We start from the raw sequence: 252,883 nt of genomic DNA on the forward strand, positions 1-252,883 counted from the left end.
TCACTGCTTGAAAGGGAGTTCTTCCTTCCCTGACTGCCCAAGGGAAACAGCACCGCATTACTCTATCCCAATTTCCTTGATTTCCTGTCTTTAAAAAAAAAAATAGCATTGATCATTGTCTGACATTATATCACATGTTGTTGTTTATCTATTGCTCTCCTCCAGAAGGTGCACTCTGAACGAGTAGGGTTTAGTCTATGCCAGCGGTTCTCTAACTTGATGTGTATCAGTCTCCCAGAGGGCTTATTAATAAAAGGCCACCCCCAGGGCTTGTGGTTCAGTAGGTTTGAGATGGAGCCTCAGTAAATTTGCATTTCTAACAACTTCCCAGGTGATTCTGATGCTCATGGTCCTGGCATCACACCTTGAGAACCATGTGTCTACTTTTCACCAGTGTATCCCAGCATGTGGAATAGGAAATGCACTGTGAGCACCTGTCAAATGAACAAATGGATGAATGAATGAATGAGTGCAAGCTGGCTGGCTGATACGATCACTGGACTCTGGAAATGGGAAAACTTTGAAAACCAAATAACAAGCAACTGAGGAAACCAATGTGGTTGGCCACACTGAAGTCCTCCGATTTGGGGTCTGTGTCCAGTCATGTTTTGCTAACAAGAAATCATTCTTTCAGGTCATTCTTAACAACCCTTGACAGGAAATTTAGGGATGTTAAGGAACATCTGAAGCTTTTCAGGATGATGTCATAGAGAATAAAGTGTACCTAACTCCATTTAGTGCCCTTATCAGAAAGAGATTATGGAGGTAGACAATCCAGGGATCTTTACTGGAACAATCCAGTGGTTTGATTTGCAGAAACTTTCTCCTCCTCCTCCTTGTTGTTCTTCTTCTTTTTCTAATTGAAGTATCATTGATTTACAATGTTCTCTCATTTCTGGTGTATGGTATAGTGATTTAGTTATACATAGATCTCTATTCTTTCTCATATATTTCATTGTAGCTTATTATAAGATATTGAATATAGCTCCCTGTGCTATACAGTAGGACTTGTTGTTTCTTTGTTTTATATATAGTAGTTTGTATCTGCAAATCCCTAATTCCTAATTTATCTCTCCCCCCATTTTCCCCTTTGGTAACTGTAAGTTTGTTTTCTATGTCTATGAATCTGTTCCTGTTTTGTACATCTGTAAGTTCATCTGTGTCATTTTTTAGATTCCACATACAAGTGACATCATATGATATTTGTCTTTCTCTGTCTTGTTTTCTTCACTTAACATGATGATATCTGTGTCCATCTATGTTGCTGCAAATGGTATTATTTCATTATTTTTTATGGCTGAGTAGTATATATATAGTAGTATTCCAGTATATATATATCCCATCTTAATCCAATCATCTGTTAGTGGACATTTAGCTTGTTTCCATGTCTTAGCTATTGTAAATAATGCTGCTATGAAAATTGGGGTGCATGTATCTTTTTGAATTAGAGTTTCCTCCAGATAAATGCCCAAGAATGGGATTGCTGGATCACATGGTAACTCTGTTTTTTAGTGTTTTAAGGAATCTCCATACTGTTTTCCATAGTGGCTGCACCGAAGCAGGACCTTTCTTCTTTAGCTTTGTTTTTTCCCTAGACTTCTTTTCCTTTGTTAGGGACATTTCCTTCTGGTCACTTCCCCTCTAGGGGAGGTCTCATTACAAGAGCTACTTCATTTGGAGTTGCACACTTAGGGCTAACTGAGTACCCACCAACTGCCCACTCTTCAATTGGATTTGATGTCTAGAATCTCAGGGAAACAGAACAGTTTGGCTAAGTGCCCCAAAAACTTTTCCCCAAGCCAAATTTGACTGTTTGTTTTCTACTGTTAAAAATGAAACATGCCATCAGCCACATAGAGAACTGGGCTAGCAAACTGAGTTCTGAAGAATAAAGACAGGACAATATTAGGTATTATTATTATTAACAGTGTGTTACATTTGCACAAAATGATAGTTTCCAAATGATACAAATTATCTCATCTCTCTTGGAATTTTTTTTAATGTCAGTGTTTTTCATACAAGGTGTCACTGCACAAGGTAACCGTCAGAGAACACACTGCTATTTTCAGATACACAGATCTGAACAAAAGCATTTTAGCATGTGCCTGACTATACATAGAAAACTCATGAATGCCTTCAGACACTAAGAGTAGGACCGTTTGGTGTTGGAGGAACTTTGGGAGAGTGGAACAATTTGTATTTTCAGACGTATATTCATTGGTCAAAACTGCACACATGCCCTATAACAAAGATACATTCTAGTTTGAAAATGCATGTGCTTTCATATGCACACAGGCATATACACCAACTAAATACATGAGTTTGTGCTCTGGAATCCAGGCAGAAAGAGGCAGAGCTGCCCCGGGTCTTCTCAGATGGTTGGGGGAGTAGGGGTCTGGTTCGTTTTCAAGGTTCTGTTTTGGTGTCAGATTGAGTGCAGATAGAGCATCCATTAATTTAACAGAGCATCTGGGATCTTTAAAGCCAGAAAGAGCTGTACAATTTATCAATCTTAATTTGCTCATGCTGCAGTTGGACAGAGAAGATCTCTGGGAAACTCTGACAGGACACAGATGTTCCCCATTCAGCTGCTATCACACACACCAGCAGAGCTGCCCAGCATCCCCCACCCCCTTACTTCCTCAGCCCCCTTGAGCCATGTCCCTTGCACTTTGGCCTGCTGATCTATTGCCTACACAGTATTTAGTAACAGAAACATACCAAGTTGATTAGGTGTCCTGTGGGCAACTGTCCTTGCACTAAGAAACTACCCTATTGTCAGTAGTTGGCACTGGGACCAGGGTGAAATTTTTGATCTAATAAACATCTGATTTCTTAATTAGCAGATTGAAAGGGAATTGGAAGGCCCATATATATAGGATATTCTCAGATTTCAGAAATGCTCTCCCATACCAACCATGTTGGAAGGCCAATGAAAGAGTATGAATATCATGCCATTATTTTAAGTTCCTGGAAGGTAGGAACTGAATTTTATATGTCTTTTATTTTCCTACAGTTTCTCTTCTAATGCTTTATAGACCAATGCTCAATTAATAATGTGTACAGCAGAAAGGAACCATTGGACTTTCACCAACCTACCCATTTTCACATACTCATATTCTCCTTTTCAATTCCTTCCTGAAAATGGGGCTTTTTGCCCATCGGGTTTAAAAAAGAAAATCACATTTTTCTATACTTTCAGTTTTTGCTTTCTTGTGGACCCCATCCTGGACCAGATTCTGAGCATACGGAAGGGGACAGGACAGACAGCATTTTTTTCTGCCTCCACACACTTTGAAATCTGGTGGTTGAGACAGAGAAGCAAGCGGCTTTGCACAATATGATAAAGTCTGTGGGGCCAGAGGAGGGCAACGTGCTGGGTTTTGTGAAAAGACACAGCCCATTTTGTATTCTAGCCTAGGGGTCAGGGAGGGGAAACAATGCTTATTTTGATTCCTAAACCATAGGAAGGAGTGCGCCAGGTAAAGATGAGGGGTGAATCTTAGCGCAAGATTCACAAAGGAACAGACATGATATTTTGTTGGTAGTTGCTTTGATGGCAGGGAGACAGGGAGTAATTTCCCTGCACTTTCCAATGGGGACCCTACCCAGAAAAAGAAGAGGTAACTTTTTCATCTGTGACGTATGGGCAAGAGATTCTTGGCCTTTGCACTGTTTTTTTTGAATTTAGCCATTATATTTCAGATGACTCAGTAAACATATAAATGCTCTCAGGGGGAGGTAATTAAAAAATCATTACCCATTAGCAACTTTAGGTGATGTAAATTATGTCTTCATGTTTTCCAGTCAGCTCGCTGGACTCCGAGGGAATGAGCAAAAACGCTGTTGAATTTGGTAGTGAGGAAGGAGATGAGGTTCAGAAGGAGGGAAAAGCAGAGATGGTAAGGTCTTGGAAGTTCCCAGTTGGCTTGGGGACATTACTTCAACCTAGGGTTTCCAGGTGTTACTTTTACTCCTCTCAGAAGATCCCATGTGTAAGTTGGGAAAACATACACATAAAGAAAGTGAAAGTTAATTTACAATCAAATTTTCACAGTCTCTTTGATGGCAAGATTCACTGTGATTCTCTGAGAGATGTTATAACATTAAACATTTCACAAACGTCTTTCACCATGGAACCCCCTTGGTGGAAAGTTTTCTGGGGTTAGTGTTCCTGGCAAAACATTTTGGGACATTCTGGTTTGGAGAACAGAGTCATGTTGAAAGGGAAGGTAACTCCAGGAGGGACCCCATGGTGTCATCAATGCAATGGTCAAAGCATTATATGATGGAAGGTGTTGAGTTGATTCATTTTTACCAAAGATCAGCCTTATATCTTGCATAAATATGTTTATGCCTTACCTAAGGGATGTTTAGAATACTTTAGTTCTATAAACAATCATTCATTCATTCATTTGCATATATTTTTGAAAGTAAAGTTCTGTACTGTGCCCCCTAAAATGAGGCAGACCCATAGAGTATCTTTGCTTATTCACTTGCTTTCCAGGAAAATGCACAAACTTTGCCTATAAATGTCCCATGCAATCCATCTTGTCCACTTGACCTCTTTTATCTTGTGTCGTTTATCAGTTCATCTTGAAAACACACACTTTCGCCAAGCTGACCATGACTATTTATATACATTTGGAAGACATTCCACTGGAAATTACTCCCAAAACGTTCTGTTCAGTAAAGCAAGGAAGTGGTAATAGGACCCTACTGTTTCATCACTGTGTTTTCCTTAAGATAGTTTCCTGCCATGTTATCAGCTAGTTAAGGATTAAGAAAATCTCCCGCAGGCATTCCAAAACTTCCTTCCAACTCTTTCAGTTTCTCCTGGAGCAAGACATGTTTAAGCTATTTCTTTGCTAAAAGCTGAGAAGGCAACGTCTAGGAGAGGAAAGCGGGGGAGAGCTATTTGCTTTCTTTATTTCAACTATTTAAACACTGACCATGCACAAGAAAGTCTGCTGCACTCTGCAAAAAGAATGTGGAGTAGGGTATGGTGTGGCCATGGGGCCCTTGCCATCAGGACACTGATAAGAGAGGAAAAAGAGAAACCTACATAATTGATTAACTATCAAGCAGATAAAGGCAAATAGAAGATAGCAAACACATTCCCCAAGACTCACACTCCAAGTGGCTGAAGGGAGAGTTTTCTGTGATGATTTCAGGAGAAAGGAGGAAGAACTGGAGATAGGCTTTGAAGGAAGGATGGGATTTCACCTTGAAGACAACTGGGGGTGATGTTTCATGGGAAGGGAACAATGAGAGCACAAGCGAGAGCCTCAGGTGTGTTCAAAGATGCAATAGGCCATTGTTGGGATGTTAGCACTCACTCCCCGTGCTATCAGGCAGAAATCAGGAGGCGTTCTTTTTTTATTATTATTATTAAAATGTGGTTGATTTACAATGTTGTAATGTGTTAGCTTCTGGTGTACAACACAGTGATTCAGTTATATATATATATATATGTGTGTATATATATATGGTTTATATATATATATGTATATTCTTTTTCATTATAGTTTATTATGAGCTATTGAATATAGTTCCCTGTGCTATACAGTAGGACCCTATTGTTTATCTATTAAATATATATATATATATATATATATATATATATATAGAATATATATATAGTAGTTTATATCTGCTAAACCCCAACTCCTAATTTATCCCTCTTCTTTCCCCTTTGGTAACCATAAGTTTGTTTTCTATGTTTGTGTCTGTTTCTGTTTGGTAAAGTTTGTAATTTCATTTGTGTCTTTTTTTTTTTTTTTTTTAGATTTCATATGTAAATGATGTCATATGGTATTTGTCTTTCTCTGCGTGGCTTACTTCACTTAGTAGGATAATCTCTAAATCCACCCATGTTGCTGCAAATGGTATTATTTTATTACTTTCTAAGGCTGACCGGTAGGCTACTGTATGTATATACCACATCTTTCTTTACCCAGTCATCTGTTGATAGACATTTAGGTTGCTTCCATGTCATGGCTATTGTAAATAGTGCTGCTGTGAACATTGGGGTGCATGGATCTTTTTGAATTAGAATTTTCTCCTGATAAATGCCCAGGAGTGGGATTGCTGAATCATATGTTAAGTCTATTTTTAGTTTTTAAAGCAATCTCCGTATTGTTTTCCATAATGGCTGCAGGAATCCTTCTTGACTCCTCCTCTGCCTCCCCCTACCTTTCACTAAATTAGTCCTTAGTGATTTTATTTCTTGAATGTGTTTTAACAACCCCACTGCTCCATTTCCACTTCATCTTTCCCAGCAACCGAGCCCTATTTGGTTTCCCTTTTCTCCCAGGATTGCCTCCCATCTCCTCTCCACATTGTCGCCAGAGTTAACTTCCCCAAAGGCAAACACAGCTCTTTTGCACACCTTCTGCACAGCCGCCCAAGGCCCTCAGGATGGAGTCCAAGTTCCTGACCATGCTTTGGGCTCCGTGGTCTGATAGTGGGCTCAAACTCCCGCTCTGTCCTTACAGGTTATGTGGTCAGCTGTGTTCACCTGAACTGCCTGACCAGACCTCAGTGTCTTCATCCAGAAAATGGGCATGGTTATCAGCCGTCATTAATAGTCCTGTGACCCTTGCTGCTCCTACTCTCTCCCTGCCTAGTTGTCACTTGCATCTTGACCGCGCTTCCAGGCACTGCTTGTGCCGCCAATGGCACAATGTCTTCTCCTGGTCTTACCTCTTTGGTTCGTCCTTCTACCTGTCCTTTAAGACTTACCTCTAGCATTCCCTCCTCTTGGAAATCTGCCAGAATCCTCCTCTCTCCTGTCTTCCCATCCCTCCCAGTACATCCCTCATGGTGTGCATACCTTCCTCTTCCCACACCTGGCTGACTGTTTCTTGGGATAGGTTTCCAAAAGTGGGATCACAGATCAAATGATATTTGTGTTTTGAATTTAGATACCAAGTGCCTGATTGTGCTCACGAAAGGGGTGTCAATTTCCACTCCCACAAGCATTGGATAAAAGGCCTTATTTCGCTCATCTTAGTTAACCCTTTGTAGGATCACTGTTTTTGGTCTTTGCCAATCTCATGGGTGAAACCTAATATATCATCATTGTTTAAGATGACTTTCTTTGATCTCTGACAACATTTCCTGGTATTTGTGGTTCTATCTTTGTGAATTGCTGCTTCTCCTCCCCCCCCCTCCCCCTCCCCCCTCCTCCTCCCCCCCCTCCTTCTTCTTCTTCTTCTCCTTCTTCGATTTTCTCTTTCCCTTATCCCTAATTTGTCATTCACCTAGAAACTTCCATCATACATCTTTTTTTTTTTTTTTTTTTTACCATGGGAAAGTTTTGAACCTACCGAGCTTTTCCTTTGCACTTTCCAAGTTGTTGTTGTTGTTGTTGTTGTTGTTGTTGTTGTTGTTGTTTTAATACTTAGAAGGACATTCCTCATGGTAGGACTATAAAATATATCTAGCCAGTTTTCTTAGGATGTTTTCATAGATTTTTTTTTAATGATCAATCCTCAGTGTATTTGGAATTTATTTAGATTTGGGATGTAACATAGGGATCAATCTTTATTTTTCCACAAAACTCATAGTTTACTGTTTCAACAGTATTGGGTCTTTTCTCTATGAATTACCAATTTAAGATATTTACATCATACAACAAATAGTGTGTGTGTGTGCTTCTTTGTATGTATTTGTGTCTAGTTCCTGGACTTTTCATTCTATTCCATTGGTCTGTCTTTCTTTTCCTATATGCATTCTATACTCTTTCAATTAATGTGGTCTGATAGTATATTTTCCTGTCTGGCAAGTCAACTCTCAACCATCTTATTTTCTGTAATTTTCCTGTGGCCTTGTCACCCTAGGATGAGGAAATGAATCATAACCGTCTTTAGTTCCAGAAGATGTTTGGGATGCTGGCCACCTGAATATATTAAATGCCCTGGCTTGGTGAATTCTTTCAGAAATCCTCAAGATTGGGGGATGGCCTCAGATCCAAGGATGCTTGTAGAGACTCCAGGTCTTGGTGGTGGCCCAGACCTCTAGGAGGGCCGGTGCAACTTCAGGCCATTTCTGTAACATTGGAGGTTCTAGAAATTAGATGTATACCTTCTGCAGACTGATGATATTAGAGGGTAAGGATAGAGGTGAAGGAGGACCAGAAAAAGAGTGACACGATTTGAACTCTGTTGTCCTTTTGATTTATACTTAGGACCAAAGTGATCTCTGCCAGAGGTTAATTTCCACATTCATAAAATTGGGATACTGAAGCAGATCTATTACACTTAAAGTAAGAATGTGGGAAATGCCAGATTACAAACATGAACACTGGGGACTAGAACACTATGAAATGTTCATTTGTGGAGGGAATGAGGTGTTGTTTATTCATACCATGAAGTTCTTTTAATACTTTTAGGGCCAAGAAGAGAGAGATTTTACCCCACTGCCTTATATGGATCCTATTCTATCCTTTCCTGAAAGAGAACACTTGAATTCACTATGCTTCCATTCATGCATTCGTATTTCTAACCACTGAAGTTGTCTTGCTACCTTAACTCAATCCATTCCGGCAAAATGCCATCTGCCAGAGACAGGCCAGGGAAATCAGTAAGCAAGGTTTGGATTAAGCCTGCAGAGACGCTCTGCTGTGGAACTGTTACATGAGGAAGTGAAAGGGTTACATAGGTCAAATTCCACTGGAGCGAGACTTGGGTTCAATCTTCTGTGGTCTGCTCTTTCCTGGTGATCAATGATTTTCCTTTAAGTAGGTTATCCCCTTGGGGTGTAAGGATCTTTTGTTACCCTGCATTTTTGTGGTGACTAGATTTAACCTATAAATAGAAGTTGCATGAATACATTCTTCTGGGAATAAGGAGCAAATTGGCCCTAAACTCAGCTTTCAAAGGTGAATTGTAAGATAATGGACAGACTATAGTTCTCTTTCATTAGGAAATAACACATTTCTGAGATGTAGTGTCTTCAAGAAACATACAATATGTGGGATTTCTCCAAAATGCTGCTAGAAAGTCAGGATGTCCTCATGCACCTTACTTCTGCTCTGAGTTTGCAAAATGAAACCCAGATTTTTGTAAACAGAATTATTCCTATATAGAAGCATGGCCAAGGTACATTAAAATGAGTACTTCATTAACTCCCACTTGTGTTTCATTGTTTTCTTGTTTCTGAATTCTTGACTCCAATCAGCTCTCAGAGATGCCTCCCTCCCACCCCCCCAAAAAAAGACACTTTCAGTTTAATGCTTCCAATATAGGAAAATATTTTGCTTGGCAATGAATACTCCAAAACAAACAAACAAAAAAACAACAAAAAACAATCTTCCAAAATGTGAATACAGTTGAATATGCAATGAAGGAATCAATGTATATCTGAGGTTTGCTTGTTTGGCTTGTTTTTTGTTTTTTCATTTTTGTTTTGTTTTTCTTTTTCTTTTTTTAAATCATCGACTGTGTAGAAAGAGTCATACTTTTTTATTTTTATTTTTATTGGCGGGGATTAGGTTTGTTTATTTATTTATTTAATTTATTTATGGAGATTCTGGGGATTGAACCCAGGACATCTTGCATGCTAACCACATGCTCTACCACTTAGTTATATCTTCCCGCTGATTTTGGTTTTTCACTGGCAGCTTGTTTTTATTAAATGTTTCTGAAAGTGAGGGTATCCCCTTCATGGTGACTACAATGCATTGTTGAGGGACTGGAACTGCCAGACACAGAGATGGGCTCTGGTGGCCCACAGGCAAAGGCAGCATCCCTGACCTAAGGGCTGACAAGCAGGTAGATGGAGAGATGAATACAGACTGACCATCTGGGATGCTGTGAGAAAGTATAGGATTAAGGATGGGGATGGGGTGTCACAAAAGGCTTTCAGGAGATGGTGATGTCACAACTGACTCGACAGAGAAGTGGAAGTAGGCCAAGAGAGGGTGAGTCTGAGAAAGGGCCTCCAGGCAGAGGGAATGGCATCACAAAGCCATGGAAGCATGATAAGTAACCAGGATGGGGAGAAAGTTGGGCTCTTGCAGGAAATGGGCAGTGCTGGTGTTGTGAAAAACCTCATGTACCATCATCTCAAGGGTGAAGCAGAGCCTCTGAGAAGTGGACAGTGAAGTCAGGATGATGAGCAGGAGATACATGGTCAATTTGATGCTTTGAAATGAGTAATTTTGCAAAAAGTTGGAAAAAGCACGAAAAGAGATTGAAGGTAGTGAAGGCAACTAGCAAGTTTTGTAGTAATACATGTGAAAAATAAAGCCAGCCTGGACTAAACAATCACATATGGATGGACAGGATGCTTCTAATTTGACAGATGCCTTTGATGGTGGGGATGGAGAGACAGAAGAGTTGAGAATGAACCATAGAGTGTTTGAGCAGCTGAAAGCAAAACTGTTAGCTGAGATATAGAAGGAAGAGTAGGGGACAGTGGGTCTACAGAAGGGAGGGTGATGTGTTCAAGTTGGATGCATGGAGTCTAAGTGTAAATGGCTTTCTTGTGTTCATGTCTGTAGCTCAGGAATGAACCCTGACCTAGAGACATCCTCCCTCCTTCCAGTAACCACTAGTAATCACTATTTCACTTCCAAGCTCTATAGATTTGACTACTGTAGATATTTCATGTTAGTGGAACCATACAGTATTTGTCCTTTTTGATGTGGCATGTATCAATTTCCTTCCTTTTTAAGGCCGGACAGTATTCCATTGTATGGATATACCAGCGTGTTACTCCATTCTCTTCTTGATGGACATTTGGGTTTTTACCTTTTGGCTCTCATGAATACTGCTGCTATGAATATTCTTGTGCAAGTATCTGCTTTATTCCCTGCTTTCAGTTCTTCCAGGTAACTTTTTGCAGAACTGCCATACTGTTTTCCACAGTGGTTGTGTTACTGAGTCCAAACTCATTCTGCTTACCATACAACAGGTCAATAAATCGAGAGACGAGGTTTTAGGGCAAGGAATAGTGACTTTATTTGGAAAGCCAGCAAAATGAGAAGAAGTCAGACAAACATCCTGGAGAACCATCTACCCCAAGTTAGAATTCAGGCTCCTTTTATGCTAAAAAGGAAAAGGGGGTATGCTTGGTTGTTGCAAACTTCTTGGTGTAGGAATTCTTTGTTCTTGGGATCCTTTTGCAGGAGGATAAATAAAATGGCCACACTTAGGCTAACAGATTGCTTATTCGATGCTTGCCCTTAAAACAGTCAACTGATCTGACTGACCAGTTGCTACTCACAGTTCCAGGCCCATACTTAAAATAAAGCTATTAATTTTACTTTTTGTTTTATTCCAGTAATCAAAAATAATAATCATATTTGGTTTCTGAGTTGTTCTCCAGGGAGAAGGTCACAGTACTGTAACCTTACAAAACAGCTTGAATTACCAAGAAGACCATGACTTGGGTGCTTATAAGATAAAGAGATTGAAAGAGTGACAACCACTAGCCTCTATAGACTTGGTTACCTGTAGACACCAAAATGCCACTCTGAGTCTTTTGAGAAAAAAAATAATTCTGTTGATTCTTATCAATGCTTTATTGTTTAAGACATGGCTATGTAACCACCCATCCCCAACATGCGTTTGCAGTTTTGAAGGCACTAGCCTGCTGTGAGTCACCTTTGCCTGGCCAAGTAATAAAGCTGCCTCTTTTCTTTTAAGCTCCAAGACCCTGTCTCTGAGTTATTTGGCTTGTCAGGGATGGGGGCCAATCTTTCAGCAACACTTTGTTCTTGCAGCTATTCACGTGAGTCAGATCATGGTGTCCCTGTAAGCCTCTAACAAAACAAATGTTATTTTCTATTTTGCAACATGTTATCTTTATATGAATGGAAAAGTGTTAATATCCTTAAAGGTCAGAGCCTTGAGAATAGGCTCTCCTGTATATTTCAGGCTAAAGGCAACATTCTTTTACAAAAGCTGAGTAGCCAGGAAGTCTAAGCCTAGGAAACTGCACATAGTTAAAGTCAAAAGGCCAGATCTAACAGGGAGTCAGATTTGTTCTTTTCTATTACAGTTGTACTGCTTTACATTCCCATCAACCATGCACAGATTTTCCAGTTTCTTCACATTCTCACCAATACATATTTTCTGTGTTTTTGATTTGATAATAGTTCAAACACTGTTGTTTTATCTTTTCTCTCTTTTGAGCTTGTATCAGAGATGGCTGTGTATTCACCAAACTTCATTTCCCCTTTCCCTTTTTCTCTGGGTACATGGTTAAGCTACATTTCTAAGCATCCCTTGTCATAAGCAAGGACATGTGGCTGATGTCTGGGCAATAAAGGATATTGGATTCTCCCAGGTCTGGCTCATAAAAACTTCCTGTGGTATTTATTCTATCTACTGACTAAATGCAAAAGACTCTAGGGACCTAGGGGGAGGGCAGAGTCACAGAATGGAAAGGACCTGGTATTGACCAAGAAATCCCATGGTAGACCTTGTATGAACAAGAAATAAAATTTTATCAAGTCACTAAAATTTGGGAATACTTGTTATAACTGTTACTATACCCTAGTGCAAGACTGCGTAATCTATGAATTTTGTTTTTCTCAGCACAACTGCTTCATTTCCTTAAAAGATTAGCTTTCTTTGCTTCTGCATACATAAGGCAGAAGATAACCACACTGAAATCTGCATGTCCCTCCATTGCTTCTGGCCTTGTAATTAGTGGAGATTATTAGGGTTACCAGAGAGTAGGTTCTCGTCTTGTTGCAGAAAGAAATCAGAGATGAGACATGGAGGTTAGGAAATTAAAGTGAGGATTTATTAAGTGATAGGATGCCTTCAGGGGGAGAGCAGGCAAACTCAGGTGAGCAGCTGTGCTAAGTTTCCTTGGCAACCTGGTTATATGGGGTGTAAAAATGAATCGGCGGAATATTCATTGGGAGGGAGGAGTTTGGGGTCATATGCCCTAATTTTCACCCCAGCTCCACCTTCCCAAAGGGAGGAGGGATTTTTGTCCTTATTTAGTCTTGATTAGAAGTGTCATGGTGTCAGTGCATGATGGGTACTTCTAATCTGAAAGTTTCACTCTAATGAGGACATGATGAGCATATCTAGCTATCTACCTGCTCTAGCATTAGAATTCAGGATGGTTGTCCAAGACATTAGTCTGCCATCATGTTGGTCTGCCGGCTTTACAAATAAAGTCACTCTTTCTTGCCCCAACACCTCGTCTCCTGATTTATTGGCCTGTCACGTGGAGAGCAGAACAAGTTTGGACTCAGTAACAGGATGGCTCCAGAAACCTATATTTTTGACAAGCACTCCAAGTGATGTTGCTAAACTCTGAAATTTGAGATCTGCTATATTCTAGGACTCTCAATAGTGTTTTAATGCCTGAACTTGGTGAAAGTTTATACAAAAATCACCTGAGACAGAGAGTTAAAAATCTTCCTGTTAAAGGTCACCAGAAATGTGTCTGTAAAAGCTCTCTTTGATTTAAAACTGTATACCATTTCTTCATATTTAGCCAAAGTCTCTTGAAGTGCTTTCAGTTCCTTTTTAGTTATGTACTAAGGGTTTAACTTGGCATTGCGAGCTTACTTTCAGGCATTGGGCAGGTACCATAAATAAAAGCTGCAGAAAGATTTACATCCATTAGAAATGATAGGACCCGTGAGAAGATGGAGCCTGTGTGTCCAGGTTAAAGGCTTCCACATTCACAGCTGTGTTCACTGTGATGGCCAGACAAAACACGTATTTCCAGGCCATTTTTAACAAGAAAGCTATGAGTTTGGAACCTCTGCTAAATAATCTCTTCTTCCATCCAAATCAAATGATTCCAAATCCTTTCATCTTTATTCACATGACCTCTTTAGCAGGAGTTGTTTTTGCTACTTGTTTTCAGACCCTTCTGCCTCTTCTTTAAAAAGATGGAGAAGGATGCCCTCTTGAAGTTCATCTTATAACATGAAAACCATCAGTGCTGAGAAAAGGTCTTTATTTTCAAATGTCATCTTTTCCACTAATATAGGTTATCAGTGTGTTTGTTTAGAACTTTGGTTGTGTAAATATTTTGATTAAGGTAATACATAAGCCTGAAGGAAAATTTGGGAAAGAAAAAGAAAAAAAAATCAGTGAAATGAACCCATCATTTCTCCATCCTAAAGTTATCACTGTAAACATTTTGATGTATTTCCTTCCAGTTTTTTTCCATGTAGAATTTGAAAATAGTTTTAATTCCACCTTGTTCCAAAAAGGATTAAAGATGGCTATAAAAATCACTTATAAGCAATTGCTTTTATTCATTTGTATTTATGCATATATATAATTATAATCATATTGTGTGTGTGCATGACTGCATATGTATGCATTTAAAAAAATATGTGTCTAAGATCTTTCCATGTTGTTACTTGGAACAGGAACATTTATTGAACACTTGGTATGTCTTTGAGGCTGTTCTGAGAACTTCACATGTTCTGCCTTAGTCAATTCCCACAATGAAGTGAGTGCTTTTGACAGGTTCTGTTTTCAGATAAAGACCTTGGGGCACAGAGAGGCTCAGGGCTTGCAGAGCTTGCTGTTCACACAAATAGGAAGTGGTGCAGTTGGAACCTGACTCTTGCTAGTCTGAATCCAGAGTCTGCCCTCTTCACCACCATGCAATTCTTCCTCTCAGGCATCATAACTTTTGGGTAGTGTTATATAGCCCATACAACAAGGTTTTTTTGGTTTTTTTTTTTTTTTTTTTACAATAACAATATTCATTGACATTTAAGTGCTTGCCAAAATTTTACTATTACAGATAGTATTACAGTGATATTTCAGTACACACATGCATGTGTTTCTCTAAAAAAGTTATCCAGCAATGGGCATTGCTCAGTCATCACTTAATGGATATTTAGCTTTCCTTCAACTGAAATTGAGTTGATTTACAATGTTGTATTATTTCTAGTGTACAGCATAGTGATTCATTTATACGTATATATTCTTTTTCATATCTTCTTCATTACAAGATATTGAATGGAGTTCCCTGTGTTTCTCATCTCATGTGTTTTCTGAAGGAAGCCTTATCTATCCTAAGGTTATTAACACATTCCATTTATTTTAACATTGACATAGCATTTATTTTCTCTTTAATTCATTTGGAGTTTATTTTTGTATCAAATGTGGGATAGAAATCTACCCACTTCATGAAAGAGGCAGCTGATGTAGATGATCTGCCTTCAGGCTGGCTGGTACCCCTTGGGAATGTTGTCATCGCAGGGGCTCAGCTTGGTCTCTGCTATTGGCTGGGTGGGCATCCTGACTGGTAGGGAAAATCTGTGTTGTTGGTCCATGGATGGCCTCCATCTGATGGCCCGCAGTCCATCGTACATTTTCTGTCTATGCCCCAGGAGGCTGACTGTAAAAGCCTGCATTGCCTCAGGATGCTGCCCTCAGGGATCTATCTAGGGCTGGCTGATGAAAGGTCCTTGTGGGAGATCAGAAGATGGGATGAAAGAGAGATTGGAGAATTTATTCTTCTTATTTCTCTGTCCAGCCACAGATTTGCTCAAGGTAAATATATCTTTTTCTAACATTCCTCAGTTCAATCCTTTGAACGTTGTGCACGTATCCTGCTGGGACTTTGATAAATATACCAATGGAAATCAAATGGATAAAAATGCAAAACCACGAAGGAGGAAGGCTGACATATGTGAGAGAATTGGTTAGAAATCTACTAAAAACTTTGAACACTGTAAGGAAATATATTGAATAAAGTCTATAGTTGAGGGTAACTCTTGTATTATGGTGTTCATTTTGGGCCAAGGCAAACTAATTGTTTCAGCAATATGAGGTGTTCAGTTGAGACTGAAAGTTTGTGGTCATAGGTCCTGGCACAAAACTATCTTCTAGGGTGAATATTTGTGTTATTTCTGTTGAAGGAGGAACATGAACTGAAAGGGGAGGGAGTAGATAGTGCTGCTGTCAACACTTAATTAAAAGGGTTTTTTCAAGGTCATGTTTTTTAGGGACCTATGATTCTCATGAAAAAACAAGGATGAAATGCAGCTTGAGCTACAGAGGCACTGAAAGAATTTTTAGTGGTTGTATACAAAACCCTTTGACCTGTGGACTAGGACTTGATCCATGCTTGTAAACTCCTTTAAAAATAACCTCTTCATCGCTGTGTGAAGGAAGGCCCCAGCTTTACCAGCCTCTTATAAATAAGGACATTATGACATGGACTTGGTCATGATGATACAGCAAAATGATCAAATTGAAAACTTAAAGCTCCTTATGTGATGGTACATTAAGTATAGACAGGTAATATTTAAAGAGTGGGATTCCATCCTACATAATTCTGATTATCTCCTTCTTATCACTCATTCTGTTGACTTATGGAAACTTCCCCACACTCCCCTTTAATTTGCTCTAAGTAGTTTTGTACTTCCTACTTACTTAACTAACATAATGTCAGACGTGAGTGATAAAATGTAAATAACCCTTGAAATGCTGCTCTGGTAGAGATGGGGAACATGGGTTGGGGCAGTATTGTCACTTAAAGATATTATATAGTAACCCACACATCTATGGTCAATTAACCTATGACAAAGGAGGCAAGAATATACACTGGAGGAAAGACAGTCTCTTCAATAAGTGATGCTGGGAAAACTGGACAGCTACATGCAAAAGAATGAGATTAGAACATCTCCTTACACCATATACAAAAATAAACTCAAAATGGATTAAAGACCTAGGTGTAAGAACTGAAACCATAAAACTCTGAGAAGAGAACATAGGCAGAATAAATCATAGCAATAATTTTTTTTGGATCTGTCTCGGCAAAAGAAATAAAAGCAAAAATAAACAAATGGGAGTTCGTAAAACTTGATGGCTTGCACACAGCAAAGGTAACAATTGAGAAAACAAAAAGACACCCTACTGAATGGGAGAAAATATTTGCAAATGATATGGCCAGTAAAGGGCTAATATCCACAATATATAAACAGCTCATACTGCTCTACATAAAAAAACAAAAAACAAAAAAAAAAAACAAAAAAAACCCTCAATTAAAAAATGAGCAGAAGACCTGAATAGACATTTTTCCAAAGATGTACAGGCCAACAGGCACATGAAAAGATATTCACCATTGCTAATCATCTGAGAATTGCAAATCAAAACCACAATGAGACATCACCTATCACTGGTAAGAAGGGACATCATCAAAAAGTCTATGAATAACAAATGTTGGAGAGGAGGTAGAGAAAAGGGAACCCTAGTACACTGTTGGTGGCAGTACAAATTGGTGTATCCACTATGGAAAACAATATGGAGGTTCCTCAAAAAACTAAAAAAGAAGTACCAAATGGTCAGCAGTTCTACTCTTGGGTATATACCTGAAGAAAATGAAAACTCTAATTAGAAAATATATATGCATCCAATGTTCATAGCAGCATTATTTATAATAGCCAAGATATGGAAGTAACCTAAGTGTCCATCAACAGATGAATGGATAAAGAAGAAGTGATATATATATATAATGGAATATTACTCAGCCATAAAAATAATGAAATTCTGTGATTTGCAACAAGGCAGATGTACCTAGAGAGTATTATACTTAATGAAATAAGTCAGACAAAGACAGATAATCTATATTTCCACTTATATGTGGAATGTAAAACATAAAACAAACGAATGTATATAACAAAACAGAAACAGACAGAATAGAGAACAAGTACATACCAGTTAGAAGAGGGACATGGGGCAAGATTGGGGTAGGAGATTAACAGAGACAAATTATTAGGTATAAAATAAATAAACAACAAGGATATAATTGTACAGCACAGTGAAATATAGCTTTGTAATAACTTAATGAAGTATAATTTGAATTGAATCACTATGTTGTACACCTGAAACTAATATAATATTGTAAATCAACTATACTTCAATTTTTAAAAAAAAAAAATTGTTATATGGAAAGTCATGGCCACCCTAATTCTGTGCCATGGATGTCTGTTTTGGCTGGGACTTTCTTCAGCATCCTGACCTCCTAAAGGGAGTGTAGACACAGAGTCTAGTTAGAAAAACAGAGAGAAGTAGAATTCCAACACAGCCAATATTTTTCAACCCAATTTGGAGAAAAAATAAATCTCCCATAGAAAGAGATGCATAATTAAGGATTTCAATATTTATTTGTTAGCTTATTTGTGGTCTGTTCTTCCACAAGACTGTATACTCCATGAAGAAGGGAACATCTTGTTTACTATTGTATATTCAGTGCCTACCTAAACAGTGCTTTGCCTATGGTAGATATTCAGTGCCTGTTTATTAGATGAATGAGTGAATGAATTCATGAGCAATGGTTCAGCAAAAAGGAATCTGAAGAATGAAGAAGTGCTGAGCAGATAGTGTAGAGTTAGATCATCTTCAGATTACAGAAGATTCAGCTTGGACTTTGTGGTAGATAAAATACCCCCTCCCCCAAAAGATGGTCATGTTCAAATCCATGGAACCTGTGAATATGCCATGTTACCTTTCAAGGGGGAATTAAGGATGCAGATGGAATGAAGGATGCTAATTAAGTGATCATAAAGTTAGGAGATTATCGAGGTGAACACAAAGTTATCACAAGGGTCTTTTAAAGTGACAGAGGGAGGCAAAAGAGGGTATCAGAGTCAGAGCAAGATTTGAAGGCACTATGCTGCTGACTTTGAAGATGAAGGAAGGGGCCATGGTCTAGGGAATACAGGCAACCTCCAGAGGCTAGAAGAGGCAAGGTAATGGATTCTCCTGTGAAGTTTCCAGTGGTAGGGAACACTCCTACCACTGATTTTAACCTGGTAAGACCTATGTCAGACTTCTGATCTGCCAAAGAGGGAGATTTCCTCCTTCACATCAGATGTGAGTGTGTGCTTCAGACCTGGCCAACTGGAACATTGCATTTTCCTGGTCTTCACTACTAGTTAAGGGTTGTACATATCTGAGTCAATTAAAAGAAGACTTTACTGGGACTTTTGGGACAGAGACTTACAGGCTTGAACTGTGGAGATGTGGGGAGCCATCTGACCACCACAGAGTGCCAAAAACTGAAGGCAACATAAGGAACTCAGAGCAAAGAAAGGGAGACAGATTGGATTCTCAGGTCAAGCTGCTCTTGACTTTTTCTCTTACATGAGCCAAGAAATTAATTTTTTGTAAAACCGGTTTAAACTAGGTTTTCCAATTCTGTTAGCAAGTTTCTAGTGAGGAGGCATAACAAGGTAATAGAAACAACTCTATGTTTTTTGTAGTATGTATATATGTATGTGTACACACATGTATTCCCACTGCATATATTCTCATCATAGAGTGTGTTCAGCTATTACCAGCCCGTCCCTTTTTCATTTTTATAAATATCTGAATTAAAGTGCCCCTACTCCCAACACCACTGATTGTAGCTCTATGTAGACAGGTGGTCAGCCTGAATCTCTGTGGCCCTTAGTGTCAAGATTATATCAGGAAGACAGTACCTTATCACGGAATTTTGCTGTAAGGAGTCTTACTTCTATCTTTGTGTACTCCACATGATACTTTCATTATTGCTTAACATAATGAAACTCTTCTCTTCATCATTTGAAAACATTAGCTAATAAGCACTTTAAATATTACCAGAAGGTCCTTTTTAAAGTGCAATACTTTAAAAAAAATGATTTGTCTTCACTAAGGAATTTTTCTTGGTTATTCTTGTGCTTTATTCATATCTAACTAATGTATTTCTTAAAAACTCGTGAGCATGACTTCATGCACATCAGGGGCTTTATCGGTGAATGCATGTTTGTTACTGGGTTATTCAACACTGAAGAGCAAAGTGTTCTCCCTGTGTGGAGGCTTCATCTTAGGTGGAAGGCTGCCCTCCCTTCACAATTCAAGTGCTTGTTGGGACCAAGTGGGTCACAAGTGAAGTGGATTAGGTGGGGATTGAAGTTGGTGAGGCGCCCTTGCTGTCTGAAGGGACGCTGCCACCCAAGGACTAGCTGCCTGCTACTGCAAAATGTAGACCTAGTTGCTTATCTTCTAGCTTTTCAAGAGGCCACACATCTGCGTATTTATGTGCAGCTCCAAAGCTTTGCATATAGGAATCAAATTAAAATTTAGAAAGTACTTTATGGGCCAGATAACCACCCAGCAACAGAAGTCATGTCTATGAGCTGCACTGTGGCTCCCAGGCCACGAGTTTGTCCTTCTATAATACAGGGACTCATCTCCTGCATCAAGAAACAGCATTGGCTTCACTTTGATCATCAGTCCAGTTGTGTTCACTGTACTTGTACTTCATTTCCAGGTGGTTTGCAGGTATTATTAACCCTCACATGGCCAATCAGTGTAAAAGCTAGGGCACCATTAAAAACACTAGCAAAAACTGAAACTGTGGATAGTCAGTAGTCACATCCATTTCACATGCCACTGCTAATGATGTTGTTTTAAGATGAGCATGTCCTGCACTCAGAGTGTGGCCTAAACAGTCTGTTTGCCGGAGGTGTTTTCAAGGAACATGCAGTCAGCTGAGTCTGGTCCAGGCTGAGCTGGTTAAGGCTGGATAGGATGTCCCACTGACTCTCCAACTGGGCATGCGAGAGTCTCTGCTCGGTGACCCTTTGATGTCAGAGGGTTGAAAATTCCACTCTCAGATCTGCTAAGAGCCTTCAGTTTTGAGAATGAAGAGGCTGTAGCTTAGTTATACCCGGGCAGAGTAACGATGATGACGTCGCCTTTCCCCCATCACCTTTCCCCAAGCTTCCCACATTCCCCACGGTCCCCATGCTTCAGTCCGTCCTGCTGCTTTATCCCATAAATGCCCTGGGCCTCTTGCCTTCTGGGAGGTGGATCAGAGATCTGCTCTTTGTTGGCTGCCTTGTGAATGAACCCTCACTGCAAATCTCAGCATCTCAGCATTTTGGCTTGCTGCACATTGGACAAAAAGAACCTGGTTTGGTAAGATTGTGACGGGAGGGTATTAGGGGAAAAGGAACACAAGAAAACAGTGAGAAAAGTACAGAATTCACACCTACATTGTTGATGAATTGTTTATAAGTAGGTGTGATCCTGAAGAAGAATCCTGCAACATGAAGTCTGTGATATGCAACCTTCAACATTAGCAAACAGAAAGAGAAAAAAAAGATAAAATACAGAAATCTTTGAGTGTTAGCTGTAGAATTCATACAAAATAGAACTCTATTAACCTAAAATTTTTCAAGAGGAGTCTAACAATTTGTTTAAGTTAAAGATTACACACAGTGAAAGTCATTTTTTTTCCCTCTAAGTAAGTTGAGGCAGCAATTTGCACAGTGGGCCCTGTTTCAGCACAGATAAGACACTGTTTTACACTCAGGTGGAAGCACGCCCATTTCAACATGATTTTCTGTTCCAGAATTATTCTGTATCATTAATCAAATAGTGCAGGTAGACAGATAAGAGAGGAAGAGATGGTATAACAAATCCTTGGATGATTCCAACAAAGGTAGGGATATCTGAGGAACATCATTTCTGTCAACACTCAAGGTCATTAGTTGTCATCCCTCGGTGACTTCAGCTGGGATTATCAGGCTGCTGGTCCCTGAAGTAAGTAAAGCAAGAGGAGCACAAGCATCGAAGGAGAACAGATCAAGACTTTTCAGTTTTTGTACCACTTTAAAAAGGTGCTCCACAAAATCTTATCAGAAGCTCTAATAATGCCCAGTAGTTAACTGCTGCACAAGATTTAGTTTTTCCAAGATCTTCCAATTTTAGTTAACAGTATCTTCCTGGTCAATAAATTAAGGGCATGAATCAGCTATTCAATTTCCTCTCTGAAAAAAACAAACAAACAAACAACACTGTATTCTTTATCTCCAAATAAAATCCATGCCATTCAAAAACCCACGCATTTTTAAGCTACAGCAGAATGGCTGCAAGAAGGGAGCTGTTGCCTTATGTGGTCCCAGCTGCTTCTCCAGCCCCGGAACTTAACTCTCTCCAGATGTAACCCTTCACTTCTTCTCCTTCCTCATAATTTTTGTCTTGACTAAAATACAACTAAAAGAGACTTTTTTCCCCTTCCTGTGACCTCAAAACAGGACACCCTGAATTGCAACTTGAGTGACAAATACTTTGTAGAATGTGGTTTTTCTCTTGATTCTTGGATAGATATATGAGGGTAATCATATGTAGGCTGAAAAAAGAATAAAGTTGGTCAAATGGACTAGATCAAAAAAAAATTAGGATAACTCCTATCAAAGGAAAATCTTGGTTCTAAACAAAAAAGGATGATTTACTTATAACAGTTCTCTCACAGGCTGTGGTATTGAGGATAGAGAGAGAGATGTGTATGTTTGTGTATAGGAATGAAACTAAAAGCATTTTATGTGTCAAATAAATATGTGTGTGTGAGTGTCCCTGATTAGGCAGCTAAACAATAGTTCATGCAGGGGATCATCAGGTGGTGGTAAAAGGATGACTTCAAAAAGCCAAAGCCTTGGTGGGACATCACTGATTGGATGTGAGCAAAGAGAGGCTCCACAATGACAAAAAAGTCTCGGCTCTGATTGTATATAGAATAAGGGAGGGAATGATGACAAGGGTTTATGGGTCCTTTTCTCTGATACTCACTGCCTTGATGAGTAGAATGGCTGTGACTGCTGGGAGGGGACAAGACAGTGACAGACAGGGTCCAGGGCATGACTCCAGAGAAGAGCTGTGGTCACCAACAATGAAGCGAATGTTGAATTTGACTTTACTGAAAACAGGATTTACAAATTACCAAGCACAAAATGGACTCTAATTTTGTGTTTAAGCTATTTGTGGGCACAATCCAAATAGCTGGAACCTACATTCTACCTTTGGGTGAGGAGTGCAATAGCATATCTGTGTGTGGTCCAGAGAATGTTATTTCAGTTAATCAACATGTGCTTGCATTTAGCTGGAAGAACTAAAAACAAAACACTGTATCATTGTGACTGTTTGTGGTATACGTATCTCATAAGTAGATCTGTTTATTTGACTGGAGAAGGGTCTGAAGTCCAAAAGTGGAGTCTTTAACAATTAATTGAATGATTTCAGCTTTATAGTAACACTGTCATTATTGTCACAGTTCTGGAAGAAGGGTGCCTTGAAGATGACAACACTTCAAAGGATGTGAAGGCTTCCTAATAGACTAGTCACTTTGTTTACAGTTCCATTCATAGGTACCTATTATACTTGTATATACAAATTTTTTAAATGCTCAATGCACACATGTATGTATATAAAGTAATATGTCTATAGTCCATATAATACTTCATTATACTTAAATCATGATGTACAGCCCAAGAGGTATTTCTTTCCTCTCCTGCAGGGAAACTTCCTCTAAAGCATATTAGGGAGAATTATCCTATGATTATCTCCAGATCTAGCATGAGCCTGGGTGTGGTGAGTAGAAGATCTCCCCTGCTCCCAGGTCACCGCTGGCTGGCCCCTCCTACCACTGGGGACTCCTGTCCGTGGCCTCCTCAACAGGATGCTTCTCCCTCCACACGAGCTATAGTGGAGGTCAGAATCAAGGCATGTCACACCTCCCTCTGTTTGTTCGGCACCTTCATCCTCCAGAGGAGCTAAGTAGTGTCATGGCTGAGAGTGGACTCTGGATTTGAGCCCCTGTAAGCTTGTACTCTTTCAAACTACCTACTTACATTATTATATGTTTCATTTGTCTCATGACTACAGGTTAGCAGGAGGTCAGCTGCTCCATGCTGGGCTTGGATGGGGGCAGTTCTGTTCCACCTGTCATCTCTTATCCTCCTCCTAGGATAGGGAGGGTAACCCTGGCATATCCTTCTCACAGTTAATGGCAGAGTTAATGAAGTACAAGCTTTATCACGCACAGGGTTTTTCAAGACTCTGCTAGCTTCCCACCTGGTAACATCCCAAGAACCACAGCATATCACATGGCAAACTTAGAATCACAGATAAAGAAGGATGGGGGCCTTCTGATGGGAGGAACAACAAAGCCACGTGGCAAAGAGCACAGGTGCAGGGGAGAGTGAAGCACTGGGACTGCTAATGCACTCTGCCATTGAAGAGCGGGTCAAATTCCACTGAACAGCAGTGCAATGGAGGCAGAAAGGAAGCTATAACTTCATGCCTATCATTACTGTCCCCTTGTCCATGAGAAGAGCACCCATGGCATGAAGTTCCCTATGGGGGTTCCTGTTTCCTTCCCTGCTCCCTTGTGCTCAATTGTGTCTCTGTACAAAGCTTCCCTGTTCTAATCTCCAAATTGCCAATCTCAGTCTGCCTGGCCGGAACCTCCCTTCCTCACTCATCAGACCTCCCTGCAGTGTTCATTCCTCTCCATAGCACTATGTTTCTCAATGTCTGAGCATCTAGGAGGAAGAATATTCCTTAGGATGCTTTATGGTACCTTCTGGCTTTCCATGTGCAGCTCCTTTCCAGGTTTTTCCACCAGCATGCATTGTAGACTGTCCTCTTTATACACACATCCTCTCTCTTTCAAACACATACTCATACTTGAAACACACATCCCTTCTAACTTCCAAAGACAAATGTTAATTCTTGAAGACAGTATGATCCAAACACTCACAGAGAATGTAAAAATACCTTCTGTATCTCTGTCTCTTCCTACCTGCACCATAAGTACTACTTTCCCACCCCATGATGGCATCATTGCATCATTGAGTAAAGCATCATCATTACCTTTCCTTGACTCAGAGTCCAAGTGAAAAAAATGATCATTATCTTCCCCACTCTTTGTCCAGCCAGAGATGAGTTAGGGGACATATATTCTTTTAATTGTATGGGTAGCATCTTGACTAACAAAATGTACATCATTTCAACCTCACATAACATGAGTTACATATGAACAGACCTTGATGCTAATGGAGTTAGCAGATCTCCTAGTTTGAGTATTGAACTGGAATTCTATTTGCTAGGGGTTAATCCTTTATTACCTCTATTTTCCAAAATATGAAAACAAAATATCAGATTAGTCTCCTAAGCAGTGAGGTCAGGAGGCAGCAATTGTTTGAAGCTTTGACAGAATATTAACATGAGATCACAGTTTGCTGAAATGAAATGGAAAAAGTCTAGGTTTTTTGATCAGGCAAATTAAGTTTATTCTGCCATTTAGGTTTCTAACCAGTAGCTTTTTGGTGTGAAGAAAACTAAAATAAATTGTTCTCAAACTCTGAAATCCCTGTGGCTTTGGGAGTTAGCCTCAATCTTGGCAAATGAGCTAAAGAATGAGCTTCTCTAGCCAAGATATTCTGAATTAAAATGGTATATATCTAACTTGAAGTGTTGACAGGTGTTAAGACTATTTCATTATGTGTATGAATCTAAACAGAGGTCAGAAAGCAGAAAACAAGCTCATCTTTTGCAAATGTATTCTCCCATTCTGTAGGTTGTCTTTTTCTTTTGCTTATGGTTTCCTTTGCTGTGCAAAAGCTTATAAGTTTAATTAGGTCCTATTTGTTTATTTTTACTTTTATTTCTATTGCTTGGGTAGACTGCCCTAGGAGAACATCGCTGAGATGTATGTAAGATAATGTTTTGCCTATGTTTTCTTCTAGGAGGTTTATTGTGTCTTGTCTTATGTTTAAGTCTCTTTAAGCCATTTTGAATTTATTTTTGTGTATGGTGTGAGGGAGTGTTCTAGCCTCATTGATTTACATGCAGCTGTCCAGTTTTCCCAACAATATTTGTTTAACAGACTGTCTTTATTCCATTGTATGTTCTTGCCTACTCCGTCAAAGATTAATTAACCAAAAGTTTCTGGGCTTATTTCTGGGCTGTCTATAATATTCCATTGATCCATGTCTGTTTTTGTACCAATACCATACTGTTTTGATTACTATAGCTTTGTAGTATTGTCTGAAGTCAAGGAGGGTTATTCCTCCAGCTTCCACTCTATTTCTTCAATATTGCTTTGGCAATTCTGGGTCTTTTGTGATTCTATAGAAATTTTAGGATTATTTGTTCAAACTATGTGAAAAATGTCCTGGGTAATTTGATAGGGATTGCATTAAATCTGTAGATTGCTCTGGGTCATGGGGCCATTTTAATAATATTAATTCTTCCAATCCAAGAACATGGGATATCTTTCCATTTCTTTAAGTCATCTTTAATTTCCTTAGTCTGATAAGGGCTTAATTTCCAGAATATATAAACAGCTCATACAATTTAATAATTTAAAAAATCCCAACCCCAAAATGGGCAGAAGACCTAAACAAGCAATCTGCAATGAAGATATACAAATGGCCACTAGACACATGAAAAAGTGCTCAGTATCACTAATTATCAGAGAAATGCAAATCAAAACTACAATGAGGTATCACCTCACACCAGTCAGAATGGCCATCATTTAAATGTCCACAAACAATAAGTGCTGTAGAGGGTGTGGAGAAGAGGGACCCTCTTACACTGTTTGTGGAATGTAGTTTGGTGCAGCCATTATGGAAAAAAGTATGGGGATTCCTCCAAAGACTAAAAATAGACTTACTATATGATCCAGCAATCCCACTCCTGAGCATATATTCAGAGGGAACTTTAATTCAAAAATGTACATGCACCCCTAATGTTCACAGCAGCACTATTTGCAATAGCCAAGACATGGAAACAACCTACATGTCCATTGACAGATAACTGGATAAAGAAGTTGTTGTATATTTATACAATGGAATAGTACAAAGCCATGAAAAATAATAAAATGCCATTTGCAGCAACATGGATGTAAATAGAGATTGTTGTTCTAAGTGAAGTAAGCCAGAAAGAGAAAGAAAAATACCATATGATATCACTTATATGTGGAATCTTTAAAAAAAAAAGACAAATTAACTTATTTATAAAACAGAAACAGACTCATAGACATAGAATACAAATGTGTGGTTGCCAAGGGGAAGGGGGTGGGAAGGGATAGACTGGGAGTTCAAAACTTGTAGATACTGACGGGCATATGTAGAATAGATAAACAAGATTGTACTGTATAGCACAGGGAAATATATACAACATTTTGTGGTAGCTCACAGCAAAAAAAAAAAAAAAATGTGACAATGAGTATATGTATGTTCATGTATAACTGAAAAATTGTGCTCTACACTGGAATTTGACACAACATTGTAAAATGACTATAACTCAATTAAAAAATGTTTTAAAAAAAGAAACAGACTCAAAGACAGAGAAAACAAATTTATGGTTACCAAGGGGGGGAGAGGGTGGGAAAGGAGTTCGAGATTTGCAGATTCTAACTAATATATATATATATAATAGGTAAACAACAAGTTCATACTGCATAGCACAGGGGGCTATAATCAATATCTTGTAGTAAGTTATGGTGAAAAAGAATATGAAAATGAATGTATGTATGTTCATGTATGACTGAAGTATTGTGCTGTACACCAGAAATTGACACAACATTGTGAACTGACTATACTTCAATAAATATAAATATATGTGTGTGTACATGTGTGTGTGCACTAAAATTAAAACAAAAATAGAGGACAAAATTCTGTGGTTCTGATTCCTAGCTCTCTGTAAATTAGATGAAAGATTCAGCTTTGCACTTTGTATCTGGAAGTCCTCATTTTTAAATTTTCTGGTTCTGGGAGAATTTCAAAGAGACCACGAAGGTCATGAAAAACTATTTTCTTCAATGGTTCCTTCCCTACTTCCAGCATGGAATATGGTAGTTGCTCTCAATTTGTTGAAATTGGCAGGTTGTATGGTCCTGGCTGTGGAGTTAGGCAGACCTGGGTTTGAATGTCAGTTCTGCCACCAGCTATGCTGTAAACTGGCAAGCGACTTACTCTCCCTAGACCTCAATTCATCTATGAAACAGGGGTAATCCTAGAACCTGCTTCATAAGGTGGTTGTGAAGGTTAAATAAAAAATGCGTATAAAGCAGTTAGCTGAGGTCTTCATATAAAGTAAATGCTTAACTCATTTCTATTTTTATTGTTATTACTACTTTTATTATTCCAACCTTAAATCAGTTCTACTTCTACTTCCTCTTCCTAATAATAATTCCTCAGATAATTACAGTCAGATAACACTTCCCCTAGACATTCTCTTCTCCAGGTTAAACCACCCCAGTTCACTCCACTGTTCCTCACAGGGAATGCTTGAGACTTGTATTATCATATTTTTCTATCATTAATGAAATACAGACAGCCTAGCTGATGCCTGGGGTTTGTGGGATAGGATAAATTTCTGGAGCTGAGTGTGGTGTGAAAGTCCACTGGCTGAAAGGAAATAGTCAGTGGCCTCCACCTGGTGTGGAAGCTGTCCCACATGTAAACTGGTAGACATTCCTAGGTAAGGACTGGAAAGGTACATAGTGAGAAGAGGGATGAAAGAGAGAAGGTTGGCTTCATGGGCTGTGACTCTGCCTACTGGCCATCCTGGGAGACTGGACTGATGTCCATGGATGGATGCATTGCCCATCTGTGGCACTGAAGGACCTGTCCTTTTTTTGTTTGGAGACTCCTTCCTACTGCCAAGTGTGTGGCCCAGTAAATGCCAGTTACCTTTGCCTTACTTTCTTGGTTTTGTCATCAAATATGGTAGATCTTTTTCTCAGCTCTGTCATTGCAGATCTAAGCCATGCTTTCTCTGTGCTGAACAGTGGTGGTGAGGATCAAGCCCTATAGCCCAAAGATAGGGACCTTCCTTCAACGTCCCACTAATTCTGTGAGCAGCACCCTTTAGTTTTCACCAAGTGCGGGATCTCCTCTTTCATAGCACAAAACTCACATTTACCCATATAGTCCATGAGAATAAGATGATTTCAAGGGAAAAATAGAGAGTGAGAATGTGGCTGATGCTGGTAAGAAATTGGGGAGCAAATCAGATGAGTAAATTCTAGAAAAATGCAGTTGTCTTAATCTAATATGCTTGTGAAGGCAGTAAGTGAACAGAAGACAAATATTTACAAATCTATTATATACCAGCAATACCACTCCATGACCTGAGCGAGTAGAAATCAAAAGGCTGATTGAAAGATACTCTCTTTAAACCCCTCAACGTGTCCTTAATTCATAAGTGCTTCGTCATCTTAGGTTCACTTGTCAAACTGTTCAGAACAATAGAAACTTTTCAAGGAGGATGTTAAATTGAATTGTATCCTCCACAAAAGATGTGTTGAAGTCCTAAACCCTGAGTATCTCTGAATGTAACTGGATTTGGACGTAGTCTTTACAGAGGTAATCAAGTTAAAGGAGATCATTAGGTTGGACCCTAATCGGATATGCCTGGTGTCCTTATAAAAAGGGGAAACATGGACAAGATGTAGAGGGAAGATGATGTGGGACAGGCAGGGAGAATGTCATGCAAGGAGGAAGGAGTGGAGTGATGCCTTTACAAACCAAGGAACACTTGAGACAACTAGAAGGTACAGAAGACGCATGGAAGCAATCCCTTCCCTAGAGCCTTCAGAGGATACATGCTCCTGCCGACACCCCGGTTTGGGCTTTTGGACTGGAAAAATGTGTGACAACAGATTTCTGTTGTTTTAAGCCACCCAATGTGTGGTGCTTTGTGATGGCGGCCCTAGGAAACTAACACAGAGGAGATAGAGGGGGTTTTCAAAAATTAAAACTTCTTACAGAAATAAAAATTGTTACATGTGCTTATACCACATAGTTGATTCAGTGAATGCCAGTTGAAGTCGAATGGTTTAAATCCGGGGAGGTCTACTGTGACTGCTTAGAACAAACCGAGTCTAAAAGGTGGACAGTGGGACGATTTGCTGATGACTTTGTTGTTCTTGCAACACAGAGCACAATCAAAATAAGCAACAGCACAGAGATACTAAGAACATTCCTACTGTATCATAATACCACCGTGTGTGTAGAAGTTAAGTCCAAGACTTGTTATTGTCAAGAGACACTAGTATCAGGCCACATTTGCATGTGGGTTCTGGCCAACAACCCTAAGTAATAGAGAACATATAGACAATGCCAAAAGGCAGCATGTCAGGCAGATGGTGTTGAGGGGACAAGGTGGGGTAGAACTTAACACCACAAGCAGAGTTGTGCCATGTGTACTCTGGCCATTCTGGACTTGCTGTTGAATTAAACATCCCCAGGGAGCATCATTTGGACCTTACTAAGCTCCCAAATGAGTTTAAATGTTTCAATGCTTTTAACTTTTCATGCTAAAAAAATCAACCTTTGAATGCCATCAGAGTTCTGAAGGAGAAAATCTGCTTTATTTGAGGAAAGGAACATTAGATCCTAGTGAGGTACTGTCTTTGCCTTCATGGATAGCAGCCAAAGGTTTTCATGTTTGGGCTGTTCTCAAGGGTAGCAGGTTGCTGTGGAAATCTACAAGTATGGTGTGTGAGTATAGTGCAACTTCCACAGAGGAAGTGTGCAAAGTGGGAGGGAATTCTACATTGTTGCAGAATTCTGCAGAGTGGTGTTATTTCATTTTGCCCACTGTAGGCACCCAGCTCTCAACTCAACCTTTAGAATGTATTGACAATTTAAATGTCCACATGTAACATGGCTGGATGTGACGAATGTTTCAGCAGAATTTGTTAAGAAGACTGAGCGCTCACTGGATACATCCACCTACAAAGCATGTTACTACTCAACAAGATATGGTAAGAATTCTTTTTTCCCCCTACTATTAGCATGCCCAGGCTTTAACCAGGGGGGGCTGTCCCATTATCAATCATCCTGGGTGTGCTGTGGGGAAGTCTTGTCCACTCAGATTGTTTGTATTGGGTTGGCACTTTGATCTTCAGCAACAATATTCCTGAATTTATATTTGGTTTTGCATTTTTTCATCTGGGATACATAGACACCTCGAGACCACCCTGAGCTTTTAGCAATGTCTAGGCTTTAAAGTGTAAGTGAAATAGTATCAAGGAAAGGATTCATCCTATTGCTGGCTTTTGGCTATAAGGAAAGCATCCAGGCACTGTGTTCTTTTCATTGGAATTCATGAATGCCAGCCAGAGAAAGTGGCAAGTATTTAAACATCTTTATGACCAATATATTGGTTTATATTGAATGGTTGATAAACATTAGAACTCAAAATTAAATGTGCACATTAAATAGACTGAATCCCCATGAAATACGAATTAAGATTTGAAAACAACTACCAAAATATTTTAAAATGCTGACACAATTACGAAGTATGAAGGAAACAGAATATTTAGGTTAATGCAAATTGATCCAGTGCTCTTAAGAAACACTATATTATCAAGAACTACACAAATCTCCTTGTACGTTGACCCAACAACCTCACTCTTGGGAAATTCATTCATTGAAATAACCAAAAAGAAGCCTCAAATATGACAGTATTTAGTTTAATGCTAATCATATGTGAATCTCTGAACAACTCTTTCCAAAAGAGGGTTAAACAAATGATGATCTACTAATTGAATGAAAGATTGGGTAACCATCATAACAGCATTATATGAATATTACAAATAGGAGTATATATAAAAAAAGTGTGTACCTCTGAGCTTTGTAATAGGAGCAGATTACAAAGGTACATGTTTCCCCATGATCATTACGTGCACATACGTATACTCATTCACTTCAGAACAATTTTTGAGCACTGACTACTTAATGGATGATGGTGTGGTAATAGGTGCAGGAGACACAAAAGTTAAAAGATACAGTTCCTGCTTGCTTGGAGGGTCAGTCCACTGGAAAAGTCTTGAGAACATATGCCACTGGAGGACAGGAAGACCCTTTGATTTGACTGAAAACTCCAGGGAAATCTTCACAAAAAAGTGAAGATTTTTATATGGACAAAATATGAAAGACATATTTTGAGAAATAAATCAGTTGAGAAAATAAATCAGTTGTATAAGTGTACATATTAGAAATGACTTCACGTTTTAAAACACATATGTATGGAGATTTAATTCATGTACCATAAAACTCACCCATTTAAAGTAGTACTTTTTAGTACATTCGTGCAATCATCACCATAATCTAAGATTAGAACGTGTTCATCATCCCAAAGAAGAGTTGTGTCCTTGCTCTTTCAAATTTCTTCCAATGTTTAGTGTTTTTATAATAAAGAATCAGGTGTCAAGACAGAAGTCTTCGATGTTTTTCATTGTGGGAAAGCTTTCTGTTGCTTGGGAAACAAACCACGAAGTATATCATGTCTTTAACTTTTAATTTTATTAGTGACAAGGTAAATAGGTACATGAAATCCTTCACACACATCTATACATGTATTTAAATAAAACAAGAAGAAAGTTCAAATCATTGGGGCTTCAGTGGCAATTAGCCCATGTTGTTTATTTTGTAAAAAATCTCCAAGTTTACAAAACTTGATTTTTTTCCAAGTCTGAAAAACCAGCTGCAGGAATTTCAAAAGGCATATTTGAAATACAGATAGATTCCAAGAGAGACACAGCACATGGTGAATTATGAAAGTGATTGGCTTTATATGATGAGAAGCAGATTCACTCAGTGCTTTGTTAGAACATCCTCCACATGGAGGGAGAACTCAAGAACTGAGGGCTGGAGGGTTCACCTGACCTCAGTTGTGACTCCCTCCCTCCATTTGCTTCCACACCCGAAGTGGTAGAGAGGGCCAGTGTGCGCTGATGGCCCTGTGGGAAATGCCTGTAGGCAGCAGTGCCCACCCCTCTAGAGGGTGCTCCTTTTGGCTGAGACCGTGAAGATGGTGTTGTTTGCCTTTGAAGCCCTCATACCTTGCGCTATTCTGGATCTCAGTTTTGCCCCTGGCATCCCCAGTTTCCTCCAGGTGTCTGAATGACCTGGCTCATGTGGTCCAAGCCCTAAGAGTTCTGTGTCCCTTCACAAAGCTTAGCTTAAAAGGCAACAGGTGCATTTTCTCAGGGATGTCTTATGACTGAAAATCTTGAGGAGCCATTCTCTCTTGGCCAAAAGTCAGGCATGATGACAAGAGCTGGGGCATTACTGGGAGGCAGGGAGACCCATCTGTACAATACGATTGGAGAAACATCCCTCTAATTATATGATAGAGATGGCCACCTCCCTGTAAAACCAATTCTACCCAGACAGCTAACATCAAAGTCTCCCAGAGGCTGGTATGGGACACTCAAACTCTTTGAAACACATAGAGTTCTCACCCACAGTCAGCCACACACACTGGGAACCAGACTTCTGTTCCCAACAGCCTCAAAACCGCTACCATGACAGGATTTAATTCACAAGCAGGCAGAATATGAGCTGTTCAGTGTATTTGTCCATGTGCCTTTCATTTGTCTCCAAAGAAGTTCTGCAGCTGTAGCCAAATGGCTTCTCTCCAGGTTAAGGCATGACCGAAAATTTAGTGCCTGGGAGTTTGGCTCATCTTTCAAATCAAGTGAGATTGTTAAATAGGGATATAAATTTTCCAACTGCTTTGTAAACTTAAGGATTTTGGTCTGCTTGTTCTATCATACTTAATAATACTCAGATATTAATTTAAAAAAACTAATGCCAGTGTAAACATGCTTTTGCTACATAGGTCTATAAAATATTGCACATAAATATAAAATTTGTTCAGCATTTCTTCATTAATAATTTTTCATGATCATTAAAAGGATACAAAATTGTGCAGACTATATAAATTTGGCTGGTCAATTTAACTTAAAAACCATAATGGCACACACAATGATGGATTATTTACAAGAGTTTTAAACATCAAGTTTCTGTGACGGCTAAATTCAAGATAGGAAAATAGCTTAAGTAAAAATTATTTTCCGAAGTTGTATACTATAAAAATTAGCAGTGTAAATGAGTAGTAAAGTTGGAATAGGCAATTCTAAACAAAATCCTTAGGAATCTATTTCCTAGGTTCATCTCACATCTGCCTAACTTTATATTCCCTCCTATTTGTGTTTAACATGTCTTCTCTGTGAGTATAAGTTTGAGGTATAGTAGAAAATATAGATATTTAATCCCAAGATAAATATTGGGGTTGCTTCTTATAGATATTAAAAATAATATGCTTACCCCTATTATTAATTATTTTAGTAATGGACTCTAGAAATTTTATGATTACTACTAAATACCACTCAGATTCGAGAGTCCCTTGAAATTTATACATTGCTAATTATATCAATGGAAATACTAATTTTTTTTTGTAAAAGGAAATAAAATGCAAATTTTTGTAAAGCTTAAATAAGCAGATGTGAGTCCCTGGGAAGTGTGGATAAAAGTAATTTCAGGCAGAATGCAGCAAGGTATTAAATGAAACAGCCTTTTAATACCAATTTGTTTTCCTTCATGCTGTCTAAATCCTGAAGCAGCTCTGTTGAGTGATGTATTCTGCACAAAACTGTTATCTCAGAAGGACATTTGGTGAGTGATTTTGAAAACAAGTGAACCAAATCTTAATTCCCAAATCCTCTAGAGTATCAGCCTAGAGCCATGGAAAATAAATAAATAAATCGTTACCCTCACTTACAAAGACGATCTTTGCTGTTTCCAAAGAACTTTCACAGTACCAACAGCATAGGTTGTCTCCCTGAGCCATAACATTATTAGAAATATTTCTTTTCCAAAGGGAGGTGTCAAATATTCTGATGGATACAGTAGTGTTGAAAGGTTCGGTCCTCAAGCACCTTCTAAATTCTATCCTAATTCAGACATTTCATCTTCGAGACTTCTGTTGGATTTACCTGGAAAGCAACCTCAGTTCCCATACCCATTTCCAAGTGTCTGTCAGAGTGACTCAAGCAAATGACATCTTCCACAATTGTTAACTGCTTCTGCAGCGTTGAGGATGCTTCCTTTCCCCAAAGGATCACTGGGATCTGTGGCAACTTCTCAAACAAAGCACAGTGTAGATGTGATACCTTCCGCAACCCTTCCATTTCTTAGAACACTGGCAGGTACAGGAAAACCTTTTGTGAACCCTCATGAATCTTCTTGTCTTAGAACTGGACCAGTGTTTGAGTTGTTTCTTTTTTTTTTTGTCTTTGGTTTTCCTTTTCATGCATCAGGGGTCTTCTCATTGGTCAATCGTTCCCTGTCGTTCATATCATCTTGGGGGGGTCTTGCTCTGTCAAAGAATCCACACTATGAAAGAGAGAAATGGGCTCTCAAGTTAGGCTGTTTTGGGAATCGGTGCAACCCCTCATTCTAAGTGTTTTCACTTGAGATTTTTTTAAGGAACTTGGAGCTCTGTGAATATAATCTCCTCAATTCTCCAGATTAGGAGGTGAAAGCAGTGTGTTCTTTACCTGCAGGGAGGAATTCATTGCATAGGCATTTTCATGTTCTTCCTGCCATGTCATAGTGGTGGAAAAACATTTCTTTTATATAAACCACTTCTGGACCTTGTAGTATTTTTTGGGATTACAGCAACCTGGCCCAAGACTTCCTACTCTGCTTTTTTGCATGTTTTCTGGAACCAGCAGCAATGCAAACTGCTCGTCTGGGAAAGGAGATTCTTGAAGTGTACTGTAGGCTCTGTCAGGTTGGACTAATGGAAGCATTGAGGAGATGTTTGCAGCATCTCTCTCTGCACTTGGTAGAACTTAAGAGTATATAGAGAAAATTAGATTGGTCCTTTATTTGAACCTAACATCTTAGTGATTCTTCCAAAGATCAATCAGCAACTCAGGGAAGAGGTGATTTTACAATCTTCTTTCTCCTGAATGTCAAATTGGTATTTTGTCTAAGGGAATATGACTTTCCTAGAAACCTAGAACTTTAATTCTTTCTTTGTGTTTATTAGTTTGGAAGCCTACCTTATCAAGTTTGACTTAAAACTGTGGAGTCATCTTTCCTGTGTAGGACTAGTGCAGTATTCTATCATTGGCTACATATTATTGCATCATTTATGGACATAAAGTTACTATGAATAACAGACCAACACAAAAGTCTATTTCTAAAGGTAGGCTATGTAATAGACTGTGTGGGCTCAGGTTGACACAAAACAGCTCATAATGATGACTGTCCTAAGCCATCATTTAACTTAGAAGGCAAAGTTTTTTTCAGTTTATTAAGCAGGTTCCATGTTTATTCAAAATACACTATGATAATGGAGAACCACAGTAATAGCGGTTGATGAAGATGTGACTGGATTAATTGCTCTTACAGTCATGTCATTGTGACATTGTTCCTATTTTGGAATTGAAAGCTCTGAAACTTGGCAGTAGCAATTGCTTTGGGGCCAGAAATTAATGCTTATTATAGACTTTTAGCACAAACTTTAGAAAAACATATTAAAGAGTAAGTTAAGGCTTCTTAATGGAGATGATCAAGTTGGCAAGTTCAGAAACCAAGTACAAGGGAATTATAATATGCATGATCTATCTGGTCTAATTGAAAGACCATGTATCAATTAATTACTATATTAATTACATCTGTGTGGTGCTTCTAAAGAAAAATCTCAAAGTACTGCTGATAGGATTGTGTCAACAAAAAACTTAAGATCTAAATTAATTAAACAAGAAAAAGAAGTCTTCATAAGAACATGACCACCCCAAGCATATTGGAAAGAAGATCACAAGTTTTAGTTAATACAGCCTAACTCTCTTTATGTTTATTTGCAAGAGATATCCCAAGATAAAAGCGACATGAAACACCCTCAGTCTTCTTAAATGTCAGTTACACAAGCACATTAACCTTGCCAAAGCAAACAAGACACAATTTTCCTTTCATGCCCCTTTGTTGGAAATCCCCAAACCATGCCTCTAGCATTGCTTTTTTAAATTCTAGGTATATCCTTCTAAATCCCCTCAGTAGCCTCTCTACACAGAAAGGACAAGAAAGCAAATAAACTTACCTTCCATAAAGCCAACGTCAAAATGGCCAGAACCAGTAATCCAAGAAGTATTGCTAGTATTATTACCCATAGTGGGATTGAGAAGGAAACATTTGGGGTTGCCCAAATGACCGATGTTTTAATCTGAAATGGAAAATAAAGGAAGTGAGCCCTAATTGGAAAATAATTTGGTGAATAAGGCCAACATAAGATTGGGGGTGCTTCTGAAAAGACCGATCACCCCAGGGGAAATTTGAGGATTTACCACACCTGCCCATGGAATCTTGCAAATTTAGCATATTCTCAAGACTCCCAGATTGGGAGGAAGTCTAATTAAAAACATTTGGTGAGTGTTTCTCTTAAACAATCCAGAAACCCTAGAATAGAATTGAGGTGGACTAGGAACCAACAAGCTGGCAAGGAATGATCTTAAATTGGGCTGGAACTTTTATGGCAAAAATGGCTAAAAGGAGATGCTACAAAAAGCCAGAAGCCTGCTCACATACGTTTCTCCACAGACCTGGGCTCACCTCACTGGGAGACAAGCTTGTGAATATCCATGGATTGTTGGATGTGCAGGAAGGGTAGAAATCACCTTATCTAATTTCCCATTTTACAGATGAGAAGATTGAGGAACTCAGCCCAGAGGGGCTAAGTGATTCATACATCTAACTAGTGTCACCATCTCTTTGTCCCTAGGCTCTGTGCTCTATCAATGAATAGTCCATCATTGTTCTGTCAATCACAGCCAGGTAAAGCCAACCATCTTGTATTTTATGAAAGTAACAGCAGTGAGAGAAGTGAATGCTCATTGTCTCACTGTGTTGGAGTGGCCTTCGATCTTAAATCCAATTTTCAGTTGCTATTGGAGCTTATTTCATTCCCCACTATTGCAAGGGAACTTGGAGGAAAACCAGACCTTGCCAGCAGCACTGCACGCTCAGTGCGTGTGAACGACCCCTGTCTCCCAACGTGAGCAGGAGCACTCTCCTGCTACCCATGTGCTGGGACACTGTGCCACTGGAGATATCCCCAAAAAACCTAGGAGAGACCCAGTCCTGCTGCTAACACCTTCCATCAAAGAGAGAAAAATATTCTTGGATCTAAAATGTTACTCACCAAAGCAGGCCTCTTTGGTTTTAGAGAGAAGCAAGCACTGCTTCCGTGAAGCTGGTCCAAGTCTTCCTCATTTTAACTATATTGGTTGGAAGGATCATGAGTCCAGTCCTGACACACACTCAAAATCTTGAGGCCACAATTTTCTAACCCACCAGGAGGAGGGGAAGAACTCATGGTGAAGGTTGGTGGCTTTGGTGTTCTCACTGGCTGGAAACATGAGTGTTTTCATAGTCTGTGCCCTAGTGTTGGGTCCTGCCTCTTCATTTTTTCCCTTGCGCCTTGTTCACTGGATTTAGCACCTTGCCTATGCCTTTCTTAGCCTGTGAAGGTTTTGGTTTTGAATTGCTCCTTCATCTTAGTCCACTTCTTTTGTGCAGCAGACATAATGATGACTTAAGTCACTTGATTCCCCACCCCAAATACCATCTGTATCCAGACTAAACCACATTGATGGTAGAGAGACTGCTAGTGATTCCATATGGTTAGCAACACCAGGACCTTGACACATGCTCCCAGTGAGAAAAAGGCTGGCGTAACCTACTGACCATTATGCTTTCTTCCTTTGCCTGTTAGCTTCCCTGGCCAGTGTTGCCCCTGTCCATCCAACACATCAAGAGGAAATGCAATGTTCCATGACCATGATGAGGTCACATTCACCCTACTTGCCACACTTTGAGGACAGGACACAGGGCACAGATATTGAAGAAATGCATTGGCAAGGACTCAAAGCATCACCATGCCACCTGGATTCTTCAGCCTAAGTAATTTTTCCAGGGGACTAGATCACCTGGATCATTTCTGTTTATATCCCTTTCCCTTGGTGAATGACATCTGATAACATGTATGAAATAAGTGCTCAATCCTAACACAAGGTGCTCAGAGAAAGGGAATGGAGTAGTAATGTAAAATGACCCTCATATTACTGGAAGCAGACTGATACAGTTTTAGTAATGAGAATTTCAGAATTTTGCAACTATAGTGGATAGCAGTAACTGTGTACTCACAGGCTGGTCACAATGACCTCAGAGAAAGAAATCTGGAGCTGTGGACAATTCTGAGGTTTCTTGTAAATGTTCCTTCCCCCTAAGTTCTAAGTCTACTGTGGAAACAACAGTTTCAGTCTGTATTTTGTGCATGTGTGAGAGGTAATTAACAAGAAGATAGGCAACAATACTTTTTAAATTTTCCCTCTTCTGATTTATCTAATCGGTATCTGAAATCACCTCCCAATGTTTCATGATAACACAAGAAACAGTCCCAGCTTTGTTAAATAAATAAATAAATAAATAAATAAATAAATAAATAAATAAATAAATAAATAAATAAATAAATAAATAAATAAAGTAAAGGAGTTGAAATAAGGGCCATTAGATGATTTAAGTTGTTGATTTAATGAAAAGAAATGGAATGGAAAGAAAATAGTTACTGAGTAGTTTGCTGGATTTCTTTGCCACTTGGCTATCATAGGTTTTGCAATGTCACCAATAAAACTGGTCTCTCTGTAGAAACAAGCAGAAACACTCACTAAGATCGAATGAGAATAGTTGAAGGTTTTTTCATCGCAGTGATGGAAAAGTACAAATAAAACATTAAATTAAGCAGGATATACTTTAATTAAGAGTCCCTAGAAACAAAGAACAGCATTATAAGGACTAATGACAACATCTGTTGGCTTTTTGTCTGTGTTCACTTCCAAAGATTCTGACAGCAATCTTAAAACCATCTGAGGAGTTGAACACCACTGTCCTTACCAGTTCCAAAATTCTGAAATTCCCATCACCAAAACGGTTGTCAGTCTGTTCCCAGTAAGATTATGTTTATTTGAAAAATACTTCATACCCTTTCTCAGAGCACTCTCAATGTAAGGATTATGCATGTCATAGACAGTCACTGTATGTAATTAATGAAGAGGGAGGGTCATAAAGAATTTTAAAGGAAGGCAAAGTCAGTGACATTGCTCCTGCACCTGCATTCTGCTCTCCTTGCCTGCTGTGTTTAGGACTTCCGTGTGGTACTGAGGCTGCCCGATCTTATCTTCCCAACTTCAAGTGGGTGCAGCTGCAGAGATCTTCTGTTGCCCCTGTTGTTTTCCTAAGCTTATCAAGGTTTTTCACTGCACCATCAGGAAGTCGCTAAACTAAGGACAGTAGAAATACAGAACAACAATAGTGCCCCAGAGCATTTCTTCAGATTTCCAGGGCTGAGGAGCTAGATGGCTGCTGCAAGGAAGAGGTGGGTGAATCAAATGTTAACACATTGTTGGAAAAGTCATCTAGGTCTTGGAAAGAGAGGTCTTTCTGAGAACATGTTGCTTAGGGAGTCAGGTGACATATCATGTCTATAAAATGGCAATGGGGCATTCCATCTGCAAGTGGAAACAGGTAAAGCCAAACTTTTTCTGAAACTCAAACTCTGTATAAATTAGAAACTTGAACTCCACAGGCAAGTGTAAGAGGAAAGGACTTAATTGATCACTTTTATAGGACCAATGTTTATTTAAATTTAAATTTGTATTAATCCAGTGGAAGCCCCAGGATGGTTGGGGGAAGGTGGCCAAGAAATAAAATGTCGAGAAATACCCAAACTTTGTTATTCCTAATATTTATATTTGGCAGCTCATTTTGACAAGCCCACAAGTAGCTTAGATTATAAAAAAAAACCATTGGACAATAAATAATAAGAGAAATAGGTGTTAATTTCTGGAGTTTCTAATGACCAAACTCCAATTTATAGTAAGAATTTTTCATTCATTTCCAATGAGATTTATTAAACACCCTATGTTTCTGAAGCTCTGTAGGTATTATCATGAGCTCCTATCTGGAACCCTCTGTAACTCTGCTGTAGATCAGTGCTGTCCAATAGAAATATAATGCAAGGCACACGTTTCATTTAAAATTTTATAGTAGTCATATAAAAAAAAAAGTAAAAAGAAACATGGGGCATCAATTTTAATAATATATTGTATTTAACCCTAAATATCAAAATTATCATTTCAACATGTAATTGATATAAAAATATTCATAAAATATTTTACATTTTCTTCTTTTTTTTTAACTGTCTCCAAAGTCCAGTGTGTGTTTTACACTTGCAGCATATAACAACTGCTAGTTTTTCAGTGGTTCAGGTGAAATGTAAACTTACCAAAATATTAAAGTTGCATTTAATGGAGAAAATATCTTATATTGCTACAGCTTTAAAGTTTACATTTAAGCGAGTCGAAACAAAGTAAAACTACTAGTTCACTTCTTCAGTTATTGTACCTTTATTTCAGGTCCTCACCATCCAGGGAAACATGGTGAATGGCTACTTCACTGGACTACACATCTCTAGGGCTTCTGTATCATCTTGTGTTATAGTGTGATTAGCCAAATTCCCCAAGTCCCTTTATCAGATTCATTCTTCAAGAAGGTGGTCCCAAGCCAGCTGATGGGATGTATTTAGGACTAAAGCTTTACTTTAAGAACAGAGATTTTTGATTACTCATTTCAACTGCTTTCGAAAGAAGGTTCATATTGAGTAACTGAGAAAAAGTCAATCTCATGCCAACTAATCAACATTTTTTTAACTGTATCAAGAACCTATAACTATTTAAAGAGATAGTATAAATTTTTAACAATTCACTTAATATAACTATCTGCACTTTTAGTGAGTTCCATGTATTGTAAGTGGTTTAAAGTGATGGGAAGTAGAGAACATTTAATCTTATCTTCATCATGTCATAAATCTTGTTCTTTATTATGGTGGAAAGACCATAAGTAAATCTTTAATATGCCTACATCTTATCATCAACATTTATGATATGTTTTTGTGTATTTTGACAAAATACCAAGGTAGAAGGAAAAAGCTCCCTTGTATTTGCAACTGCAGTTAATCTTGACATCTGTATTTATGTATCACAAAATCTTGTGTAAACATATTTCAGTGGGGTCACAAAAATGTTTTATATAAATGTACCAAGACATCCTACCTCCAGTGCCACTTAGAAGAAAATAATAAAATGAAGTGGACGAACTGAACACATATTTTAACAACATTCAAATAGCCCCTATGCGGATAAGGCGTCCCTATGATAAATTTGAACTTGAGACACTTGTTTAATATTATCCATTTAATAATATCCATTTTAAGATCCTGACGTCTTGCTAACAACTCAAAAAGTCAAATGGACTCACAGTTTATGTGTGAGTTTTTAAATAAGGACATTCTTACAATATTTTATAACTGCCTTTGGACTCATGCCAGACAATATTATTCCCTTCTAGATGTAAATCATGGAATTTGGCTTTAGTCACATGACATATAAATGCCAAAGTGTGTTAATAGGAAAAAAAAAAGTGTTCAGATAACTGAGTAATTTTTTTCCCCGTTGTGTGTAATGATTCCACATTCAGTCAATCCCCTCACATCAAGCACCATTTTCCTCATCCTTGAATATGACAGGTCCCCTGGCAGGAAGAGTTCATTTGTTACAAACACAGACACTGTACAAGTAACAGACAGGGGTGACTGTTCTCATCAATATGGAGAGCTTATTTAGGGCACCAGAAACGGTTGCATTATGACCATATTGAAAAGGAAGCACAAACAGATGCATCATCCCACACAAGGGCCTAGAAAATCTTGTCTCATTATGAAGAAAGGAACCGAGAGACTTTCCCCAGGGGTAGACTATGGATTGGAGCTCTGATGGTCCCCTAACCACCTTTTCCAACTGATTATACCACCTGAAAGCAATTCCCTTCTGCTGGGTTCTTTTCAAGATAAGAATGACAAGACCTTTGAGAGAACTCAGTATAAAAAACATCTGTCACTTCAAGTATGGGCCTCTGAAACCAAAGCTGCAGGGCACAGCTAACTCTCCACTGGCAGCATCTCCTACAGTCAGTCAGGGGTTGGGAGACCTAAAAGGTTTTTCCATGACCTTTACATAAATGAGGTGGTAAATCTTCTACATCAGATGACAAGACTTTTTAAAAGATGCAGTAACGAGGGTGGTTGGGACCAGAGAAGCATGTATCTGATCATTTTGTGGATCTTTGGATAGGAGCTGAGAACAGCAGGCTGTCACCTGTGGCCAGTACAGAAAGACGCAATCCTGTTGATGGACTTGACTGTCACATGTGTTTCTGTTATGGAGCACGTGCACAGAGAAAACAAAGGACCCAGATTTATCTCCCTTAGAGTTACAAGTCTTTGAACCTCCCTCCATGAATGAACATTCTATATTAAAAATCCCAAGCATCCGTTTTTCTAGGTTGAACATAAATCCAAACTACAGCAGACATCTCATGAGAGAAAGAAAGGCAGGCTAAGTGAAGAAAGATGTGGCAGGACTTGCTTTAAATGCCACCAAAGTTTACTGAAGTATTTTGACTATGTGAATCTATGGGCATTTCCAATTGAGTTCCCTGGGCTTTGCCAGGGAAGCTAAGGCATTTGGGGAGGGTTACTCTTAGTGAAACTTGAGACCTGCCTCATTTCAGGTACAATGGTAGAGCTTTTTATACATAATCTTATCAACACTTGGAGGTAAATGCGGTTAACAGGCTCAGCGAAGTATAGTGATTTTCGGAAGGTTTCCAATTAGAGGGGGTGGAACCAGGAGGAAGCCCAAGAGAACTTGTTTTGAAATCTGGGGATTTTCCTCTCTGTGCTGGGGGTTCTCATTCCTAGTGTCACTGCAGGAGAGCCACCTGGAAAGCTTTTATGGCACAATGCCAGGGCCCCACCCCAGACTCACTCAATCCTGATATTTGGAGTGTGGTCTTGGTACGAATAAATCTGTAAAGTCTCACAAATGGTGATTCTTTGCATACTCAGGTTTGAAAATCACTAATCAATGGGTTAATTTAATTTAAACAATTAAGAGTAGATTAGGCTAGAAAAAGTAACTATTAGTTACGTTATAAGACCTACAGTGATGAGAAATTATGATGGTATCCACTTCCACACTGTCCAAAGCAATGCTTCTCAAACATCCAGTACAATACATCTCAAGTGTACATGATGCCCTGGTGATACTGATAAACTGCAGATTCGAACTCAGCAGCTCTTGAGTGAGGCCTGTTTCTGAATTTCTAACAATTCTTAGGTGTGGTTGATGAGGCTGGTCTGCAAAACACATCTCGAGTAACAAGGACCTGGGGACCAGAATCCAAGTTGAGGTTGTAAATATCTATGGCATGACCAAGAGATGAAGGTTTAAATCTTAGTATCATCTTTCGGAGTCCTGGCTGTGGTCACTTTCCCAGCAAAGGCAGAGCTTTGGTGACTGTGCCTGTTGGCCCCCTGTCACCCGTTCTCCCCTCTGCTCCCATGGCCTGGGCAGGTTGTTGAGGATGCCAGCTGTTATGCTGGGACAGATATTTGGGTGTCAGTAATGTTTAACAGCCTCAATTTTAAAAATAACATTTCAGTCTAATGAAGCTAATAGTGTATTTTTATTTCCAGGTAAAAATGACTATTCTTTGTATAGAAAGAAAAGCTGACGGTCCAAGCTCATGTAGCTGATCTGCAGCAATTGTCCCTAACAAAGAGATTCCTCCTTTCCCGCCTCAGTCTCCAGACTGTCTTTAAAATTGCGATAACTATGATTTTATTGTAACAATCATCAGTATCTGGACTTCTTTCAAACAAAATGGCTAAATTGAAAAATGGTATTAGTCCTGCCTTGTGATTTTTTTGGGGAGTAGAAGTTTTACATTGAAGGTTTAAAAATGTGATCCAGTGACACTGAAATTTCCAGACTGAAAAAAGAAAACAGTGATCTAAAGAGGGAAACTTTTCTCAAGTCAATGTAATAAGCACTTAAACTGAGCACACACTAAACAATGACTTAAAAATAATTTCAGTGATGCTATTTGTACCTATGTATTTTAAGATACTCACTGCTATGCTTCCTTCTGGGAGTTTTGCTGGCTGATCTTTATAAGGCATCTTCTTAACTTCAAAGGATACCAGGGATGCAAGAGAATAGGGATTGTTTTTCCTCTGAAAATTTAAAAAAAAAAATTAAATATATTCCATGTAAAGCTCTTAAAACTTATATTGGCAGCCATCCAATTGTTTTCAGTGTTGTTAATTTCCAAAGCAAAATTTCCTCCTTCCTTCTTTTCTGTTTTACTTGTCCCATCTATCTATCCATTCATGATCCATTCATCCTCCATCATCCCTGCATCACCTACCCATCCATCTATCCATCTATCATCCACCCCTCTATCCATCATACATTCAACCATCCATAAATTATCTGTCCATCGTCATCCATCCACCATCTGTCATCCATCCACCCATCATCCATCCATCCATCCATCATCTGTCCAGACGTTCATTCAACCATCCATTCACTTTCTTATTTCTAAAGATAATTTGTCTTATTAACCAAGGACTTGGCACAAAGGTTAAAATAAAAACAGAAAATCAGAGTTCCTAAAAGGAGCAAGTATGGGTACTATTGGTGAAGAACAAAAGGGGGAGACATAGTGGGTTACAAAATTCTTGTAATCAGATAGAAGGAAATATTTTAGGAGAGAGACTGCTGCTAAGTTATAAAGAAATTAGTGACATTTCATTTCATACAGAAGACCCAGAGCAGGATCTCTCAGTCCTGGCACTGTTAGGATTTGGGGTTGGTTAAGGGACTGTCCTGTGCTTTGTAGGACGTTTAGCAGCATCTCTAGCCCCTACCCATTAGGTGCCAGTAGCATCTCTCCCCTAGTTGTGACAATCAAAAATGTCTCTAGTTACTGCCAATGTCCTCTGGGGAATAAAACTCCCTTGGTTAGGAACCACTGATGAAGAGCCATGCTGCATTTTTGATAGAACTTTTCAGCAACAGTTCTTTTTGTTTAATAGGTTCTCATATTAACTGTTGATAAAAGTCAAGGGGAAATATTTAAGAGTAAGTCAAGGAAAACTGTTTCGAGGACTTAAGCATCTGTGGTTCTCCACCATTTAACTTGAGACAGGAATAAGATCTATCCAGTGGTTGGCTGTAACTGGTTCATAATGGCTCTTCAGAGCAGAATATTAAAATTTCAAGAATGTTGAGTACCAGCTGTTAAATAGAGCCATTATTAAAACAAAGTAAATATACATAAACTTTCATAAATTATACTTTTAAGGAAGCAATAAATACTCAAAACACAGTACTTAGCAATCATTTTATTGCATTTGACTATTATCCATGCACCTAGACAGTGGTTTATGAAATATTTACTAGCACTTCACCATCTATAATCCAGTGTTGGGTTTCTTGAGACCAATCAAACAGGTTGGATTGTAGTAAATTATTTAAATATTTTTACAAAATTTTTTCCCACCTGTGCTTGAATTTTTTCTTCCTTCCTTTAACCCCATTTCTTCTGCATGATAAGGACAGGCTAGAGTATGCAAAACTTTTATATACTTGAATTCACTATATCTTTGGCTTTTTTTGTTCTTTCTACCCTGACATTCCAGGATAAGCAACTTTGTTCGTTTGGAAAAAGTCTTTTCTGGTTGTTTTTCTTCTGATGTTCTCTTGTCTCCTGGCATTTCCATTTCAACTGAAAGCTGCATTTTTTGTTTGTTTGTGTGAGAAGGGTTTTTTTTTTTTTTCTTTTAATGTGGAAGTCTTTGCTCATAAAATCTTATGTGTACTCAGTGATTTAAATTTACTTTCCTTACCACCCTGGCTGGTAGACACAGAAGAAACATGACAAATTCTGGTAATGAGATTCTGTGCATAAGGATTATAATCACATACTCAAATGGGTCCAGGCTCCCATACCTTCAAAGAACAAGTTTTCTTTAGTCTCCAAGTTCAACTGAAGAAACATTGATGGAAAATTATTCTCTTGCTCTTGAAGTCATATCTTTGGAAACAAATCATGGGAGAACTGTGTCTCTGTATCAACTCCAGATGGAAAGTTTTTGTCCTACGTGATTCTGCATTTATGAACGTGGAAGTTTCTTAATGAATAAGAGATGTGGCCTGAACTCTAGAATATGGAGAAACATGCTTCTCTGCTGGGATTTTTCTCTCACCTCCTTTCTTTCACCCCTCTGCTCTTAGCCAGTTTGATTTCTCCTCCCATTTTCCACTTATCACCAATCTTTACCTTCATTTCTGAGGGTTCACAAACCACTGTGCTGTGCTGAGCCTCAGACACACCTGGCATCAGGCTCAGAGAAGGTGATTCAGTAAGTCTGGGATGAGACTATAGTTGCCTTATATTGTTTGGAATTTTCACGTTGTTTAACTTTTTATTTGTCTCTCTTATTTTCCTCCCTGACAAGATTATACAAAAAAAGAAAGCACAGAGCTTTGGAATAGAAGGCTTATAACTTCCATAGCACCTAGAAGAGCACACACAGGAGGGCTTCATCAATCCTGGTTGACTGACAGCATGAATGGTGACTGAACACATCAGATGGTTTGGTTATTGGAATGACCCTCCTATCCCATATCCACCCATTTGATAGCCCCTTATAAAAGGTTGAATTCTTTCAGTTATTGAATTGGGCCTCCTCCCCCATCAACTAGATTAGGAAGTTCAGGAAGTTATGACATATAATGAGGGCTCCAGTTTATGCCAAGGGGCTACTGAAACGCTTTCCTCTGCTATTTAACTCAGGGATGGAGACGGACACAGTCTGGGGCCCGAATAAATTCACTGGGAGGCAAATAGCCTGTCAACAACACAACTGATAGATTGATCTGTTCTTTATTTCAAATGATTCTCCAAAACCAAGGTTTCTTCCTATCTTTTCAGTAGAAAAAAAAATGCATTTCTTCCCATTTTTAAAGATGGAGCACCAAGGAATAGGAAATGTGAACTCTTAGGACTCTGATCAGTTGGGTTGGCATCAAAGACACACGAGTCTGTATGTGAAAAGGCCTGGCCCAGGTCAGGACTTCATTCACGAAAAACAGTTACGAGCAGAGTCTTATTATCGACTCCTTGTTCACAGCTGAACGAACGCTTTCAGCCGTGCTCTTGGCACAGCAATGACTTTATTCTTTCATTTAAAAATTCTGTCTTCTCTGCAGCAGCCTACTCCTGTAATAGTAACTGGAGGCAATTTAGGATTGAAAAAAAGCAGCTGGAATAATATCCCTTGACAACGTCTTGGACCTTCAACATACCCCAGTTAGCTCTCAATCCTCAGAAAATGCCTATTCCTCTGTCACTGCCACATCATTTAAACCGTGGTTTGCAGCCCACCAGCTGCCTCTCGTGTACTAGTGCACAATGATTTGCATCTGGTCATGGGACGAATCAAAGTTACAGAGCTAGTAACAAATGGGATGGAAAGTGAGGCTTTTGAGTTGGTTAAATACCTGGTGAGGGTGGCTGGGAGCACGTAGGACTCCGCACTCTCACCTTTCCCGCAGCTTAAATCCTTCTCAAGAATGACTTTTAACTACACATCCATTTTATATAGCCCATGTTTGAATACTCAGCATCTACCAAACACAAAGCCTTGTGGGATGACAAAACCTAGTTCTGGTAAAACTTTAAGCTGTGAAGGAGGTTGTTGTTTCAAGTAATGGTCACTGCACAGAACATTGTTTAGAACTAACTCAATTAAAATCTTTTTCTGACCAGTACACATGGTTCACCATATGTGCAAAACCAAACATAACGCAGCAAATCCTGTCAACCAAGAATTGTAAACCTTCTTGCCTGGATTAGGAAGGCAGAAAATATTTAACTCCTTCTGGGTTGTGTGACAAAACTATTAAAGACTTCCAGTGTATACTATGTTATTTGAGTGGCAGGTAGGGGCAGTTTGTACTAATGCTCTCCTCTTTAGAAGTCAGATTCCAAGACTGGTGTGTGAGCAGAAACTGTGGAAGTACAGAAGTCTGGGCTCTGGCGCAAGCGAAGTGACTTGCGTGTCTCTCCTAAATCTTTGGAAGTGTCACTTTGCTCTGGTAGAACATCAGAATATCCCTGCAGATTGCTCTGGTCTGACTCTGTGCTAATTATTTATTTTTCAGACAGTCCCTCAGTTGCTATTGAGTTCTTCCACATTCACTGGGTCATCCCTAACAGGTAGAGAAAGATGCAGGCTTTACCCCACGGAATAGGGTGTCGGCACAGAACTGATGCAAGTCATCTAAAGTAGTCATTTCCCCCTTGTCTGGAGTGTTGTCACGACTTTAGTCCCACTTCAGTGAAACATTGCTCTCCTTCATTTTGGTAGGATGTGATGCCCAAGATAACAGGAAGGGTGATGGTTATCATTTAGACTGTGTGGGCTTGAGAATTCATTAAGACTCACCTCCCCCAAACTCTTAGATAAGAAGTTAATAGCCAAAAAGCAGAATGACAAGGAACCAACTGATGGCATACAAGTGGGACCTGAAGCCATGCCTGACACATAGTTGGCAGCAGACACTCCACAAATATTTGTTGAGTGAATGAATAAATCATGGCTTAACAACAACAAAAAAATAAATTTTGCTCTACATATCTCCTTAGTTCAGTTCAAAGCCGGGGATGATTTTGCCCCCAGGGGACACTGGTAGTGTCTGAAGATATTTTGGTTGTCACAACTGAGGTGGGAACTGGTACTGGCATCTGGTGAGCAGGGGGCAGAGGCCAGGGATGCTGCTAAACATCCTTTCATGCACGGGACAACACCCACAACAAAGAATTGTCTGAATCAAAATATTAATAGTGCTGAGGTCAAAGAATCTTTCCTGAGGTTTTTGTTTGTTTGTTTGTTTTTAAAAGAAGATGGCAGCTTCACAAATCCCTTTAAAAATACCTTTAATTTTCCCCGTTTATTTTAGAAACAAAATTAAATAAAATTTGTGTGACTATACAGAAGTATTTTGATTCATAGAAAACATGAGAATCTAGAGATACTAAAAACTCTAGGATTTTACCATTGGATTTTCTGTGGCACAATGAGCCAGATGATTTTTTAGTAGTTAAAATATGAGTAAGAATGCATAGACTTGGTAGGAGTTTTAATTTAGCTATTCCCCCTTCCCCAAACCCACCCCAAACAACAAGGTTACAACACAGGAGTATCACTTAAATGAGTAGCTCTTTCCAAATGGAAAAACTCATCTGCTTAATATAAAAGAGATTTAAAATCTTTAAAATGCATGCAGTCAAAGTAATCATCCCTTGAAGTGTGGGATGCTGCAATCCAGACAGGCCAATCCAGTGAGAAATCTACAAGTCAACGTAACTGGAACTTAACCGAAAGACTGTTCTGGCTTGCAGCCAGGCTGTTGGATCACCAGACAGGAACTTTTTAGGACAATATCTCTTTTCCTTTCTAAATTAATTTATATTTTTAATTTTCTGGGCATAAGTCTTGAATTGTGTTCTTTTACTTACCATCATTTCATTAACTAATATTTACTGAGGAACTACTATACAGTGGTGATCTACAGTGGTGAGTTAAATAGATCTGTTCAAATCTAAGATATTGTCTGAATCTGTCTTAGAGACTCAGGATATTTAAATTGTCTTCACCTAACATACCACACACATGTACACATACACACAACGGAACATCATTCAACCATAAAAAAGAAAGAAATTTTGCCTTTTGCAGTATCACGGATGGACCTTGAGAGCATTATATTATGCTGAGTCAGAACAATCAGACAGAGAAAGAAAAATAGGGTATGATCCCACTTATCAGTGGCATCTAAAAAAAGCCAAACTCATAGAAATAGAGAGTAGAATGATGGTCACCAGGGCTGTGGGTGGGAGAAATGGAGAGATGTTTTTTAAGGATATAAACTTGCAACTAGTTGACTAATAAGTCCTGGGGATCTAATGCACAACATAGTGACTATAGTCAATAATACTGTGTCATAAACCTTGAAGTTGTTAAGAGGCTAGATCTTAAAAGCTCTCTCTCATACACACACACACACATGTAATGATGTGAGGGGATGGAGGTATTAATTAACCTTATTGTGGTAACCATTTCCCAATATATAGTATCAAATCATCATGTTGTACACCTTGAGCTTACATATGTTATCTGTCAATAATATCTCAGCAAAGCTGGAAAAATACCAACTTCACCTAATGGGAAAGATGACCAGCTGATCTTGGCTCAATTCCTCCACTGAAATTTCTTTAAATTTTTTAAAAAATGAAAAATATTACAATTTTTAAAATTAAAAATTATTCTAAAGTGTAAAAATCCAATATAAAAATTTTAATTGAAAACCTGAAAATTAAAACATTAAAAAATTTAATGAAAACATTTAAGAATTCTTAAAAAAAATGTCTGCATATGTATAACTGAATCGCTTTGCTGTACACCTGAAACTAACATTATAAGTCAACTACAATTCAATAAAAAATTTAAAAACAAACAAACAAAAAGCACCCCTCTGAGCTTTTTGAGAAGAGGTTTCCTGTGAGTAGCACGTAAGCGCTTGGGTGCTTTTCTTACCTGGAGGAAAGTCCTGGCCCATAACCGTGATCTGACTTTCAGGACTGCGCTTTCTCCTCCTTCTAGCCTTCCCACCGCACAGGAGATTTGTAAGCACTCAATATTGGTGCAATTCTGCAGAAAACAACAGCAGGGGTGGCAAATCGGTGCGTTTAAATCATGGCAGAGAATCAACACTGAAGTCACTTTACTTACATTTTGTTTCCTGAAGTCATTGCTTAATCCATAAACTTTTAATTTAAATAAAGAACAAACACACTGAAACTATCAAGAAAAAACACTGTTTGGTATTCAAGATGCACCATTAGTGGTAATGTAGAGTTAAAATGGAACATAAAATACAACAAAGTTTATCCTCTGTTCTAAGGGCTTTAAAACAATCTTCCCAAAGCAGCGACTGAATCTCTGTTTGGTTTTCTCAGAACTCAGGAGGATATTTCTTACAATCACAGTACCCAGCCTTTGACCAAGCAAATCCCAAAAAGGCTTAAGAGGAAGGGCCACGAGTCTGTACTATCTCAGAGACCCAATGATATGAACCTATTGACAAGTATTTGTTCCACAACATCCTTCTGTCTAAATTAATTCCTGGTTATAAAGCAGAATCTTCTGCAAGTTCCATCCATTAAACTGTTTTTAAACTTCTTTGTAGGGTTGCCCAATGTACAATGGGTAACTTTAAATACATGAAATGCATGTTCCTGGAAAATGTTCATTATGGTGACATTCTGTCTATTAAATTGTATCTTCTGGTTGGATCCCAATATGTACATACTTGGAGACCTTACATTCCATTTTCTATATGCCCATGAACAGAATGATACTTCTCAAATTGTCGTCCTTCACTGATTTCAATTTATCTTGTGGGCTATGCTTGATTCATTTTTCACATCTCAAGCACGGATGCTAAATAGACATCAGTTTATTGGGTATTACGTGAAGTCGTTGACTCAGGCATTTCACTTTAATGACATTGATAAACCACACAGTAACCTGAGGAATGTACTATGATGTAAACATTTTTTTGAGAACCTTAGAATTCTCTACAAACAAAGGAGTCAGTATTGTGTATCTGATAAAATCTAGTGAGGCTGGATTTCTATATGATGTTTCCAAATACAGGTGGGCTAGGCTATTCCTGTTCGACTGAGTTTGGCACTAAGGGGCTTGGGTTTGTGCCTTGAGTGGCAGCAGGAATTCTCAAAGTTCTACAGTTCGTGTCACCTGTAAGGACCCTCATGTTTACCTCTGCTCCTTTATTGGTGTGCTGTGTATTGCCAGTTCCACCCTCTGGAGGGAAAAGAGGGAAGTCAGGAGGAGATAGTTCTTATAAACTCCGTGGGATGTTGATCCCAGTTAGCCAGCTCTGTTGGAGGATTTTTGGAGAAGGTGATGTTCAGAATGAATCCTGAAGGGCAAGAAACAGTTACCTAGCAGGACTTGATGATGGGGACACAGTCCTCTTATACAAGGCCAGTGCATGTTCAGGATAGAGAAGAAAAGGGGATTTGGGAGTGGGGTGGGCAGGTGGAAAGTCTAAGTAGAAAAGAATCTTCCTCTTTGTGCTAAGGAGATTTGATTTGATGCAGAAGGTCCTGGGGTGCCCGTGAAACATTGTAGGCAAGGGATCTGATCATGTTTGTGTTTTAGGGGATAGGTGGTAGTTGAGGAAGAATAGAGGGAGGACAGCAAGAGGCAAGGAGGCTGTAAAGGCTTGCTTCAAGAGTCCAAGTGAGAAATGATGGGACCCTGAACAGGCGCAGTGGGAAGGGAGAGAGGAGGATGAATTTTAGAGACATTTAGGAGGTAGAATATATACTTGATGACTAGTCGAAGGTTGAGGTGAAGGAGAGAGAGGGATGAGGGAGGCTCTTTTGGTTTGAGGGCATGAGTGGATGGGTACTGGCTTTACTGAGATTGGGAATTTTAGAGAAGAAGCACATTTTGGGGGACATGGACATGTTGAGACTGGGGTTGATCAGACAACCAGAAGAACATGCACAGTCCAGAGTGTAGTCAGGGAGGACTAAGATGGCAGGAGGCACCTAGACGTGACTGGATGGTGCAAGACATTTCTCTGCAAGAGCAAAGTCAATGGGAGAGAAGAGGAGGGGGCTACAGGTGAAATCTTGAGGCACAGGAGCATTTAGGAATGGGCAGAAGAGAAGTCCCTGAGAAATCCTAGGGAGGGGCACGCCAACAGGTAGGAAGAGAACCAGGAGTGAATGTTTTGGGGAAGACAAGCGATGCGATGATTTCAAGAAGTGCTCAAGAATACCACGTGCCTGAAGAGGGTTACAAAGATAAGGCTTCAGTAAGCTGAGTAGTGACAGGAAGGTGAAGAGAGCCTGGAAAGGAGGAGGACATGGGGTTGACTACAGAAGCAGCAGGGGGCCCAAAAATGAGAAAGGCAAGGATATTCTTAGGCGGAGGAGAAACTATACTTCAGTGTTAGCAGATACAAATGTTTCTGATGCAGACTGGAAATTATGATCCCAACACAGGATGTTGGCATTTTGCACTTCCAAATTCCTCCTCAGAAATGGGATTCTGTAAGTTGTTTTTAACTAAACAAAAACTGTAGGAGGTCTTATTTAGCTTTTGATTTTAGAATAAACTTTGCATAATCACTTTCTATCCAGGACTGTTTTGACTCAAAGACATTGGGGAGGTGGAAGATTTGCAATTTTTGAAACAATAAGAGAGAAAGGGAATAAGACATGAGTTAACCAAATCAGAAATGGAAATCAAGGCTCACCTTGCTCTCATCTGTAAGATGTTTCTATGATATTCAGAAGTTAAAAATTGTCTTGCATTAAAAATCTTTAATAAGAAAGAATAGGAGGGGGAAATCTGATCCTACAACCGAAGTGAATATAATTTTCAAAGGAATTTTAGTTATTGATCTCCACTGCCTCATGAGAAATACACTCAAGAGGAAAGAAATTGAAAAACATTTGACTCTTGATTTTCCATATTGTTGGTCTCCATAGGTTTAGATGTTGGTTCTCCAGAGGGCTTTCCCTTTGGTACTGAATATCAGAATTCTATAGATGTCAATCACTGTTCTATTTTTTGGAAAAATTTAGTTAATAAAAAATTTAACTGAGGTGTAACTGACATATAACATTATTAGCTTCACATGTACAACATAATGATTCAATATTTGTGTGTAGTGTGAAATGATCACCACAATAAGTCTAGTTGACATCCATCACCAGGGATAGTTACAAAAATATTTTTTCTTGTGATGAGCACTTTTAAGACCTAATCTTTTAGCAACTTTCAAATATGCAAGACAATATTATCACCTGTAGTCATCTTGCTGTACAATATAACCCCAGAACTTAAATCACAGTTCTCTGTTCTGTCATTCTTCCTGGAAGCTTTTTTAAAAAGGTAACATTAATTTTATTAATTGACTCTAAACTGAAGAGCATATAGATTCCCTAATCTTATGTTCTGAAAAACATTACAGTGCCATAAAAATTTACAGGGACTTGAGCCATAGCCTGCCAACTGCCATAGCTTCTTGCCACGTAATTGAAGTTATGTCTATTATAATAAATGTTCCTCTCTTGATTTAAGTTATAACTGATTATGTTAGACTTGCCCCTTGTACTTTTGTGTCCATTTCCATGTTTGAAAATTTTTGTATGGTCAAGATGAGCATGTGCAAGGCATACATAATACATTAATTAATTATTAATGCATTTCAGTGGGATTTGGGAGAAAATTAGGCAAATGCGTGTTCAATCTCTCACCCTGGCTTGAAAAATTGTTCTATACTGCTCTTTTTCTACATATTTGGTTACTTTTTGTTCTGCCCATCCCCATGTGTCTCTACTTGTGAAGTGTTGGGAGATTATATAGGTTTTATTATTATTTGTTGCAGTGATTAAAGAGTCCTGGGGCAGTGCCCTCATGATCTGTCAGGCCTGGCATACATTTTTTTAAGAGACATCGATTTAAAAAATTTACCACTTTTCATGCATACAGCCAGTGGCATTAACATTCACACCAGAATGAGTGGGAAAACTGAATTGAAAATGCTGACTTAGGAATGCTGTCCACAGTTTTACAAGGAGCTGACCAAGCTCAGACTAGATCCACCACAAATCCCAATGCTAAGACTCTGCAAGAGTTTTGGCCAAGGAACTCTGAAAACATTCTCGACTCTTCTGGTGGAGCTGAGGACTGTGAGATGCAGGCATGGGGTGCAACTTCCCAAGGACCCACTGCATGGGCAGTGTTTCTCCAGGCTCACTTCAAATTCTCACCAGCTGCCAGACTGACAATTGAACCTTTGCCTTCTTGAAATGCATGAAAGGTCACGTTTTTTGTTTTCATCATTTCTCTAAATGTGGCCCACATGGCAGATTTAGAAAAAATGAAAAGATTATATTGCAAATACTCCCAAGTCCCTCCAGAAAAGGCACTTTCATGGTCTACAACATGTACTGTTGAAACACTGGGCATCTCTGAGCCTTGGAGAGACTGAAAAACACTTGTAGTTTAAACTGCCTGCATTGGGGAATTCTGTCAAGTTCACCTTTCTTCTCAGATCTCTGCACACTGACATGACTCACCAGTATCTTTGCAGGGCTCTGTCTGTGAGGCTCCAGCACAGCTACATCTCTCTTCCTGACAAGATGCGGGATGGTGGAGTTCCGCAGGAAGGCACTCAGCTCCGGGGTGTCCTCCCAGGGGGCAGCGGGCTGCAGACAGCAAAGCCAGAGAAGTCACATCAGGTGCTATAATGCTCATTCCCTTGTCCTCAGCCTTGAACAGTAGGCAACTTCTTTTTTCTTGACGGATGATGCACCTGAAAATCCAGATGTGTTCTAATGGACCAGCAGGAACTCCAACAGCAAGATGGACTACACTGGCAAGAAACAAGCCTTTCCATTCTCCAGTTCTAGAGGTTTCTGAAGCAAGGGGAAGGCACTCCTGGAAAGATGATCTCTTAAAGGGTAAGATCTGAAGCAGAAGGGATTTCCCTTTAAGGATAGAGAAGGTGGAAATGACTTTTCAAGCATGAGCCATCATTTTCTCATGACTTTCTCTCACTGTGTATCAGGGAACTGATAAAAACACTTTAGGTGATGAGATGGATCCTGAGGTGGCAGGAAAGTGAGGCACTCACTGTAACAAAATAGGCAGATGTCTATTGGCAGAGGCTAAGGACTGGACCTCAGCATGTCTGCGTCCCATGCTCCTGTGGTTGTAAGAAGTGCCCCTCAGTGGAGAACTGTGTTCTAATGAAAATGATTCTTCCTTGGCATACCATGTGAACGTTGAGTCACAGTGGAACTTGCTTTCAGCCCTGAGTTTGTTTGCAAGTGTTCTAGAACTTACGATGTTATCTCGGGCTCTGTGCTGAGTATATCTCCGATCACTGAATAAATATTTTGGGAGTTCCAATAAATCACACATAATCCCATTAAAATTCTTTTAGATTGACTGAATATAAAACCATAATTTTCTGCTCCCCACTCCCCATGCCACCCCCGTCCCGCCCCTGCCAGGACATCTTTTACACAATCTCTTTTTGTATTCACAAGAGCCATCCTAGTAAGCTCATCTCAGTGGAATGAAAAAAGGTTATTTCTACATTGCAGACATAAGATGCACCACAGCAGATGAAATGATAGCACTCGGTACATTCTGAGAACCTAGAAAAATCCACTGGATAAACAGACAGAGTCCAGGCTTCTTAGGATGACACGTGCAGTCTTCTGTGTCCTGACCTCTGCCTGCTGCTCCAGCCTCCTTTCTCAACCAGAGCCCCCAGCATCCTGCTCTCCCACAAGCAGAACCACATTCCACTCCTGCCCTGCACCAATGCCCTGTACATCTCTGAGGCCTGTTTGATGTTCCAGATGATGGCTCTGTTCTCCATCAGCACTGATCATGCTGTACAGTCATTGCCTGCTGACTGGTCTGAGTTGCCCAATGAGAAGAGAAAATGTCAAATGAGAAGCGAGAGTCACATATAACATTCCAGCATATGTCAGAAAAAAGAGGAAGAAGATTCCTCCAGGAAAAGTCAGACAGGGGGGAATCAGATGGAGGAGACAACCCAGGAGAGCATGATTCTGTTGCAGCCTAAGGAAAAGAAAGTTGCAAAAATACATGGCTAATAGGCTGAGGGATTCTTTGCTACTCCTCCTGCTGAGAGGTGAGGTCTCATGTTCCCCTTAAGCCTAGGCTAGACTCAGAATCTTGATTGACCAAAAGAAGGGAGAAGAAAAATAAAAAAGAAGCAAGAAAAAAATGTTAAATCCTGAGGAAAAATAAAGGTGAGGACTAAAAGGATTCACTGAACTTGTCACTTAAGAAATGATGGACATGTGATCCAGCAACTCCACTTCTGGATGGTTACTTGAAAAAAATAAGAACAGCAACTCGAACCCATGTTCACTGCAGCATAGTTACCATAGCCAAACATGGAAACAACCCAAGAGGTCACCAATGGATGGCTGGACAAAGAAATTGCGGTATACATATGCAATGATGTACAATGGAATATTACTCAGCCATGAAAAAGAAAGAAATCCTACCGTTTGTGACAACATGAATGGACCTTGAGTGCACTATGCTAAGTGAAATAAGTCAGAGAAAGACTTTATGATCTTACTCACATGTGGGATCTAAAAAAATAAAAGCCCAAACCAAAAAAAACCATGAACCAAACTTATATATAAAGAGAACAGATTGGTGGTTGCCAAAGGTGGGGAGATGGGTGAAATGGGTGAAAGGGATCAAAGGGTAAAAATTTCAGTTATAAGATAAATAAGTCCTGAGGATGTAATGTACAATATGGTGATGAAAGTTAATGATACTGTGTTGTATATTTGAAAGTTGCTAAGAGAATAGATCTTAACTCATCCCTAGGGGAAAAAATATTTGTAACTATGTGAGATGATGGGTGTTAACTAGACTTACTGTAATCATTTTTCAATATATACAAATATCAAATCATTATGCTGTACACCTAAAACCAATGAAATGTTGTATGTTAATTATATCTCAATTTAAAAAAAGAAAAAGAAATTATGGTTGCCTTTTCCTGAGCAAGGGATTGGTTTATGTGGGAACTGAACCACAGAAGCTTAAGAATGAATGGGTTTAGAGAAATGGATAATTATTAGAAGTATGAAATTAAATCTCAATCCTATTTTCATATTAACTATTCCTAATGGCTAAGAGATGAGATGCAGTCTTGTCCTTCACATAGGAAAGTACCAAATCAAAACAAAATAAAACATAAATATTCTTAGCAGCTATTTATAATGGAGACAAAAGACAGTAACATAAAACTTTATGGTCATATAGAGGTTACCGGTTAAATGAATTATGCCATTTATATAGAAGACTACTGGACAGTTTTTTTTAAATGATTATGTACAGCTATTGAGTAATTTAGAAAGATACAAGATCTTAGCAAGGGGAAAAGGCAAGATACAAATTGTATATATAATAAAAATTTTTAATGGATGTTTACTTACATTATATATCAGAAATAGGACTATTTAGAATAGTCATCTAACTGTTACCAGTGGTGGAGTTTTGATGATGTTAAGGAAGTTTTGCTAGTTATGTTTTAGGTATGATAATGATATTATAGGTTGAAGATAAAGGAAGCAGGGGGAATGCCTGATGCAGAAAAGTAAACTTGGAAATGGAAGAATGCTCTTTCTTCTGAAAGTGTTGGAGAGCAGCTGAGGGTGAGGGAGAGATGACTGGAGTGGGTGGGAGTGGGGTGGGGAGGGATTTGGAATGGGAAATGGGTCATTTGAAGATTGTTTTGCTTTAAGCTCACCTGTTTAGTAGCAGTGATGCTAGAGAGACTGGATAGGAGGTACAGGGAGGGTAGTGAAGGTCTGGAGAGCCCAATGAGGAGAACAGGAGGGAGGAGTCATCAGATGGCAGAGAGAACCCTGCAGATCCTGGCTACCCAGTGAGCACGCCCTATCATCAGTCTGTAATGGTGCCCCCAGGCTGAGTGGTAGAGAAGCCAAAATACCGGACTGTGCAGGATCAGGATTGTCAGGGCAGAGACTTGCAAAGGATAGTGGGCAAGGGGGGTTAAGTAAGGGAGCTTGTAAAAGAATGTTCTGACAACTCATCATGGATTCCAGGCTGGAAAGAAAGCATGACCAAAGGCAGTCTTGAGAGTGGGGTGGGTTAACTGATTCAGAGAAAGTTTTCCTATCCAGGAAGAAAAGGTCCAGTGGAGGGAGGAAAAATACAAAAATGAGAGACTGAATTGGAGTCTCAAATGCTGAACTGAAAATTTCAGAGGTAAGGGAGCTACAGGTGATGTTTAAAGTACTGGGATGATGAGTGCATGGGAGTGAGGTGAGGGTCAGCCCTTGGACTTTGCAACATTCCAGGACAATGCTAGATAGGCCATGAGTTAGCTCAAGGACACTCAGTGATGGAGGATCTGACAGAAAAGCCTTTATAGCAAAAATTAAAACTTGAACTTAGAAAATTCAGAATTGTAGAATTAAAATTTAAGATTTCCTTGTACGTTTCTGTCACATGCTCTGTGTGCGTGTGTTTGTCTTTCTGTAGCTTTTCTTTTGAGATTTATCATGTGCAATTTCTTCTTTTTTTTTATAGGTCACTGGGAGATACGTTCTTTGTAGGTAACCAAACTATAGAGCCAAGGTGCTAGAAAGAACTAAGGAATATTTCTTTATTCTGAAGTCGTAGTCCTCTAATAGTAGTGGTGGTAGTAATAGCAGTAGTAGTTGTAGCAGTGGTAGAAGTAATAGCTGAAGTAAAATGATAGCCCGAAGAGAAGAAAAATTTTCAACATGCTGTGTGGTTATATCGGATGCAGCTTGTATACAAAGTTATTACACATACTAACGTGGTGGTCACTGGTTTGCGATTACTCACAAATATTTCTTAAGTGGTCTCAGTAAAACACAGGTCTTGGTCTGAGCTAGAGAATGAATACATCAGAGAATGAATGAATGAAGCAGGGGGCGATAAAGCAAGTTTCTTTCTTTTCGTGACCTTGTTTCACAAATAGAGGAACGTCACTCAAATACCATCCTGTGAAAGTCTTCACATGGCTCACAAATGGCTTTCCAGAAATTATTTCAAAATACAAAACAATAAAACATAAAGCAAAAATACCAACCAATCCCCAAAACAGAAAACAAGGTAGAAGTTATCCAAGAACGGTGAACAACAGTTACAGGCTATTTTCCAGATGAACTTTTGCAGCCTGTTTCACAATGGCTCATGAATCCACAGGTCATGTTTTCCCTTAATCTGAAATGCTTAGGGTGAGGGAGGCTGGCCTCTTAGCACCCATTATTAGGCAGACTTTCAGTTCAGTGGATAATTTGCTAAGTGCTACGAGAAAGAAGTTGGTTGTAAACACCAATGTATCTTCTTCAGAACAAATACAAAAATTGCTTCTTTCTGCAATAGGGAAATGATTATTAGTAAATAGGGCTCTTTCCCCAGCTGCTAGTCAGACTCTGATTGTGACAGTTTTCTATTTTCATAAATCTTCACCAAACTCTTCACCCTAGTATAGGTTTAAACTTATGAATTAAAGGGATGGTGTGTGGCTGGAATGTGCAATGGAGTTGGAAATGCAGCTTTGGAAGAAAAGAGCTGGGTGAAATTAGAGTCAGAGCTCTGTGAATCCAAACAAATGCAACACATAGTATCTTTTTAAACTTGTTTGTAATTTGTCTTTGGATTTCAGATATTTCTGGTACACAAGATGTGGTGGCCTTCTCTCATGTGATTCTGTGTCTGTAATTAAATTGAAACAGAGATAAGTCCAGAGAGTCAGTCAGTCATGTCATTTGATTTAAGACATAAATGTTACAGGTTTGCTGGGAGGGAAAAAAGCCACACTTATTTATGAACCTCCTGAAAAGCTCATGCAAAGCCTAACTAAAAGGATTCGTTCTCTCTGTTGGTGATTTGGAAGCTTCTCTGAATTGCTGGACGTGCATTTTTACATTCTGAAATGTACACGAGAACTTGAAGACATCTTAAAGAGAAGACAATGTGAAGAGAAAGGATACTGTCTTTGGTGGCTGAGAATTGGTAGTATTATAAGTAAAAAGTGAATGAAATTCCTTTATCACAGGGAGCCTGAAAGAGAGAGAAAGAATTTGAATTGGGCCAGGAGCTTCTGTTCTAGGAAGTAAAAGTGTCCTGCATTCTGAATTAACAAGAAGCTGTAAGGCCGTGTAGGCCATTTTGAAGGAAAAAAATTCTCTTAAGGATAAGACAAAACTATGCAAATTTGCCAAGCCACTGTCTGCGGCCCACTAATTTTAAAAAAAACAATTTGCAGAGGTATACCCACTGATGAACAGTTTCTGTGTTTCTGCTTTCCATGTTTGCAGTATCTGGTTGTAATTTAGACTTCCTGTGGGAACGGTCTTGTTCAAGAGACCAGTTCTCAGCTGTAACCTCCTATTTTCCATGGCTCCAAAGACAGTTCTTGATAGCTTGTCTTTCTCTCTTTGCTATTGGTTGACCTAGTCCTGTCCCCGACAAGTCAGTTTTACCTCTGTAATCTCCTTTCTTGAACTTAAGCACCAGAGCACTGTACCGTGATCTTAACATAGGTTGAATTTGAACCCTTGTTTGTCTTCCCCTCCTTGGTACAGTCTTAAAATCTGTAGCCCTTTCTCCCAGCATCTCATACTTGGCTCTTCCCTGATGAAATCTTGCCAATTAAAAAAAAATCCTTTACTATTTATGCAACTTTCATTCCTTAATAGTGTTTACTGTATCAACCTTATCTTATCTAGAGATCATAGCCTATTTGAAGGGCTTTCCAAACCCCAGGGTAGAGTTCACCAAAATAAGAAAATTGGTAGTTTGCAATCATTATTTTACTGCCTTTAGAATAATTGATAAATACTTTACCCAACTCTAAAATTTTATTCCAAGAAGGACCTGGAATGAATTAGATTTAATGGATTGGTCTGAGTGTTGCAGACAGTTGAATGTTTTAAAATGTTTTAGATGGTAGGATGTGGGGAACTGGCCCCATTAAAACCCACTGTCCCTGGCCTGGACAGTGAAGTCTGGAGGCACAACCTTCATGGCCATCTGCTTATGCCCTGAAATTTACAAAAGGCAGAGAAATGGAGTAAAACTATCACAGGAGGAACAGAAAACCCAAGACAGCAACCTTCTTACTGGAGGGCAAAAGTGAAAGCAGGAGTGACACACTCACGGGGCAGTGCCACGCCCTCACGCTTGAGCTGGGCACCGTGAGGGGGTGGGCACCTCACTCAGCTTTTCCTGAACCCCATCATCTACCCAGGCTTCCATCCACCCCCATCCTTGGACATTTGAACAGTGTCATGAAGCTGGCTCAGTGAATCTCCATGAAGCCTAAGATAAGGCAAGTCCTTAAAAATCTAAACCTCACAGACTTTTGAGTGTGACCTCCATGCTCATCAACCCTAATTTACTTATTGATGCTTTGCTTTGGGGCAACAAATAAGGTGGATGTAAATGAGACCTTTTGCCCACGGTCTCCTTAAACAGCCACAGGTTACAGAATGAATCTGGTGGTGGCTTTCAAACGCAGTCAGTGTCTGCTCTTCAAACCTTGTGGACATTAGGGTGATGGGCGGGATAACCAAACAGTACCCATTCCTGTTAGAACTGAACCCCATCAGGCCTATTCGGGCTTTGAGGCTTATGTGAGGAGAGTCAAATTTGGAATGCATATTCAATTTATAGGCGGGTTGTATTTCAGAAGGTTTTAGGCTAGATGTTTGGCACTCAGAATACATTTCTCTTTAGAAATGATGTTTTCCATGGCAGTTCAGTTCTCAGGCCAGCCCACAAGAAAACCTACTTTATACACAATATAACTTTGGTGCATAAAACTAAGTATTTGCAGTAAAAAAATAAAGCCAGGGTGGTTGCTACATGAGTAATTAAAAAAAAAAAACAGAAAAATTATTGTATTAAGTACATTATATTAAATGCTGATAGATTTAATTAGAAGGAAGCCTCGTGGAGATTCAGCAGAGTATATTTGGGGAATTCCAAAGGTTTTAGAGTTGGTGGCACTGGTCCTTAATGTGGGTGGCCTGGAAAACATTTCTAAGAAACTGATGGTTTCTGATTCATAAGCTAATTTACTTAGGAATTATGAGAGTTGGAAACAGTGAAGGAGGAAGCTATATTCAGTGGTAAGTGGGCAAAAATGAGAATATATATGGGAGGGAGAAGTTGACTGAAAACTGCATATGAGCATAATAGAAAGGGATTTTGCTGAAAGGAAGTCAGTGGCTGAGGAGGAAAACATGGTGGGGAGCTTCGGATATCCTCCAGAGGAAACCTCAGGAAGTCCAGGTGGTAGTTCCTCCTCTGACAGGTACATGGTTGGGGCATTTTGGTGGCTAGTCCAGTGGGGACTGGAGCATCCTCAGCAAAGACTGGTAGAAAATGTACTACGCACAGATGCAGATGTTTTAAGAGGTACTCACTGCCTATCACTCTACTTATAAAAAACTGTACAACCCAATAGTAAGGAATTTTATCTTAGTCCACCCGGTAGGTAAGATTTAATATTGTGATTTAATGTTGCCTATATGAATATATCTCTGCCTCCCTTTTCCTTATACCAGATCTACCCTCTTTCTGTTTCTCAGTTAAAGAACTAAGTTAAAAAATAATTAGATGGTTAAAAATAATACTATCATATTTATTTAAAAAATAACTATCCAATTTTTAAAAAAATAGCAATTAGCTTTGATGCAAGAATTTGAAATTGATACTAGATTTAAAAATCTACCCAGACTACTCTTTTGACAACAACAAGACATAATAAATAATTTGTTCTTTACTAATTTCCAATTCATATTTAAGACAGAGAATAGGCTGTTTAGCCTTTCACTATCAGAAAGAAAGAAATTGCCAAGTAAATTAATAGTGACTTTGCCAAGAAATTATTTAATATCTTATGAGGAAAATAATTTTCAAGTACTCTCAATTGTTTATAGTTACTGATGTAAAAACATATGCTGATTATTTATTTTAAAAATCTATTGATAAAACCTCATTTAGACTCTTTGAGTCATATTTGTTAAATACAGGTAAAAGTATTTGAGAATCTGAAAGTAGTAACATTTCAAAATTTTCATGAATTCAGAATTTCAGGAAGTCATGAATTATTATAATTACTTTTAGCATGCTATTACTTTCTGCTGTAATCAAATCTTATATTCAGTCTCTACAGATTGAGCTTTATAAAATGAACATAACTAAGTTGCCTTTTAAAAACTACTAGCCTCAGAGAGATTTTTAATCATAAGTCTACACTTTAAGAAATTACTGGGTAGCAGGGAATGAAGATAACTGGTATATACTTCGATCCAGTTTCTGAATCTGTCAATGTTTAAGGAAAGTTGTGTGTTGGTACCATTCCAGTCACTGTAAATGACTGTTAAATTGCAACAAAGGAAAAAAAAAAAGCAAAAAAACTTCACAACCAATATAGTGCACATTATACAAATTACATAATATATATAAAAATATATAAATAATGTCAGATATAAACTAAGCATTACACTCAAAGAGAGTTAGAAACCTTCTGCATAATCATGTGCTCCAAGAATCTAAGGACTGAAATAGGGTCTATGCTAACTACAGAACAGGAGATGTCAAAGTTTTAATCACTTAGATGTTATACATTAACATTTAAAGATACCATTTTATAATAAGCTACTGTCCTGGAAGACATTAAAATTATCTCAAGAGAGAGGAAATAGGGAAAAAAAGAAGGATGCCAGAGAGGAAGTATTTTAAATAATTTTGTGGAATACAAGTGGCCTTATGTATTATTTTCCCGTAAATAAGGGAACTTGTTGCCCTGTAAATCCATGAATACTGGACCCTCTTTTAGTCTTTCTCTCTTTGAATAGAAGGCATATTGGGTTGAAAAAGAAATCCTTTCATGATATCAGTGCCCCAGTGCCACTGCTCTACAGCAGAGGCAGACCTGCATCACGGATGCTTGAATTAGTATTTCCCGAAGCCTGCCTGCCCTCTGCATCCTCTGTAATGGAGACACCATGTCTCTGTTGGTCCTAAAGAGTGTTCACTCTTCAATGAAGTTCTCTTTTGAAGACAACATTCAATTAACAAGAGATTTTTTTTTTCATTCAAATGTGACATTTCCGAGGGCTTACACTCATTAATTTCTTTCTTTCTCAGAAGGAACCCAAAGCCAGATTTGGGTCTTCATCTGGACAAGATCAGTTCTGGGGACTTCTGAGCTCGTGGTTAGTACAAGTGTGACTCATAAACCAGCAGTTTGGTTATCAGGTGGGGGCTGGTAGAGAGGCAGAAGCTCAGAACCTGCCCCTGACCCTGCATCTTAACAAACCCCAGGTCATTCAGATATGCTTTTGAATTTGAGAATCCCTGCTGCTCTAGGCTCTTCTATATGCTAGGTCCCTGAAAATTCCATGCTGGGGGTTCTCAGGGCACTGAGATGGCATTTGGTAGATTATCATATTTCATCACTAGCTATTGGCAACACCTGGAAAAGCCCATTTAGGCAAAGATCCTTATGTCTTTCAGCAATATACCAAAAAGACTTCATAAATAGCATTTTGTACAAATTATCCAAAACATGGCGTGGGGTCTATTAATGATTTTGGTTGGGTTGTGCTACCTACATAAACCTATGTATGGTTTACATAGGTAAACCATATGCAAAAAGTAATACTGAAATAGGCTAAATGAATGACAGGTTACCATGAGCAATAAAACTGGGAGAAATTTAAGTTTTCTAGGAGGGATATTTTAAGTTACGTCTGGCATTTTAACTCTAAAACTAAAAGATCTGATCAATTGTCACTGAAGTAACATAATTACTTCCCCCCAACTTTTTTTTTTTTTTTTGCAAGCCACTGTTTGTATTTTTCTCCTTACCACAAAAAATTTAACAAAGCTGCTAGTTAGACAAGGCTCCTTACCTTTATATCCTGTGGGTTGATATCAGGATTTGTTTGACATCGCAGAGGTCCCAGAGTTTGAATATGAAAAATGTAAAGGAGAAATTCGTCTCGGGCAGAGAATGGCCAGCCCACCTCCAGAAGGGTATCACTGATGGTGCTTGGTCCAATATTGTGCAGCTAAAAGCGACAAATACATCATGGAATGATACAGCACAAGGCAGCAAGATGAAATTAAACTCCATATACTCTGGACACATTCTACAAAAGCATGGATTTTTGGTTCTAAGTCATCTGGACTCTGACTGTGAAAATAGGAAGACAGAGTCTCTGTAAGCGAGATGGCCTGGTACTCAGACAAGACGGTTCAACCTAAGGGCAGAGTTCTTTTGCAAAGATGACATTAACCATGTATGATCATTGTGCCATTTACCTTAAGTTTATATTAATTTAATCACAATGCTAGAAATGCCATTTTAATTAGATGCTTTCTAAACCTGGTTATTACTCTTCCTTTATGTTGAAATCTGCCTCTTTTCTGACTACCGACTTGTCTATTGCAACCATATGCAATGCAATGCACTCTCTCTCACCCTCTGGGAAAATGGTTAGCCATCACATACCAAAGATGGTCCCCGGCTCACCACAGTTCAAGTGCACATTTTCAAAGCTGAGCTCCTTCTGTTTTAATCAGTGAATCTCAAGGAAAGAAAGGCCACTTTGCATAAAGAGATGAGCATTTTGAACACTACAATCCTGTACTCACAGGACACAAAACAGCTTGGGAAAAACATTGTGTATTTCAATTTATTGTGGTTTTGAAAATTCGTTTCAAAGTTAGCCAGGACCTTTTGTTCTTTTTCTCCTCCCTCTGTAGTTCTGACAATTATGATCCATAAAACAATTTATAATCAGTTTTGCATATTAGGTGGCTCAGTTAATTCACATTCTCAAAGCAACGTGGCATCTGGTGATGACAGTATATTTTGAGATGTGAGATTGGCCTGTAAGAAATGTTCAGTGATTCCTTTTGGCATTGTTGGTTATTCCCTCTAAAATTTTTTGATCGGTTTTTGCTCATATTAGAAGCAGGGCTTCCCTGAGAATGACTGAGTTTAAATGTTTTCAAACTTTAAAGTTTCCCCATTCTTAAGGACAAAATAGTGCACACAAGGTTTAATAAACTGACAGCATTTTTTTCCAGTGAGGTTCTTAATCTGAGTGACCTTGGGGACTGCTATCCTTCTGTTATCAAAAGAGCTTAAGCCAAAGCTTTGATCCAGCTTTGGACAGGGCTTCTGATTCTGGACCACAGGTTGGGTAGATAACGGGTTTTCATGTTGACACTGCACAGGAGTTGGAGCTTCTTTCCCATACATGTAAACAGCTCATCAGTTTGGAAGTGGCTTTACTGTTAACCTTACAGAGCTCTATTCATATCTCTTACAGCTTGAGATGAAAGTCACAGTTAGAATTATTACATCAGTGGCATGCATGACATAGGAAAAGGGCAGAAGGCATTAACTGAGAAGGAACCTCAAACAGAAAATGGCTTGGAACATCATTTTCACCAAAATTCCATTCTTAATCTCTTGAAGATGAACAGGAATAACTGTTCACCACTGATAGCATTTACTTTATTTAAAAAAAAGAAAAGAAAAAAAAATAACAATTACTAAATTAACCCTTTACTGTATCTTGGTTTCTAACTGTAAAACAAATTTAAAGATTTAGATAATGTGTCAACAAAGCTCTTGCCTAAACAATTTAACATTTAAGATGGGAAAAGATCATCAGGGTTTTATCATGAGAGCTGCTGGTTTGCTTCTGAAAAATCAATGGATTACTTCAAATCTCAGAATAAGATATTCATGTCTGATTTGGGTTATCTGAACAAACAGTAAAATGGTTCTTATCTAGCTACCACCCACCCATATATGCATTTTTTTTTGTATAATAGTGAATAATCCATATAATTTTCTCTGTTTGGTACTTTCTGGTTGGTGACCTTTAGTTTAAGAGGTGGGTGGGTTTTTAATGTATCTGAAAATGTAGGAAGAAGGAAAGTAAGTCTAGGGAGCCAGTCGTTTTTAGACTTAGGCTGTCCAAACGTTAAAAGAGAGTAAATGAAGAACATTTTTAAAAGAACAGTAACAAGATAAACTGTTTCTCACTCTAGAATGGCTCTCACCACTGAAAAGCAAGGGACCACATAGTGGTTACTTAACAAGACAGCCTATCACCCCCCACCCCCACAATATGATGGTGTAACAGCACAAATCTAGGCAGTATATACACAGCTTAGATCTTGGATTGGCATCTTTTAAAATGCTACGAAGAGCTTATTAGTAAAGAGCATAAGAATAAAGCCTGAACACAACTTCAACAGAGGCAACAGCTACCTCATAAATATGTTCCACCAGCGGTCCGACGCCGTCCTCTTTCCGGGGCTCCTCTTCCGGCTCCCAGTTATGAATGGGCAGAACAATCTGGGGAGGGTGGGATACTCTGAAACATGGAATGTTACGTCAGTTGCCGGTGTTGGCACGTGTGAAAAATGCTTCGCTAGTGTGGGGTACATTAACAGCAGCAGGAAAGAGTGACTGTCCATTTATTTGAATAAATATTGCCTACAAGGAAAGAAAGTATGGAAAGTTTTGTTCAGGACAATCACAAAAGGAATAGGTAGGGGTCTAAAACATCTCAGTTATTGATCTCCATCTCAGAGGTTGACTATTTTATAGCATCTCCTCTCTTGGTCACTAGGGGCAGAGCAGAGAGCATTCCTGAGCTGAAATGGATAGTTTCACCTGTACATGTATAAGTAAAGACATCTATCTATAGATCCTGTGTTAGTATAAGTGTGTGTGTGTGTGTGTGTGTGTGTGTGTATAGAGGATGTATAACCTGTGCTTTAAGCCATATCAAGAAATGGGCCATTTTTGTGGACGAAAATCTAGAATTCTATAACAAAATACAGTTTCTAGTTAAATATTTCAGAGTAGAAAAGTGGTCACTTGTGTATTTCTCCTTCTTAGGCTTCTTTGACTTTCTATTAACAGAGCCATACCTCTCACAGGGCCAGGACCTAATCAAGCTCTAGAGTTATGCTATAGTAGCCAAAGCACGAGAGAGGGGAGAGAGACAGAGAATGAGAGAATGGTGGAATCATGTAAATAGGGTATTAACTTGATGTATAGATAGTTTTGCCTGTAATTTACATCTAAAAATGGAGAAGTTGATGAATGAAATACAGTATGTGGCATTATTCCATATTAAAAGCTGATTGCAAATCAAATCATTATTTTAATATAATCTTTAAAAGGATAATTCCCCCCAAATAATGCTTTCTAAAAGTTTTTAGGTAAAAGGTAGCTTTGAAAGAATTCGCAGACCTTCAGATACCATCAGTAGAAAACATCTCTTTTAGTGATCAGAAAGTCTTAAATGCCCCTTTGAGAGTACCTATAATTAGCACAGCCTTTTGCAACTTCAAATGTTAACCTTTCTTCTCCCTCTGGGTAATCTCTTTCAAAAGCAGAAAGCAAAGTGTATTAGGTTAAATTCTGACCCTAGGGCAAATAATTTAATTTCAGTGTGCCTCTATTTCTTCATCTGGAAAATTATGATAAAACTCTGTGTCGGACACCACAAATGATTGGAAAACATCTTAAATGCTTTTGGTCAAAGATAATTTGTCTGTGTTGTCTTCTAGGGGTGAGTGGAAGAAGTACATTTTTTAAACTGACAACACACAGAAATGTTACTAAATTGTAAAGCCCTTTGCATCCATCTGTAATAAACAACAATAAAAAGTGTAGGGCACAACCTTCTGGGATGATACTTAAAACATTCTCTGATCTTGTTATGCCACATCCCCCCTTCTGACTTGATTTGATTAAAATCAAGTGTGATTTTAAAATCACACTGGGGACGTTATGAGCCCTTCTCTTGCTCCGGACAGCAGACTCTGTCTCTGATGCATGCGACGCTTCAGCCAAACTCTGAGACGTGCAAGAACGGATGTGCCGGCAAACCTTCACCGGCCACGAGTCCGACATCAACGCCTTTGCCACTGGCTCGGATGCCGCCACCTGTAGGCTGTTCGACCTGCGCGCGGACCAGGAGCTCATGACCTACTCGCAGGACAACATCATCTGCGGGATAATGTCCGTCTCCTTCTCTAAGAGCGGCTGCCTCCTGCTCGCCGGGTACGATGACTTCAACTGCAACGTCTGGTATGCGCTCAAGGCCGACCGGGCAGGTGTCTTGGCGGGACATGACAACCGCATCAGCTGCCTGGGAGTGGACGACGACGGGATGGCCGTGGCAACGGGGTCCTGGGACAGCTTCCTCAAGATCTGGAACTGACGCCCCTGCCAGCAGCAGGAGGACGCCACGGTGACTGGAAGAGCATTCCAACCTGGAGCATCCATGATGGCGTTTCAACCCCTACTAACGTGGATGCTCTGCACTGCCCTCAGAACTTCAAAAGGGCAAGATCTCTCCCCTTCACTTACTGCTGAAACCAAGACACAATTCCCATTAAGAGAAGAAGTCTGTGCTGTAAACTAAACAAGTCGTGCATTCCCGCCGGGACCACCGTCTCTGTTTTTTCCTTTTTGTCTTGAATGAATTTAAAAGGAACTACTATAATAAAAATGTTAATCAGAAAAAAAAAAAGAAAAAGAAATACACAGTCTATCATAGGGCATGGGGAAAATTCAAAAAGGATGGCCCACAAAAATCCACTATCTACCCTCTAAGACCTTTTCAAATCTGGGGAAACCATGACAAAGAATGGCTCTCTGAAAACCCCCAACTAAGTAAGTGAAACATTGTTGTTTTCAGAGTCTTTTTTTTTTTTTTTTTTTTTTTTAGTTAGAAGGTAGCAAGTGAGGAAGAAAAAAGAATGTAAACAACAAATGAGCCTAGGAAGTACAGCCAGTGCAGAAATCTAACAACCCTTACTGGATAGTCCTCACATTAAGAGTTATTCCACTGAGACCAGCAAATAATAAGACTTGGGTACTCAGTGGTAACACTGGGCATTAGAAAGGGATTTAAGGGGAAGCAAGAAATTTGGTTTTTGATAAGTTAAAGTCTATATGCGATCAGGGAGTTCAAATCTGATGATTTGGTAGTATGGTGTAAGTTTTATTTTCATAATCCTGTTCACAAACCCTGTTAGTCCCAAATAGCAAAGTCTATCATTTATCATATGGAAGAACAATGTGTAGGTTGGCTCTCCCTGCTGTAGGCAGTGTCTGTGTAGACCATGGTTATCCCTGATTGCAGTCTCTCAATATAAATCTACTCAATCCTGATTATTTTATCAAGGACAAAATTTTATTTTCTGTTTTTTAAAGAATTTTTTGGACATTAAAAAAATGAAGTATAGTCAGTTTTCAATGTGTTAGTTTCTGATGTACAGCAAAGTGATTCAGTTATACATATATGTGTGTATGTGTATATATACATTATTTTTCATATTCTTTTCCATTATAGTTTATAAAAGATATGGAATATAGTTCCTTGCATTATGCAGTAGATCTTATTTTTTATCAAAGAATTTTTTTGCTCTTCATTAGCTCAATACTTCATGTGCTGTCTCTTACAGAGAAATTTATTTCTCTATAGACATATGCTAAATTAATCCCATGTACCAAGAAATGACATGTAAATCTGCTTAAAGACAGTGTTGACATGATCTGGCTTTGAAACAAATGAAACAATTCTTGGCAACTTTTCCCCCCCCATTTGAAGAAATAAATTCATTTTAATTTGTTCTTAAAATTATAAAAACAGTAAAATTTTTTGGATAAAATATATTGGAATAAACACCACTGGCCAAAAAAAAAAATTAGAATTTTCTGAAAGGTGAATGTGGAGGGTTTTCAACATAGTAGCTGTTTGTCCCTTGAAAAATTAAATATTGGAATAAATATTTTTGCTGATTATTTGGAGGATAGAGCTTTACTTTACAAAATGGTTAAAAAGAATATTAATAGTATCTTAGAGAATAAACTGTGGTCAATTGTTGGATATTAACTTAGCAGTTTTGATCACTGGAAAAACAAATAGAAAGTTTCCTTCTGTTTTACTTGGGAAACATTGGTGTCATAAGTAATGGCAGAAATATATTTTAAAATATATATCTCTTAAAATGGATATGTGAGAATAAATATAGTTAAATTAAGCACTTAGCTGACTTGGACTAAGATTTATTTTGGAATTAAGAAACAGTTTCAATTTATGTTTGGTTAGCAAAACAAAGATAAGCTAAGCTTAAAGAAGAAGACAAAATGTCATATTCACTACTTGTAAATTTCAAAAGATATAAAAATAAGATAGTAAAAAATGGTTGTTTTCTTCTCTGACTTCTTAATATAGTGTTCTCAAGAGAGGAACAGAGGAATTAACTTAGAAATGCACAAAAATGAAACATCTAGACTAGCTCCAAATATCTCTAAATCAAACAAGTCACTTCCCATGAGTCAACTCATGAACTAAAGAAGAAATTACTAAAGGAAACTGGGAAACATTTTGAGCTGAGTTATAATGAAAACCCAACACAGCAATGTTTTTGTATGCTGCTAAAATAGTGTAAGAGAGACATTTAGATCACGAAATGCTTATGCAAGAAAAGGAGAAAGTCTCCATTTCTACATAGATGAACCAGAAAAAGAAGAGAAAATCCAACCCAAAATGAGAATGAAGGAAATAATAATGACAAAAGCAGAAAGCAATGGAATAGAAAGCGAAAACAAGAGCAAAACAAACAAAAAGAAAAAATAGAAAGAAAAATCAATGAAACAAATAACTGGTTCTTAAAAAAACAAATCACTAAACTCTAGCCAGACTGATCAGAGAAAAATAAAAGGGAATAGTAGACACAAACTGCCATATCAGAAATGATGATGGGACATCACTAGAGGTCCTACAGACCTGAAAAGAAAAATCAGAGAAAATTTTGCCAAAACATAGATAGAAAACAAATTACTTGAAAGATAGATTACCAAAGCCCTTTTAAGTAGAAATAGGTAATATGATAGCCTTGTATTTAAGAATGAAATGGAATTATTAAAAAACTTCCTACAAAAACAAGAAGAAAAGCAAAAAACCCGCAAAAGCAAAAAACCCCAAAACTCCAGGCTCAGATAACTTCACTGGTGAATTTTACCATATATTTAAGGAAGAAATAATACCAATTCTGCACAAATTCTTCCAGAAAATAAAGCAGATGGATGAATACTTTCATTTCATTTTATGGAGCTAGCATCCCCCAACAACAAAATCAGAAGAAAAAAAATGTAAGAAAAGAAAACTACAGATCAGTATTTCTTATGAACACATACGCAAAAGTCACTAACAAAATTTTAGCAAGTTGAATCCCATAATATATAAAAAGGATAATCATCATGGCTAAGTGTGTTTCTTGCCCAGAATGCAATTTTACTTTAAAATTTGAAGACAAAAAATTAATCAAGTCACCAATTTAATGCGCAAAAAAGGGAAAACATTTAATTATCTTCAGAGACACAGAAAACACATTTAACAAAACTGAATACATATTTATGTCAGAAACTTAAGAAAACGAGGGGAAAAGGGGACATCCTCAACTGAATAAAGGCATCTATAAAACCCTCCGTGGCCAACATCAGACTTAATGGTAAAAAACTGAATGTTTTCTCCTTAAGATCAAGCCAGGGTCTAAGAACAAGGCAAGAATGTCTCCATTTGCCACTTCTATTCAGTCTTGCACTGGCAGCTGTAGTCTATGCAGTAAGAGAAGAAAAAGAAAGGAAAGGCGTAAGGACATAGTAAACAATGTAAATTTGCCCCCAAAGAGGACTGGCCTTTGTCCTCAGCTTCTGAGAAGTAACCTCTAAGCTCTCAAAATTTCATGCTCCACAGGAAAGAGTATCTTTGTTTTCCTGGGGTGGGTGGTGCAAAGCTTAGGTCACACTGGATATTCTAACAATATAAGTAGGGTGGGAGTTGCTCACACAGAAAGACCAACAGTGTGATTCAGGATGGGATGTTTGGTCACATCATCTCAGTCAGCCTGGAGACTAAGCTCGATTAAGTGGTCATTCAGTCAATCAGGCCTTATGGAGCCTACCCCTCCTCAAAAAAAAAAAAAAAAAAAAAAAAAATTAAACAAGGAGGCTTGAGTGAGTTTCTTTGGGAACAGCAAACTATTACACATCAATATCAAGAAAGTAACCTATCCTGAACCTACAAAAGAAAACAATGAAAGACCTGTGTTTGATACTTTCCCAGACTCCAATTTATGCATTTCTGCCCTGACTGATTTTAATCTGTATCTTCTTCCTGTAATAAATTGTACCCATGAGTATAATAGCTTTCAGAGTTTGATGCATCTTTCTATATGAATTATTGAACCTGAGGGTGGATTTGGGAACTGCCCCAATCTGTAGTTGGTGTCAGAAGCAAGGGTGATCTCTTGTAGGGACTGTTTCCTCTAATTTCATAGTTGGTTAAACTTTTGAACATACAGATTAGAAAGGAATAAACACAACTGTCTTTACTCACAGATAACATGATCATTTGTTAGAAAATTCTGCTACTAAATTTGGAAGTGAGTTTACCAAGTTCTCAGGATACACTACTGCATGTCAAGATTTGTGGTGTATATATATATATACACATGTAGCTCGGTGGAATAGAGTTAAGAGGTACAGAAATAGACCCTCACAGGCTGACAATTGATTTTTCAACAAAGGTGCTAAGTAATTCAATGTGGAAAGGATCGTTTTTTGAACAAAGGCACAGCAACTAGATATTCATATGCAAAAAGTTAGCATTGTCCCTTACCTTATACCAAATACAGAAATTAACTTAAAACTAACTATAGATCAAAATATAAAACTGTAAAACTTGTAGAAGAAAATACAGAAGAAAATCTTGTGGCTCTGGATCAAGTGAAGATATTTTTTAGACAGGACATGAAGACCACAAACCATAGAATATTTAAAAGTTGGATTTCATCAAAATTAAAACCTTTGGCTCTTTGAACATTACTTGTTTAAAAAAAAAAAAAAAGGCCAACCATAAACTGGGAGAAAATATTTGCAGAACACTTATCTAATAAATGATTTTCTATCCAGAATATGTAAGGAACTTTTACACCTTGATAATAATAGGACAGACAACTCAATAATAAGTGGGCAAAATTTTTAAGACATACTTTATCAAAAAAGGGATACTGCTGGCAAATAAGCAGTGAAGAGATGTTCAATATCACTAGTCATGAGAAAATGCTAATTAAAAGCTCAGTGAGATGCTTCTCACTGACACACTTACCAGAATACCTAAAAACAAACAAACAAATTTCAAGCACATGCTGGCAAGCATGCAACACAGCTGAGAGTCTCATGCTTTGCTGGTGGGAATGCAAAATAGAAATGGTACAGCCACTTGGAAAAACAGTGCAGCAGTTTCTTATAAAGCTGAACATGCACTGGCCATACAACTCAGTAACTCCATTTGTGAAAACCAGTGTCCTAACAAAGATCTGTATGTGAATGCCTATAACAGACTTATTATTAATGGCCCCAAAGGGAAAACAACCCAAGTTCACCAAGTCATGAGTGGATTAACAATTCATGGGGTACCCATACGGCAGAATACCTCTTAGCAAATAAAAAAAAAAATCCAGATACATGTAAGAACCTGGATTTTTCAAATGCATTATGCTAAGTGAAAGAAGCCAGACTCAAAAGGTTACATTCTGTTTGAGTATATTTATGATTTTCTGGAAATAGAGTGACAGAAAAGAGATCAAGGTTGCCAGAGCCTGGGAGAGGGGGAAGGATGGATGAAAAGGCACATGAAGAAACTATTTGGGATGAAGGAACTGTTTTATATTGAATGTTCTTGTGGTGTCATAACTCTTCAAGCTGGACACCTAAAAAAGGGTGAGTTTTACTTTATATAATTTATACTTCAATAAACATGACTTTAAAAAAAAAAACCTAAACCCCATAGACTATGAGGAGATTTTTGCAATATGTGTAACTGATAAAGGATTAGTGTCTGAACTCTAGAATATGAAAGAATTCTTATGAACTAACAAGAAAAAGCCATCTTAGTAGAAATATATACCAAAGAATGAGCAGAAATTTCCCTGAATAGGAAGAATTTTAAAAAATTTAAAAAGACATAAAAAAGCTGCTTAATTGCATTTAGGAATCAAGGAACAGCCAATTAAACTTTCAGATGCTATCTCTTATCCAGCAGATTGGCTCAAAATTAAAAACTAGACCATTTTGAAAGTTTGTTAATAATGTGGAACAATGGAGACTTTCATCCAATTCTTGTGGGGCTGGAATTTGGTATAAGTATTTTGAAAAAGTTTGGTAATATTTAGTGAAGTTAAATAATGTATATGCTTTCATCCTAAAATCCCACCTTGAAGTGTATACCCTTCAGGCATTCTGCCACATGTGTACCAGGAGATATGTATAAGAAAGTTTATAAAAAATAATTTTCATCAAGAGTGGAATGGATAAGACTTATATAGATAAAACATACAGATGGCCAACAGGCACATAAAAGATACTCAATGTCACTAACTACCAGAGAAATGCAAAACTTCAATGAGGTATCACTTCACATTGGTTAGAATGGCCATCATTAAAAAGTCCACAAATGATAGAGAGGGTGTGGAGAAAGAGGGTCCCCTCCTACACTGTTGGTGGGAATATAAATTGGTGCACCCACTGTGGAGAACAGTATGGAGGTTCCTTAAAAAACTAAAAATAGAGTTAACATACGATCCAGCAATCTTACTCCTGGGCATATATCTGGAGGAATCTCCAGTTCAAAAAGATACATGCACCCCAGTGTTCACAGCAGCACTATTTACAATAACCAAGACATGGAAGCAGCCTAAATGTCTGTCAACAGATGACTAGATAAAGAAGATATGGGGGGTTTGTGTGTGTGTATATATATGGAATATTGGAATATATAATATGGAATATTACTCAGCCATAAAAAAGGAAATAATGCCATTTGTAGCAAAAAGAATGGACCTAGAGATTATCACATTAAGTGACGTTAATCAGAGAAAGACAAATACCATATGATAACACTTATATGTGGAATTTAAAGAAATGACACAAATGAACATATTTACAAAACAGGGTAAGACTCATAGACATAGAAGACAAACTTATGGTTACCAAAGGGAAGGAGTGGGGAGGGATAAATTAGGAGTTTGTGATTAACATACACATACTCCTGTATATTAAATAGATAAACAATAAGGTCCTACTGTATAGAATAGGGAACTATATTCAATAGCTTGTGACAACCTGTAATAAGAGAGAATATGGAAAAGAATACATATATATGTATAACTGAATTACTATGCTGTACACCAGAAACTAATACAACATTGTAAATCAACTATACTTCAAAAAAAAAACCAGAGTAGAATTGATAAATAAGTTATGGTATAGCTTTGCAATGTTATATTCTTCTGCAGTTAAAATGAATGAACTATAGGCACATGCATAAAGTGAATGAAAGTCAAAAATACTCATTTAAATTAAAAAAAATCACAGACGCATACACACAATTTGTGTAGATGAGGCTGTGTCTCATAGGCTGAATTGCATGATCATTTTATAGCTATGCACCTGGAGACAAGTTCCCTCTTTACATTCTAGCTCCCCACTTCCTAGCTGTGTAGCCTTCAACTCCTTGTACCCAAATTCCCTCACGTGTACAGCAAGGATGCTAGTATACATTAAGATGTGCTAACATGCTGGGGTGGCACATGAAAGTATCAATAAATGTTAAGTATTATTATTATTCCTTAACCAACTAGGTGGAATCTCAGTGGTGCCAGGATGGCAGGCAGGACCTCCCCACTCCCCTACCTCACACTGCCATTTTGAGCCCAGCAGGGCAGCGGGAAGAGAACACATAATGACAAGGGCTCCAAGTGCAGAAATCTACAGTTGCCATTATGGAATAGTGTGAACCACTCAAGACCTATGGAAAAGAAAAGGGAACTGGGATTTCTGGACTATTCAGCCTAGATGACATTTGTAGCCAAGTCCTTGATTGTTCTGATGAAATGAGAATTATAATAAAATCAGTAAGTCCACACTTGTTGCAAAGTAAGAAGTACATGCAGTTCATTTCTGATTTATTTCCCCGCTCCAGGCACTGATTTCCCAGATGGTGTTTATTCCAGCCTTTTACTTGACCACTTTCTTCCTGTCTCTCCATTGATTGCTTATTGGCAACTTCTTCAAAGAACAAGACAGAAGGAAAAAAGACACAAAGTGTAGATGCCATCAACCTTCATATCTAAGAGTTAGCCATTTCTTCAACTCCAGATGTGGTATGGTGAGGCTGAATTTTCATTATGCCAAAATAATTACTGGGGAATTGAGACTTCAAGGCAATCACGTGGTTGGCTGTTTTATTGGGCTCTTATAGTTTGACTACTGAACTATCAGTTTGGGGAATCACGTGATCTCTTGTCCTGATGGCCTTACAGTTATATATCATACAGGGCTTACTCTATTTTACAATGGAAAGCTAATTGTGGGTTAAAAAGAATGAAAATGTATAACCAAAGGGAGTAGTGATCTCTAATGTAGTAGGAAAATTTCATATAGTTTTTATTAGTATTTTATCATAACTTGTATACAGAAAGCTAATATTATAGTGTAGCTACTACAATGCCTTGTTTAGTACTTACCCTCTTATTTCTACTTGAGCTACAGCGGTGATGTTGATCTGCAGACTCACAAAATTGCTGTCTGGGTTGTCCTTGTTGGAACTAAAACAGTAACACATAATTTAAACATATTTTATCAGACATGTTATTATGATAGTTGATCATATAAAACCTTCTATATATATCACAGGAGCAACATGCATTACGAGCATGATCATTCAGAAAACAAAGGCATATCCAGCCTACAAAATCATAACAATTATGCATGGAAATGCTAAGATCCTCTATGATCAAAAGTAATGTAATAACTTTCCATGAGGAGACACCTTATCTGAAAACATAACATTTCTAGAGAAGCCAGCATTTCTTTGTTTCAAGGGCTAAGCCCAAAAGGCAGTGAACTGAGTTCATATTCCAGCTTCTACCTGGGACACATTCCTTAACTTCTCTGTGCATCATACTTAGTGTCCATCAAATGGGAAAGGACAGCACAGTCGACTCCTGATTTCCCATGCTAATAGAAGGAAAATGGGCATGAATGATCCAAGAGCAGCACCTAACGGAAAAAGCATTCGACTCTGGAATGCATCATACCATACATTGTTTTGGCAGCAAATTTATCTTCCTTCCTTATGGTTTATTTCTTAAGTAATATTAAAAGAAGTGCACTGCACACCCTCTGGTTGACTAGGGTGAGGGGTGAAGAGTGGATGAGAAGCCTGGCCAATGACGAGAGGAAGCAAGACTCTGGGAAGTTGGGCACTTCATTCAAAGGCAATTAGGAGATGGCAGAGATGCCCGTCAAGTATATCGAGTCTCAAAATGGAAGATGCATGTTTAACAGCATTTCTTTGAACAGTAGCAAAATTATTTTTAAGTTTGCTGTTTCTTTCTTTCAAGAAAATATAAGATATGAAATTTAACTTTTAAAAAGTGCACGTATTAAGCAACCAGTGCTGTAAGGAAAATGAAATGTGGTCTCTCTCACAAGATGTTGGACCAGTAGCCGGGCTTTGGATACAGCTGCCATTTGCATATTTTTGTCTTACTGGGCTGTCATTGAAGTCACCCTACTATTCCAAAGAATCCTGCAGCTTTTAGCAAACTGAGACATGACACCACTGCTAGCAGTTCATGTTTATATTCAGGTCTCATTAAGAAGAGAAAGCCTCCTCTTTTTCATCATTGAATCATGCAGATGCCATGGACAGGCTCTCACCCTGTGATGATCATAATGGGGTATGTATGTTCTGACTAGCTTTTGAAGCTTTCCAAATGTGGGAGCTAGAAAAGATATGATAAAAGTCTGCTTTCAAAAGAGGAAGAGACAAAATTGCTCCCACAATGCTTTTGAAAAGTTCTGTTTGATTGTATATACTGATAAGGCAACTTAAGTGGCAAACACACATAAAAGATATAAACAGGCAAATGTCAGGCTCATTTCCTGTAAAGGGGTATCACCGCTAAGCTTGTGATGAGCCTAGAGGGACTTGTTCACCAAAGTTTGAACTCCAGTTTCCAGGCCACTTTATTATTATCACATCTGGGGAGTATCAGTCAACTAAAAAGGTTTGTTTTTTTTAAAGGAAGGATTCTGACTTACTAACCACTAAGAAGTCATTAAGAAATTCCACTTGTGGCAGACTCTATGGTTCCAAGTGCATTACAAAGAACTCTAGCTTAAAATCTCATTGTTCAACATTTACCCAGACCTTGTTCTAATTTCTAGGTCACTGCTGCTTTGCAATAGAAATTAGAATTATGGGGAAAAATTCATTTAAGTTAGCCCATCATTCTATTGCATTTGCTTCCAAGTGGTTTCAATAATACAGTTTTCATTACAACACTCTGAAAATATAAATAGACGTCGAGCAGACATCATCTTGGGACAGGAGTCTAATAGGCTTACAGAGGTTGTTTTGAAAAGTAGCAAAAGCAGTGCAGAATCAGAGGCTGCACCTGGATGGCGACCTAAAACCATCCTCTGTCACACAGGCTTGCCTTGACAGGTGGGACTGCAAGCCGTGGTATCAGCAAAATCTCCTGGTAAGGAAGGCACCAGGCTGGATATAGACGTAAGCATAGATCCTTCTACCGATCCCGCCTTTCCTGGAAGGAAGCCTCCCTCACTAACACCACTGCTGCATTCAAACAAGCAATTCATCACCACCCTGGGTGCTGAGCTCTCTAGACACAGGGAATGATGAATTTCCCCTCCACAGCTGTAGCCTATGTGGTGTATCAAGGATAAACATGTTTTTTACTTATTCTCATGCTAGTTTCTTTTCCTTTGTTGTCTCCAATGTTTTTTATTTTCTAATACTCCCTCTATGCTTTCTGCAGTCTCTGGAGTGTCAGCAGAACAATACAATGTTGCCTCCACCATTACTGAGGAAGCAACTTCAAGGATGGTCTAAAGATCTGTTTGTGCATGGGAACTGCGAACCAAGACTCGCTCTAAACAGGAAGATATTTACATGTCACACAGAGCCAGGGCCCAGAGAGACCAGTTAATGCAAACATTTGGTGACATAAAATATTTTAAGCTTATTAATTTACAAAACCCTTTTCTCTTTTGGGTTCCGTTTGTGGGAAAGGGCGTTAAATGTGGGTATTGGTGGTCAACGTGGTCAGAAGCTTGAATTCAGATTCAGACCATTTGGTTTATTTTTGGTTTAGACACATTTTAACTGAATACAAACCATCCATTAAACAGTTATTTACGTCTTTGGAGTCAGCCAGCAGAGCATGCAGATAAATGTCCACCTCTCAAATACCTTAGTATTTGAATCTTAAAAGTATTCTCAAACTCTTTTATCTCTATAATGCATGTTTTTGGAATTGATGCTTTAGTATGCTGCTGTTGCCTCTCTAGTTTTTTCTGCTTTTCTGCATTTTTTAATTTTTCAGGATAATGTTAAAATAGTCATGAGTTTCTGTAAGTGTATAGAATATAATCAGGGACCATTCTTTTAGATGAAGGAGGATATTCAAAATGGACCATTTCTGTCTTCCAACAAATTCATCACTTCATTGCTGAATTCATTATTTGACTGATGATCTATAGACGGACTTGGGGAAAGCATTTACAACATGATAGACAGTATCCTTTGTTCCTTGATCATACTACTAGTTACATCCATTCTATTATCCAAAACTGCAGTCAGGAGTAGGAAGCAAACATCAGGAATTTGTTTTGCATCTTTGTACCAGACTATCTAGCTAAAGGCCTCATCTTTATGAGAGAGGCATCTTTTTCTGAAGTGCTAACAAAGCTTCACGCTATTGCAGGATCAATGTCACAGATAATAATGGTGAGAAACAGACACTCTAGACTACCATCTGGAGTGTAGATGGTAAGGAAGGCACCAGGCTGGATATAGACGTAAGCATAGATCCTTCTACCGATCCCGCCTTTCCTGGAAGGAAGCCTCCCTCACTAACACCACTGCTGGTGTGTTACTTTTTCCTTTTTCTTTTTTTCCCCTAAAACTTAGTCGTATAAACAGGAGAGTCTCCACATGAAAATAAATAGGACTACCTGAACCTTCTGCAAAATATGTATATATGTAAATACAAAGAAGTGATCTAATAAGCTTTTGGTTAAATGAAGGGATATCGAATAATTCATCTCATCTCTATCCCATCATTAATTTGGGTAAAATTTTTAAAATCTCAAGATTCAGCAGAAAATATTTAAGTTAAATTCAAAAAGGACCTAATTAAGGTCAGAAAAGGGCACCAAAGGGAAGTTAGAAATCTGCCACAAAGCTTCCTTCCTAGAAATCTATCACAAAGCTTAGAGGATGTGGTTTGTGACACAGATTACAGATTTTAAACATCTGCTACATTCACCTAGAGATTAGTTACCTTGCACATCAGTATTTGAGAACCAAATTGTAGGTACTGACTTCAGAGTCATTTTTATATTAAAATAAGGGTTGAACACACTAAGCATGTGTCTACATCAGTGTTTTTCAAACTTTGAAAATTGCAGGCACACACAATATATATATCCCACACAATGTCTTACTGCACGCATTTACATTTGTCTGAAAGGAAGTTTTCATGAACTCTGATATAGTCCATTCAGTTTCCTTTGCTTTTAATACGAGTCTGGAGCCATCACACTGATTCCATTATTGGCCAATGGGTTGAAGTTCACAGTTGGGAATCCCTGGCCCTCATGACACATTGATCTCTCCAGGTCTTTCAACTCATGAAATATTACTTTCGGCCATGAAGGAGCAAACGGAATAGACAGAGATGAGGTAAAGTCATACTTGAATCTCAGAGCAGGATCAGCCTTAGAAAGAGGAGCAGCTCCCTACAGGGTTTGGCTTATAGTTCTCAGAGAAGGCTCTGCCATCTGAACATCTGATCTCATCTGCGTCCTGTCTTGGCACTCACCACGAAACCATCAGGGACTCATTCATTTTTGAAAAGTTAAGATTTCCAGATCACAAGTGCAAAATCTATACTTTTTTTTTTTTTTTTTTTGCAGAAACTTTGTTCTCAGGAATTAGTTGACTCCCAGCTAAGAGGATGGCTGGCAGGGGTATGGTAAGGGTGCTGGTAGGGGTGGGAAAAGGCATGTGCATCACAAAGAGGAAAAATGGAAGGTACCCAGGACAAAATTTTACTATCAACAGCTTGGTCTGCAGAATGGATCTCTTTGAAAAGTGGAAAAAAATGGGGAAAAATAAAACTGAAATAAATGAGAAACAAAGGAAAAAATGGTGAGTGAACATCTGGGTTCTAATTTCAGAACTTTTAAGGTGAAGAAGCTGGACGAGGGACATTCATTTCACCATGGATCCCTTTAATATTGAACAATGATGATATTTTAGGCACATAAAGTTCTAACCTTCTGATTTGGAGATCGAAGCTAATGCTCATGTTTGTTTTCTCAAGGCGTGGAACTGCAAATCGGAGGCCCAGAGAAGACTAAAAAAAAAAAATCACAAGACACTAAGTTTATTACATGAGAGGGACCTTATTATATACAGCATAAAAACCATTTTAAATTATCCTTACAAATCCCCACCCTAGATCCATGTCCCTTTCTCTGCTTCTGCCCTAGGGTAGTTGAGACCTCAGGCAATTCGAGTTCCTACACATTGTGGTTCCTGATCTTTGTTTAGTCTCATAGCAACTCTTTTCCTGCCCTCTTTTTTATGCACTAAATGAAAAACAACCTAAATATACTAGAGGAGATTGATTTAGAAAACTATGATGCTTCCAGTTGATGGATATTTATGTCGTCACTGGGGTTACATCTGTGAAGCCTATGCAATGTGGAAAGTGTTTCCAATGTAACAGTGATCAATAAAGAGAAAAGCTTACAAAGTTGGATGTGCCCTGTGTTTCAGCTATAGTTTTAAAAGGCTGTCAATGGAAAACTTAATGTATAGGAGTGAGAATGTCTTGTTAGAAAATATACCAGGATAATTTGCTACAGTTACGTTAAAGTTGTGAGTGTATGGATTATTTTTCTACCTTCCTTTCTTTCCAAAGTTTTAAAGTAGTTCTTATTCATTTTATAGTTTGAAAACAGATTTCTCCAGAAAACCTGGAGAAAAATGAATCCAATGATAATATAAATAAGGAAGTAAAAATAATAGCTAAAGCATATAATTCTATTACTTACTCTCCCATGCAAGGCACGAAGCCTGACGTGCAATGTCTCACGTAATCACAGCAGCCACACTACGAGGGAGACACTGTGATTGCCGACACTGTATGGTCCAGCAGCAATCTGAGGATTAGGGAGATTAAGAGTCTTGCTCCAGGTGCAGCACAAATAAACTCTAGAGTTGGAATTGAAATCCCTACAAGCCAATTCCAGAACCTGAGGCTCACAGCCACACATTATGAGAATCAAACTAGTAATAAAATCTCACGTTATTGCAAAGCAGCAATCATAGGAATTAATTCTAAATCATCATTTTTATCATAAATCATCATCATTTCACTAGCCCTTACCAAATGAGCTACAAGTCAGCTGCTGCTCTGATGGCTTTATACTTACTGCATTGCTCCAAACATTCTTACAAATAGATATTCTCCCATTTCAATGTGATTTGCCCAAGGTATCACTGCTGATAAGTGGTGAAACTGTGATTTAAATCCAGGTGTGCCTAATTATTAAGCCTGTGCATCCTTATGCCCCAGCCAGGGTGGATTCCTTTATAATTCTAAACGTACAGTTTTCTGTCAGACCCCTGGGGCTTTGCACATGGTCTTCTCTCTTCTTCAGAAACATTTTAAGCCTTTTCTTGCTTTTGCTACTTAGCTAACTCCTACTCATGCTTCAGAGCTCAGGACAAGTGATCCTCCTGTTACACATCTTCTGATCCCACAAGCCACGTCAGGCAGAAATGTTCTCTTTATTCCCTATCTCCTCCTACTCTCTCATGACTCAACCTATGACACTGCCAAATTTTAAGTTTCTTATGGAATGAGGGTTGTATATTTCCACCTTGATATTATCAGAGTCTATTACCAGGCCTATAGAAGGGGTGCAACTAAAAGTGGCTGAAAGAATGGTGAAAAAGAGTGCACCCTTGTTTGCACACTTCCAGTGATGGGAGCTTACTATTCTGTGATAAGGCCTGCCTAATGTTGGTCTTTCATTTCACAGCAGGAGATGAAGATACAATGAACGTGTGACAGTTTCACGCTGGCGAGAGACACATATTTTCTTAACTAGAACCAAATGCCAGATCTCTGGACATTGATTCTAAGAAGCCTTTGTTGACCCACTGTTCTTTCATTATCTTACTTGAGAGACTTCGTGAGTTTTTATGAATCTTATGGGCAAGTAAATATTTTATATTACTAAAGCTGTTATATGAAAATGACATTACTACTTACAAATTGGAAGTAAAATTTCTGAATACAACCTTGAATGTTTTGTTAAAATAGTCACTTGAAAACATTTTTCTTAAAATACTGAGACTAAAATAATTATTCCTGGCAATTTATGATGCTTTTTAATATTTAGGACTGCATTTACATTTGGAATTTTACTACAACCCACTGAGAGTATTCTTTTAAAAGTACAAAATGAAGACATAAATAAATCAAAGTGCTTTATAACAAAACAGAATGCAATAAAATTTGATGTCTTTAAGGGCATTTAAGGGTGAGATAAGAAAGCTATTAGGTTTCTTCTAGTATAGACCTCAGAGATAAACGAATACAAACAATTTACTTCCTTGACTTCTAAAGATTATTTGCTGGTAAAATGGATTGACATCTTCTAACAAAACGTACTTGTGGCTAAGACCACACTGCCATTTTCACCCCCCGCTTTGAATGACACTGGGGCCCAGTTTTCCTTCCAAGATTATCCTTAAGTTTCTTAATGATCTTAGATGCTCTCTGGTCTGGATTTATCACTTTTAATACTGAAAAAGAAGTGGATGCCCGGTCACCTATAGATGTTAACACCATTACCACCATGTCAGTTCACTTGTCTCTGGCCCTAGGGAGACTTCCTATCAAATTGGGTTGCTGGATTTTTCTTTAAAACTAGCCAAAGGATTTATTGGTTTCTAGATAAAAGGATTCTGATGAAAAATGTTCTAATGTCTCCACTTAGGCATTCCATTCACTCTTTCATGCCTTCATGGAAAAAAAGCCCTCGTCTGTTTCATTAGGTTTTATCCAGTTTTGCTGACCTGGTAGGATGTGGGCTTTTTGTTGAGGCTTGGTTCAAATCCTGGTTCTATTCTTCATTGTGTGTGACTTTGGGTAATACATTTGATTTCTCTGAGTCTCAGTTTCCTCATTCATAACATAGGAGAAATACTTGACTCACAGGATTGTTGGTTATTGTGAAAATAAGGTAAAACACACAAAAGCATCCAACGATGGGTTTATAACACACAGGGCAATCAACAGACGTTAGCTAACACTGGGCTAGAAGGTTTACTTATGCAGGAGTTCTCAGCACCTTTAAAATGCAAATATGCACCAGAAAACTTCCAGAGGAGGATATAATTCTCAGCAGTGACTACAGAACTCCCTTTTAAAGGCTCATCTCAAAGGATTAGCACATTGATAACCAAGTCTGGGTAACAGTCATGTTTCCTCAGGGGCACCCAATCCACAGTGGGCAATCAACATGTTAAAACTTTTTGGAAGACACTGTGGGAAGCTGTTCTAATAGAAATCTATACACATATATTTTCATAAATGTTTTTTCAAACAGGCCATTTCATTGATAATCATAAACATTTAATGTAAAACAGAGGAATATGTATATTTAATTTATAAAATTTAATTATGTAGTATTTGCTGATTTCAGAATCTTTTTCTGATTTATGACTTTATAAAATAATGATTTCCACTGTGATAATACTAGAAGAAGTCACTATGTGTATACTTAAACTGCAGTTGCATAAAATGAATTTATTGCCCACAAGGAAGCCAGAATGGGAAGTTCCTAAGTCTGGAAACAAAGACAGAAAAAGAGGAAGACTCCTCGTTCTTTCATAAGCATATTTCAGACCATTATCAACCCTTTTTTCTTGCTACAAACAATTTTCTGCACTCTTCTTTACCAAATAAGATGTGTGGAGGATACAGACCTGGTAAAACTGATTTAAAATCTGAATTATGATAATATTTTAACATGAAAATATTGTGAATGATAGTCATATGGGAGGTATATCTCATATAAAAGTTGAATAATCTTTGCTAAAATTCTTAATTGTGTTATTTCTTAAATCCTTTATATTGTAGTTCTTCTTGAATTCAAAGAGAAAAAAATTGTAGTGAAATTCAAAAGAAAATATATTCAAGAAAAAAATCTGTAGTAAAAATAAAAATAGCTTTTAGAGATTCGTTGAGATTAAAAGACATGTGAGGGTAATGCCAAGAGAGAAGGCTTGTGAAAGTATTCATCATTTTGTGTTTTCAACCTCAAATTATCCACTCAGTGTGGGTTATGATGCAAAAATCTCACTACCCTGGTAATTTCCTGCTTAATTGGTTTTAGCTGCTAGGTGCTAAGTTGCTGAGCGCTAACTGGGGGGCTTTCCACCAGTTCACTTTAAAATTCAATTAGACAGAAATCAGTTAAGGGCTTCTGGTTTTCTCTTACATTTGTTCCAGCCACCATAGGGTTCCCAAGGTCACACACCACCATTCGGGTTACATTCTCCATCTTGTATTCACAGCTCAGCGGTCGTGATCCCTGCAACAGGAAAGAACACAAACGTGGAGTTCAGGGGGCAGAATAAATAGCATCCTGTCACAAAGGCAACGCTGCGGGCCGAGAACCTTCTCTTGATTTCTAGCACCTGTGTGAGTGACTGTGCCCGTGACTTAATTTGTGACCATTAACTCAGAAGAGAAACTTGTGAGAGAAGACCAAAGTTTAATTTTTAAGAAGAAATGTGTTGGATTGGTAAACACATTCATTATGTTTCATTGAGGAAGAAAATGCTTAGTATAGTACTTCCATAAATATTTTTGAAATTATTTGCACTATTGTTCTTGTTAAATTTGGGCCATGAAGATCATGGATGATTAAACATGGACTAAAATTAATTCTTGCAAAAATGAAATGACAGCAAGATGTATGGATTATCATCTGACCCAACGACCATTTGCAAGAGAATTGGTTTGAACACAGATTTCTCCACACCATGATTCCATTTTGAGATTACACACCCAATCTTAACTTCAGTCCTCTAAATACTTAAGATGGGGAGAGAACACTTGTACATTTAACCATTGCTTTTCATCTCCCTTCTTCCCCCATATCCTATTCTGATTAAAATGATAAAAACTCAAATTTGAAGAGGTGCTGAGAACTATGTGCTAGAGAAGGTCTCAAGGTTATGTTCAACAAGAAAGGAAAGTAAAGGAGGTTTATCTTTGGACTCTTGTCCTCTGCTCACAGCTTCCTCCTGTGTCTTCTGGCTACCCTCAGCTGCCTAGAAATCCACACCTGGCTCTCCATCCTGAGCCCTGTCCCATATTTCAAAACCTGATGTTCCTATGGCCCTGCTCTTGCCTTTGGTGATAGCTACATATGTTCCTCCATTATTTCACTCTAACTTGTTAAGTGCTACTGATATATTACCTGTCAGCCTCATTCGCAAAGATAAGCTTGTGATGATGGAAAGACTTTCACAAAGGACCCCACGAGAGATCCATGGAAGAGGGTTCCAAATACGAGGACCATTTATCCATCTGTCAGTGCTAATGAAATTTCATTTAAGGCAGTACTGCAAATTTTCAAGTAAAACTTTCAGAAACCACCCTCCTTTCCATCCTTTCCACTTTGTTGAGAAAAACCAACAGCCAAAGTCAAAACAAAGACCAGGCAAACAAACCCCAGACAACCAGGTAAAAAATTCTGTGGGTAAATCACATGCTTTAAGAATAAGCTTAAGGAGGCAGGCGTTTTTGGTATCTGTTCTATTTCTGCTGCCTAGAGTAGATGGTGGCAGGAAATACAGAGCAGAGGTAGCTTACAATCCTTCCTCAGAGGAGTCTGAAATGAAATGGACAGGCACACAGCTGAGTATGAAGTCCTCTTCCTACCATCAGCCATTGAAAGGTCTATTCCAACTAATGAGAAAGAAGTGAATCACTGATATTTGGAGGCAGCATTTAATATCTGCTCTTTCCAAATAACCTGAGTGACTTCTTAGTATCCTGAGGAGGTAAGAAACATATTTTTAAAAGGCTGGTAATATTCTCACTTCCCAGAGGTTGCTTCAGTTCTTAATGTATTTAAGTTCTTAAGGATCCATAACTAACTCTAATCGTATAGAGATGTTTTGACTTGGGATTATTAACTCAATCCTGAAAACAGAAAAAAAACCAAACCAAAACAAAACAGCAAATGCTTTCCAAAAAGCCCATGTGTCCTATGAATATAATTCAAGAATTTTGTTTCTATAGTAAATATTTTTATCTTATCTGAAGGTTGAAAGTCATATGCACATTTTTTCTGGCTTTCTAGAAATAGCTTTTTCACATCAATCAATTTTTTTCTGTCCCCAGATTCCCCCACCCTTTTTCTTTTTTTAACCTTTATTTCCTCTGAGTGGGAGAAACAATGATTGTTTTTCTAGATATTTCTAGATTATTTTCCTCAGCTATTCCAGAGACTGTCTTTTTTCTCATCCATTTATAACTCTTAGAGTATTATCCATTCACTGAAAATATTTACTGTGTACCTGCTATTTACGAGGCCCAGAAAGAAAAGACCCCTTGTCCTCTTTGAATTTCCACTTACTATAACAATTGTAATACGTAATCCAAGCAATGGTAGCAAGCAATGGAAACACACAACTCGAACAGTTTCTTAATTTTCATGAGAGGAGAAATTCATGGTGATGGAAGAGGATACACACATAGATATAAGCAATCAGAGAAGACATCTCGGAGGAAGTGACATCTAGGCTGAAGGGGGGCAGGGCAGGTCAGTGGTTAAGAAGACAAGCCTGGACCCAACAGCTGGAGTGTCAGCCTTGGTTCTGCCATGTGATAGCTACGTAACTTTGGGCATGTTTCTGAATCTTTTTATCTATAAAATGGGGATAATGGTAGACTTGCCATTTCTCCATTATGAGGATTAAGTAAATTAAATACTTGCAAGAGCTCAGAGCAGAGCCCAGCTCATAGCAATTGCTCATCAAATATCAGCAGTCTCCAATCATTATTAGGCTGAGGCCTGAAGGGTGAGCAGAAAGAGGCAAGCTGGATAAAGGGTGTGCGAGAGTAGAGTTACAGAAGGACAGCAGGTGCGAGCTCTCTGTGGCGAGAGAATGTGCGGGCATTACAGAACCTGAAAAGAAATCCCATCCCTCTGGAATTCAGCTGTGGGGTAAAAGAAAGACTCCAAGACTCATGGTGAGGATGAAGAAGTTAGCCAGGGTGATACAATGAAGGAACTCTAAGGTCATATCAAGGATTTGGACTTTATCCTACAATGGGGAGCTAGTGAGGTTAAGTTTTAAGCAAGAGAGTGACTGGGTCAGATTTGCAGTTTAGAAAGATGGCTTCCCGGGCGGGAAAGGGACTGGAGGCAGGCAGACGGGGAGATGAATTAGCAGACTGTTGTAGTTGTCTCGGGAGAAGATCATGCCAGCTTGGGTGAAAGCAGTGACCCTGACAGTTAGATGGAGAGAGGATACGGATTGGAGAGGTGCAGGACTGACTGAGGCTTCAGAAACAAAATGGAAATGGGTACCCTTCTGTGAGATAGGATGTGGGTAGAAGGAGGAGTGTGGGAAGATGAAGCCTAGTTCTGGACACACTGAGTATGAGGTGGGTTGAGACAGAGGAGTGGGGTGTATATGAGGTCCTTAGAATAGACACATTCAGAGACAGAAAGTAGAACGCTGAGTACTAGAGGCTGGGAAGAGGGGTTAATAGTATGTTGGTGTTTAATGGGTACAGAGTTTCAGTCTGCAATGTTGAAAATCTGGTGATGGATGGTATTGATAGCTGCACAACAATCTGATTATACTTAAAGCCACTGGACACTTAAAAGGGTTAAAATGGTACATTTTATGGTACATATATTTTACAACAATAATAACAAAAAGATAAAGCACATAGGCCTTTATTCCTAGAAAAATTTGGAAAAAAGCTCACTGAAAAGAAGTATGAAGTTTGGCTCTACCACATTTTCAAAAATGAATGTTTTCAAACAAAGAATAACAAAACCTACAATCAGATAATCCCTAATATTTTCCCCCTTGAGAGAAAAAAAAAAACTTGAACCATGTATAAATAAAAAGGGACACAAACTTCAAACTGCTGAAAAACAAAGATGAAATTAGAATGTGGCTTAAGTCATATCAAGTTCAAATTCTGCCCAAGGGCAACTGATGGCAGAAAAATAGTTAAGGACTCATTTGAGATTATGGATAATGTCTGTTGCAATGTTTAAAGCCAAAGATAGAAATGATAAATGCTTCCTATGTTTTCCATGCAAGGAAGTGAACAGTAAACTGGATGTTTTGCCAAAAGAAGAATGTTTTGAATAGATACTTTGTTAAACAAAGTCAGGGGTGGAGTGACATAAAGGGAATTGAAATAAAAATGTAAGAGGAGCCCTGGGACATTTTTAAAAATAACAGACTTGAGCCTCATTTTTTGTTTGTTTCTGTGTTATTTGCATGTATTCATAGGTGATAGGTTCCCACAAGTCTCTTCAACAGAAACTTGCAATGATTTTAGGACTGTCCAAGATAGTTGATTATTGCTCCTCTGGGTTTATGTTTTTTACTGAGAAGATAATTCAACCAAAACATAAATCACAAGACTAGAGATGTGAATAGAGGATTCTGCATTCCCCATATTTGTGATGCCTTTAAAATACCAACATCTCAACAGTTCTTAGCATCTCTTTAGAGGAATTATTTCTTATTAAATTATTTAATAATTGGAAAGATCCCTAGAGTATGAGATTTTTGGAGAGTAGCAGACACTTAGCAAATTTCAGTTAAATGACCACATCCATAAGCAAGAATTTAAATAACGTTCATTGTGCTGAGTTCTAAGTGAAGTGCCGTGATGACTTGTGAAAGTTGTTCCCTGCCCTTAACTGTGAGTTTGTACATCTCTGAAACCAAAGGACTCTCTCCGTTATCCTGAAATGTATTTATGATGGTTTTCTAGCAGAACCTGAGGTGATTGTGAGTGGGATGATTCATATTCTGATAAGGAAAGGAAAGACTATAAAAAGCATTTGTCAGTTTAACATATAGTGGCATTGCTGGACAGGCAAATGACAAAAACCTGTCTTTTTCTTGGGCCCAGTCCCAAAAAGGTGGGCCAAGAACAAAGGAAAAAGAAACATGTTTCCTCACCAGTGCCTGTCTCTGCTGTTTCCAGTGCTCACCTGGGATTGGTCGGACCTTCCTCCATAAGTAGTAATGAAAACCAGGTCTCCTGGGACCTGCTTGAAACATAAAGGAACTCAAAACAAAGGCCAAAAGACAGTGAGGGAGGGTGGGAGCCAGCTTGGGAACAGAGCTGATGGATCACGTTGGTGAGCTGCTTCTTTCAGACAGCTGTCTTCCTTGCTTTAACTCCCAATCTTTGGCCAGTTTGTCTTTGCACTGTGGCCGAGAAAGATATGAACACTGCTTAAGATCATCTCCCTTCCTGGGCCATTGCTGCTCTGCTGAACAAAACCAGGTGCCATTTTGTTTTCTCTTATTGAGGAAGAAACCCTCAGCTAAGGTGGCTCGACTTAGAGTAGGCTCGCTTTCAGAAATGTACTTCGCTCCTCCCTTATTCAGATCCTCTGCAGGCATTACCTTGTTGCTGCGTTCAATCCCAACATAATCGGCCTCTTCTGGAATGACCACAAAGAGCTCAGCTTCATAAGCCCCTTCCCCTTCGTTTCTCGCATTGATTGTGAGCATAAGGTGGTTTTCGTCTCCAATGATGACCTGGTCCTTATCACTAAAAATGTAGTTTAAAAAGAATCATTAAGTGCTATAGGTCTTTGGATGCATGGATATTTGATTTAAGGACTTCTTGGAAGACGTGGACATGCAAGATTGGGACTAAAAGAAGACAGATCATCATGAGGGGGTGGTGAGCAGAATGAAAACTATGTCTGGATGGGAAGTGCAGGGAAACTTCCAGGGGTGTGCTGGTAAATGTCTAGCAATCAGTTGCCCAAACTAGTGGTTACCCATGGGGAAGGGAGGGGAGGGGCAATATAAGAGTGGGAGAGTGAGGGTCACAAACTACTGGGTGTAAGGTAGGCTCAAGGATGTATTGTACAACACGGGGAATATAGTCAATATTTTGTAATACCTGTAAATGGAAAGTAACCTTAAAAATTGTATAAAAATTTAAAAAATAAAGTAACAACCAGTTCTCAAAAACAAAACAAAGCCACGATGTACAGTATTTGCTCATTCCAGGAGTATAAATCCCCCTACTCTGATTACTTTCAAGCTACCAGCATAGTTAACAATCTGCCAGCAAAAGTTCCTGAAAATTGAACAACTGGCTCACAAGGCAGAAGGAGGCAGCTTCAGCATATCACTGAAAACATCCCATAGGAAGATGAGCAGGGGGAAAAAGGGAGAGAGATGATTTAGAAAGTAAGAGGGGAAGGCATGTGTAATGCAAAGTGAAAAATGAGGGAAGAAAGAGGCCGATAGAAGATGTCAAATAGCTGACTGAGGATTTATTTTGAGGAAACTGAGTTCACTCTAAACTTCACATTGAACCAGCATCTGGAAACGCCTATCCCACTTTTAACCCTTAATCAAAGCTGTTGCTTTGGACACTAGCTAAATTGTGATGTTTGGAAACATCTCCTTGCAAGGTTACCAAGAAGATTCCAAACACTGACAGTGAGATAGTGCCTTGGCGGGCCTTGGGGTGGGTGGGGAGGAGCACAGATCTGCGTTTTTCCACCACAGGATGATTTAGCTCTCAGTCCTGTTCGTTTCTGTAGCATCATGCAGTGTGGTAACCAGTGCAGGACTGCAGGCTCCCCACTCCAAGCAACCAGGGAGCCCTTCAATTCTTATCTGATTTTGTGACACCTTTTGCTTTACTTCACTGAGTGCCATTAAAATAATTATTTTCAGTAAATCAAAATTGATTTTATTTTGACAGTTTTCAAGATGCCTTTGAGTCATGGGGTGCTGCAAAAACCAGTACAGAGAAGGTGTAGATGGACCCAGCCTGCCTGAATCCTTTGCCCACATAACTGAAGCAAGTAAATACAACCATAACCACCCAGAGATGAGTTAACTTTGAACAAAAACATTTTTCTCCACTTTTGCTGAAAGATGAAATGGCCTAGGTAAAATCTTAGGGTGTGTCATTTGACACCAATGACAAAAAACTGACCCAAACTACAAGCTACCCCAAAGTGTGGCCAAGCTTGACAGTTTCACGCAGCGTACTTTTTTTTTTTGTGATAGTTGGAAGAGTATACTTTCTCCAGAGAAGCTTTAAGTAAACACCTGTATTCCATTAGATAAAATGCACGAGTTTATTTATTTAAACTTACGGTCTAGCTGACAGCTTCAAGTCAGGAATGCACGTATTATCTTCTCCACAGTCTACCAGGATGTGAGCCTGCGTTGTGCAAACATGCATCAGGAAGAATCTTGGAAAATCTGAATCACATCCTATTCTTCAAAATTATGAATGATCCCACAAGTTCAACCAAAGCTTTCATTTCACTATCTATGATTCCCCTCAGCTAGAAACTCTGTGTTTAGTGGTGGTGTCCCCACATAGGTTAGTTGGCTTAATCGCCCAATTCCAACTCATTCTGAAACGTCTGTAAAGAATGCTACTCTGGCAATGTTTTGAGGATTCAGGCTGTATTGCTTCCATTATAGCCACATTTTGAACAAATTAAATCTTGGTTGCACAAGGAGAAGGACTTCCGAAAACACAATGATGCAGTGTTTCAGGAAACATGTTCGGAAAATTCCCTAAATGTTACGAGTGTGTGTGTGCAGAAATGAAAACAAAAAGGGGCTGGATTTCATCTTAAGGTCACAGGAGCAATGCCCAGGGCCTGACTGAGAATATACCATTCAAGACAGTCAAGGACCTACCTGCTCGGTGACAACATTTTCCCTGTAGTGGTTCAATATGGGTTTCACTTCCAGACCTTCTTTAAATGTGGATTCATCCAAACTGTAATTCAAACTAATGTTGATTGGAGATAGCTTATCTCGGAATTCAGTTTCATCCTAAGGAAATTAATCACAAACTAAGAAAGGCTCCATAAAATGGTGGCAAGATATTAGTTGGTGAAAGGCAGGCAGCATTCGACTTTGGCCAATGAAGGTGAATGATGAAGTAATCGTCACCCCAGGGGGTTTGGGCACCTGCTGATGGATGTGGTGCCGAGTAGCCAGCTCAGCGAATGTATGCTCAGAGATGAACTCACTTAGAGCTGTGGCTTCACTGAAATACATGCTTCCAGAGGTCATCTCCAGGTGCTCCACATCTTCAACAACTCACACAGATTGGTCACATCACAAAGTAAAAAAATTACATACGCAATGAAAGTCATTGAAGGCTTCATGAACTGGAATTTTTATTTTGATAAGGTCGGCAGAATTTATGAGTCCCCTCTGACTCAGATGAAGAAGACCTTTTGATTCTCTTCCTTTTTATTTTTGTTGTTGTTGTTGTTGTTGTGTGGTACGGAGGTAATTAGGTTTATTTATTTAATTTACTTATTTCTTAGCAGAGGTACTGGGGATTGAAGCCAAGACCTGCATGCTGAGCAAGCTCTCTGCCACTGAGCTGTACCATACCCCTTCTTATCATCTCTTTGGGGTCTTTTTTTTTGCATAAACTTCACACATCTTCAGCACATTTGAAGTTCCTGAAGAAAAAAGAACCAGAACTCCCCCAAGAATGAGGGGGTACCACCAGCATCTAGGTAGGTCCAGGCACACAGGAACTTTCAAACCATGGGGCGAGCATATCACCCTTCAGCTATGTGCTGGCTGCAGTCATAATGAGACACAAGGGGCATGCACCAGCTTTTATTCTTGAATGCATTTATAGACTTTGCTTTCTGCAGGCATTCCCTTACTGCCTGCCCTCACAGAGGAGACCAAATGAAACAGAGCCTTCACAACCTCACAAGTGGTAAGATGAAATAACAGTGCCAAACAGTTTTATTTCACAATATGTTGGGGAGTTATGGCAAAAAAAAACCCAACATTGCTTTAAAAATATGAGTTACTTTTAATAAAGCCTTCAAATGCCTCACCATTTCCCTGAGTTGGCTCAGAAATGGACATTGATAAAAATCTGGTCAAACATCCTCACATAGGATAAAAGTTCAAATAAATTGTGTTTAACTTTTATGTTTTTTGCGGGGTCGGTTGGGTGGGGGGAGGCAGTTAGAAACGAAAACCACCTGAATTAGTACTACAACCAAAAGTGTGTTCAAAACACACAGAAGCCTTAGGAATTAGCAGCAATACATCATGAGGTTGGCTCAACAGAGTAGTGTGTGGCCTTAAAGTTTCCTCCTATAAAGTGAAAATAGACGTGGGTTGATGTGAACGACAGTGATGGTTAATTGGAGAAAAATGGCTGGAATTTGGATTTGAATGTTAGAGGCCAGAAAGGTGATGCTGGAACACTTACTCGAAGGTAAACAATAAAATCCTGGCACTGGAGAGATTTCTGGCCCTTTATCACGAGAGGGAACGCGAGATGTGACTGATGGTTATCGAGGAAGAGTGTGCGTTTAATGGCACCTTTTTGTTTCAGGGAATCCAACTGCACCTCAACAGTCAGGCCTAAAGTACAGAAATAAAACAAATATAATCCAGAAGGGAAAAGTATTCAGTGAATGCAGTGCTTTATCAGAGATAGGAATTCCTCTTTCAACTTGCTTATTCAGGGAACATTTTTTCCATAGTTGGGATCAAAAACAATACATGAGCTGCAAAAATTTTATAAAACACTCCCCAAGCTAAACAACTTATTTTGTTTTGTAATGACTACAAGTAGTCATTTCCCCCCAAATTATGTCTGCTTTTACAGATAACATTAATACCAATTATTCAAGCAATAATTACACAGATTTGATTAATTACACATAATTTCCATATGCATAATAGAAACTTTGGCACTAATAAAGAGCTCTTTAAAAGTTTTAGATGGTTCATGCAGTGAAATGCTTACTGTTAACTTTTCTTAATATGGTATAGGAGTGTAAAAATGAAAATCTGCTCACCTATTGAGTCTGAAATACTCTGGCCTGCCACAGACGCACACGCTCTTAACGAAAAGCTATGGGAAATAATAAGCAATAATTTATTGGTTAATAAAGTTTTGAATCTGAAGTAGAAATTTCCCTTTACCTCACTGCAGGTAAAACAAATGCATTATTTTTCCTCTTACTTCTCTAATTACATACACACAAAACTAAATAAATAAATATGCATGTATTTATTGACTGATACATACATTTATCAAAAAATATTTTTATATACATATCCCACCATTCGGCCACAGTACTAATACAATCAAGAAAGGTGACATTATTATGTAGGAAGAAAATACTTGAACATCCTAGAGGTTGATTGATTTAATCAATGGATTACTTAATCCATCCCTTTCTGCCTCTATGCAGGAAAGGCATATGAGTATCTTCCATGTGCCAGGGAGTGAGGAATTGGGCAGAACAGCAGGAGAACAGCTAGTGGCAGAGCCTGCAGGTAAGCAAGAACGTGACTCCACTGGAGAAACCTGAAGGAACCTGGGGTGGTTGGTGCTTTAGTGCAGGTCAGGGAAACTGTAGGAAGCAGGGCTGGCAGGGTCAATCAGTAGGTAACAGGGCTTTGAAAATCACATTAAAGAATCTGGATTAAGAGGCACACACTAAGATATAAAATAAGCTGCAAGGATATATCTTACAACACTAGGAATATAGCAAATATTTTACAATAACTATAAATGGAGTATAATCTTTAAAAATTCTGAATCACTCTGCTATACAGCTGTAATTTATATTATACATCAACTACACTTCATTCAAAAAAACATTAGATTTAATTCTGAGAGGCATGGAGCATCGCAATGGACTAACCCACAATCCACTCTGCTTGGAAGGAGACAGGAATCGATGGTTACTTGCTACGGGTGGGGCATGACATGAGGCAGAAACACTAGAAGATGGAAGGGAAAAAGAAAGAAAGTGGGGCATGCAGAGTGGCTGTCTCAGGCTAGGTAGGCACAATGATGCAGTATATAAGAGCAAAAAAAAAAAAAAAAAAAGAGCATAGATGTCAAAGAGATCTTTATAGGTTTGCTTTGAACACGCCCTAAACTCAATCCAGGCAGGTGCCTGCTGAGGCTTTTAGGATGACCTGCATTTGGGCCTGCCCTGTGCCCACAGAAGGATGAGGAATGGCCAACAGTCTTAGCCTGGCATTTGGATGTGCTCACCTCCCTACGGAACAGTCAAGCCCTAACAGCCAGCATTCAAAATAGGGCTTTTTCACATTTCTAAGAAAGTAAAAATACAAGAAAACACTTAAGTGGGATTTAATGGCAGTCTTCTACCAGTAAATACTATAGTATGATTTGAATATTTCTGCAGGATCCAAAAGGAGTAAATGACCCCTAGTTGTGCTTGAATTATGCATCAGTTTCCTGTGTCAAACATGAAGATGTGTCACATCTGGGATTCATCTAGCTCCCATGACCTCAGTCAACATCTCCCTGCAGGGTAAATAATTTGCCACATACCATTAAGCCAAAAGTTTCCTGAGATGCTTCTGCTATTACAATTGTTTGTACCACTTCCCCAGAGAAATCACAAATTCCAGCCCACTTCTACTACAATCAATTAGAATTATTCAAGAAAGACAAATAGTTAATCACATCTTTAAATTCTGTAGCAAGTCTGGCTTTCAAAATTGGGAATTTTTCAGTGTCCAACTTTTTTGGAGGTACTTGGTTATGTTTTAAAATTGTCCATTGACCTTTTTTCCATTCATTACACTGAATGAACAAAACTCACTAGCTTTTATAAGATAAATTCCCATTTGTAAGAAAATTATCAATATATATATATATATATAGATTAAGATAATTTACATACAGTATTTTAACACAATTTAAAAGTGATAAAATTTTTGCAGAAGAAATTAAATTATAAATATGAACATGATTTCATCTTTGCAAGAGGGTATTTGGTTGAAAATGATGTTATCAACTAAAGGGTTACTCTTGATTTATGAATTATATGTCAGTGTTATTCTGTCCTTTCTTAGTTCCTCTCTGTTAGCTCAATATCATTAAATGGATGACTTTAAGCTTTTCATCTAAGTTTAATTACTGCTACAACTTACTAAATTATTGATAACAGCACTGCAACCTAAATTTTTGAGTTTATAGATGACTTTAATAGAAGAGTTGCCAAGTTATAACTTTTAAAGCAGTCCATTCTGATCTAAAAAGAAAACCTCACTGAAATACTCATTCTGAATTTAGAAAAAACATTTATATTATATATATTATATTATATTGTATATAAACACACATATATACATTATATGTTTTATATAACAGATAATTAGGTACACTCATGGGTCTACACTTAATTATAATGTCCACTTGAGTTGTCAGGGAAAGCTGTGAACTATTATTAAATTAGAATTAAAATTTCAAGCTAGCATTTATGATCATAGTCAATATGAATAGGTCTAATTGAAACAAATGAAAAAATATAAAACATTAAATCAGCCCAGATCCCTCATCATATGATTTCTAAACAAAACTGTTGGTCTATACTTCTGTCAGAAGGCAGGACAATACATTACAAATCCTCTAGCATTAGTTCTAACCCAATGCAATAATAATTCTGTGATGTAATGGTGCTTATAGCCATGTATGGAGGAGGAAGAATGAGACAGATGTGAAATAGGACTTGAAAGGACAAAGCAATTCATTTTTCAACATAACCAATTCAATACTCTTCCAATGATAAGAAATATCAGATTTTACATACGGTTAGGCATATCTGAAAAGTTCTTTTTTCACATTTGAAAAATGGATAGCTATCAACCGTTACACTTATAAAAATTTTTGTTACTAAAAAGTTTTTCTTTTTCTCATTAGATAACAATTATATTAATATTTATGGGCTGGCTTTATTTTTTCTTTCTAGTATAGAAAGGCAAGTAGCATAAACTTGATAAAATTACACAGCTGTTTGAAAGACACAGAAATTTACATCAGTGGAGAACTACTACTTCCCAATTAGAGGTTTACTTCATAGTTTTCAGGTTTCAGATGTAAAATACAAGGTTATATTAAATACAGACAACAATTACAGAAAAGAAAATCAACAAATGCCTTTCCATCATTTTGGAAAAACTGAGCTACATTTGTATAATAAATTTTTTAAAGCATCTGAGAAACATTCTAGACAGAACCTGGGGTTAATTTCCCATCTTCTAATACTCTGACTCACCCATTCAAAATTTTTGCATGTGAAAATGAAATATCTTGCAGAAAATGTATGCACTAGAATCAAGTAAATAATTATAAAGGTATATATCATACGTTTGCCCACATAACAAATTGTATTTTATCTAAGTAATCTGACTTAATGAAAGAACAAAAGAATTCATGAAAAGAGAAATTTTCATATTAAAAAGCAATATTCTTTCCATGAAACCTAACAGATCCCATAATCTGTTTAAAACACTTAAATTCTTTAAAAAATTCAAAAACCTAAAAATCCTTATAAAAAAAAAAAAAGATCTCGTTCATAAACATTTTACACCAGAGTGCACTACATACGTATGCTTAAAAGAATTCAGTCTAGAAGTCCATTCAGTTATGACTATGTGAATACAGGACTATTGTGGGAAATCCTGAAGTGTTAATACTCGGCCCAAGTAGCCTTCACTGTTCATTTCATGTTCATTTCACCCAGGGTAAAGACAGATGCTGGGTCGTTCACACATTTTCTCAGATCAGGTTTTCATTATAATATTTTATGGTTTTGAACCATTTTAAAATGTGCTCAAGGCATTTCCCAGCTACTTTCAGAAGCTGGTTAAGAAGTAGACAGACCTCCCTGAAATGAGAGGTCCCAGCAAAGGATGTTTTTCAAAGAATTCTTCAGGGTCCTCCTCACCCCTCATCCTCCACCCTCAAAGTCTTTGACTCCAGGATGAACTCCTGTCCAAAGACCATTAGCAACATGCTGAAACTGACTAGGAGTAACTTCTGTGGATCTCAACTGGTGTGTTCTGCATTCTGACATTCTGAGGAACCAACCTTACTGTCTGAGTTAGACCACCTCTTCTAGAAAATGGAGTCAAATCTCAAACACTCCAGTATTTATTTTAGAGGATATACCCTAAGGCATTACCCACTATGACAGATTTCTGATCCTTGAGAGCCTACATTCTGAGAAGCACAGTGGCATTTTCTTGAGCTGTGATACAGTGAAGTTCCATTTCTTAGTCCCTTCTGTTGGCTGGCAAGACTCAGAAGGAACATTCTCAGAAGCCGTGTTCTCCTACAGCCCAGGCAAAGGGACCATAATTCTACTGCTATTCCTGATGATGAGATCATGGCCATGAAAATATAGTTGAGGACACAAAAATCTCTATTTTTATAATATTTACCTTCTGTCTAACTGTACATATGAAGTTACAAAACTGACATCTGTTTTTCAGTGCAGGAAACAGTAATTTAACCCAAGCTTGACCATTAAAAAAAAAAAAGGCTATTACATATGCCCATAAGCATATGCAAATGTAAGCATCAAGGTATTTTGTGATATTTTTAGTTTGGTTCTTGTTTATTTTAGCATGCCAAGAATCTAACAGAGATCTCCAAGATTGGCTTTGTTGGGAATCTTCTTGAGTGTTTCTAAATGCATCTCATTTCCCCTGAAGCCTACAGATTGGAGAAACAGCCTTCACATGATAAGCTCACAGCAAAAGATCAGCATCATGTCAAGGATACATTTTGTTTTCTTCTGAAAGACTAACTCCTGGCTGCTCAGGTTTGGTGCACAGACCTGCAGCATCAGCACCCTCTTAGAGCTTCTTCAGAAGTACAGAGCCTCAGGTCCTACCACAGGATTAAAATGGACCCAGAAGCTGCGTGTTCACAAGATCCCCCGGTGATCTGAATCCACGTGAGAGGGAGGGAAGCACTGCAGTGACTCACCAGGCCACAGATGCTGTAAATTCTGGAATCTGACAGGTTTTATTTTCCAGATTGATAATCACCGGGTGCAGGAGGAGCTGGGCTTCCACTGTCACAACAGGCCTGGCTCTACAGGGAGGAGACACATGGTTTTAACAAGCCACACGAGCGACAGTCAGAAGCCCTCTCCACTTCTAGAAGCCAATGCCAACACTCCCAACCCTGGTGCAAAGAACTCCCCTCACACAGTGAACAGGTGGGCTCGAGACTCAAGTAACTACCTCAAAACACATCTGGTAACTCATGAGTACAAGGAAAGATGCTCTGGGCCCATCAAGCAAAGCCGTGTTCACAGATATGCTCTGTTCACCAAGTGGCTCACAATATTTGTGTGCCACTGCCATGAACTACTGCTCCAGGATCTGCCAGTCTGTCTGTATTCCTATCTGAATCTGAGGAAATACATCATCTAACAGTCACTCACATCGCACCTGTAAAGTACTTGAGTTTTGCAAATGTTCTCACCATGTTGACTGGTGACTTTTAAATTTCAATTGATAATTTTCTAGCCAAGCTTTACAGATTGAGCTAAACCCATGAGGGTGGGTTGACAGACTCATTCTGTGCTTCACACAGAGCAATGTTTCTCTACCCTGATCATACAACAGAATATCCCCAGCAGCTTGAAAACAGAAACCACGCCCAGGCCCCAATACAGAGCAACTAAAGCAGAACCATGGGGGCCAAGACCAGGCACTGCAATATTAAGTCAACCCTCCAGGTGACTCTTTTGTGCAGCCAAGTTTGAGGAGAGGGACTCGTATAGAGAAAATTCAGTTCCAACCAGCCAGGTGAGGATAACTAGACAGGAAAGGGAGTCATAGGAAAAGAGAATGGGGCAATTTTTAGAGCTTGGTTCCAAGACTGAAGAGCTCGGAGCCAAATCTCCAGATGACAACGTGAAATGATGCCATGTTGCTGAAGTTTTCGTCTGGCAGGAGGGAGGTCTGTGCCTTGGGGCAGCATGTTTTTAAGGGCACTGATTTAAACAATTTCATGGTTACCATAATGGCACCCAGTGGGAATTTTCCTAAACTCCTTGACACTGTTTATCTGTACTCTTACATGATTTTCTTTTCAGTATTGTGTTAGCTCCAGTCCTTGGAAAAGCAGGTGAGAAGACAGGATTAGATGTGCAAGACATTTATTAGGGCAAATACTGATGAGGGGGAAAAGGGAGGGAGAGAAGAGGCTGGGAGCCAGCAGTCCGAGTGTGATGTCGGTCTGTTCTCTGTGAAGGAACAAAGGAAGGAAGGGGGATCTGGGAAAGAAGCTCCAGCCAGGGCACTGGGGAGTCTTTTAGCCAAAGCCTTCTGTTAGTGGAGCTCCAGAGGGGCCTGGATTTGTATCCCTGTTGTGTCCAGTAATCAGCTGGGAGCAGCTCATGGGAAGTAGGGCCTTGCTGCAAATGAAGACTCAGAGCACAGTGGCTGGACCATGAGTCAGTTTCACCCCATCACTCCTGAGTGGTATGTCTTCATGTGTGGCCACCACCATCACAGCACCATCCCTGAGGTACTTTGAGAGTTTCAGTCATCTGATTCTCTATACCCTGAAGTGGAGAGTGGCTGGTACAAACTAGCCCTCTGAATAAGCCTTGGGACTGATGAAGATAATCTTATCTACATGAGGAAACCTACTTCAGAATTCCTCTGGGAGTTGACCTAGGTTAGTAATACATGCCCAGAATAACCAGGTCAGCACTCTGCCTTTTGTCTTGATCTGGTATCTTGTGTTCCTATAAAACTTTTTTTTTTTTTTAAGAAGAAAAAAGAATCTAAAATTTTTGAGCACCAACTGTCTACCGGTTACTATTCTGAGTACTTTGCATGCAGATTCTCACTTAATCCTTTTAACAAAAATAACCTTACAAAGTAAATAGTGTGCCCATTTTACAGATAAAAAGTCTGAGTCTTGGTGGGTGGGAAGGGACAGACTGGGAGTTTGAAATTTGTAGATACTGACAGGCATATGTAGAATAGATAAACAAGATTATACTGCATAGCACAGGGAAATATATACAAGATCTTGTAGTAGAAAAGAATGCGACAATGAATATATGTATGTTCATGTATAACTGAAAAATTGTGCTCTACACTGGAAATTGACACAGTATTGTAAAATGACTATAACTCAACAAAAAACGTAAAAAAATTTAAAAATTATAAAAAAATCTGAGTCTCAGGAAGTTATAGGAACATGCCCCAAATTACAAATTGGCAAGTGTGTGGAATGACAAGGTTTTTCAATCCAGATCTGTCACATTTGAGTTGTTGTTCAGTACTTGCTTTGGGAGGCTACCCCATTCTTGGTATTTTTCTCTTTCTGAACTTAGTGTCCACCACTTTGATGATAGTGGCCAGGGTACATAGCAATAGTCTCCCACCCCGCATTCCTTATCTATAGACACATTTTAATGCACTTCCAAAGCAAAGAGAAAAATTTAAATATAGTAATATCTAAAAAGTGTGTCACTTTATAAGTTCTGGAAAGTTTCTTATTTTATTTAACATTATGTTAGTCGAGGCTGGAAGTTTGGTCATGAGTTAAGAGAATAAAAAGACGGAAGGGATGAAAGAAAGAAATACTGAGAGCAAATACTCTTTCATACTTTAAAAAGAGCATCTAAATGTTCTTCAAGATAAATAGTTAGGATATAGTCTTTAAGGCAAAACTAGAAACAAAAAGGAAATGCATTTGAAACAATTAGAACATGTCCATCAATGGGGAATAAAGAAAGCATGGTATACATATACAGTGAAATATTATTCAGCCATAAAAAGGAAATCTTGCCATTTGTGACAACACAGAAGGACCTTAAGAGCATTATACTAAGTGAGAAAAGTCAGAGAAAGGCTAGTATTGTATGATCTCACTTATATGTGGAATTGAAAAAACTCAGAACCAATAAATGAACACATAGATACAGAGAACAGATAGCTGATTGCCAGAAACAAGGGGTGGGGATGGGGGAAATGAGTGAAGGTGGTCAAAAGTGCAAACTTCTAATTATAAGATAAATAATTTTGGGGGTATAATGTACAGCATGATGACTATAGTTAATAACACTGTATTGTGTATTTGAAAGTTGCTAAGAGGGTAAATCTTCAAAGTTCTCATCACAAGGAAAAAACTTGTAACTAAGTATGGTGATGGATGTTAACTCGACTTACTGTGGTGATCATTTTGCAATACACACAAATATTGAATCATTAAGTCATATACCTGAAGCTAATGTAATGTTATATGTCAATAAGAGAAAAGAAATTGGCATACCACCAACCACATACCTGTAAACAGCTACTTTTCCTGTTCCAAATGCACCCACAATTAAATCTAAAAAAAGACAAAAACACAAAACACATGCATGAATTTTATAGGAATGATCTAAACTCATAGTTACAAATAGCACACAGGGCACCCTGAAATGCTGACTGCAGATTAAGAGTCATAAAAAGAAGAATAGGAAATCACACCTTTCTTAAGAAGTTTTGAAAAGGATATTGGAATTTCACTCTAACTCAATATCACATATAAGTCAATAGATCTCAAACCCGTCTGGACTTTGGAAGGCCAACTTTCTAGAAATGTGTACGATACTCATCATAACACCATTTATCCTAAACTTCAGACTCAAGGCACACGGCTTAAGGAACACAAATGGGAAAAGGCATGTGCTCAGTGCCTACTGTGTACCAGGCTCATTACACATACTGTTTTATCATTCCCTTTACCGGCAACTACCCTAGAAGGCAAGGATTTTACCAGTGAAGTGGGACATTTTGACTGTCACCTTGACACAGCTATTGGCTCTTTACAAATAGTATAGATGGTGAGTATAATTTGGGCAAAGTGATCAGTGGCACATGAAATGACTGACATACCATTACACACATTTCTGTGGTTTCAGTTACCTGTGGTCAACCACAGTCAAAAACATTGTGTGGAAAGTTCTAGAAATAAACAACTCATAAGTTTTAAACTGAACGCCATTCTGAGCAGCGAAATGAAAACTCCTGCTGTCCTGCTCTGTCCTGACTAGGATGTGACTCATCCCTTGGTCCAGCATGTCCTGCCCATGCAGTCATCTTGGTGTCACAGGGTACAGATGACCTTTGTTTTACTTAATAATGGCCCCAAAGTGTGAGAGGAGTGATGCCGGCCATTAAGATATGCCAAAGAGGAGCCAGGAAGTGCTTCCTGGAAGCGAAAACGTGAACATTCTGCACTTAATAAGGAAAGAGAAAAATCACGTGCTGAGGTGGCTAAAATCTAGGGTAAAAACAAATCTCTGTGAAATTGTAAAGAAGGACAAAGAAAACCATTGCTAGTTTTGCTGTCACATTTCAAACTGCAAAAGTTAAAGCCACAGGGCATGATAAATGCTTAAGTTGAGATGGAAAAGGCATTACACTCATTACAAAGATATTTTGAGAGAGAGAAACCATATTCACATAACTTCTATCATAGTATATGGCTAGACTTGCTCTGTTTTCTTATCAGTTATTGTTGTTAATCTCTTACTGTGCCTCATTTATAAATTCAGCTCTATGTATAGGAAGAAACATGGTATCTATAGGTTTTAGTACTTTCTGTGGTTTTCACATATCCACTTGGGGTCTTGGGACGTATGCCCCCTGGATAAGGGTGAGGGGAAACTACTGTATAATAATATTAAATAACAACAACAAAGAAAATGATAAATAGCACATGTTAAACACTTACTCTGGGCCAGGAATTCTTTTAACTGATTTACTTTGATTCCTAACAAGAAGTTAAGAAGTCTCCATTGTTAGCACAGTTTTACAGAAGAGAAATTTGAGGCTTAAGGAGGATCCCCTATAAATTCCCTGAAGTTCACACAAGCAGGTAAGAGATGAGGCTGGGTTACAGCAGTGCTGGGCAACAGAGCAATCTTTGACTACTTGAGGAGCAATATTGACAGTGATCTCAGTGACTGGCTAATATACAGGCAGAACTCTGTTTTTCTTCATCTCATTTATGATGGTTATTCTTTCTCGGTGGGTGTAAACAAAAGTCAAAATGACCATGACTAAATCTGCAGAGTAAAATCTAGACATAGAGGCAGAAGAAATAATAACTACAGGAGAAAACTTACAGCAGTTAAAACTGTAATTGGTTCATTCTAATAGAACAGAAGTGAAACTGAAAAAAAAAAAAAAAAGAATGAGGAACTTCTTCAGCCATGCCGCATGGAAAACTAATCAAGGAATTAAGTTGGTTTAATGGAATTTGTTCAGGAAGATGATTTGTAGCCACATGCCCCTGGCATTCACCTTTCCAGAACAAAGGAACAGGGTGAGGCTGCAAGCAGCTATGATTCTCCTTTTGGGGGCTTCTCTTGGCTGGGCCAGAGCAGGCCGGAAGTGCCCCTGGTCATTGCCCTCAGTCCATGATGGATGGGAAGTGGACAGATAGCCAGGGACAACAGTTAGCACAGCTTCTTTCCCAGGGTGGCTCTGAGTCATGTACTTCCCTGTCTCCCAGATTTCCCCAGCTCGACAGAGCTGGACGGAGCCCTCGCTGCCCATGCTGTCAACCTCCTGATAATAACCTTGCCTTTCCACATCTCTCTCCACTCCTCCCATAGCAACTTTTTTGGATTATTTCCCAAACTGCTTGTTTTCTAATCCTTGTTTTAATGTCTGGTCTAAAAGAATTCAAACTAAGACATAATAATTCTTGTTAAAAATGTTTGGTTTTTAAAAAATGGACTTGAAAATCTTTAGGGTTAATCTCAGAGTCAAAATATCTCTTGTTATGTAGAAGCAATCTAAGTGTCCAGCAACAGATGAATGGATAAAGAAGATAAGGCATATATACATATATAATGTAATATTACTTGGCCATAGAAAGGAATGAAATATTGCCATTTGCAGCAACATGGATGGACCTAGAGCTTATCATACGGAGTGAAGTCAGACAGAGAAAGACAAATCTTATATGGTATCACTCACTTGTGGAATCTTAAAAAAACAAAAGAACTTATTTATGCAACACAAATAGACTCACAGACATAGAAAACAAACTTATGGTTTCCAAATGAGAAAGAGAGACAGGGAGGAATAAATTAGGAATTTGGTATTAACAGATACACACTACTATACATACAAAGTAGATAAACAACAAAGAGTTACTGTAGAGCAAAGAAAACTATATTCAACACCTTGTAATAATCTATAATGGAAAAGAACTGGGAAAAAATTGTGTATAACTGAATCATTTGCTGAACACCTGAAACCCAATATTGTAAATCAACTATATTTCAATAAAAAAGTAAAAAAAAACAACAAACCTCTTGTTTTATAGATATAGAATCAGATTTAGATAGTAAGCTCAGGATTGGACTCCAAAGCTCCATATTTTAAAAGATGTGCGTGCTAATGCTTAATAAACCAAGTAAAGGTCATCTAAGGAACTCTGCCTGTGAGGTCAGGGAACACAGTAAGTAAAGGGCTATAACTTGGCTATCTACGGTTCATGGAATTAATTTTTCCCCCCAAGGTTTCAAATCTTTGAAGCCAGAAGCCAAAGTTTCTAAGTCCACCAATTTTTAAAATCATACCAAGATGTCAACTTTTTCAACTATTTCTACACTTATTTTTTTCTGTCACATTTGTCTCTTCCAGCACATCAGTACACTTTTGCTATGTTGGAGGAAATGAGCTCCTGACTTGAAGAAACATGAACTCTGTTCTTCCTGTGTAATCCTGGACTCCATTATTTAGACAAGTGTAACACAGGCAGCTCTCGCCCTGACCCATATCTACTGACAGGACACCAGACAGGAAAGTTCCATTAAGAAAACCTGTTCAGGGAATCATGCACTTTGTCATTGTCTCCAAATAAGGCAAAATGTTTATACACTGAGATTAGACACTTGATAACTAACAGAAGAGTTTTAAGAATGGACTCTCTAGAAGCGGCAAAGAAACTGAGACTATAAGCTCTTCCAGGGCAGGGATCTTTCTTCAGGGAGGCCTATCACCAAGACTTTCTGGAATCATAGGGGCTGAAATAAATGAAAGAAGAAATAGGGCAGAGATAGGGCAGGGGCTTTGTAAACACCTGTGAAACAGCGGGGTAAATAATAACGAGATAATATCCTAAAGAAGAGAGAGGGAAAGGAAATGAAGCAGTCATTAAGACAGATGAACCTAACTTCTGCTGAACTTTGGCATGTGCCCATGAAGCAGTTGGGAGAGAAACACACACACACACACACACACACACACACACACACACACACACACACACACTACAGATTCATCTGCATCGATGACTAGCTTGTCATCACAGATGAGAAGTTGACAGACACCCTCCTGACGGTCATGGCGGGAAGACATTTTCTTTGGGAACGTTGATTCCTGTGCCTTAGGGTGGGAATTTTCCTACTCTGGAAAAGGAAAATAATTGACAAAACAGGCCACAATTTTTTTTTTTCATTAGAGTGAGGCCGCAGTTATTCAGAGGCCAAGAAAACAGTTATCTACCAACAATGTTTGTCTTTTTGAGACACCACCTTGGTATTGTGCGTGCTGGAAAAGGCCAGAAGCGTTTATGCTCGGGACCTTAAAATTATCAGATTTCTCTGAGGAAGGAGAATTGATCTGTGGATTTGTGTTTCTAACCAATTTGTCCTTCCAAAATATGTGATTTGCTCTGATATATCCCACACATATACACATACATTTCTATGTATGTAGATGTATATACAATTTATATATGTATAGACACACACACATATACATATAGACACACAATATTTTTTAAATCTTGCGTTATGCTGTCATGCTCAGGAATTTCAACGATAATCTGAAGACAAATTTTGGTGCTAATATTTGGATTCATAACTCTGCGAACTTTTCCCCTCACTTTGAAACAAAAAGTCTTATACCTTTATTTAATGTCTACTTTAGTTTCTTATAGAAACTCTGGAAAGCAGAATCTGAACAAAAGCAAACAAAAAACTTTGCCTTTCTTTATAGAAAGACATTTAGTCTTTTTTATTTTTTTTTCTTGAATTAACATTTGGTGACTAAAATTGGTTCTTTCCCCTTCATCAAAAACTGTTCTCAAATTGCTGGAGTCCTTTGCTATCATCTCATATTGCCTGAGAAAGAGTTTATTTTCCTTTTGACTTTTGATGGAACTAAGTACTTTTAAGGATACGAAAAGTGGACATTAGCATGAACACAGGATCAGTTGGCAAGAAAAAATAACCCTAAAAAATGTGAGGTCATAGTAGATGCATTACACCTCTGTTTTGTGTTTTATTTCTCCAGAATCGTTGTTTTTAAATGAAGAAGAAGGAAAGAGCCAAGCCTTTAATGTGGTACTTGGGCTATGGGGTCTGATTTCATTAATCTCTGAAGGAAATTTTAGAGTTGGAAGAAGTTTGGTGTGAAAATATCAGCTTTGTTTTGAGTGTGGACTTGAAATCTGGACTTAGGTAGGCAGGGGGTAGAAAGGAAAGAGAGAGAGTGAAAACTTCCTAGAAGGGGGCAGATGGGAGGGGGAGACAACAGGAAGAGTGGGGACAGTATTAGATGAAAGAATCCGCCAAATCATTTCATGGGAAGATGACTCCATGGCCACTCAAGCACCAGCATTTCTTAAGCCGTGAGCCCTCATATCTGCTCCCTTCCTCCTTCTTGCTTCTTACTCCTTCACCTTCCTAAGAAACATACTAGTGCTGAAGTCTATTGCTGAAAATGCCATCAAACACCTTCTTTCAAATCTTGGAATTAAAAGACATTTATTGTAAAACAGATAAACAATAAGGACCTACTGTATAGCTCAGGGAACTATATGCAATTTCTTGTAATCAGCCATAATGGAAAAGAAACTGTATATATATATATATATATATATATATATATCTGAATCACTTTGCTGTACACCTGAAACTAACACTGAAAACCAACTACGCTTCAATAAAAAATAAGAATAAAAATAAATATATAAATAAATAATTTTTAAAATAATGATTCTATAAAAGAAAGATATTTACTGTTTCAGAATAATTCTGGAGCATGAGAACTATCATACAGAGCTTCCAAATAAATGAGAATCAGGGTAACACAAACCTAATAGTTGTATGAAATGGTGATGATGACTCGGAAGGGAAGGCCTCCTTAAACACGACTCCCCAAATGTAGAAATCAAGAGGAATATTAAAATTTATACTTCTTTTTAAAAAACTGGAGCAAGTTCAAAAGAGAAGTCAAAGAAATAGCAAGATGTTTATAATACAGACCCCCGGTCAAATGGGAATATTTTTGATGCTTACAAGAATGTCTGGCACCTACTAAAACATAAATGCTAATTATTATTATTAACCTAATATATGACAGACTCATACAAATTAATAAAACTATGGCCTACTAAAAAGATAATAAATAGGCAATTCACATAAAAATAAATAGCTATGGCCAATAAATATATAAAGAGATGTTTAACCTCATTAGTCATCAAAGGATTACAAAAGAAAGAAACAATGAGATATCATATTTGACCTTCCAAATTGGAAAAGATGAAAAGTTTAGCATTAGTCAGTGCTGGGTAGAGAGAAGAGGATCAAGAATTCATCTGCTCTGTTTGAGGGAATACAAATTGGCAGTTTTCTTGGAAGGTGCTTTGTTGGTAGATATGACCTTGCAAATCTTTGACCCAGAAGTTGCACTTCTAGGAATTTATTCTGAAGATATACTAAACGATTGTGCAGAGATGTAGCAAACAAAAGCTAACCTTCTAAACATTTTAAACATACAGATTCCTTTGTTACAACAATCCCATGAGGTAGATACCTTAATTATCTGTATTTAAAATGAGGAAAATGAGGTTCAGAGAAGCTACACATAATAAGTGACAAGGCCAAGTTGTAAGCACAGGCCGTCTGGCTGTTACTTATTTTTGCCCCAGTGCTTCCCATAGCCGTAGGCTTCTTTTTCTCTCTTAAAAAAAAAAACAAAAAAAAAACAAACAAAAAAAAAAACCTTAAAATTCAGGTGCCTTTTACATACAGTAAATTTCATCCTTAAAAAGTATCCTAGTCTCAGAGCTTTGATAAATAAAGCCAGTCATGTAACCACCAACACAACCAAGATATAGAACAATTCCATCATCACAAAATGTCCCCCACACACACTGTAGTCAAGCACACCCCCACCCTTAGCCATCTGCATCCTCTACTCTGTCTTCCATAATGTTGTAGAGGTGGAGACATCCAGTATGTAGCCTTTTGAATCTGGCTTCTTTCACTCAGCTTAGTGCATTTGAGATTTATATACCGTCTTGTGTATGTCAGCAGTTCATTCCTTTTTCATTGCTGAGTAGTATTCCACTATGTAGATGGAACATGGTTTGCTTATCCATCCCTGGCTAAGGAGCACTTGAGTTGTTTTCCAGTTTTTGGAAAGTCACTATAAGCATTGGTGTACAGGTCGATTTTAACTTGTACCTTGCCTCTTGTTGAAATCACTGTAATGTCTTTGAAACCCTCTTTTAAATGCAGTGCTCTATTTCAAGTGGAAAATTACTGAAGAGAGGGTAAAAATGTGGGAATTCTAAATTTCAATTCGCTTTGCCAATGGCTTCCTAACAACTCTGTACAAGTCACTCTTGGTTGCCAAACCTCTGGTGAAGTCTTCAAGGTTCTTGAGATGAGAAAGCCAGGAGCTCCATGGAGTTGGTTGGGGTCATGTAACTGCATTTCCTCTGCTCTGATTTATAATCCAGGACTGTCCTTTGCTTCTTGAGTCAGTTGTGGTCCTGTAGGGTTTGTATTTCCTCTTGCCTCTTTATGGGACAGTTTTTGGCTTTCTTCTTGGTTTGACCAGACCTGGACATCACACTAGCTCACCTCCATGACTCAGCTCCCTCCACGCATCGTCCACAGACTTCTGGTTCCTGTCTTGGCACTGCTGATGCTCACGCCCATGGAATCTCCTCCAGCATGTCTCATCACCATCCTGGCTCCATCTCTGCTAAGCCCATTCCCACAGATTCAAGCATTTCAAAGACACATGGGGGTTATCAAATATAGCTGTTTACCTGGACCCACCAAGGATCTGCTCATTTTCATACAAGGAAGATTTTTAAGAGAAATGAGAGGATTAAAGATAACATGTAAAGTGATGCAGATAAAGATGCTACATAAATATGGCAGTGTTGACTCTAAGTGTGTTTTGAAATTGGCTTAAGTGTTTGCCACTGGAAAAACAGCTCATGTCTGTGGGAAGCAGGCATTTAGATAAGTCTCCTTGAGTTTGGCAAATGTGTTCATCTAAAAATAGGCAGAGGCTGCCTTTCTTCTTTGTTTTGTTTGTTTGTTTGTTTTGTTTTACTGTAACATGCAAAACATTACCAAGGAGAGGGTTATAAGTTAAGGAAGAAATGTTTGAAAAAGATGCATGATTTTATCCCAGAAAGTAATAATCCTAACAGTCTGTCTGAAATGCTTCCAAATGAACTCTGAAGGAAAACATTTCTGAGCTGGACTGTGGTATTAGGTTGCAACATTCTAATTTACTGAGGATTTATTTTCCTTTAAAAAAAAATCCCACAAAAAAAGTGAACCATCAAATGAGTCTACCTTATGAAAATTATTTTCTGTATGTTATCAGTATCCTGTGGCTGCAAAAATCTCCCCTTTCCCTCTACTATTGCTTGTTGTTTCCCTAGTTGTGTTCCATGCCACTAGATCAAAGGCATTTCACTTTATCCTTGTTATGGCCACATTTAACCATATATGCTGTCCAGTCAGTTGCTAAAAGTCTTGGGAAAAAATCTTGTTTATTTAGGACCAGTCTCATTTATAAGTGGCTGCCTACTGGGAATGATTCACAGTCTCCAAAAGAGCCTGGTATCTCACTAGGCACTAGTCCCACAGCCATCCTGTGAGAAAAGCCTATGAGTAAAACCTAGTGGGTCTTGACACACCTGCTGTGTGTTACAGACTGAACTGCACCTCCCCAAAGTTTGATGTTGAAGTCTTCAACCTCAGAACCTCAGAATGTGACTCTGTTTAGAGAAACGGTCTTTAAAGAGACAGCTGTCTACAAGCCAAGGAGAGAAGCCTCCAAAGAAATCAACCCTGCCCATGCCTTGAACTTGGATTTGCAGCCTCGAGAAATGTAAAGAGATACATTTCTGTTGCTTGAACCCCTAGTGTGTGGTATTTGTTATGGCAGCCCCAAGAAACTGATAACACTAAGGTACAAATTTACAGAGTTGCAAGGGAGGGAGGAGAGGAAGAAAGGAAGGGATGTGCAGTGGTTCCCTGGACTGGGCACCCTCGTTTTGCAACTCGTTAGTGAACACCTACTGTAAGCCAAGTCCTGTCCCAGCTGCCAAGGATTTAGCAGTGCGCAAACTGACAGATTCCCTGCTCTTTAAGCACTTACAGCCTTTCAGTCAACCCTCCCAGAGGACTTGTCAAAGATGCACTGAATCAGAGTCCCTGGGTGCCACGTACTTCCCCTACATCATTTATATCTTGATGGGAATAGGATGTTAGAAACTTCACCGCACATTTGAGAAGGGTGTAGAAGAGCTGGTAGGGACAGGAGAAGGAAGCCAGAGATCCGAGGGGCTGAGCATCTCTCAAATGAGCTTTACCTACATCACGATTTAGCCTGAAGGCTAGCCAGACCCTAAGCTTTCTCTTGTACACTCACGTGGCCATGAATTTCTATTAGGGTTGGTAGTTTTTAGGAAACCGTCTATTTCTAATGTCATCCTGGGAAAATGTGAGTAAGAAAATATGATGATGGCCATGTATAGAAAGAGGAGCACCACACAACAGTGTTTATACATAGGAAGTACTAAAGCAGATTTTGCTGCTGTGTTAGTTACATTAAACATCTTTCCTTCCTCATCTCATAGGAAGATTTAGACATGTTACCAGAGTCATTACCTTAAGGCACAGGTCTAGGACTTGCGCAAAGAGCCTGGATCTCAGCGTGAGGGCTTGTTTCTGGTCCATCTCACTACCATTTAGTGGGTGGAGTTAAGAGATAATATGTATTGACTGTTTAGAGTTCTTTTCAATTTGCAAATCGCCTTCACAGCAATCCTGAAGGGTGGGGAATTGATCTGACCTTTCTTTTATGGCTGGAGGAGATAAGGTTCAGAGATGTCAGTGCTATGTCCAAGATTACAGAGCTGAAAATGATGGGTGAAGAAATAAGAATACAGACCCCCTGGTTGCCAGTTTGGTTTTCTACCAAACTCACTGCTGGTCCCCCTGGTCCAGCAGTTTGGCATTTGAATGCCCAGTGAATACAGAACTGAGATCAAAGGTTCTACTTGTCAGGAATGAGTGCACTACTCTGAGTGGAGCCTCCCATGATCCCAGGAGAGAATGCCCTAGTTTATTTAAAAGGGCACCATCTCAATTTCCATGTCTCTTCTTATTCAGTACAAGGGTAAGAGTGTTCACTACACATAAGCAGAATTGGAAGGCAGCAGCCAGGTAAAGAGAGGAGTGGCGGCACTTACACGCCAAGGTGTGTGGCTGTGAGAACGTTGCTTTATTCACTCACTGACTCATTCATCCTCATTCATTCATTCAACAAAATTCATTAGATGCCTCTAGTGGCAGCCACTGCTTGGGGCACTAGGGATTCCACAATGAGCAAAATTAAATCCAGTGCTTGTCCTCAACTAATAAAGTGTCCAGTCCAGTGGGACTAAAGAGGCATTTATCAAATAACCACTCACATGTGTAATTTCAACCCAAGAGAAGCGTTTCTGGAGAAAGGACAGTAATTAGGAAAGGCTTCCTGAGGAAGTGACCCTCGAATTGAGTTCCTAAGTGGGAAGTGAACTCCTGGGAAGATGTCCAGGGTGTGCAAAGACAGAAGGGATGCTTCAAGTGAACTGTACTACAGTATGGCTTTTAAGTCGTATATAAGTAAATTAAAAATGACTTATATAAAGAACATGCAGCGGGAGATCAGAAGTAAAGTAGAGGTTCTAAGTACAGGGGAACTTACTCCCGCTCACTGCCTCCCTCCGCCTCCAATAAAAGGAACCGTGGCAGGCCAGCAAGTGTTCATTAACTATACACTTACAAGTAAGATCCAGGATAAATGACATCCTGTCCTATTTACTGGTGTCTTGGCTTTCAGAAAGACGCCAGCTTCTACAATTGAATGTTTGGGAGGTCTTTAGTTTGGATTTAAACTGACAGACTTCTGGGTTCTGGTCTAGCATGTAGAAAGTTTGAAAGTCGCCCCTCTGCCCCAGCAAGTAAAAAGCTGAACAAACTGAAAAATCAACAACTCTTCTTAGATCCGTAAGTGAAGTGAGGTCACAGCGGGGCAAACCGCTGTCCCCAAGTTGGAGAGACTGACAAGCAAATGCAGAGAATCACAACTTATCCATGGGAGCCAGAGCCAGGGCCAGGAAACCTGGATTATCACTGGTGAATTGCAGGAGGCTCAGTGTGGACAACTCTGAGATTCAACCACCCCGCAGGGATCCAATTACTGGGGATTAGGGCGGATGTGGGCACACTTTTGAGAGGTTTTTTTTTTTTTTTTTTGCTTTTTCTCCTGGATCTCTACCAGGTTCTCACAGTGAACATGAGAGAAAATTTCCTAGTGCTTCTGGCAGGGATGGGGGTAGAGACCTTTTGGAAACATACCAGAGCACTCTGTTCTTCCTAACAAGGTCTGCCTTCAGGAGAAGCTAGTTAAACAGCACCTAACCTGTTGGAATATTATCAGAATCTAACCTGGGGGAAGGGAAATACCCAATCTCGGCCCACTATAGACATCCTGTCCCACTGAAGTGGAAAAATGTAAGAGGCATGTGTGAAGCTCACAGTCCAGAGGCACAGTTTCACTAACAGACTGAGACTGAATCATAGACCCATTAAACACTCCCCCTCCTGCCATCACCTCCCACCACACTACTAAAGGCATATCTACAGCAGTCCCTTTTACCCAGCACATCATGCCCAGCTATCAGAAAAAAAAAAAATACAAAATAAACTAAAAGGCAAAATACATAGTTGGAAGAGACAGAGCAAGCATCAGAACCAGATTAAGATATGGCAGGGATGTTGGAATTATCAGACTAGGAATTTAAAACAACCATGATTAATATGCTAAGGCCTCTACTGATAAAGTATTTAAGAACAGAAGCTCATAAGAACAGAAGGGAAATGTAAGCACACAGATGGAAATTCTAAGAACCAAAAAAAAAAAAAGATAGAGATACATAATATTGTAACAGAAATGAAGAATTGTCTTTGATGGGCTTATTAATAGACTGGACAAGACTGAGGGGAAAAAAATCTCTGAGATAGAAACCTCTAAAACTGGCAATCAAAGAGAAAAAAGACTGAAAAAAATGGATTATCCAATAATGTGGGACAACTACAAAAGGTGTAACATAAATGTAATGGGAATACAGGAAAAGAAACAGAAGAAATATTTGAAACAATGACTGCAAATTTCTCCAAATTAATCTCAGACAGCAAAACACAGATCTAGGAATCTCAAAGAACACCAAGAAAGATAAATGCCCCCCAAAACTACACATTGGCATATTACATTCAAACTATAGAAAAGCAAACATAAAGAAAAAAATCCTGAACTATGGAAGCAAGAGCAAGAAAACACCTTACCTATAGAGGAGGAAGATAATAATTACATGTGACTTCTCCCCAGAAACCATGCAAGCAAGAAGAGAATGGAGTGAAATATTTAAACCGATGAGAGAAGAAAAACACCAACCTAGAATTTTTTATCCTATAAAATTATCCTTCACAATTGAAGGAGAAACACTTTCTCAGGCAAATAAAATAATTTATTGACAACAGGCCTGCCTTGAAAGAAATGTTAAAAGAAGCTCTTTAGAGAGAAGGAAAATGATATATGTCAGAAACTCAGATCTACATAAATAAAGAGTACTGAAGAAAGAATAAGTAGAGGTAAAATAAAAACTTATTTTTCTTGTTCTTAGTCTAACATGTAAGAATTCAAAATAAAGATAGCAACACAGTATTCACCTGTGTGTGTGTGTGTGTGTGTGTGTGTGTATGTGTGTGTGTGTGTGTGTGTGTGTATGTAAAATGAATGACAACAATGATACAAGGAACAGGTGGGAGAAAATAGGATTATTTTGCTTTTTTAAGATACTCTTACCACCTGTGAGGTGGTATAGTGTTATTTGAAATACACTTGGATTAGTTGTAAATGTATATTGCAAACTCTAGGACAACCACTGCAAAAAAAAAAAAAAAAAATTAAGAAAGGATGACTGATATGCTAATAAAGAAGAGAAAATGGAATTATATAAATGCTCAATTAAAACCTCAAAAGGGAGCAAAAGAGTGGAAGACAAAAATAGGAACAAAGAATAAGGACAACAAATAGAAAACAGTAACCCATATAGTAGATATTAATTCAAGTTTATTAAAAATTATTTTGAATGTCAGGGTATAAGTACATCAATTAAAAGACAGATTGTTAGAACAGGTCAAAAAATAATACCCAACTATATGTTATCTATAAGAAATCCACTTTAAATATAAAGACACACATAAATTAAAAGTAAATGGATGGAGAAGATATATCATGTTAACGTTAATCAAAAGAAAGTGGGAGTGGCTATATTGATTTCAGATAGAACAGACTTCAAAGTAAGGAAAGTTATCAGGGATAAAGAAAGGCATTATATAATGATAAAGGGGCAAATTCTCCACGAAGACATAATGGTCCTTAAAATGTATGTGCCTAAGAACAGAGCATCAAAATATATGTAGCAAAAACTGATAGAAATGCTGGGAGAAATAGAAGAATCTACTATTACAGTTGTAGACTTCAACACTCCTCTATCATAAAAGGATAGAACCAGAGGCAGAGAATCACTATGCTATCTATACACCAGGAATTAACACATTGTAAACTGATTATACATAAATAAAGAAAACATATGATAGGTCATTTTATGTCCTTTGTTATAACTGTTTGAGATTGCTTCATGATATAATCGTCATATATCAGAAGCCAAAGCAAGGCAATGTTAGTCTTGGCATTCAGCCCATATTTTCCTCCAGGTTTTATTGCCTGTAAGATCTCTGCTCCTCAAAAAAGCCTGCACTTATCCCCTTCCATCCTACAATGTCTGGGCTATGCATTTAACAGATGGACTTGTTATACAATCATGTTTAATGGGATTAGACCAGATCACTGGATTTTGGGGATTCTTGACTATCACAGCTGTTTCTTCTCTGAAATGCTTTCACTCAGATAATGTATGCAAGACACGCCTCTGGTCAACCTCAGTTTTTCAATAAGCACCAACATAAAAACCTGAACACATCTACATTTTGAATAGGAAAATGAATATGGCTGCTGGAAATGAAAGTACTTATAACTGCTATTTATGTACGTGTGTGATGACAATATTTATTGGAAGAAGTCTAAATAAATACTAAGTGGTTAAGCTAGATGTTAGGAAAATTATTCCAAATATTACTTTTAGAGTAGAACCTTTTAGTTTCTGTAGTTGAATCTCCCCATGTTGGTCCATTAGGCTCTACTTTTCTTGAGTACACTGGATCAAGATTCCAGATTCATCTTAACATCACCTCTTCCTTACTCCCAGCTCCTCTCCTGTCCATCATAGCCAGTCGTTACTAAGTCTTGTCTACTTTTCATCACCTAGTTTGGCCCTAATTTATATGAAAAATTAAATATCCTTTAATGGCTAAAGGGCTAAGAGAAAAGAGCACTTTGCTTTGCTGGAGCCGAGGAAATCACAATAATGAGATATGGAGAAGTCCCTCATCTCCCATTTAGGGGTGGAAAGTAGGATAGGGTGAGTGATACAATTACATCACAGCAGAGCGGCAATCTCATGAAATTAGCAGAAGCTTCTAGTGAGGGTCCAGCAACAGGAATTTTATGAGTGGCTCTCAACCCAGCAGAGTCCCAGTAGCTAAGTTCTTATTCTCATTCCTATTTGTGGGGGAGGCAAATGTAGCATTGTAAGTTAAGATTAAGATTATGCTGTATAGCACAGGGAAATACATACAGGATCTTGTGGTAGCTCATGGTGAAAAAGTATGCAACAATGAATACATGTATGTTCATGTATAACTGAAAAATTGTGCTCTACACTGGAAATTGACACAACATTGTAAACTGACTGTAACTCAAAAAAAATTTTAAAAAGATTGGGGACCATGTACATTGAATAAGAAAAAGAAGATATTAACAACTAGTGTGTGTAGGAAAAAGAACACCTCCAAAACAGAGTCTTGTTTTAAGTCTTGAATGTTTTAAGTCTTCATTAAACTACGTTCTATATCACCTCATATTAACTTAAATATGATACCTCATTTCCTATTATATAAACAATTTCATTTCATCATTGTACCAATGTATTATTATCTAAGTTTTCAGACACTGAAAGAGCCTAAGAAACTCCCTCACTCACATATAGTTAGAAAACAGCGGAGTCAAGTTTTGAACCTATGCTGCCCATCCCCAGAATCCTAGAACGCAGGTTTCCAACATCTTATATAGCCCAACATGTCGGGGAAGCTTTGATTCTGTTTTGATTAATTAAATGGATTTTCTTTCCTATTTTAAACCATTGTACAACATTTTGTAAAAATCCTCTCCCAGCCTAGAAAGTGCTAGCACACACAGTCTGGTGAAGTCAGGGTTATTAGCCCCATCATACCAGTTAAGGAAACAGAAGCTGAGAGAAATCAACTAATTCATCCACTGCCACATAGCTCATCAGTGATGGATGTGAACGAAACCAGGCAGTCTGATTCCCCTTCCCCTCCACTGCCACTCTGCCAGCTTTAACATGGTTATGTTTATATTGGTTTGATGTTTCCCAAAAAGAAGTAGAGTGTCATCCAATTTTATCCTATGTACTCTGCTGCTATACACACACACACACATATAAACACATACACAAACATGTAAGTGTGAGTGCATGTATGTACATATGAGAGAGATTCAGAAATAATATTCCATATCCAAAGGATATGCACTGTATTTATCTTATTTGCATTGGCTGGCAAGCTTTGGACACTTAATTATCAGGAGTAATGATGGCTATAATTGCAATACTGTTAGCAATATAATTGGCCCCATGGCTGCTTTTTGCCAGCGTTCTTTTTTCCCTAAGGCAAGAATACTAAATGTCTGATCCTGCTCAAATACAGAACATCTGTAGCTTGCAGAACAGATCATGTGACAAAGGGTAAATGTAAATCAAACCACCTTTGCACGTCTGTGCTTTTGATTATTTCAAGGTACTAAGTGATCTGATTTCTAGTCAGTCCAGGGGATGAAATAGCTGTAATTCATAATAAGGATATATCGAACATCACAATCAACCTTATTCTTCTCTCCCTGTGGAAGGCAGCTGGGTTGTGTCAAGAACACACAAAGAGTACTTGCTGTTGTCTAACAAACAGGGCAGCATGTGTGCCCCACCATGATCTTAGGTAGGTTTAATAGCAGCCTGCCCAGAAGTGGGTCAATGGCAGGCAGTGTGGACAAAAGAAAGCATATAAAATGAGGGGAAAGGGTTCATCTCTAGAATGAGAGGGAGGGAGGGAGCAGGGCACCACAGACTGCCCAGGCTCCAAGGGGACAGACAGTGGGCACAGTCTCTCTACCCAAGAAGCTTGGTAAGGAGGTGAGCAGGTGTTGGCCTCTACCTTGTTCCCACCCAACTTGTGGGTGCCCACCTCCACTCGGCCAGGGCACCCAGCTGGTCACATTCACATCCCTTTTAAAATTTCAACTGCACACAACTCTGCCAGGAGCATTCATCTACCCATTTTACAGAAAGATGGGCTCAGGGAGCAGCAGCCATTTCATCTGCCCGAGGCCTCCTGCTGGAAGGGACCCAGGTAGGTCTGGGGGCCCTGCCCACAGCTGCCCTGTATGGTGTAGGGGGTCAGTGCCCCCCCATTCCTGAGGCAGGCCCTTCCCTGTTGCCCAGAGGCTGGGGTGGGAGAGACTGTGGCCCAACATGCCCACTGTGTGGCCTCCCCAGTGCCCAGCTCAGTCTCATGCACCCCACAGTGACCTCCTGTGGTCTCTGGAGACCAGAGCCTCGGTCCTCGGTGAGATGGCACCAAGGAGGGCCAAGGCCTTTGCACGGGGGCCCTGGACGTGCAGGCCGCTCCCACAGCCCAGGTGTGGGCTAATTCTCACAACCACCCTGCCAGGGCTGCCGTGTGACTGTGCTGGGCTGAGAGGCTGGGTCTTGCAGCTACAACAGAACCAGGTCTCATGCCTGGGCTGTGGGGCTGTGCCCGCAGGAAACATCACACACAGCACTTGGCTGGATCCTCACAAGGCTGCGAGATGGATACTGACCTCATGCTGACTTTTCAGGGGAGACACTGAGGCCTGCTCAGAGAACGCAGGTGACCAGCCCAGGGTCTCAGCTTCCTCCCTGTGTCACCTCCACACCCCAACCCCACTGGGAGCCCTTTCCTTATCTGAAAGAGAAAGGACTCTGCTCTCAAATGGAAATAGAGGATAATGAGCACACACCAAAGCACCACAGAGAGGCTTTTCAGGGAGAGGCACCCCCGGCGTTTGAGTCATGAAGAGGGGGGTGTCCCATCACGATCACATGGGCTCAGTTGCAGCCCCGCTGGCTGGGATCCACCTGCCTGTTCCACTTCCCCCTGGGCTCCTCTTCCCCAGGGGTCATGATTCCCTCAGGCAGGCCTCTAGGCACTTGCAGCCCCCTCTGCCCAGAAGTCCCCTTGTCCTATTCAACCTTCAATACCCAGCATCAGTGCTCAATCTCCCACGAAGCATTCCCAGACTCCTGGGGCAGACAGCGACCTTGCATGTGGCCCCAGCACCTTGTTCATTAGGCTGTGCTGGGAGGCCTGTCACAGAGCTGTCTCCTTGCTAGGCATGGGGGTCCTTGTGCGGAGGGCTGGGTCTGGATCAGCACCAAGAATCAGAGCCCCCGAGTTCCTGGACCAAGGCCTCAACACTCCAGCAGCCAAGGTCTGCTAAGCCTGGGGGAATAGGAGGTCAGCTGCCATGAGGACAACCCTCCCTGAGCCTTTAGACCCTGGTGGTGGGAGAAGGGACAAAATGACCCAAGCGCTGGTCTTCGGGGCAGCTGCCTGCTCAAGGCCAATTCCTAAGAGCAGCACCCTGGTGCTCACACAGAATCTCCAAAGAACACCTGGCTGTTGCTTTGTCCAGGTATGCGGAGCTCCCTCCAACTCTCCCAAAGCCAGGGGCTCATCCTCTGCTCTGTGGCTGCACCCCTCTACCATGGCCCTACCCCTCTGACACTGTCCAAGACACAGCTGATTCTCTAGACCCTCAACAGCCCATCCCCATCCCTGGGACTAGAGGCCCTTGTGTCCCCTGCAGTCGCCCCTCCTCAAACTGGCCCAGCTGCTCAGTTACCCACGTCCTCCATGCCATGGAATCCTCACACATCCTGGGAAAGGGGTGGTGCCCGGATTCCCAGGTCACAGACAGGAGCCAAAGCCACAGGAGAGGGAGCCCTGCCCTGCCCTCCTCTGCCTCTGAGAGCTGTCTTGGTCAGGGCCTTGGGGGGCAGCAGAGGAGGGGAGCCCCACTGGTCTTCCTGTCTAGACCATAGCAGTCCCCTCCCACTGGACGGGCCCCTTTGCCTGACATGATGTCACTCTGGCCCTATCAGCTCTCCCCTCACAGCCTAGAGAGAATCAAGTCTCAGTGCTTCAACCTGGGGTTGAACCCTCCCCACAACTCTACGCACTCACACATACCCTGGCCAGTGACCTAGACTCTCCTCCCCAGAGAATCCCTGGCCAGCTGGGACTCCTTCCCTCTGGGGGGCCTTTGCCCATGCTGGTTCCAGAACCGGTTCCACCTTCCTCTCCACCATCTGCCCCAGAACAGCCTTCTTTCTCAGTCTTCAAAGCCCAGGCCAAATGTGGCCACCACAACGCTGTCCCTGGTCTCTCAGACATACAAGAGCTCACATCCAGGCGGGGCGGCAGAGTCCCACTCCACAGCACTTTCCAACCTGCCTCCTCACCTGTTCTCACGACAGCCCGTCAGGACCAAGGTACCGCACCTCAGAAGGGCCAGGTGGCTTGCCCAAGACCGCACACGTGGCAAGTGGCCGAGTGGGATTTGAGCCCCGTTCAGCAGACTCCAGGCCTAACTCCAACCGCCCGTGCCTCCCCACAGGCAGGCACGCAGGGAAAGGCCCACAGCCAGCTGACCTGCTCAACATGACCACTCATTCCAGGTCGGGAGGAAGAGCTGCAGGGCTGGCTGGGGTCAGGTAGCTTGTGCCCAGGGCCCAGGAGCCGAGAAACGTGGGCACAACACGGGTGCAGGTGGAGCCACTGTGGGAGACACAGCCAGGCCCCAACAGCAGCTCATTGTGAGGGCCGGTAGCAGGAACAATGGGACATTGTCCTGGCTCCTGGGCCCGGCCTTATCTTGATAGCCTTCCAGCCAACCCACAAGCTGTTTTTCAACTCCATCCTTTTTTTTCCTCTTAAAAGGTTAGTGTAGCAAATTCCCCATTATTTCAAGGAGGGAGGAGACCTGAAAATAGAACTTGTGATAATTAAAAAGCCCTATGGGGAGGATGTTCCCACTACGGGTGGGGCAAGTAGAGAGTGGGGCTGGAGAGCCTGGACAGGAAGAGGCTCAGAATCTCCCTCCAAATCTTGAAGGGGCAGGGGGAGCTGCTGTGCATGCCCCCAGAGGGCAGGGCTGGGGCCAGGAGAAGCCAAGTCCAGCTCAGTCACACTGTCCCCAAATGGGCAGGCTGGTTTGGTTTGAGTGGGAGCGGGCACCCTGTCTCTGGAGGCGTGCAAGCGGAGCTGGGACAGCGCGCTTAGCTATGCCGCGGAGGGGACGCCTGCACTGCTGGGGGCTGCTGGCGCCGGGAGCAGGCAGGCAGTGGGGTGAACATGCACTCTGCACACCTGCAGCTGGGAACAGGCAGGAGAGCCCAGCTGCAGGAGCAAATCAAGTCCCATTCCCTATAAAACACACAACCTTGAGTACCTGTAACTCATTCAACTCTCCAGGCCTCAGTTTCCCTGTCCCTAAGTGGGGAGAACTGACCAACCTTCCTCAAGGGGCTGCTGTAAGCGTCAACTAGGACAATGCAGGGGAGGCTCTGGAGAACAGGGTCAATGTCAGGACACAAACAGGACCATACCCCACCCTGCCCCTCTGCCCCAAACATCCAGCAGAGCCATCTCTTCCCCAGGCCCAGCCTTGCCCTGCTGGCCTGGGAACTGGCTGCTGAGGCCAGTGCTCACTCCTGGCCCAGCTGGAGTCCCAGGGGAGGGGAGAAGAATGCAGCCGCTTGGTGGCCCCCAGGGCCCTGGGGAGACAGAACCTGTCCTTAAAAGGCAGGGAGGTTCACTGTCCAGCCTGGGAAGGCTTCCTGGGATGACAGGCCCTGGAGGCATGGTCCCTTTCCACCCAGGGTTCTCCCGGTCTGAGGCAAAGGGGCAAGTCCCAGCAGTCGCTAGAACCAGTGTGACCCCGCCGCCATACTGACACTGAGCCCTGGGCTGGGAGGTGCCGGTCTCCTGCCTCACCTTACCACCCGGGAGCCTGTCCTTCCCCGACACCGCAGGGCTGAGCTGGAGAAGGAGGGGCCGCGCCCTGGCAGCTGTCATGTGCTACAGCTGCGGCAGCGGGAGGCCCAGCTCCTGGGGTGCCCCACACAAGCTGAATGACTGACCTGCAGCAGCCTGGACTTCAGCCACTTAGCAAGCATCTACTATGTGTCGAGCTCAGAGACAGGTGTTCTCACCAAGGTACACACATCACCACACGGCCTTCTCCCAACAGCCCTGCACAAAAGGAGGCATTGCCCCAGCAGAAGGGGGAGCAGAACTCCAACAGGTTTGATAAGCCCCGGCTCGTGGGGCGACACCCCAGTCAATCCAAAGGGTTCGGTGAAGGAAGCTTTAGGACACCAGAGAGAAGTGGGTTGGCTGGGCCACAAGGTCCAGAAGTAAAAGCTGGGATCCTAACGGCCTGATCACCCTCTGTCGGACAGTCCGGTACCTACATCATGCTGGGCCAAGCCTGTGCCCTGTGCCCTAGCAGGGGTCCGACCCTCTCGCTGAAAGGGTCCTGTCCTCGCCCGTCCTTGATCTGCCTGTGACCGGGGGCCCAAAGGCCTGCTACATGGCCCCGAACAAGTTCCTTCCTCTCTCTAGGCTGCTGTCTCCTCACCCACAGAGCTACCCACAAAGTGAACTCCCCATGAACATAAGGGGCCAGATACTAACCACTGCCACCCCTCCTCCCCCCCACCGCCCCACCTCCTCACCACCACATGTAATAGTGTCGGGCAATACCTCACTGCTGCCTGTTGGTGACTTGGGCCACAGGCCTGAGGAGAGACCAGGGATGTGAGGGGTGCTGGTTCTGACTCCTGAACAGGAGAGGCACCCCTCAGCATCCTGCCCATCTCCTGTCCCCACCCTTTCCAGTATAATTCTACAGCCTAATGGGGTTTTCAAACAACATTCAGGAACACGTTTACCTCCCCACATCTTTTTTTGAGGGCGGGGGGGGGGAAGGGGAGGAGGCAAGGGGCACAGAGAGAAGAAACAAAAAACTTTCCATCTACTCCCTTAAGTTGCCCTGCAGCCTGAATAATTTCGGGTTTTTCATCAATAGCTGTCAGACTTGTCAAATTACTTTGGGGACTGCAAAGCAGTTTTTAAACATTCATAAACCTCAGCAGAACAGTGAGGTGCCCTGAATTTTAAAAGAAAAGCATCTGAGGAACACTCATTGAATAGGATGAGAGTTGGGCAAATTGAAAGTGAGTTGAGGACCAAATGCTCCTCCTGCTTCTGACAGCTCTCTGCCCCTCACTGGTCCCCAAGGGAAACCACCAAGCCTGGCCCAGCAGCTCAGAAAGGCTGAGACACCCAAAACCCTAAGCTCCGCTCCCGTCAGCCTCCCCCCAGGTAAATCGCGCCCCCCCAGCCCAGGAGCACAGCATTAGCCCCATCTGCCACAACCCTGGTGCTGCCAGTCCCAGAGCACCCAGGCAGCAGCCCGCTGCCCATCCCCCAGCTCCTTGGCTTGGAAGACTCTTGAGAACACTTCAAGGCCCTGGCTGTGCTGTCCGTCCCTGCGAGTTCAGTCTGTGCCGTTTCCTCACAAGCGCGATCACACCCAGGTATCCCCTCAGCCCCACAGATCATACCCCTCCCCACCCCACCCTCCCAGACCATAGAAACCTCCAACAGCTGCCTCAGGCCCTGGGGACTCAGGACCCAACCGGGGAGGGATGATGAAACGAAACAAAACAAAACAAAAAAAGAATGAGCTGAAAACCAAGGATTTCCACTCCCCAAGGAAGTTACTTCTCCTCTGGCTTATCTGATTTTTCCCAGCTCTCCACCTCCAGGAAGCCTTCCTGGGCTCAGGGGGCCCTCTAAAGAATGAGAGAGTTGGGGCAGAGGCGGGATCTTCTCCCCTCTCGTCTCCACCCCAGACCCGGGTTCTGGTGCTGTGCGAGCCACTCATGTTAGGGTGACAAGGTGATCTGGGGACTGTTCTTTTCCTACCCCTGGGCACTAGGCTTCCAGCCTCAGACCAGCCACTTGTCAACACAGCCCCAGTCCCTGGCATCATGATGGTTGGTGACTGGTCTAATGTGGTGAGGTCTCCTTCCTTAAAGACAAACATATGTAAACAAAGTTCTGTGACTTTGGTTAAATTAATTAACCTGCCATGTCTCAGTTGTCTTATCTGTTAAATGGGGATGGCACCACCTTCGGGGCAACAGGTGTAACCTGACGCGCAGTGATCAGCCCCAGCCCTGCCTTCTCCTGGGCATTCTGCCCATTCCTGCCCCTACAGCGCTTCTGCCTTAGGCAGGTGGCTCTACTTCCTTGCTTAAGGAGAGAGGGACCCATCTGGGAGCAAATGCTGGCACCTGAGGTCCAGCAGCAATGCTTTCTCCTGTTCGGCCACCATTTAGGACAGAGATGCTTTGTGGCCTGTGGCAGACAAGAGGCAAAGACAAGCTGAGGAAGGGGCCAAGAGAGTGTAGACCTCGGGCAGGTCTCTCCTGCACCTCCACTTTCTCATCTGACAAATGGGCTGCTCTTACCCCCTCCCAGAGCATGCTGGAGGTCTGTTATCAATGATAACACCCCCCACTCCTGGTTCGAGTTAATTCAGTATTTCAGTGTATAGTTACTGAGTGCCTCCAGTATGAAAGCGCTGAGCCTGGGGGCCTTGGGACCCTGGTTTCCCATCCTCTCAAAGCCTGGCGTCTGGGAGTCCCAATGGGGCATCAGAGCTCTGCTTCCCTGACTGCAACTCGCAGGAGACAGCCAGGAGCTCTCATCAGCAGCAAAACAGCAGGAGCGGGTGGCTGCCAACCAGCCACAGGCACCCAGGCCACCAGCGAAAGCAAAAACTCATGTCAAAGAAAACCAGGGCGTGGCTGCTGAGTTCCTCCTGCTCCTAGCGACCATGCACCTAAGCCATCTGTGGCTCTCCAGTGCCGGCCTGAGCCACAACACCCCGCATGCCTGGGAAGTGCACCAGGCAGGCACTGGCTCTGCATCTGGCGGACCCCAATCTCTGCTGCTCACGTGGCCCAGCTACAGTTAAAAAAACAGCCTCTGAGACCTTGAGGGGCTTCCCAAGGCCAGAGTGTCCCAGATGCCCAAGAGCCCACCTTCTCTTCCCACCACACTCTGGCTGAGTCTGGGATAAGCTAGCCCTGTCTGTCACTTACCACTGGCCCATGGGATTCCAAACAGTAATGCCATATACTTTAAATTGTTTCCAAGGTGCGTCCCAGCCCAGCCACACAGGTCCTGCTCAGCTGCATCTGGACCCAGTCACACCGGGCTGCCCACCTACACTCAGAACACCCCCAGCAGCAAGTCCGCCTTATCCATCAATGCCCAGCTCTAAGACCACCATGTGCACTCCGCCTGCCCCAGCAGAACCAGAGTTTGCCCCGAGGCACTCCACCACCAGCCCACCTCTGGAAGTGGAGGCTCAGAGAAGTCCAGCAGCTTGCCCCAGGTCACAGTTCACAGGCCTCTGGGCAGGGCTGGAGGTCTGGCATCTGGGCTCCAACTCCAAACTCTCTTCAGTGCCTGTCAATGCCTCAGAATTTCACCGAGCCTACAGAAATCCTGTGATCAAGTGCACTAACTTTCAAGTCACTTAGAAAAATCATGGGTCACCAGAACTGTACTGAGCCCTTCCTGTCACCTCCTGTGTGACACTAGGTAGATCGTTTCCCTGTCTGGGAAATGGTGAGAAGGGTAGGACGCTGATCCACCAGCAGTGGTAGTGATGGTGGCCAGGACCAAGGGACATGGAGACTTGTAAGAAGCCAGGCACACGGCTGGCACTTCCATAGCAGTGGCTCAGCTGACCTTCACAATCGCTCCACGAGACAGTGTGTGACAAGCCAAACCCCGGACATCTCTGGAGCCAAGGTACTTCCCCAGGACAGACTGACGCATCACAGGGACCTGACTCCTGACAACTGTTTCAAACATTTAAGCTTCAGCAAAACACACCCAGGTCTGGACACGCTGCAGGCCTGCAGGCCGATGGATCAGGAGACAGACACAGGCAGGGAGAAGCAGGGGAAAAGAGTCTTGCTGGGGGTGGGGAGCAGCCCCCAAACCCTGGCGCAGCCCCACTCAGTGCAGCCCCGGGCTGGGCTGAGCAAAGGCCAAGCACCTCATTTCCCGGTTCCCGGTGCAGCCACGGATGCCACTGGGCCTGCTCACGGAAAGGAGCAGGATTCCCTCTCTTTTTAAAAACTGAAAACAGAAACAACACCCCTTGATTTCTCGCTTTTTGGCAGGGTTATCCTAATCGCTTCTACTACACTCTGGGCCACCGCTAGATGTCTGCAGAGGGGCAGAGACACCATTGAGGGGGAACAACTGAGTCCCTCCCAAGACTGGGCACCTGTAATGACCCCTCTCTGACCGGACACTCCCACCCATCTCATTTAGTTGCCCTGGGCCCAGAAGGCTGGCAGCCTCCCTCCTTCCCTCCTTCCCACCTCTGCTCAGGCCATCGGGTCGGGTCACTCACCATCCCTCAGCTCGGCCACCAGGCTCACCAGGCTCACCAGGCCGGGGAAACGGAGGAGCCGGGCCAGCCACCCCACTGCCCACTGTCCCCCACTGGGCCCAGCCAGTCCAACCCCACTCCAGTCCTAGGCATACTACTCCAGCCCTGTCCGCTGGGACTAATCACGGCTAGTTAAACAAAGGCTAAGTTCCAACTCTCCGTAATGTGCTTTTAAAGGGCCAGTGTCCCACTTGGGGCCGCTGGGGACTTAAAGGCACAGCTCCCTTTTTCTGTATAGGAAACAAGACAGCAAAAAACCAAAAATCCTTCTGAGGTCATGATCAGATTAGAGGCCTGGGGCTTCTCAGGAACATTTCAGACAAAATGTGTAACAGTAAAACTCCAAATTTCACCTGAAGAACTGCCCACACCCCAAAACCAGGAGGCTGCATCTCAAGACTGAGAATAGGAAGCACCCACGGTCACCAGGCACAGCTCTCTGCGCTGCACAGCCCTGCCTCCTTACTCCTCACAATCATGCCACAACACGGGCATTCTCCTCACCCCACCTTACAGGTGAGGAAGCCAGGGCCGTGCAAAGTCTGCAGCAAAGCCAGGGCACAGCCACGTGAGTTCAGCCAAAGCCGGGACTCTCTCCCACCTGCTCCCTCCGGAGGCCCCGCCTGTTCCACATCCACTAGCATCTTTCTTTTTAAGGAAATAAGCCGGTGAGGATGAGGAATCATTCTCACAGGTGCCCAAACACTGGGCTTTCAGTCTAGGCCTCAAAACCCTGCGAGGTCGGTTCCACTCTTTCCCTCTCCTTACAGATGAGAAGACTGGACATCAGGAAGTGTAGGAAAGGCAGGGAGAGGAAGAGGCGAGTCTGCAGCCCTGCAGCGGTGGGGCACCTGACACCCAGGCCTTCATCCCTTCTCAAACAGGCTGTACAGTCAAGAGGAGGGGGTGGGTGAGGGAGCGGTCCTTCCAAGCTCATGGCTCAGGCAAGCTGGGCACGGTCCACAGGAATGGACGAGGCAGGGCTGCAGGGACGGGGGCACTCCTGGGGCCCCTGGGCTCCAAGGGTGTGCAAGGCCTGGGAGCTGCTAGAATAGGAGTGGGCAGGGGAGAGGAAAGGAGGAGAGACTTGACTGCCTGGGGTTCATATCTGGTCCAGCAAGCCATCCAAGAAAGGTGGGCCATTTTTGGGCACCAGGAGTGTGTGGGCAGGCCATAGGTGCTGTACAGCAAACCCATCAGAAAGGCCGAGGCCAGGCAGAGTCCTCAGGCCTAACACTGTAGGGGCCAGGTCATTCAAGGGTTTGCTACCCTCAGTCCATTTCTATAGAGCCTGGCAGTAAGTTTGAAGCCGTGTAGCCTGGTGGTTAAGAACATGGGTTCTGAAGCCAGACTGTTCAAACCTGGGCTGTGCTGCTTGCAACCTTGTGTTCTTGGACAAGCCAAGTCCCCTCTCCAAGCCTGTTTCCCCTCTGCGATAATCACAGTACTAAGCCTCACAGGGTGGCTGCGAGGAGTCAGTGAGTTACAGAACCAAATCTGGCTCCCAGTGAGCACTTACGAAAGAGCTGCCAGATTAACTAGGTTGAAGGAGGCTGCCCGAGGACATGCTGGGAGACTCAAAACTAGCTTCCTGGGTAGTGACCCTGGGCAAGTCACTTCTTTCTCTGAGCCTCGGTTTATTTCTGTAAAGAGGGGGTCCAACTGAGACCCTCAGTGACTACCAGGCATGACCACTCCCTAGCATGTCCCAGATGCCCACTCTCCTCCAGAAGCATCCAGGTCATAAGGCCATAAAGACTGGGCTGTGGCCCGATTCCCCTGCAACCTGAAAACAGCCGGCCTCCACCGCGCCCCAGCCCCAGGCTAACTGGAGTTTGCTGGGTAGGGAGAGGGTACAAGGGTGCCAAGCCACACAGCCTGTCAGGAGGCAGCATAAGGCATTACCTCTCCAGGTGGAGCCCACCCACCCAGCCAGCTCCGGACCTCGGTCTCCCCCACTCCCCAGTGAGGAGCGGGCCCCCTTCTCAGGTGTCTCCCACAGGATGTGCTGCAGCTGAGCCTGCTCTCCTGTGTTCAGCAGCCACACAAGCCACTCCACACCTGTGGCACAGCCTCCCAGAAGCTGGGGGCTCCCTTGGCCCCAAGAGCCCCCAAAGCTTGATCAAGTTCAAGGTCTGCCTCTTTCTTTCTGGAGCCTAAAGCAACTGATGTGTGTCCTGGGGGAGCGGGAAAGAGGGAGGGAAGCACCAGAACAAACAGGGTAGGAGGCAGAAGGAATGCCCTGAAGCCCTGGCAGAACATGGGCCACTATTCCTGAGGGGCAGTGGGAGACCCAGGGGCTTACACCCCACCACCACCTCCTCACCCACAGGGTTAATTAGTTGGTACAGGGTGGTGTGACTCGGAGGTCTGCAGGGCTGGGTGGCAATTCTGGTTGTGTACCTTAGCAACTGTGGGACTTTGGGCAAGTCCTTTCAGTTTCCTAAGCCTCAGTTTCTTCATGCATAAAAAGAAATACACTATCCTCTGCAGACAACAGATGTAAAAACACTGGTTAACCAGACACAGAGGAAGCATTTAATTAAACAACTTGGGAACCCAAAGACTCAAATACCTGGGTGGCATTTATTCAACACACTCAGAACCCACCTGGGGACCATCAGACCTTAGGTTCTCCCCAACCCTACACTGCTCCCCGACAAAACCAAACACATTCTAAACTCCCCCTCACGGCCAGCCAAGCCTTGCAGGAGGTCAAGGTGCCGGCCACCAAGATACCCTGAAAAAGACTTAAAACTTCTCTGGAAGCCAAACACACCAAGGAACTTCCCAGAGCAAAGACACTAGGGCAAATGAAGTCTAGTTCTGCTCTGGGAAGGCGGGAGGGCCCTCCAAGGAAAGCCAGATCCCGGGCTCTTCTTTATGTGCCCTGGACCCAGAGAGAGACTGGCAGGGAGAGGGGAGGGCAGGGCTGGGTGACTCTACAGAAAAGGGGAACCTAGCACGTTGGCTAGTGAGCCTTCCAGGGAGAGAGGGAGAAAGAAGAGCTGAGAGAGCTGTTGAAGGTCATTTTGGGAGGCCCAGTTCAGCCCATTCAGAGTCCCTAGAGTCCGCTGAGAGGCCCCGGATGCAGGCCCAAGGTGGAGGCCCTCCGCCGCTGGAAAGCCCGGACCTGAGGACGTGTGAGCCTCTCACCTGAGCCTCCTCGGCTCCCCGGGCTGGCCTGCTCTCCCTGCGCTTCTCAGATCCTGCTGCCTCTTCTTCTACTCACCTCCTGGATACTCAGCATACCTGGCCTGACCCCAGGGAGTCTCTGGAAGGTCCCCAAAGGCCTTCATGTGGCCAAAACCAATCACAGTTCCTGTCCTCTCCTCACTCGACCTGACAGCTAGCTCACTCCCTCAAGCCCAGGCCACCACACTCCCTCCTCCCTCCCAGGCCACGGCCCTCCTTTCCTCCAGGTGTTGGCAGTTTCTCAGTCTCTGATTTGGGGGCACTCCCCTTCAGTAAAACACGTTCCTTTGGTGATCTCATCTGCTCTTAGCTTGAAACACCTCCTGTGTGCTCAAGACTCCCAAGTTTCTATCTCTGGTCCTTCCCTGCTCTGAGCTCCAGACTCATATATCTAAATGCTGGCCTGATACCTCATCTTGGATGGCTTGTAGAATCTCGGGCCTGACATGGCCAAAGCGGAGCTTTGTCTCAGCAGCTTAAGCCAGAAGTCTCAAAAGCCAGGAACCCTCCCTTTCCCTAACCTTGAGCACCCAATCCATCAGCAAATCCAGCCACTACCTCCTCTAAAGTCTCTCATACCTGTCCACCCCTCCGCACCTACCTGATCCTGCCCCCCTACCTGGTGTTAAGAGGGACCTTTGAGAAATGCAAATCAGATTATTTAACTCCTAGGCTTTGAAACCCTCCAGTTATCCCTACAGCAATTTGAATAAATTCAGACTTCTTCCTGGGTGAAAGAAGTCGGCAGGAGTGGCCTGCCTACCATCTGACCTCATCCAGCAACTCCATCCCCTACTACAGGCCTCCGCTTTCCCCGCCTCCCGCCGCAGGGACTTTGTACTTGCTGCTCCCTCAGTGGGAGCTCCAGGTCCACCCCCTTCTCCAAAAGGCTGGTTTCTGGACTCTGGTGGAACTCAGTCCTTCCCCAGCTGCTCTGGCTACAACAGGTCCTGCCCCACCCCCATTACTTGCTACAGAAACACCTGGCTGTTTCCCTCTTATCATCCTGCTCATTCAGCCAGCAAGTATTTATTATGTGCAAAAGTATGAGCCGGTCACTGTTTTAGGCACTGGGAATCCAGGTGCTGAACGAACTGGACAAAAATCCTGACTTACATCACTCAATCCAGAATTACTTATTTGTTTCTCCATTCATTTATGGTTACCTGTCTTTCCTGCCAGAAGTAAGCTCTGCGTGGCCAAGGGCTATGTCTGTTGTATTTCTGCATCCTGAGGGGAGGGTCTGGCAAGGTGTAAGAGCTCAAGAAGTATTTATGAAATAAATATGGAGACGCAAAGAACAGGGCAGCAAAAGACTCAGATCTAGAAAGACACAAGAAGTCAAGAGTCAAGCCTTTGCTGCCTCCAAGGCAGATGCCTCTCACTGCCCTGTGGTCTCGGGTGAGCGTGAAGGCTTCTGTAACACCCCAGCCCTTTTGGGGGAGAGACTAGATGCACAGTGGCAGCTTCGGTTAACTGCTGGAGAAGAGGGACGACTGCAGGCCTGTGCAATCGGGGAAGGTTCCTTGAAAAGGTGAAACCTGAACAAGGCCAATCCCCATGCCCTCCTCACCCAAACCTAGAGAGAGGGAGGAAAACAAATCTGTGTTTTAGGGCTCTGATGTTCTTTGCTCTAGTAGAAAAACAGGAAAAAAACTTGCTCTAAAAAACTCTTTACTTTTTATTAGTGTCTGGATCAATATAAGTTTTAGGAGTAAAGCTTCTCTCCTGCAATACTAACCGCCAGAGAGAAAGCGGAGGATTCTTAAATCTGTCTCCAAGAGGCAGTGGCTGGGAGCCCCAGCGGTTTTGCCCTTCTCCTTACCTGCGCTGGGAGCCCCAGGCTAAGGGAACAGGAGCCCGAGGGCCCTCACTGGCTGCACAGCCTGGGGTCAAAGCCCCTTCCTCACAGCCCACCTTGCCAACCCCACCAGTTCCCTGGGCCTAAAGTTCCTTCCCCACTGCTTCGCCTGCCTGCTTCCACCTCCTCTGTCCAGTGCTCAGTGGGCTTCTCCCTACCTGGCTCCCGCATGACTTGATGCTTCAGGAGGACTGGTTCCCAGGAGAGAGAAGCCAGACCAGTAACCCCAGCCCCCACCTTCACTTTTCCTCCCAAGCCTCTGGGGAGAGTCTCCATTCCTTCTCCCAGGGCCAGTGAGGAACCTGGGCTGGTGTGGAAGGACCTGTTGGGCACCAATGGGGTCCCAGGACAGGTAGGGTCCTGGGGCAGGTGGAGTCCCAGGGCTGGGCCTCCTTAGAGAAACAGCCACCCCCACACCCTCCATCTCTGACCCACAGCCATCGAGGTCGCCTGCCCACTCATCAGCGAGTAAGTTTCCTGCATCCCTTTTACCCCTAGAGCCACCCACAGACCTTGGCAGTGGGGTAGGCCCCTGGGCTGACCCAGGTCTGCACACCAGGGGCCCTGGAGCCAGATCCGGCTTTCGAGGATGGCTGGGTCTCCACAGAGCAGCTCCTCTGGCCCAGCCCAGGATCTTTTTGAGGTTGTCACTGAGGAGTCCGAGGCCACAGAGACCCATTTCTGAGGATGGCGTGCACCCAGGTGCCTCTCCCAGCCAGATCAGGGGAGCTCTCAGCCCAGGCCAGCATCTAATAGGTGTGACCAGACAGGCTTCCCCTTCCTGCAAAGCACACACTGATTCTGTCTTCCAAGTTGAAATTTCAAAAATGACTTAAAAAAACACCACAGTGACAACATCTAGAGATTTCCAGGCCCTCCAAGGAACAAGTGGAAAATTATAGTCTTCCATACAGGTAACCACATGGCACAACCTCCAGGTCCAAGAAGTCTAGAAAGATACACTCCCAGCTATGAGCCAGTAGCCCTCCCAGGGCACCAGGCAGGATGCAGCCTGGGGACCAAGCTCCAGGTCCGATCCTGTCCGGGAAGCTGGAGGAGGCTTGCAGCGAGCTTCAGGTTCCTCCCCCAAACTGCAGGCTCTGCCCAGGGTCATATCCTGTCCGAGTCCCACCTCCGGGCCTTTGCACTTGCCATTCCCTCCCTTGGATGCTGGCTCTAGGCAAGGCTGGTTTCTCCTCATTCTGCTCTGAGATCAAAGTCATGCGGGTCCTAGGGGAGGCCATTCCTTACCACTCTAGCTAAAGGAGCAAATTCCACCCCTACTCCAAGTGATTACCCTGCTTCATTTTCCTCATAGAACTGATCTGAAACTTGCTTGGGCCCCCTTTTCCCACCGGGAGAAAGTCCGGGCTGCAAAAATAGGGCTTGTTCACCTGGTAGGCCTGGTAGACCTCCAGCCACGTGCCTGGCACAAAGTAGGCACTAACAGATGTCCTGAACGAATATACGTGTCTTTCTGGCTGGTCTGAGACAAGCTGGCAGAACCAGGGCAGGGGTAACCAAAAGACCAGGGCAAGCAGAAAGCACCTTTACCCTGCGCGGCTTGCAGAGCAGTCCAGGCCAGGCTCCGACGACCAAGTGGCTCACCGCCCCCTCTCCCACCCGCACCCCGGCTCCAGGCCAGGAGCGACCGGTGGCCGGGACATTCCGCAACCAGCTGCCCCCAGCTGCAACCGCTTTCCGCCCCCACTCACCACTGTGCTCCAGCCAAGGGCAGGGAAGAGGCCCGGCCCAACCCCGCCGCCCGCGGAGGCCCCGCTGGAGTTGGTCAGACTCAGAACAACAGCCCTGATCACCCCCACCCCCCAACTCCAGGACCAGCACCCTCCCTCCCCCGCACTTCCAGTCAGACATTTTTTAAATGCAAACAAAGACAGAGGGGCAGACAAGGTCACCCGGACAGAAGGGCCAAGGGTGAGCGGGGCTCCGACTCAGAACTAGCCAGCCAGGCAACCAGACAGCTCCCCTAGCTGGGAAGAACTGGATTCAAGTTCCCTCTCTGGGCGGTGTCTCCTACATCCTGGGCTGAGCCAGCAGGGCGGGGGGGGGGGGGGGTGGTGAAGTGCTGGATGGAAGAGACAAGGGGGTGAGCTAGGTGGACTGCCCGGGTTTGTGAATGCTACAAGATGGGCAGTTGGACCCATGAGCCCACATGCCACCCCACCTTTTGGTCTCGGGTGACACTGACACAGCCCTCATTGAACCAAAATCCCTCTGGGAAAGGCATACCCAGCTAACTCGACATTTTTGCCTGGGGTCACCCACTAGAGAAGCCACAGTTTTCCAAGCACTGAGCCTCTATCACACGCAGGGAATCATATCTACTTCCCTTATAGCCACCACCCAAAGGGGCTAATCAAAGCCTCCGCTAGGGTGGCTGCTGCATTAACTTTCTGATGCAATAGGATTATGGAATCCAATCCCTCCATGTAAATATGGATTAACAAGCCAGTGGGGGAACAGAGCCCCTGCCTGGGTTCCTGCCTACCCTGTGGCCTCTATATCTAGAGGCAATCACAAGCCCCCGTTCAGTCCTCGGTGGTTTCAGCCTGCTCCAGACTCTCAACAACTGAGCTCCTATTAAGTGCTGGCTCTCTGGGAGACTCTGGAACCCCCTTTCTTCAAGGAGCTTCCCACTTCCTGTGGTACAGGGGAGCCAGCAGCAAGGCTGTTGAGGAACACTTCCAGGCAATGCTTGCACATCCCCTTGGGAAGAGAGATGCTCACAACCTATGAGGGAGGAACTTTCTTGTGATCACAGCCCCCTTCTTTCTAGAAGCTATGTACAGGCTGGCGGCCCTCTGCGGCCTGCCCAGAACTGCCTCAGCCACAGGAGGGTGCTGCTACAACCCACCACCTCGGGACGAGTCTGCAGGACAGAAGCAAGCACAAGGACGGGAGAAGGAGGCCCCACAGAGAGTCAACCCTAGAATCTAGATATGCATGGATAAGTGCTTCTGAAGAGACCCTCACTGCACTTAGCTGATGGTGAGAAACAAACTTGGTATTAGACTGAGGGCTAGCTTTGGGTAGCAGTTTCAGTGTGCCCCAGCTGTTAATTTATGTGAGCGCATCTATGCTTTTGTGGTTTCATCATCACCAACAAATGACAAATGTGTCCCAGCACCTGCTATGTGCCAGGCCCAGTGCTAGGTATTTTACATACATTATCTCACTTAATCTTCCAAAAAGCCATCAGCTGTGGGAATTCACAGAGATGCTTTTACTACAATGGAGCTGAAGCACAGAGAGGTTGAAAATGCCACGCAAGGTCACACAGCTAGTTAGTGGCAGCTGTGATTCCAGTCCCCTCAACAATCTGGCCCTGGCCTATCTTTCTGGCCTGAGCTTCCAGTGCTCACCATTCCCTAGCCTCTGTTCCCTGTCCCCACCCCTCAAGCTCCGCATGCTCCATGTTCTGTGATTGGGCGGGGGCCAGGGGGTTCATGTATATCATCAGCCTGCAGCTTCCTAACTCCCTCCCTCCTCTCCACCTGCTCGAGAGCCCCCCAGCTCCAACCCCTCTCCCCTCCCATTAGGCCAGCCAGGCTCCTGCCCTCTGGCTACCTCCTTCCCCGACCCCCATCTGCCAGGCCCCCCACCAGCATCTTGTGGTAATGACTTCAGCTGGCAGGGAATCCTAGAACCTTTCCCCCACAGTGATGTTGACACATGTTCACTCAAAAAATGTAATGTTTCCATCAAAGCATTTAGGGTGAGTAAATTCCTCCCCATGTGACACCTCCTTGGAAAAACATAGAGTAAATTTACTCGAACAAGCAATGAGACATGGTCAGCACTTCTCTTTCTTGGTTGTCACGGTGCCAAGTCCCAGGTGAGCCCAGCGCGGTGTTCCAGGGAGTGAGTGCTATCAACAGGCGAGGGAGAGGGGAGGGGCATGGTGTATGAGGCCGTGACTGCGGCCCCACTGTACAGTGTGCTAGGTCAGTTTGTGGTCTGTCCCCAAGCCCCTCCCCAGAGACTTGAGTGCTACTCACTGTGCTCCCACCAGAGCCTAGCTTCTCTGTCTCTGACTGGGTCACCTACTGCCCAGGCCCCAGGTCCTGGCCCGCTCACCAGGGTGAGGCCCTGCCCTCACAGCCATCACCACACCAGACCTGTTACCCAAGTCACATAAGCCACCTAATTTCACCACAACCCTGAAAGGTCAGGAAGCCAAACCTCCCTTATCCACACCTCCCCAACCCCTGGAATCAGAGAAGGGGATGCAGTGAGGAGGCCCTGCTCCACCTCCCGGTTCCAACTCTGCCAAGAGGGGAGGTACAATGCCAGGCACTGTAACCTGGGGGCCCAGGGGTCAGCGATGGCTGGCTAGGTCCTAACTCATCCCAGCTGTGCCCTGGGCAGCAGGAGAAAACTGTGAAGCCAGAGCAGCTGCCTCAGGGAAGGCTCAGCCCTCCTCAGCAGAGAAGATGGAGGGGAGGCCCACAGACCACCTCCCTGTCCTCATTTCCCCACGTAAACAGACAGCAATCCTGCAATGAGACAGCAATTACAACCCCTCCCAGAATTCCCCAGAGCCCTGCTCTTAGAGATTCCCTGCTTCAACAGAGTGGAATGGAAGCGTCTGATCTGATTCCCTCTGTGTGTTTTGCAAGAGTCTGCTGCTGCCTTGCCTGACACTACTGGCCTCCTCTCTGTGACACGTGCCAGAGGGAGGCATCACAATTCCCATCTATGGGAAAACATCCAATCCGAGGCCACACAGCTAGGAAGGATACAGGCAGGTGAAAAAGACACACAGTTTCTGTCCCCAAGAAGCTGGCAGTCCAGTGAGGGTGGGATGCATGCAGACATGAGTGTCAATACAAGCATATTTGTCAGGCTGTGGGCCCAGAGGAAGCTGCAAAAGTACTCAGCACAGGGCTGGCCCATCAGAGTGAGGCGGGAAGCCCCATAAAAAGACCGGCAGGACCCCTAGGCAGGGCCGCTGCTCTCCTCTTAGCACCGTCCAGTTCCCTGGCCCAGAGGCTCTATCTTACTTTTTGCCTTTAAAGTGGCTAACTTACACTTAGAATTCTATTGGTTCCCTGAGGTCACTTCTGATTGATTACTTCCCTCACTCCTGATTGGTTATTACTCTCACTTCTGCTTGGTTATTACTCTCACTCCTGATTGGTCTATTTCTACAAAGCTTGCTCCTGGTTTGTCAACTTCTGTTGTACTTTATTTACAGATGATGTTGCAAAGTGTAAAACTAGCAGCCTATAAAAGTCCTGTGTAAACCTACAGATGGGGTCCAGAGCTTGAAGTGCTAACTCCCCTGGGCCTGCTGGCATGATAAACCTGAGTTCTCCAACTCTCCGAGTGCTGCTTGGTCTCTCGCCCAGATCCAGGCTGCTGTCACAACTGAGCTGTAACACATTTTTCTGCAACAAGAGGACCTATAATGACTGCAGGGACAACCGTTCCAGTTTGGGTGCAAAGTATAGGGAAAGGCTTCAAAGAGAGGAGGGTGTCCCAGCACATCCTCCTTTTGAGGTCTGGGTCCTCCACCAAGCTCTGTGCGTGGCACATCATGCAAGGGAATGAGTGTGGACAGACGGGTTAACGGGGGGCAGGCCCCTGGCACACTGAGTCACGTTTACATCATGACAGCCCAACCCCAGGGGGTGTGTCAAGACCTTGTACCTCATTTACAAGACGAGGAGACGGAAGTGCAGAGCGGTCAAGTACTCTGCTCCAAGTAACCTAGCCAGTAAAGTCCCTGTCGTGCCTGGCTCAAGGCCTGCCTTTCCAGCAAGCACTCAATTTCTCTGCGCCTTTGCTGGCTCATCAGTAGAAACTCCAGTGTCCACCGCAGGCTGGGGGCGGGCAGCCTGGGTTCATAGTGAGCACGTGATTCTGGACCCCACTCCGGCAGCCTGTGGGGTAAATGGGCAGAGGGGGCTCCTCTCCTTCAGAGTCAAGCCTGCCGAGGAATGGCCACCGATACAGAGTTCTAATTGGTGAGCCCAGCGGCACAGAGCCCAGCAACACAGCCGGCGGGTGATGTTGTTGCAGGGAAAACAGCTGAGCACAGCAACTATAGCCACTGACCCAATTCAGTTCCATTCTGTCTTCAAGAAAATAACTGAGTTTAAATGAATAGGTTTCCCATGTCCCCTCCGGCCTTGGGGAGGGTGGAAAAGGAGAGGGGGAGACAGGAACAGTTCCCTGGGCTCACTGTTGGTTATTTTTGAGTCATTAGGCCTGTGAAAGGTTTCTTTCTTGCCTTGGCGGACAGTGGGGGTTGGACATGGCTGGGAGGTGGTGAGGTGGAGTGAAAACCACACAAGGTGGACAATGAAGATAGAGGTTAAAGGCCTAGCTGACAACGTCTTACAGAGTGGTCCAGTGGGGCCACAGGCTCATCATCTATGGAATGGGAACACTATCTCCCCACCATACACCCCTCCCAGAATCACTGGAAAGACCTAATGCAGGCCAAGCAAACTCAGAGCCTTCCAGGGAGTAAAGGAGCCTGGGGTGAGCTGCAGAGGCCAGTTCTCTGTCCTGCAGGAATACAGACCCAGTGCTGCCAGGGCTGTTTTTTCAAGAAAAGCCAAAAATCCAGATTTTTCTGGTGAATGTTGAAGGTGAATGTTTTAGGACTGCTTAAATATCAGGAACAGATTATTAAAAAAAACACCTTTCTGCCCTACCAGACCTAATGAAACCAGCCTGTGGGCCATGAGCCACCCATGTGCAACCTCCGACTTAGTGACAACGCATGCAACGCCATTTAGGACGTGCTGGTGTCCTCCTCCCTGGTTATTGCTTCATAGTTTTCTTTGACCGTGAGGCCAAGCCCATCCCTACTTCAAGAGGCTAGAGACACCCTCCTGTCCTCAAGATCTCAGGGGAGGAAGGAGGGGCTCCCCCTCCACACACACACTCTGTGGGCAGGTGGGTGGGGATGTGGGGCTGGTTTTACCCTAGAAATTAGGGGTCCTGGGCTCGCCTCCTGCATCACCCTCAACAACCTATTAGAGTCTCAGCTTCCTCTTTGGCAGAAAGGGAGTTTTTCTGTGATGGCCAAATAAGACAGGGAAATCTTCGAGATAAAGAGCAAACATGTCAAGTCTCCCCCAGAGCAGAAGGAGCACGAAAGTTAGCAAGACCTTGGGTCTTTTTCCCAACTGCCAGCTCACGGCTGCGTGAGCCCAGGGAAGTTACCTAACCTCTCTGTATACAGGAGATAAGAATCTCTGGCACACAAAGCTGCTGTGAAGATTAAATGAGATGATGACAGTCAAGTGCCTAGTAGGATGCCTGGCACATAGCAAGGGATCAAAAAAATGACTTGCATTATTATTACTGTTCTTGTTATCTTTAGAGAAAAGCATGCCAGAGAATTCTGACTGGGTGATTACAAGAATGTAGCACAGCCTGGCAAACCTGTTGTTAACAGATGAGGCCACCTATAATTAATACAATCATTACGTGTGCAAATGGTGCGGCTAAGATGCTGGAGAAGGATGTTCTTTGAAGTGTGCTCAAATGACCCCCTCCCCTGGCCGCCCTCCCTCCCCAAATCTTGTTTACACTATTAATTTCATTAGCAAACTTTTCTTTTCATAAAGCAAGACAGAATTTCAAACTAGTATATATTCCAGTCAAAGGCGTTTAAAATCACTTGATGCCTGCTGCCCACTGCAGGGGGCTCTCTGCGGAGGCCCGCGCCCCACCTGAATTGTTTGGGGGGCCCATCCTCATGCTCTTCGGTCAGCCGCAGGCCCGAGGCTGCCACTTACTATCTCTGGGCCTCTTTTCCCGGTAGTGCAGGCTGAAGACCTCCACTAACTGGCTCCCCTCTGATACCTGGATCTGGGAAGGGGTGAGGGGCGGGGGTGTGTGTCTGGCACGGAGCAGGCACTGTCCGCGGAGAGAAGAGGTTCACAGCAGCTTTAATGTTGCTGCTGAGTTCCCTCAGGGCCAGGACATACCACATCAGGCATATCATCGTCCCCATTTTACAGCTGAGAAAACCCAGTCCCAAAGAGAAACTGAGGGAGTAATTTGCTCAAAGTCACATAAATATTAAGTTGCAGAACTGACTTCAAACTTGGGTCAGGTCAGTCTACCACCCTGGAGTCCACTCCTCTGGCTCTGCCCTCAAACTGCACTCAGCACAGGCCTCTCTACCTGGAGAGGACAGAGGAAGTTAATAATCCAAAAGTGATCACAGCACCTTTGTGCTGGGAGGGATCAGCAGAGACTGACCGAGGTTCTGAGCTAAAGCAGCTGAGGTTCGGCGGTCCTGTAATTTGCCCGCAGCCCCACAGGCAGGAAGGAGAAGAGCCTACAACCCAGAGCCTCTTGCCCCCGATGCTGCTTTTACATTTACGTCTTGAAACACGAGACAATTCAACAGTCCTCCTCCCCCTTGGTAGTTGGGTCAGTATAACCATCCCTGCATCCCCTGGGCCCAACACAGACCCAAGACAAAGGATGCTGAGGAAATCTTTGCTGAGCTGAACTATTCTCTTACCAAAAAAGACAATGCTGAACAGCTGGAACAGTAAGGCCCGTGAAGGAAGATGGGTGGTGTTCAAGGTTATGGGAGATCGGACCATCCTCCGTGGGAGGACATGGCCATCCTCAGCTTGGGAAGGGCCCCTTTCAGAGCATTTCCCTGCTGGGTGTCTGTTCAAGAAGCGGCAGTTAGCTGACTCTCAGTATTGGAAGAAATGACACAGAAGTCTTTAACAGATATGTTAGCCCCTTGCCTGTCCCCTGCCGGCTCTGACCCTTCCTCACTCCTTCCTTGGCCCTTGAAATTGAGGCTGGGAGAGATGTGTGATTTGCCTGAGCTCTGAAGACTGGGACTTACACTTCTTTGCTCCTTCAACAAGGCTCTCCCGTCACCCCTCCACACTAGCCAGCTCTCCCACCCCTGCTCCCCAACAACTCCCCACCTCTGGCCCTTAGAAACCTAAGGGAGCCTTGACAATGTTGGTGAGCATGACTGCCCTCTGCCCCTACCACCACAGCCACTCTGTCTGCCCAGCTAAGCAGACAGGGTACCTCCTGTGTGTGGACACTCTGCCAGGCTCTTTCCCCTTTAAATTCAAATAATCCTCACAAATATCCCAGGAAGCAGGTACAATGGGATGGAAAATGAAGTTGGACAGGTTAAGTAAGCTGCTCCAGGCTGTGGAGCTGGGAAGTGGTGGATGCAGGGCAGGTGGGCTCACTCAGGGGCTGCTCCGTGCTGGGACCCAGGGAACTCCCTGGTGGGGGTCCCCTACCTCCACGTCCTGGTCATGACTGTGACACAATGTGTCACCTACCCCTCAGCACTGTATCCGGCCAGGGGTCACTCAGCCCATCCCCCCGCCTCCAGACAAGGCTTCCATCAGCCTGGAGTAGGGATGTGCTTTCAGGACTGAGGCTCAGGGGCCGTCCAGAGCTGCCCAAGCCCAGACAAACCATCTTTCAGAGACCACCCTAAATCCCTATCCCCACCACCTCCCACAACCGCTTGTCCCTAGTCCAGCAGCCTCCAGGGCTGGGGAATGGAGCTCCTGGCAGCATGGGGGAGGGGCAGAGAGGAGACCCGTTCCCTGGAGGATGAAGGGAAAACAGGGCCGGGCTCTCAATTGCCAGCTTCTTCTTCCTCCTCCCAGACCCACCTCCCGTGGGCAGGGAGCTGTTTTGAAACCACTGCTCAGACCCTCTTAAAAATCCTTCCCACTCCCAGTCACCTTCAGGATCAAGTCCTCCCTTCCCACTGCCCTTTACTCTGTCCCTTGCCACTCCCCAGGCCAACACACAGCACATGTACACAGCAACACAGCCACCAGGCCTACCAGCAAGCCCCGTCCCTCCTCTCCAAGGGGAAACTTCCACCAGCCATCACCTTCACTCTGCGGCCCAACCACCAGCCCTGTGGAGCTGTCCTTGAGCCCCAGTGGAGTCCTCGCTCCCTTCCCTGTCCACCCACAGCCCCTCTAGTGTAGAGCCCACTGACCCATCTGCCTCCTTTGGCCAGTAGGAGCCCTTGAGGGCAGAGACTGGGTGTGACCACCCCTAGCCCACAACACAGCATGTGCCCTGGCTGGCTACAGTTTGCTGCACTGGGCTTGCCAGGGTCAATGAGCCCAGATCTAAGGCTAACCTCCAGAAGGGGAGTCTCTTGGAGGCAGACCTGACTGTAAGCCCCCCCGACCAGGTCAGGTTAGGGTCTGCCAACTGGCTCTCCCAACCCAGCTCATTAAGGGAACATGGATGGTGCCAGGCCCAGTCTTTCTATGGATGCCTGACAATGGCTGTGTCGAGAAACAGGAGATGAAGTCATCGCTCCCAGAAATAGGCTGATTAAGATGTGACGACAACGCAAACAGCGAGGCTGGACAGACACACACACTCGCTCTGTCTCCCCATGTGCTTCTCCACCCCGGGAAGTCAGGCCAGTCCTGAGCTCCTCTGGGAAGCGGAGATCATGCCAGGAACAGAGCCAGGGCAGGGAGCTTGGACACAGGTGACAGAGACGGCCTCAGGAGCAGGGGTGCCCAGGGGCTCTCTCCTTGGGGCTCCCTGTCCTGACCTGCGCTGAGGTCCCCGCCCCAGCGGCCCTCTCAGACCCCTCCAGTTTGTTTTCTCACTTTCTCCTTGGCCCACCTTCATCCCTTCCTGGGGTCTAATCCCACCTGCTCCCCGCTTTCAGCCCCCTCACACTTCTGTCCTCCCCTGCAGGGCAAGCCTGCCTAGATTCCAGGAAGGTGGGAGCTGCTACTGGCTGAGACAGGGCTCTGGGGTACAGACACTGGGCTCAGAGCTCGGCTCTGTCTTGCTGCAGCTAGGTGACCATGAGCGAGTCAATCCATCTCTCTGAGCTTACCTTCCTCATCTGTGAAGTGCAGATAGCAACGTGCCTATGTCATGGGGTGAGACTAAATGAAATATGTTGATTTGTTCATTCACCAACCTTGTATCAGACCCTGTTATGGGGGCTGGAGACACATCAGGGAACAAGACACCAACTGCCTGCTCCCCTGGGGCCTAGAGTCCAGTGTGGGAGAAGTGCGCATGCCTGTATGGTAGTGGCAGCTGAACTCAGGTGCTAAAAGGGAACCCGCAGCAGGGCCCTGGCTTGAGGGGATGAGAAGGCTGGGTTTGACAATGTTTTTGGATGAAGCGTGGAGGGAGGTCACAGAAATCTGGGTGAAGAGTGACCCAGGAAGAGGGAACAAGGGCCAAGGTCCGGGACTGGGGCGCTGCAGGCGTGAGGGACAGGGACAAGTAGGGTAGGTAAAATCAGCAAGGTCGGCAGGAGCTGCTCATGCAGGGTCCACAGAAGGGACGAGACGCCACTGGGTGGTGTGCTGTTTGAAGCCTGCTTCAGCCACTGGCAGAGAACGGACCAAAGGGGAGCAGAGCCGGAGTCGGAGACCAGCCTGGGGGTCGGCTGCAGGGTCTGGGTGAGAGGTGCCAGCGGCCTGGATGCGATGGCACTGGTGGTGGTATGGGAGGCACTCGGCACGTGCCTGGCACAAAGTGAATCCTCAGTACTCGTTCTCCTTGTCCCTGTCCTCGTCACCCTCGACATCCTCATCACCCCTAACACTGGCCAGGACTCTGCTGGTCCCAAAGCTGAAAGGCTGTCAGGCAGACCTCAGACGAGCCCTGTGAGGTGGGCAGGGCTCCTCACCCTATTTTACAGATGACCAAGTTCCTTGCTCAAGGTCTCCAGAGCAGCAGCAGGCCGGGCCAGCACTCAGCTGAGCAGGCATATCTCCTCCACGTGTCCCCCAGCCCTGCCCAGGGCCCCGTCCTCCACCAGCTCTGTGTCCCAATCCACACGGGGCCTCCACCAGGGAAAACATTCGACTCCCAACAGCAGCAGCGCCAGTGAGGCATGTCACAGACTTCTGAGTGCTTTTCTATCTTCTCTCTCACTCGCCGAGAGGGAGGTACTCCAGGCCCCACTACACAAGAGAAGTGCCCTCGAATCTCCATTTAGGAGTTTTCCTAAGCTAGGCAAGTACTCCACCCTAGGCCTGGCTGCCCCCACTCCTGCCACCCCCGTTTAGCAACCTGCTGAAGAATAAATTAAATGCCAGAGCTCAGCTAACCCATTCTTGCCAAAAGAGAGCACTGTGTATCTGTTGCTGTGGGCATGGGAACCTGGCATGGAGACTCTGGGGTGGTGTTTCTCAGAGTAGGCTACTGGGTAAAAACACAAAGCCCTAAACCCCGTTCCAGACTTGGGAAGTCAGAATATCTGAGGGAGTGCCACGCACCCAGCCTTTATTAATAGGCACTACAGGTAACTGACATGCATGCCAGTTTCAGAGCTTGCTACTCAGGAGGTGGTGTGCAGACCAGCACTAATCGTGCCACCAGGGACTAGAAATGAGAAGTCTTTCCCGCCCATTTGACCTACTGAATCAGGATCTGCATTCAAACAAGATGCCTAGGTAATCCAGTCCCTTAAAGTGGGGGAAGCCTTACTCTTGATCATTAGTTCCCTGGTTGGTTGTACACTGGAGTCACCCAGGTCACTTAAACACATGACTGTGGTCTGGGTTCTGCCCCCTGGAGATCCTGACTTAACTGGTCTGGAGGGTGACCTGAGCATACAAATTTTTTAAAGTTCCCCAGGTGATTCTAATGTGTAGCCAAGATGGAGGACCACTGCTTTTAGGTGGTGACCAAGATGCATCCTAGCAGAAGGAAGTCGGTGTGTTGAATGGATTTTGAAACTCATAGAAGGGACAATAATCTGAAGACAGAGTTCTTTGGATTGAAGAAGCAGGACCACAGAGAGGAAGAAAAGTATATCTATTTTTAAGTTCCAGAAAAGGCTGGTTTGGAAAACCACGAAACAGGCCATGGAGGAGGAGAACATAGATCTTACTTCAGCATGCCACCCAGTAACCTTTGGTAGGAAAAGAGGGCTTCTGCTACTTCTCAAGCCAAACCCAAGAAGACTTCAACCCTCTTACATGCTGGAGTAAGAGACATCTAGGTGGAAAATAAACAATAGCTAGAGGAATAATCTAGGATATGTCCAAAGGCAATCTTAGAAACTGAAAGGCCCCAATCTGTGAGTATTTGAGTCCCAACCGTGGCATAGAAGTGCTTGCTGAGAGTGAACCGGAAGAAAGCAAATCAGGACAAGGAAGACCCAGACACATGGAACTTCTGGGTAGTGGCCACTAAGTGGACCACTGAATTAAGCACAGAAGCTCAAGCATCACGTCAAAGACCATGAGATACTGAGCTATTCTTCAGCCAGAGGCCAATAACTACGGATGATGCTCTTGGACCAGGTGCCCCTTTCTCCACCCCTGGACAACAGGCACCCCCTTCACTATTCCATTCCTTGGGAGAGTGGCCACAGAGGGAGGAAAGAGAGAGTCTTGATGAATACTTACCCAAATGACATTAAGTCTGAATCTAGAAGTGACTGCAAATATTAAGGTTTTCCACCATCATGGAAATGGAGGCTTTGAGAGTTACATGGAATTCACTTATAGAAAAATGAGGAAGGTTCCGTGTCTAATTCCTGTATTATGCATGCAAATTTCAAATTGGCTACACTAGCTAACAGAATCTGGTCACCTGCCTATAAGGCAGTTTTCCTCTCATTAGCCTCCTGGGGACTTGGTGTCAAGATAGAAAGCCTTCTTTGAATGGCACTCTTTCACAAGAAGATGGGATCAGGGAAAATATTGCAAGATTATGAAGCTCAAGACATCTATATTTGAGAGGCAGAACTGGGACCAGAACTCAGGTCTACTGAGTATGATGTCCAGACGAATTCTGAAAGCCTCAAGACTATCTTGAGAAGGGGTGATGGAAAAATTCAACTAAGTGGCATTAACAGTCCTACCTTAGTAAAGAGCATTTACTTTACATACAGATGGATATACTGCATTAATGTCATTGGTTACTGTAAATTGAATCAGCCTCAGTGCATAAAGCTGTTGACTAGTGAATGGCCTCACATGACTTTTCTCTGATTGTCAAGAAGGGATGAACAAGAGGTAATTAAGAGGTGACTAATTACTGACATTGCAATTACTTTAGCTTCTCCTTGTCTTACTTCTTTACCCAACTCCCTGGAGGGAACATTCCTTGAGAGAACAGTTGTTTCACATTCCTCTTCTTCCTGGCCCTTATTTAGAAGTCTTCAAAGGAAGTTGATAGACTGGCTATGTGATCCATACAGTCTCTATTTCCTTTCCCTTGTGGAAGGCATGGCCATTCTCTGTCAAGTTCCCTGGTACTAAGGGAAGACTATGATGAATGTAAGGAATAGTACTAACTTTCTAAAATAACTGTTTCTCTAAAATTGCAACCCAGGATTTGAATGGTGACTAATGATTTCATTAATTATCCTGCCATATTTGGGGAAGAAATCATAGGGGATTTCATTTTGGGGTTATTTAAAATAGAATAGATTATGTATGAGACACCCCCCCTCAAAAAAAGCCTAATCATCATTGATTAGGTTAGTATAATATAACCTAAGACAATTAATTTAACTAGATGCCCTTGAAAATGCCACAGGTAGAACACACTCCTATACAACATAATACTAAAACTGCTTTGAGCCCACTGCAATGTCTATGTGAGTGCCATGAAAAACTTCTGGCAAATTTATAAGAATAAACTGCAGTAACCTTTTTGCCTAATTCCAGAGGGGAAGAGAGTTGAAGGATTGAAATTAGTCATGTATATTTAGTCAGTTAGTTTACTGAATGCTCCCCCAAACCAGAAAAAAAAAAGCTTTACATATGGAAAATACTCAATTAGGGAACGGGTGATGGAGGAGACAAAGTTTCAATAAATAGTTGAAGCTGTCAGTTAACTACTAATGATTTGTAAGTATTTATTGAAACCATCTTATAAATAACCAACATAAAAGTGAAAACTGAACCACAAAACCAAGAAGTCTAATGTTCTTTGCTAAAATCCCTGATTACTGAAACAATCCTTTAAAACAGCACTGCGTGCATAAAACATGAATTACCTCACTGTGCTTTACGGATTTCTACTGAACTCTCTACATGAATTAGGCGATCAAGAATAGTCTATGATCTATATCATGGACCCGTTCTTTTTGCTTCACTTTAAAAAACGTCAACCTATCTTTGGAAAACCCCCAAATGTGGCTGGAAAATATTTATGCTCCAAAACCATGAGCTTTATGACACAAATGTTGAGGTGCAGAAGTTAATTCATAGGCACTATGTGCTCAAAAGGGAATTACAGGGTTAAAATAAACTGCTCTAAAAGGGATATGATGCAAGCTGTCTTTGTCAGTGGAGAACACATTACTGAGGGGTTTCAAATAAAAACTTTTGTTGCCCAATTGATAAGTTTTATATCCAGTGCAGTTTTTAAAAAGCCACCTTGCTTCTTTTAACATCATTTCTTGACAGGAAAGGGAATATTTGTTTTGTCTGTCTTCAAAGTCTCATGAAAGTTGCTCCGGAATCTTACCCAAAGAATCTATGCCACGTTTAAGCTTGACTGTAGCCTGGACAAGAGAACTGCTTACACATGATGCATTTTCCAGAGAATGGCTCCTTCCAGGAAGTGGACTCTCTCATGGGAAAAGAAAGCAAACCTTACCTGGGTAATCATTCTTGTCTATGTCTGAATCACCTCTTAAAGTAAAGCCAAATCCAGAAGGGACAGCCTGTGAGGCCCAGACTCCTTGAAGAATCTGGGAAGCCTTGACGTTTAAGCCATTCTTGTTCCCGTTGTAAATGAGCACGTTGCCTCTCTGATCCTTGCCTGCAAAGGGTGCACCAATGGCAACATCTACAAACAGAGACATATAAACATTTTTTTTAAATAAAGAAGAATGTTTTAGACATAGAATGCAGTATAATCAAAGAGCAGTACCATGCAGCCCAAAAAGCTTATTAAGTTTTCCATGAAAATCTGTAGTGCTGCAGCAAGAGTCAATTATTTGCCATCTTTTATCCATTCAAGAAATATTTACCAAGGGCCTACTCTGTCTTGGGTACAGTGAGTACAACAATGAACCTGACACTGCTTTTAGAAAGTTTATATTCTAGAGCAGGTCATGGACAACTTGAATAAAGAAAAAGTCAAGAAGATAGAAAGCAACAAATGCTACATAGAGAATCTTAAAAATATTGATACAGTGCAGTGACTGGATTGTGATTTTAGATTCCATGGTCAGACAAGGTGTCTCTAAGGCCCATCTTGAAACTGAAATCTGGGAACATGATGGAACCAACCAGGTGGAATCAGAGGGGCAAGTGTTTCCAGCAGAAGGAGTTACTGTGCAAAGGCCCAAAGATGGAGGGAGCCTGGCAGTCAGAGGGTGGTCTACATGGGAACCTAGTGAGTGACAAGGAGGAAGAGCTGGGACAGACCACCAGGCTGGTAGACCAGATGAGGCTCCTCTGCAGTGTACGTTAGAGATTCTTGTTAAAAGAAATAACCTTCTCCATGGTGTTGCAAATGGCATTATTTTAATTATTTTATGGCTGAAAAATAAATTTAAATCACTTTATAGATTTTTTCATGTAAAGGAAAAAAGAAAAGAAATAACCTCTTTCACAAAGATTATATCCTTGAATGATGATGTCACCCATGATATAGGCAACACCCATTTCACAGCTAAGGACTCTGGGAAACCAAACAGCGCTCTTATGTCTGACTCCTACTTAAACACAGCACTGAATGCAAACCACCTTCCAAATATTGTGCTCACCAGGATTGTTCTAAATAATACACATAACTACTGAAATTTACATGAAAAAGAGCACCAGAAACACAATACCCAAACAGCCCCACACCGCATACCGCAGCATGTGTCCTCATTTTGTTTTTCATCTGTTTGTAAGCCTGATAAGACTGTATAAATTGTGAACCAATTTTCACGACATAAAAGGATCATAAATCCACTTTCACTTAACAGGTAAGGATGAACGGCCTAAAAACTCATACTGTTGTAGAAAATAAAGATATGGTCATCTGGTAGGTAGAAAGGGGCACCTTCTTCACATCTGAGTCAGTGAGCTTACATGTGACTCTCAATTGAATCCCATTTGGGCATTATTTTACCTACTTGATACTCAAGGACACCAAGGCTCCAAGAAGTAGAACCCATTTTAAATCATTAGAAATGTTTCTCTTAGCTCTTAAAAACAGCATTAACGGTTCAGGAGAAAGTAAAAATAGAAGAAAAGAGGATGAAAAAGATGACTCCACAGATAACTTAGCATCATTTATTTCCTTTGGGGCTCAGGAATAGGGCAGTTTTTGAAAGCAACAAATCAGATAAAGATGAAATTGTCTTTAAAAAATTTCCCTGGAACCATAAGCCTTTAATGTGCATTCATGTTTTATGGTACTTTAAAAATTACTAACCATACATTGCTGAGACATAGTTTGTTTCAAAGAAATCATACAAAGTATAAAGTATGTGCTCCTTGCCAAAGGTACTAATGAATACTTTGATTTGATAGGAATACTCCTTAAGCTATTTTATTGGTGCTAATTCTTATTACTCCTTCAAACTTCAAGACACTCACTATACCCAGCTTCTTAATTTAAAGGTCCTAAAAAGTGTATGCAAAATTTTGTGTGAGCTGGCATATACCTTCTGAGGAGAGGCACTTAGAAGGCATTCATTAATTCTTACCTTACAGAACCACAATCCTAAACTAAGAACTTAATACTACTTTATGACAATGAAGGTAGTTTTAAGGTGAAGTTTATAGACCAATTAAAATTCAGCATAACTCATACATAACCCATTTGGATTACTCAGAAGGCAATATATTTACTAATATATCAACATATATTTATTTGTTTTGACCCTGTTCATATAGAAGAATCTCTGGTTCTCTTCAAGTCAGTAATCCAAACATCAGTTTTAAAAATAATTGTTGCTTTATTCAGAGCTGTTATGGGACACCCTAAATCAATGGAGAAAATTTCCATGTAACATCTATGTTTGCCAAAACTAAATAAAGTTTAAACTGTCCTAGGATTTTTGGATAGTTTATTAAGGACCAATCATAAGAGCTGTACCACACACACCATTGTGAAGTCTGTTGTTTCTTTCATGTCACAGTAACATAAAATTGTGGCACATGAGTAATTTCCATGCATTGGTGTAAATTACCATTGTATCCATCTTGGTTCAGGTCTCCTAAGTGTGCCACAGCACTACCAAATCTCCCGAAAATCTCAGTGCCTGTGAGGACCTGTGGGTCCCTGAAGACGAGTTCGCTCTCTTGCAAATACAGGTAAACTTGCCCTACTTCTCTAGGGTTGCTCTCAAATTCTCGTTCCATAAAGAGAGGTGCCCCAATCAATATGTCATCCATCCTGCAGGGAACAAAGAGAGAAGTCAGCATGCTGGCAGACATGAGATCATTTTCAGTAGATTTCTAATCAACTAGATTAGTGCATTTCCATTGGCATTTTTCATTTTCCAAGGGACATTTTTAATCGTCATTATTTCTTTCACTGCTTTGTTATGTCTAAGGAATAGAATGCCGTAAGAAAATAAGAGTTGTTAAACCGTCACATTGAATTTTTTAGCTATGTTAAAAAATAACTAGTTTAAGAAAACCACAGATATTGCATCCTTTTTGGCTTTTTAATGATTTTCCACAAAATGTAGTCATACAAGTAAAACATATCAAAAAGACCTAAATATGCTTTTCTAAATGTAGATGAGAGCTTGTCTACAATTTATACAACTGTGCATTTATATTATGAAGTTTTCTTGCAGTAATAAGGTTTAACATAAATTTTGTCTTCCTCTTGTTACCTCCGTTTAAATAAAACAGAGGCCAGAGAAGGTTACTGTACCGACTAGAAAGATAGAAAACAACACTTTCCTCCCAAATGCAGATTTATAGTTTTTCTTTGTAAATATAGATAGATATTATAGCAGGAAACTGGTAGATAATTTTTCAGGTTGAAAAAAATTCAAGAAAGAGATAGCAAGCGGATTGCTACATTTAGGTAAAACATTCCCTTAGAAATGTTCCAAATGCATTTACTTGCCATGCTTCTGTGCTCTAGGCCAAAAGGAGAGCAGAGATTGGGGCTGTTCCAAGTCTCTGGCTTTCCCTGGGAGGAATCGCATTGCCTCTCTTTCTTTTATTATTATTGTCAGTATGAAGAGGCATTTGTTAAATACCTAATTGTGTGTGCTGCTGCCTTGTAGTTCAAAGGCGTCTAAAACCACCGGTTCTTTAGTGCAGAGATTGAGCTGGGCCATTTGCTCATTCTCTAAAGAAAGAACAAAGCCATATAATTGGTCCCTGAGGGTATGAACAGGACATGGGACTGACATATTGACTCACTCCATTTCTCACTGCCAACACTGCAGAGTTCTAGAAATGCAAAAATATTTGACCTGTCATTGTAAAAGATTAGTACATCCATGGAATCTTTGGATTCTTGGAGAATTATGACAGCACTGATTTATCTTCTTAGAAGTGTATTTCCCTAGATATTTAAGTGTAAGTCTTCTAAAATGTTCTAAATGCCAAAAAAGGAGACAGACATTTGTTCTTAATTAATAATTGTGTTCTCATGAAGTTGAGAGACAGTAATCTTGGATTCATTTGGTTCAATGTGCCTTGTAGAATATTTTGCATTTAGTGTCAATATTAATTTATATTAGCAACACCACTTAAGAGACACAGTATATATTGTTGTTTAGGCTGGTGTTTTTACATCCTCATTTGCAACTCATTAGTGGATTGTGAAATCAGTGTAATGGATCTTGATGAGCAATTTTAAAACACAAAATAGAATACAATAGAAAACATCACAGTTAATGTGTTACACATAATAAGGGTAAATATTGTTCCACGAACTGTTTCAGTTGTGTGTAGTGGGTTGCAGTATCAAACGTATTTCTGATTATGAATCCACAAGGCCAAAAAATCATCAGAAAGCCACTGCAGTAGGCTATGTGTGCTATTACACTATTTCAAAGTGTATTTATCACAACCTTTTTTTGAATATACCCAATTCAAATTTAAAGTTTAACAATATTAGTAAAGATGTTTAACACTGACATCCTGAAAAAGTAGTTGTGTTAGCAGGCTGGATGCCATTCTAAGAATATGTAACATATATAAAATATATATTATATATATTTAATCTCAAAAAAGAACAATGATGAATAAATAATATTAATGAGGTTGTTACTAAAAACCATCTTCTCTGGGTCATGTTGGTGGTTTGGATGAGATCTAAGTTATTATGTAAAAGCATTTTATAAAAGTAGAATATATACACTAAATTTCATCGTATCTGAAATGTCTAATGTTTAAGCAGTTTTCTTTAAATTTCTGTGTAGCATTCACACAGGTTTTATTTGTATTTCTTTTTTATGCCTAAACCCACTCTAATAATATAATACAACACAAAGTGCAACTTCTCATCCTTCATGTGCTCTTTGAGATAAAACATTATAAATATTTTCCTGAAAAGCAAAGCATAAATATAGGGATAGAAAGAGAGGGAGGATAAGGGAACCCATCTATGAGAATTCATTATGAAGAATCTGAATTCAAGTTTTCTGCAGCCAAACGGTGTTTCATATGTTATATGTAATAATTGTTATATGTAATAATTAACACATAAATTTCATGTTTCTTTTTTCCCAGTAGTCCATTTTGCATGTTAATGCCTTGAACTGATTTTCAGAATGTAGTTATTTATTAAGAGAATACAGGTTAGAAAACTGTATAGTAGAATTGATATCTCATCAATTTAATTATTTTTATGATAGCGAGAATTAACATAGCTTGTCATTTATGTTACTAAAATCAGTTTAATTTGCAACTTATGTTTTGGTTTTCTAGATTTTCTACTTAACTGAATCATTAATGATCTCTCCTCTATGAGCAAACACACTTGGATTAAATCTAGCACCAAAACTTAGTTACCCAAAGCTGCTTCTTTTCAAATAAATTTTCTCTGAAATGCTCTCAAGTTAACTAACTGCTAAGAATCTCTTTTAGTTCCTTTTGGCCCTGCAGTGGCTAGAAACAATCCAGTGAATTAAACTGTAATTCTGTAAATTTGTGAAATAGTATTAATACTATAAAGTCCAAAAAGCTGTAAGAAAATAAAAAACAGATTTTCTTGCTTAGGTCCAAGAGGAAAATACTATCTCCCTTTGTTGTTAATTTTGTCCAGAATTTCGTAACAGTGTTTATATTGAAAGACTCTGTAGCTTTGGCTATTTTTAAGATTAACTGGTTAAGTTAATTTCACCAGCTTGTTTATAGTTTCAAAACAGGCACAGGCTTGACAATATCATCCGCAACCAGCGTTCTGGCAACTGTTTGTTCTAAATTTTGGAGCCCACTCCTAACACCTGGACATCTTTTCTGATTATAAAAAAAAACCCACTGGGGACATTCCCACCAGCTTATTTATTTTGTTGCAATACTTAATGACATTGTCTTTTTTTTCCCCTGATGTTGAGTTTTGGAGCATCTGTAGGGATTTTGCTTTTGTTGCATGGCGGATGCAGAGGATGACACACCCTGTCGAAGGATGCTCACTAGGTAGCCTTGTGCACAGCATTACTTAATTATTTCTCTGATGGAGAAAGGAAAGTCTGGTTCAATCCCACAGAACTTGGAAGTCTTAACTTCTGAACCACAAACTAGCTGAGTGATGCTCTTCATCCTATTCTGAGTAACTGCACAACATCCACTTAGGGCCAGGGCTTAAAAGGAAACAGTCAGGCTATTTTTTTTTTTTTTAAGGATATTGAGAAATGAGAAATTGGGTAAAGAATGGGAATTAAATCTCAATTCTAGGATGGAACTCTGCTGGGTGATTAATGCTCATGTATAATTCCTTCATCACTGATAAATGCTGGAAAAGCTAGAAAGGGCTTTGTGAATTAAAATCATAGGAGTTACAGACTCTGTAAAATTATTTATGAGTTAAACTAATGACTAGGTAAAATGCAGAAGACTAGTATGGCTATTTTTAATATAATCAAACAAACTGACTTTCCTTATATGCCATGCTGCTAAAAACCATTCATAATGGAATTTTTTAATCAGTCAGTTGTTTTTAGCAACACTAAAGACAATCTTAAAGTTCTTTGGGTGAAAATAAGTGAAATTATGCTCTTATATTTGTATAAAATGAAAGTCTGACCTCATCTATAAAAATAATGAAAACTAATAAAATGCACATTTAATAAACAGATTCTCATCAACAGCTAAAACAGAGCAAAAACTTAAACACACGTTACTCTTCTATCACAACCCTTATTAAGTCATTGAAATCTATATGTATTCTGTACATATGTGTATATGTATACCTATATACACATGTATATATACAGATAATATATATGTTTTTATTTATATGTCATCAGATATAGATAGATCTATATCTGTATATATATGTGGAATCTAAAATGAAAATTCAGAGAAGCAGAGTGTGGTGCTTACCGGGGTGGATATGTCAGGGAAATAGGGAGATATTGGTCAAAGGGTACAAAGTTGCAGCTAGGCAGGATGCATACGTTCTAGGGATGCAGCATACAGCACAGTGGCTACAGTTAATAATACTGTATTACATACTGGAAATTTGCTAAAAGAATAGATTTTGGGTGCTCTTACTGTGCACGCACACATACACATATATGCACACAAAAGGTTACTATGAGACAGATGGACCACATGGTTGGATGGTTGGATGAATATAAATGAATCACACAGATGGGTATGTTCATGTGATTGAACGTAGTGATCATTTCACTATATATATGTACACCAAAACATACTTTAAGCCTTAAATATATACAATTTTTATTTTAAAATATTTAAAAGGTTACTGAATTTCTTCAGTGACAAGTATACTAATTTATCCTGGTTTCCCAATTTTTAAAAGTAAGTATAAAAACACAAAAAAAAGTAAGTGAGAGGCACATTAGTCATTTTACTCACTTACTAGGTTGAAAATTCCTAATCCTTACAGATTATAAACCCTTGAAGACTGAGATTATATATATATAATATTATATATATATATATATATTTCCTACTAGGTGTTTTTTAGAGCTTTGTAAAGAGCTCTCTGTATACAGAGAATACAGAGAAAATTTCTGTGGAGCAAGTCAGCAGAAGTTGTGTAAACAATTAAGGTCTTCCCCTACTTAATGTGTACTCTTGAGCGATTCACTTAACTTCTGTCTCATTTTCCTCAGTGGTGAATTTTAGATAGTTTCACTGGATTGTAGTATGGATCGTCCCATGTTATTATACATATTACACACAAAGGCATTTTGAGAGAGAAAAAAAAAAGCATGGTCTGCTAATAATTAATGATCAAATTTTGCTGTTTAATGGCATATTAGGTTCTACCATTGTTTCAGTGGACATTTCTGCCTTGGAAACTGCTAACCAACTGGGGAGACCCAATATGTCACACCCAGGAAAACTATATGAGATAGGGATTTATGTTTGCTGCAAATCTTATACATCCTGAGGGTCCCTGCTAGAAACCTTGTCTGGAATTGAGAATGACAGAAGTGTTATCTCAAAATGAGGCCACATGCACCCTGACATGGAACCATCACAGCAGCTTAGGAAGAATCACTGACACGTGCATGATTTGCTGCCTTCCTTTTCTTGTTCTGCTAAGATTTCTGGGATTACAGGTTTATGTCTCTGTCCTGATGGGTTGCTTTGTACCTTCCCTGGGGATGAATATCCTGCCATGGAGGTGAGGATACTGGCTGCCACTATAATTAGTGGTTTTCGGGCCCCATCCTGGGATCAACTATAAACCTAGAAACCCAAGATGCCTTGTTTTCCCTATTTGTGTCTACTTGAAAGCCAACAATATCAAGTTATTGTTCTAGAAACACAAGTGTGCAAAGATGATGGCAAATTATATCTGCATTATTGTAATCTCAGACTTCATGTGAGCTATCTTTACTTGGGATAAAATACAGATTCCAGAGTATACTCATTTATTATAGGACCTTGAATGTACATAGCATCTAATTAATTAAATTAGCAATTTAATTAGCATCTAATTGAATTAGCAATTATAATTAGTAATTGAGCAGCAAATAATATACAGACTGAGAATCCATATGTATTTTTTCTTTAAGAATGGCAATATTAAGATAATAGATGAATTTGATTCAAAGCAGTCTACAGAATTCAGAATATATTGCCTAAGAAGAAGAAATAATGTGCACAGCAATTTTTTGAGAACATCAAGAAAAACAAATTATCACTGGAAAATTCCTGTGTTTGTTACTACCATGTTGTTTTGATCACAAGAAACCAATGATGTCCTTTATTCACAAGGTTTCTTTTGTGACACTGGGGGAAAGTTGAAAGGATTCAAAAGGGAGTGAACTATGGAAGGAAACACACTGGGTGATTTGTGCCCTATAAAATGCTGCCTGGCTCCCAGGAGAGAAGCCTGGTGGGTGATGTGTTACTATCTATTGAGAGAAATGTGTCTATACTTATTCTGAGGGCCACTGTCAGAATTTTTGTTTTCGCTAAAGAATGGGCTTCCTAAATCTGGACAGTATGCCATGTTTTGGACTCAAGCTCATCCTCTGCCATTTTCTCTCCAAATGGCTAAAATGCTCTGATGACAAATACAGCCCACACGGGTTACACGTTTTCAAGATGATTCTATTTGTTACTTTCTTTTCACAACTCAGAGAGCTGAAGATGAAAGCAACTTCGTTATACATTATCTGCATCCAGAATAAGATTACATTCACATATACCTTCAAAATAAACCCAGAAACAGACTCACATAGAAAACAAACATGGTTACCGGGGTAAAAGGGGATGGGAAGGGATAAATTAAGAGTTCAAGATTTGCAGATACTAATTACTGTATATAAAATAGAGAAACAATAAGTTTCTTCTGTATAGCACAGAGAACTGTATTCAATATTCAACTGTATTCAATAGTAAGCTATAATGAAAATGAATATGAAAACAAATATATGTATATATATGTATTACTGAAACATTATGCTGTACACCAAAAATTGACATAATGTTGTAAAAACTGACTATACTTCAATAAATATATATATTTTTTTCCAGTTACTGCTCTGGTCCAAGCCACTGTCATACCTCACCTGGCTTATCTCAGTGGGCTCCCAGAAGGCCTCGTGGCCATTGAGACTCAATAAACAGAGCCTTCCCACTAAAAGTGAAGTGGGAGCAGGCCACTGCCTTGCTTAGAAGCCTCCAGTGGCTCTCAAGATCATGTGTCTTTCTTGGAAACAGACTCATTCTATTTGTGGCAGAGTCTGCATGGTACCATGTAAAGCAGTTTGGAGTAAATGCAGTGGCTCACAAAACTTCATAATCCCACTCCCCACTGTCATCTCTCCAAGCTTCTTTGATATTCCTTGAACTTGCCAGCAGCTGTCACCTCCTCTGGGCATCTGAACACCCTTCCCTGGATATTATCATGTTTTGCTCCCTCACCTAACCTAACACCAAGGCCTTCCCTATTTACCTGATTAAAAATTGCATCCCTCCCAATTTTTCCTATCCCCTTTTGTTTTTGTATATATTTTTTTAAGTTTCATTAATAGACTTCATTTTTTAGAGCAGTTTTAGGTTCAAAGCCGAAATGAGCAGAAAGTACAGACACTTCCCATACATCTCTGGCCACAAGCACAGCCTCCCACACGGTGAACATCCCACACCAGACGGTACGGTACATTTGTTACAACTGATAAACCTGCACTGACACCTCATAATCATAAAGTCTGCAGATTACACTTGGGTTCACTCTTGCTGGTGCACATTCTATAAGTTTGGAAAAATGTATAATGCCACGAATCCACCATTGTAGTACCATACAGAGTAGTTTCATGTCCCTAAAAATCCTCTGTGTTCCACTCAACTCATCCCTCTTTTCACCACTAACAGCTGGTAACCACTGGTCTTTTAACTGTCTCCGTGGTTTTGCCTTTTCTCTGCAAAGTGGAATTGTAAAATATGAAACTTCTTCATACTAGCTTCTTTCACTTAGCAATATGCATTTAAGGTTCTTCCATGTCTTTTTTTTTAGCTTGATAGCTCATTTCTTTTTGGCGCTGTGTGATATTCCATTGTCCAGATGTCCCACAGAATACTCATACATTTACCTGGTAAAGGACATCTTGAGTGCCTTCAGCCCTTCTGTTTTCATTTTTTCCCTCCATAGTGCTCATCACCATCTAACATATTCTTGACTTGACTCATTTATTTTTGGTATGTAGCTCCTACCTCAACTCCAGTATAACCTTTGTGAGGGTGGAGGTTTCTGTACTATACAGAGGTCACAGCTAATGCCTATCATGATGTATCTAAAGTGCTTAGCCCGTATCTTGGAACATAGTTAAGATTCTTCAGCTATGTGCTTCTTACAAAAACGTGAGGTCCATGAAAGCAGAGACCTATTCTGCCTTATTCACTGTGATATTCTGGGCACCCAAAAAAGTGCCTGGCACATTGTAGGGGCTCCAGCAATTTATTGCATGGATAATCAGTTCAACTTAATTCACTGGTTTTCTTATTTAATCTTGTGTTTTATCTGACAGGTGCTTTTAGTGGGTCAAAGACATGCTTAATAATAATTTTCTTTGAAGTAACGGCTTAAACATGACCATAATTTATCATGCTGTTTGGTCCAAGCTCAACTGTAATTTACTGCCATGATCTAAAAAATATATTATTTCATCTTCTGCATGGGTGTCACTAGAATGGCAGTTAATGTCAGGAGAAAAAATATTGATGTGCAAAGGTTTTATGAATGTATCATATGCAAGGGAAGAAGATGAGAAAATTCTTCAATGACTATGGATTTCAAATGGCCGAGGACTATTCAATTCATATAATTAAAGACAAAAAAAAGTAAAACAGTCCTTTCTTAGAAGTGGCAGATGTGGAAAATCTTGGTAAACATAAAATAGGATAACAGAGATTTCTTTAGTAGATATATCCTCTTGCCCTGAACTGAAAAAAAGTTAAAACAAGAGAGCCTCTATCTTGTCAAGGATGTATGGACGGATGTAATTTATGCAGAAAAAAAATATTACATTTATAAGGATGAGTATAGTATCTGGTGAGTGAGGAAGTTCTTACAAACTTACCCATCATTGTTAATATCTGATACTGCAACTGTATATCCAAAATAAGATGCCATCTGCAAAGGAAAACCATAAGATGATGCATTCCGTGTTCAAAAAGTCACTTTTATTGTGATCTCTCAATTTTCCCTGAAAGATTAGCCTCATTGCCGCACATTTTTGCATTTAAATTCATAGACCCCGGGACATGGACAGAGTCTTTGAGTCCTTTAGTTTAACCCTTGACCTGGTGCATAATTTTCCTCACAATATCCCTGACATCTGCTTGGACATTCTCTGGAGATGTTCAACAATCAGCCCACTCAATTTGTAGTGTTAACTCTTAGAATGTTCTTTGCTAAAATTGGTCTTTCTGTAACTTCTAGTTCTTGATCCTCCTACTTATTCTGCAATCTGGAATGTCACAGAACAAATCTAATTTCATTTCCACATGAAACCTCACATGGAAATATTTTCAGCCAGCTCACCATCTTCCTTAGAGATACAATATGTGATACCAAAGAAAAGATGATACCTCATGAGCTCACTGACAGAAGTTAAGTAGGATGTACATACAGTCTTTATATCACTGAAGCAAAAAAAACAGGTTTCAATTTTGGGGTAAACCACTTCTCAGTATCAATTCATACTGAGTTTATCACCTGCTAAATTTTCTAGGTCTTTAACGAGTGTAAATTGTGTGCCTAATCTCCTCATGTTCTAGCTCTTACATGTGTTTTTCAACCTATGTTTTCAAGATCATAATCCTTTCAACCTTAACCTATAGTTTTAGGTTGTCAAGTTTTGTTTGTTTGTTTGTTTTCATATTCTGCCATCCAGTGCTTTAGCTGACTTAGCCTCCCATCACCTACAAATTTAATCAGACTACAGTCCACTGGAAAGTATGCTTCTCAGAAGGCAGAGAATTTGGTCTGTGTTGTTCATTCTTCTGTCTGCACTGTCTGAACAGGGTTTAGCTCAGATTAGGTGTCAGGTGTCAGACACTCTTTGCGGAGGAAATAAATAGATGAGTTAATGAGTGTAACACAATAATTAAATTCTCTCACCTGTTTACTCTATTCAAAACATACACAGTTGCTATAGACTGAATGTTTGCATCCCTTACCTCCCCCAAATTCAGATACTGAAACCTAACCCCCAACATGATGGTATTAGGACGTGGGGCCTTCAGAAGGTGATCAGACTACCAAGATGGAAGCTTCATGAATGTGATCAGTGTCCTTACAAAAGAGACTCCAGAGAGCTCTCCAGCCCTCCTTCCACCATGGGAGGACACAGTGAGAAGACGGCTGTGAACCAGGAAGCAGGCTCTCACCAGACATGAATCTGCCTAGCCTTTGTGCTTGGGCTTCCCAGACTCCAGAACTGTGAGAGAGAAACGTTTGTTGCTTTAGCCATTCTACGGAATTTTCATTACAGTAGTCCAAATGGACGAAGACATGGGTGTTAGATGCAAAATACTCTCTGCAGAGGAAATGAATGCTTCATTTAACTGTGTCAGGCAATAACTCAATTTTTCTACCTCTTTTCTCTATTCCAAACACATGTGGTAAAATTCTTACTCCTGGTGTGGCGTTCTGTGGAACTCAGAGGACATTCATCATTTATATGCTAAGTTCTGAGGTTCAAGATTGCAGAACTAGGTGGTATTGGGGATGAGAAGTTACAGAAAGTCCAAACTTAACAGTGTTTAAAGAGCTTCTAATGATAAAGATATAGCACAAAAAGGCAGAGGAGAAGTCTTGCCAGATCTTCATTAAACTATTCATTTTCACCACTTGGGAATAGTTGCTCAAAATTTACAATTCCACCCATCTTCACTATCATCCTGGCCTTAGATCTCTATATTTATCACAAGAGTACCATGAGAGACATTGTTCAGTGCTTTGTTGAAAATTGCAGACTGATGGAGAGACTAAAGCCCCAGTTGGAGGGTGGAAATGTCAAAAATCCTTTGTGTTCGTTAAAAATCTCTATTTATCAAAACTTCTTGACAAATATATTAGTCCTAATTTATATGTCTAGTCAAGAGTTTAGCATTTCAGGATCTTAAACCTGGACCCTTCCAGACCCAGTGGGCCAGATTCAAATGTGAGGCTCACTATGAGCTCAGTAACCTGCGGTGGTGTTTAGGAGAGAAAATTGGTTGCCCAGAGGAACTAACTCAGCTCACCACTGGCTCCCTTAGACAGCAGTACCACAATCATTATTTTAAGAAATGTGACACATTTCCACAGGTCACACAACCCAGGAAAATGGAGGGTAGTGAGTGAATAGTGACCTCACAGCAGCCTGTTTTCAGGCAACTGATCTACTGATAAGGCCTCAGCCAATGACAGTGAGTCAGGAGCAAGACCTAGCCCAGGGCTAAGGGTCCAGAACCAGACAGCTTGTCAACTACCATATAATGCTGCGATTGGAGAGGGTTCCAGTCACAGTGAGGATGAGAGGCAGAGCCCAGGCCCGTTGACTCTGATGGATATGTGGAATCTGTGAGAAGACTGTGTCCTCCCAGAACTTACCACCAGACATGCTACATACAGGACTGCAATATAAGAGGATTGCTCTCAGATTTCAGCACTTAGTGGGATTTTGGCTTATAAGGAGCATATTCTGCCTTTACATCACTTATCATTATCTGAAATCATGATGGACATTCACTTGTTTGTTAATTAACTGTTGCTCCCCCAACTACCTCCCCTGTACCATGGCATCAGAGCTGGGATCTTGTCCTTCTGGTACATGGTTACAGTCCCAGTGCTCAGACAAGTTTCCAGCACATAGTAGGTGGTTGGCAAATATTTCATGAATGAATAAGTGGTATGAATATTACAATATTCTGTTAGTACAGTAACATTCATTATTTGATATTAAAGTACCCTACCTGTTCACCAGTGAAGTTCTGAATAAAGGTCATATCTGTAGAGTTAATGATTGAAACCTGAAATCATAGAAATTAAATACGTTACATCATTTAGTATAGAATTGGAGAACTTCTTAAAAAGTATAACTTAAATCATTTAAAAATTTCTGTGAAGAGTGATAAATGGTTAGCTATATGAAAAAATATATATAAGCCCATAAGAATCATCTTTTTAAAAATTCAATTGAAATTTTTGTTTATAGTTAAGATTTGGATCCTTTCAGACACTGTGCATGCTTACTGATCTGCAGTACAGAAATAAAAATTGAATTCAAGAACTCTGAGAACAACTAACCTGATGGTCAGTTAATTGATCTAATCAAAATTTTAGTCTAAATTTAATTTGTATGCATATGCTCCTATAAGAAATTGATGATTGTGGCTTTGTGCAAAAAAAAAAAAAAAAAGAAATTTTAAGTGTTATCCAACTAGCAAAAATATTCCTTTTAAATCCTATCCAGCCAACCTAAAATCTATAGATAATTACAAATTTACCAGACTTTAAAAATATTATTTAAAATATAAGTTTTTATTTTTATAAGGTTGCTTTATTTTCCTTTCCTATTTTTACAGTAACTAGTTATAGCGAGTTTGAATAATATCCCTCCAAAATTCATGTCTGCCTAGAACTTCAGAAGGTGACCTTATTTAGAAATAGAGTCTCTGTAGATTTGAAGTTAAGGATCTTGAAATGAAATCATCCTGGATTTAGGGGGCCTTTGTCCAGTGACTGGTGTCTTCATAGCAAGAGCGGAGGAGACACACAGACACAGAGGGAAGAAAGCCATATGGAGACTGAGGCAGAGATTGACACGATGCTGCCACAGCCAAGGGAAGGCAGGGAACCCCTGCAGCTGGAAGAGACAGAAAGAGCCTCCCCTCCATGTGCATTGTAGGGAGTATAACCCCACCAACGACACTTGCACTTCAGACTTCTGGCCTCTTGAACTGTGAGAGAACAAATTTATGTTGTTTGAAGCCACCCAGTTTGTCATAATTTTTTATGAGATCCCCTGCAAACGAATATACAACTGAAATAACAATTGACTTTATTATTTCTACCATATGAGACATATTAAAATGCTGTTCATATCAACAATGGGAGACTCTGAAATTATTCCCAGATTATGCACAAGGATAGGGCTAGACTCATGGGGATGAGACCTGGGCAGTCACACTCAGATGAGCCCTGCCCCTTAACAGCCCGGCTGTCACTGTCCTGAAATCATCAATTTTGAACAAGGGCCGAGGCATTTTCGCTTTACACTGGGTCACACCAGTTATGTTGTTGATCCTGCACACAGAGTAGACAACAATCTAGCCTCCCTTTGAGTAAGCAAGCAAGTGCGGATCAGTAGTGCTTATGATTACAGGGCATTTTAAAAGATTAAAAAGTTGTATGAAACAAAATGTTTCTTTGCATATATAAAGAAAAAAATCCTGGAGTGCATTCTTAGTACTCACATATCCAAAATTCTGTGCTCCTCTTGGAACTCCAGCAACCAATTCTGTGATGAAAATAGAAATTTAGAAGGTGAATTACACAGATACTCAAAAGCTCTACAACAAAGCGGTTAAGAATGGCTCTTTTTAATGAGTAACTGTCATGTACCATGTAGAGAGCTGGAAGTCTGAGGTCTCAGTTTTGCATTGGCTTTTGTTTCTGCTACAAACAAATGAAAACAGAAGACCAAAAGCCTTACTTTGAGTTTTACCCATCTCCATCACCAGCCTCCATGTGTTTCTGTCTCTAGAACACAAGCCTGGCTTCTCAGATCTGCATATGGCTTGTAGGTTAAACTTCTTACTCTGATTTCTCCAGCTTTCACTGTCTTTCGTACTGGTGTACAAAGTAAAAATTCCTGTCCAACTAAAGTGTTAAAATAATTTCTGTTACCTAAGGAAAGGCCACATATCATAAATGAGTAAGTCTGGCCCCCAAGAACAGAATTATAGGACAACCTGGCAGCCGAGGGTACACTGGGAAGGAGGCTTCAATAACCCAGGTAGAAGAACCAACTCTGGTGAAAGGGGGCAGCATATTCTAATGCACAGTGACATGGCTCTAGATTCAGGTATATGGGTCCGCCATATACCTGACATCAACCATTGAACCTAATTTTTTTCCACCTGCAATATAGATGGGAGTTGGAATTGCCTGATTATCAAAGATCTTTCCAGCTCTCATTTCTACATATCTAAAGTATCCTTTGATTCATTGGGATTAAATTTTTATTTTGATTTAGAAAGAGGGGGACTGGAAAAGAGCCTCCCTTCTACTCAAATTTCCCTTCTCCTAAACCTGCTCCTAAAGGTACAGCACAAATTCTAGCATTAATTCTATCTGATGTACTGAATTTTAGCAGGGTTGAGTGCTCATGCTGTTAGAGCATTAACAATAAGAGAAGACTCATTTGGAGTTAGACACTGGACTTTTTGGTAGTAAATTCACTCATTCAATCAATATTCATAGGCAACCGCAGGCTACAGCAGGGAACAAAGATAAAATTCCCTGCTCTCATGCAACTTATACTTTAGTTGGAAGAGGCAATCAGTTTGAAAAATGGAGTCAATTAAAGGATATGTTAGAAGGGGATGAGTATAATGTAGAAACACTAAGCAGTAAAATGGTGCTAGGTGTGTTAGAGTCAGAATGTGGAAGTAATTGTGATTAATTAGTGTGGCCATGGAAGGCCTTGACAAGAAGATGACATGTTAGCAAAGACTGAAGAAAGTGAGACAATAAATATGATGGAGATCTGGGAGAAGTATGTTCTAGTCAGAAGGGACAGCAAGTGCAAAGGTCCTGAGGTAAAAGTGTGTCTGGAGAATTCCAAGAACAGCAAGGAGGGCAGGGTGGCTGGAGTAGAGGGACTGGAGGATGGTGAAGGACTAGGAGATGAGGTCAAAGTAAATAGGGGTCTCATAAACAGAGTCTTAAAGGTCATTGTGAAGATTCGGATTTTAGGCTGAATCAGCTGGGAAGTCATTGGGAACAAAGAAGTTATACAATCTGATTTCTTTTCTAAAGGACCACTTTGGCTGCTGGATTTCGGGTAGACTACAAGAGGGCAAAGATGAAAACAGGGAGACCAGTTAGGAAGCTATTGCAATCATGTGGATGGGGACTTGGATCCGAGTAGAAGCTGTGGAGGAGATGAGAAGTAGTCCGATTCTGGTTGTATTTTGTGCTTAGTTAGCTGGATTTGCTCATGGATTGGATATGGATGGGGAATGAGAGCAAGAGCAACATCCAAGGTTGACTTGCAAGGTTATATTTCTTGAGCAACTGGGAAGTTGGCATTGCCACCTACTGAGATGGAGATGATGGAGGGTAGTAAAGCATGTCTAAGTGGAAAGATCAGGTGTTCAGCTATAAATGCATTAAGTTTGGGATAGCCATTCAAATGGAGATGTTGAGTGTTGAGTAGAGATTCTAGATCTTACACTGCATTCCAGGTTCATGTATGGATGGTTAGTAGGGGCACCTCAAAACAGACCACAGTCAGATACAGTGGAGTTGCCTGATTTGGGGAACAGATTTGTCAATCAGGAAAGATTAAGGGGGATTATGCCATTTGAGATACATGGTAACCATGGCCTCTCCCATCCCACAAATATTCAGAATTTCATTGAAAAAAGAAATTAACCATCACAATCAGTAACTTTGGAGCCTGCAGTCTCATATGGCTACAGCACTAAGGAGGAATTGCATGTAATGTTGATTAAAAGTTTCAGGAAAAATCACATTCACAAAAGGGCTTTTTAGGTCACTTTACCTTTTCCCCATGTTTTATAGATGACTTAATGTCAACAATGTCTCTCACCTTGCTGAGAGTCCCCAGTAAATTCCCCAGCAGCAACTGAATATCCTGTTTTGAAGAAAAGAAACAAACTAATCACATGTTTGAAGGTTTTACAAATGATCTATTATCTATACATGGAAATATGAAAGAACTACCACAGTACTGCTTTGTGCCAAATTGTAACATAAAAGTTTAGAGTTTCATAAAGAGAAAAATTAATCAAACCAAGATTCAGACTAAATCTTGCAAGCATAGTAGATCTGCTATTTCTGGGCATGGTAACACGATTAGATTCTGAGGTCTCTTTTATTTGTTTATTTTTTAATTGAAATATAGTCATTTTACAATGTTGTGTTGATTTCTAGTGAGTCAGTTATACATACATATGTATTCTTTTTCATGTTCTTTTTCATTATAGGCCATTACAAGATATTGAATAGAGTTCCCTGTGCTCTGCATCTGCTTTATATATAGGAGTTAGTATCTGAAAATCTCAGACTCCCAATTTATCCCTTCCTACCTTCTTCCCTCCTTGGTAACCATAAGTTTGTTTTCTGTGTCTGTGAGTCTGTTTCTGTTTTGTAAATAAGCTTATTTGTGTCATCTTTTTACATTTTACATACAAGTGATACCATATGGTATTTCTCCTTCTGGCTTATTTCACTTAGTATGACAATCTCCAGGTCCAACCACATTGCTGAAAATGGCATTATTGTATTCTCTAGGGTCCCTTTTAAAAGCAGGATTGCTTCATCACCCACCGTGATGTGTGAATGGTGGCGGCTGCATTTTAAGAGTCACTGATTCATCATAATCAGACATGATCACTCTGAAAAGTATTTCTTGTGTCAGGTTTTGCTTTTTGTGATCACCAAAAAGGCCTACTTCCTAATACCTTTCATGATGATTTCCCTCAAATTTCACTTAGCTCTAACATGAGGTGAGGTGAGAAAAGATAACTACAACTTTTGAAAGTTCATCAAGTAATCAAAATGCCAATAGGATTCCAAAGCTGGGAAGTAATAGTAGTAAAATGGCCTTGTGTGGTTTGCACATAAAAAAAATTTGAGAACATTCCAGCAACTCGAAAGTCTCTTGCTTTTGCTCTAGAAACTGGAAACGTCCACTATCGTGTTGCCTATACAGTAGTGGGCATCCCCACTAATACACAGTGTCAACAGCTGGCAAAATATTTTATGTGCAAGAGATTATCATGGAGCCTATAAAATAGCTATCAGTCTATGCAGATTATATAGTATGGCTGAGCCCAAAGAAAAGAAAAGAAAGATAAGAGTCCAAGCTAAGTTTTAAGAAAAGAAAATTTACATAAGGTACCCCAAATGATCAGATAAGTGAGGAATAAAATTTCCCTCTACATTTAATATGTCTTTTGAAAAACCACAAAGGTGTTGAGCAATGGCTCTCACCCAGGTAACTATCGTCGTAGGAAGCTGGAGCCACTTCTGTCTGTTTTTCATTAGCCAATTTCCTTAGGATATCCTTGAACGAGTAATTTGCAATGATATCTGCAATACTGGCAGTGATCACCTGACCTGTGTTGAAACAAATGAATATGGTAACAATGAATACAAGAGGCAGACCCTCCCTCTGCAAACACAGGGCGTCTGAACAACACATACTCCCTTGAGAATGAGCTTGCTTGCACTACTGACAACAATGGGATTGCTTGCACTTCTGACAACAATTTTTATTGCCTGGTACTAGAACTGCAAGGCAGAGTTGCTGACAGCTGGTCAGAGCTTTCCATCCTGATAGAAGAACCAAAGATGAACTATGTAAGTTTTTTCATGTAACATTTATTTGTTTCTGGGTTTTTTAATTGAAGTATAGTTGGTTTACAATATCATGTTAGTTTCAGACATACAGCATAGTGACTCAGTATTTTTGCAGATTCTACTCCATTTTAGGTCATTACAAGATAATGGATACAATTTCCTATACTACACAGTAGGTCCTTTTTTTGTTATCTATTTGATATATAGTAGTTTGCATCCATTAATCCAAAAGCCCTTAATTTTATCTGTTTTCCTGTTGCCTTCACCTTACATACTCCCTCATCCTCTAAATGATAAACGTATCTAAGAGTGAAGACACCTGAACATTTATGTGATTACATTTTTAATTAATCTAGCTAGAAGAATATTCTAGCTAGAAGAAACATCATCTAGCTTTGAGGTCATCTAGGCAAAATGTATCTTCTTACAGATGGAGAGACTGTGGCCCAAAAAGCTTGCATGGATTCCCTAAGGTCAGGTGGTTTTGTTATTGAGATATTCAGCATTACGACAAGGGTCCCTTTGTCATTCTAATTCTAGGGTTTTTGTGTTCACTCAAAGTGCAGATGTATTAAATCTAAATCACTTACTCAGTTAACAGATTGTAAACATACCAGCTAAACTGAAGGTAGGAATTACCTAATCTCTGAGCCATTCACATTTAATGTTAAAATATATACATAAAGCATACAATTGTGACAATGGGAAGCAGCAAGGCCCAGCAAGATCCAAAATTGTAGCAAAAAGGGAATCCGTGGCCACCAACATTGATATGATAAGAACATTGGCTAGTCTCCCCCAAATAAAATCACTATCAGAAGCCTTGAAATATGATTGTAGTGAGATGGACGTGAATACAAAAGATGGCCAGCTGTGTTCCAGCACAATTTTTATGCATTTTCTATGCATTCTCATTTTTATTTTGCACAGCTAAGGGGAAAGTGTGATCTCATGCTCTTCGGGAGAAAATTGGAAGAATGCTTTCAAGAGACTAACATTTAATATCAATTTTAAAGCCAAATTATTCCTTGGGAATTCCCACATAAATCCCACAGTCTTTCTGTCTGAAGTTCAAAAAGAATAAAACTGTCAAACCAGGCCATAAATATCTCCAAGTGACCGTGCCTGAAATAACTGTTCTTATATTAAGACAATCATATTCATACTCGGCATTTCTAAACAATGTGTGTAGGATTTGCCAATTTTCTCTGGGTTAAAGCTAAATAGCCCGCACTCTCCTCCCACATACACACTGCCTTTGCTTGTTTCCTTAAGCTGCTTTTACAAATATTACAATCTTAAAACTGAATAAAATTTAAATTATTGATCTCAAACAAATCTTCCTCTATCCCCTCGATAAGGTTAATTTTCAGCATATCATCTGTATCAGGCATTTTTTTCAACTTAAGGAAAGAATTATGTGGAATTAATTGAGTTTGAACAAAATCTTTTTAAATGCAGATAATTTTTATTTTATATCCATCCACTGCATAAAATATATTGTTTTCCAGTATGCAAAATAATGGTTATAAATTGAAATGTTAATTATTTGATGTTCATAGCTGTATAGGTATGAATTAAGCTTAACAATACTTTCATGTAAAATTTTATCATAAATCCATCTGTCCTGCATCATTCCCACTGGTTTTTTAAATATGGTCAGGTCTCTTCCATTAAAAAAATAACCATTATTCAACTATTCACCTCTCTCATATTCTACTCTATCTTTACTCTAAACTTTACAGCCAAAATTAAGTCTGTATTCTTGGTAATCTCTCTTTGGGCATCCCATCCACATCCATGGCTTCAGTTGTCACCTCTGTGCTAGTTTTTATTTTAGCCTAGTTATCTTTGAGTTTAAGCCCATACATCTAAACACATCTGTGAAAAAACTTGGATATCTCAAACATGTTCATACTCAATATAACCAAAAGCAAACTCATCATCTTCCTCCCCTAACTCACGCCAAAGGCCTTCTTTTCTAGTGTTCTCCATCTCAGGGACTGGGATCCACCTACTACCATTCAGTTACAAAAGTCAGAAACATATCCTTGACGTCCTCCCTATGCTCACCCACATACATCCAATCCATCATCCAGGCTGTTTATTTTGCTTCCAAATTCTGTCTCAGATTCCTCCCATTTTTCAGTCTGTACCGTCACCAACTCTGAGAAGCAAGTCTCCTCATCTGAACCTTAGAGTTAGTCTACTTTACAAACTCATCACTAGCTTATAACCTTGTAACAAATTTGCTGATACTTCACTTGGGCCAACCTCCAATCCATCTTCCATACTGCAGCCAGAATGATCATTGCAAAACACAAATCTGATCATAGCATCCCATGCTTAAAATTCTCCAGTGGTTTCCCATTTTTCTCAGAACAAACAACACATTCTTACTCTACCTCAAATAATTCATTAAAACTCCAACCCTCTACCAGGGATTTCTCCTTGTCTTTTGGGATAAAGACAAACCCCTTACCTTGGGCTGCAAGCCTTGCCTGGTGAGCGGGGCTCCTCCCTCCCACTCAGCAGCTCTTGGCTCCAGTTGCCCGGCTTCCCTCCATTCCCAGCCCCCCGCACTCCTTTGTGCCATAGAACGTTTTCACACAGTTGCTCCTCTCTCTGCCTATGACTTAAGGTTACCGTCTACTCAAGGTTCAGATCTCAGTTCAGGGCTGCTTACTTCCAAACCGGTTGACCTCAGGCTTGCTGCTGGCTTATGCAACACTTTTCTAAGAAGTAGAGGAAGTCATCCTTTCTGGGCAGACACCTGGGTTCAGGGCGCCTTAAGCAGAGCACAGGTTGCATTTCATCTCCCTGTCAGCCACCGTTCAGAGAACAACACACATTTGCACAGGGCCACCCTGGAGAAGCCTCCTCTTGTGGCCCCCTCTTGACGTCCCTTTCCTTGCTAGTGAGTATCATGCCTGGAGTTTCTCAAGTGCTTGTGTGAGTATTCCACTAATGCCTGCGTCTTGCCTGAGATAATGACCTCTACGGGTTACTCACCATTGTATCCTCAGCATCTCACATAAAGTCTCACATGGCCTCAATCAGCATTTGATGACTAAAGGAATTAAGTTGCCACAGTATTTTAAAATATCATTTATAAAACAAAGCACAAACTGAAATGATGCTTCCTTCACTGGAGAAGATATAAATGTGGATATAAAATTAATGCAGTAAAAAGTCAACATCTGATGTTCTGTTTCATCTCCTTGTTGGCAACAACCAATGAGCACTTCTTCTCCGCTAACAAAACATACCTTGCCAATAAAAACTTCCAGGTCCTCCTACTATAAGGTCTCCATTCTACAAAACAGAAACAGCAACAATTAGAAAAGAAAAACTGAGGTTTTTTTTCTTAAGGGTGATAAATCATTATTAGCATTGCTCTTACAATTTGTTATACATAAAAAAATAAATTTTAAAACAGGCTCTTATATCTGAGTCATGCAAGTCATTTTCTTTCCTTTTATTGGTTTCAGTTATTTATCATATTAAATACTTTTAGTTTGATTCAATTAGATAAGTTAAATTCTCTCCCCTGATAAAAAGTAAATTCAGTTCTTTGGCACTGCCTCAAGTAAGCAAAATATCTACATGTTTAATGCTATGCAATTCAGCAGGCATGGTCTTTTGAGCCTTGGTAATAAAAAGAAAATTTGGTTCCTATTTATTTCAAGGCCACAATAATGCCTATTTTTTCTATACATCTGTAAACCTACTCTTCCCAGGAGAGAGAGCAAAAGCTCCAGACTAGAAAATAGAAATTTTCTTTTTTACTTACAACCCCAACTTACATATCTTGCATCCTTAACTTTCAGTAGAGAGAAAAAAAAGGGAGAGTAAAATTTCAGATGTTGATTAAATTTTTATTATTTCTAAAACCATGGAATCTTTGCCTCCTATATTCTTATTAGATATCTGTTTTTAATTTTGTAAAAGAATATGTGAATTTTAACACTAATGTTTAATCAGTCAATTGCAGCTAAGAGACAATAACTTATAGATTCTTGTGATCTTTTTCAGAAGCATATTTCTTTACTGATTTTTTTCTTTTTTGGATTTTCATTTAAAAATGAAGAAAGACTGTTGCTTTCCATCTGAATAATTCTTTGCTGTTTAATAGGTTGTCATGTGCATAGATTACTTTATTATTGAAAATAAATAGCAAACAAAAAAAATTGAAAGAAGTTGCCAAAACAGGCTAGGTATGTACCTGAAGATCCTTTTGCTGTTGTTGGTTATTGGGGGTGGGAGTGAGAGGCAGAGGTAGAAGTAAAAAATAAATAAATAAAATAAAATAATTATTAGAAGCTACAAGATCAAAAAAATTCACCTTATAAAAATCCAGACTAAATCCTGCTTGGCAGTAACCCTGGCCTTCAGGATCAGCATTGCCTGAAAGGATCAAAATACATAAATGTTATAATGTCATCATTCCCAAGATATATTTTAACAGCCAATTCACAAAATTCTGTTGTTTTTCTCTATATAGACTTCCAAATTTAAAATGATCAAACTGAATTCCAAGTAATTTCTTAAACATATTTCAATCTTTATCTTGTCCCAAAAAGCACTAGGATTGTATAGTAAGATCAGGGGGAATAATGTTCCCTGGAGTTATTATATTGGGTTTTACAGCCCATGTTTGTTTGAAGAAACAAAACCTCCACCTCTCAACTGTGTTCCCAGTTCCCCAAGTGGCAGGAACGTATTTCGGTGGCACCCTCGTGTTCTGAGTGAAGCAATGCCTTGAGAAAGAGAGCGCTCAACTTGGTCACCTGGGTGGATACTTTCTGCTGGAGGCACCGACAACGGTTTCGATTTTCATGATCTCTCATAGGAAATTAACTTTAAATTATTCAGTTATCATTAGGTAAATCTGGATATTGCATTTCTGGTCACAATGCATCTCACAGGGGCACAAGTTTTCACAGAAGAGGAAACTCTCTAGCAGTGGCTTATTTTATATTCTGTGCAATGTAATTCACTACCTGAATATCCAATAGAACTTTGTTACACAGCGTTTTAAACCATAGCAGGTCAGCATGTAGATCCCCACCCAGGAGATGAGGATCCCGTGATATCAGGATGAGGAATGTACTGCTTGTCACTTGCACTTTAAAGGACTGTCTACAACTTCTAAAGGGCTTACATTAAACCCGAAATGTAGTTCAGCAGAGGGACTCTCAAGTATTATCTAGTTAGATCCAAACATGCAAATCATGTAAAACATCCAAACATGCAAAACATCATTACAGGAAGAATTTACAGGCTTTCCTATTCCAGAAGCTTTTTGAAATAGATCTAGGCTTTCCAGCTTTTCCTAGAATGCCTTCTGTTTTTCCTTTTCTTTGGTTAGTCCTTAGCTAATTTTAGCTCTGCCATCAGCCATTCTTTCCAGATGCTCCCTTTATGTCTTAAAATAGTTTTTTTAAACTCATATACTGTATTTTTGCGATGTTTTGTTTTTAATTCAAATGTCACTTAATGCTTTGTATGTTTTTTATTTACTAAGTTCTTTTTGTTTAGCTTTATTGAGGTATACTTAATATTATTTTTTAAATTGTACACTTTAATGTGTACATTTTGATGAGTTTAGACATATGCATAAACACAAGGCACCGTCACCACGATCAAGGGAATAAACATATCCATCACTTCCAAAAGAATTCTTGTGTTGCCCCCCCAACCAAATATTGCTTTTTTGTTTGTTGTTTTTGTGTGTGTGTGTGTGTGTGTAGTGAAAACACTTAACATGAGCTCTACCTTCTTAACAAATTTTTAAGTGCACAATATCTTACAATGTATTTTATTCTATGATGTATTTTGTGGTTTATAATTATGAATGCTATAAAGTGGCCTAAAATCTCATCTGTATAACCTAAAACATCCAGGTACCATTTTTCTAAAAGTTCATATATTTAAATATTTGTATGCATACAGAAATATATTTGAATACATGATATGATTATGTAAACAAACATGGGTAATCTTGACTATAAAAAATGTATCTTTAATTCACTTTTTATAAGTCCTTTTTAAAATCAACTTTGACTTTTTATTTTTAAGACTATAAATTATTCAGAAAGGAAGAAACATGACTGTTCTTTGAAATCATTTTGCTTCACACTGGGAAACTGAAAAAAATTAAGAGAAAATAGTAGTTTTTCCTAAAAGTCATTGAGAAAATAATCAACTTCACATGTTTATGTTTATGTTATAATGAATGTGATGTTATTTCCTTTGCAAAGTAAGTTTTCCTCCTAAAATTATAGTTTATGAAAGCTAAAGGAATCTTTCTTCCCATAACTTCAGAGCACCTGTGAACTTTACAATTATGTCCCAGAGCAAACTCAGGAATCCAGGGAACCGTGCTTCTGTTTGTTGGCTTCCAAAGGAGAATGGAAGGGTGTGTGTAAACCATCCCCAAGTGAATTATGAATGACCATAAGAACTACAGGCATGCCATGAATATGAATGAGCAGATTACCACCCAAATCACTCAAAGTGTCAGTGGACGGGCTTCATGGTGTGAACTGAACATGAGAGTCTTCTTGAAATTCTCTTTTGAAAATGATATTCCTGTTCTGTGATATTGACCATATGTTCATGAACAAGCTGGCTTTGTGTTAATGAACTGTGAACTCCTTAGGGATGACAGGAAATCTGCTCCTTGGGTGCATTTGAGGGGGAAGTACTCCCAGTAAGAGGGAGACCATGAGGATGTGAACACTAGAGATGGCTACTAGAGTGGGAGGAATTCCTGGCCATTTGTTTAGCTATTGTGCAACTCAGCCTAAACTCCGCTTTCACCTGTGAATGAAAATACTGCAACCATATCAGTAAGCAAAGAATGCTGAAACCAAATTCTCAGCGGCTGCTGCCACCCCCCAGTGAGGACAGGCCAGCATCCCAGCCTCTGCAGCCACTCAGAATGGTGCACTGTGAGGGGACTCAGAATAAGAACAGACAGGATACTGGCTCTAGATAGCCAGGTGCTTGTCAAAGGAAAGAATTCAGTGAGCCCAAATGTTTGCTTCCTCCCATATATAGAAAAGCACTAGATTCTTTAACTTAAGATGCCTGATTTCCTTTAGATAACAAGCAATCTTTTATTGTTCCAACTACCTGGTCTTTGTTGCAAAGCCCCTATATATCCTAGCTCCTCCCCTACCCCTTCGGAGCAGTCCCTCAGAGTGATCTGAGAGGCTGCCATCCCGGCTCAAGTCCTCCCACCAAATAAAACATAACTCTTAACTTTTAGGCTGCACATTTATTTCAGTTGACACACATTTGTCAACCTATTCTTTTATTTAGGAAAGGAAACACTAAATAAATTGACAATATAGTGTACCCATGTAACTCAAAATGTAAGCATACTATAATTTATATTTTTAGATAATGGTTCAAACTGACACTGTGAGTTTGTGTTTGTTTTAAGATTCTGCATATAAGTGAGAGCTTACAGAGTATTTTTCCTGTATCTGATTTATTTCAGTTAGCATAATGCCCTCAAGAACCATCCATGTTGTCTCAAGTGGCAAGATTTCATTCTTTTTATGGCTGAATAATATTCCATTGTGTATGTATCTATATCCATATCCATATTTACATCTATACCACATTTCCTTTATCTGGTCATCCATCAGTGCATGCTTAGGTTATTTCCATGTCTTGGCTATTATAAACAATGCTGCAATGAACATGGGGTGTAGATATCTTTCCAAGATAGTGATTTCATTTCTTTTGCATAAATACCCACAACTGGGATTACTGGATCTGAACCTAATTGCTTACATGTATGCTGTCTCCCTCCTGCACTAGAATCTAAGTTTTTTGAAAACAGAGGTTTGCTTTCTCTTGTTCTGTGCTTTATTCCCTAAACACAGAATAATTAGTGCTCAGTGTGTTCAATAAACATGTGCTGAATGAATATATAATTGAGCCTCATTATTGACAAGGAACACTTGTTTTGAAGCCATTTAAAGCAAAATTCTGAATTGACAGACTAGTCATTCAGCTGACATTTGTTAAGATGTGAAGAAGTGGCTGATTTATTTCAGCACTTTAAAACAGAAAGATATAATCTCCTTGACAAGATCCTCAACCAAAACCAAGAGAGTTGGCTGTTTAACTCCCAGCCCTTTAGATTTCTAATCTCAGAACATCTTTAGGAACCCTCTAATATCACTCATCCATTCTTTATCCCCATTGTTTGATTTCTGATACTTACTCATTGTCTGGCCTAAATTAATCTTGAAATTTAAAAATATTCACATGAAACAGGGAAACTTTAGAGGTTTGAGAATCTAATTTAAGTTTTTAAAAATCAATATTCTGAAATCAGTCACTAGAATTTTCTTTCTAACACCATTTCTTTCTCCAACATAGTCTCGTGAATGATCAAGACTAAGGATGAAAATCCATCAGTTTCTTGCTGGCAAATACCCACGATCAACATGACACACAGAGAACTGGGAAAATTGCCAAAAGGACTTTGAATAGAGCAGTCAATAGTGCTGTCCCAAAGTCCTTGAGTCTTCCCCCAAAAAGGAAGTGATTAAATAGCAGTGCCCCCAAAGTGGCACTTACAGGCTTGTTTTAAAGGCTACGTCACTGGAAGATCCTTAGACCTGCCAGATGAGATGTGGACTACAAATGTACAGAATCTTTTTGAAAAATGGGATTAAGCACTTTAAGGAGAAAGGTATATCACACCAAAGAAAACAACAGTCACTGAGAACACAGGCTGGATGGGGCGCTCACATCCAACATGCCTCCAGGTCCCATCGTGCCAACCTCATTCCTGCAATTAACTAGTCAAGTGGGCAGTCAGCATTCTCTAGATGCAGGGTGAATTTTGAATAGAGACTGAAAGTTTAAGGCCTAACATAAGGAACCAATCAAGTCAGCTGTAGGATATCTAAAAACAGAACTTCTCTAAAACACGGAAGAGGAGCTGCAGAATTCCCCGTCTTGGTCGCCAAGTCACAGCAAGTCATCCTGTAAGACCTTCAATCATCTTCACCCCTGTCGCTTTTTCCTTCTCAATGGTGTTTTAAGATTTCCTTGCCCTGTCTACAGCAGAAAAGCTCTTGAGCTATATTTCAGTTTTGAGAATAAAAATAACTTACTGTTCCGACAAGGCGAGTACTCAGCATATGCACTGAAATTCTGAATTGCTACGTAGCAGGTGCCAACTGGGTCCTTTTCTGGGGTTGGTTTAAGAGTCCTCCAGTGATATAAAGGAGCACAGGCCTGGGAAACATCAAAGACAGTGAAGTTTTTTAATGTAAATCTCTTCTATGATGCTTTGATTTGACTCATCAGCTGTTACAGTTGAATTTGTAACAAATAATGCTAAATTATTAGGTGGCTTAACTGGCCTCCAGGATGCTAATGAGGACCTTGGTAGTCAGCACTAATTAAACTTCCGAAGGCCAGTTTTCAACATTAATGCAATGTAGGGTTGGAACAAATTAAGCATATACAAAGGAATGGGATTTTCCCCACAGGATTTTAAGTCAAGTAAAAGTGGCCTGGCAAAGTAAATATTTACTAAAAGCCAAGAACTCATATATTATTTTTTTTAATTGGACCTGCATAAAAGCAAATGAACATTGAAACAGGGAATGAAACAGTATGATGTCTTAAAATGAGAACTAGTTCCTTTCTTTGTCTAGTTGTTGCTTAAAGAAAAACAACTTTCAAATCACAAGATGCAGACAAGTTTGTAAACCTCTGTTTTGTGGATTCCCCCAGTTTATCACTGAGGGTATGTCTGAAAATTTTTTATTTTGTTTTACTTTTTTTTATTGAAGTATAGTCGGTTTACAATGTTGTGTCAGTTTCTGGTGTATAGTATAGTGGTTCAGCTACTATATACATGACAATTTTTTAAACAATAGCCTACATTTGGACCTGCTACCTCCTTATCACCATAATTTTGTTTTTCATTTAATGGTTTTTATTCATGACAAAACAAAAATTAATTTAAACATTGGTAAGAAAAACATGCTTCTTGAATGAAATCCTCTGGTTGCTTCTTCAGAAGCTTGGATTCTAAGAAGACCATGATATTTGAAAGGATTGTCAAGTATCAAAGAGGGTATATGAAACCCTCTTTAAGGAAGTTAAATAACATTAAGTTTTCTAAGAGTGAGAGACAGTAAAAACAACGAAGTAGAAAACATGGGTACCTTTTTGACTTCTGTTTTGCTAGCTTGAATCCTCTGTAGGTGAGTTTATCTGAATATTCAAACACTCATTTCTAAGAATGCAGAATTACAGATTTCTAGAAAATGGAACCACTAGCCCCTCTTCCAATTAGATGACATCACACTTAAAACAATGCCAGAAAAGGGGAGGTAGTTCCCAATTTTAAAGTCCTTTCATGATTCCAAACATGTCCTTAGTAATCAGTCTAACATGCAATGACTTCTGGTAAAGATAACTTATATTCTCAAGTGAGAAGGGTGCTTCTACAACTTAAGTTTTTTGAGGGCTTCATCTTTCTCTATAGTGGGAGGTCTTGGCCTAACTCATATAAGTTCCCTTAACTTAGGGCCCTATTACTGAACTGACAAGCTAGGTGGTTAAGACATTTAACATAAGGTGGAACAGTGGGAAGTAGGAGTCTGGACAGGGAAAGCATTACTTGTGTGGCTCAGTATAAGGCAACCTGTCTCACTTTCTATAGCACCACAGAAACTTTCAACGCCATCACAATTCTTTCCAGTCCTTACCTGCTGTCAGCCCTAAAAAGTTATCTTTTTTATACCTGCTCAGTTTCACACTGATGTGAAACATGATGACATGATAATATTTGGACTTTGACCCAAATCTTATGTGTACACATGATACCTGAATATTCAGAACGATCCTTCTGCTCACAGCATTCTGCAGTTCTAATAGCTGTCAGACAGGGTGGAATTTAGTTCCTTATTCTGCTGAGTTTAAGTGCTCAAAGCAAAAATAACCTTGAACGTACTTTATTACGTTTGTAAATGTACTTGAAATGTACTATTACCCTATTTTCTATCACATTAGTTTGAAAATGCAAGCATGCCCTCAAATTAACCATTTTATTATGAATGTGGTATGTTGTTTTATTTTCAACAATTCTGAAGGCACCTACAAATATTAAGTAAACACACAACAATGATGCTATAAATTTTCAAGACAATAAAAATCAATACAGTACCAAAAGATTTTTTTAACCCCAAATAGTTATTAGATGGAATTAGCTTTTGTATATATCATAAATCACTAAAGGATAAAAACATTTTTTACCAAGTGAAAACTATGTTGATGCAAATACAGTTCTACAGACAGCCTATTGTAAATTCTAGATTTGTAATTAAAGAGGGCTATTTATATTTTATACATTACCTATTTTCTTTCAAAAATCTCTTTCGGCGGTTAACCACAGACCAAAGAAAGCAAGACATTTCCTTTTGATACTTATTCTTATTAGATCGTAATTCAAACAGCTTTAAACAAATCCTAAGAGCCAAAGCTACTGCTTTAGTTTGTAAGGAAAGTAGAGCCAACAGTAAAAAAAAAAAAAAAAATCTAGATCAGCTTAATACAGTCATTTATTTCTCAATAAATTAGATATGTATTATCACTCAGAACCATAGAGAAGAGAATCATAAACTCATAGCACTTTAAAGCCTAAAGATCTATACTTGGGATGTAGAAATTTTACTTTAAAAGTATCACTGTACTCAGAGAGCCATGTAATTGATATATATATATATAATTGATACATATATATACACACACACATATATACACACACATGTATAATTTTTAATTTTTTTAAGTTTGGGGGGTAATTAGATTTATTTATTTTAATGGAGGTGGTGGGAATTGAACCCAGGACCTCCTGCATGCTAAGCACACACTCTACCACTCAGTTATACCCTCTTCCAGCAGTTATATTTTTAAAGAAAACTTTCCCATAGTTCTAAAGAGGGTCAGTGACATCACAGTAGATTAACTTTTAAAGAATCCTAGCAGTACTAATCCTATTTCTCTGGTCAAATTTTAATCAGCCCTTTAAACTAATCTTAAGCAATAAAATATTTACCTATTTCAGATTAAGCTTTTATTATCCTATCTTCCTTATTTGTTTTGAAATATTTAAAAAGGTCTAACCGATTTTCTGGAAGACAAGTTTAATTGCCTATAGCTTAAAAGAAGACGAAAATAGATTCTTTAATTTTAAGCACTAATTTTGGGGGGGGGGGGGAATGCTGATAAGCTCATCTTTGAAAATCTTTGTGTGATCATACATCAATGGATTTTTGTAGATACAAATTCTAAAACATTTCAGGGCACACATGATTCCAAAGCAACCCAACTAGCCCACGGCTGATACTTACCACCACTTTTCCTTTGTGAGCTTTCACTGTTGCTCCAAACCACTGATTCGATTTAAATTCTATAGGCTCCTTGGTTCCATTTACTCTGATCTTCCTGTTGTCTGACAAGGAGGACATGGATTGTTAACAATTTGTAAAACGCGGCAGCCAATATGTGATAATGAATTTACCCATTAAAACTGTTTGAAACACAATTTTCATACACATGGAGCATTTCTCTTTGACTAAGACTAAGCTAGAAAACTACCAATCAAGTGAAAATACATATTTGAACATGACATTTCACAACTTAAAAGAAGCATTCTTTAAAATAACTTATATTTTCAGGGGTAACTGTACTGTAAACTTGATATGGACTCTATGGGTCTTATAAATCTGCACTTTTATCTTTGATGTGCATCAGAGGAAAGACCAAACATTGATAACTCCTCTAAAGAATTCTGAATCTTTTCCGATAATGAAACGATTGAGAATCTCCCTGGGCCAGGAAGCACAGCTTTTCTCAGCACAGGTTAGCAGGAATCTGCTCAAGCAAGACCTTGGTTTTCAACCGAGCAATGTGTGTCCACACAGCCACAGAAAATAACACCTCAACACAGTTTTCTACACACTTTGCAGATGTCAGCATGAGGAGGGCCATCTGGGTAGAAATTCAACCTAATTATGACACACTTCATGTCTTAATAAAAAGCAGATATCTTTTCTTTCACTCCTGGTTCCTAGTCAATGTATTTCCCACATGGTTCTAACCACAAGGTTCTTAGCTCCATCAGTAAGTAATAGCTAATGAATTGCAAAAGACATTTATACTAGGGCACCTTATTTGTATGTGTTCTCTTTGGTAGGCATTTTATTTTTCCTCCTTGCCTCTATAATAAATGCAGTACAAATGAACTTTTAACTTCTTTTAAGTGAGGCCAAAATATACATGTAATTAACATTCAGTTGAGTTTACATATGATTACGGACTGTTTAAAAAAGAAAAAATTATATATACTCAGTCTTAACCTAAAATTTACACTTTGATATGTTAGTAGAAAATTACAAATTTCCTTCTTTAAAATCTTATGCTTTTGATGTTTCTGGGCTTTTAAAAAAGAAAAAACAAGTTCTGGAAATCCTCACCCAAAATGCACACATCTGGCAAAGAACTGGAGCATCTTACACATTAGAGCATTAAATTGAAAATAGAAACATTTCTATTTGTATCTAGGCAAGATCACAGAACTCAGAGAGAAAGGATCTTGTCAGCATTGACTGGGTGCTCTTTGGCAATTCATTTCATCTTTTATAGTTTCAATATCTTCTGTAAACTGAGGCTGAGGATACTTTCCCCCTTCCCTCTTTCACAGGTGATCAAAATCATAAAGATCACATGAGATAAATGAATGTGGAAGTGCTTTATAAGCTAAGAATATACTACAGAAATCTTGCAGCAATACAACCCTTTAAAAGTACCTCTTAATTAGAAACCTGGAAACAGCCTAACTCCAAGAATTGGAAAGGACCTCACAGACACAAAAATATCTACTCCCAGTTGGCTTTATTTTGCTGGAGAAAAATAACATGACTCTGCTTCTGCAACTCCTGAGGCATCTTTTCTGCTATTATAAAGTTGAACTGTGTAATAACTTGATTTAAAGTATAAACCGTGAAAAATATAATAGAATTAAAATGAAAAAAGTGTAAACTGTGAGTTGTTTTCTAGTGACAAATTTCTTCAGGAGCAAGAATACAAATGAGTAGACATCACTAACTCCATCCCCAGTGCAAGGATTATAATAGAGAAGAACCCCACTGCCCCAGGTCTCTCTTTACTGACATGAGTTTTGATCTAGGTGTATCCTCCTCTCCTTGATATTTAAGGTGGATGAGTCTCCTTTTAAAAGTTCTGTTTGATTATTTTCATGAATTCACTGACTTTACATCTAATATTGTAATGTCATAAAATTTCAAATGAGTGAAATATATATGTGTTGACTGTGAAAGTGACCTTTCCCTAGTTTCTCACTTTCCTTTTCTGAACAAGATCCTTTCACGCCAAACAACCCAACACAGAGCTTAGTGCTATTTTTTGCACACTGATGCTCAGTGAACCTTTGATGCATGGGGAATGTTGATTCCATTTGATCTGGTCTTCCCTGAAAACAACCTCCAGGTAATAATATCTATAAATATTGAGCACAATTTCTGCCCTCCTAAGCTTTCTTCTTTCTGGCAAAAGTCCTAAAGCCTGTAACATACATTTTCCAGACCCTCTTACAAGTAGGATTCAGGCTGAATGATAGGCTCATGAGAGATCTGGAAAGAGGAGAAGATGGAGAAGCCATTATATTCTGGCAGGCACGTGGGCATCAGCAGTGACATATATGATGTTCTTCCTGTGACTCTCAAGTATCCATTGACAATCACACATTTTGATGCTTCTGACTGTTGAGACCAAGTTCTGAATGTCCAGATTTCTTGATCTGTCAGCAGTGACCTTCTTGACCTTCACATCTCCAGTCTTTCCAGTGGCCATGTAAACAAACCTCTCAGACTCTGCAAGAAATTCCTCCCTATTTGTAATATTCAGAGCGGTTTCTATTTCCTGACCAAACTCCTATGACATGGGGCAAAACATTTAGGATAGAACCATACATCCTTCTGGAGCAGAAGGAAGGCATTGGTTACCCCAAGTGCACTTTCAACCCCAGAGAACTCTTGGAAGGGTCAACGGTCCTGGGAGATGATGGAGACCATTAGCTACCAAAGCAGTTCTCTCCTTGGAATATCAAAAAACTATGGAGAAAACAAAGCGAAAAGCTAAGGAAAAGTTTTACAGTGATTGTATGTGATTTGAGGCTTCCTAAGTGGCAGAAGACTATTAACAAAGTTAATAAATGAAAATGCAGATGAATTGTTTTCAAAGAAAGAATATATTTAATACATAAAAGAGCTCTAAAATCAATAAGAGAAAAAGACTAAAATTTAAAAGAGAGAAGTTCTAAGGACCTAAACAGGCAATGCAGGGAAAAAGAAATCAAATAAACTTGTAAATTCATGGAAAGAGCCTGAGCCTCAAGTTAAAACCACAATGAAGACATTTGCCACCTAGCAGTTTAGCAAAAGTATTAATAATCTCTGTTTTCAAGGTAATAACTCAAAGCTACTTTTTAGAAGGGCAATTTGGCAACATATATCAAAATTTTAAATATTCATTTTTTGACCAATGGAGTTCAACTTCTAGAAGTCTGTTCAATAGAAATAATTACACAAATGCTTTAAGATACAATATGGAGACCTTTGCTGTCCCAGTTGTGACAGGAAAACTGAAACAATCTGCATGGGTGGACCTAGAGATTATCATATTAAGTGAAGTAAGTCAGACAGAGACAAATACAATGTCACCTATACGCGGAATGGCCTATATGAGGGCAGGCCCAGGAATGGGCAGGCCCAGGAGATGGCAGGCCCAGGAGAAGGCAGGGGTAAATTAGGGGTTGTGGATTAACAGACACACATTACTTTATATGAAATAAATAAACAACAAGGACCTACTGTATAGCACATGGAACTACATTCAATCTCTTTTAATTACATATAAGTGAAAATCTGAAAAGAAAAAATATATGTAGGTATGTATATGTATAACTGAATCACTCTGCTGTACACCTGAAACTAACATTGTAAATCAACTACAATTAAACTTTTTTTTAAAAGCCATAGTCAAGATCTAAACCACATATTCTATGTACTTCCATACCTGTGGTAAAGTATAAGTTTTGTTGTTTCATGAACTATTTTGAATATTATGTTTCATCTAATAAACTGAAGCAACTTAAATATCCATAAACAAGGGAAGTCAAGAAGAAATGTCTGTTATCTATAAAATAGGTTCCTCTCCACTACTAAAACATATGACGGATTTATAAGCATTGATATAGAATATTGTCTACAAAATATACTGTTCTTTTTTTAGTTTTTCTGAGGCTTTTAAAGAAAGCACAGATAGATATTAGTGAGGAATGTTGAGGGTAGGGGACCATATATGTGTGGGTGGGGAGGGCTATGTGGGAACTCTGTATTTTCTGCTCAATTCTGCTGTAAACCTGAAACTGCCCTAAAAAAAAAGTCTATTTTTTAAAAAAGCACACAGAAAGTTACAAGAACTTCATATAACAAATACTTGTATTTCCACCAGGCAGAATTGACCATTGCTTTTTCATGTTTACAAACATTACAGTACCCTTTGACGTCTATCCCCAGTTCCACTCCCCTCTTCTCCTCCTTCACCATCATGAATTTAATGTGTACACTCTTGACCATTAAAAAAAAATGTCCATGAATAATACAGAACAGGCGTCTGCAAATGTTTTCTCTACAGGGCTGATAATTAATATTCTAGCTTGGCTGTGTTCCAATAAAACTTTACTTGCAGACACAGAAATTTGAATTTCACATAATTTTCATGTCATTAAATATTACTCCTTAAAAAAATTTTTCCCAATCATTACAAAATGTAAAAACTACTCAGCTTATAGGCATACAAAAACAGGCGGTGGGTCAGATTTCATTGTAGTGTGTCAATAATTTACTACTCGGTATTCTTCTGTATGTTCTTTGTAACTCTCCAAAGGAAAAAAAAAAAAAGGTGGCGTGTTCAGTAAGCGATGTTAAGACAACTGGCCTTTCGTATTGAAAATAAGTTAGAAACCTATGCCACATCCTAAAGATAAATTTCAGATGGACGACAATCTCCATAAATAAAATTAAAAGACTAGCAAAACTTGAGGAGACAGTATTTGCAGCATATGCATGCGAAAAAAGAACCCACACTCAGAATATATGTCGTATTCTTCTAATCCATAAAACTAATAACCAAACATGAGAATGAACAAAGGCTATGGACGAGTAACTTACAGAAGAAAAAAGTGTATGGTCTGTAAGCATAAACAGATGATCGACTCAACTAATAATCAGGGAATTGCAAATGAAAACAGGACAAAACGGAGTACCATTTCATCGTCTTCCAGATTGGCAAAAACTGAAGTCCTACAGTATTAAGAGCCTATTGTCCCACTCTCATGCCTTGCTTGTGTGCATGGAAATTGTGGCTACTTTGGAAGTTCAATTGGCGTAGCTGATAAAACAGATTTGATAATTCGCTAAGACCCAGCAATGTCATTTCTAGTCTGGTGCCAGAGAGAAACTCTTCTCTGTATGCAGATGAAGTTGGATATACAGATGCTCAGGGCACATGTTTGTTGCAGTAGAAAAAAGTGCAAAACCTAAATGTTCATATGTAAAAGAAATGGACAGATAAGTGAGGGCAGCTATTAAAGGGGCACACAACTATACAGGAGTGAAAAAGAATGAGTTGGATCTATCATCCATCTATCTATTCATAAAAACGTGAATATCTCACAACAAACATAAAGCTGTCATGGGAGCTGTCCAGACGTTTTTAATCAGGAGAGGGCCTGACCAGGTGAGGGCAGGCCCCGGTGAGGGCCACAGTTATTTCCACATCTGTATCATCTTCCTGAGAATAAAGATCACGTTTCCAACTTCCTGTTTTTAATATCAAATAGTGCCTCACCACTGCTCTCCAGACATCTGTCTCCACCTCATATGAAATCATTTGAAATGTTTTTCATATGTAATGTGACTCAGGCCATAGGTAAGGTTTGTTCTGGAAATACATATGGGCTTTCATTGGTGCCACGGAGTTGATTTCTTGGGTGGGCATTCAGCTCACTTATATCACACAGCTAGAAGAGCCCATGACACGGAGTGAAAGTATCACCTCTCCAAAGGGAGGTGATAAGCCGTTCAAAACACAGCACTCTGTGTCCCCTTGTCAGACACAAAAGTCTGAAGGGCAGAGCTTGTTACAGGTGGGTTGTTGAGACTGAGACTTCAACTTTGACCACGCCTGCTACAACCCTCTCCATCACATCTACACTGGCCAGAATGGTTTTCCTTCCCATTTCACCCACCCCAAGATAGTCATGTGCATGCATGCATGTACACACACACACACACACACACACACACACACACACACACGCCAGTATTCAGCTCTGATCTTTAATGATGCCCCCTCTGAAATGCTTTCCTGGCCACACAAAAATCTTCCTCTTTAGTCAAGGATCCAAGCCCTTTCCTGCACACCTAAAACCTCCCTCACTTCCTCCTTTTACAGCACACATTCCTGCATTAAGACCACTGGGCACTCGTCTTCTCTTCCACTGGACTTGAATATTTTGCGCTCAGAGAGTACATCTGTCTTGCTCACTATTTATACCTAGTATAATGGCAGCCCCATGGACCAAGCCAGAAGCTTAGAACACATCTGTGACAACCGTCTATCCTGCACCTCCTGATTCCACTTAGTGATCAGTTCCAGCTGATGCTTCCTTCTGAAGCTCTCTCAAGTCCGTCTACTTCCCTCCATGCCTGTTGCCACTTCCCTAGTGGTGACTACCACGTCTTCTGCCTCAGTTGCTGCAACAGTCTCCCCTACCTGGCTTCCCTTCCTCCAGATTTGTCACCTTCAAGTTCATTCTCCATCTTGATCCTAGAGTTCTTTCTAAAACATCAAAAGTTCTTCAGAGCCTTAGCCCACCCTTACCTTGTGAGCATCACCTTGTGTCATTCCCATAGTAACTTTCTTTCAGCTCCCTGAATCTTACATACTTTCTCTCATCTCTAGATTTTCTCATGCTTGGAATAATTACCTGGGATCAAGTATCTTGGCCAGAGACACAGCTGGGTAAACATGAACTGTCGATTTGATTTATACGTCACCTTCCAATTGTGAAGAGAACAGTGTGCTCCTCTGTTCAGTGCCCAGTAATTTATTTGCCTCAAGAAGTAATGAAAACCTCTCAGCTTGGGAATCTCAGGAAGCAGGCTGAATGACATAAATCTCTTCAATATGACCTCAAAGCAATACTTCTAAATACAGGATATGATTGGGTTTCAGGATGAAGTTTGCATAAACTTGCCTCCCAATTGCACATGAACACGTATTTATACTAGGTCTGTTGTAGGCTTGTATTTTCCTCAGGATCTCATCCCTGTTGCCAGAAGATGTGGTAAAAAGGGAACCAACAGTCATCTAACAAAATGGTTTATTTTGTGGGTTAAAAAAAAATCTCCACTCCCAATGCTACACAAAGCAGGCACTTCAGCCTTAAACCTTCTGTGTCTACAATGCATACTTAAGGAAGATGAACACCCAAGATGGAACCATCCTCTGGGGAAATCTTAAATTCTACCCCAAACAGATAGGACCGTACTATAAGTTGAACAGAGGCAAACTGTATTCCTTCCACAAATAAATTCAGATTTATAAATTCACCTGGTCCCTGTGTCCTGCCTGGTAAACCTATTACTTCATCACTCAATTTCTTCTGCCATTCTGCTATTATTTACATTTTCTCCTTCTCTCAACCTTACCTGTCTACCTCCTCATTCTCAGCTGATAATCTTGCTTCTTTCTTCACTGAGAAAATACAAGAAATGCAGAAAGATTATTTTCTTCCTCCTGTCACCAAACCCACCAACCTACTCTCACTCCACCTCCTGAGGTCACTAAGTATGGACCACCTTTGTGCTCCCCTAAGGTCAGTCCCTCCATCTGTGTAACGGTCCCACTCATCCCTTTTCATCTACTCAGGAATCTATTCCTGCATATCATCCCCTTTTCCTTCAATTAACATCATCACTTCCCTCTTGACTGGACAATTCCGTTTAGATTACAAACACCCAATAATGTCTTCTTGACTATCCCATTTCCATGGTCCCACTGAGGGCAGAACTCCTTGGAGGAAACATGGCTCTACAGACCTGCCGTCTCCCATTGGTCTTCTCCCATCCTCTCCTGACACACGCACGACTGCAAGTGCTCTTTTCTGTCACCAGTCACCTTACGTTACCAAGTCAGACATTCAGAATTCAGTCCTTACTTCACCTCACATGAACTTCTTCACTGGCTTAAAGACTTCTCTTGCCTAACCAGCCCCTCCTTCTTAGTGTTGTTCATACATTCTCCTCAGTTCTCCAATTTTTCTTTAAAAGACGGGAACTCCAGGACTCCATCGCAATCTTGACCTCTCCTCTCCCCCTCCCTCCTCTTTTCCGTTTGCTTCCCTTGGCTTCTCCTCACGTCTCCTCTTCACTCACACTAACTCCCTAAGTCACGGTGTTAAGTATCATCTACATACTTAGGACTTCCACATTTAAATTTCCAAACCTCTTGTCAGAACTCTGAGTTTATGTATCCAACTGCCCATCTGACATCACTTGGATGTCCACTGAGCATCTCAAATTTCTCATATCTGAACTCAGTGGGTATTCTCTCTAAGATTTCCTCCTTCCCCACTGACCTCTGTCTCAGTCGCATTCCTCCAGTCACTCAGGTCAATTTTTTCTCTTTATTCTTTGCCCTTAATCTGATCCACAATGAAAATTCTACCAACTGTCCTTTCAAATAAATCCCAGATCCAACCATGTCTCAACCCTAACTGCTATCATTGAACCCAAACCATGCTTCTCTATCACTAGATGATGGGAATGTCTCCTACCTAAGCCCCTTACTCCTGGTCTTGGTTGCCTACACTCTATAAAACTGACCCTTTTAAAAACATAATTCAAATTCTATTACTTGTTTACTTAAAACCACTACTGACTGCTCAGAATAAAATCCTAAATCCCAACTCTGGCCTTCAAGGTACTGTATAATTTTGCCTATACCTGGTTCTCCGGCCTCATTTTCTATCACTCTTTTCCTGACTTACTTCTCTTTAACACAGTGGCCTTTCTCCAGTTCCCAAGAATACTCTCATCTCCAGAGTTAACATTGACTTCCCTGCAACCTAGAACCTTCCCCCTGCTCCCCAATTACACAGTTTCTTCCCTTGCTTAATTTAGACCCTTGCTCATACACCACCTCCTTAATGAAACTTTCTCTGACCACCTTTGGAAAGCAAAATAACAGCCACCAAGATGTCTACATCTTAATACCCAAAACCTGTGGCTATGTTACGTTACATAGCAATGGAGAATTAAGTTTGCAAATGGAATTAAGGTTGCTAATCAGTCAACCTTAAAATAAGATTATCCTGGATCATCTGGAGGGCCCAATGTAATAACAAAAATACTTTAAAGTGAGAGAGGGAGGCAGAAAAGGAGAACCAGAGGCACGGCAGTGCAAGAAGGACTCAGCTGGCATTGCTGGCTTTGAACATGGAAGATGGCCATGAACCAAGCAACGTGAGCAGCTTCTAGAAGCTAGAGAAAGCAGGGAAACAGGCTCTCCCCCAGAGCTTCCAGAAGAAATACAGTTCTGCCAACCTCTTGATTTTAGCCCAGGAGATCTATTTTAGATGTGGCCTCCAGATCTGCATGATGACCAATTTGTGTTGTTCAAAGCCATGAAATATGTGGTAAATCTGTTACAGCACAACAGGAAAACAGCACCTCAGTCAATCTAAAAAAAAAAAAAAAGTGCGTATGTGCATACATGCACGCACACACACCCCCTTACTTTTTCTCAACTTGTCACTGGCTATTCAAATTCTACAAGGTGAATGTCTTGAGCTTTGTTCATGGCCATACTTCCAGATTCAAAGACAAAATCTGCTTGTAGATAGTTACTGACATGCTTCTAGTCAGTCACTGAAACTTGATTTGAATGTTTGGTAAGTCTAAGCTTTATTGTCAACTCCACTGTTCCTGAAGATAATATAGTTGACCCTTGGACAATGTTCTGGACTGGTTCCAGGATTCACCTTGGACACTAAAATCCTTCAAGGCCCATTTATTGAAAAAAACAAAATCCACCTATAAGTAAACCCAAACAGTTTAAACCCCTGTTGTTCAAGGTCAACTGTATTTTAAAAGTAAAAATGGGTTAAAATTAACCAAAGGATGCTTTGAGGAGAAAAGACGTTATGATTTAATGGCACCCAATGAGCCTGACTTAAAGGATGAAGGGTACTTAGTCTTCTCAGACAATATTTGTGCTAGAGAATACAGACCAGGTGGAAGAAGTTGAGGACTGCTGGTCAGTATGAGTTTCACTCATATCTTTGCATCTGTTGATAGAAATACCTTCCTTTTCTTGTCATGTGTCTGCTCCCTACCATAAGTGTGAGCATTAGAACTGCAGCCCCAGGGAACTACATTATTTCAGGGTCCCAAAACTGTGTCCTGCAAAATATGTCCTTTAGAAACAGAAGAAAAATCTGTTTTAATCACATTTTGCAAGACAGTCTCTTCTATTGCATTTCTCTCCCAGTGTTCTTTTAATGGGTGTGCATACACTTTTGACAGGTGTGAGTAAACACACCAATCTAACATAAAATATTAGATATTCAAGTAAGTTGGCATGGCCAACCTCCTAGGCAAGCTTTGGCTCACCAAATGTAGGAAGCCAATGTCAATTCCAAGTGGAAGCTTTACTAGACCATATGCAATCTGCCACATGCCTTTCCAGCTAGAGTGATCGTAAAAGCATGTGTCAGTGAGGAACCTTGAATAAGCAGAGCCTCCCTACCAACTTAGATTAAACAGATAGTGTGGACAAGCAATAAACTCTGGCTGTTTCAGCCAGAGATTTGGGGTTGTTGGATACAACAGTAATTCCTGGGCAAACTTTGGCCTAAGAAATGTGAGGAAAAATAATGACTGTCAAAAAATATTCTATCCTATGAATGCAATAGATTTCTTTATCTTTAGTTCATGAATTCTCAGTGCCTTTTCTAGGAAAATAGGCATTGCGAGTCTCACAGAAGATCTGATGGTTAATTTTATGTGTCAACCTGACTGGATCATGGGGTCCCCAGTTATCTGACTAAGCATTATTTCTGGATGTGTCTGTGAGGGTGTTTCTGGATGCAGTCAGTCATTAAATTGGCAGATTCAGTAAGGCAGTTTGTCCCCACAGATAGCTCTCTTATTCTGAAATAAGAGTCTCTAGAATTTGTCATGTCAGACCTCTGGGCCTACGATTCTATTGGTGCAGGAGCAATCTAGAATGAAAACAGGTGATACTCTGCATTGTCTTACTTTTCCACATAGAACTATCACTAAAAACATCCTTAATGATCAGTATTTTAAAACATAAGCACCTATACATAAATAAGTACATTTCTAACCTACTTTACCATCAATACCCAAGACAAAAAAGGAAGCAACTAAGAATGCCTTCAGCCAATACAGAACCTAAACTGTGGTCTTCTGTTGTTAATCTTCAGTGAACTCAAATAATTTCATTTAGAAATGGTTGCATCTGTAGTTTTATCATTATTTTTCTTGATCATAAATAAATGCTTGTTTGTGGTTTTTAAAATAAATAATAAATGTATTGGAAAAAGAAGAAGAAAATAGTTTTAATTGTATGTCTCAAAGACACCCTATCATTACCTATTCCCCTTTGTACTCTCCTACAAGTTGCAAATATAATTTTGAATTTTGTTTTTCACTTAACATTAAAACAAAAGAAATTCCCCATATTAATACAGATTCTTAGCAGGCTTCATTTTTTATGGGTATATAAGACTTTTGTGTGATTAAGACCATAATTTACATGAATCCATAGTTAAAGGATTTTCAAAAAAAATTTTTTAGTGTTACACCTCTTTTCTTCTAAAAAAGGATTTGCAGCAACATTAGAATTAATTTCAGGAACATATTTTGCATTGGAATTGCAGGAAGAGAGGAGTCAGAAAAGTTCCAGAAAAATCACTACTGGAAGATAAGATGTTCTGGGTGCTAAGAGAGAGGCACCAGGACGTGGGCTGCTACACCTAGGGTGAGACGCTGTGTGTAATGTGGGCTGCGTAGGGTTCTTGTGTAAACCTATTCCTTCTCTCTCACCTCTGAATGTCCTGTAAATCAGAGCAGAACCATACAGAGGCTTTTGCAGTATCATATTCAAATCTGTGTCCATATGTCAAACATCAGAGCTTAATAATAAAACTGACCTAAAATAGTAAGTCAATGTCCTGCAGTGCAGTTATACTAATTTTGATCACTCTACTAATGCATTTGAAGTGAGATTTCCTTTGTTTAATGACCACCAATGAGAGGTCTCATGCTTGAATTTCAGTAAGGATATGAGATTTATCCAAGTATGATGCTTTGTTGCAAAGATTTATTCTGATTTAACATGTTTCCACTCACAGTTTTCTTGCCAAACACATCCTGAACATAGTATCCTTTATTTAAAGAATGATATAGAAGGTCCTACGTGACAAGCTGACATATTGTTTGCCCCCTTTGGGGGGCAGTAAGGCAACCTACTTTGCTTTTCAGGGATAATATGTGTCCTTATGCTTCTAGCTACTATTATGTTAGACCTTCGTGTAGTTTAAGGGTTTCATCCCCCATATTCATAGCAATGGCCATACCATCAGCTTGGATCTTCATATCGGATATGTAACTCTCTAGCACTGTCCATAACGTTTTTTTCTTTCTCATTTTGTATTGTTTTGTTTTATTTTCACTCTTGGTGATGTACAGTTCAGTGAATTTTAATAAATACATACAGTTATGGATCCACCATCACAATCAAGATGCAGAAAGTTCCATTACCTCCCCAAAATCCCCTGATCCTCCCCTTTGGAGACAACCCCTCTTTCCTACTCCTAATGCCTGGCAACCATGTTTGTAAAGCCTTCTTTTTGTAATCTATGCTTTACTTTTACTAAAGAAATTAAAAGGGTAAATTTCACCAGTGTCTGTGAATCTAGAAGAATTTCTCTACTTGGCAGACCTTTGGGGTAATACACTAAATCTCAAAAAAGCCAGGGGCTGGCTTTTCTGCAGGGCTGGATTTGAGCTCCATTCCTTCTCAGCTGGTCTGACAGCTGCCTGGCTGAAGTCCATAACAGAACGACACCGGTATATCAGGTAGACTGTTTAAAGTATAAGTTGCTTATTGGTGAATCGTGATTTGCTTATCTACCTTAAGCCTCCATATAACACAACACAGAATTAAAATTACTTTTAATCTATTTTAGCATTTCATTGTCTAGGTATACCTTGCTTGATGCACTAATTTTATGAAGATGTATTTAAACTCAATTTTGAAAATTAAGTACTTTTTAAGTGAGCACTTTTAATAAGATCGGTTACTAGTCTTTTATCTCTCTTCCTCAAAAATTCATGTTCGTGTATCTGGATGGTGTCAGTCAGGGCACAGCTGAGCTGAGCTTGTCAAGAGATATTGGCAACTCTCCGTCAACACATCTCATAGATACAGGACTCTACATGCAACAGGTAGAGCTTGAATGTGCACATCTTAACCAGTGGCTTACATGTCACAGAGCTTTTTTTCTTGCTTTCAGAACAATTTCAAGACAACTTCCTACATTTCTCCCAGAATGCTACAGCTGCTGCATGGACCATTCCTGCCAAAAGCCTGAAAGCCTGTTCCATCACACACACTTCCAGCTTCTTGAAAGAATTTTGCAGATTAAGCAACAGGCGCCTAACGCTCATTCTACTAGCCATAGAGGAGATCTGTTTCCCATTTCTAGAGGGAGTTTCAAGGACTTCCTCTTTCTAATTGCTTCCTCCATTGCTATGCACTGTAGAGACTGCTGCCTCCTCCCTCTTCATATCAGGACTTGATGATAGCTGATTTTTGTCACATGAAAGTCTGAGCCAGTTGGGAGAAGCTGAGGGATGTTGGTTAAATTTTCAAGCCAGTTTATCAGCCATGGGAGCCATCATTGCTTCTAGAATAATTAAGCCTTCCAGCTTAATTGCCCTTGATGACTCAGTGGGATTCGTACTTCACAGAGTAAGCTTTCTGCCCTAATCTATGTGTGTATGTGTATATAATATGTATATTTTTTGAGTAGCAAAACGTCCTAACTCTGGCATTATTTTGTTTTTAATTGAAGAATAGTCAGTTACAATGTGTCAATTTCTGGTGTACAGCATAATGTCCCAGTCATGCACATATATACACATATTCATTTTCATATTCTTTTTCATTAAAGCTTATTACAAGGTATTGAATATAGTTCCCTGTGCTATACAGAAGAAATTTGTTTTTATCTATTTTTACATATAGTGGTTATCATTTGGCATTATTCATTCTTAAAGGGAGTAGGTTATCTTTGGGCTGCCTTCCGCCTTTTTTTTTCCACATTCAGTTGAACTTACTAGAATCCAGATTTCTGCTGTCTCTGAGTTCTGTCACATTGGTGTTATTTCCTCTGTCATTTACTGGGGTAGCTCTGACCTACATTTGTCTTTGCTTTGTTCCTGAACAAAAACTGATTTCTTTCAGAGGAAGTTAGAAAAGCAAGACTTATGCGGCCAATATGTTCCCCAACCCTCATATGAGAAAAAGGGCACACCCAATACTATCAAAAAACAACCCTGTACCAGTCACAGCACCAGATGCTTTAAGCTGCTCCTTATTGTGGGCTCACAGGATACAAAATAAAACAGACTCTCCTCCCCAAACCCCCTCCACCCCCGCAACAAAGGCTTCCGGTCTCCAAGCTAAAACACAATTCCAACAAAAATCTTACCATTCTAGAGCTTTGAAATATCCTAACCAAATTGTCTTCCATCTTTAGGTGTGTGTGTGTGTGTGTGTGTGTGTGTGTGTGTGTGTGTGTGTTTAAACATAAAGATGCTAAATTAAGGCCAGACAAATTCTGTTAGTCTTTCCAAATCTCAGTGGTACCCCCTACCTCTTCCTGTTCACTCTTTAAGTGGGTCCGTAACTGGGAGGGTTCCCAGCTGTATCGCCCCTCCAGTATGACCAGTGCTATGGTGATTATCATCATTAATTAGCATATGCCATTATCTTTCTCCTCAAAATGTTTCATTTGACCGTTTAAAACAATCAAATATTTGTGCACTATACTCTTGTTACTACTGTTGCAATGGGCCTTCCTAGCATTCCAAAGATGGAGTGTCTGCTTCATTCTATTTCATTCATTGCCCTTTCAGCAGGAGAGCTGTAATCCAGGAGTTTTTATGTAACTACACATGGGTTTGGAAAAGGTAGGAAAAAGAAAAAACAAACCTTGGAGTAAATTCAGAAAGGAGAGGCATGAATTTGGCAGATGAGATGCTTTACATTTAAGACACAGGGCATAGTTTAGAGGTAAAAGTGAAAGAAATCAATTTGGCAATGGGGAAATTTTATTCTAGTGAAGTAAGAGGGAAAGACAGAAGGGAGATGAGAGAAGAGCATTTTTGGAACCAGTTGATTTTGCACAGAGCAGGAAAATTATCTACTCTTTGCACCTCCCCCACCACCATATGCTTCCCGAAAGTTTCTTTTTTTCCGTACTTGAAAGGACCACAGATTTTAATAGTAGTCACGCATTTGAAAGGCTAGGCAATTCCCAGCTTCCTCTGTTTTTGCATTTACGATCAGAAATATTTTTTTTTAATCCAGGTTATAGGATAAAGCAAAAATAAAATAACTATTTAATGAAAAAAATTCAAACTCAAAGACAGTTTTTTTTTTAAAGGCAGTTGACCTTAAACTAAGGTTCAAGATCACAACCAGATTCAGGGACTAAATTATAGGCCAGTCTCCTCCAATATCTGAGTTGAGAGAGTTTAGTAGGTTACCACAGCAAACATTAATTTGTAGACACCCCGGGGGCCTGAACAAGTTGAAACAACGTCATTAAAAGGTCAAATTTACTTAGAATGCCTTGAATTCAGATGTAATAGTAAAAGCAGACAGAGTGGAAGGGATAGCCACGATTCTCTACACAAAGGAATATTTGCAATGTGATATGTATTTATGCCTGGCACATCACTCTCTGTCATGTGCATGTCAATTTGTGGGTGTCCAGCACTCAGAGCCACTACTTTGTCAAGCAGAGAAATTTTCTTTCTCTTTGTGGGAAAACTGTATGTCACTGCCAATGGGCAGAGAGTAAGACAGGAGGCAGCTGATGAGGACACCAGAGGGCACACATGGGGAACTGTGGCAAATCAGGGGCATATGGAATTCATCACTCTCACAGAGGCAAAAGCTGCTTCTACCACCTCTACCTAAACTGCTTTCCCCTTTCAGATCTTCTCTGGAGGATCATTTTAATTGGAATTCATGAAGGTAGCATTGGGGTGGAGGTTTGGAGAAGGAGGAAGGCGAGCAGTGTCTCAGTTCTGTAGGATCTTACCCTGAATTTGCAGTCTGTTAGGACCAGCCCTGCATCTACTGTTTACCATTGTGTGGTCTTGGATATATCTTTTGTTTTTAACAACTTTGATGTCCATTTTCTTATTCACAAAATGAGTTTTACATAGTTGTTTTGTTTTATGGATTAGAAATAATGTATATAAGTGACTGGTACATAGTAGGTGATGAATAAATGCAACACATCTGGTAGCATTGACTGCAACAGCCAGAGTCAGAATGCCTCTGTTTCTGCCTTTCATCTTGAGTTCCAATATCACATTCTGCCCACAGAACCAACAGTCAAACTGGAAATAGCTCTCCAGGCTCCTGCTGTTTCCCTCCCTCCCTTTCACAGCTTCACAGCAAATGGCATTCACCAACAGCTCCATCGTCGCAGGGTGCACACATAAAGGTATTGATAGAAATGATGTGCCTGGTGCTGGCACCCACTCAGTAGCAAACACCTGAGCCATGATCCTCTGATTCCTATTCCCCCATCCATTCTCAGGCCATTCCCAGTAGTAGCCAGGGTTCCTGGGCCCACAGTACCCCCTGATGGCTAACATGGGAAACTTCTTTTTCTCAGTCATTTTTATCCTCTCTCTGCAACTCCCCCAGGTTTTCACAGGTCACTGCTTTGTTCATTCCAGCATAGACTATTCGTTTTTCACAAATGTCATTTGGTCTCTTCTGCCTTGCTTTTTTTTTTTTTCCATTTCTTGCTCAATTCTTTCAGAAATATCCATCACCACCCCTCCTCCTTTCTTTCCCTCACTTTGTTCCATTAATGAATCCTCAAATTATGGTGATTATTGTTGCAAGTATAAAAATAGGATGAGTGCATCTCTCAAGGAAAAAAAAAAATCAAAATAAGACATGGTGTAGAACCAGCAGCACTAATCTCTAAAGCCCTCTGAGATATCCAGGTGCCTTCCTGAGAACCTGCCCAGAAGATGCCATCTACCTCGTGCTCTGTCTCCAAGAAACACTGATCTTTTCTCAACACTCTTATTATTTTCCTATTTATTTAATTGTCAGAATTGTACTAGTTTGTCCCTTACTGTTTCATTGAAAATATAATTTAGCTACAGTAAGGGTTACGTGCATTCCTGTGGGTTATTCTGGAAACCAAAGCACAATCTTTTAGCATTTGTTCTCTGTGGGAAACTGAATTCAACACTTCAAACAGTTGCTTTAGAATGAACTTTTGGAAAATGTTACCTATTATAATTTAACATTGGAAATTGTTGGCTGGGAGTGGTCAGTTTTTTAAAACTCCTATTAATGTCTGTATTCTGTGGTTTTCACATAGGTGCTGAACTGTGCCATCCACTGGGACTAGTACTTAGGTATTCAGGTGTGACTTATCTAGACAGACACTGATTTTTCCTGTTTTAAAGGAAAAATATACTAACCAGATCCTGATTTGATATTTTGATATACTATGGGAATATTCTAGAATGTTACTAAATTCATGATCATGACAATAGATTGATTTTGGGTAAAAATACATCAAACATGTCTCACAATGTAAATGCTAACTTCTCTTAACTTAAATTCAAATAATGCCAATAAGTTACGTTTTTATTTATCAACGTTTACATTTAAAATACTTTGTAAAATACAAGTGATTTTGACATGGGTTAATAAAATGCCATTAATTTTATGCTTAATTTTTCTGATTTAGGAAATTTATTCTCAAGCAGGAAGCCAGTAATTAGAAGCATCTAAAGTTCTGATTAAACAACTAATTGAAAGACTTCTTTCACAAATTAACATCAAGTGGTTTAAATTTTCTAGTTTCTAATAGTTAAGCTTTAAAATAAAATCTTTTAAAATTGGTATGAAATAAGTGAACTATTAAAATGGTAAATGAGCTATTGTGACCATATATAGACACATATGAAAACATAATCTTAAAATGCTTTTATAAAATATTTCCTGATTTGGTCATAATTCAAGGTAATGCTTGCATAGGATTTTTTCCCTTTGAAATGATTTGCATATTCATAGAACTGAAATTATTTTTTTCTTTTAAAATAAAAAATGTAAATCGGTTAAAGTAACAGGTAAATACCACCCATACAGTTTCATCAGAATTCTTTGAAAATTGATGTTCTACATAAATTCTAAATCTATACTAATGTAACAATAATGAAGAATGATGCCATAAAATAGTTGTGTGGCACAAAAAGCATTTTAATTGACTGTTCATCAAAGAACATTATTTGAATTGACATAGTCACATTTTTCCAAAAAGAGGTATTTGCTTTCCAATAATGTATACCTTTTGAATTCATAAAGTTTTGGAGGTACAAATTAAAACATTCAGTGTTAATGTTTTTGAAAGCATTAAGTTTAAATTATTTTCTCAAGACCCAAGGAGAAAACACCAGAGGAAACATAACCAGCCTGAATTGTTTAAAATGTATTTTCCCTTTAATTAAATAAGAAACATCTGTCTAGGGATTTTCGAAATGAATGTAATCCATCCACACTCTGCCTGTACTAGTTTGCATCCAATGTCCAGTATTTTGAAAGAGAATTCTTTCTTTCTGTAAAGAATTAAACAGCAACATGGAGTGATGTCTGGGTCTGTAGCAGCTGACTCTTGCCTCCAGAGTTTGGGCACTGTAAATGCTAAGGATCTTTATCCCAGACTCGTCCTTGGGAAGCAACCAAATTCTCTCCAAGGTTAAGGTGTAACATCTGTATTTCTCCAAAGCATCCACTCACCCTGAAAATGCTTATCTCTGGAGAGTAAGGAAAAAGAAGTTCCTAGGATGCATCCAAATACCCAAGCTCAAAATATTGTCCCTTCCCTGGGGTTCAGGCAACATTTTCCCTCCCTGCCGCTCAGGCTTTAAAAAGCTGATTTCTCTAAGGACCTGCACAGACCCATCAGACAGACCAAACGAGTACAAAGAACATGGGGAGTTGACTCCGGGATGGCTCTGGCTCTTTGAAACCGGGACCCACCATTGAGAATGACAAACATCACTTACTGGTGCTGTCAAACGGTATCTGCCTGCACTGCGCAGACCCCTGGGCGGGCCAAGGGCAGTGGTAGACGGCTCCCCCTTCCACAATGTCTGGCTGGCTGGTGTTGGCTTTGGGCGCCCCCACCAAGACGCTCGCTCTGCGAAAGGATTGGAGAAAATTACTCCTTGGGAATCAGAAACGTGAGCGCAGGCGATGCAGTTTCTGGAGCAGCCTACCCACGAAGACTAGGGTCAGGGTCCAGGGTAGGAATGTACTCATGATGGAGACCAATTGTCAAACTTGATTTCCTCTCGGAAACCCACGGGCGTCTGAAACCTGGTTTGGAAGACGGTGCGAATAGTCCTAATTCTTCCCTAGGTGGAGCTATGTATACAGCGAGTTGAGAAAAGAGTTAAAAAAAAAAAAATAGCAAAGGACAGAGCCCAGCTGCTTGTAGCAGACAGCACTTGCGCCCAGACACTTAATTGTTCCAGGCTATGTATAAACAGACCATGTTGTGGTCGTAGTTTTAACTGGCTTGAATCTGTTCGGTCCCGTGTTCCCCTTTGTATGATGCTCGAGTCTTTGTCCCAGGAACTTCCCGGGACTTTCAGATTCTAGGCAAGTGACACGTCCCTAGTTCAGAGTTCACAAGGCACATCTAGCATGGAAGGGGAGAGAAGGGGCTAGTGGTGTGAAGCCAGACGGGACCCCAATTGGGCAAACAGGACGGGCTCTCAGGAATCGCCTTCCATCAGGCTGCGGGGACAAGCGCGGGTCCCCCCGGCAGAGGGGCAGGGACCCAGGCTGTGGCGGGGTTCATCGACGCGCGAGCAGGGCCACTTACGTGCGAGCGGCAGGTATGTGGAAGTCCACCGCGTAGCCGAAGTAGCTGCCCTCGGGGCCACTGTACACCGTGAGCTTATCCACATCCAAGTTGAACGCCTGGGAGGCTGGGGACCAGAGCATCCCCAGTGCGGCCGAGAAGCAACAGAAGGGCGCGAGCCGCGGCGCCCAGCTGCCCCGGGGGCCGCGGTGGGTCCGGGCAGACATTGCCCTCCGCCCGGGCGATGCTCCCTGGGCAGCGAGAGCAGAGGACCCGCGCCGGGAAATCGCAGGCGTGGCGGCTGGAGGTTCCCGATGCCCACGTCCCGGGTCAGTGCGAGCGGCTTGTCTGCGGTGACAGCCCCAGGCGCTCCGCCGCGCGTCCCTAGAGGCGTCCCTGGCAGCCTGATCCCGCAGTTCGGGGACTGGCGCAGGGGATCCCAGCCCACCTCTGGCAACGGGCGGGGACCCGGCGCGCTCCCGGCGCCACCTAGCGGCGGGTCCGCGCGCCGCGGGCCGAAGCCCGTGACTCCCTGGCAGCCCTCGCCCCTGCTAGCGGCCGGCGCCAGGCGCCTGTTTTGGCCGCCTGACTTTCTATTGCAGTTGCATCTCAAGAACGATCTGAGCCTCACACGTGCCAATTCAAGCTTTTGGTTTTGGAAGCAAGCTCCCCCACCGCATGGGGCGAGGGTTTGTTTCAGTTTCTCCAAGTGGAAGAATGTGACAGCGCGTACGTACCCTACCACGAGAGACGAGGCCAGACAAACAAAATGCGTGATCTTTGCATCACCTCTGCAGCCTGAAGAGCCCTCAGGGTAGATGCGTTTGTTCGTCCGTGACTGAGAATTAAAGTTTAAATCCAAAGATCCGCTAGCCCCCCACCTCCACTCCACCTCCCTGCAGAGGTAACTAATAAACAAAGCAATCCTAGAGAATTTATTTCGGTCCTTCTCAAAGGCACGCGGGGCCTGTTAAATGACTCGGTCCTAAATCTCCGTGACCCAGTGTAATTGTGCCAAAGGCTGGCAAAATTGGGAATGTTGGGATTTACAACGTGCCCTCAGCAGGGGTAGAAGGTGTAGGTTGGAATCTCCATGAGTTCAAACTGCAGTCCCACCCCACGGGTGTTATTGCTCTCTTTCTGTGTTTTCTGCTCTGGGGAAGGAGTGAAGGATATGAAGAGGGACAAAGCAGAAGAGAAACGTGGTGTAAGCCCTTACATAACACGATCTTCCAGGGAAACAGGACTAACGGGAAAAGAGAGCAATTAAGCATTACACGGGGTCGGGGGGGGGGGGGGGAGCGTCGCACTGGGGTTAAATAGGAATGAAGTGTAGACGCAGGAGAGGTGAGTAGGTTCTACAGTATTTTAAAGAGAATTGTTGGCAGATTTGTTAGTAGATTTAAGCAGAAATTTGAGTAGGAGGCTTGGCTTTGGATATTGTGGGCAGAGTAATTGAGGGAAAATATTAAAGACACAAAGGCTGGGATGAAATTGTTGTGCAAAGGATTAGAATAAAATGTGGGTTAGGGAGCAGTGGGAGATGGGGATGCACTTCCTGAGAAAGAGGACCTTGAATAACAGGAACATTTATTGAGGCAAAGGGAGATAGTTCTGCCCCAAGGGCATGACATTCCCACAGGGATTCCAAGTTTAGTGGAGAATGTATGTGTGTTGTGGGGAGGTGGTCAGTTGTTAGAAGGAAGAGCAAGCAAAGTAGCTGTTGTCCAAATGCACTGGGTGATGAGGACCTAGACATGATTAACCAAAGGAAGGGAAGGGAAGGCCACAATGCTAACTAGTAGGAAAAAGGCCAGAAGATTGATGCAGAATGAAAGTGAAGGAGGGCCCAAGGTGAATCTGCAGGTATCAGCTTCACTGAGGAGAATCCCAGATGGCTGCAGTGGAGGAAGGAGAGCAGAATGGGAGGTAGATGCTGGACTGTTGAATCTGTTGCTAGTGTGGGATCCGCAGAGAAGCTGGGAACATAAACTACGATCCAGAGCGGTGGTCTAGTCTAGGTGATGTGGATGTGGGAGTCCACCCACAGAAAAATCTCTGCTCCCACTGTAAAGCTGGATTTTCTCATCTCTCTTTAGATCAGAACCCAGTTGTAGAGTGACTTAAATTTTGTTTTTATCTTTGCTAATCCCTGTAAAAATGCTAAAAATCAATAAGCTATCAGAAGATTACCTAGAAAATCATCACATCTGAATCATTTCCTAACTGACAGTCCTTTCCAAGACAACGACTTAAGAGTAGATGGCAGAAAAAAGGCCTTTCCCAGGACTATCCTAACTGGACAGTCCTTTCCGAGACACTTAGGACATTTGTGTTGGATACAAAGTCTGCTACTCTGGTCAGGTTACTTATGTTAATAAAAGTGATGTTCCCTAGAGTGAATTTCAATGAGTAACTTACATGCAACATACACATGGGCTTATTCCAAGCTGAGGAAAACATTGAGTCTGCGGAATAACCTCAACTCCATCATTTCCTGACACTGACATGCTGAAATGTGGAAATTCATCATATTTCAAGCAAGTCTTAGGTTGAAATGGAACACCTAAATAGGTGGAAAGTAATCATATAATCCTAGATGTGCACTCAGCCCGCTGAGTGACTTACTGGGCAGAACTCGCTAAATATTATAAAATGCTTTCGTTTGTGCAAAGCGCCATGTCACCAGTGTATCCCCTTTTGTTACTCCCTTGCTTTGCAGTATTTCTGGCATGTTCTCTGTCCTTTAATTCAAGATAGGATGGGTAGGGAAAGAAAATTCTAATAATTACCACATAATTGGATACATAAATACTTGTTCCTTTCTTCTAAAAGACACTTGTTCTTGATTTACACAACGAGCCTGTATTCTTAATTACGTCACTTTCTACTTTACAGATGAGGGCATTAAGGTTCAGAGAGGCACAATCATATACAAGTTTACAGAGCAAGTAAATGGTGTGATTTGAACCCAGGATCGCTAGATGCCAAAACCAGTTTCTCATGCTGTTAGGGCTATAAGAACATTTTTCTAAGTTATGATAAAAATGAGAAGTCACCTTTATTAAGTCATGAGCTCTTCTGGGCTGACCCTTTGGGCACGTCTGTGAGTAGTGATTGAGAGGTGGCATAAAGCAACTGTGTACTTTTCTAAGTGGTCTCGGAAAAAGATGTGGTGGCACCTTGGTATTCAAAGAGTGGAAAGAAAGCAAACTAACTCAAAGCTCTTTGACCTCCCTAAGAAATCAAAAGCTGGGGAAAGTAGTAAATCTTGCAAGAAGCCAGAAAAAAAAAAAAAAAAGGCTGTAATAATTACAGGGATAGAATAGGCCTGAATCTTGCATATTTCACTATTTTGACACATGGGAACCATGCCAATCAGTAAGATCTAGGGTACCTTCAGAGAAACACATGGACAGTGACAGGTTTTGTGCTGAATGAGAAGTTTGACATTTTAAAGATCTACTAGCAAGGATTTATTTGTCAGAAAAGCAAGTCTGGGAACTGTTTATTTTGCATGTGAGTACATGTGTATATTTAATACTGAGAAAGGTATACATAGTTGTTTCCCTAAAAAGAAAAGAAAAGAACCCAGAGGTCAAAGATGGAACAGATTTGGCCCAAACTTTCCAAAAATAAATAAGTAAAAGAGTACCACAGGAGAAAAAATGCTCTCTGGGTTGTAGCCATGTACAAAGTACTTAAAAATAGAGATGCTGTAACATTTAACCATTAGTGCATATTTTCTAACAGAAGACCAAATACATTTGTAACTTAGTAACCAAGTATTATTCCCGACTATGTTTAAATCTATTTCTTTGTTTGATGAAAAGTGATCCCGCCTTCAAATCAAGGGGTAAGAGAGTCCCAGCCTGATCATTTCATTTGTACAACCACACTTTCACTGTGCTAATTAATCTATTTACAAAATGAGGCAGTGTGAAAACAATGTGTCCTTGAAGATGCCATCAGCTTTAAAAATGAATGCACCAAAAATGGAAGGTAATTTTTCAATCTCTTCTTGTATCTGGGGTAATTAAGGTGATCTCAGCTTTTTTGTTTGTTCTGTTTTGTTTTGTTTTTCCCAACTGGACTCAGTACTTCTGCAATATTAGAAACCATTGATTAGTAAAAACTGGTCCATTGCACTCACTTTGGGCAAACAACTTTTAAGTCTGTCAAGTATCTCTGCAAATGTTAAGCTTATGTCTGCAAATTTTCTATTCTGGTCCCTCAAGGGTGAATCTCATTATAGTAAAATCTCTTTTCTCTCTCTCTCTCTCTTTTTGATAATTTTGTGTGTAATTCTCTTTTATGATTTCCCTTCATGATTTTATTAGCCACTTTTAAGTTCAAAGTGCTGCAGCCCTGGCCCCTGTGCTGGCAGATGTTCAAGCACAGCCAACAGTTGCTTTGGCTGAAGGAAAATTCCCACTGGTCAAAACCAGACTCTGACTTGATCTCTTTTTAGCATGAGCCTTTTAAATACAACTGTGCTTTAAGCAAAAATAAAAATAAATAAAACAGTTCTTTCTCTAAAAAAGGAAGGTAACTGTTGCAAATGTTGCTCTCTCAAAGCCTTGACATTTGGAGATAAATCTTCCTGAGAGTCAAAAACCCCAGGCAGCTGAGCTTATAGGCAGGACCTTGATCTACAGATGTCATGTAGGGCACGTTCATTCCAGAATCTTGAAAAACCTATACATGTCTGATGGGTTAGCCATAGTGATGAAAGCAAACTTCTGGGGGCAAAAACTCAGATCTTACTTGTAGATTTGGAGTCCAGCTGGAGAGTCCAATTCCCCAAGAGATTATGCTTCAGTCCAACACAAAAGGAGGCTGTGCGAATATATTTGAAGGGCTTTATTATTTATTATATTATATATTTTATGTTATCACTTATTATTGAATTTCAATGAGGTGTTAGGGTTTAGGGCAGCACCACCCTGGTCCTTGGGAAAGAGAGTCACTTAAAACGAGGAGTGAGGCATTCTCCTCACCTGTGCACATCAGGTATCTTCATTCATTCAGGCAGCCATACAAAGTATCATTGACTGGGAGGCCTATAAACAACAGAAATTTATTTCTCATAGTTCTGGAGGCTGGAAGTTCGACATCAAGGTGCCAGAATGGTTGGATTCTCGAGAGAGCCCTCTCCAGGATGCAGACTGCCAACTTCTCGTATTCTCACATGGCAACATGATTACATGGCAGAAATGGGGTGAGAGAGTCCTCTGGGGTTCCTTTTATAAGGCACTAATTCCCTCATGGGGGTCCTACCAGGCCTTGAAAGCAAAGGCTTCTGTTAACACAGTGCCACGGGTGCCTCCGCAGACCCAGGACAAGGGCAGCAGCAATAGCTGTGGGTTCCAGGGGGAGACAGCAGCCACAGACAGCTGAAGCAGCTAGACACCTCTCCATTCAGCTCTTGGAGGAGGCTGAAGGACTCAGGTGAGATACCTAAGGTCTCTGACAAATAGATGGGAGAGTCTTTGAGGAGTCCTCCAATTATGGGAGGAGGTGAGGGCTGCAGCATCTGCTTGGTGATATGAGTGTGTTTTAAACCCCAGGCTAAATTGCTACCTTTATTTCACTGTTAGAAGACACCATGATGGTGTCTAGGACTGCCCTCTAGTGTCTGTGATCCTGTTAAAGTGGGTGGAATTTTCTTGTGAAAAAAATGATTGAGTCTCACAACCACTTAGATGACCTTTTCATTCAAAAGTTCCCGAGCTTGACTTGGTCCCTCCCACATGTATCACCATCTTTATTTCCTTGTTGTAGCTTTGCAAATCAGGTGGAACAGGTGAAAAAGAAGAAGAGAGACATAGAGGATGGAAAGAAGGAAGGAGGGAGGGAAGGAAGGAATTTGCCCATAAAAATAATATTTCATATTTTCCCAGCCAACTGCAAAATCCAAATCAGATCTCCATGTCACTCGTGCAAGGATTATATTCTACTCACTCTCATTTGCCTACCTAACTTTGTTATTTGTTTCTTCATTTTTTTTGTTATTCCATCAACAGATATGAGCACCACCTACATCTTAGGCACTGGACTGGAACTGGAGATACAATCGTGAATTTAAGAGAGAGAGTTCTTCCCTTCACGGAGCTTCTGATACAGTGAGGAGACAGCAACCTGATACGAATATAATTCAGTGGATAAGGGCCAGGAGCAAAACTAATAAGGTGTGGTTAGAGAAGAATAGGTGTGGGGAAGGTTTTAGAAGATCATTTTCCTTCAAAGAAGAACACAGCCATAGGGCAAAACCCAAAAAAATAAAATGTACTATTAATGATGAAACTTTTTAAAAACATGTGGTTGTTAGTCTGTTCACTCAGATCTGGAAAATAAGGGGCCCTATGTCTTGGTCTGGGGCCATGGACTCAGAAACGTTCGATCTTAGCTGGATTCATCTCTGCTAGGACATGGAATCAAGTTAAGGCATTTAGTGCCCCTATAAAATGCCATGTGCCTCCTATGATATCCGTGCATTTTGTCACTTGTGTAACTTACATGAAACGACCTCCTATTTACCAGGAGAGTAAGTTATCCGTGCCCAAGGCCTTGATCCCTTCAACTCTTTCTGTGCGAGAATGCCCTAGTCTGTTTCTTGGGTTTGCAGTCTTTTTGAGAGAACAATTTGAAGGTTGGAAGTGGATTTTGTGTCTTCTACTTAGACTGTTTAAAATGTGACTAATTGACTTAGGTTGACCTTTCTGGTTTTTATTGTTTTGACTTATTTAAAAAAGTGTCTTTTTCCCAAAGGCTTCTGGGCACATGCACAAGAAAATAGAAATATGACAAGTTAAATTAAAACCAGCAGATGAAAGTTAAAATATTCTCATAAAGGAAAAAGAAAGATGCCAAGTAGCATTACTGGAAGGGGAAACTAAACTAAATGGATTAAGCCATTTTTAGCCATTTTTCTACCGGCTTGCAAGGAGGACTTATTCAGAGTAGATATTAGAGTAACTTCCTATGAAATCCCTGAAAACCTTGTGCCACTACTCAGGGTCATAAAAGTCGTGGTAATGATGGTAATGCCTGGGAAAGAAGGGGTCTAAAATTTAATTCTTTTTATAGTGATGTTAAGGTTGCTGTCTAGCCCTTAGTCACAGTGTGATCTCATTCACTATCATCTCACTCTCGGGAGCTAAGAGATTAGCTCTAACCACAGTTAACATTTCTCTCTTGAACTCCAAATCCCTGCTGGCTGTTCAGTCATACTGTGATTCTTTTTGGAAACCAGTGCTGCTCAGATGTGTGGACGCTGTACCGTGTAAGTGTTAAGAACATGGATTCCGGAGCCAGATATCTGGATCTGTAGCTCAGCTTTGCCACTTGCCTCCATGACCGTGGACAGGTTACTGACCATCTCTGTGCCTCAGTTTCCCCAATTGTAAAATGAAGATACTAACAGTATTTCATACGGATGTGTGAGAACTAAATGAGTTCAAATACGTAAACCCATATGAGTGTCCCTACAAAAAGCAGTATAAGTGTTAGTCATTATTATTACTGACACTTCTAATTGGTTCTGGACTACTAATGGAATTATGTTATCTTTCCTTTCCATTATCCACATGTGCCTGCCTTGCATGGGGGATCTCGGGTAACTTACTGTATCCTGCTGTCTTAGTTGACCCTTCTCAATTTACACTCCTTCGGGCAATAGCAGGTTTATAGAGAGGTTACCAAATAATTCTTAGTATTTTCGCATAACAAATAATGTTTGGGGAACATTAATTTAACAGCTATGTAAATGAGGGAGACATAGAGAATAGTAGGTACATACTTATATTAGTCTGCTTGTGACAGAATAAAGGTCAGAATTAGGATAGTACCATGCAATGGGGATGGGCAGTGAAAAGTTTTGGTTTTAGTGCTTTTAATATGATGCATGTAGTCGTGTTTTTCTATTTACTTCTATTTCATGAGGCATAGAACTTCTTGAATCTGTTGGTTAATACCTTTCATCTTTTAAAAAAATTCTCACTTATCTCTTCCAATATTGCTTCTTCCCCATTGTCTCTCTTATCTTCTTTTGAGACTCCAATTAGTGTATGTTCGGCCTTCTCACAGTACACCCTATATTATTATTTTATTTTGACATTTTCCATCTGCTTTGTTCTACATGTTTTATCTTACATTTTTTTCTGATTTATCTACCAGTTCACTGATTATCTCTATAATTGTGACTGACTGGTTGCTACATCAGTCCATCAGATTCTAAATTTTGGCTAGCGTATCCTTAAGTTATAGAACTGCCACAGGTTGTTTTGCTTTTATACTTTCCACTTCTCTGTCAGAGATCTCAATCTTATTTTTTATTTTATTGACTGTTTTTGGAGTTATTTTGAAGTTTGTGTCTACCAACATTATGTGAATTATGGGGGAAGGGTTTCTTCATATTATCTGTTTTTTTCTTTTGTGTTTTGATCACATTATCTTATTTCCTTGGGTGCCTCTCAAGTAAGAACATTTTTAAAAATTTAAATGCCAGAAATCATCTGTGAAAAACTACACACGTAACTTGAGGCCTGCACTGATGCCATCTTCATTCAGATAGAATTTAACAACTATTTCTGCAGGTTTCTACGAGCAATACTACTACTCACTCATCTAAATCAATGTCCAGGATCGAAATGACTTGAAGCTGGGCTTCAGTCCCTGGAAGGGCCAATTTCTAGTTCATCCTTGGTCTTAGAGTGTAGACTTTTAGAGTCTCAATGCTAAATATGGGATATTTGCCATTGAACAGCCTCTTTGCAAGACCACAGATTACAATTTTTGTTCCTTTAGCCCCGTAAGTCCTTCCCAACCCAACCTCTCAGTATTCCATTTCATTAGAAGAGCAGAAAATTCTTCTAGGGAAAAATGGCTCCAGATATTGGTGGCCAACTCTGAATTTCCTTCTTCTCTTGGACATTGGCTTGGAAATTCCTCAGTGGCTTATAAAAGCTCCAGTGCCTTTTAGACTATTGAAAAGCATACTTTGTCAGTATTTTAATACTGAGCGGGAGGGCTAGTCTGAAACATCTACCCTGGCATTATCAGCCTTTGAATCTGGATAATTTGGGTGAATTATGGTGTTCCTTTTAGAAACATAAAGTCTAATATGGGACTTGGTTTAGGGGAAAGAATTCAGCTTGGGGAGGGGAAAGGATATAGCTCAAGCACTAAAGCACATGCTTAACATGAATAAGGCCCTGGGTTCAATCCCCAGTACCTCCTCTAGGAAGAAATAATGATCTCCACCCCCTGAAAAAGCATTTAGCTTCAAATATTTTGAGTTTGAAGTAACATCTATTTACTAAATATTATTTATTTTATTAATAGAAATAATTATTAAGTAAAATAATTAATTAGCAAAGCAATTATTTCTTGTTCAAAGGTCCAAATTGCAGACATAATAGGCGGCCCATTTATGCTAAGCAGTTACTAATATTTATTGGTCGTGAGCTTCATGCTTTGCCCTTTATATACATAATCTCTTTTAACATATTTTTAAATATTCCATTTTTCTTTTCTTTTTTTTTAAGTGGAGTTCCCAGGGATTGAACCCAGGACCTCGTGCATGCTAAGTATGCACTTTACCACTGAGCTATTCCCTTCTCCCCTAAATATTCCATGTTTAAAATGAGGAAACCTAAACTTTATGGGGTTAAGTAATTTGCAGGAGATTACATATGTGATAAGTGGTGAAACCTGAGTATAAATCACAGAATCTCTGATTCCCAAGAATTTACTTTTTCTATCAGTCTATTTCTATTTTCTAGGTTTGGGACAAGACACTGTTGTCAGTGCTATGGCTGAAAGGGCTTAGAGGCAATGGCACCCAGCAGCAACAAGGAGACCCAGGAACCATATCCGAGTTTCTAATACCACTCTCCAATGGAAGGAACCAGAGACCTTGGGAGAAACAGCTGATTCTAGGGCTGCAGCAGGAAATAAACACACAAGATGAACCCGGGGCATCTTGTGGAGCAGAAAATAAGGAAGTGCTCAAAAACCAAATGGATGGGAGTAGTTAAAGAGACATAACAGCAAGGGAAAGAGCTTCCAAAGGCTGCTTGAACAACAAAATAAATAATATAGTGTTGGGTTATAACCCAAAGTCTAAAATAAATAATTATGAGCCCCATAATGGCCTGAATTGTGTCCTCCCACCAAAACAAAAAGCATATGCTGCAGCCCTAATGCCCAATACCTACCACTGTATTTGGAAATAGCACCTTTAAGGAAGTAAATAAAGCTACAGGAGGTCATAAGGGTGGGGCCCTAATCCAACAGGACTCCTGTCCTTTTAAGAGGAAGCAACAATGAGGTCCTGGGTTCATCCCCCAGGAACCCCTCCAAAAATGAAGAAATAAATAAATCGAAATAGTTCCCCCCCACCGAAGGAAAACATAAATAAATAAATAACCCACTCTTCAAAAAAAAAAAAAAAAAAAAAGAAGTAACATGAGAAATCTTTCTCTCTAGGCAGGTGCACACAGTGAGGATACAGTGAGATAGTGGCAATCTGCAAACCAACTCTATTGTTACCTTGATCTTAGACTTCCAGCCTCCAGAATGCGGAGAAAATTAATTTCTATTGTTTAAGCCACCCAGTCTACGGTATTTTGTTATGCTAGCACTAGTAGACTAATGCAAGTCCATACTGATATAAATAAATGATTGAATAAATAAATAAGTAGGGAGAAGAGACAAATTCCTATACATAAGAATTTTTTCTTAATTTATGCCAACACTGCCACCTTAAGGAAGTGGAGCACAACTCGCTACACTGGGTATGGTGAACTTCTTCCAAAGATACAGTATGAAAAGGGGGTAAAGCTACAGAAGGTTGACATCCTTAGTGGTAATTTATGTTGATAATGTACCTTTGATGTGATGTGGCGAGAACGGCACTTCACCTCTGTGGTTTTCCTCCCCAAAACTATAATCCCGGTCGAATCAAGAGGAAAACATCAAACCCAAATTGACGGACACTTTACAAAATATCTGACCTGTATTTCTCCAAAGGATCCAAGTCACCTAAAAGAACCCAAGTCTAAAGAACTGTCACAGATTAATGGATCCCAAGGAGACATGGTGACTAAATGTGATATGGGTTCCTGGATGGAAACTATTCTAAATTAAACAGTCCATTTAAAACAAAAATGAAAAATTGTGTATTTGTTGTCTTCTACGTGACTTGTGTTTTATATAGTTTCTCTGATCATTTCAAAGTGAATATTCACTTAATCTTGGGAGCAGACTTTAGCTCAGTTTTGCTTCTTCCCACTGAGCAGGACTCATTTGTGCAGTCAGTATTCTGCCACATCTTGGCAGAAGTCCAGCAGATAAAGAAGACGTTGGCAGGGGGGGCCAGTGGGGAATTGAGTATGTTTATCTCTATGAATGAAGAATTCCTCTAGGTATATTTTAAAGATCCCTATGAGACCCCTTATTTGAAACATCTCCACAGTTTTATTCCTCCTCTGTCTTTCAATGTCTTTTTCTTTCTGTAGAGAATCTCTGAAAATCCCTGAACACAATACTTGCTTTTAGATGTTTTGGATTAAATCTTCTATTGTCTTTTTCCTTTGAATCCTCTTCTCTCCTTTCCCACAGAGAAACTCCCACATTTTTCATTTTATTTTAGGATTCTGTTACTGAACCAGATGATCCAGTTTCATCCTATGCTTCTCAGGCTCAGAGAAAAAAAAGAAAAAAAGTCCGTGTTGTGGGATTTAACAAACACTTCGACCTCTTCTCTTCCAGACCCTGTCAGCTGCACTGTTCCAACAGCACTCAGAGTGGCTCTACATCTCCAAACCCCATTCCTCCTGGATTTCAGTGCTGGCCTTCCACCAAGAACTGGCTCCAGCTGTACTGGCCTCTTATTTCCTTAACCCTTTCCTCTTCTTTACTCTGGTGGGAAGAGTTGGAGACAGAAGAAAGGTGATTCATTCATTCTTCCCACACGGGTTAATCAGGCACCCCCTAGTATATGCAGCCACTGAAGTTACAGCTGTGCATAAGGCAGGCGAGGTCCCTACCCACAGAAGCCACATTCTGGGGGATGGGTGACAACATGGCACACTTAGGATTGCTAGAAGATTTATTTGCATGTGTGCTTTCAGTTGGTCCTGATGATGTAGGCACTATTGTTATCCTCATTTACTGAGACACAGATGCCAATTGACTAACTCAGTGTCATGCAGCTAGTAAGTGATGGAGATACAATTTAAACTCAAGGACTCCAGAACACTTGGATTCCTAACCATTATAATATTGATAAATTTGGTGGGGATTTTCTTTTTCTTTTTTTTTTTTTTTGAGTAAATAAATACCATCCTATTTCTAACTGTCTCTTTCTACTCTAAAAAAATTAAACGCTGCTTCTAAATAATAATCTGTAATGGCTCCTTATTACAATTTTAAAAAGAAAAAGCAGTTCTTTTTTAAAGCAAATGGCACAGTTGGCATTCAATAGTTTCTTTTGTAGCAACCATCATCTCTCTTTCCCTTTTCTATGGTGAACCTCCTCTCCTCAACCCTCCCCCACGCATTACAGAGTATCTAGGTGGTTCAGGTGGGATGAATCCAGCACCAGCTCTGTGGGTAGTCTCTGACCGGCATAAGCCAAAAAGCATGTGCCATCTTTTGATTGGTGGACCCTAGGCATAAACCAATCAGCTCCTGGCATTCTAAGAGCTACCTTGATTGGTTCCGGTTTATAGAACTAGAGATGAGAGGTAAAATGCTCTCTCCTCTGGATTACCATAAAGGAGGTACATAACCCTCATTGCTGCCAGCCGTCAACCTGGGGGAGGACCAGAAATCACAGATCAGTGGAGCCAGAGTTCTGACTGAACCACACCTGACGTCTGCCTCGCTCCTCAACTTTCCAGTGGTGTGACTCATAAGCACTCTTCATTGTTTAAGTCACTTTGACTTGGAGTTTCTTTCAGTTTCTTTCAAAATCATGCCATCTGATACAAATAATTTATATTAGGCATATAAACCCTAACTATTTAAGTAGCTTTTTTAAAAAACAAATGTCACAAGAAACTTAAACAGAAACAAACAAAAAACCCACTAAATTATCCAGTGGGCCTCAAACGTCCAGATCCAAACAAATTTGGATCTCTAACTTACCTGAAAAAAATAAGATTAAGTAAAATAAAATACACCTAGCCCGGAGATTCCTTTGTTTCATACATGAAGATAATCAAGATTATGTGTAATAGTGTGGGACCACATGCAACAGATGCTCAGTTAATTGGCTCAAGCTATGGTGGGTTCAGACTGTAGCATACAATTGCCTTGGATTTTGTTGCTGAAAACACTCCTGTTTTTGCCAAACAACACTGTTTTGGAGGCTTGCCATCACAAACACAGAGAGATTGCTGTGATGAAGATTTGTGCTTTTTGGTGGAACCATGAGACACCACTAGATTATAATAATGTGAGAGACAGGATATTGGCCCTTATGTCTTCAATTAATCACACATTATCTAGTAGATTTAAAAGAACAGCTTCATTCTCATTAACTAGCAGCCAAGAGTGGAGATGCTAGTGATGTGATTAGGACTTTAAAAGTCCTGGGAAGTCGAGTGTGTCGACATCCAAGGACATTCTCTCCATGTCCATCCTAATGTTCCAGGGAGATCTTAGCCACTGAGAACACAAGGCCAAAGCTAATCAGGAATCAGTTGAGATGCAGCAGAGTGAGGCTTGACTTTTACCAAATTGGGAAGATGCCGTCTGGAGAGAAGTGAGCTCTCTAACCTGAGAAAACCCATTATGTTTTCAGCTCCGCTATTGGCTTATTGGCCCAGGATGGCTCTGTAGAATAACAGTGAAAACAGCAGCTCTCCACTCTGCTCTAGAATGAAATGTTAAGAAAATAGAGGCCTAGCTGGTAGTGGGAAAAAACAGATGGTTAGAAGCTTTTACCTTCCATTTTTATTTCTTTTAATGTTAACTACTGTATCTGACAATCAGGACATGGATAGGCATAAATTATGTGCTTATTCCCATAGGAATAAAATACATCTGGACCTCTGCACTATTCAATTAAAACTAATGAGGGTGAAGCTAGAGTCTAGTGCCAGTGTGAAATCCTATGCAAGCGGTGTCTACTCTGAACACACTGTGCTACCAAAGCCAGTTTTTAGGGGTTGTGTGGAACTTGGAAGTTTTTTTTTTTTTTTTTGACAGAAACAAATGTGATTGTCAAAAGCCCAGCCCATCTGCTTTGCTCATAATCGTCTCATAAGGGAACAAACAGTCTGCTACAAAATGTAACTGCAGTGTTAATGGTGCTTCTGGGGGGAAATATTTGAGACCACACTTGGGTTGATGTCCTGCTCCCTGGCCGCAGTGGGATTGGGGTCCTCCTTGGCCATTCCGCAGGGATATAGAATTGATGGTTGGGAAATAGGCAAGGACTAAACTGTAGAAGGAATAGGATTGAGGGGACCAGGGAGCCAGGAGATGAGAAACTCACAGGCTTCTAACAGCATAAGCCCTAAGGTCTGCTTAGGACTTTCCTCCTTTTAAAAATTCTTTGAGGACAATGTCAAAGATGCAGATTTTGCCTAAGGTCACCTCATAGGCAAAGGAAATGATAGGGCATTAATTCAATTCAAAGAAGCGAAGTTTCTGGGAATCTTGACATAAGCCTGGCTTCTTTTGACAGTGAACTCTAGAAGTCTGATTTTATTGAACACCGAGTTTTGTACATGGGAATTTTCAGCAGTTGTGGCCATCAGAAAGAAAAGTCAAAAAATGAAAAGATGTCAGCCATTACCCTGACATGAACGTCACGGTAGCAAAAGCCTAGCTATAATTTTGTCTTCTTATTCAAGGCAAAACAAAATCCAGCTTCTCATTGAAATGTGAACAGAGTTAAAATTCTGTTTTTTTAATTATTTGTAAATTTCAATTTAGTTCGATGTTTATTTCAGAAATTACACATTAATTTTTCCATGAAAAACACAAGTACACATCTTTTAAATAGTTGGTTTATGTAAACAAAAAACACCTATGATGAAATAAACTATATAAACTTATTTTCTTGAGAGAAAGATCCATACCTTTTATCAGCTTCTCAAAGAATTTATATCCCCCAAGTGGTCAAGATTTACTGTCCTTTGAGAATGAAAGTACAGGCATTATTTATGGGTCCACTTTGTAGTTATAATGTGATGGTTTTTGAGTGCAGTTGAAGATTTTTCAGCAGCATTCAAATTGGTGACATTAGGGCTTATTCATTTGAAAGTAGTAAATGCTTCAGTTCCTGTTTTAAGATGACAAATGCAAAATTTAATTATACTTGTGGTGTCTTAATCTATGACTTAGTTTATGAAAGAGAAATATAGTTAAAATTATATAATATTTATATGTAACATAATATTTATATATAACAATATTCATATTATAGGTATTATTTCAAGGTAAATATGCATAACAGTTATGCAAGCTGATAATAATCTTTGATTATTAAATTATTACTTCTTGCTATGACAGTTGGTCCACATTATTGTTAATGAAAAAGTATAATTTCCTGCCATCTTTCTGTGCCACCACAATGCTGTGCATGAAGGTCCTGGCTGATGCTCTCAAAAGCATCAAAGATGCTGAAGAGAGAGGCAAACATCAGGTTTTTGTTAGGCTGTGCTCCAAAGTCATCATCAGGTTTCTAACTGTGATGATGAAGCATGGTTATCTTGGTGAATTTGAAATCATTGATGATCTCAGAGCTGGAAAATTGTTGTGAACCTCACAGGCAGGCTAAGTAAGTGTGGAGTGACCAGCCCGATTTTACATGCAACTCAAAGATCCAGGAAAATCCTAGAATGACCTGCTCCTGTCCCATTAGTTTGTTTTCATGGTTCTCACAACCTCAGCTGGCATCAGGGACCACAAAGAAGCAAGGCAAAAACACACAGGAGGGAAATCTTGGGATTCTTTTCCTAAGGATGTAATATATACATGCAAATAAAATGCCTGAGTGGACGAAAAGAAAAAAAGAGAGAAAAAGGAAAAGGAAAAAGTATAATGGTATAATGTGTAAGCTCTTTAAGATTGGAAACTCTCCCTTCCGCATTCTTTGAATCTGTCTAAGAACCAATCTCTTGCTCTCCTCAATCTTTATATATATATCATAATCTAGTCCACATCCTGGCAGTATGAGTATTCATTCGTGGTCTGGTTATCTTTCTTTTGTCTTCTTGCTACTTCTGTCTCCTCAATAAGCTAGTTTAATCTCTTTGGGTCTTACTCTCTTTGTCAATATCCTCTATTAATCCTCTTAATTCTTTCTGATATTCCATTGTAATTGTCTTTGCTCACTTTACCAGCTTTCTGTTGTCACAGGCTTCCTGAAATGCTTCCATGCTTTAGTCTCCTTGCTTGGCAAGAACAAACCAAGAACGTACACATCCGATAACCATCACCTGAGCATACTCCATGGTTATCAGGCCGTGTGGTATGCTGGGGATAATGTACACAGTCTCTGTCCTCAGAAAGGTAAAATCCAGCCACGTTAAGCAGCCTGGTGAGATCTTCCAGGATCTTCTCTCTCTCTCGCTCTGCTAGAAAGGAAAAGGGCTGTTGTGAATGAGTAGTGAGGGTGCTGCCCACCCTCCATGTTTACCTATCAGATGAGTCCCAGAGAGTTGCATGGGTGCTAAGTAAAGATCCCATTCCCCAGTCTCATTTCACAGATGGCCAGGGAGATGCACAGAGATGGTGGCCACTTTGTAAGTAAATTCACTTCAAAAATGAAGCACTCTGAGAACATTCCCGTTTTCCTACCAAGAAGTCCCATTCCTTTCTGACTGCTGTGATGTTGTGTCCGTATATAGAGGGAATTGCTTTGGAATTTATTTAATCACCAAAACAGTCATTCCATAAAAGTTTACTGAGCAAAGGTTAATGTGCCAGCTTCTGGAGACTCAGCAGAGAACAAGATGAAGACCCTGCCATCAGGAGTGTGCAAACTACTGAGGAGAGAGCAGGGGCAGGGGGGTGGATCTGTTACATTGTCACTTAGCTTGTTTCTCTTTGGCTTGGTCTGATTTACTTCATGTCATGTAAGTCCTATAGCTAGCTGGTTTGGTTTGCTCAGTGGAACAAAACTGGGAAGTCCAAACTTCAAAGTCTGCAGGCTATGACAAGACCCCTTACTGTGGCTCCCTCTGTACTGGTAACAATGGCTTCTCTGCTCTACAGTTGATTTCATGTGCCCTGTATGGATCCCTTTTCAACAGAGAGACAGTGGTAACATTAACTGCCCTGAACTGAGTCACAATAGTTGTCTTCTGCCAAATTCTTCTGTGAGATAGACTGTCTCCCATTCTTGTGGGCTCCTGTGAAACTCATAAAGGGGGACATGATCCACAATGTTACTAACAGTTTTTCCAGAGAGATTTTAATGTGATTTCTGGGAAAACAAATGGTAAGCAAAAGCCTGGGATACAGCTTCAAAACATTGAAAAGCAAATATTCCAGAAGAGTGGGGTTTGAACTGTGTGAGATTCCACTCCTGCCCTCACCTGAATACAACATACACTTTGCTCCAGTGCATTGAGAACGTGACATAGCCCTCCATCCTCCTTCAGGACCCTGTGCTAATGTTCACAGGAAACAAGGACTTTCTTCAAATGATACTGTTGGTCTTTATCATTCTTTTTAACACTGATTTCCAGAGGGAATGAATACCATCCTGACCAGACGGGTACTCTGATGGTTTGGAGTCCATCTTTGCCTAATTCTTTAAGACACCCCTCTGTGAAATGGGGAAGGAGGACACCCCTGTTACTGTCTGCTTGTACCTGATACTCTCTGGTGCTTGAGGAGTCATGGTCTTCTAGGCTGATTAGGGTGCTCAATTGGCACCAAGATTGTTGAAATTACATGTCAACTTGGCTGGGCTGTGGTGCCCGGCTATTTGCTCAAACATTATTCTGGGTGTGTCTGTGAGGGTATTTTTGGATGAGATTAACATTTAAAAAGGTGGACTTTGAGTAAAGCAGTTTGCCCTCTATAATGTGGGTGGGCCTCATTTAATCAGTTGAAGGCCTGAATAGAACAAAAGACCAACTTCCCCCAAGCAAGAGGAAATTCTGCCAGTAGACAGCCTTTGGACTTGAACTGCAACAGTGACTTTTCCTTGGGTATCCAGCCTGTGAACCCACCCTGCAGATTTTGGTCTTGCCATCCTCCACAATTGTATAGTCAAATCCCTTAAAATATATCTATCAATCAATCAATCTATCTTTCTCTCTCCCTCTCTCTTTCATGTAGGTGTGCTATCTATCTATACACACATACGTGTGCACGCACACACACACACACACATGAGTACATCCTAGTGGTTGTGTTATCTGGAGAACTCTGACTAATATACTTAGTCAACAGATATCTAGGCTACCAGGTACCCTCACAGGGAGTCCTTCAGCCCCAAAACTTTGTGATTCTATAGCTCTAACAGAGAGATGATGTAAAATGATGCCTTCCTGAAGAGACAGTCACAGAAGCTGGAGGATTTAGAAGAAAGAATATGGAGGGAGAATGACTCTTTGGAGCAACCAAGGGAGTTTGAGCCAACATACTTTGCCGGTGCCCTGGCAGTGCCCTAGCTGACTACTTGGCCCATTCAAAACACTAAATGTGATCCACCAAAACTTTTAGTGGCCCTATATCTGCCCTATGCTGCCAACTAGTAGACTTGCCTGTGGGTTGGTTGACTGATTCAGTTAGAAGAATTTGGACCATTGGAACCCATTCTTATCTTGATCAAACTGAGCAATCAGCACCAAGAACTTTAAAATGAAATGTGCCCTGTTTACCAAAGAAGGATGTTGGTGGCAACTATAAACTCTCTCTAAGCTGTTCTTCTACCAAAGTTCACAAGGAGAATATTTTCATGGGTGGAGCTGTATGTGGCTGGCCGAGGTTGATAATCTCCTCGTACCCTGGTTTGACTTGTGTTGAGATTACATTTTCCCCTGGCTTTCCCTATGGGGATATCCTCCAGAAGAAGCTGGCCCTTAATTGACATGTTTTCTGCAGTCACCCCATGTTTCTAAGAGCTCTGCTTCCTTACTGTGTCTACCAGTCCTCCCCATCCCTCCCCTCCCTCTGTCATCAGAGTTGAGCTTTGTTTCCACTGGTGATTCTTGTTCTGATAGCAAGTACGTACAAGCCATTGGCTTACTTACTCAATCAACTTCAATCAAAGAGCAGCAATTCAAATCCTATCGGTGTCACCTTATTTAACTTAATGAATTAAATACTTAAGGATAAGATGTGTGTCTGGCTAGGTCAGGCTGACCAGAAAATTATCTCTGATTGATTATATATTTTGAAACATTATCAGTCTCTAACTTTAAACATGTCCACCATAACTTTGACTTCTCTGCCAAGAAAGATAATCAAAATAATATTCTTCGGGAAATGCTTGAGCACAGACTAAAATATAATTCTTCTTTTCACTTGTGTCACCTAAAGTGAAATAATCTCAAACAAAATTTGAAATTCTTGTCTATTAGCCCCACACTGAAGGTCCATTTATCTCCCACTTAATCAACAGCTGCTGCCTGTTTGTCAGAAAGGCCTTCTGCTTCCACAGATTACCTAATCATCTAACATCTCCACTGATTACCTGGCCCCATATATCTTCACAGTTTAGCTGACTATGTAACGTCAATTCAGTCTTCATTTTGTACCCCAGTTCTGTAGAGCACTGTTCTAGAACAGTAGTTCACTACCCTAGCTGTGCTTCCGAATCCCTTGTGGAATTGTAAAAATGTGTGTGTGCCAGAGTTCCACCCCGGGCTGTTCTGATCCAGTAGATCAAGCATAGGGCCCAGTGATCCATAGTCTTAACTTCACAGATGATTCTGTTGTCAGGCCAAATAGCACACTGCTCCAGACCTTCCAAGACTGGTTTCCACCTGCCCATTGTCCACTATACAAAGGCTATAAGCCACACGGATTATATCAGCTGGTACTCAGATGGGAACTCCAGGGTAGCCCCTCTTACTGAAAGAGATGCATGCTGTTTGTAGTCACAGCAGCATTCGGTTGTCATGACTCACCGTATCTCACTGGCCAGAACCCTCCCTTCTGCATCAATCATCGTTCCATTTGTGCTGGTCCCTTGCCATCCCTGGCACCACTATTTCCATAGCAGCTGGTCAGTATTAAGGAAGCTGTCACCATATACATATAAGGAGTTTTATAGCTAGTGCTGGGCCCTGAGGGGAAGGAGTCGGGGGAGATCTGTGAGTCTGGGCTGGCCTCCAGACACAATGTACATTCTGCTCAAGCCAGCTGCTGGAAGACAACTTCTGGGTCTCCAAGGCAACAAGAGATGCTATCTTCAAGACAGCCCCATGCATTCTGTTAACGGTCACACAGATCACCAAGACCCACAACTCCCTTCTCCACCTCAAATCCCTAAGTGTATGCTGGAAGAGGTTCTGGGCATCCCATGGCATTAAAATCATCCACTAGGAAGGGTCTGGGTCAAAGAGGTAGACAAGGGGACTCTTCTTCCACCTCGGAAATGTTACGGCAAACTTTAGGGCCTATTCTGGGTAAACTATTGTAGGGAAGCTCCATCCCGCCCGTCCTGATGAAAAGCGTCAGACCTGGTGGGAGGTGGTGTCTACATTCAGGGAGCCTTTTTTTAACTCACTAAAACCCACGGGTGTTATTCCCTTTGATAAAAGTTCCTACAACTATTTTCTCTGACTTGGGAAATGCTCCCAGACTCTCTGCTCATTTTGTGATTCAGATCCTTTCACTTAGCCTGGCTTGCTCGGCTTCTACAATGGGACCTGTCCTCTCCCTCCATTGCTTCTCTCTCTCTCCAATCCTAGGCTCTTTGGATTGAATTTCTGGTAGGATGTTTTACAGGGTTCTGATTGAAATTCCTCCCAAGGTGGTCGCTCTTGGCTCTCTAGTGGTCCAGTGATCTTTTTCCCAGTACCTTTCCCAGGTTTTCAGGATAGAACATCACAACTCAGGACCAATACCCAGACTCCCATTTTCGGGGGTAGGTGAAGGAAGGGACTACACCCAAACCATCCAGCCAGACTCAGTAAGAAAAATCAATACCAGTTCCTGCATGTAGGAAAGAAACAGCAGATGAATATCCAGTCCCAGTGGGATTTCTCCCTTTGATTCCCATACAATTACTTCCAGGACCGAGTTATTTCTTAATTGCCTCACCCTTTCTTAACTCTTGACTTCTCGTTTCTTTCATCCAACTAGATTGACAGCCCTTTGGGGCAAGAATAATGTGCTGTGTATACTTTATGTCCCCATAGTATCTGGGGCTATGATGCCAAATAACATCAATATATTTAACCACTAAGTAATATGCAGATGTGCATAACCAGTGCTATCTCCATATACAGAGATGGAAATGAATGAGATGAGCTCAGAGGGGTTTCTGTGATCTTAAATACAATGTACTGGTTGATTCATTGGAAGCCTTTAGAAAGACGGAGTGAGAATCTACCCAGTCCTTCTAGGAGGGTGGGGCAGGTGTCTTACAAATCCAACAGAAAGATTTATTGAGAACGATTAAACTCATGCTCAGAAATGAGAGCTATATGCGAGTAACTATAGATTTTTCTGGGGCTCTCCTTTAAAGCCATAAGAAATGTCTAGTGGGTTATAATAACAATCTTTCATTCTTCCTCATTCATGAACCCATGATAGCAGTAACCTGCATGGGTTAAAGACTCTTGTCTGGAATCTTCTTTCTCCAGGAATTTGTTCTGCTCCAGCTGTGCTGTGATTTTGTTTGTTTGTTTGTTTGTTTGTTTGTTTGAATGTTCCTATAACTAAACACAGAAAATAACTAGTCTTATGCCATTGCTTCCAGTGTAGTCTCTAACTGATGAATCTTCATGAATTGATTTTTAGGGAAGATACTGCTTTCCCTATGTATTTTGCAAATGTGGGCTGGACTCATTAAATTGATGTCATATTCTCTGTCTTTTTCTTTCTACCTGGATTCTCCTTGCAGGCTTTATTCTCTTTGGGCAATGTGGCACTCTTTGGCTAGTTAACGTATTACCCATGTTGTTTTAGACAGCTTTGGTGGGTGCAATCACTTTTCTGCTTGGGGTCCAAGTTGAAAACAGGTTTTCCCCTATGCTGCCTCAACACTGTCTCAGAATTCAGCAGCTCTATGCGTTGTCTCCGTCCACTCACTGGGCTCAGAGGCAGGGTTGCAGGAGCTGTGGTTGATAAGGGATGAATAGGAGAGTGGGTGCTGCTGTTTGTAATTGGAGATGAAGATTGTTTAATGATGGGGGAAAGGAATGCAGAGTAAAAAATCCCACTTAATTCATAATCAGTTTTTCAATCAAAACAGTGCATATAATTTAATCAAGTTAGAGCCAGCAGTAGATTCCGTGGACAGGGTAGGTTAACAAAAATGTACTAAGGAAATACAACTTTTGTTTGTAGGCATGAGATAAAATAGGAGGAGACAGAGGCAGGGAAGTTGGGGTGGAGCTCTTACAGGAGGCAGGCTTATGGCTGCTTAACTGTGGAGAAAGGAAATAGTTGGGACTGGGTAATGGATTGGAAGGAGGGAGGAAAGAAAGCTTGTGTGTGCCACTAGGGCCGAAAGGATAGAGACACAGCTGCCAACACTTAGAAGTCAGAGAATGTGGAAGTAGGCTCTTTGTGAGTTAATGAGCTGCCTTTGTGACAGCCCTTTAAACATGAGGTCAACTGCCCACACTCATTGGCTCCCATGTTCCTCAGTCTTGGGTTCTTGAGTTGGCCTGAGCCCCAGCACTTCACTTAGGGTGCAGAATTTACAGGCTGCTTGTTGCCCATGTCTGCTCCCTTTCCTCCTGACTTTCTAACAGCAGTTCATAGAACTCAGCTGTGTGTGCCTTCAAGGACTCATGTAACTTTCTTTCTGCTGCACTTCTGTGAAAACAAAGCTGCATCTTCTCAAGGGAGTATTCCATATACACCTCATAGAGCTCCTCTAAAAAGTATAATAGTGGACAGAAGGTAACTTTTTCATGAATTCATCAAAAAGTCTGCCTGGTGGTCTTTTCCACCTTGCCAGTGGAGGGGTCTGGGGTTGGTTGAGGGAGCAAGGAAGAAGGGATGACTCAGGAGACGCACTTTGGGCGATAGAGGTAGAGTATTTTCTTGTATGGCTTGGCCTTTGTTTCTGTTTTGTTTTGGAGAGCAGTAAAGCCCACAGATTTGGTTAGCTGCAATTGCTGAAAAGAGACCCTTTGTCTTGGGCAAAGCCAGAGAGGAGTTAATAGAGCAGTAATGTAATCCCAGATACTTGATTTGGGCTCCCTAATTAAGGCCAACAATGATAAGTGCAGATAATTCTCCCTAGAGGGGGCTGAGGCAGTAAGTATAAGGGCCTGATTCAAAATGATGCTAGATTCCAAAGATGGGATTTCAAATGCATCTGGAATTATGCTTCAGTGGGTTCTTGTAATGTAGATGAGCCCTTTAAATCGGAGAGCCTGGGTTTCTAAATAGGGCTGAGTTACAGGGTTACACCTGTGTTTTCACAAAGTCCTGGCCAGTAGCTGTGTGTGTGTGTGTGTGTGTGTGTGAGTGTGTGTGTGTTTTGAGTTTAGTTCTAGGAAGCAGTGTTAGGGAATCAGAGGCTGTCTTGTGTGCTTCCACTCTCCCAAATTTTCTTTTTTCTCTCAACAGCTCAGACATTCTAAATCTCATGTGGAAGTATTCAAAAATACAGTAACTGGAAAGACTTTAGTCAAGCCATTAACAGCTTGCTGGCACTCAATAAGGAAATGTGAGATGATCCCACTGGTAATGGAGAACCTTTGTGTGGACTGTGAAGCTTTTCCTACTCACAAGAAGAGGCTGCCCCACAGTTTCCCTCCCCTGCCACATCTGTCTTCCATGCAACTAGCAGCCCATGGGTACTAAAAGAATAATGAAAATATCCTTTCTTCCCCCTCATCAAATTTCTGGGACCCACCTCCTCCTGCTCCACCTGTCTCCTCCATCAAAAAAAAGAAAAAGAAAAAGAAAAAGAAAAGATACTTCAAAGTATATATTTAAGTTAGGAATAGATCAAATTTTAAGTAAATCAAATAAAAATAAAAACCCCTCGATTTAAGAATAAATCACAAAAATCTATCATTACGGTATCGTGTTCATCACATAATCCTAGTAATTAATGGATACAGTTTTAGCACATAACTCATAGCGTTTGAAATGATGGTATCATAATTGTCAGTGTATTAAACAGTATAGAAATAAGGAAAATCTCCAATTTTTATTGACTGTACTTTGCACGCTAGTGTAACTGCATAACTTGCCTTTTATTAAAACACTTATATTGCATTTTTGACGCTATTTGTCAAGGCGTTGAAGTGCAGAAATCACGCACAGGGAACATCTTTTTAGTGCTGGCAAATTGATAGCATGTCATGTCTTGTGGCCAGAAGATTTGCTCATATTAAAAGAACTGCTAGTATTTGACTTGGTCTAATTTTGGAAATTATTCCACAGCTATTAATAGTTCTAGAGGCTGTATTCAACTTTTTTTAAATGTCAAATTGGAATAAATGTGGGTTGTTTCCTTATCATAAAACCAACACATGTATGAAAAAAATTAAAATGTACAATTAAGCATAACAAAGAAAATAAAAGGCATCTGTGAGACCTGCTTCCCAGAACTAAGTCTTCTTAAAATCTTGGTGCGCACTCTTCTGTGTCTGCTCTGTACATATGTAGTAGGGTGACCCACCATCCCAGTTTGATGCCTGAGGAGATCTGTGGGGTTTTCAGCTTTCAAACTAATCAGTTCTGGGCAAAATGGTGCACTTGTGCATATACACACACACACACATGCACGTGCATTAATAAATACAACCATTTTTATTAGAAACTTCAAGTGCTGCGCCAACCCTAAGCTCTTTGCATACATTATCAAGATTCTCAATATTCAGGAAGGAAACTAAAGCTTAGAGAGGTGTTTTTTCACTACTGTGTGTCCTCTTATCTCCTGAGTCTGTTTTCTCATTGGGGCAGGGTAGTGGTTAGCCACATGTATTTTTTTTCTCATTTGTCACTTCCCTTTTACTTATGGTTTTCTATATACAAAACCTATAAAATTTTATATCAGTGCTATAATTTTCCCACTTTAGGTAACGCTGCAAAAGGCTTTGTCCATCTCAAGGCCATATAAAGTCATTTACAACTTTTACTAATACTCAATTTTTTCTAGCTTTTTACTGACATATAGTTGATATATAACATTGTATTAGTCCATGGTGTGACACATACTGATTTGATATATGTACATATGGCCAAATGTTTAGTTAACATCCAGCATGTCACATGATTATGGTTTTTCTCATAATGAGAACATTTAAGATCTATTCTCTTTGTAAATTTCACATATACAATAGAGTATTGTTAACAAGAGTCACCAGGCTGTACATTACATCCCAAGACCTGTTTATCTTATAACTATAAGTTTGCATCTTATGACCATCGTCACCCATTTCACCTCCTCTCCACCCCATGCCTCAGGCAAACACCGATCTGTTCTGTGTGGGATTTTTTTCCCCCTTAATTTCCCTTTCTGATAGTTTGTTATTAGTGTACAGAAGCTCAACAGATTTTTGTAAATTGATTTTTTAACCTGCAACTTTACTGCATTCTTTTATTAGTTCTAACACATTTTGGGTGCAGTCTTTAAGGTTTTCTGTGTAAAATATCACATCATAGGCAAACAGAGACAGCTTTACTTCATTTTTAATACAGAAGCCTTTTATTTCTTTTTCTTGTCTGGTTCGGACTTCTAGTACTATGTTGAATAAAAATGGCAAGATTGGGTATCCTTGTCTTATTCCAAATCTTTGAGGAAACACTGTTAGTTTTTCACTGCTGTGTATGGTGCTAACTGTGGGCTTGTCATATACAGCTTTTTTAATGTTGAGGAATGTTCCCTTTATATTCATTTTTGTTGAGAGCTTTTTTTTAAATCATTAATGGATGTTGAATTTGTCAAATGTTTTTTCCTGCATCTATTGAGGTGATCAAATGACTTGAATACTTCATTTCATTAAAGCAGTGCATCACATCGATCAGTGAGAGAAAATATGTGCAAACCACATATCTGATGAGGGATTAATACCCCAAATATAAAACTCACCAAGAACTCATACAACTCAATGGTGGAAAAAAAAATCCAACTGAAAAATGAACAGAGGATATGCACAATTTTCCCAAGAAGACATACAGATGGCCAAAGAGTATAAATAAGGAGCTCAATGTCAGGAATCATCAGGGAAATGCAAATCAAACCACAACCTCGCACCTGTTAGAAGGGCTAATAACAAAAAGACAGGAGATAACACATGTTGGCAAGAATGTGGAGAAAAGGGAACCCTTGTGCACAGTTGGTGGGAATGCAAATTGGTGCAGCCACTATGAAAACAGTATGGAGTCTTCTCAAAAAATTAAAAATAGAACTACCATACGATCCAACCATTTTATTTCTGGATATTTATCCAAAGGAAATGAAAATAAACCCAAAAGGTATCTGTACTCCCATGTGCACTGCAAGTATTATTCACAATAGCCAAGACATGCAAACAACCTGAGTGTCCATCAATGCATGAGGGGATATGGAAAGTGTAGAATAGATATAGAATGGAAAAATGTCTGCGAGCCTGAGTCATCACCCCAAACCCCTGTCATCTCCCCAAGCCCGTGTCGTGTCCTCAAGCCTGCGTCATGTCAGGGAGTCCACATCATCTCCCCGAGCCCGTGTCATCTCCCCAAGCCAACATCTCCCTGAGCCAACATCATCTCCCCAAGCCCGCATCATGTCTCCAAGCAAACATCTCCCCAAGCCCACATCATCTGCCCAAGTCCCAATCATCTCCCCAAGTCCACATCATCTCTAATGGAAAAGGGAATCATTTTAGTGCTCCTTCTATACTCCCTTTCATTCTGATGAATTGAACCCTTTTCCCAGTGATGTCCTCGTCACTTGGACTGTGAAAGAATCCAGAAAAACACACATAGGTTTTCAAAATCTTGCCAGTTGTTGGTATTTTCTTCATGGTCTAATGACAAACAGCAAAAGTGACAAGTGTGGCTCTAACTTTGCCGACAGAAACAGTCATGCTGCTGTATTGCCTTTAAATTTCTGGTCAAGTAAATTTATTGTTTTTCTACCCACATTGGATACACACTGTGATTCAGTAACATCTTTGCAAACTCGCTCCAACGCAAGACATTAAAAAATGCATTTAGAGTTCTTTATTTTCACTTGTAGCTTCTTCCCATGTCTATACAAAACCAAACTCTATACAAATTATACAATGTTTAGCCCTCAGCCCAATAGCAGATTTTATCCTGAAAATAAGGTTCCCTCTCAAAAGACCTAAACAAGCAATTCTCCAAGGATGAAATACAAATGATCAATAGGCACATGAAACAATGCTCAATATCACTAATTATCAGAGAAATGCAAATCAAAACTCCAATGAGGTATCACCTCACACCAGTCAGAATGGCCATCATTCAAAATCCCACAAATGACAAATGCTGGAGAGGCTGTGGAGAAAAGGGAACCCTCCTACACTGCTGGTGGGAATGCAGTTTGGTGCAGCCACTGTGGAAAACAGTATGAAGATTCCTCAAAAGACTAGGAATAGACTAACCGTATGACCCAGGAATCCCACTCCTGGGCATATATCCAGAAGGAACCATATGGTCAATTTTCCACACTGCAGAATCCTTCCCTTAAAGCAAACATGACCATGTCTCTCCTCTAGTGGAAACCCTGTCACGGATTCTTATCTTACACTAAGTAAAAGTCAAAGTTATTCCAAATGTATATAAAAATACATTATGCTAGATTTAATCATCTAACTCTGGTCCTAAATTCCATAAGGATTATGAAAAAGTATAGATTTTTCTCATAAACACTGAGCCTGCAATATAGTCTATTCTTCTTACAGTTGCTTCATCACAAACCATTCCAAAACTTCATGACATAAAATAATCATTTGAGAAAGACTTTGGCTTAGGAGTTTGAATAAAATACAATGGGCATGGCTGGTTTGCTTCTTGATCTGGAGTCCCAGCTGGGAGACTGAGATGTCTTAACTCATATGACTGGGATGACGGGGACCCTAGCTTGATTTAACTGACAAACATAAAACACTACATCTAACAACTGTGGATACATTTTCTTTTCATGTCCATGTGGGACACTTACCAAAATAGACTATATGCTGGACCATAAAACAAGTCTAGAAAATCCCCCAAAATCTGCAAGTTAAGAAGCACACATCTAAATAACCCAAAGGTCAAAGCAGAATTGCAATGGGAATTAGAACATTTTTTACTGAATGACAATGAGAAAATAGCATATAGCGAAAATTGTAGGATGTAAATAAAGCAGTGCTTAAAGGGGAATGTAAATTTAATATATTTAAAAAATAGGAAGTTTGGAAATTGACAGGCTAAGCTTTCATCTCAAAAACAAATGGAAAGTAAATAATGAGATTTAAAAAGAATTTACAAAAGAACAAATTTGGACTCCTGCCTCACACCGTATGTAAAAATTAACTTAAAATGGTCCGAGATCTAATTCTAAGAGCTAAAACTATAAAAGAAGAAATAGTAGTAACTTCATGACCATGGATTAGGAAGTGGTTTCTTAAAATAGCAAAAATACAAACATCAGCAGCAACAACAAAGACAAATTAGACTGCATCAAAACTAAAAACCCTTCTGTGCCCCAAATTACTAGAACTGATAAAAGAATTCGACAAGGTAGCAAGATACAAGATTAACATACAGAAATCAGTTGCGTTTATTTACACTAACAATGAAATATCAGAAAAGGAAATTTTAAAAAAAAATCCCTTTTAAAATTGCATCAAAAATAAAGTTATTTTACTTAGGAATAAACCTGACCAAGGAGGTGAAAGACTTATATGTAACAAACTGTAAAACATTGATTATGGAAATTAAAGATGATTTAAAAGGAAAGGAAACAATGTGGTATTGGCACAAAAACAGATATATGGATCAATGGAACAGAATAGAGAGCTCAGAAATAAACCTACAGACTTATGATCAATTAATCTTTGACAAAGTAGGCAAGAATACACAATGGAGAAAAAACAAGTGGTGTTGGGAAAGCTGGACAGCTGCATATAAATGAATTAAGTTAGAACAAACCCTCAAAACATACACAAAAATAAATTCAAAATGGCTTAAAAACATAAACATAAGACAAGACACTATAAACCTAGAAGAAAACATAGGCAAAACATTCTCTGACATAAATCTTAGCAATATTCTCCTAGGGCAGTCTACCTAGGCAATAGAAGTAAAAGCAAAAATAAACAAATGGGACCTAATTAAATTTATAAGCTTTCGCACAACAAAGGTAAATATAAACAAAACAAAAAACCTATGGAATGGGAGAAAATATTTGCAAGTGATGCAATTGACAAGGGCTTAATTTACAGAATATATAAATAGGTCATACAATTTAATAACAACAACAACAACAACAAAACCCAAACAACCCAATCCAACAATGGGCAGAAGACCTAAACAAGCATTTCTCCAATGTAGATATACAAATAAATGGCCAATAGGCACATGAAAAACTGCTCAATATGGCTAATTATCAGAGAAATATAAATCAAAACTACAATGAGGTATCACCTCACACCAGTCGGAATAGCCATCATTAAAAAGTCCACAAACCATAAATGTTGGACACGGTGTGGAGAAAAGGGAACCCTCCTACACTGTTGGTGGAAAGTTAGTTTGGTGTAGCCATTATGGAAAAAAGTATGGAGATTCCTCAAAAAACTAAAAATATAGTTACATTATGATCCAGCAATCCCACTCCTGGGCATATATTTGGAGACAGCTCTAACTCAAAAAGATACGTGCACCCCAATGTTCATAGCAGCAGTATTTACGATAGGCAAGACATGGAAACAACCTAAATGTCCATCGGCAGATGACTGGATAAAGAAGTTGTGGTTTATATATATAATGGTACTACTCCACCATAAAAAGAATTAAACAATGCTATTTGCAGCAACATGGATGGACCTGGAGATTGTCATTCCAAGTGAAGTAAGTCAGATAGAGAAAGAAAAATACCATATAATATCACTCATATATGGAATCCAAAAAAAAAAAAAAAAGAGAGAGACAAATGAACTTATTTACAAAAGAGAAACAGACTCACAAACATAGAAAACAAACTTATGGTTACTGGGGGGAGAGGAGATAGGAAGGGATAAATTGGGAGTTTGAGATTTGCAGATACTATATATATAATATATATAAAAAAACAAGGTCCTATTGTATAACACAGGAAACTATATTCAATATCTTGTAGTAACCTATAATGAAAAAACATGAAAAGGAATATATGTATGTACATGTATGACTGAAATATGCTGTACACCAGAAATTGACACAACATGGTAAACTGACTGAATTTCATTAAAAAAAGAACATTAAAAATAAAATAAAATTTTAAAAAATCTTTGTGTGTCAAAGGACACCATCAAGAAAGTGAGATGACAACCCATAGAAGGGGAAAAATATTTGCAAATTATATCTCATAATGAATTTGTATCCAAAATATATAAAGAACTCATAACTCATAAATAAAAAACTAGTTTTAAATGGGCAGATAATTGAAGGGATATCTCCAAAGGTGATAAACACATGAAAACATACTCAATATAATGATGTATTAGGGAAATTAAAACCAGGAGATAACACTTCATCCACCCTAGGATGTCTTAAATGAGAAAGCTAAACAGTAACAAGAGTAGGCAAAGATGTGGAAGAATTTAAAGTTTTTCATCATTGATGGGAATGTAAAATGGTGAAGTCACATTAGAAAAAGTTGTGCAATTCCTCAAAAAGTTAAATAAACAGCATATGAACCAGCAATTACACTCCTAAGTATACACCCAAGAGAAAAAAATAAAACATACCTACACAAAAACTTCGAATATATAGTGGAAGGAATATGGACAAAAAGGAAATCCTTGTGCACTATTGGTGAGAATGTAAATTGGTGCAGCCACTATGGAAAACAGTATGGAGTTTCCTTAAAATATTAAAAATAGAACCACCTTATGATCCAGCAATTCTCCTTCTCGGTATTTATTTGAGGGAAACTTAATCATTCTCTCAAAAAGATATCTGTGCTCTCATGTTATTGCAGCATTATTTACAAAAGCCAAGACATGGAAACAACCTAAGTGTCACACTGACACATAAATGCATTTTTTAAAATGTGATGTATATATATATACACACACACACGTATAATATATTATATTATATATATAGAATATATAGAGAGAGTATATATAGAATTATATATAGGGAGAATATATTATTTAGAATATCATTATATATAGAATATCATTCAGCCATAAGAAAGGAGGAAATCATGCTGTCTGTGAAAACATGGATGAACTTTGAGGATATTATGCTAAGTGCAATAAGTGAGACAGAGAAAGACAAATATTGTATGACCTCACTGAAAAATGAAATCTGTAAATAAAAAGCTCATAGATACAGGGAACAGACTGGCGATTGCCAGAGGTGGGGAGTAGGCATAATAGGTGAACTGGGGTCAAAAGGTACACACTTGTCATTAATAGATAAATCAATTCTGGGTATGTAATGTCCAGGATGGTGATTTAGGGATAATAATACTGTATTGCATGTTTGAAACTTGCTGAGTGGGTAGATCTTAAAACTTCTTATCACAAGGACAACAAGATTTTAACTATGTGTGGTGATTAATGTTAATAAACCTATTGTGGTAATCACTTTGCAATACATACATAATCATTATTTGGTACACCTAAAACTAATCCAATGCTACATGTTAGTTATATCTCAAAAAGAAAGAATATTATGAATAGGGCTGTGTAAATTATAGGCTAACTAAGCAAAAAGTACACAGGTCCTTTAGGTATCATTAAATAAAGCCAACATAGTCCTCTTCTCTCAAAAATCAAACGTTAATTGTTGAATAAATAGCACAGGATACCAGTGATCTTGTAGGCTCACCCAAGTCCCTTCCAGAAAGACAACAAAGCAGCAAGAACACTGGATTTAAGCTTGTAAAGTTCTATTTTAAATCTCAGCTCTACCACTTACTTCACCTATTTATTCACTTAGCAGCACCTAAGAACAATCTCCTAGGCACCAGTCCACTTAATATTTTGAATCCTGATAACTCTGCTATAAAATGAGAATAATTATACCTACCTCACAAAGTGAGGCATACTCGATAAAAGCTGATTGAAAACATTTTCTCTTGCTTAATTCCTCAGAATAAAGGTTCTTGATCATGATCAGGAAAAAAGACGGGCAATTAGAAAAAAAACAGTCACAGTGTGGGTAAAGTTTGCATTAGCTCTTACCATCTGTCAAGTATTACTTTCTCAATGTCTTTGCATTATAATTACAAGGACCGTTTTTACAGTGTCGCTGAACCAGTTGCGGCCTTTCAACAACCCTATGGTATAAGTTTCCCCAGGATCTAGGTGCAGTTCCTGAAGCTTAGAGGTGAATTTACTGCCTGTCATCACACAATCAGAACATGGCGGGGCCGAGACCCAAGACTGGCTTGACCATCTCTGGTACCTTGCCCTTGAATGCCAGTGAACCACAGTGGTGCTAAGTCCAGAGAACAGTCAGTGTCACCTATGACTTGAAATGTGGGATAATTTCACTTAGCTCAGTACAGTCATGCACAAAAGGGCCTGGTCTCAACTCTGAATGCCTGCTTCCAGCATGGATTGGGGCGATTTACTTAAATATATGTATGTTACATGTCCAATGGAGTTGAAAATGATCCTCATCTTCATTCATAAGATCTTAGCATTACTCTACATACTAAATAAGATCTTTTGGAAATCACAGAATTTCTTTATGTATCTGGGAGACAACTTCATCACACACCAAATTTATACCAGACCAGAATTTGTAAAAATATATATTAATTTAATTGAAGAAAATACATTTCATGACTCACTGTAATATAATACAGTATTTACCATATCAGGTTATGTAACTTAACAATTTTCAGAACATGATAAAAAACAAACAAACTTCTGTTATGAAGGTATTTTGGTCTGAGAATACAATTGACAGTATGTTTTTTCCCACTATGTTCCAAATCTGAGTTAATGCTAAACATCTTTACTGAAGAACACAAACTCATTCTATCAACACAATGGTTACATTACACAATAATACTTTCTTCCCCATCAATTGCACTTTTTTTTTCTTGTTCACACAAACTGCTGTTACATATTAAATCAATTGACTAATTCTAAACAAATATTTTGAGTAAAAAACAAATGCAAGCAATCTCTAGCTGTCTTGTAGAATTAAATTAAAACATTTTGTCTACAAACACACATATATTCTTGTTAAAATTTAATAGGGGAAATATGCCATGTTAACATTACACTGCTCTGGAAAACTGTTTATTTGCTACATTCTTATATAGCTTCATTTGTTTTCTGTCACATTTATTATCGAGTTATTTTTAAAATTCCTAGAGTGTCAGTACCGTCTTTTCCCGCATGACAAAATTCCAAAATCACAACTGAAATACACAGTATTTTCATGCAAGATGTTGGAGCCAGAAGTTAACATAATGGATGTTTCTGAAGGCTGAGTAGACCCTTGGCACACTTCCTACCACTTACTAGCTATGTATCCTTGGATTAATTGGTTGGTTTCTTTTTTGTTTTCTTCACCTGAGTTGTGAGAATACTAAATATTATGCATAAATTTTCTGGTTCAAAGTAAATAAATGGTGGGCATTCCAATCATGATTATTGATTATCAGCTTCCTCACTTGCTAACCAATGACTCAGTATCCTGATTGACCAAAACTACTAACTTTCTAAAGTAGATGGTGCACAAATCTATTGGGAATAGACAGAGAAATATAACTACATTTAAAATATTCAAGCTCCCCAACAAGCCAACTTTTTATGGTATGGAGCAACAGTTTTCTGCAGAAGTGGGCTTGTGACCTCACTTAACAATGTTGCTAATCACTGCAATAAACTCTGAGCTTTTCAGAGGCAGCCACCAGATCTTACTCATAGATGCAATTCTAGTAACAGTTTATGGAACAAAATTGAGTCTCCAGACTGGTATGTTGAATTGTTATTCAATATAATACCATTTGTAATCCATTATGATCTCATTTGAGTAAGGCAATTTTCATGAATTGATTTTTCTGTTAAATTGCTCATGTTATAGACGTTTCCTCCAGCTGTCCTCAGCACATGTAACACCTAGTACAGCTAGAATATGAGATGAACAAGGAATAAAGTAACATATTATCCACATCCCCCAGACTCCAATAAATGAATTTTGATTGGTGAAATTTAAAGTAGAGTCAGTTACAAGATTAGGTAAAGACCTCAGGCAATGGGATGGGCAAGTTGACTTTAGGTGGAAAGGCTCTAACTTTCTCCAAATACAGAGCCAAACCTTGAAGGGAAAGTACCTGTGCTTTGGCCACAGAGGAGGCTTACAATTCTGAATCAGGAGCACAATGGGCCTTGAGTGTAGAGTCTTGCACTGAGGAGTTGAAGTTTGGTGCCTAGAGGTCTAGGCAGAGGCTGTAGAAAGTGGGTGAGGATTGGCAGAAAGGGAAGTGAGAGAAGGCCAAATGCAAACACCCTACTTCACTGTTTTTAAAAGTTGAAGAGGTGTCATAACCAGGACAGGGGTACTTAGGAGCCAAAACCAGATAGCTCTAAAGGGGTGGAATCCAAGATGGGAAAACTTTCAAAGAATATCCAGGAGAGGCTGTCCTGAAAGACAGGTAGAGTGTATTTGGTAGAGGTCATGTTCTATCCCCACTACACAGATGAGAAAGCAAAGCCCAGAGGTCAAGGCTCAAAGTCATAGAGTAGTAAGTGGCAGAGCAGGGCTTCACCAGGCTTTTGAGTCAAACCTACCTGTGTCTGAGCCTAAAGCAAGGGTAGACTGACAAGGAGGGACTGCTTGTCTCCTGTCTTCAGGGACAGGAAGCCAAGCAGATTATTACCTCTCCTTCTGCAATTGGTTCCCTGCCATCTCAACTTAGAATAGTCTAGTTTTGGTTCTTTAAGTTCATCTCCACCACACTCATTCACCAGCCACTGTCCTATCAACTCCCATCCCCTTTTCTTTGTGAAAGATGGTTTTTCTTTCTGTGTTCAAGATGGTGACAGAGGAAGATCCCAAACTCATCTTCTTCCGCAGACACACCAAATCTACAGCTACATATAGAACGATTTCTTATGAAAAAAACAAAACTAAACTAAACTAAAAACTGGCTCAGTGATGACTACATATCAGGCAAATGAGAATAAAAACACAATAAGGTTGATAAGAGAGCCTGAAACACAATCTCTACATAAAACCCAGCCCAGAACTTCAACCCACAATGGGAGGGAACTCAAAACCTGGAGCTTCTCCTTAGGAGCAAAGGGTTTGAACCCCAAACCAGATACACCAACTTTTAAGACCCGTACCTGAGAGATGAGCTCCCAAAACATATAGCTTTGAAACACAATGGGGTTTCAGTCCACAAGACCCCCCAAGCAAATTGCAAACAGGTAAAGCATGTTTTTGGTAAGACATCAATTTGCTGCCACTAAGAAACTATAATAAAATGACAAATCACTTGCCTTTTTTCCTCAGTGCTTTAAACAATTGTGAAATCACTTAAACTACACTTACTGAGCAAACAGATAAAACCAGCTTAAGGCATTTAGCAGCACCACTAAGGAAGGAAAAACATTTATCGCTGCAACTAAGTAGTGCCACTAATGTTTTTGTCTTTAATTCTTATTAATATCATTGTTAAGGATAAAGAGGAAAACTTGGACTACTCTATTGAGCCATTTGAGAATGAGACCAAAATTCCAGATTGTGTGATACCCTTATAATTGCAGATATTTCTTTTCTACAGTTTTGTTATTACTGTCCTGTCCTTACCATCCTTTCAAACTTCCTTAGCCACAGAATACATGAAACCTAGTTGAAGAAAAAAATATGAAAGTATCTCTGTACTGTCAGTGTGAGGGAACACTAGAAGTGCAGACCGTGTGTTGTGTTGGGCAGTGTAGCAATAAAGCAGACATGAACCCAAAAGTTGTCTGCTACTGCTGTTAAGAACTTTACAAGGTAAAATTCATTGTAGGACTTCACAGCCTGTCGCTATGGGAACTACAAAACATCAACACATGACTTTGAAACACAGGATGTTCCTCCCACTGAACACAACAAATCACACTTGAACTGGAAGAAATCTTCCATGGCTAAATGGTTACGTATAGCCCATGCCTACCTTCATAGTTTCCACAATAAGGTTAGGATTAATTAACACTTCTTCTGCTCATCTGCTCTCATAATAGAATTACAATAATTAACATAGTGTGATACACACCCAGGCACAGACAGAGAGATGAACAAAGCAGAAATAGAAGGTCCAGACATCAGCCTGGGTGTATGCATGCATGTGTGTTTAATATGTAGTATTTCAAATCAAAGGGGAATGGGTGGGTGATTTAACTGTGTGTCAACATGCACTCATCTGAGGAAGAAAGTTAGTTTGATCCCTATCTCACACCCTGTAGTAAAATATATTTCAAAAGGATTTGATGTCATAAGAATAAGTATTCCAGTACATGATGGCAACATACGAGCCCGAGCTTCCCTCCTCCCATGGATACCATGTTTCTACAGCTATATACAAGACAATTCACTCTGAAAGAAATCCATCAACTAGCTGAGGGACTCCTACACAATCGGGCAAATGAGGAAAAACCAGCGTCAAAGTAGGTAGGAGAGGATGAGACACAGTCTCAACATAAACCCCACCCCCAGCACACTAACATACAGTAGGGAGGGCACTCACAGCACCCAGCTTCTCCATGCGCAGTGAAGGGTTGAGCCCAACATCTAATGCCCCAACTTTTAAGGTTTTTTCACTCAAGAGATGGGATCCCCGAACACCTGGCTGTAAAGGCCATTGAGTCAACAAGACAACAAGGGTATATAGCAAACAAACAGGCTCACAGGGGCTCATATTGGCTATCACTCCAGGGGTCAGCACAGGAGCCACAGACTGAAACACCCATTTCACAGTCTTGTTAGGAAAGAGGCCTATTTGCTTATCCTAAAATCTTCAGCCTGAGGGTCAGACTCCTAATTAATCACAAATCTAGGGACTGACAGAAATCTTCTCCAGAGATTGAAGAGGCTGATGGGCACCAACTATGTGCTCTTTCTCTCTCTGCCTTGCTCCAGTTTGCCAATATCTCTGTGAAAGGAGCTTCTGAAGCTCCCACACAAGGAATGCAGCCCATGATCTCCTGGATTGGGTGCTCAACAGAGGTTACTTTTACTAGCCCCACAGGACTGTAACAAAGAAAAATTCTTAATTGATTATTCCCCTGAGCACAGTGTTCAGGGAGCAGACAGAAACACCCATCGCCCAGTCTTTTCCTGAAAGAAGTCTGGTTGCATATTTTAAAAGCTGCTAAACAGGGATCAGCTTCCAATCAGCCTGCATCTAGATGCTGACAAAGATCCTCCCACTTCTGGACACCGAAAAGTCTTGGCACACCTTCAACTACGGGGAGCCATTAAGAATAAAGAAGGCACGTGGACAGTCACAAATGTTAGGGGAAAAAACGCAGACCTAGGGCAGGTCTGAGTGATAGGCTTATCTCCTGCAGGAGACCCACTCTCCGAAAACTGGGAGTGGTGACTGATTTATCTAATGCACAGAGAACACACAGAGTCAAGGAAGATGAAGAAATAGAGTCATGCATTTCAAACAAAAGTAAAAGACAGAACTCAAGAAACAGACCTTAAGAAATGGAAATAAGTGACTTATCTGATGAAGAGTCCAAAATTAATTGTCACAAAGAAGCTCACTGAGCTCATGAGAATAATTCATGAACAGAGTGAAAATTTCAACAAAGGATAGAAAATATAAGAAAGTACCAAACAGAAAACATGATGTTGAAGAATGTAATAACTGAACTGAACTTTTTAACTGAGGCGTTTAACAGCAGTATAGATGAACCAGAAGAAACAGATCAGCAAACCCAAAGACAGGGCACTGGAATTCATGCAACTGAGGGAGAAAAAAGAAAAAAGAATGAAAAGTGTGATTAATTAAGATAGATTAAAGGATTTATTAAACAACATCAAGGGGACCAATATTCACAATATGGGAGTCACAGAAATATAAGGAAAGGCAGAAAGTTTATTTGAAAAAATAATAGCTGAAAATTTCCCTGACTTGGGGAAAGAAACAAACACACAGATCCAAGAAGCCCAATACATTCAAAAAAAGAAGAATTCAACAAGACACACACCGAGACACAGTATAATTAAAATGTCAAAAGTTAAAGACAAGGGAAGAATCTTTAAAGCCGTGAAAGAAAAACAGCTCATTATATACAAGAGAACCCCCATAAAACCATCAGCAAAGTTTTCAGAAGAAACTTTGCAGGCTGAAGAAAATAGTACTATATATTCCAAGTGTTGAAAGGAAAAAACAAACAGAAAAACAAACAAACAAACAAAGAAACAAACAAACAAACAAAAAAACACTATCAGCCAGAACACTCTACCCAGGCAGGTTGTTCTTCAGAATTTAAGGAGAGAGAAAAAGTTTTCCAGACAAGGAAAACTGAAGAAGTTCATGACCACTAAACTGGCCAAGCCAAAAAAAGTTAGAGACTTCTTTAAGCTAAAACAAAAGGCTAATAATTAGTAACAGGAAAACATATGAAGGTATAAATTGCAGTGGTAAAGGTAAACATAAATTCAGAATCCTTTATAGTTGTCATCATGATGAATAAATCACATAAAAATCTAGCATGAAGGTTGAAAGACAAAAATATTAAGAATAACTAACTGCAAAATTTGCTAAGGGATAAACAAGATAAAGATGTAAATTGTGACATCAAAATAACAAGGAGGAGCATTTTAAAATGTAGGACTTTAGTATGCATTCTAAATTAAGTTGTTATCAGCTTAAAATAGACTTATAAAAGCCATTTTTATATAAGCTTCTTCATGGTAACACAAAGCAAAAACCTGTATTAGATACACAAAAGACAAAAAGAAAGGAATCTAAGCAAACCACTGCAGGAAGCCATTAAATCACAAAGGAATACAGTAAAAAGGAGAAGAAGAAAAAAAAGAACTTTAAAAAGTCAGAAAACAATTACAAAATGGCAATAGTAAATTCATGCCTATCAGTAATTACTTTTTAAAGTAAATGGACTAACTTCTCCAATCTAAAGACACAGAGTGACTGAATCAATAAAAAAATAAATAAATAAAAAAATAAAAAGACACAACTATATGAGCCTACGAGAGACTCACTTTAGCTTTAAGGACACACACAGACTGAAATTGAAGGGATGGAAAAAGGTATTCCATGCAATGGGAACCAAAAGAAAGCAGTGGTAACTATTCTTAGAGTAGACAATATAGACTTACAGACAAAGAGTGTAATAAGAGACAAAGAGGGTCATTACATAATGACTAAGGGGTCAGATCAACAAAAGAATATAATGTTTGTAAACATTTATGTAACCAACATAGGAAAACCCAAATATATAAAGCAAATATTAACAAACCTGAAGGGAGAAATAACAATACAATAATAGTTGGGGGCTTCAATACCCCATTTTCAACAATGGTTAGATCATCCAGACAAAAGAAATCAATAAGGAAACATTGGACTGAAAGTACATGTTAGACCAGATGGATTTAGAAGATGTTTATAGAACATCCATCCAGAACACATTCTCCTCAAGCACACATGGAACATAATGCAGGATAGATCACATGTTAGACCACAAAACAAGTCTTAATAAATTTAAGAAGACTGAAATCATATCAAGCAAGCCAGAATGGTATGAAACTAGAAATCAATTACCAGAAGAAATCAATTTCTAGAAGAAAACAGGAAAACATACAAATATGTGGAGGTTAAATAACATGCTCCTGAACAACTAATGGGTCAACGAAGAAACTGAAAGAGACATTTTGAAGCATCAAGAGATAAGTGAAAATGGAAGTATAACATGCCCACGCTTATGGGACACAACAAATGAAGTTCTAACAGGGAAGTGAATAGTGATAAATTCTTACATTAAGAAACTATAAAAATCTTAAACAATCTAAGGTTATAGTTCAAGGAACTAGAAAAAGAACAAACTAAGCCTAACGTTAGTAAAGGAAGGAAATAATGAGATCGGAGCAGAAATACACAAAATAGACACTAAATAGGCAATGGAAGAGATGAAACTAAGTGTTGGTTATTTTGAAAAGATAAATAAAATTGACAAACTTTTAGCTAAACTCACCAAAAAATAGAGAGGACTCAAATAAAATCAGTAATGAAAGAGGAGACACTAAAACTGATACCACAGATCTACAAAAAAGAATAAGAGACTGTGAACAACTATGCCAACATGTGGCCAACCTAGAACAACAGGAAAATCCCTAGAAACATACAACCTACCAAGACTCAATCATGAAGAAATGGAAAATCTCAACAGAATTATTACTAGTAATGAGATTCAATCAGTAACAAAAATCTCCCAACAGACAAAAGTCCAGGACCACCAGCTTCACTAGTGAATTTTACCAAACATTTAAAGAAGAATTAACCAAGCCTTCTCAAACTCTTCCAAAACATAGAAGACAAGGAAAACTTCCAAAATGATTTTATAATGCCAGTATTACCCTGATATCAAAACAGACAAGCACACTATAAGAAAATAACAGGAAAATGTCCCTGATGAAGACAGATGTAAAAATCCTCAACAAAAGATTAACAAATTGAATTTAACACCACATCGAGAGGATCACACACCATGATCAAGTGGGATTTATCTCTGGGATACAAGGCTGCCTTTTGATTTTGTTGATAGCTTCATTTGCTGTGCATAAGCTCTTTAGTTTGATGGGGTCCCACTTGTTTATTTTTGCTTTCATTGCCTTTGCTTTTGACATTAAATCCCCAAAATTATTGCCAAGACTGATGTCAAGAAACTTACCATCTGGGTTTTCTTCTAGGAGTTTGTTGGTTTCAGGTTGTACATTCAAGTTGTTAATCCATTTTGCTCTGCTATGACTTTTATATAACATATTATAACACAGTTTCAAAGTAGGCAGGAGTTATTTTCAGTAACTTCCCATGCATTTGTGTTTCTCTCTTAGGCAGAGCTGCCCTGGGGTCTGGGTGACTCTGCATTGTCTTTCTCTTCTCAACCCCCCCACCCTCCCCAGTGAGACCGTCACAGTCCTCCCTGCACCTCCCCCACCCCAGCCCCAGGCATCTTCTCTCCCATCCCCCAGTGAAACAGCTGCATCAGAGGTTAGAAAATCATCATCTATCATGAACCCACAGCTTCCGGCCTCATTTCTCACTCCTTCCTGGATATCACCAACTGGGTAGCATCCTTGCTTCCCAAAGTTGAGTGGCCCCAATCCAAACTCATCCTCTGCCCTTCCTCGATCACACTTCTTCCTTTTATCCCAATGCAGGCTCGAAGCTTTCATGACTCTTTAAAGACCCTGAGTGCTTCCTTGCTTCTTCCCTAGAAGGAGGGGTCACCACCCTGGGAGTTTGGGTGAAGTTTTACCACTCTTTTCTCTCCTGCTTCCCTCCTGTGCACCATTAAGACAATGGCAATGGCCTTCAAATTTGGCCTCCCTGCCTCTAGCCTTTCCCCTTGCAATCCATCCTGGGGCCGGATGAGCCTCCTGGGAGCCCTTCTCTATCCCGTTGATAACTGCCTCGGTGCAGCCACCACCGTCTCATCTGGCAGTGGCAGAATCCTCATAAGTGATGCCCCGGGGCTGCCTGTATCCCCTTCTAGGACGTTCTTCCCACTGCACCAAAGTGGTGTTTATCAGTTGTTGGTGCAGTCAAGCTCTCCCCAACTCTCCTGGGCACTTAACATCCAGGCTCACGGCCAAGACCTATAATGACGCATGTCCACTTCCCTCCCCCCACCTCCTGCCACCTCCCCACTGCGCTGATTCAGTCACATCAGCCTCTTTTCCAGCCTCTTGAGCTCAGCAAAATCAGTTTTTCTTTAGGGCCTTCACACCAGCCTGGAAGGTTCATTTCCCACATCGTCACCTGGCCATCACTCACCCGTGGGTCCTTCACTTCTAATGTCATTGTCCAAAGAGGACGTCTCTGACCCCCAGTCTCAATGAAGTCCCCAGCCTCTCACTATCCTTTCTAGAATCCGGTTCTTCATCTGCCTGCTCACAACCTCTAATTTTGGTGTATGGATCCTTTATCATCTTTCCCTGCTGTAAGCTCTGTGAGAACGGCTTGTGAGTGTTCCTCCCACCGCTGTGCACCCAGCACTGTACACCAGGCACACTGATACCTGTTGAACAAGACTGTTGAGTGAATCAAATAATAAACGATCCTCTCTGCTCTGCTCAGAAACCTACTCTGGCTCCCACTGCATCACCCAGAAAAGTCCAAGTTTGTTTGATCTTCTTGTTGTTGTTGTTGGGGGTAGGTAACTATGTTTACTTATTTATTGTTTTCTTTTTATTTAACAGAGGTACTGGGGATCGAACCCATGACCTCATGCATGCTAAACCTGTGCTTTATCACTGTTCTGAACCCTTCCCACTCCCATTTGATCTTAATTCTCACATTCACAGGTCCATGCTCCAGTAACACAAACCCCCCTGCTCTTTTCCCACAGGTCCTGCACTTTTCTGCCTTGATGGTTTTATGTTACCACTACTTAAAATATTTCATAAACACAGGCTTGAATGACTGGTCCTAAGTTGTACCCTGTCTTCAAGGCCCTATATCAAACAGGCCACTTCTGCCATGAAGCCTTAAAGATATCCCCAGCTGGAATTAATTTTGTCTTTTCTGACTTTCATAGCACTTCTCTGTAACCACTAAAGGAATCTATCATTTTTTACCTCTTTTTTCAAGTTTCTTTGTGCATGTGTGAATTTTTCTACTAAACCACAAGTTTCTTGAGGGCATGATCTGTGTTATAATCACCTCTGTAGATGCCACCATAAGACTTCAGCTTTAGCAGATGCTCAACATAAATGAAGGCAAAAAAGAATTATCATAGATTCTGGATTCAAAGTGATTATGATTTGTCAAAGAACTTACATGGTAGTTCTCTCTAGGGACACTTGGGGGCACCCAAACCAAACAAAATGACATGGACTGCTGTAGATGGATTCGTTTCTAAACTAAAGATGATTGGGCTTCTTTTGAATTCTGTCTCACTGGTCATATTGACCAGCTGTGGATGACAGGAAAGCAATGTAAGAAATGATTTAGTGGACAAAGTAAGAGAGTTAATAAATCAAATCCAAAGATTGTGTCTGGTCAGAGAGACAAGGCAAAACCCCATACCTACTTTCTCTGAATGAGGGGCCTTGTGATCACAGATGATGGGTCTAATCCTAACATTGGTATCGTGGCCTCCAGGTAAAGAAGGGCTGGGGGTTGCGTTACAGAATGGCTTGTGCCCTCTCAAAATTCATATGTGGAAGCCCTAACCCTCAGTGGATGGTACTTGGAAATGGGGACTTTGGGAGGGGCTTAGGTTTAGATGAGATCATGAGGGAGGGGGCCCCCAGGGTGGGATTAGTGCCCTTGTAAGGAGACAGATCAGAGCTCTCCCTCTGCCATGTTCCAACACCGTGAGAAGGTGGCCGTCTGCGAGCCAGGGAGAGTGCCAGCACCCTCCAGCCAACCTCCAGCCTCCAGAACAAACAAATCTCTGGTGTTTCAACCACCCAGTCCATGGAGTTTTGTTAGGGCAGCTGGAGCTGAGATGGGCTGTATGTGGGGGAGGGATGCCTTTCAAGCTCCTTTTTCCTTTCAAGGAAAAATTGACATTTAGCTAAGAAAATGCTGGAGTGTAAGTCAGGAATAAACAATGGGATTTCAGTCCCCTAACGGATCCTCTGATTTTGTTTTCTTTAAGTTTATGGGGTGTTTCAAAGACCCAGCGTACGTGTAACAAGCACCATTATTCTTTTCTTTCATAACAGGTCCGTTGGTGGCAAATCTCTTTCATTAGCTTGTTTGGACCAGAATTTTATTTCTATTTTTGAAGGGACTCCTTTCTATTCTTAATGTTGGGACCTCAGCTGGGAAATGGGCCCTGAGATTTTTGTCACCTGGGCTCAATTGATTGCTTTTTTTCACTATTGATCTGAATGTGCAAAGCATTGATTAGAATTAATCCAGGGACGTCTGTACAGCAATATCCACATAAACTACCCCCTGGGGCACTTGGGCCTGGATTCCCATGCCTCACACCATGGCTTCCCTGATCCCTCCACATCACCCCGTGCTGCTGTAAAGCCTTCATAGTTTTCAATTTGCATGTTTGTTTGTTTGGATAAACTGACTTTAAATAAGCTGAAGACAATGGCAGAATTCAAAAGTGCAGTTTAAGGTGGTTTTCAAGCTGCAACAGAAACTCCTCCTTTCCCGCCCTCCACCCACCACCCCGTCCCCCACCCACCCAGGGGCCGTGCTGCTGTGTGCTTGTCTCTGTGTGTGGGTGTCTGCTTGTAATTGTACTCTGGATGAGGATGGGGCTGAGTTTCACATCTGGGTCAACATGGTGTCACCATGATAACACGTGTCTCTCCTCCGCCCTCCTACTTGGAAGTGACAGAAACCTCAGGAAGACCTGGCGCTGCCACAACCCATGGAACTGATGAGCGGGACTGAGCCTGTTATCCCTGGATCTTGAGATGCAGAGAGGCCCCTGTTTATATCTAAGTCACAGATATTTCCCAAATGTATGTATTTTATAACATATAAACTTAGAATAATACAGTACGGCATTTTACAACCCTTGTTTCCCTTAATAAATTATAAATACTTCCCTGACCCTGAATATTCTACAAATGGCTTGAGTAGCTGCACGGCTGTTTTATCAACTCACTTTTCCCTAGTCTATGTAACCAATCTCTCTTGACAGACATTTAAATTGTCTCTAATTTTTAGTATTAGAAATAATAGCACAGGGAACAACCTTTGGCACGAATCTCTGCACACCTCTGGTGTTTCTCCAGGATGAATTCCTGGAAGCAGTGTTGTTGGATGAAAGGGTAAGAATATAGCTGGGCCTCTGGGGCTTGTGGCGAAATTGTCCTCCAGAAACATGCTTCCTCTGGGTCTCAGGTGTTTTAAAGAGAAAGGGTATCTGACTGAGGATCAGACTTAGAAATCACCTATCAACATGTTTAATTTGCTCCATAGAGATTAAAACACCCACTGAATGCCTCATCCTCCACCTGTACATGCAGCCTTGCTGGTTAAACACTTTTTGGGTATTTTTAAAACTTCGCCTGCATTCATAACAACTAAGGGAAATGTGGCCAAGATGGGGATGGGCAGAGGGTGAGCAGGGAGCTTTCAGAAGCACCACAACTTTACTACATTGTGGAACTCTTTCAGATGGTTCACAGATTGGCAAAAACTCCAAAGACCCAAACGTTAAAACTTGGACTTTAGATGATCATTGATTTAAGAAATGGAAGTTTCCAAATTGCCCATTTCAGGAATTAGGTCATCTCAGTAATCTTTGTCCCCTTGGAACATGGGAGATGTGGTCTTGCCAAGGCACCGATCCACAACACAGCATCCCATCCCTTCTCAACTCATGGGAAAGGGATTTCTTCCCCTCGGTCTGCACTGTCTTGTGTATGTGAAGGGAGCACCTCTGACCTCCTGCAGTCAGAAATGCCCCCTTGGCTTTTCTCTTTTTGTAAAAACATTGCTATGTCCATCTGATACGTTCCGTCCATCTTCTCCCCGCCTCCCCGCCAGGACTCCCTGCTGTCACCACTTCAATCACTTCCAGAGCTTGACTGGGGGTTAAAGCACAAACCAACATTTTATTCAGGATTATTGCAGCAGAGTAAAAAAAAACAGACCCCAATGTAGAACCAGGCTGGAGTCCGAGGGCAGGTAAGGGGTTGGGGGTTTTTCTTTTGGGTGGGGGGGGTAATTAGGTTTATTTATTTATTTTTAGAGCAGGTACGGGGGATTGAACCCAGGTCTTCATGCATGCTAAGCATGCGCTCTACTGCTTGAGCTATACCCTCCCTCAAATTAGGGAGATTTTAACAGCTTAACAAAGAAGTGAACCCAATAGGTCTACTATTCCAACCCAGCCTTGAGGTTTTCTCTCCTTCTCCATAGTAGGGAGGTTCCTTTTTCAGTGCCTACAGCTTCAACCCTGCCTCCTGGAACACACGCTGTGTGTAATGTGGACCGTTCCTAGTCTATGTGAGCATGAAGTGAAGAGTCCCTTAAAATAAAAGATTCCATTGAATTGGTTGCAGATGGTTTGGTGTCTTTTTTCCTAATCCTCCACTTACATGGTCTTTGTTTGGAACTCAGGTGTCCTGTTATTAGGATGCATGGATCCTTTCTCCAGGGGTTCCTGTGGTAACACTTTATCCACGTAGCCCAGTCTCACGCGTGCTCAAGTTGGCTTTTCTCTCTCTCTCTTTCATCTTCTCCAACTTTATTCCCTTTACAGGTTTTTCTGCAATATTTTATCTTTACCTTTTTTGAAGTATTTTTCATCAGTTCCACTCCTGTTTAATCTTTCTCAGAAGCACAAGTTCACACACACACACACACACACACACACACACACGAGTTCCCCACACCTGTGTTTAGGTGCCATTTTACTGGGCTGTCTCTGTGTTTGACTTAACATTTTCATTATTCCACAGTATCACCACATTCCAGGAGAGACAACCATTTTCCTGTGAACTCCTCATTTTGATCCACAAGTCTCAGTAAAATGGAGAAAAAGAGTCGCAGACAGATGACATGAGTGCTTTGTTTAAGATGCTGGCCATACATAAATACAGTGCACCTGTTCCCAAAGACGAGCCTGTGCATCTGAGTTATGACTGGTCATTTGGCGCCATCTGCTGGACACAAAGACTCACAAGCTGGGAAAAGCAGATCAGACTTCATGATTATCAGGTGCCCAAAGCTGACCTAGAACTGTGCTGAGCAAATTACTTCCTGCTGGAACAAAGCTTTATCTCCCTTTAGAACAAATCTCTCCAACTCCTGATAAATATCTCTTGGTTAGATTATGATGCCCAGTTGTTTGGTCAAACACCAGTTTAGATGTTTCTGTGAATGTATACTTCAGGTGTGATTAGCATTTAAATCAGTACCTTTGAATAAAGCTGATTACCCTCCATAATGTTGATGGGCCTCATCCAATCAGTTGAAGGCCTTCAGAGGAAAGACTGAGGCTCCCCAAAGTGGAGGGAGTTCTTTTCATGACTGAAGCGTGGAAACCCAATCTGAGTCTCCAGACTGTCATCCCTTGGAATTCAGACTCAAGACTGCAACATTAACTCTTACCTGAATTTCCAGGCTGCAGGCCCACCCTACAGATTTCAGACATGATAGAAAGCTAGACAGACAGAGTTGGATAATCTCCTATTATTTTCATTTCCCCCTTGGAGAACCCTGACTAATCATTTTACTGTATCCCAGTGACAGGGGTATAGTTATGTTAATAGTTATAGTAAAGTACATTGCGGTCACCATCTAATGATATGTGTAAGTGAAGTCATTATGCTGTATGCCTTAATCTTATAATACAGTGCTGCATGTCAATTATATCTCAATAAAACTGGAAGAAATAAATTGCAACTTGGGAGACGCAGGTTTGGGTAAAACTGAGTATTTCAAGGACAGGAGTCAGGGGCTTATAAAGACAAAAAGCCAAGAGGTTGTCAAAAGTTGCCTGATGAGAATTGTGACTGACACTGATGTGAGCCAGTCAGGAAACCTTTGTCCTTAAGGAAGCACAGATTATTTTAGGGTAGGGGCTTAGTGAGTATCTTAAGTTTCTGGCAGGTGTTCCAGATGACTTCATTAGGGCAATAAAAGCTCACAGGGTCAGATTCTCTGTGGGCTGAGATGTGCATAAGTCACACCTCCCTAGTGAGCCCTCTCAAGCAATGCAGACTCCATTTTTATTTTTCTTTCACAAAGGCAGTCTTCTGCTGCCGGGAGCAGTGACCCCATCTCAGCCTGGAAGACATTCAGGTGAACTTCAGCTCACTGGCTAGTGCTGTAGGAATAGCAGAGTTTGCCATCCATCTTTTCCCTGCAGGCAAGGCAGCGCCCACACCAGATGTAAATGAGCACAGGCTTATGCTGGGGTGGGGCGGGGAGTGGTCCTCTACCCTTCTAGGTTCATCTGGCTGGTCTAAGAGTTAAACTGACATGAGGCAGATTAACAGGAGAAAAATAAAACAAAAATTGAATAACACATATACTTCCTGTTTATACCCATGGGAGACAGCCAGGAAAAACTGAGTGAACTCATCAAGAAGGCTGAAGCCCTCACCTTCAACATCATCTTCAGCTAAAGAGTGAAGAGGTTGCTGCAGGCAGCGGTCAGTTACAGATGTCAGTTACATGGAATGCCTGGAGGCATGAGAAGTTCAGTTAGACAAGGGCTGGAAAGGTGTCACTTTGATTTAGACGTGGGAGTCATCAGTGACTCATTGCGTGGGGATGGAGGAAGGGGAAGACACACCAGAGTGGGTGGGGACAGACTGCTGATGGGGAGACAGGCAAATCTTTCAGGAAGTTTGTCGTCAGAAGTAAGACTGTCTGGTTCAAGTGAGAGGGAAGAAACAGGGAGATGTTTACAGAGGGAAATTTGAAATCATCACTGAAAAGGAAGAAGATGCAAATTAACTAAATAAAAGTAGTAGGATCGCTGGGCAGTGTGTGGTTTTCAGCAGCACTTAGATGCCTGGGGGAACT

At 40.4% G+C, this 252,883-nt stretch overlaps 1 protein-coding gene and 2 pseudogenes across 1 annotated transcript; 2 read left to right on the plus strand and 1 right to left on the minus strand.

Moving 5' to 3' along the window:
• Positions 1 to 32,055: 32,055 nt before the first annotated feature.
• Positions 32,056 to 204,420, minus strand: ITGA8 (integrin subunit alpha 8). Its single transcript, XM_074358333.1, has 30 exons — positions 203,923 to 204,420; positions 203,099 to 203,232; positions 183,935 to 184,035; positions 180,680 to 180,803; positions 175,879 to 175,940; positions 174,803 to 174,848; positions 171,165 to 171,290; positions 169,759 to 169,803; positions 167,396 to 167,439; positions 165,893 to 165,949; positions 163,012 to 163,064; positions 154,003 to 154,208; positions 151,467 to 151,658; positions 105,926 to 105,971; positions 102,597 to 102,704; positions 97,633 to 97,688; positions 97,038 to 97,192; positions 95,480 to 95,617; positions 94,921 to 94,988; positions 93,197 to 93,344; positions 88,009 to 88,101; positions 83,764 to 83,843; positions 78,918 to 78,998; positions 68,572 to 68,677; positions 66,191 to 66,349; positions 55,778 to 55,906; positions 51,189 to 51,302; positions 44,655 to 44,756; positions 36,669 to 36,791; positions 32,056 to 34,954 (listed from the first exon to the last, which is right to left on the minus strand). The coding sequence occupies exons 1-30, from the start codon at positions 204,126 to 204,128 to the stop codon at positions 34,868 to 34,870; spliced, it is 3,189 nt and encodes a 1,062-aa protein (XP_074214434.1). The 5' UTR covers positions 204,129 to 204,420; the 3' UTR covers positions 32,056 to 34,867.
• LOC105065258 (guanine nucleotide-binding protein G(I)/G(S)/G(T) subunit beta-1 pseudogene) lies at positions 69,692 to 70,673 on the plus strand (annotated as a pseudogene).
• Positions 204,421 to 219,493: 15,073 nt separating the features above from the next.
• On the plus strand, positions 219,494 to 219,907 carry LOC141575983 (small ribosomal subunit protein uS8-like; annotated as a pseudogene).
• The last annotated feature ends 32,976 nt before the right edge of the window (positions 219,908 to 252,883 follow it).

Source organism: Camelus bactrianus, chromosome 35, assembly GCF_048773025.1.
Source record: "Camelus bactrianus isolate YW-2024 breed Bactrian camel chromosome 35, ASM4877302v1, whole genome shotgun sequence".
NCBI lineage: Eukaryota > Metazoa > Chordata > Mammalia > Artiodactyla > Camelidae > Camelus > Camelus bactrianus.

Excerpts from the sequence above, each read along its gene's own strand:
- ITGA8 (XM_074358333.1), bottom strand. The coding sequence starts at position 204,128 with ATGTCTGCCCGGACCCACCGCGGCCCCCGGGGCAGCTGGGCGCCGCGG. Across the intron at positions 171,291-174,802 it reads TGGAAGTTTTTATTGGCAAG|GTCAGGTGATCACTGCCAGT; the intron begins GTATGTTTTGTT and ends GTTTCAACACAG. Across the intron at positions 151,659-154,002 it reads GAACCAAGATGGATACAATG|ATGTTGCCATTGGTGCACCC; the intron begins GTAATTTACACC and ends CTCTGTTTGTAG.